Genomic DNA, 285,005 nt, shown 5'->3' on the forward strand with positions numbered 1-285,005 from the left:
GAATTCTCCAGCGGACCGGGCTGAACGTCCTCCGACTCTTCATACAGGAGAGGCAGTTCCGGGCAGATGCCTACGGTGGACACGAGGAAGTCCCGGATGTGGGGGTGTAGCGCGCCGAATAACCAGGGGAGTCCGGACACCATCCTCTGTAGGCGGATGGCTACGGTCTCCCGGTATTCTCCACTTGGCAGCGCTACCCACTCCTGACAGTGGTATTCCACTGTGTAAATCAGGTCCTCACGGAGCTCGGTGGAGGGGTTGTGAGCTGCTGGGTCCATGTCGTTGGTGACGTCGTTCTGTCAAGGCTCGGCTGTGTGGCAGGCAGGAGGAGGACCCAAAATGCAAAACTCACACACACGGGGATGAACTCAAAAAGCAGCTTTATTGCTGACAAAAGATAATAGGAGATACAAAACTAAACTGGGAAAAACTAACATAAAGCTCACCAGGAAACACGGGGGAATCACACACAGCATGAGGGACGACGTCACGCTGAACAGAGGGAGACGCAGACAGAAATACACAGAGGGTTAACGAGGAAAGTGGGAACACACGGGGAACACAGGTGACACTGATAATCATAACGAGACAGGGCGGGGTGAACTGAACATGACATGTACGGGCGTGAGAGTCACAAAGTAAACAGGAAGTGCACAGAGGTTCAGACAGGAGGAGAGAAAGCACGGGGAAAACACAGACATAACGGGCTGGGGAAACATGAAACAACCACAAAGGGAGACGAGGGCTCATAAATACATAGAGGGCACACAGGGGGAAAAGCCATGAAGGGAAAACACTTAGGGAACAACACAACAGGGCAACTCAGAAAACATGGCCTAAGCAAGGAACAAAATACAAACATACAAGAAAACTAAGAACAAATTCAAATTCAAATTCAAATTCAAATTTTTATTTGTCACGTACACTGTGCCAACATGGCCCAGGACCATGACAGAATTAGCGCTTCCAGTCAGAGACTGAGGCTACGTCCACACGTACACGGGTGTTTTTGAAAACGGAGATTTTCCGTTTTCGTTTTAAAAAATAATCCCGTCCACACATAAAGGCAGAAATGAAGGAAAACGCTGCTATGAACATGCCAAAGCAGCAGGTGGTGCTAGATTCCTAACCGTGCAGAAATGTTGGCCAATCAGAAGTCTAGAAGCCTCGGTGGGAAAAAGTAAACAAAGCTGGGGCATAGAAGCAGAACTGAGTCGTATGTGTGGAGGGACAGTAACTGTGTGTATATGTAAGCATTTAAACACTGCAGAGAGAATTAACAGTAACAGTATTGTAGAAATTCATTTCACCGAAACAATAACGTGGCGCACAGTGTGACGCATGCACCAGTTTATTGTATTTCCAGACTTGCTTTCGGCACAATTTACAGTGCACGCTACTCTGTTTTTTGTCAGACTTGAAATAGCCGAAATACCTTCACACTACGGAACTTCTATGGCTCTTCCGTTCGACAATCTCTCCGGCATTGGAACCATCATCTGTTTTCTCTTCGGTCACGCTCGGTTGATTTTTCTAGTCGGCACACTCATTTCCTCCATTACGCGCTGGCTCCATTACCCGCTGGCTGCTTCCCAAACAAACACACGTGCGGCTTGGCACTTGTGCTGTACGTAACAAGCCACGCGACGTGATGCTGCGGCTGTGATTGGTTCGGCTCTGCGCTACTTAATTTGGATTGGCTGACCTTTTTTTTTTTTAAGAGGACAAGAGCGGCGAGGTCTATCGCGATAGCTTAATTTCTCTATCGAGTAAAAGTTATATCGCGATACATATCGTTATCGTTCTATCGCCCAGCTCTACTTATGGGGTGAGAAGTCTACATGTGCAGGTGACATAAGCTGTCAGAAATGATTTCCTTGTGAACAATCTCAATTTTCAGTCTTATATCTCTCGGCTGGCCTGGGAACGCCTTGGTATTCCCCCGGATAAGCTGGAGGAGGTGGCTGCGGAGAGGGAGGTCTGGGCCTCTTTGCTTAGGCTGCTGCCCCCGCGACCCGGTCCCGGATAAAGCGGATGAAGATGGATGGATGGATGGACAATCTCAATTTTCAATGACCTGGCAATGCAGATAACCACACGTGATGCTCCTTTTGATGTGGCTTTTTTGTGTCTTTGTGACTTCCTTGCATCTTTTTGGTGGATATTCTCTTTTGAGGTCATTTTGAGTACACATCATGCCTTCAGAGCAAATTTGTTGTGACGTGGATGCAACAGTTCTTTTAATCCTTGTCGATTTGATAGCATCACGTAGTTGCTGCAGGTCAGATTTATTGGCTCTACGTGAACCCTCTTTTTTCATCACATCCGAAAGGCGCTTGATTGGATCGAGATCTGGTGACTGTGGAGATACATTTGAATACAGGAAACTTAATGTTACGTTTAAAGCACAGGTGTGAGATGGTTTTAGGTTTGTGGCATGTTGTGTTATCCTGCTGGAAGTAGCCATCAGAAGATGGGTACACTGTGATCAAAAAGGGATGGACATGATCAGCAACAATACTCGCCCCACCACAACCAGACGTAAATGTTGACACAAGGCAGGATGGATCCGTGCTTTCATGCTGCTGATGGCAAATTTCTTTCCGTTTGAAGCAATCTGGCTGTTTCACTCAGACAAGTGCAGCTCACTGGATGTTTTCATTCTTTCTTTTAACTCTAGAGATGTGGGAAAATCCCAGCAGATCAGCAGTTTCTGAAATACTCAGACCAACTTCAGCAGGCCATCTTGACCACAACTGCTACATGTCTAAAAGCATTGACTACCATGTGATTGGCCGATTAGATATCTAGTGCATTAGGTATGAGCAGCTTGACAGGTGTACTTTATAAAGCAAGTGTATGTTTGTGATTGTTTGAATTTGGTTGTAGACATTTTGCATTTTTTTGCAGACTTTTTAAATATACTTTGTATGTTTGTGGCCATTTCACGGATATTTACGGATGTTTCCTTTTTGTTTTCTTTGGATAGTTTTGTGCATGTGTGGACATTCTCTGTTCTTATATCTCTGCGGCCATTTGTTCTCTGATGGTGGTTGCTTGTGGTCTTCGAGGGTCGCTTATATCATCTGCTTGTGGTCATTTGTGATGATTTTTTATTTGTATTTATGTCCCTCTCTCTACATGCTTGCCTGCAGTTTTTACTGACTTTCCAACAAAGGCTGTGGACCAGATCCCCAGACCCATGGCGCCTATGACGACCCATTCAGTAATCCTTCAATGCTTCGTACAGCGCTAAGCTTTGGAAACCTTCCTCATCTTGTAACACCTCTCGCTGACTCTGCTCCAAGTGGGTGCTGTGACGTGTCTGTCAGGCCATGGGGTGACCAGGTTCGCAATAGTAGTTGATGGTAGAAAATATTAGGTGAGTCACACACATAACATAGAATTAGAGGAGGTTTAGGCGTGAGCTGTGTGTGCAAGGTGAGCGTTAGGTAAGTGGATGAGGGTCCAGTTAAAGAGGGATTTGATTTAAAACCTCCAATACCTAGAGCCAAACACACACAAGCCACCAAGCTCTGCGCTGAGAGGATTGAGCTTCATCTATTCTGGATGAAAGTCTGCTTTGCATAACAATTCCCTGTATTTATCCCACAGGGAGTGCAGACACTCTGATAAACATCCTGATGACTCAAGAATGACCTCTATAGTTCCTGTAAGTCAGTGCGGCTGATAGGTTCACTGTAATTCTGCTTTACACTGAAAGGAATCAGTGTTTGGCCACAATGGCAGGTTCTGTTGTAAAGCAAACCAGCATGACACTGATGACAGAGCAGCTGAGAGGAGAATTAACAAGAAAGCAGATTAGTGTTGCCAGTAAAACAAAAAAACCCACCATATTTAAGGAAAATAACCACTTTTGAATGGTTTACTTTTGCTATGAAACACATTTTATTTGCAAACTTCTTCTGCTGTCTGACAAAAATAATCAAACTATCAAAGTATTTAAAAAAGCAGCAGTAAAATAGAAAAAATCTCATGAATTGAGATAAGATGAAGATGGAAACAGTAGAAAAGGGGTGAATGGGATCTGAAATTAAATGCTTTAAACTCAGCAGGAGCAACAGCCATGAAACAGAAATCATTCAATGCCTTTATGTAACTTTATGGTTCTTTTGGTGTTTTCTGGGATTGTGGATTGTAGGAAATTCCACTTAACCAAGGAAAAATGGCAGTCAGAGCTTCAAGATGGAAACAACAGGTTTTTTTAAAGACCTTATTTATTTATGAGCTAGGTTCAAGGTTCAAGGTTCTTTATTTGTCACATGCATAGTTATACAAGTATAACACACAGTGAAATGTAGCCTGACACGCTCCTCGACATGTGCAGAAATTGGGGGGGGGGGGTGTAGAGGAACATTATATATATATATTAGGGGTGCAACGATACACAAAATTCACGGTTCGGTTCGATACTTTGGTGTCACGGTTCGATATTTTTTCGATACAAAAAAAATGTTCATGCCTTTTTAATTTGTCATTTATTAAAATTATAAATATATATTTTAACTCAAAAGTACAGTTTTTAAATTTAACCCTAACCCTTGTGCGTGTTTTTTATTTTGACAGCGAATGCGCACCTGCGGACCACTTATGTGCAGCCCTGGTTATTTAGCTCGTCATATTGCAGCCACAGAAATTATTTTGTCCATGAAACCATAAAGCTGCACTTTCTTTTTGCCTTATAGTCTGATTTGTCATAACTTCTCCGTTTTGTGGTAAGCTTTTCTTTGGCTGTCACTTCTTCACCCTGACCTGTCTTATTTGGCTCAGCAGAACTAAAATATATATCTGTCTGTGAAGGTTCTCAGTCATCCAGGTCATCGTAGTCAAATATAAATCCTGCTGCTTTTACACACGGACTCACATAAGCTCAGCGATTCTCTGCGTGATCAACCTCTCACATGTTTAAGCTGCGGGAGATTTCACTTGTCATGTTTGCATAGTAAGCTAACGATTAATAAGACGATGTCAGAGGAATTGGTGCACAAATTATCATCACTCACAGATCAGTGCTGTCGCTCTCTATACACAGTTCGCACGATTGCAAAGTGAAAGCAAAAAAACAAGCGCAAATTCAAACGCGATTTCAATATGTCACATATTGACAGTGGCTCACCGATGCCAATGACATAATTACCCAGCTACATTTCTGAAAGAATGCAAAAGCATTGACATATATTTTTCCTTCTTACAATAGCCCGACGGGCAGGGAAGAGATAGATTTTGGTAGCCCGACTGAAAAAATCGCTAGCCCCAGGACGTCAGGCTAGCGATATTGCAAGCCCTGTATCTGATTGAGGAATCATGCATCTTTGGAAAAGAGAGTTTATTACAGAGAAATGGCTCTTTCCAAAATAAAAGCTATACTATCCGCTTCTTCTGGGCTATATTCTCAGCAGCATAAGGAGAATCATGTGCTAACAGCTGTCTAAATGACTCGGCTAAAGTTAGTAGCATGCTTGTTGTTTTTGTCTTTGCACTAGGATGATGTCGGCGTAAACGTGCAGTCATATTCGTTGTGTTCCCACTAGTGCTTTCAGGTTAATCTCGTTGAAATGACCTTAACACCACAACACGGCAAATCTCCGTTAACGAGCTACCGCCGATCGCCCCGTGCATGGGGCTAGACGGCCAACACGTTAACGAGCTAACTGCGCTAACACACTAGTTCCCACCCATGTAATTGAGCATTGCATGGCACATCCAACATACTGTTTTACTTTAGTCCATGACTCGCTTACCTTCAGGGTCATACGTCACATGAAAACCAAAATAATTCCAAACGCCAGATCTGAATGAGGGTGGGGGAGGTACATGTTGCAAGGAGAGCTTAACTTCTGTCTCGCTAGCTTGCCCTGCGCTCTTCCTTCTGACGATGCTGTCTGTGTTGAGCGCTCAGTGGATCTGCGCTCGACAGTGCAGCCTAGGCGGAGTAGTCGAACACAGATTCACTGAGCGCTCCACACAGACAGCATCGTCAGAAGGAAAGTTGATAAAATAAATTACAAATGTTGTATTGTTCGATACATACGCGTACCGAACCGAAAGCACTGTATCGAACGGTTCAATATCGATACAAATATCGTTGCACCCCTAATATATATATATATATATACATATAGTATATACACTGGGTGAATGTGCAGTAGTAGCAGCAAGCAGGTGAATTCTGTACATTAATATGAATAGACATCTGACTATTTTACAGGATAGACAATATAAACATATTTAAAATTAAAGGAATTGAAATGTACATTGTGCCTTGGTTTAGAGTGTCTGGAAGAGTCCTGACTCAGTCAATTATAGATGATGTGAGAGGGCGGGTGTGTGTGTTTAGGGCACGGATGGCTTGGGGATAGAAGCTCCTCTTGAGTCTCTCTGTCCTTGCCCGGAAGATGTGGAACCTTCTACCAGATTGCAGAAGTTGGAATAGTTTGTTGCCAGGATGGGACGGGTCCTTCAGTATCTGCGCTGCTCTAGTCCGGCATCTCCTGGTGTAGGTGTCCTGAAGCGGGGGGAGAGCAATCCTGCAGCAGCGTTCTGCTGTACGGATCACTCTCTGGAGAGCTTTATGGTCCTTCACACAGCTGTTCCCGAACCACGATGTCATGTTCTGTGTGAGGATGCTCTCCACAGCGCCTGTATAGAAAATCCTGAGGATCTTTGGAGAGACCCTGAACTTCCTCAGTTGTCGTAGGTGATACAGGCGCTGCCTAGCCTTTTTGGTCTGGACCTGAATGTGGGCAGCCCATGTCAGGTCTGAGGAGATGTGGACACCAAGATACTTGAAGGACTGCACCCTCTCCACTGGAGCTCCATTGATGATAATGGGCTTGTAGTCTCTGTGCTGACCCCTTCTAAAGTCCACCACCAGCTCCTTGGTCTTGCTGACGTTCAGCTGGAGGTGGTTGTCCTGGCACCACGATGCCAGATTCTTCACTTCATCCATGTAGGCCGCCTCATCGTTGTTGGAGATGGCACCCAACACCACTGTGTCGTCAGCAAACTTCACAATGGTGTTGGAGCCATGGGTGGCCACACAGTCTGAAGTGTAGAGGGAGTAGAGCAGTGGCGAGAGGACACATCCCTGAGGTGCTCCTGTGTTGATGGTGATGCTGTTGGAGAAGCACCTGCCCACCCTCACCACCTGAGTTCTGCCAGTGAGGAAGTCCAACACCCATGCACACAGACGGCTGTTAAGTCCCAGATCCCTCAGCTTTGTGAACAGTCTGCAGGGCACTATTGTGTTAAACGCTGAACTGTAATCAACAAACAGCATTCGCACATAGTTACCCTGTTTCTTGTCCACGTGGCTGAGAGTGGTGTGTAGGACGTGGGCGATGGCATCCTCTGTGGATCTGTTGGATCTGTAGGCGAACTGCAGCGGATCTGTGGTGTCTGGGATGGAGGAGGAGATGATGTTCTTCAGCAGCCTCTCAAACACCTTCATTACTACCGAGGTCAGTGCAACTGGCCGGTAATCGTTCAGGGATGAGGGTTTGCTGTTCTTGGGCACAGGGATGATGGTGGATCTTTTGAAGCATGTGGGGACCACAGACTTCGCCAGGGACTCGTTGAAGATGTAAGTGAACACACCTGCTAGCTGGTCAGCACAGCAGCGCAGCAGACGGCCGGTGATGCCGTCTGGCCCCGCCGCTTTCCTTGTGTTCACTCTCCTCAGTGCCGCTCGGACGTCATGCTCCGCGATGCTGGTCACCGGTCTCTCGCTGATGACGTCACTGTCCTCGGTAGTCAGGCGGTAGATAGCATTAGCCGCCTGGCTAACCTCGAAACGGGCGTAGAACCGATTCAGCTCGTTGGTGAATGCAGAGTCGGCGTTGATCGGCGCAGTGTCCCTGGCTTTGTAGTCCGTAATGGTGCGTAGTCCGTGCCACATACTCCGTGTGTCGCCCTGGTGGAAGCGGGACTCCACACGTTCCCGGTACCGGCGTTTGGCATCTCTCACCGCGCGCCGCACGCCGTATGAGGCCGCTTTGTAGGCGCTCATATCGCCAGTGGCGAGACCCGCGTTGTAGGAGGCGGTCCTGGCGTTTACTGCAGTGCGGATCGATCTGTCCATCCACGGTTTCTGGTTTGGGAATGTGGTGACTGTCGCAGTGGGGATAATCTCCTCCGTTAGCATATTGACGAAGCATACTGCTACTTCCGTAAACTCGCTGATGTCGACTGCGCATGCTCTGAACATGTCCCAGTCTACGTCGTTGAGTGCGTCCTGTAGCGTAGCTTCTGATTGGGCAGTCCACTGTTTTACTTCCCTCTTGGTCACGTCTTCCCTCCGTATGCTTTGTTTATACTGGGGAATGAGGAAGATGGCGTTGTGGTCAGACTTCCCAAAAGCCGGGTGTGAGACAGCTTTGTAGCCCTGCTTGTATGGCGTGTAGCAGTGATCCAAAATCCGATCCCCTCTCGTTGGACACGAGACATGCTGGTAAAAGTTTGGCATGACTTGTCTGAGGTTCGCTTTGTTAAAGTCTCCTGCTACAATGAGGGCTGTGCCCGGGTCCTTGTTTTGAAGCGAGCTCAGCACATCATGTAATTCGGACAAAGCCATACCTGTGTCCGCTTGGGGTGGGATGTAGACCGCCGTGGCTAGTTTGTATCAGATGATTGAGGAATACAAATTTTTAACAGGGCATCAGAGCCATTGACTGTATATAAAAGATGAAAGTAGCTGTGTGGAGAGGACTTTTAAACCTTGAGTTTAAGATCTTTGCTTCTTTTACGATGGGTATTGTGTTTTTTTTAAGTAGTGTGTGTGTGTGTGTGTGTGTGTGTGTGTTTGGTGTTTGGGTGCTAGCCTATCAGCTAATGCTAGCTAGCTTGGTTAGATTAAAAAGAAAAAAATCTTTGTACAATTAACAACAAAACTACATTATCCCTCTATATGGTTGCTTTAAAAATGTTCTAAAATTCACAAACGTGACAAAATAAATCCATTGTAGTCAAAGTTAAGGTGAAGCCTAGACTGACTGCCACCACTCTCACTGCATTTATATGCTTCTATTCTATGTTATTTATTTTTCTCATGTAGTTTGTGTTTCAATTCAAAATGTATTTGTATAGCACATTTAAAAACAACAGACTTGACCAAAGTGCTTCACAATCGGTTAAACACAAGAGCAAATGACAGAGAAACAAATGTAGATAAATTAGAAACAAATACAGGTAGATAAGAAGGCAGTGAATTAACAATAAAAACATAAAACAGGCCTGATGGTACTCATGCTGAACTCAAATTAAAAGCCAAAGTAAAAAAGTGAATTTTAAGACGTGATTTAAAAGACTGAATAGACTCTCTCCAAAAGTTGATTCTGTTCATCTGGACGTAGCGTTTTGTGGGAGAAACGTTTTGTCACTCATCCAAGTGACTTCTTCAGTCTCAGCTGACTGCAGGTTTCCCCAATCTTATAAACAGTACATTTGCATAATGACTGAAACCAGCCCACTGAAGGAACAATGGGCTGGGAGGTCAGTTCCTTAATCATAATTATGCAAATTCTCATGACCATTGATCAAAGACCACTGATCAAAGACCACTGATCAAAGACCACTGATCAAAGACCACTGATCAATGGCCATGAGTACCATTCACAGAGAGTTGGGGAATGGCTGCAATCACAGCATTGTAAGATGGCGAAAGATGTACCCTTAGGCCCCCTCCTCGATTCAGAGATGGTCTTTCCCTTTTCACGTAAATGGCCTCCTTGACTCCGCGCTCAAACCAGCGTTCCTCCCTGTCCAGGATGTGTACATCCCCATCCTTGAAAGAGTGTCCACTGGCCTGTAGCTGTAAATAGACTGCAGAGTCCTGGCCTGACGAGGTAGCTCTTCTGTGTTGTGCCATCTGCTTCGCCAAAGGTTGTTTGGTTTCCCCGATGTATAAATCCTGGCAATCCTCCTGGCACTTAACAGCGTACACTATGTTACTCTGTTTGTGTCGGGGGACCTAAAAGCCACAGAGACCCGGTGTTTAGAAAAAATGTGTCTCAACTGCTCCGATACTCCTGACACATATGGGATCACTACAGGTTTTTGCTTGGGCAGCGGTTGTCCTTCTCTCATGGATCAGCTGGAGCTTTTTTTAGGCGCCTTTCCAGCTTTGAAAAAGTCCAGCTGGGAAACCAAATTTACTCAGGGCCTTCTTGATGTGCTGTTCTTTTGCCTCTCTGGCCGCTGTGTCAGTGGGGATGGTGTTCGCTCTGTGTTGTAGTGTCCTGATGACACCCAGTTTGTGCTCCAGTGGATGATGAGTCAAACCTTAGATACTGATCCGTATGTGTAGGTTTACGTTACACGTCAGCTTTTAGATGTCCCCCATTACTGATGGAAATCTCACAGTCTAAGAAGGCTAACCTGCCACTTTTCATATCCTCCCTGGTGAATTTGATGTGTCGGTCCACCGAGTTAATGTGATCCGTGAAATGTGGTACGTCCTGAGATTTGATTTTCACCCAGGTGTCATCCACATATCTGAGCCAATAGCTTGGTGGTGTTCCAGGGTAGGATAGAAACGCCCTCTTTTCCACTTCTTCCATGTACAGATTGGCCACGATGGGTGAAACTGGGGAGCCCATGGCACACCCATGTTTCTGCCTGTAGATCTGACCCTTGTATGTGAAGTAGGTGGAATGAAGACAGTTCCAACAGCAAACACACTTGGTTGATGCTGAGAGTGGTCCTGTTGCTGAGGTTGGTGTCATCCTGTAATCTCTTACGGACTACCTCCAACGCTTACGTGACTGGGATGCAAGTGAAGAGAGATGTAACGTCGTACGAGACCATGGTTTCATCTGCCTCCATAATGACATCTCTCACCTTCTCAACAAAATCCAGGATGTTCTGGATGTGGTGTTCAGAGCTGCCCACCAGCGGGTTGAGGATTGAAGCCAAAAACTTGGAGATGTTATAGGTGACAAAGTCGATCATGCAGACAATCGGTCTTAAAGGAGCACCCTGTTTATGTATTTTCGGTAAACCATACAGACTTGTGTAGACTCCCCTGGGTACAGCCTGTGGTATGAGGTCAATAGCCTTGTCTTGTTCTAACTGCTTCAGACAGTCTATCGCCCTCTTCCTGTAGCCACTTCCTGGGTCTCGTTTCAGGAGCTCATTTGTATTTTCATCACTGAGTAGTGACAAAAAATTTTTATAATAGTCTTTCTGGTTTAGCAATACTGTGCACCTACCCTTGTCTGCCGGAAGGATGATAATGTTGTTGTCATCACTAAGTGATGTGAGTGCCTTCCTCTCCTTCATGGTGATGTTGGATATTGGGGGCTTTGCATTGCTGAGACAGGCCGAAACTTTCGTCTGTAGTTGCTCTGCTTCCACTTCTGCAATATTGTTGTTACGAATTGCTTTTTCTGTGGCTGTGATCAGCTCCACTAGCGGGATTTGTCTCGGTGTGACAGCAAAATTCAACCCTTTAACAAGGATGTTGAAGAAGTCACTTGGATGAGTGATGAAAAGTTTCTCCCACTGAAAACACTACGTCCAGATGAACAGAATCCTGGATGATTGAGAATGCATCAAGACTGAATAGACTCTGTTTGAAAGAGACTTCTTCTTCCCCCACATCGCCAAGTACTTGTTTATAGAGGATAACTGCAACACTCTATGGTCAAGATCAATGTTTTGAATTACCGCTGTATGAATAAAATGGAATTCACCTAAAGTGAAGAACAAATATTTCATCAATCATGACAGTAAATCCATAAACTGACTAGAAAATTAATCTCAGTTGTGCAGCTGGAAATTATCAAAGTGACTCATTTGCAAACGCCCTTACTGACCAGCAAGCTTTAGGTTTGCACAATAAGGTAACAGTCAATAGGAGCAGAAGCCTTAGAATTACAGTGTATAACTTGGGAATTTCCAGCTTTGAGCAGAACAGCATGTCTATGTCTACCTGGGGTCAGCAAATGTGGATTTTCACTTGCATTTTTGGTTCACCTCTTCCTGTCAGGCCTGTGAGTACTGCGTATTAAATTGATCCTGTAAAAGTTCAGAGTTTGCCGTTCATTGGGGAGGATTAGTGTAAAAATGTATGATGTCCACTACAGTGGTTTTGCGACACAGAGAAAAAAAATTGAACGTCGTACATTCAATTTGGAAGGTTACATAAAACAATATGACTGACATCCAGTCTCCATGACAATGTTAGGACCCCTTGGGCATCTGTGTCTGTCCAAGTTTTCAAATCCTCTCTGCTGTGGAGTCAGGGTCATCCTGGGACTGTCTGTGGGGGAACAGAGTGTAGAATAAGACTTGGACGAGTGACCGCAAACACAGCGCTCCCGGTGAAATTCCACTGTCAAAAGGGGCTTTTTCCAGGCCTGGTGCACCACAACCCTCCGGAGACCCTCTGTTTACTGTATTTGCAGAGACTGAGAAAGAGGCAGCCCATAGCTGCACTACAAGTTCTCTATTAAAAATGTAAGCCCTTAAAACAAAAGTGCAGTAGAAAAATGATAAATGCCTACGTTTATTATTTACGGCACCAAAAACTGAAGGTTTGTGGGGGGGGGGGGGGGGGGGGGGGTTAACACTGCACTCCCTGCGGTTTCCTACCTCCTAGACAGGAAGTGATGCATTTTACAGTTGTACAGTCTGCTCACCACAGGTCAGCTGCATAAGAGAAGAGCGCCACCTACAGAAACCAGAACTTCAACAGGGGAACCTTCTGGAAAGACTGTCTGATTGTTTTGCCATCCACACTTCTGCAGTGCAGAAATATTAATGTCAAGCATCTAAAAAGTGGGATACAATAGAATCCCAAGTACTTTAACAGGTCTATAACACCCCTGCATTCCCTTATTTTGAAAGGGCTTTAAAGTATGTTTATGAAAGTCAGTACTTTTATCAGCTTATGAACTATAATTCCTACAAAAGCTATGAGGCAAGCATGTGAAAATGCTAAAATGCAACGTTTTTCCACTAAAAAGGAATTTTTGTACTCCACAACTCTTTCCCTGAACCTCTTTATTTCAGCAGTACTGTTTTTGAGAAACACACATCCTGTAAATCACGCAGTGTTTCATCCACCTCTGCTGGGACCAGCTCACTCAAGTGTTTGCTTTGGAGCACAGCGCCATCCTGTGGTAAAGAATTAAAGAAAACCAAACAAATATATATCCTTATTTCTGGAATAAAACACATGCTTCATTTGTATAATAGTTTGATTTTATTCAACCTTTTAAAATCATGTTTTAAAAAGAAGTCAGCACAAAAATGAACCCAACAAAGGTATAATTATTTTGCAGATGTTATTCAAGACATATTCATTAAAAGATGCTTGTTTTTTTCTATGCACTTGGATGGTGTGGACAATTTCAAAAATGTGTATTAGGATCTCTCTATTTTTCTTTTTTTCCATTTCCTTTTTTGAGTGCTTTACATATGGCTGCTCTTGTGCCAGAATAATTAAAGTTTTTTAATAGTAATGTGTGGAGTGTTAATAGCCACAAAAAAAAAAGAATTTTAATAAATATCGCTAGCTTGTTATGGCTTTTATAACCAGCTTTACATGGAATTTAATTCCTGGGTATCATGAACATATGTCCCTGATGTCACATATTTATTTCAGTCAAGTCTTACATGTTTGCAGATACGCAGCACTATTCCAAGGAGTTTGAGACCAGTACTGAGTGTGTGTGATCAGTGTCCATTTGCATTGCTCGATTGAAGTTCGACACATTGAGAGTGCTCAGACGAAAGAGGCTAAACGGCATCTGATGAGAACACAGACTGTATATAAAAGCTGGACGTAGCCGCAGTGACCTCACCCCTAAGTTATGACCATCAAGGATTTTCGTGTTTAAAACGAGAGGTGGTGCGTAATAAACATAAACATGAATTTGACTCTTAATAAACACAACTTACAAAATGAACATCAGACTGTATGAATGTAGACTTGAAACTAGTGACTGAGCCCATAAAGTTCACCAGGAACATGTTTAGTGAGATTGTAGATCATGGGAGAAGTAGGGGGATTTTCATGCAAAGATTCTATGCAACTGGATTTCTGCTACACTGACAGTAGCTGCCCCCTGCTGGATATATAAGAGAATGCAGGTTTAAGGCACGTTCACATTGTCACTGTTAAGACCTGAAAACTATGTCCATGTTTTTTATACAGTCTGCAGTTGAGAATCACCTCAAAGTGTGGTTAAAGGATTTGCTCTCAAGTCCCCGCCCATTTAAAAACATCTCCAGATGCTCAAAAATATCATAAAGTTGATTTAAGCTCTACTTTATCACATTTTTGAGTGCTTGACGTCACGTAAACTGTGATTACATTTCACTGAAAAAGATGAGTCACTGGACTCAACTCAAACTAAGGGAGGTGAAGTGGTTCAGGACAGAAAGGCGGGGGCTAAATAAACACACATGCTGCCTGTGCTGATGCATCTTCACAGATTATCTTAAATCATCTTTATCTTGAATTACCCGCTGTTACTCTAAGAGTGAGCTCCAAAACACAACTCGACTGACAAACATGTATTAGTGCTTAATCTCACGCCTCAGAATTGGAATTTTATCTCATCTTTCCTCTTATTCTAAGGTTGAGAGGATAAGTTATCTCCTTATGGGAACAGATTTCAGTAACTTGTATCTAATGAGACAAAGAAAAGACTATTGCGAGTGGTAACATTTTTCTCTGGGTTAGTTCACAAAGCTGCAGAGCAGTGATTAGAGCAACAACGCAAAACACAAACCTGTCCTAAATTCTGTCTGAACTATATGTGCAACAGCATTTCAGAAAGACTGATAACAAGAGAATTTCCAGAGTAACCCAAGAGGGGTGTGCTACGGCGCAAGATTAATGTGTTAGCGAGGTAAGCCAGTGTTTTTAGGCTCCCCTTTAACCTGGACAAGGAACGGTTTCCCATTGACGACTATAGGATGAGAAATCTTTTTATGCAACCACAGTCGTGGCCCCCTGGTGGCCGTTAAAAACAATCCCAGTTTAAGGCACTTAAGTGTAGGCTTCAGTTGTTAGTCCTACAAGCCATGTCCATATTTTATATGATATGGTGAGTGTGCACAGAGCCTGGTTTAACAAAGACATTTAATAAAAATAACCAAGGTTGTGACTAGGGTTCTAGGTTTAGGGGACTAAATAATGCAATAACTAAATGTCTGGCTGTGCTTTGAAGCACACTCCTATGATGCAACCATACAGATATTTATACTTTGCCTTTAATTGGCATATTGAACCGTTAATGGGAGGGGATGGGCTTTAGTAGTTTGTATACTGTCGATCAGGGGTCCTGTTTGCAGTTCTCTGAGGGCACCTTAAAGCACTTTACAGTGTAATAACATGTGGTCCCTTTAATGTCGGACAATGGTCAGTGCTCAAAGTCTCAAAGACATTAATAAAGAGGACAAATTGAAGACACGGAGCAAGCAAACAAGCTTACTTCAGCAAGAATGGCATAACAGGAGATGCCATAATTAAAACTGTCAGCAGAGCACCCTCAAGTCCGACGACACCAACCTTAACGGCCGAGATGAGCGCCGCAGAATGCTAAATGGACACTAAAATGAAACTGTGTAGGCAAATTTTAATCTTTTGATATTTACTCTAGAAATATTAAGAGCCCGTGGTGACGGGGCGGTCAAGGCGACAGCTAGCAACACATTTTAAAGAGACAACACAAACACAGGTGATTGCAGCACTGCAGATTGTACCTTTTGACAATACTCATGGCTGGTGCTGTTGGATATCAGCAAAAAGCAGAAATCAGACACGAAACTGATGAGGTCTATGTCTATTGTATTGCACATACAGAGACAAACGCTTGTTCAAGTTTGCATACGATAGTTACAAAACATATCCCTTTAGGAACCACAGGTAAAAGGTGAAGGAAGAAAGAAAAACATCCTTAAAACACACACAAGTTAATGAACCACAAGGCTGAAAAGTGGCTAGACAAAGAGAGAAGGAACATCATCTCTCTGCTGTGGCTCAGGTCAGTTTCATTACCTCCACGATGCTGATGATGCAGGATATTTGTGCGACAGGAGCGGAGAATGAAAACAAAGCTCGTCCAGCTGTGGACGTTTGTGACAGTGAACCAGCTGATGCGTTATTCTGCAACGTGACCTGGAACTGATGCACAGAGTGCTCTTGTATCTTTGGCTTTCCTCCTTTGTGTGCAGAAACAGGACAACAGAAAAAAAAAGTAGCTTAAATGCACTTTGAGTTTGAAATGAGTCACTGAAGAAAAGAAAAAAAGAAAATCAGCTGGGGTGTGCTACGCAGTGACATAAATGTCATGATCAGGATTATGGCTTTTATTTTTCCTCCCATACAAACAGACTCTTGTGCAAACACACTGCTCAGGAAAGCAGTCTCATATCTCTGATTGCAAATACAAGAAAGGGTGATTGTGATAATAAAGCACGGTGTTTTTCACACCGAGTGATCCATGGCTATTATTCAGGCAAAATCATCTTCACTGAGCTCCAGTGTGAACACAGCCACAGAGATTTAAAGTGGATTCAGATGGTCCAGCATGAGGGGGATGAATGTGGGGCTGTTTTGTTTGTAGCTCATCAATCTGGGAGTCCAGCCTCTGGGGACAACATCTAATTTTTCAGGGATTCCAGCATCAGCCAAGCTTATTTTGTGCACTGGTCATCACTTATGAATACTGTTAAATTTAAAAAGTTCCCAGATGATAGCTAATGCTCTCCACGGGTACATACAAACAAAGGCTGCTTAAGGTGAGCGAAGTCGAGTGAACTCTGGACTGCTAGCAGCTATAAATAAAAAGTGAAAATGTTCCACTGCCAAAGATCTTGCAGCTCGTCTGCAGATTTACATACAGATATCAGATCTCACTCGTTTGTTTCCTCTGGTGACCGCTGCGGCTGGCGACAAACCTGATGGCTCTCTTCCCTCCAAACAATTATTGTTGCTCTTCAAGAGCCGGTTAGAGTCGGGGCATGAACACTAACAGATGTGCTATGATGTAAAGCAAACAGGCAGTGCGTGCTCACCGCTCAGTGTGAAACTAAGACAGACAAACAAGCTCGAAAAAACCTCTCCTTGTTCTCTGAATCGACACCAGCTTACAGGAAAGCCACCACAGAAAAAAAACATTCTCGCCTTGAAGCACAGATTTTGGTTGGTTTTATTTTTAGCTTTCCAGTCAGATCTGTGAAAATATGATTAAATTAAAATTTGTTAAAACTCCAGCAGTATTAGTACCCCCCTAAAAAAAAAATCCCATAAAGCAGCATGCTGCATTTCCCTTTCCCTGCCTGCTTAAGACCATACCTCGCCTACTGCCATACGCTGAGTTTGCTATATGCAAAATGAATGCTTAATTCCCAAATCCACCTTTTTTTAAATCACTCTGTGGGGCCTTCCTGCCACACAGAAGGCCTTAAACAACTGCTTTTACATGAGACGCAAACTGGACATCGTGTGGAAATCCCTGGGGTGTGCTTGTAAGCAACAGTCATGATATGTAGGGGATCACCAGTATGGCCAGTTTTACTGAAGGGAGAAAAAAAAAAGAAAAGAAGAAATCAGCTTGAGCTTTTTGTTTTCACTCGCCGCTCCGTATCATACCTGCTGGTGAAGAGAAAATGCCCTTTTCCCCTCCTTTCTTTCTTTTATTGTTCAGCATTACCAGACCACATCGAGAGCAAAAAAAGCTGGATTTACATTCATCCGGTGGTGGAAGGGGAAAAACAAAACAAAACAAGTGACCATAAACAACTGATCTGATCAAATTTAATAAGGCCTGTGCTGCTCCCTCCTGCTGGTCAGGGCGTCACTGCGCAGTCAGCAATGCAGCGGTTAAGACGACACTTTTTTCAAGGGAATTCCGCTTTCCCTTAAATCAATGACGTGATTCACTTAAGCTATGACTTTTAGTCCAGTCTCGACTCTCAATGCATCGTATGGGTCAGCTTCGTAATCTTGTCGCACACCCCCTCCACACACACACACCCACACACAACCATTCTCTTCTGTCCGCAAGACTTACGAAATCTTTTAAAAGAAATAAAGGCAACACTTATAGCTTAGGTCCATCTAAAAGTTCCTGAATCTAAAAAAAAAAACAAACAAAAAAAAAGAAGATATATTAGCCCAACAATAAAATTGCAGGTGATTACCCCCCCCCCCCTTTTGTCTTGTAGAAGGCACACAAACTACCACAAAAGTATAGTACTAATCTTTAAATGTGCAAAAAAAAGCCCAGTTGACTTTATTTCCTCAGTAAGGGAAAGGAAAAAGAAGAAGAATATTCAGCACGTTTCTTTTTTCCTGCTTTCCTTTCCTGTTTCTGTGGAGGAGAAAGAGAGCAACAGTGCTGAGTTTATAGGTGTCATAGCAGAAATACGCTCTAGAACCAACGCCTCTGCAGTTCCTCTGTTGGCACTGTGTTAGCAGGCTAAAGGGCAAAGGCAGAGTCTGCATGTGCAGCTCTGATGTGCACGTTCTGTGCACTGAGAAAAGGCTTGCACACCAGCGCGAGGAGCTCTGCTTTAATATGCAACGATGACAGGCATCTCTGGTTAGTGTGATGACTGGAACGACTCAGCAGATCCCCCCCAAAAAACACACACGTGCACACACAGGGACATTTAGAAAAAAGGGGGAAAAAAGCAGCACTTTTCAGTTTCTTCTTTGTCTGTTTTTGTTTGTTTCACCCTCACAGTTTATTTCTCTTTCAGTAACAGTAGCTTTTGTCAAGAAGAATAAGTTATCCAGCATTGGGAGGCACCTCTGGTCCATCACAGACTGCATCGCTCCTCTGATGGTCCTCGGTTACTCGGGCACAGGTGAGGAGCCGGTGGTTGTCGGCGGTGATGGTTTGGGGGCTTGGAGTGCCTGTGGGTTGACGATGACCTGGATCACAAAGTCCTTCTGGATCTTAGTGTCTTGCAGCCGTGTCTTGTCCGTGAGCAGCTTCCCGGAGAAGAACCAGCGCTGGTGAACGGCGTCGATGTCTTCCTGGACTTGCAGTTGCTTCTTCAGCTGGCCTATGGTGTCAACCATGCTGACGCTGAGACGCAAGTCCTTTCCTGTGGACAGCCGCACCTACAGGGGAGCAGAGAGCAGAAGAGTGAGCTAACAATGCTGCATGGAGAGGTTAGCCAAGTTCCAAATGCAAAGAACTCAAAAACTGGTCCGTGGCTTGTTTTGTGTTGGCATTTTACAGTTTTAACCCCGTAAGAAGTCTTAATAAATGTCAAAAGCTGCATGAATGTTAGTACATAAGCTTCTCTAGCATCTGTTTGCACTTATTAGGCACATATGAGGATATGACTCATAACCACAGGAAGTAAATGTTGGATGAAATCTGTTTTTCTGTCCAAAGGTGAAACCAGCTGCTGATAAACCGGCTCAAACAGCTAGCTAACACAAAAACAGAGTAATGTGTAACTACATCAACTTTCCCAGAGCCTGTCAATCTGCAGCAGTTTAACAATTAATCAGGAGAAGCACAGCCACAACATTAATGATGATTTGACCCAGATGTAGTCACACTCTACTAATATTAAGGTTTTCCATATCAGAACATAATAAAAAATTTCCTAGACTTTAGCAGTTCTTGAAACCTAAGACATGCTGCCTTGTTCTTTTTAGAGAGAAGAGACTTTGTTCAGTCTTTGTCTAGTTGTTCTGTCAAGAACTTTAACAGTTCACTTCAGCATGTTAAATGTTAAAGTAGGCCTGTAGAGTCTGAGAAGTGGGGGAATTTTCTGTTACTTCCACTGCTGGGAAGAATGGTGGCTGACATAATTGTTTTCCACATGAGAGTCATCTTTGTCACTGGAAATGGCCTCATAACCCTTCCCACATAGGTGGAAGCAATCGTTGTTTCTCTTAGGGTGTTTTCATATCTGCAGTGCTTGGTCCATTTAAATTGAACTGGTTCGTTTTCCCCCTTGCGGTTCGTTTGTGCAGGTGTGACCACGGTAATCGCACTTGGGTGCGGACAAAAACAACCACACCACTGCGGAGGAGCTGGTCTTGGTGTGGTTCCAAATGAACTCCAGAAAACTTTCTTTACGGTGCAAATGCTGTAGGCTTGAGCTAAAATCTTCCTGGACCCTTGTATGCTTTGTATTCTGGGATGAGGCAAGGTACTATAGATGTACAAAGGTCTGTACAGACAACTAGTTGTGACGTGATTGCAAATTCTTCATGTTCATGTTCAATAGTCGGGAGCACAGCATCTTCTTCTTGTATTTACTTTAGTTGTTCTCACCTCAGACACATCTGGCCAATCAGCAAACTGAACACTCTCACTTGACTTGCAGTGAAACATTTTGGTTCACTTGGAATTAATATAGATTTTTCTGTGTGCAAAAAGAAACCAAAATACAAGCAAAAGCTACAAGTTTACAAAGTCATCAACTGATTTGGAGCAGACTAAGTGAACTGTAGGTACGAATAATGCTGTCATTTCTGTCTGGAACTGTGTCGACACACACCTGAATGCTCCAGAATAGCAAACTACTAAAACTTCTGCTTTTATAGAAGTGCTCACACTTGCTGACCAGCAAACAAATCTATTCAAATTACTAGCACCTGGCTGCTATCTACCCCCTTAATTGTTGTGGAAGCAGTAAGGGTGTACTCAGCATTTCACACACTGTTTCTGCATTTTTTTTTATTGCATGATTAATGGCAGTATAAAAAGTCAATTCTATCAGTTTTTATGACTTGCTCGAGGACTACACCACTTTTTAGCATGTTCTGATATGCAAAACCTTGGAACTGTAGTTTTGGCATGACTGTATGGAGATTTACATATTTAGTTTTTTATGCAAACTTTAAGGAAAACCCCAAAACAAAGACTGAGGCAACCATTGCCTCTTGAGTTACTAATACACCCAACTGAATATTCGTCTAAACTTAATCAGTTACTCTGAATTAATATTAGACCAGTACATCTATTTGATTACATTGAGTACAGTGTTTACAGTGTGGATTAATATGCAGATGACACCATTTAGTCCTAATCAGTTGGTAACGTGACCCGTGTCTTACAGGAGATGTACTAGTCGTGGTACCTTGAGCTGGAATTCCTTCTTGGATGCTGCTGGGGGTTCAGGGCTGTCACTGGGGTCTTCGTCACTACGCTCTGAGATGAGGTTGATGGGTGGTGCCAGGCAGTAGACGGGCAGCTGGTAGCGGTTCCCAAGTTCATCGTAACACTCTGTCAGGGTACCTGAGAAGAGGATGCCACAGAAAAACAGGTCACATTGTAAGTTAAGTCTGGTTTAAGCAGCCTATGTGAGAGTGAGGTGAGAACTGTACTGTATAAGTATACTGTGTGTGTTCTGTCCTCACCGTGTGGCAGTGTGATGCTGGCTCCATCCACTATAGCCTGAGCTAATTCATGGTCGTTACACTCCAAGGCCACAGCGGCTGCTTTCAGAGCATCCCAGATTTCCTTGCGGCCCTCGAAGGCCGGCGCCGTGTCCCAAAACTCATCCCGCTTGCTCCGTAGCTGGCCCTCCGTCATCGGGTAGTCACTCTTCCATTTGGGACGATCTTTTTTCAGAGGCTCGTTACGCCCTGTAAAGGTAGAGGAGTGTATTAATTTAATGCTGAAGTTTCACACTCATAATGCGCAACAAATAAAACAAACACCCCACTAAATTCTAAGGTCAGAGGCAGAATTCTGAAAACATCTAATTTAAGGTAACATTTGAACACAGCATGAGGTCCTCTCATTACAAAACAAGTGTTGATTAATTCACCCACATGTACAATTTATTTCCCTTCTTACTATTGTAAAAATGGAGGAAGAAACAACAGGAATCCAAACACGACAGTCAGTGGAAGTCGTTTTCACAATCCTCATTATCATGTGTGAATGCCGAATGCAGAGAGCAGGCAGCTTGGCTAATGAGGAAAGCCCAGCCTTAACTCTGTTCTTTCATCTCCTCACTGTAATAAACAGAACTGCCAGACAGAAACTCGAGCTGTCATCAGAGAAAGATCGTCCTACCCCACCCTAACATGTCTTCTCAATCTAAAATTAGGAGGTCATTCAGAGTTTGCTGTATCCATGAAGCGTATGCTTACTCTATATCTGTCTATGTAACCTTACCTTCATGTTTCCCACTATTCACTATTAATACAGAGCACACCTAGGCCAGGAGAACACTGACTGATCTGGAGGGAAAGCATAAGGACAACAGGCTAGGATCAGCCACCCATCATTGAAACTTCCAGTGATTTTCCACACCTGTTTGTATCATAGCCGGCATAAAATTCCTCTGACTGAAGCTACGGATGTCCAGAAATAAAATACATGAAGCTATAAATCAACGTAAAAGCTTGACAATAAAACTGAGTACTAAACTTGCCTATAGTTGCTAATGCCTGCGTCACAGCTGCCACACATTGAAGAGTGGACTGATGGAAAATACAGCATACAAAAGGGACACCTCGCATGCAGAGTTGCCTTTCTTCCAGACTAATTATCTATAGTGCAGGAGGCTCAGGACAAGTAATCCTGGTGTAGGATTAGCATTTAAAGGCGAGTGAATCCCAAGTAAAGAAAAGCAGGTTCCTCACTACCACTGAGCAAAAATTAAAAAAAAAAAAAAAAGGCCTGTGGTGTCCATGAGAGCCAAAAACATTTGAATTGATATCCAATGCAGATTAATTGCTGTGTCCCAAATGTTATGCAGCCATCTGCCATCAGATGGAGGATCATTGTTGAGAAACAGCATGAATGCACCAATCTTGGGACTGATCTTATTATTAACACAAATATTGTTAGTCCTTTTAAAAGGTATAAGCACGAAATCGTGGATACAAGCAGCGAAAATGGACTTTCACCCAGGGGTGCATGGTTTTTCCCTGAGAAGTATAGCCATTCAGGATGGGCTCAGAGCCGCTGCTACTCCACATCGAAAGTAAAGGCGGGCAGTTTCTGGGTGAGGTTTCTGGGTGACCGGGCATGTCTTGCTGAGAGGAGGCACCAGATATGCTGGAGAGATTATATCTATCGGATGGCCTAGGAATGGTACAACGTTCCCCAGATTAAGCGGATCAGGTTGCAGGCGAGAGCAAGGTCTGGGCTTCTCTGCATAGGCTGCTGCCCCTGCGCCCCGACTCCAGATAAACAGAAAAAAAAAATTGCTATCGTTCTATCGTTTTGTCATTTTAGATTTAAACTTTTATTGAAGTGGTTGGCATGAATATGGAACAGCGTGCATCATTCATAACACACAGCACAATGTGCCACACTTTTCAGTCACAGTTTATTTGTTTTTCTGATGATAATTTGTCACATTTTCAACAGGTGAAGAAGTGTTTTTCTGGAGAACATGAAATGCTCATAATGCTCATAACCAAGGTGCTGCACAGTTAAGCAACATGATTGATTAAGGAATGTGTTAAATGCTTAAAATGCCTTTGTGTAGAGAGTTTTTGACAAATTTAACTTGTTTCTTCATTTTAGAATAGTTAGTTGACTAAATGAAGGGGAAAAGTACGCTAAGAAATTATTCACTAGGAACATCCCTAGTTTTAGCTTTATTTTCATAACTTTTATAGCATTACTGATGAAAACCTACATGGCAATATATACTACACCAGGTAAATAAGTAATTCATACAGAATGAAATGGCAGAAAAGTCGATTTTTTTCACTACCTACAACACATGTTTTTGTTTTTGCTTTTTTTAAAAATGTATTTATGGGTCCTGGTTAAAAAATGTTATATTATTACAGAGTAACAACCATTTTTTTCTGTAATTTTACACACCTAATATGTACAACCTGGTTCCACAGAGTCATGGTGACAGATTTCTTTAACTTACAATTTCAAAAGTAAGTTTTTCTACATGATGAAGAAAGGTTGTAGTACTTCTTTCCTTAATATGAAGATATCTGAGGAATTCGATGTATGGTTAAACTTCTGTATACTGACAGAAAGGACTATCACTGGTCTGATTAGGCTGTATGTGGCCCATGATGTGAAGATGTGTTTGACATTCGTGAGCTATAGACATATTGCAGTTATGTCAACGTGGACGTACACAGTGTACAGGACACCCAAGTGGGCTCAACCTTGTAGTCAGTTATCTTATCACCACGCTACATCATTCAGCTTTCTGCAGTTAAAGACACGGCCCGCCTCTGTAGTTTAAAAGTGTTTTTAAAGCATCTGTAATGGTACTTAAAAAAAACCCAAAAAAACACCACATGCATTATTACTACAATAGTGCCGCCACTGTCTTTATATGCTCTGTTTACAGATCACTCAGCTCAGAAAAGCTACCGACAGGTCCACCTGCTCCTATTTTGTAGCACATAGCCCTTAACATGGAACATGCTGGCTCTTAGAAGCTTATTGCATCAGTATCATCAGTAATAAACACTGCATACATTAAAGGCACTATGAGATTCCAAACTCTCATGAGCTCATTGAAAACTCCATTGTGCAACATGGCTCTATAAAACTTGGGTACACCATAAAGACCTCCTCATTTCTAAGATGAAACACATGCTGTAAATCCTCAACTATCTGTTTCCATTCTGCCGAGGCAACGTGACGTAACACTTGCAAAACGCGTCATACAAAAGAGGCTTGTGTTACAACAACAACAACAACTACTTAAATGTCTTCTTTTCAAGTTTTGCCTACAGCTATTGCAAACTGTTTTTTTCCTCCCCACAGTCTGTGTCACTTTATTCTGCATTTATATCTATTGGTTAGTACAGGGCTGCTCTAAAGTCTTGAGCCAGCCCTTATTTCTTTATATTTTGCTTCCAAGAAACCAGACTTGTAATTTTTAATGGGATCTTGAGCAATAGTTCTCCCGGCTTTCTGAAGGTCTTGCAAAGGTTTTCTTTGGACCCTACTCCTTTTCTGTTTGCTTGTTAAGCCATTTAACAACGACCTATAAATCATTCAAGCATCAAAAAGGCTTCTAACTCAAGGAATGAACCAGTTTTGTGCCTAACAGGCAACTTAGAAAAGAGCCAATTGTGAATGGCTTCTTTAGGCACTTTGTTACTAGCAGCCTGTCACCAAAGCACGAAATACCCATTTCTTTTGCTGAATCTATGAACAATGCCAAAGATTACACATTTTGACAGGCACAGCATTGTAATGTTGTCCTAAAAGTTAATTCCTAAAGAGGAAAGCCGACAGGTGGAAGACCAAAGATAAATGGAGTGGCCTTGAATATCATCTACAACAAATTAAGTGTCTAAAAGTCATGTTCTTAAGAATAATAGCAGACAATCCAGCAAAGACTTGGTAAAGGTCTTTGCTGGATGAATCCAGATATGAGATTTTTGGTTCAAAGTGTTATCAGTAAGTACAGATGAGGTCAGGAGTGGTGCAAAGGGCAATGTCTACAGCAGGGGTAGGCAACTCCAGGCTTCAAGGGCCGGTGTCCTGCAGGTTTTAGATGTGTCCTTGATCCAACACAGCTGATTTAAATGGCTAAATTACCTCCTCAACATGTCTTGAAGTTTTCCAGAAGCCTTGTAATGAACTAATCATTTGATTCAGGTGTGTTGACCCAGGGTGAGATCTAAAACCTGCAGGACACCGGCCCTCGAGGCCTGGAGATGCCTACCCCTGGTCTAAAGCAGTCTACTGCCCCTTAGTCAGTGATGTTGGAGATCTTCTCAAAACTAACGGAATTATGAACACAGGAAAGTACCATTAGGGTATAATCTGCCAAGCAGTGCCATCTCTTTCCAAATGGTACTGCATGGTATTGATTCACAGTTGGCATTTTTCAGCATGACAATGACCTCAAAAACACTATAAATGCAGTAAAAGCATACCTGGGTAGGAAATATGTACGTGTAACACTATCGGTCACAGACTATCCTTCACAAAGCCCGGACCTCAACGTTATGTGAGCAGTGTAGTGCACATATAATGTCTTAGTCATTAAGCTTTTTTATTTTGGTCAAATAAGGTAACAGAGACTTTGGCCTCATACTGGTTAATCCTCTTCATCTTCCACTGAGATGCTCAGGAGTTTAAAGTTTGAATATTAACAAAATTCATCAGAAGAGGGGATGGGTTGATACACGCAGGCAAACAGCAGTGCTGCAGTACACTCCTATGAATCAGTGTCACTGTGTCTGTACTTATAAGCAGTGAGCTAAACTGTATAGAAAAAGAATAGGGAGTGTGACCGCGTGCAAAAATGTTCACATTATAGGAGAATACTGCTGAAACTGCAGTACAGTGAGAGAGCGCGAGTGACAGAAATAAAATTTATGGGGATAAGTGTGTGTGTCTTAAAAAAAACTCGGTGAAATGCCTCATAAAACAGAAAACAGCAACAAGGCTTCCTTGTGCTGCAAAAACAGCACACCCGACAACTACAGGTGGCTGATGAAGATTACCTAACGCTAGGAACAAATGCTTTACTTTACCAAGATGTTGCTTTGAACCTGCCCTTCATGACACAACTCCAAAGGGATTCAGGTCTCCTCCCAGGATGGATCTGGGGGATCTTTTCCTTGTCAAACCAATGTTTACACTACACTAAAGATACAATGAGTCTCTGTAATCTGAAAATGATCCCTGAAGCAACTATAATATTTTACAGAATATTTTCAGCAAACTCTGAGCAAAAGTAATTAATCTTAATATTAAGACTGGGTAATTATTTTTGTTTTTCCAATTATAATTCGGGCATTCAGCAAACATAAAAACAAGATAATCATAAATGCAATAAAAATCAAGCCCAAGCATGTACTGTAAACTGTAAGGCCAGAAGTACTGGGACACCCACATGTAACACAAACTGCTCAGCTGTGCCATACCTTGTAGTTCCCGGTGTACAGTTTTTGTGCTGATGTTAAAACCAGAGAAGGACCCCACTCATTAACTTTAGCTGGCTGAGCAGCTGTCTTTCCACTTTGCAAAAAGATGTGACTGATTATATACGTTGTGACAAAGCCTGCATTCAAAGATTAAGAGGTGTGGCCCATTACTTTTGTCCATGTGTATGTTTATGTGGTTTATGCTGGATTGATCACTCTAATAGCGGTCACCCTTTAAATGGGAATGTGCTTGAGACAGCTGTGAAACGGGTTTGGTTCAACCAGAGCGATGATGTGTTGATGTAGCAGTAACCCTGCTCGGTACGAGACGAGCCAATAAAGTGAAAATATGACTTGAACGCCTCCAGGTCAGAATCCAGCCTAGACGTGACAATACAACAGCCCAGCTGATTTCTGGTTAGTCTGAGACAGCTGGATACAGACAGTGCTGAGAGCCACTCATGGGAAGGCTGGTTTGAGGTTTGATCTATATTTGCTTTTTACTGAAATTGTAAACCACTGTTACAGAGATGCTTAAAAAAACAAAAACACAACAACACTTGTAAATTATAGACATTGTCAACTAAAACAATGTGTTTCTCCTTAATCAAGCTGTTTTCTAAAGCAATTACATTCAAAATAGATAGACCACCTTGGAACGGGCAGGTTTCACTTTCATTTACAGTTCAGCTTACTTTCCAGTGAATTGTTTTGTTGATTCTTGAGATCCTAATCATTGAGAGCTTTGACATTATCATGGTTAATCAGTCTACCGTTATTATTAGGTGATTTACAAAACTAGCAAGCGAACCTTGTGCATATATATTCAGCAGGTTTTGTATACTCTTATAGCCTGATTGATATTTGACTTTTTAAAAATCAATATTTAAAATAAACTGGAAATTGTGCATTTCTAATCACCTTTCAGTTACATCCATGCTGCTTCTAAATGCATTACTATCTTATAACGGGTTTCTGCAGATGTTTATTTAAAGTCCAAACATGTTCTTCCATTATTTTTCTCAGCATCACAATGCAAACGAGACTCCTTTTTGTTCCTTTAAGCGTGTGGTAGGCAGACCTAACACGAACATAGTAACACAAATTAGTGAGCTCTTATCCAAACAAAATTGGAACAAACGAAAAAATTGAGATCCCATATGAGCTATCCAATTCTTCCTCTTATCAAATGGGGTTTCTTTATGAGCATGTATGTAACAGAGTTACAGTCAGTATCAGTCTCAGTCACTGATACAGCGGGGCATGATGTGACTTGTTCTTGATCAAAGCCTTGTCTAGCAAAGGGAGCGTGTTGAGTCTAATCAAGTTGGGAAATCAACATGAGCCACTGCCAGAAAGCCTGGGTATCTTGGCTCTGACAGCTTTAACTTTAAATAGCTACTCTGGCACACGACAAAGAAACTTACCTTGAAGGTCATATTGGCATCAAAAATCTATGTTAGAGTCTAATTTTAGGATGCAACTCCATAAGCAGGGGTCAGAAAGTCTATTCAAACAACGCCCTTTTTTATATGGCGAAAGTTGGACTCCATCTTCAAAACCTCCCATCTTTCTGATGCAAACTGGAGACAATTCCCACTGGAAAAAGGCGGACTGAAAAACTTTCCAGCAGTAACAAATCAAGGGGACAGAACCTGCATCCAAATGAATAACAGACATTTAGTTTCCTGAGCAGCCACTCTAAGGCAAACACTGAGCTCAAGTGTGCTTGCACTGTAGTCACACAACCGTGCATGCTTTTAAAGCAATATGACAGAAATATGAAAAAGCTGGAAAGTCTTTTCCCATCCCAAAATGTTTACGTGACCCCCATTCATGAACCTGCCAGGCTGTAAAGCCCTAATCTCCCAATAATGACTGTATCATAACAAGGTCACACAAAATATAATCACCATTGTTTTCTGCAAAAGTAGAAGTTCCCAGTGTCTAATAATTCAGCTGCACTGCGCCTGTGTGTTGATGGTTAACTTTAGTTTGATTAACAAAGTAGCAGTTTATTATTATGTTAACTTCCAGGAAAGTCCGTAACCAACAGACATAAACTGATGTGAAAAGAGAGCAACTTCTGGAATTAATGTAACGTAGCTGGCTGTTACAGTAACCACAACACAGAGCTTACGCCCTAGATTTTAATATACGAAAATCACCCAACGAGCTTACTGTCATCAACTTTGGTACAGATGTTATCTGAATATACAGCTTCACCAGTCTGAACTGATAAGATGAAAAACTACCTCGTCAAAGCTAAAGAATCAAGCCCTTTTTTACTGATACAGAAGAGGCACACATCAAAGTCAGACAGCTACAGCAGAATCCAGTTTCCTGATGTGTGTGAGGAATCGTGAATGGAGATTTCGTGCACCTGCCCTCTCGTGGCTGCTGTTAAACAGAGGTATCGACCTCTGTTTAACAGCAGCCACGACACAAAAAAGGGATGCGAATCACAAGTGGTGGCCAGAAATGCACTCTCAGATAAATCTGAACCTGCTATTGTTATAGCAACACAAAACTATCAACGCCGAAATATTTCTCTTTTTTGGCATCACTGATCATCAACGGACAGAGACACTGTTGACTTTAAGTTTCCAGCTCTTATATTTCAAAGAAACCTCTCCGCATATTAATACAACATCCACACAATGTTGCCTTACCTCCTCGTCCACCGTTCCTGGAGGAGCCCCGACTCTGCGAGTCTTCCCAGCCTTCCAAATATCTGCCCATACATCCCCCCATGGCTAACGGGCTCCAGATCGCTTTTACGGGTCTCACTGGCTAAACAGGGGCCCCATTGCGGACGAGGACGATGTACTAGGTCCGATGAGGAGGATGGTTTTCACGCACAGGGACGCAAGCCTGATATGTCATTCGTAACCGCACTGAGGGCGGCAGTTAATATTTAAATCACGTTTTGCAGGTCTATACGTTTGAGATTAGGGCTTAAAGTGCCCTCTTTGTAAATAACTTCTGCCTGCGTGTTGACACGCGCACGCAGAGTTCACGGCTCGTGGCCCGCACCAATGTTTCAAGAGTTTGAGCAATCCCCAGCATCTGCCACCAGCTCGTTGTTAGCTTCAGGATATATACAGTATGTTTCTACTGTTTAACGTAGCTGGGCTGACTTGTAAGTGTTGCTATTAACCCGTCCAGACACAGCGCACCTTTCTCGCTAACAGGCTAACAGGGCCAACACGCTAGCTACCACGGCGTAAGTAAACACAAACTTCCGCGCGCACGATATCATTTCCCCGCATCTTCCGTCTCTGACAAACGCAGCGGGTCATTACAGTCTCCCTCTGTCCGCCGTACGAAGGAGTACTTCAGTTCTTTGACGAGCTCGGTACAGTGTTTTCTTTAAATAGCCCCCCTAAAAAATTCTCCCTACTTCGCTGGTGAAAGGTGACCAGCGGCAGTCTGCTAGCGCCGCCGAACTTTTTTTCTTTACGCTTGCGCAAAAGCATCCAGCCAGGTGTTGGTTTCTATTGCGTCGAGACTTGACGCAATTATGAACGGAGGAGTCCGCAAATTAATTTGTACAGCGGAGTTATCATATAACAGATACACGTTCTTCTAATGTCAATACTCTTACTTGAAATCATACTGGTAGTAATTAATTGGAACCTCTTGAAAAGCAAAACTTTAGTGGAAGGGAGAGGACGTACTAGTTCTAGTATTTGTAATGCATTGTTCGGACAGTACTTGAATGCAGCATTAAAGGAAAAATAATATTGAAGATTTTCTTCCACCATTTCTATAAATATGAAAAACGTGTGGAAATAATATTATACTGGTTTTAACGGTTTTATTTTTATCAGATATAATCTAAAACCCATCGCTTTTCGCGATTCACCTAAAGTTTTCGCGCATGCGTAGTGCCAGTGAAGTAGTTACAGGGACACGATGGCTGCGGACAGTACCATGGCGCTGTCTCTGGTGGAGGAATTTGTGTCTGGACTGCAGGACAGCAAGGCCAAAGATGCAGCAAAAGGTAAAAGGCTTTCGTCGCGGTTTGCCGGTGACATTTTTCATAAGAGTAACACCGGAGAGGCTGTAGAGCTGCTCTCCGAGGATGCGCAGCGAGACGTGATGGTTAACTAGCTAACTTAGCGCCACAACATCCTGTGTAGTGTTATAACCGCAAGATAAAGAGTAAGCATTCGCCGTGAAAATATATTTGCTCATTTTGTCGATGTAAATGCACACTCTGAATGTATACATCGAGTTTGAACACATTGCCACTTCACAAGGACTCTTAATTTGATGCTAGTCCGTAGTGGTTAAAGCACATGCTGGTTGCTAGCTGCTGAGTTTGTGTAAGGTAGCCTGTCAATGAACCCTGTGGCCTTACCTTTGAATTATAACCTGGTACAACTACTAGAGTTAAGAGCATGCGTGTTCTTGCATTGCTGTAGCTCATCACTTCACTTCACTTCACTAAACTTGTTTGTTTGTTTGTTTGTTTGTTTGTTTGTTTTGTTCAGGTGTCAAAGATGGGAAGTTTACAGTTCTGCAGCTGGTGGAAGCACTGGGGTAAGCTGTGTTCATCGTCATGTCAGGGGAAAATATCAGCCCGAACCAGCCAGAGTTTGCAATTATATTCCTATCTAATATCAACTTCCATCTTTATTACCTTTCCTGTTAAAGGTCCAGTCTGACCAGTTCTCAGCCTCACACTCGAGCCCGAGGAGTCCTTCTGCTCTCTGAGGTTTTGCAGGAGTGCTATAGAGAGCTTACAGAGAGAGAAGGTACACCTTTCTCCTTCCATATACTGTGCCAGCATTGCACAGCTTCTTGCAAAGTGACAAATCAAAAATGCACTCAAATAACTACATTTTATATTCATATATGTCTTACGATGACGCTTATTCATGTCAAGGGGCGATCAGCACTCAGCATTTCTTCCTGTTCTTCTCCACAGTGGAAGTGCTTATTGCCTTCTATGAAAACCGTCTGAAGGATCATTATGTCGTCACACCTCCCGTCTTAAAGGGGCTAAAGGAGCTGGTTAGTCGTTCTTTGATAACATTTAGTTTCTGCTCAAATCTGCAAGTTCATTTCAGGCTGAGGGACTTTTTTTGAGAAGTTCCAGATGTGAAGGTTGTGGTTGTGGATTTCCTCTTACTGTTTTGTTAATGTACACCCCCCCCCCCCCCCCCCCCAATTCAGACAAAGTGTACAAACCTGCCTCCTGGCTCAGCTGTGTCCATGTTGAGGTCAGTGTTCCAGGACATCCACGTACAGGTGAGACTGTCATATTGTTGTACATTTAAAGTGTTATTCTGAGGAATAATGACAGTGCTGGGTTGATTTTTACCTACATAATGTCATAGTTTTAATACTTAGTTGTGAGCTTTGTTGTCTTTGTGTTCTTTAAAATGGGAATTGAAGAGAACATGGATTTTACAAAGACCGCATGGTGTATTTTACTTAACCAAAATTATTGCCAAGATCAAGTTGTTGCTTAGAAATAACTCACCTAACATCTATAACTAATCTAGGTCACTGTACTTGGAGGGTTATGCTAATGTTAAAAATTACATTTAAGCAATTTGCAGTGCACGAGTTTGCACCATTAATCAAAGAATTTATTATGATTAACCAAACAATTCACGTTTTATATTCCACATATGATGTCAACAGTTCCACTGTCTGAGTTGTTTTTTCTGACGTTAGTGGACATTTTGTGACTTTTCCTAGTTTTGCGGTGTTTGATTTTTCCGAAAGTAATGCATTTAAAACCTAATGTAGCACACTGTCGGAAACATCGTGCCACACTTGTTAGATGTTCTTGTTTCCTCTCTGTTATTGTTTTCGCTGGTAAAACTGACTCATCTAAAACCGTTCCTACTAATAACAAATGTATTTATTTCCCCTGCAGTCTCTGATGCTGTCAGAGAGAGCATGTGTTTACAGCATGCTTATCAACATCATGGAGACCAGAGAGGCGGGTAAGAGATTATGGTTTGATTCACAAAACCTCAGTTAACAGAGACAGAAAGCTCTGTGGAAGGAAGCAGGTCATGTTGAAATAACCGGTGATTTAAGAATTGAGCATGAGTTTTAAAAGTCGGACAATCTCACAGCAGTAATGGAAGGCGCTGACACGCTGTCCTCTGTTTGGCTAATATTTTAGGATAACAGCCATATGTAAAAAATGAAAATGGAGGGCTGACAGTGGAATAGTTGTGTTTAGCTACCAGCTGTTAAAATGGAAACGCTTCCAGGAGGGATGGTACTGTGACCTGGGCTTTGTTCCAGAAAGCAGATTTAACAAACTTTAAATGTAAGCTCTGATTGTTTGGTTCCAGACCATGTTCACCGTGGCAACGGGCAAGACCCTCCTGTTTAATTCTGTGGATCATGTTTGATTGCGTTGTTTGTATTAACAACAGAAGAGGGGAAAAATATGATTTTTATATATATAAGTAGCAGAGATGTTTACTCATTTACACAGAATCATTTCATTATTATATATAAAAAACAGCTGTGATCTAAATAGATTTTAAATGAGTTGTAAATCTTCGTTATTCAGCTGTGACCTGACAGGTACAGCATGCAGGTTACAGCAACTGTAGATAAAACAGTTTAATTACAAACTGGTGATATTAATCCGATCCAGTAAGGCTGATTGTAGGTGATTTGTGGGGTTTAATGACTCTGTTTTAAACTATATTAAGAACACTGTCAGAGTCTTAAAAATCATTACACTCTTCTTCATCTCCAATATGATGATGATCAACATGACTAATCACAACATTCTAATCACGATTCAGACCGAGTCATCAAAGACTGATTTATCAAAGTAAACATGAATGAATCTTGCTGGGATCTCTGGCTCTGATATGAGCTTTGATATCTGCCCTCTGACTTAGGGAATGAAACGTCATACAGCTGCTTCAGGAGCAGTGTGTGTGTGTGTGTGTGTGTGTAGGTTAAATAAGAGGAAGTGAATGATTGAGAAGAAGATGCAATCATTAGAAAACTGACAAATCCCCTTAGTACCAATGTTTTTTTTTAGCTGCTGTTACTTGTTTCTTCCATTTTAATATTTTAACTTCACATAAGAAAATTAATCTTGTGGGTTTTTTTGCTCTTCATGCCAAAATAATAATCATCCCCACCTGGAGATGGTAGTAAGCTTCACCGATACACCCTCACCAGCTTTCCTAGTTTTGAGGAAGAGACGGTTGGTTGTATAGTTCCTTTATCGTGGCACTCTCACGCAAGCCATTGTTAGTCATTGTGTGAACCAGTGTTTGTCTGTTGTGTTGCAAAACTTTTTTTTCCCCACATGATGTGTCCCTGCTTCGTTTCCCCACAGAACTTAAGGGTTTGGGTGCCGACTTTGTCTTCGGTTTTGTGCAGTCCATGGACGGAGAGCGAGATCCTCGCAACCTCTTGTTGGCCTTTCAGATTGCCAAAAACCTTATTCACAGAGGCTATGAGCTCGGTGAGAACACCATAATTTCTTCTCACCGTCACCTCTTCTGTATTTCTGTGCGTCCCTGACCTGCAGCTCACCTTTTTTCTGCCACAGTGATCAAACTGTAACTCCCATTCCTTTCCTATCTGCTGTCTCAGGTAAATTCACAGAGGAACTGTTTGAAGTGACGTCCTGCTATTTCCCAATCGACTTCTCCCCAGTAAGTCCCTGTTTACTCAGCTGGTTTGGACCGAGAACTGAGTGTAGCAGACATAAATGTCATCACTGACTTCCTGTGACCTCAGACAGACTCTGTAGGAAGTTATAACGCAGCGACTGCTCGCGAAAAGCAGCTCAATGTCACAGAGCATCACAGGTCTCTCTGGAGCAAAGCAGCACATGGGTGCAAAGCTTGTTGTGTATGTGACGTAAAACATCATGTAAAGTATAAGAACGGGCATATTTAACCATGTGTATTATTAAGCATTCAAGGCCAGCATCCCTCATCAGTCTAAACTGAAGAGGAAACAGGAAACAGTGCAGGATCAGCATTAGTTTCTGAACACTTTAGACAATATATCCCAACACATCAGTCGACAGATTGGATCATTTAGAAAATCTATTATTATACATTTGCATTGATCTATATGAGCATGCTATGATAGTCATAGTTTATATTTAATAATGATTATATTTACTGATTCACTAATTAGTGACCATTTTAAACCATAACATGTTACAAAGTTTTCGTTTTCACAGCAAATTTTGATTTAGCTTTAATCTTAATCTTCTGACTAAAACATCATTTAGTTTCATTCATAATTTAGGCGTTTAAGTTTTTATCAGCTAAATGTTGTAATGTTATCATAGACTAAATCTAAAGGTGACAAAAAGTGTAAAAGTTTGCTTCTGCCACTGAGTTATTTACAACTCATTTCATTTTTATTCGTTAATGAACATGTTGATACGTTAAACTGTAGTTTTTGTCCTTGTGCATTTTTTGTGTGTGTGTGTGGGGGGGGTGTTGATGAAAGCGAATGCATCAACAACCTCATTAGAATTATTGGTTGAGGAAATTAACACTGATGTTAGAACTCCTTGTAGGCCAAACTGGGATACATGTGACAACAACGTGTAATAAATATTGTTCATGTGTTGTAAAGCAATATAAGACAGAGATCTAAAGTTTAACCCTGTGAATTTTGGGCAGCATTTTTGCTTCACGATTGGTTGCCAGTTGATAATGACTGATCAGTGGTCTTTGAGATTACATTTTTATTGTATTATTTCAGGTATTAAATGAAATGCAAATGCAAGTCTGCAATAGCACGAGTCTTTCTGCATTTATATATTTGTGTTTGTCAGAAATATCGACACTCACCTTGGTGCTTGTATAACAAAAGAGACATCTTTCATATATGCATTGGAGTCTTTATATTCATTATTTGATAGCGCAGTGAAGAGGGACAGGAAACTGGGAGGGGGTGTGATGTACTTTCCATTATCTGTGAATGTTTGTAGGGTTCTGCATGTTTTAATAGACTTCTTAAATCTCTTCTCACTTCAGCCTCCTAATGACCCACATGGCATCACCAGGGAGGAACTGGTTCAGGCTCTGAGGGCCGTCCTTACTGGGACTCCAAATTTTGCAGAGGTGAGTGAAAGTATTATTTATTTATGTTTTTTTTCAAACGTCGTTTACTTTTTCTGTTTTGGAGCTTTTCCTCCTAAGCAAACTAAACGAAGGACCTCTGCGCTAATATTTGTTGCTATCTTACAGTTTCTGTTACCTCTCCTCATCGAGAAGCTGGACTCAGACGTTCAGAGCGCAAAGCTGGACTCGCTGCAGACTCTGGTGAGAAACTCGTCTCTAAAAATGTTGTGTGCCTCCAGCTAAAACAGGAGCTTACAGTTCAGATATAAACATTTGACTGTCAGCTGCACAGAGTATGCATGAGTAAAGGTGAATGATGCACAGCTCACGATTCCCTTAAGCAGCAGAGTCGTTTGTCACAAGTGGTCCAGCGCAGAGTCATGTAGATAAATTGTGATTATTTTTACATTTTCAGGCTGCTTGTGTGTCACAGTATGAACACAAGCATGTGGCTGAATTCCTGCAGGGACTGTGGACAGCAGTACGCAGAGAGGTCTGTTTGAGATCAGTTTTTAAATGTAAATAGCAGTAGTACTTGTAGTACTTATTTTGTGCCTTGGCTCTGTTAAGACATATTTTAATATCTTGTAGCTGGTCTTTATTCGGTGTGGTGTGATTTTAATTTCTGTTTTTAGCTCGTTTTGACCCACTCCACCCTCATAAAAAACATAGGCACATTTAAGGCCAGTAGTGCTTTCTGAAACACCAAATACTAGGTTTCTTTTGTAGCATTAAGCGAATGAAGACCTCACTGCTGTTTAACTAACAACAGCAGAGTCAAGTTAAGTTGTGCTTGTTGTGTCGTTGCAGGTGTTTCAAACCTCCAGCGAGAGGATCGAGTCTGCAGGCCTCGCTGCTCTTACCGCACTCACTTCCTGTCTGTCTCGCTCAGTCCTCAGCTCTGACTCTGAGGACTCCCTCAGCACATTCCTGGATTTCATTCTCACAGGTAAAATGCAGCTTTGTTATGCATGCATGAAAATGTGAAAAAAGGTACATTTGTTCCAGAAAGAAACATAGAAATGAAATTCTGTATACTGATGAGGAGGAATATGGCACTATGTAGTACAGTACACTGGGGAGGAAGTTGGCAGGAAACTTTTTTTTTAAATATATATACTGTGTATACCACCACAACTTTTTCATAACCTAATATATCATGTTTGCTGTCTAACAGATTGATTGTACAGGTGGGTTGAAAACACAATATTTGAGTCTTAGGGCCGGGTCCAAAAGGCCTAGATCCCAACTCCTATGGCAACAATCACTTGCTATGGAAAAATTGGTACTTCTCAAGGCCCCCTGAGGCTGACTTCAGTGTTAAAATTCCCAACATGACACCATGAAATGCATTTTTACAACCTGTTAGAAAAAGTGTTCTACCCGCTGCTTTTTAAATACAGCAGATATATTTGGATACTGTTGTAAAGTTAGGGTCGTGGCCTCTCTGACTGACAGATGTCTACACAGATAGCTGTAGCCAGGGGTTCTCTGCCAGGCCTTTGTGAGCTTTTTAGACTTAGCATTAGCTAATAACTTAGCAACCCCCTCTTTCCTAAATACTAAACACTTTTAGCTCCAGAAAAAACAACAGTGCAGTGACCAAAATTGCTAATGTTGAGGCTTTATAATGAGGAGCCCAAAAAACTGAGGGTGATGTCACAGTTACTGGGTCCATCTTTTATTTACAGTCTATACAGTCAACGTAAACACACTGTAATTGTCAGCGGTTCTTTGGAAGAAATCAGTATTTATTGTTAAACGTAGTTTTAAACAATGAGTCTCTGAGACATTCAAATGGGTCTTGTGTTGTACTGTGTTGTGCTTTTTTTCAGACTGCAAACATCACCTGTGTGAACCAGACTTAAAGCTTGTATGGCCGAGCGCAAAGCTCCTCCAAGCCGCCTGCAGCGCCTCCACTAGTGCGAGTCACATCATTACAGCTGCTGTCATGCCATCGCTACTTGAGCAATATAACAACAGAGCACAGGTAATAGAGACAGCTGATGTCCACATGTTTAACTGGTTTAATATGAGCTAAGGTTTGGGCTATTTAAGTATGGGTAGAGTAGAGAGAATGTGTTGTATGAGAACTCTAGAGCCTGTTTTCTTTGATTAACATCTGGATTTTTATGTTTTTGTTTTGTTTTTAACACAACTAAGTCCATGATCACATCTGTTTCTCTCTCTGTGCAGTGTTCCCATAGAAGGACATTACTGGAGGTGGTGCAGCGATTTATCCATTCAGTAAAAAACTGCCAGTCTTCAGACAATGGTGAGTGCTGTGTTCACTGCTGTTTTTCCCTCTTCTAGTCACCGCTGCATCTCATTAAACTTCAACATCGGCCATAAAATCTTGAAATTATAGCTCTTCATTTGTTACTCTACATTTCAGATATGCACGTCCTCGATCCTGTAAATATTTGAATCTTCTTGACTGTGACTTTGCTGATATATATCAAACAGTTTTGTTTGTCTTTTGTTTGAACTGAGTCAAGCTAAAACATTCAGTCCAGTGACCAAAGAAAAACTTTACTTGGTTACGGCTGTTGACCTTTAATCATTGTCAGTTTCTGTGTGTTTACACTGTAATTGTCACAAACTTCAAACAGTTATAGTGTGGTTAAAAAAAAAAAGATAACTGTTTACTTGCTGCTTGACTGTGACCAAGGGAACTACAGCTTTGACATCCTCTGTTTCTCGTAACTGCGTTTCGTCTCTTTACTTCAGATGAGAGTGTGTTTTTAGCCTTCCGAGAATCTCTGTGCGGCGTCGTGTTTTCTGCTCTCTCTGAGAACAACTCCAGCCTGCAGATCACTGCCACCTCTGTGCTCACATCACTGGCACAACAAGCAGGTACTTAAATTTAAAAATATATAATTGCTTAAAAGTGTTATAACAGAGTCAGACGTTTTTCACGAATGTTGTAAATATTTTCCCCTTGTTCAGGTCTGCTGTTAGAATCTGATATTGAGCTAGCTCTTGATCATCTGACCAGACTGCTGCTGATTGAAGAGGATGACAGAGTCAGGTGAGCTTTCGTTTCTCTTTGATGCTCCCTGTTATCTATTTGAATCCCGTTCATCCTGACACCTCTCTTGTGTTTGTCTTGTTTCTGCCTCCAGTCTTGCTGTGGCGGAGTGTGCTGGAGCCTTAGCGCAGCTGCACCCGGCACTCGTCATCTCCAAACTGATTCCAAGACTAAAGAACGAGATGTATACTGGTAAGCTGCTGAAAATATCATGTATTTTAGGCACAGGAACACATACAAGTAGTGTTTATGTGACCTGGCCCTCCTGTCTGTTCAGAGCCCATGAATCAAGACCAAGGGGAGGCTTCTGAACTACATTCCCATCATGCAGTGCGTCAGCGGTGTTTGTCAGCTCTGGCTGCAGTGTCCATCCAACCCAGTGTTGTCCAGGAGAGCACACCTGTCCTCCTGGAGGTCCTTCGTTCAGCACACACAGGTAATCTGGCAAAAAAGATGCTTTTTTTTTTTAGCTTCAAGTACTTATATTTATATATAGTATGTTTATAACTGATCAGTGGGTCATGGTGCAAATTTACAATCACACATCACTTCACTGGAGTTAGTCTCCAAATTCAAAAAGCTTTACCAAAGCGTGTTGTTGTCCTATGAAATGCTCTAAGGTTAACACCTCTGTGACATCTTGTTCATTTCAGGTGATGTTAGTTTTTCAGTGGATGAGGTGGTGCTGACGTGCCGCAGCCTTCAGAGAATAGCAGAGCAGGTCCAGGACACCGAGGAAGCGGGACGCTGCTTCCACAACATCATCATCCCACACCTGTTGTCTCTGGCGCTCCAGGCAGCACTGCAGGGTGAGAAAGGATCAGTGAAAGGATTGACCAGCTTCATCTTACGTCATCAAAATAGTTTTAATTTGAATCTTCTCAGTATAACTTATGAATTAACAGACTTCCATCCATTGAGTCCTGAAGCTACAGTTATATTTTTCTAACAACTGAATTGAGCTTTCATTTGTAAAACGTGTTCATGTCAAAAACATTTAGTCCCCCAACTTTAAAAAAACAATTGCTCTTCAGGTGAGGGATCATCTGGAACTCCTAGTCCTCTGGTAGAGGAGGTGGTCTTGTCTGCCATGGTTCCTGTCATCAGCACTTCCTGCTCCAGACTGCAGCCCACGTCAGTAATCTTGTTCACCTCTTGGCCTGATTTTATTTTGTCTTTTGACACATTTACACATAGTAAATGTTGTTATTCTTATCACACCTAGTGTCTCTAAATGCAGAGATAAACAAAACAAAGTTGCACTAAAAGTAGCTTGTACTTGCTGTATTTCCTCCTTTGTGTCACACCTGCTGATCTAAATATACTATTTCCTGTCTGTTTCACAGTCTCTCTTTTTTTCTTCTTTGCGAATGCCTTTGATTTGTTTGCACAATGCAGAGCGTACTTTTTGATGAGGTGTGTGTGGCTTCCTTTCAGCCTGGCGGGGCAGACGGCGTCGAGAGCTGTGTCTCTCTTCCTGGATGGCGATGTCTCTTTTTTGCCTGACAACTCGTTCCCTTCACACATGCAGCTTCTCAAGGTCTGTTTTTGTCTGTGCTCATTTATTTTATGTATTAAATATTAGTGACTGTATAATTAGAGTTTATAAAGAATCAGACGGTATACAAACTGATGCAGTCAACACAAATGTCAAGGCAGTGTTGTGTTCTGGATGGCTTTTTCTGATTTTAAGCTTTCTAAAATAAACAATGCCAGAACTACATATAGGGTCATAAATGTACATAACCATTCATCTATTCTCTTCAGTGGGGGGCGGAGCCTATCTCAGCTGTCTTAAGCTGGGCATACACTGTGCAATTTTTTTTTTCAGTTGCGTTATTCAGCTCCTGCTCAAACTGTACGATTGACTCGCAGAGGTTAGAAGTTCGTAGGTCACGATGCAGGTCTCACACTATACGGCCCGATGCTCTGATGCGACCTGAGTGCTCACACTGTGCGTCCATAACATGAAGGTTATAACATAAAATCTGTCTCTCGCTCTCCCTCTCTGTCTTTCACTCACACAGACACACCACCACCATCAACTTTGCTAAATTGCTCATGAAAAACATTGATCAGGCAGCTGTGATTGAGCAGCAGCGTAGATCCAACTATTTTCATGGTCAGAGCGGTCGTGATAACTTCGTGAGGCCACATCGAAAAGGCTCAGATGAGCTTGCCAAAGTTCTACAAGGTGTGCTTTCATCGCTTGTGTCCAGATCACATGCCGCACTGCCGTGCTGCTCCACCTTTTCACTTTCATTTCTGTGTTTGTGCATGCGCAGTGTGAGAGGCTGCGGTGACACCCTCACGAAGGCCGACAGGATTTCAAACACGTTTGATTTTCTTACGACTAGGGCTGCCACAAACGATTATTTTGATAGTCGACTAGTCACCGATTATTTATGCGATTAGTCGACTAATCAGATCATCATCCACTGGACGTAAAACTACAGCTTATTGCACCAGCAGCATCTGCTCTTATATAACTATCATTAGCTTACAGCTTTAAGTGTTTAAGGTGCTAACTAAAAATAAAGACAAGATGATAGTTTATTCAATTTTAATGAAATTTGCAGATTGTTTCGGTGAAGTTTAATGAACTCCTTGCTATCTAAAATATAACAGGACAACGGAGTATATTCTCCAGCATCTCACACTTTTGATAATCAGCTGTCTGCTTGACGTTTATTCAGCTGTGTAAAAACTATAACTTTAATCTCAGACAAACCGATTTACTCAGGAACAAATAAAATACAAAAAAAAAAAAAGCCAAACAACAACATTTTTAATTTATCTAAGTGACTCATATATATTTAACCTGAGTAGCGAAAGACGGCGGTGGGTTAGAAAACAATTTGCCGGGAGTCCGGTGTTCTCACGCGCTAGTGACCTAGCCCCCGGCTAGCTATCGAGCTAGTGGGTAACAGACGTCTCCGAAAACGTCGGAGCGCTTTTGAAAATATGTGGTGTCCTGATAAACTGAGCCGATATTTGAGGTTTACACAGCTACATTCTCGCCTGAAAATACGTTAAACGTTTATTTTCTGACCCAGAAAGAATAATAAGAGTAATATTAAAACTAACTAGCTGCCGCCATTGTTGGAAACTGAGCTGGGCCGCGCTATGATTTCTGGGACACAGCTGCTTCTTCTTCTTCTTCGGGGTTTAACGGCAGCTGGCATCCTTGTACATGCAGTGCTGCCATCTTCTGTTTCAGTCCGTTATTACACTCTTAAATCCTGCTACTTATTCCTGCGTCTTTTGGGATCTTACAAAGCTTCAAACGACGCGTCGACTATTAAATCAGTCGTCGACGATTTTGATAGTCGACGTAATCGTGACTAGTCGACAAATCGTGGCAGCCCTACTTACGACCAAGCGATTGATGATCGGGAGCTGGTTGTGAGGTGTTAATCGCTTCTCGTTACCCCATGTTTACAACACGATGCACGACACACGATTAAGGCGAAACTCGGCCAACCCCCAAAACGGTCGCACGACTGAAAACTGCTCAAAATGGGCCAAAAACCGCACAGTGTATGCCCAGCATTAGAGGCAGGGACCCTGGACAGGTCGCAGGGTTAACACGTAGAGACAAACAACCATTCACACTCACGTTCACACCTATGGGCAATTAACCTAAACACCCAACTGGGTATATGCATATTTTTACAATGTTTTTATTTCAGAAAAGCTCAAGTGAAAAGTCATTTGTTTAGTTTTTATTTATTTATTTTTATTTGTTTATCTCTTAAATGTGTGTTTTGCCATTATTTGACTTGAGAAAAAGAGCAGTTGACAAAAGTATTGAAAGCACATTAATGCCAACATTCACATTCCATTATGAGTAGAAGCAAGCTTTAAACTGGAACCACTCCATCAGGTCACGTCTCGGGTAACAAGTGTGATTACTTTTCTCAGAAGCAGGAGGGGGATTCCTGGAGCCTGTCTCGGCTGGTTTGTCTGCTTATGGGCAGTGTGTGTTCTCTACCTCGCGGCGTGAGTCTCATGTTAAACAACTAATTCAGATTTCTGTTAAATTTAAAGAAATAAATAAAAACTTTTAGGAAATGTATGTTGAAGTTTGTTTTGACAGTGTTAAGTATCGTCTGCAGGTGGAGGTGCCCCAGATTGACAAACTGCTGTCGGCACTGGAGGAGATGAGCTGCACTTGCAGCCACCCGCTGTCATACACGTCAGCTGCAAAGTGCTTTGCTGGCCTGGTCAACAAGAAACCACAGGGTCAGTTTGTGTCCTGTCACAGCTTGGCTTTTATTAAATCTAAAAGCTTTAGATCATTTATTAAAACATTTTCTGTTTCTTCTTCAGGAGATTCCCTCGACAGCCTAATTCAGAGGACAGTGAAGAGAGTGTGCAGCGAGCTGGACTCACCTTCATCCTCTGTTCACACTCAGGCATTTACACTTATGATCTGGGTAAGAGTGACTGTGTCTGTACTGCTCACTCCTAATCATCAGCGCATTAAGAGCTTTTACTTGTTTCACCACTCACCTTACAAATCTTTTTCAGAATGATAGTAAGGTTGTGCTTGTCCGCAGGTTTCCAAGGCTCTGCTTCTGCGATACCACCCTCTGTTCACAACACTGACCGACAAGGTACAAAACTGAGCAGCACACAGTGGAGCTTTCACTCTTACTGTGTTTTTAGTGGAAAACACATTTGGTGTTACTCTCTTTTCTGTGTACCTCGCAGCTCTTCTCTCTGCTCGACGATGCCGGTTTAGGTCCGATGGCGGCGGCAGACGGCTTCTCTCTACTCATGAGTGACTCCACCGACGTCCTGAACAGAGCTTGCCACGCTGATGTACGCATCATGTACCGCCAGCGCTTCTTCAGCGAGAACAAAGCCAAGCTGGTGCAAGGGTTCAACGCTGCACCCCAAGGTAAAGGCACCAGGACAGTCGAACCTACACAAACAATTTACAATTTACTTTGCCTTGTTTGGTATCATCCTTTTCAGCACAACCTCACGTGTCTGAATTTACAGTTATGTTTTCATTTTGACATACTGTATTAACACAATTGATCTAAAATCAGGCAAAAACATAAAATCAGAGTAGAAAAAGTTCTATTTTTTTACTGTAGCAACCACAAACATGTTTATTTAATCATATTTCATAACTTTAAATGCAAATATAAATTGTCAATTTTAAAATCATATGCACAAGTTTTGTCTTAAGCAGAGAGTGCTTGCTAGCGCTGTCCTTAGAGAGTAAAGGTGACGAAACTACTCAGGAAAAAATGCAGCGTATATATTGTTTATCATGACTCTGGTTTTACGTGGCCTATCAACACAATTTAAAAACTGGTATAGATCACATTGTTGCTTTCTTAAAGTAGTCATGGTAAGCCAATCGCAGTCAAACAGCAGCACTCATACGATTAATTACCCCCCTAGCTACAGGTGTTTTGCCAAAAAGTGATCGTCTGCCAGAAAGTGATTGCCGTCCGCGGGAGCGCGCGCAGCTGCTTAAAGCTGTAGCGCCCAGATTACTTACAGCTACTTCCGTGCAACTGATATAAAGTGCGGTAAGCTGAACACAGCTTCAGCCGTCTGTTTGTTGAAAAATAGTAACGCGACCGCATTTTCTTGTTAGTAACGGTAACGGTGTTGTAACAATAGAAATAGTAATTAGTTAGATTAGTTAGTAACGCCGTTACTTGTAACGCCATTATTCCCATCACTGCCGTTAATGTTTAGAAGCAAAAAAAGAAACAGCTTTTTATTCTTGAGTACTGCAAATATTGCACCAATAGTTTCTTTGGATGGAGGAGAGTTAAAGGGAAAATAGCAAAAGTCTTAGCCAACACATGATGTTCAGGTTTAGAAGTGTTATTCACTAGACCTACTAATTAGAGTGCAGTAGCAGTGCTCAGATGTACAAGATTACTGAAAATAAATGTGTAAAAAATGTTTCACCATTAGCAGAAACATATAAAACTACACGTGTGAGCTGTTTAGTCCAGACATTTATATTACAGTGGTGTAAAAAAAATAAAGTTCCTGATTTTCTAGTGTTTTGCATATTTGTCACGCTTACATTTTTCAGATCATCAGACAAATGTTAATATCAGACAAAGATACCCAGAGTAAATACAAAGTGCAGTTTTTAGATGATGATTTCATTGATTGATAGAGAAACGTCCAAACTCTCCTGGTCCTCTCCGAAAAAGTAATTGCCCCTCCTGCTAAACTATGAATTAACTGCGGTTAACCACATTTTGTGGAAAGATGAGTTCAGTTTTACTAAACACACTGAGGCCTGATTACTGGCAGACCTGTTGAATCAAGAAATCACTTTATTAGAAGCTGTTTGACAAAGTGAAGCAGGCTGAAAGATCTCAAAAAGCAACACATCGTGCCACCATCTGAAGAAACACCTGAGATACAAAATCCCTGACATCTATCAGTCTGGCAGGGGTTCAGGCTTGGGGGACTCGATTGAACCACAGTAAGAGCCATCATACACAAATAAAGAAAACTTGGAACAGTGGTGAACCTTCCCAGGAGTAAGCGGCTGACCAAAATTACCCCAAGAGCGCAGCGACGACACATCCAAGAGGCAAAAACAACACTGAAGAACTGCAGGCCTCACTTGTCTCAGTTAAAGTCAAGAGTTCATGATTCAACATTAAGAAAGAGACTGAGAAAAAATGGCCTCGGGGGGGGGGGGGGGATATCAAGGAGAAACGCACTGCTGACCAAAAGGAGGATAAAGGCCAGTCACACATTCGCCATTAAAAATCTTGATGATTCCCAGGACTTCTGGAAAAAAAAACGTTCTTTGGACTGATGAAACAAAAGTGGAACTTTTTGGGAAGGTGTCTGTCTGTTCTGCAGCAGGTAAATGATCCAAAACACACCAGAAAGTCCACCTCCGAATGCCTCATGAAAAACAAAGGGCAATTCACAGCAATTACAACTATTCTGCAAAGATGAGTGAGTCAAAAATCCTCCACAGTGGCAGTTATCGCAAATGCTTAATTACAGTTGTTGCCACTAAGGTTTGCCCAACCAGTTATTAGGTTAGGGGCTCAATCACTTTTTCTAACAGGGCCAATAAGGTTTTGATATTTTTCTTCACTTCCTTCACTTAAAAACTGCATTTTGTGTTTACTTGTGTTATATTTGATTATCTGAAACATTTAAGTGTCACAAACATCAAGAAAAAAAAAAAAAGGAATTTGTCACCAAAAACTGATGAAGACAAAGATTTCCATGCTTTAAACCCTGTTTGATCAGTGTATATACAAGATTCAGAATGTAATGTTTTTGGTTTATTTGTGTATTGTTTGTTTCCACCAGAGAAGAAGCCCAACTACCTGAAAGCTTTATCTAACATCGTCAATAAGCTGCCCAAGCAGGTTCAAGTCACTGAACTTCCAGCGGTGAGTAACACAGAGCAGCTCTGATGCTCGTAAGAAATGACTCGAGCTGGTAGGTGCCTGTAATCATCAAAGTCCTGTTCCTGTGCAGCTTCTTTCTCTGCTGCTGGAAGCCTTGTCGGGTCCTGATCAGGACATTCATCTGACAACTCTGTCCTGTCTGGAGCCCGTCCTCGTCAACCCACCACAAGTTCTCATACAGCAGCTGGAAGCTTTGGTCAACAGGCTGCTGGCCCTCCTCTGCAGTCCAGCTATGGTTAGTTAGATCACCACAGTCTGTTCACTAACTATTCAGTCTCCTCAAGATTATAAACTGTTGTTTTGTTTTAGTATTTAATGCTGTAAGTGCTCTACAAAAAGCCTACCTTCATTATTGGACTGTATAAGTTCATTAAATGATGACAGTGTTTTTTCCTTTACACTGCAGAGTGTACGGATTGCTTCGCTGTCCTGCATCAGCGCTCTTTCCTACTTCCCTGTACATGAGGTAAAACGTACCATCTTTGAATACTTTGGTTTCAACCTCCATAAGATTTGTGTGTTTTATCTTTAACTGTTTGAAAAACTTTAAATTCAACCAGTTTATTGAAATGTGTTTTTGTTTTACAAAAGCTGAATAAGGACTCACAAACATAAACTACGGTTCCTGAACATGGAAACATTTAGCAATCAGACTGAATTGACCAATCTGACTAAATGCAGTCAGTTATATTGAAGCTAATTACTAAAGGAGTCTTTATGATTGTTGGATTTCACCACAATGTTTGAGTCAGAGAATTACAAGCTACAAATTTGTCATCGTGTGACACTATTGATCCTCATAAGTCAAATTTCTGTATTTTCCCTCCTGGACATAGTGCTGTTTATCAATGGCATTTGTGCTTGGTTGCCAAAAGTACCGTTAAATGTATTTGAGAAGCTCAGCAGTGATGTTTCTCTCTAGAAATCATGAGTTTTTTTGTGAGCAGCTCCATGTGGGACCTGTTTTCTGTCTACTGTGTACTTAAACCAATGAGAAACATTACAGCTCAGCCGAGATGAGCACCATTAATATTTACATCCTGTCACCCACTCATGAGCATAACAGGATTTCGTGGTGAACTGCCCCTTTAAGGCCTTAGAAGAAGAGTCCGTGATTCTAATCGTCACTTTTCCCAACATTTTTTTTCAACAGGAAACTTGTATAAAAAGTGTAATGTTAACATATTAATTGCTTTACCGATTTTTTTTCCTCCGATCTGTGTGTGATTTAAGGTGTTGCCATTTCGGGCCCGAGTACTTCGAGCGCTCGCCAAACCTCTGGATGACAAGAAGAGGCTGGTGAGGAGGGAGGCGGTTCAGGCCAGAGCACAGTGGTAAGAACTACCTTTTCCTATTAAAGATGGACTCCTCTAAAAAATCCAAAAACAAGTGATTTATCTAGAAGACATGTCAGCTTGTGATTATACTGATGTTACTCTAACTCTTTTCCTAGTCCTGTGAATCTTACTAGCATGTAAACAGGTGCCATAGCATTTAGTAAAGCATGTGTTTATGGCTATTTCTCTAACTGTCCCTGTAGGTTCCTCTTAGGAAGTCCTGGTGGAAGATGATTTCCCCCCTAATCGCCACCAAATTACAGATACCAAGTAGCACTCAACGGCTCACGCTCTGCGGGTCAGCTCTCCAGCAGCCTCCACCCTCGAGGATCTCCCAGCTTCCTTCTGCCCCTCCTACTCTTCCCCTTTATACTGAAATGTTTTAACTGTCTGTATTTTCACAAACGCACAAGACTGTATAGACTAACGCACATAAATCTGATGGCAGAGCTTAGTCAAAAGAATGAAATGAGTGTTTTGTTATTACGCCTCATGAATATTGTTGTCCTGTTGGACCAAACAGTCACATGAAATGAGATGACGCCATTTTGATTGGGAAATATTTCACTGCTGAAGGTGCAAAAATTTCAAAATGAGATTTTAGGCGTATTTATATTTTAGGTTTTACAGCTGGTAAAATCATATATGCATTAAGGTCATAATCATAATGAAGGGACACTGGTTTGGTCAGCTAACAAAATAACAAAAAACCACTTACAAAGATCATGTAATCATTTGTTTCTTCAGAATGTCTCAAATCTAGTGTTACTGTCCTGAGATCATGAACATCTGTCAGTAGGCACCATAATGAGGTAGTGCCAGGGAATTGGATTTTTCAGCTCCTGTATAAAAAGAAGCAATTTTTTTTCCCACTGCATATAAAAGCAGAGAGCGTGACGCTAGATCTGCCTCGATGCCTTTTAAGTAGCAGCCATTATTTCAGCAGATTTGAGAACTGTAACGTAGCAGAAACTTGGATACTTAACAGTGGTTAACACACTGTGTCCCAGCAATTTCACACTGCAGACAAAGCAGGCACCTACTCCAGTCTTGGAACCACTTTTCTTCCAACCCCCACAGCAGTGGAAGACACATCAGTGACCTTTTTACACTCTCATGTGAATGTATACCTGAGCAGTGACGTCTCTAACCGATGTTGAGACTTGCTAGAATATGAATGTGCCAACTGTTCATGGATCGAGCGTGAAAGCTTCCGCTGACTGAAATGTTAGGATACTTTTTACAGAATGAAATATCCGTTTAGGTTAATGTACTTTTGTTTGGCTTTTAAGTTATGTGAACGTCATGTTCAATATCTGCCTTGTATTCTGTTAATATTAAATCATAAATGTTGGCTGACTTTGGACCTCACATCAACTTATGCCAAGAAAACAAGACAATATTTAAGATGTCATTAAACCTTTGTTTACACTGAAATTTCACTCGTGTCTGTCTGAATATCGTCACCTCAAAACGGAAACACGTCAACCCAGAAATATCAAAACCTTGTTTTATTTTAAGGCGGCGAGATAAATGAAATCAGAGCACAGCTCCAACACTATCACAGCTGGATGTCTGTTTCTATGGCAACTGCAGAGCCTCCAAAACCATCATGAGGTTGCCGATATGAAAATGTGGCTTTAGGGGAGGAAAAAAAAATTAAATGACAGAATAATATTTCAGTGTCTGAGTCACATATTTCAAGGCTGAATAACCAAACAAGGCACACAACCACATCTGTGTTTAAAGTTCTCTGAAATCAAGAGCTGTGTAGTTGGTTTTTCACTCGTCTTTGGCACCAAGAAATGAGTTCAGGTCAGTGGCTCCCAGTAAAGCCAGGGGATGGTTTTTGAAACACATGTAGAGTAGTTGGTATTAAAAACAACTTACAAATAACAATTATTTACATACTAACACAACACTTCTTAAATAATGTTTTCACGATTTGCCTCCCACAGCTATCTTCTGTTATTTTGAAGACACCGATCCTTAAACAGAGCTGGAGATTGATACAGTCTCAGCTGCTAATGGTGCCGTGTTTTGCACTTTTATCACTAATTTATAAAAAGCACATAAAGGTGGAACGCTCTCTTTTACAAGCTAAAGTCAGATTGAGGGGAAATGTGCAAGTCTGTTTTACAGCATGAACTGAGAAGAAGAGTCTGCTGTAAACGGTCTGCCGACATGACTTTCAGGTCTTCACTTAATAACGATAAAATAGGTTTTTTAACGTGCTGTACTGTATGCAACACATAGCACCATTAACAAGCTTTAACTTCGGCTCCTGTGATGGTGCCAAACCACACCATGTAACAGAATCCCACAACATTTCATCACCTCTTCAATAAAAGTTGTGTGAACGAGGCGTTACTGAGATGCTGACCAGCAGCATCCATGAATCAGATCAGTCGACAGCTCTGCAGTCACAGCTTAGTCTCACTGTACAATGCTGGAAAAGTGACAGTTGGATCTAAGAAGTTGAGACACTCCTGTGTTTCTCCACTTTTATCAGTGCTGATACAGACACAGCAAAAGGCTGCTGATCTGTGTAACCAGTCTTTTCTTCTTTGCTGGTTATAAATGCAGGTTTGAAGGTTGTTTTTTTTTTAAATATGGTACGACATTAAAAAGCTGAAAGTCAGATGGCCATGGGGTCTCTCCTGGCGAAGGTGCAGTCCCACACGATGCCGTCTCCGCAGGGAAGATGGCTGGAGGGTAAGAGGACCCGTGTGAGCCAGTGACTGAGGAACAGAAGAACAGATGGGATGAAATGTGACTGAAAACAATGAAGGATGACAAAGCTGTGATCTTTTAAAGGGGACACAACTGATCATTTCAAAAATCATACATACAACAGTGGTAATTTGTGTCCCTGCTTTTCAGTAAGCACAACACTGAAAGAAACCTGGCAGCTGGCTTTGCATGAAAACCATCAAATGTGTCAATTTAATATAAAAATATTTTCCTATTCTTTTCCTTTATGCAGTTAGAAAAACAGGTGGAATAATAGTTTGTATTGAGCACATGATCCCAGCTATGACTAATAAGAACCTCTCTCTAGATGGAATACTTGCACATATTCATCAAAAGCTGAAGCAGTGACGGAGCTCACCTCCTCTTCTGCACACCAAACAGTAGCTTCAAGTTGTTCATTTTACCGCGATGATATGGATTTCGGAACACCTGATTAGGAAAAGAAGAAAACAGGATTTTCAGAGACCCTCGATGAGTTTGAATTTTGTTCCTATGCAGGATTCATGTCTGGTGAACTTTAACTGGTTTGTCCAATAAAAGACTAAACTTTTGCTCATATATAGCAACTGACTCTGCACAGGAGTGCATGTACCTTTCCTTTCTCCTTTAATCTTCTGGCTTCTTTGCGGTTGATGTGCCGCTCTATGCTGGTTTCTCCTCTGCTGATAAGCATGGCGTGCCACAGGGTGAGTCCACCCAGAGCGACTGCCACAGAGCTGCAGGGAAGAGGGAGAAGGGGCATATTACAATTTGCACTATACAAGTGGCATTATGGACTTTTTGAAAAGGTAAAGTGTCTCACACCTGGTCAGCACCCAGAGGAAGATGATGCTCTTATGAGCAGTGGTTTCTCTAAAACTGTAGTCCGGAGGAGGGGTCTGATAGTAGGTCTGAGGTGGACAGGAAGGACAGTTAGTAGTGTCCAAAGTTTGTATTTTGTGCTGAACTGCTCCTTTAACGTTACTATCCAAGCCTACAGTTTTGTTTACCAGCTGCCACAGTCTTTAATCAGAGTAATTTTGCAAATCATGCTTTACTGACAGATGCAAATTATTTCCTCATAGCTCCTCACCCAAACTGTGCAGAGGGGTAGTGTTAATAATACCTAGAAAAACCTGCTTAAAGGAATATGTCGTGTCAGAATGGATCTCAGTTGAACTGGAACAATGAGATGCAGCTGCTATGACGAAAACGCCACCCAAACATATAGATGGTTGAATCTTTCCTTATCGAGCCTTACCTCTACAGCGTCGTAGGCATCCAGAAACAAGTTCCTGCTGCTGATGCTGCAGTAGATACAGCCCATGGTCATGTAGACGCAGAAGGAGAAGAAGTAGCGATGGTTGAAATGTCCCACGCAGTTATTCAACCAGGCTGGAAAGAGCTCAGTTCAATACGTGTAACAAGCGGGAACACCAGGAGACACCAAAACAAAAAGTGAACAGAATAAAAGTCATTTTCATGAGTTTTTCCTCGCTCAAAGGATACGACAGTGGTGGTCCATCTTCAAAACACACCTGCAATATAGCAAACATTTTAATATGATAAAAGAAAACAAACATATAAAACACGCCAACTCTCCACATTGGAACTACGTGAAGAACTTACACGTTGCAGATGCTGCAGTGGTGTGTCCTCGGTGGTTTGGGAGTGATGCATTTCTTACAGATGGACACAGAAGGGAAGGGACTTTTGTCCTAAAATAGAAAAAAAAATGCAGCTTGACAAAAGCTCTTCTGTCATCTTCAGAAAATACCACAGCCTGTACATAAAAGATGGAATGATGGACCGCTGGGTCTGAGAAGTGACACATAAACCTGCATTCTTTCTAACGACCATCAGGGGCAGTTCCTCTGCTTTTAAAAAGTCCAATTGTATAAGTGTTTATAAAAAAAACACTTTACCTACTTCTCACTTGATTTATGACCTTAGTAAATTATTTCACAGGTTTGATGTCTTTTGTTACAATGTTATGTTTTGTGAAAAGGTTTTTGCCTTTTCTGATTTCTACATTTTTTGACTATTTGAATATTTCAGATGAAACAAATTTTAATATTAGACAAAGGTAACCTGAGTAAATACAAAACGCTGTATTTAAAGTCAAGATTTCATTCATTAAGGAAAAAAAAAAAAGGTCACTCCAAGAGTGCAGCAACGGCTCATCCAGGAGGTCACAAAAGAATCAGAACAACATCTAAAGCAGACTTCAACTTGTCTCGGTTAACCCTTTAAGACCTACCATAGAACCAAGTCCGCCAGAGCTTATATTATATTTTTACATGTTGTGGAGCCATTTTTGGGAGCGTTTCAAGTTGCTATACATCAATACAACCATTATAGCCCAAATTTTAATAATATGTCTGCATTAAGTGCATAGTAATTACATAAATTACAAAAAAGTGCAATAAACTACAAAAAAAATTGAAAATCGTTTTGGTTTTTTTAACATATATTTCTAGTTAGAGAAACTTAAGAGGTTTATCCCTCAAAACTGTAAATACAAAAAAGTTGCACAAAATAGTTTCCCACCACAGGAAATTTATTTTGAGTGTCTTCATAGTTTTATTTTTGAAATACACCAATTTTTATTTACTACAGGAAAAACGAAAATAAATATTATAATGCAAATTTGCAAAAAAACAGCATATGCATCAAAATAAACTATTTCCAGCAGTGCAATATGACTTCTAAGCATCCCAGAAACGACACAGAAAGTCATAAAGTCAAACATAACTTTTAAAACACCAGTATAGGCTGATGGGGCCCTGAAGGTGAAAAACTACATTTCCGAGAAAATGACGTCACTTCCGGTTTCGGGCAGGTAATGGCGGACGTGCGATAGTTTGCGCTGATGATCTATTCTAACATAGGAAGTGTTACGAACAGCTGATCGGATCGGTAAAGCGTGTTTCTGGAATATTGTGTTTTTATTGCTGCAAGTGGTTTTTATGCCATTTTTGCAAAGCTATATGTGGAAGGAAACTGTGACCTAGGACAAGCTGATGGCATAAGATGTAAGTACAACTCCTCTGGTTTCATGTGCAAAAAAAATTATTGCGCGAGCTTACCTGGTTGCAGTTCTACCGGGATTTAAAAATAGCTACGCAAAACAGAGCGTGCCCGCTCTGACCAGCTTTAAAGGGTTAAAGTCAGACTTCATGATACAACAATAAGAAAGAGATTGGGCAAAAATGGCCTCCACGGGAGAGATCCAAGGAGAAAACCACTGCTGATCAAAAAGAACACAAAGGCCAGTCTCATATTTGCCAAAAAACATCTTAATGATCCCCAAGTCTTTTGGGCAAATACTCTGATGAGACAAAAGGTTACATCTGACGTAAAACTAACACAGAATTTCTAACCATCAGTTAATGGCCTGAAGCTCAAGAACACATGGGTATGCAGCAGAACAATGGTAAACACACCAGCAAGTCAACCTTCGAAAGGCTCAAAAAGACAAACTGAAGGTTTTGGAGCGGCCAAGTTAAAGTTTGGACTTCAATCCAATCGAGACGCTTTAGCATGACCTTAGCATGACCTTAAACCGACCGTTCGTGCTCAAAACCTGTCCAGTGTGACTGAATCAAAAGAATTCCTCCACAGCCATTAGAAAGCCACATAGCCAATTATCACAAATGCTTGACTGCAATTCTTGCTACAAAGGGCGGCACAACCAGTTATTAGGTTTACGAGGCAACTACCTTTCCACACAGGGGCAGGTAAGTTTGGATAACTTCTGCCTAATTAAATAAAATCATTAAAAAAAAAATCATTTTCTTGGGTTATGTAACATATAAACATGTAAGTGTGACAAATATGCAAAAAAAAAAAACCTAAGAAATCAGAAATACTTTTGTATGTAGATTTTTACTTTATGATTTTATGATTTGTTAATATTCAAAAAGTAATTCAATTACAGTCTTTGAAATATAATCACCCTATCTCAAAAAATACCTACAAACCAACGCATAAACCAAAAAAGAAAAGTTTTAAATGTTAAAAAGTATTCACATTTGTACTTAAAAAAATGTAAAAATCAATGATGGCAGCAGAATAAGTCACTATGTCAGCCTCTGAGGAGTGTGACTCCTACCTTTGGTGGGTGTCCTGGAGAGGTGGTGGTCGCTTTGTAATAATGGAACACCACCATAATGAGAAGCCAGTGGCCACAACAGAGGTGCCACACAATCCAGTGTGCAGGGTAAGTGCTGACGATCATGGGAAGGACAAACAGGTAGACAATGACCACAACTGAGGATGTCAGCAAGACGACAAGACAGACAAACACCTGGGAGGGTAAGAGAAGGAAAAATGATTAAGGAAAGCAGCAGCAGGCGTGGGAATCAAGAGAGGAGGGAAGTGAGCTTACCACTCCAAACCAGTGGGTCACATTGTCCACAATCCAATAAACGGGTTCAAAAGCACAGTCCAGCAGAGTGTCTGAGTTGGTGAGGCTGTTGAAGTACAGCGACTTGAGCAGGAGCTTGCTGTAACGCCACACCTCTGACAACCTGCCGCCGATCCCCGCTTTGGTACCCCCGCCTTGGCCCCCCCTCTGCGTGCGGCACAGCCAGCACCAGCGCAGCGCCAGTCGCATGGCTCGGGAGAGCTGCCACCTCCAGCTGCTGCTCACACGCATGCCACCACCGCCACTGCCTCCTCTCCTACACACTCTGCCTTCTAAACACACGCAGACACACAGACACACAGACCAGCAGTTAGAAACACAGGCCGCATAAAACAGCAGCTCCTCGTAACGCAGCCTGACAGATGCGGAGCTTTCCATCGTCACCGAGTGCTTGTTGAGAGCTCCCAGTGTATCTGAGAAGGCAGGCAACAGGAAGACTAGTGAGCTTTATAGAGGACAAGGGATCCCTTTCCCAGAAAGTGTTCCCTTTCCCTAGAAAACACTGAAGTTACTCAAGTACAGTAACAGCATCTCCTGTGTGACATATGCCCATCAAAGCACACAAGGACAAGGGCTATCAGGTAAGGAGTTACGCCCATCAGCCCCTACAAATAAACTTCTCCTCTTAATAATTGAAGGCAAATCTTCATCTGCAGGCCAAAAACCTATTAGGGACTCTCAGGGGAGATGCAGATTGGTAACCTTATAAGAGGGAAACGCAAACGGACGTCTTAAGGAAAATAAAGTGGCCACCTGATCCTGGAGCATCGGGTCATGAAAGTGAGTATTGGTTACACAGATAAGACTTGTTCAGGTTCTCCAAAACAGGATGGCATTAATAATGAGAGCGCATCTCTCATTATTTACATTTAAAAGAAGATGAAAATAAGACGGGACATCCAGCAACAGGTGACATGTACAGATCTGTCAAGTTTAACATAATCGCATAAGTCAGGGACTACATGTAACATACAGAAACATTAGACAAATTCTTGTTGAGAGGGCCTTTACTTCCTTTACTTCAGCAATAAAGAGAGCGAACACGATTTCTGGTTGTGTGACAAGTTGAACGAGTCTCACCACTGCACAGGAAGGCTGGTGGGCGTCTGAAGGGTGTTTGAAGGGCATAATATTAACGTGCATGGTTGTATCTGACAGACAGAAGGAGATCGTGCCACACAGATGGGGGATTCATGGGAGAAGAAGCAGTCTCTATGGCAACCTGCTGCCCTAAATCTGGACTTAGATAGAATAAGGTCACTACCTCACAGTCTCACTATAATAAGCTTTACTTTGTCCTCTTCCTCTGCACTGTCTTCTGTGAGTCAGAGAGGAGGAGGGGGGATTGTCTGATATTTTTCACTTGTAGTCAGCAGCTTGCTTTTTCATGTTTTTGGATTCTGGATATTGGAAATGTTCAAAGAATATCATTCACTATTTCTGAAACTGATTAATTAAACACAGACACGGAGATAATCTTAAGTATAGCCCTGTCTTCAGTCCCTTTGATAGCAGCTTTAGTGACTGTGATGTGGTTTGCGCATTATTGATCATGCTGCTGGATGAAAGGTTTTTATTTCACTTCTTCAGCTTCAAGTTATAAAACTAATGGAGACTGTGAATCAGAGTCTGACTCTTTGCCACCTTCAGCTTGACATGAAGTGAGATCACAAGAACACTTTCGTGCTATCATATTATAAAAATCATCAAACCGGCGTCTACACTGCGCTGCTGGATGAATGGAAACTGATGGATGTTTCACAGGAAGGTCCGGCTGAGTCAAATGAACACAAGAGGTCTCCACTTGGTCATCACTTTGACATGTAAGCCATACATTGTGCTCAGACCCCACCACAGTTCAAAGTTTATCAAATCACAGTTCTGCTATTGGTTTTAATGTTATTATATTTTTAAAAAACAACAACAACAACAACAACAAAACATGTTTCTCACAGTGACTGGTTATGACTGATGAAGTCTACATATAAAAGACAAAACAGTATTACTAATGGCCACAGGACTACAACCAGTTTGACTCGTGTCCATTATATCCAAACAGTCAGACATGTCACACTTTAACGCTAGCTGGCTAGCTGCTAGCTAACTGTAGCCGCTTCCAAACGCCAGCCTTTACGTGTTTGTTTTAATAGAAACTATTTGCCGCCCCGAGCCAAACTTAACATCGCTAGACTGTACCTGGTCAGGAGAACTGGGCAGACAGACCTGCAGCACCACGGTCAGGTCATGGTTCGGCTGAACTGGAACCTGCAGCTACTCCCCTAACTGCAGCAATCAGACTGTAAGCGGCGAGACTCACGAAGAAGATCGTGTATTGACGAGATGAGTTGCTTGACAGCAGCAAAGCTGGCAGCTTGTTCTGTTCTGGCTTCTAGACTGGAGTGCTAGCGAAATATCTGGAAAATATTTGTAAGGAAAAGTGTGCCAGGAGTTGACAGCAACAGTCAGGATTATGGTAAAATCAGTAGCGTTAAACATAAAAAGTCGCTACCCGGTATATTGTTCCAAAGTGGCGCCTCCTGTCTATTTGTTCTCTTCTGTGGCGAAAGTGCGTCGAAAGCTCGCAATATATCCTGGGAAATGAAGTTGTATTTTGCGATAGTTCATTAAAATGCCTCTTAAATCACGCTGTCTTCGTAAAAAATTATAAATGAAACTTAAATACATATTCACAGCGGTATCCATTAAGTGTGGCGGCGATAGATATTTAACTAACCCCTCGACTGTGGAAAAAAACACCCAAATTAAATTAACTTCCGAGCTGAGGCCTGAGGTGTCATATGATGCAGAAAAATGGCTGCAGTGCAGTGGTAAGATGTTGTCTTCTTATTTTACAAACGGTTTATTAACAACTTAAATCTTTAGTATTTAAACACTGAGCCACGCCTGAGCACACGCGTGTAGCGTAGATACGATTGTCGTGCGTTTAATGTTCAGTTAGCGTCGTAAACTAAATGTCAACTTTTTTCAGGCTTGCAACATAACATTAAAGACGAAGAAGCTTTTTATGGTATTATTATGACTGTGACTTTGAATCAGACGCCTTCTTCGGTTACGGTGTAGATTTGGTTTATAACGACATTTTTCCCTCCTCGTCTTTTCTGACGATTTTTCACTAGTTCTGCATTTGCCTTGGGTCATTGTCACTGCTGGCCGCAGATACCTGGACCCTACAGAGATTGTACAGGTAGTCAAACTCCTCCAAGATGGCATATTAATACGTGCCACTGCCACAAGTTTTTGTATGTCTTCTAGCACAGTCTCAAGAGCATGGAGGGGATTTCAGGACACAGGATCGGAGAAGGTCCTTAACCAATCAGCAGGATCACTATCTGCTCTTTTGTGAGGAGCAGGATGAGAACTGTCAGAGCTCCAGCAGGACCCTGGTGTCAATGTCTCTGACCAAACAATCAGAAACAAACTGCATGAAGCTGGCTTGATTGTCCAGCATGGTCTAGTGGGCCCTGTACTCACTGCACTGCACAGCACTGTGGCATTTACACTGGCATTTCCCATTGAGTACCAGACCTGGCAGGTCCACTGGCACCCTGTTCTTTTCACAGATGAGAGCAGGTTCACCCTGAGCACATGTGACAGGCATGAAAGAGTCTGTAGAAGTTATCGAGAACATGATGCTGCCTGTAATGTTGTTCACTGTGAGTGGTATGGTGGGTGGTGGCTCAGTAATGCTTTTGGGAGACATATACATGGATGGACGTGCACTCTAACTCTACAGGCAGTGACACCCTGACTGCCATCAGGTATCAAGATGAAACCTTTGAGCCCTACATTGGTGCAGTGGGTCCCAGATTTCTCCTGGTGCACAACAATGCCCAGCCTCATGTGTTGAGAGTATGCAGGCAGTTCCTTGAGGATGATACCGATGTCTGGCTTCCACACTTGCCTGACTTAAATTTAGTAGAACACCTCTTGGACTTTGTTTTGGTCCAACTGCCTCTGTCAGGTTGCACCTCAGACTGTCCAGGAGCTCAGTGATGCCCTGGTCCAGATCTCGGAGGAGATCCCCCTGGACACTATCCATCATCTCATCAGGAGCATTCCCCAACATTGTTCGACATACCTACAAGCATGTGGGGGCTATACAAACTACTGAGTACAGTTTTGAGTTAGTGCAATCAAATTTTGTGTGTTTTGAAGCTTTTAGCCATCTGTAGGTTGATAACGTACCATCCTTTCACTCCTTACCCATTACACAGTCCTTATCAGTGTAGATATCCAACATATTTCTCAGAAATGTAGCAGCCATTCACTTTCCTGTACGTTTATTTCTCCAGATTCTTTTAGACTTTTAATTATGAACCACAGACGATGAAATCAGACATTTCTTTGTAATTTCACACATTCTATGCCTTTCTTTCACAGAGTTGTGCCATAATTAGTTTAGCTTTGTTTGTGTGACTGGGTCATGTTCGTCAGTGCTTTATCAACGATAGCAGGACCAAAAAGCTGTCTTATCTCTTTTGCAACCAGGCGTTCGCATGGCCGCAACTATGACACAGAGCTGCAGAGGTGTCGTCTTGAGGCCGCTCTTGTCGATTTTGGAGACTACCACCCACTCAAACCCATCATGGTATCAGTGTTGAGCTGCATCTCTATTCGCTTTAATTCACTGAAAACATGCAGAAACATTGTTGTGGTTTTTTTAATGGGCCTGTGACAGGTTTGACCCTCTCTCAATCCATCCAGGTGACCGATACAAAGACCCGCCGTGGGACCCGCAAAGGCAGCACCTCTTCCTCTTCATCCTCCTCTTCCTCAGCACCACCAGACCCTCTGAGCTCCATGCTGGACGGGACCGACCCCCTGTCCATGTTTGCCGCGGCCTCGGCCAGCGAGACGCCACCCATGTCCCACAGCAGCTCCACAGGAGTCAGTGACTTGGACAAATGTAAATCCTGAAGCATGTGCTCATTTGAAAGTGACACTAAATAAAGATGTGCTTTCAGGACCTGGGGAGGAGGAAGAGAGAGAAGGAAGAAGAGGCAGTGGGACCAGATTTTGAACCTTGGTCACTGAAGCGAGGGGAAATCCTGGCCAGGTTCACCACCACCGAAAAACTCTCCATAGTGAGTCCTCTATCGTAGCAGCAAGGCTGTTGTTATGCTTACCTCTTACCCAAGGGCCTGCTGTCTCATAATTTAATGCTGCTTGAAAACATAGTGGAAATGAACCTGATGGCTTCACCAATTAACAAAATATTCAAGAGAGTTTAGCACTTTTTTGATGTTCTAAAATTTAATTATAATTTGTTTTTTCTCCATAGAATCTGTTCATAGGCTCTGACAGAGGTAAGAGCAACCTGTTTCTATCACATATAATGATTTCAGAAAATTTCTGAATGCTTTCAATGTCTATAGTTATCTGTCGTATCGATAAATCCTGTGACAGCATCAGAATATATTCATTTTACTACCTAAATCCTTTCAAATTGCTTTTTTCTGTCTATCATAACCATAAATGGCAGCAAAAACAAAATGGGCAAACAAAAAGAATGTCAGCATCACTTATTAAGTTGTTATTTGGTCTTTAACTTCACAACTTATACATCACTTCCTGTTTTCACTAGGAAAAGCCACCAGTCAAGGATCGGCTGTTTCAGAGAAGGTTCGCACTCGTCTGGAGGAGCTGGATGATCTAGAGGAGGTAGGCGTCCCACTGTTGGCTGGCCTTGCATTATTCTTTCAAGAAATACGATGGGGGATGTTATTGGATCTTCTTGCCTGTGTGTGTGTGCAGGGCTCCCAGAGAGAGCTGCTGAACCTCTCGCAACAGGATTACGCCAACCGCATCGAGGAGCTGAACCAGTCCCTAAAGGAGGCCTGGTCCTCTGACCAGAAGGTCAAAGCCCTGAAGATTGTCATCCAGGTAATGTTTATTTAATTGGTGCTCATTTTAACTGGTGTCGCCTTAATAAATATCACCCCTGATCTGTGATCTGTGCTGCAGTGCTCCAAGCTTCTGTCCGACAATTCGGTGATCCAGTTCTACCCCAGCAAATTTGTTCTCATCACTGATATCCTTGACACATTTGGTCAGTAAAGATTTTTTTCCACAGTTGAACCTGAACAATGTGCAAGTTTTGTGACTCGGGTCCTTGTTGTTTGCAGGCCGGCTGGTGTACGACAGGATCTGGACCATGTGTTCAGACCCACGGCCTTTACCAGGTAAAGTGGAAATGCTGACAATCAACTTAAAGCTTTAAATTCTTCAGAGCATTTAGACGATCCTTGCACCTTCTGAAGTCATGTTGGATTGATTTAGTTTTTGTTAATTCACATTTGACTTTTGTTTGCCACCTCAGATAATTTCACAGTTGAAGATGTGAATGACACCGCAAAGGAGACGTGCCTCAACTGGTTCTACAAGATCGCCTCCATCAGAGAGCTCCTTCCCAGACTGTATCCTTCAACACCCTCACTCAGGATTTCTGTTCATAGTCTGCTTTTGGCTGGAGTTTCATTCACTCGCAGACCTGGTTTTAAAATCAAGTTCAATTCAGTTTTATTTACATAGCACCAAATCTCAACAACAGTCACCTCACCTCTCTTTTAGCAGGAAGTAACCTCCAGCAGAACCAGACTCAGGGAGGAGCACCCATCTGCTGTGGGTGCTCCGGTTAGAGGTGTGGGGAGGGAGACAGGCCAAAAACACAAACTTTGAAAGAGAACCAGATATTAATAATAACGATTAAATGCAAAGTGGCTCAGCTATGTATGTTTGTAAGTAATTTGTATGTAAATTTGGTTCTTTAACCTCGTGATACAGCTATGTTGAAGCTGCCATTCTCAAGTGCAACCGGTTCCTCAACAAATCGTGAGTCCTCACAGTTTATCAGCTGGTTTCCACAAGGATTTTTCTTTAGAAAACGTAAAGATTTAGCAATAATATTTGGAAAATGTCATTTTAATAGCTGTGATGCATCAACCATGTTTGTAAACTGGAATAAAATCGTTTGACATAAAGAAAACACCATCTGTCCTGCCACTGTCCGCAGCGGCATTCAGGAGACCCTTCCTCGGTTGAGTGCCATGGTCAGAGGGATTGGAGACCCTCTGGTGGCTGCATATGCCAGAGCTTACCTCTGCAGGGTGAGATGGACTCTGCTCGTCTTTCCTTAATTTCCCTACCTTGCTGATTGTGTTTCTGGGGTGTCCTATTTAGGCTGTTGTTGCTACATCTGCAACCCACTGTGACCCCAGCTTCTCTCCTTCATGTTATGACTTATTTCTGTCTCCTGTCGTTTGTCGTTGATGCCTCTTTTTTCTGAGTGAGCATATTGCAACTCCTCCTGTCCAGATCAGTTGCCATAAAAAAATGCTGCAAATGCATGAACATTGCTATTTTTGACTTGCGCTGTTTACCAGCTTTGTAGGTTTTGTTTGTTTGACACCTATATCCTTCTTTCCAGGTGGGCATGGAGGTGGCCCCCCACCTGAAAGACAGCCTGAACCGCAACTTCTTCGACCTGCTCGGCACTTTTCGACAGATCAGCAGCGAGAACGTCCGGGCCCAGCTGGTGCTGCAGAGGGTGGAGATGCCCGAGTACCTGACACTCTACTCACCTGCCATCAGCTGGATCCTGCAGTGTATCGCGTACAGAGCTCCAGAGGTATTTACTTAGACTTTATTGAAAAAGTGGAGCTCGGTGAGAGCGTCGCAGGGGCACAACCTCAGTGATGTTTCTGCTTTTAATGCTGCTTGTGTTTCTGTTTCAGTCTCTGCTAACAGAGATGATGGAGAGATGCAAAAAACTGGGAAACAAGTGAGTGCTTTAAAATTATTAGTAGCTGTTTCTTGTCATGTGATTTACCTGGAAGTGTCACGATCCTTTTATTTCATAGAAATGACCGTTATTAGCATGGGTTTAGCTAAAGTTGTCACAGAATGTATGGCACAGCACTAATTCATCTTTGCTTTCCCACAGTGCTTTGCTTTTGAATTCAGTAATGAGGGCGTTCAGGCCAGAGTTTGTTGCAGCCAGAGCCACAGACTTCATCGGTATGATCAAAGACTGCGACGAGGCCGGCTTCCCAAAGGTCAGAGAATGTTTCATGTTCACTGCATCTTTTTTCTTACCTTGGTTAAAAACAAAGAAGTCATCTTCTGTTTATTGGATGTGGGGAAATAAGTACAAGATAAAAAATACTTGTGAAAAACAACTTGGCAGTAACACAATTTAAAATATCCCAGAGCAAAACAGCTTGGAAAGGGAAAACAATTACACCACAAAAATCATGTCAGAGCTCAGTGAATTAAAGTCTAAATATGGACACAATAAGGAGCTCAAAGCTAAAATGAATGCAGGTATTGTTGGTATGAGGTCAGTGGAAATGAAACTGATGTGCTCAGCTGTATGTGCAGGAAGTGATGCAGAAGGTCTACAGCCACAGTTACATGGCCTCTGCATCAGCTAATGGAGGAATCCAGACAGTGTGTTGATTCCAGCTGGATTCAAACAGCAACACTGATGACAAATTCTCTCCACTCCTTTCCCATGATGATGGCCAGATCTGAAACCTCTCTGTTTCCTCTACAGCTCCTCCAGGATTATAGTCAACACAATCAACTGGTGAAAATTCCTTACTGCCAATAATTTAATGGGAAGGTTTATAAAAGCTGAAGAAAAAGTAGTCATTACACCTTCACATAATTCACAACGAGTATGAAAAATCAATCTCATTGGGTAATAAAGTCATTAAAATATATAAAGGATAGAGGCAGATGTTCAGGTCATTGTCTAAATCTTTTTGGAATGAATTTTGTCTCCTTTTCAGCATCTGTTGTTTGGCTCTCTGGGTCGCAGCCTGGCGTCTGCCGATCCTCCAGAATCCGAGAGGCTGACGATCCTGAATGAAGCCTGGAAAGTCATCACCAAAGTCCGCAGTCCTCAGGTTCTGAACCGCTGACAGTAGTTTTCAAAAGGTCCCGTTATTCCTGCCAGAATGTTCCAGATTGTTACTGAAAATCTCATTTTGGTTTGCAGGACTACATCAACTGTGCTGAAATCTGGGTGGAGTTTACCTGCAGACACTTTACAGTGAGTAGAAAGCAGTCAAACACAAATTTTATTTATTTATGTTTTGGAAATGCACTACCTTTCTTAATCCTCTCTCTGCGTGACTGTCAGAAACGGGAGGTCAACACGATTTTGGCTGACATCATCAAACACATGACCCCTGACCGAGCATTCGAGGACGCCTACCCTCAGGTTGGTGCACGATGCTTCCCTGAATCTCTGCTACTCTCCATCCTCCTCTTTCCTTCTGCTCTGTACTAACTGTCTCGTGTCTGTTCTGCGTGTAGCTGCAGTCGGTGATCAGGAAGATCCTCACCTACTTCCACGACTTCTCTGTCCTCTTCTCCATGGTGAGCTTCTACAGCTTGAGCTGCAACGATGAAACTGTGATTCCAGTGCCATAAGTCGAGCTACATTTTCAGTTTTTGCTCTTTTCGGTTCTTCAGGAGCGATTCCTGCCGTTCCTGGACATGTTCCAGAAGGACAGCGTGAGGGTGGAGGTCTGCAAATCCATCATGGAGGTCTTCATCAAGTAAGAGTTCGTTAAAGTCATGAGATTATTGAGAGTTGTGGCAGAAACGTTGATGTTTCGTATTGATGTTCTACTCTGTTCTCTGGCCTTTAGACACCAGGTGGAGCTCACCAGAGACCCGGTGATCCTCAACGCCATGCTGCACATCTGCAAGACCATGCACGACTCTGTCAAGTAGGGTATTCGTTTGTGTGTGTTATACAGACGTATGCTACTTTCATATCTGTGACTTAAAGTCGTCGTTTCAGCTGTGTTCGTGCGGTAGCGCATTTATTTTTCTCTTTGTCTTGAAGTGCTCTTACTCTCGAAGACGAGAAAAGATCTTTGGCTCTGCTGATCATCGGCTTCATCCGCATGGTGAGATTATCACATCTATTATATTATGTCAACAACAATCACAACTGCTGTTTCGGCCTCTTGTATTGCATTGTTTTGATCTGCATCTGTTGTTTTTGTTTCAATTTTGGGGTTAAAATTTTTTTCTCTGCACTTCAGGTTTCCTTTGGTCGTGACTTTGAGCAGCAGTTGAGTTTCTGTGTGGAGGCTAGAGCCACCTTCTGTAACCTGGAGCCTGTCCTGGTGCAACTCATTCATGTAAGCCTGTGTTTGGCATTTCAGCATTAAGTGACAGAAGCCACAACGCCATCTCCTTCATGTAACCTTGTCGTTTACAGACGGTGAACCAGCTGGCCATGGAGACCAGGAGGGTGATGAGAGGGAATCACTCCCGCAAGACCGCTGCTTTCGTCAGAGTGAGTCCACACATGCAGTCTCTAATCATTTCACATCACCGTACGTTCCTCTTGGATGACTTTTTAGCAATGCCAAAGGAAAAGTCAAAAAACCACAGACTGTATATAAAAGACAGTCAACATTAGCATTTTGGCTAATGCTAATTTATCACCTAATGCTAGCAAGCTTTTTTTATAGGCCTGTCTTACAGAAATAACATTGCATGAAATTTTCCTCTCCCTCTCTCTTTTAGGCATGTGCCGCCTACAGTTTCATCACCATCCCGTCTCTCAGCAGCATCTTCAGTCGACTCAGCCTCTACCTGTTGTCCGGTCAGGTTGCTTTGGCCAATCAGTGTCTGTCCCAGGGTAAGTAGCTGTCTCATTCGAGATTTAAGTTTAAGATTTAGTTGATCAAAACTTGTGTCCCTAATGTTTTTACTGTATTGCGATCATTTCTGTTTCTCTTGTCCTTCCCACGCCTTTTCTGACTCGTTCTCCACCTTCCTTCTTCCAGCCGATGCTTTCCTAAAGGCAGCCGTAAGCATTCTTCCGGAGGTTCCTCGCTCCATCAGCGTGGAGGGAAAACTTCGCTCTTCTGAAAGCTTCCTCGTGGACTTTATCAACAGCTTCTTGGCAACGCTGCTGGTTATCCCGGTAAGGTTCATTACGGTTCAGAGGTGGGTTTACAGGAGACGGACCACACCTGTAATCGCCCATTTTTGTCTCAGTTCAGCTTGACAAATGTTTTGATTTTTGTTGTTGTTGTCTTTTAACAGGACCATCCAGAGCATGGGGTGCTCTACTTAGTCCGGGGTCTGCTCAACATGGTCCAGGATTATACCTGGGAAGACAACAGCGATGCAAAGGTGCGGGTTTACATCAGTGCTCTGCCCCTGCTGGCAGCCATGAGCCAGGAAACCTATCTGTACTCTATCCCCAAAGGTAACGGCACACACGTAAACACTGAATTTACATCAGAGAGCTCTAACAAAGACAGACTTTTACAGATTTTCTCCAGGCTAATTTCTGTAAGCCCTAAAAGTTAAGAGTTTCACGCGTTGAGCTTTTACTTGTGACGTTTCCTGTTCTTGTCACATGTACAGTTGAGGACAGTGCTGTTTTCAACAAGTCTCTCACACGTCTCCAGAGGGATTCCAGTCCATTCTTTTTTTTTAAGGACTCTCTCAAGCTCTTCTTTATCTCTCTATTGCCAAGAAAGCTATATTTTGAAATTGGAAATCCAAAAGATCACTACTCCCGAACCACTGGATCAGTCTTATTACAGAATACGTGACTTTAGAGAGAATAATGTATTACCACAGAAATAATATATCTTCATTTAATGACATCTGCTACATGCTTCTGACTTATCTCGGTTTGGATCCAAGCACATCTCCACAAACACACAAACTTACAACTTACTGTTGTGTATCGTAACTGATCGTCCTCAATCTTATTAAGATTTTTTATTAACATGGTTATTAGATATTAGATACATGTGTGTGTGTGTGTGTGTGTGTATAGATAGATAGATAGATATATAATTTATTTTATTTATATATAGAGATATATATAATTTATTTTATTTATATATAGAGATATATATAATTTATTTAATATTATGTATTAGCTAATGTATTACTATTACATATTACAATGTTTTAGATAGACATGTAAATACCCCACAAATAAAAAGCAGTAGTATGTAGTAGTAGTATAGTATAAACATACTAGTAGTATGTTTAGAAATGCTAAGGAAATGAAAAAATTAAAGTCCCTTGTTCTGCAAATTCCACAGGGGGGTAATAATTCTGTCTTCATCTGTAGTAAGACAGTGAGGAGTTTTCCCCGTTAATCTAATTATTCTGTTTCCTGGCTCAGTGGATTCTAATGACACGCTCTATGGCGGAGATCCCAAATTCCTATCAGAGATCAACAAGCTGTGTGAGACTCTGATTGGACAGATCCTCGACCACCTGAAGACACTCGGTCGTGATGAGGTGAGGATGCGGTGCTTAGATGTGTCTAAATTCAAAAACAAAAAGCAACTGCTTCCATGGCTGAAGGAATTATTTTAAAGAAAAATAATCTGGTTTTAGTGAAAATCCAGATTTCAAGCTTGCCAAAATCTGGATGCTGTGTAACCAAAGTTATGCTGCCTTCATGTACATGTGGGAATGAAAACCAAAAACTGGAAAACCACGCTGACATGCATTTCCCACTCTCTTGCAGCAGAGCACACGCCGCCAGGGCGCTCTGGCCTTCTCCCTGTTTGGTGTCCTGCTGGCTCACGGTGATCTGAGGAACAACAAGCTGAGCCAGCTGGCAGTCAACCTTTGGAACCTCAGCCACAAACATGGATGCTGCGAGACCCGCACCTCCGTGAGTTCATGTTTCAGAGCTCCGAGGCCCACTCTGTACACTTTAAATCTGCTGTATTTGTGAATGCAGCCTCACTGACTTCTCATCTTTGTCTGCTGCAGGTTCGGACTCTGGAGTTCATCAAACATCAGACTCAGCAGCCGGACATGACTCATCTGTCAGATATGGTCCAGAGGCTCACGCTGCAGTCTCGCACCTGAGCTCCACACTCAATGACGTGTTACACTGCTCAATTTAAATTTGTGTAAATAAAACCTAACAAAGGAATTTTATATGCCTGTTTTCTGTGTCTTGTGTAGACTTTTATATAGTCTGAGTACTTGAATCAGATCACCTTGACACCTTTAGTGTGTTGACTGTCCAAGACTGCAAGACGGTGGCCTCCAGCTGAGTGATTTATTCTGCAAATGACACAAACAGCCTCCCACCAAACTAAAATAGGCCTTGCTAGGGGATAAAGGACCCCACATACTTTTATCAGGAGCTGAACCACCACCTTTAAACCTCTGATAAGCTGCAGCCTCACAGCCCAAGTTAATGACACAAGTTTAAATGGTTTCACAGAGAAACTCCTCTGTCTCGCTGGTGCTAGCTGTTTTACCAGCTTATAATTTTTGTAGTTCCCAGTGCTTGCAAATAAATAACAAGGAAGCCGTTTCACATTCTCACACTCTTCTCAGTTGTAGTTTATTTTCTTATTTAGTGACAGCTGAAAAGTCAAACACTTCGCTTTAGCTCTCAAAGGACAAAATGATCAGAAACAGCAGCAAACAGTCGTGATGACGCTCACCGACACACACTGCAGGCCTTTGGTCACACACTTCTTCCTGGTAACAACAGGACACATCTGACTAAACTGACTTTCAGGTTAAGAAAACAAAATTATTTTTTTCCCTTTGCTTACAAAACTCAAAGGATGCTGTGAAAAATTAACACTGAATAAAAATGTAACTGACAACACGGTAACACGTGCTTGGATGTACTCGCCTGAAAGTCATTTTGGCCTGAATTTCCCTTTTGGAAGGTGGACCCGGATCTGTGGGGTAACAGAAGCCAGCAGGATGAACCTAGTTCTGAATGTTTCATGACTAACAACAGCCGTTTAAATAGGAGGATTTCTGACGACAACTGCAGAAAGAAATGGTCTCTCTCCAACACGAGATAAACACTGACGACACGGAGCGTCTACACTATTCAGTCTGTCCCTCTGCAGCTGCCCGATTCTGTGGGGAATGTCAGTAATGATGTGTTTCAATAAATTATTCTGACTGCTACCTACTGTCTTCATTTTATTTAATATACTTAAATGCAAAAAACACAAAAACTGAAGTTCCCCAGAAATTAATGTATTGAATTATCAGACCATTTAATGTTTGTTTTTTTTAATGTATTTCATTGGTTATTTGCTGTTCTTTTTATTTTATTATTAATATTGGCCTTTTAGGACTTCCACAGCCCAACACGTAACTACATAAAAGTAAACTAGAACAGCCCTCAGAGAGCAGAGACGCTTTATTTTTTTGCAGTTTTAAAAAAAGCGACGGAGATGTGGATTAAAATCTGTTTCTTTGCTGATGGGAAGAAAAATGTTTAACCAAATAAAGATTACTTTACACTGGAAGACCTGTAGACATTCCAATTTTTCTGCCATTTATTGAAGGAAAAGTGTTGCACACCTTTTTCAAATAATCAGGGCTGAAAAAGGTGTTTTCAGATAACATGGAGCACAATTGGGACTTCGAAAAACAGACTGACAAGACCTGAAGTTATCACAAGTCACAATGAGAAGTTCTCAATGTGAGTAAAAGACAAGAACGCTGTGCTCTCCGAGGGCTGATGACTTTAACACTGATAAGCAGCAGCTACTGAATGAATCATGCTTCTTATTTCGCACCGGCTGAACTGATGTTTCACCGCCTCCAAGAAAAACCTGGTTCGGACCTAAAACAGAGGCGCGAGAACGAGAGTGAAGCAGCTGGTTTAAATATTAGCAATTTACAACATGCGATGCAAGTTTAAGTCTAACAAACGTTCGTTTCACAGTGTCCGATTTCGCTCCTTTCATAAAAAAAGGTCACTTTTGCAGCTGTGTAAGTGCTTTAAAATTTGATGTCTTGCAGTTGGAACAAAAAGTCAAATCCGAGGGTTTTTTAATTCTCTTTTTTTTGGGGGGGGGGGGGGGGGGGGCGGCAGAATTCATCTTGGAGATTTAAAGCAACTCAGCAGCAGTTCAGCCAGCATAGGGCAAAAAGTTGAACCACACAACAACGGAGCCGTTTGATACAGACAGCTGTGTGTTTGCAGTAGTGTTACACAACAGAAATGACACTGCAGAATGGTTTGTTTGGTGGATGTTTAAGGTGCAACGTGACCTCTGATAATAACTTCAGAGCTCTGATGGGGTTTGTTTGTTTTTTTAAATGTCCATTAAACCGCAGATGAGATGCTGAAACCTGACCTCAACTAAAAAGCATAATTTAATATCCTACTGAGAGAAGAAGATGAAGAAGAAACCTGTAATGGAATAAGTTGAAAAACGCCAACAGCAGCTATACCGTGGCAAGTTGGAGACTTGCTGTGAGTCAACTAAACCCTCTTATCTGCGACATTATGTCATGGAGACAGACTTGTGATGCTGTCCTCTCCACTGAGACTCCAACTACCTCCTAGGAGCAGGTTTTCACAAGCAGAGAGGACAGTTGTGATGTCTTGTTTAAAAATCTTACACCCTTAAAGAACAAAAATGATGATTAAAATAATTGTATATAACAGTTCAACACAAAAACAGTTTGCAGTTTGGCGTTGTCAGTCCAGGCAGTGCTGACGGGGGTGTTTTTTTTGTATTTGTTTGTTTTGCCGGTCCAATAGTTTTTCTTTCTTGCTTTTTTTTGACTGGATGATTTGAGAGATGATGTTTCTGTTAAACAGCACACCTCTGAAATCACAGACCACCACCGTGCCCTGACCCCGCGGTGGACCTGAAGGAAGGAGGCTGGGTGGTCTTATTCATTATTTTTCGTGTGTTTGTTCTTGATTCCCTCGTCCCAGGCTGCGTGCTCAGTCTAATTCTATGGGGCTGTCCTCTGGAGGTTCTTCAGTTCCATCATCCTCCTCACCCGAACCCATCAGGCTGTTCAGCAGATTGCCTGCAAGGTGCAAAACAGCAATCATCATTCTTTCGAAGGCTGCTGCAAAGCCAACTGAGGTGAAATAGGGCTGTGCGATATATCGGGATATGAGATTTTGGTCATAAGACATCTATCGTCCCGATAACGATATAAATCACAGAAATGTAACATTTTCTGTAAATTCTGTGAATCGCAGGCAGCTCGACTTGTGTAAAGTGTTTCCAGCTGGGTGTCGTGTAGCTGGAGTCGAGTGTTTTAACTGATGCATCAAACTATACATTTTTAGACATAAGTTGTAACAGCCGCCGTTTCTTTGAGAGTATTTATTACACGGCGTGCTGCGGGAAAAAGCCTGTTCTAACGTTTGAGTCTAACATTTATTTTTTAGCACCTGATGGCTTTTTGCTTCTCATCCGTAAGTACTCTGCATACTTTTACGTGACTCAGTTTATTTTGAAAAGTCTCAACAGAATCTTGAGCTTTATTGTGAAAGGTTTATGTGGAAACAAGTAGACACGCAATGGTTTTACTGTCATTGTTGCTAACAACAACGCATAAAAACAGGCGCTTGTCCCTCCGTAGTGTGGTTATATTAAACATAAGAGAAAGAGAGAACTTTAAGAAATTAATATAGCCGCTACAGTGACCATCAAAACGATGAAAAAAATATTGCCGTAAACAGTTTATTTTGCGACACCACGAAACAAACTATAGCGTAAAATGAAACGATAGGTGTTTTTATATCATCATCCGATATATATCGTTATATCGAACAGCCCTAAGGTGAAATATATCTTTATTTTACTGACAAGGAACACAAAAAACAACTGCAGGAAAACATTTAAACTTTAATAATTTAAAAGATTTGGATTAAACATTTCCAGCGGTAAGCTGAGCCATCCATCACGGTCTCCATTTCTGCTCTTTCGTATTTGGCCACAAGCCTCCTTCTGTCAGAGCATCTGCCACCTTATTAGTCTCCTACTTCAAATTCCAACAGAGACGTAAAAAAGAGAAATAGAAATCTCAAATAGAAACGGATAAGGTTAATATCCAGCTTTTTAAACTGTTTTGGTGGTCTGGTGACACAAAGTGTTTATGTCCATGTGGCCACTGAAACTACAGTGATGATATTCCCCTCATTTTTTTTTTTTAAACATACAAGTTCCTGGGGGTTAAAACCAGGTCAGACAGCCTACATTCTACATGGGTAAGAGTCACGACTACAAACAGTTCCTTTAATTAAGCTGCCTGTTATTTTACATCTTGTCTAATAGCTTTTGAAGCACCTTCATAAATGATGCAGACGCTTCAGGTAGTTTCTTGGTAGCATCACATTCAAAAGTAGCTGGTGATGAAAAACATCGCTATCAGTTTTTCTCTTCATCTTGCTGGTAAGTCTATTAACGTGTGTGTGTATATACACATCAGTTGTGTTTGCCAACTCACCTAGTAGTCCGCCATACGATGGGGACTGTTTGGGTGGAACGCCAAAGAAAAGCTGTCCTATTCTGTCGAGATACTGAGGAGTCACAAAAATGTCAAGAGAGAGAGGAAGAGAGGATTACACCTGAGTAGAGTCTGTGTTTACAGGCAGTTTAACCCCATGATGCGACTTCAATGACAGACTTTCTCCAACATCTTTAACCAAATGAATTCAAAGGTTAAGTTAGCCTAGTGCACATGGCGTAGTCATTTGTTACATACATTCTGGGCAAAGACAAACAGTAGAAGCTGCAGCTCAACACTCACCTCATTATACATGGGATCCCTCTTCAGGGAAGGCTGATATTGCTCACATAACACTGTGAAAACTGTTAATTTACCCCTAAAGAAAACAAACAAAAAGCATCTAAATGATGAAAACAATTCACTGATATTTTTAAGCTTACTTCTGTCAGGCATGATAAGCAAACTCAACAATCCCAACATCTGTCCTCACCCGTCCACTGCCAGCAGCAGAAACCAGATAAAGTTTAGTAGAGGCTGCACGAAAGGAGGGCCCCTCTCTATGGACGGGTGTTTCTCTGTGTACGTGCTGAACACCACGGAAGCGCTGTTTTTGTTCTTTAAGCAGAGGAACCTGGAGGGTTTGAGAGTTGAGAGAAGAAAGGGAGAGTTATGGAGATGGCATGATAATAAAGGTAAATGATGCTCAAAGCCTCTTTGAAGAAATGGCTGACAGACTAAAAATAGATGCAGCTGCTGGTCGACATGTTGGAGATGGATGCGTCAGTACCATTTTCTCCATTTCTACCGCTTCTGAACACCGACACTATACTCAATACTCCTGAGGGGTAAACTGCAAACCAAGCTCCACACAGCTAGGCTTTTTTGCATTTAGCTGGTTCAACAAAACCTAAATCCCCCGTTTATAACAGGAATCACTAGCACTGTCATCAAATTTCTCTGTTAAGGTGGAATTTCTGTTTCAGACTCTGCGCTTGGTCACTCACATAAAAATGCATGTCATGTGACTCTTCTGCACAAAAGGATTCCTATGAGTGCCACCTACTCCAATCAGAAACATTAGAAAACCACAGATGAATTGCCCTCTAACCTAATAACTGGTTGTGTTATCTTTGGCTGCAAGACCTGCAATCAAGCATTTGTCATAACTGCCTGTTTAGTGTCATGCCCAACATCTCAATCAGATTTTAGTCTGAACTTTGACTAGGACACTCCAAAACCGTGACTTATTGAGTTATTTATTCATTTATGTTTAATCATTCAGAGATGGGATGCATAAGTGTACTTGAGCTTCAAGTCATGAACTGATGGTCGAACATTCTCCTTCAGGAGAAAGCAGAATTCATGGTGCCATCAGTTACAGCAAGTCATGCAGGCGCCAAAGCAGCTCCAGACCATCACACTACCACCACCATGCGTGACTGTTGGTATGAACTTTTTATGAAATGCTGTCTTAGTTTTACCACAGAATATTTCCCAAAAGTCTTGGAGATCATCAAGATGTTTTTTTTTTTTTTTGAAAATGTGAGACTTTGTGTTGTATTTGGCCTCCTTGGAGCTCTCTCTGATGTCTTGATCAAACAGATCTGGGGTTTAGCTAATGAAATCAAACTCAGCTTTCCAAAAAACAAAACAAAACAAAAAAAAAACCCCACTGTTAAATTTAGCTCGATGACCTGGATGACTGAGAACCTTCACAGACTTAAATTTAGCTCCCTCCCCGTTTCCTAATTTTGCATCTGAGAATGTGACAAGGTGACAGTTCACTTACTGTAGGACGGCCTGCGCCACAAACATGTCAACCTCACTGCGGAAGCCTCGTGATGCTGAATACTCCACCAACATGTGTGCACAGCCCTCCCCGTCAGAGGAATGCAGGAAGTGATAACGAGACTCACTGTAGTTTTGCTCTGACGATTTAAAAGAAAAATACAACAACATCTTAATTTCCAAGATGGCAACATCAGGACAGTAATGATGTAGCAAGCAAAACAAAACAACGTTACCAGGAAAGACACCAAACAGGATGTCATTATACACAGAAGATGTCATGCGAGCATAATTAGTCAAGACGGACTGATACAAGGAGCAAATGCCCCGTGTTTCTAGAATAAGGACACACTCTGACCTTGTGATATGACACTATGTTTTAACACATACAAAGCTATTGAATTTTAAACCCAGTTTCAAAAAAGTTGAAACACTGTGTATAATATAAATAAAAACAAAATGCAGGGATTTCATAAACCCACAAACTCCTTTTATTTAAAATAGAATAGCCATTGTTTGAAATGAAAAAAAAATGCACCATTGTTTTAAAAGATTAGTTCATTTTGAATTTGATGGCAGTTAAAATGTCTCAAAGGTGTTTTAAAGACATTGGATGTTGCACCCTTTTCAACAAAAATGTTGGAAAGGGTGCAACAAAAGGCTGGAAATGCAAGTGGCACAAAAAGAAACAGTGAGAGGAATATTTTCTAAACTAACTGGAAAGCGGTCAGTAACATGATTGGGTTTTAAAAAGGGCATCTTAGAGAAGCAGAGTAAAGTATGTAAAGATTGGCAGAGTTTCACCAATCTGCAAAAAACAGTCTACAACTTGTGTAACAATGTCAAAATAATGTTCTTAAGTGTAAAGCTGTGAACACTTTGAATATCTCATCTATCTGTACAGATTTTAGAGCAACATATGCTCCCATCTGGATGTCTTTTACATCGAAGGCCTTGCATATCTCAGTGAGACAATGCCAAACTGCAGCTACTACTACTACAACAGCATGGCTCCTTACTAGAAGAAGATGTAGGTGGTGAACTGTCCTGCCTGCAGTACATTACACTCTCACCAACTGAAAACATTTAGTGCTTCATGAAGCAAAACTTCAGCAACAGTCAGGACTATAAAGCAGCTGGAATCTCTATAAGACAAGAATGGGACCCTTTTGCTAACATTCTCCCAAGAGTCAAAGAACTGCTCTCCTCAGCTCGAGGAGACTTGTTGGAGATGTGTTGCTGCCGTCAAATTCAAAATGAGCTAATATTTTTCTTAAAATAGTTCTTCTCAGTTTAAACACTTGATATGTTTTCTATGTTCGATTGTAAATAACATATGTACTTGTGTGATTTGTGAATCATTGCATTCTGATTTTATTTACATTTCACACAGAGCCCCAATTTTTTTGGAATAGGGTGTTGTGTGTCTTCTCTGAGTAGTCTAGACATCATACACACCCACAATTAAATCTAGTGTGTATGTGCATCGAAACATTTTGTATGTTTTTTATTGATCAAGCCAATCAGCCATTGACAAAGTGTGCAATCTGGCATTAATTATTACTTTGCAGTCATGGGTTCACTGTTACTAATCAATATATCTCACAGACTATCAGTAAACCGATGGTGCCTACTGATATCTTAATACGTACATTTAAAAACCTTCTACTCTCTGCGCTACATAATCAACATGATCAACTTTTACCTTTCCACAAAGTGACAGCAAGCAGCTGGTGTAGTTTTGGATGACCCAACTTGCCAGACCCTCCTGTGGACCATTTCAAGGCTCTGGAAACAAATGCTACTCTCTCTGGAGAGTTCTGGTCCATCTGGCTGAACAGGTTAGCCAGACATTCTTAAAAAAATAAATAAATAAATCAGAGAAATATAAATGAAATGCCCTGTTGTGCAGACTTCTTTGACTATCATGAGGATTTATTGCTACATCATTTGCGATCAGTTATACACACAGATAGAGAAGTGAGATTTAGCTGATCAATTATTTATTATATGAAGCACAAATCCACAGTTCAGCTATTGCAGCAGTTAATGATCAGGATATGTTTGATAAGCTGCACATATTCTATATGTGATTTTAGTTTGGTAATATTTATTTCAATAGAAAAAATGTATTTACCACTATTTACAAGAAGTCTTGTAGATGAACTTTAAAACACAAAGTCTTGCACCCACCTAATATTTCATCTTCAACTTTTGTCTCAGATTTCTCCAAAACCTCCAGCACCAGCATGGACAGATCTGCTGCGCTGTTTTGCTGCAAACCAAAACACAGCAAGTGTAATTTTTTTTTTTTTTTTAAATCTACACCGTCAGGAACTGTCTGGAACTTGGGTTAATGATCTACTATAAAATATTATAATTACACAAAACAAATCAATTATTACAGCCAAAATTATTTGCTTTCTAACAAACTCAGTGCTGCATGTACCTGGTTGTAGCTGAAGAAGAGCAATGCTCCGTTATACATCAGCTCCCTGGCCTCCGCATGTTTCCCCTGTGACATGTACCTGATGCAAGACAGAGTATCAGTATTACACAAGAGATGACACTATCCGTTTCCAAGGCACACTAGCTCAGTCCTGCTTCCCTTCTTTTTCACAGCAGGTATCAATGAAGGAAAACAATATTTTAGACTCCCTTTATTTCCAGGTGTTAACACTTCAATCATGAAAACCAGTGAATGAGCAGGCCAAAACTCACCCACTGTGAGAGAAAGAACGTTTTCAAATTGGATTCAAATAGGTTTATAGAACCTTTTTTTTTTAATTAAAAGCTGGTGATACGGAGCTAAGCAGTATTGCACCTTGACTAATAATGTTATTGCACTAAATAGAGCTCAGATTTCATAGTGTTGGAGCAGGGAGTTAAGACTGAGCTTTTATGACAAAAACTGGAACACTCAACAAACGCTTAGGCTTATTCAGGTCTCTAAATGGACAGGCTGTGAATGAAGACACGTTTGCTAGCGTTAACACGTCCAGCCATCTCGGTCCAGACCGCGACAGTGCAGAATGTTGCTAACTGGCTAACTCAGCCGGACATCTTCAACTAACAAGTTTTTGCAACCTCAGCAGTTACTAAAATAGTTAGCCGCTAGATTCGGTTATGTACGAATAAAGAGACTTTCAAGTTACACATAAAAGCAGAATATCTGTGGTAGGCATTGTCCGGGTAGCTAACTACACTTCAGCCATCAAAAGCAAACACATAGCTGGCTAACTAGCATTAGTTAGCAGTCCCGTTTTGAGACTAGATGGAAAACGCGACCGTCCAAACAAACACAAGGATCACGAAGAGTGGGTGGGCCCGCTGTGAAAGCAGACCAATCACAGACAGTCAGGTGTAGAAGCAAGGTTGACAGCAGAATGATCTGGAACAGGCAGGCCTCGAAGCCAAACGGCAATTATAACCGAATGAACAAGCGTAAAAACGAAGTCTCACCTAAAAAATAAAGTCCTGTACATCTGATGTGCTTCATAATAATCCCCCTTTTCTACGCTGGCTCGCAGTTTTCCTTCCACCCTCTGTACGCCTCCACGGTTTCTGGCACTGGAGCACCTCAGAGACTCCTGCTCCGACATCGTTGCTCCTCCGTAGCAGCAGCAGCACACCCAGCGACCGTTGACAGGGTGAACCCGGAAAGCTTTAAACTTAATGGACCCTCGTCGCTTGCCGTAGCTGGTGTATCGCAGTAGGTGTAAATATTATGGAAGCATGAAAAGTTTTGAAACCTTTTTGTAACCAGCAGAGGATGCTTGAGGCAACACGGTAACGAGGTTAATTGTAGGGAAAATAAAAACATTATTTTAAAAAAAGAGATTCACCGGTTTTTTTTTTGGCATATATTATTAAATGCCTGGATAGTAAGTAACATATTTGCATCCCGATGCCGGACTTTAATTGATTAATTACTGTTAATTACTATAACAGATTGAGTTATTTAGATTTGGAGAAAAACTTGAAAACGGGATTTATAGTGAAGAATAAATAAATCATAGTTTTGTAGAGTGGCAGAGATGCTCAATATGTGTCCCATCTCTCTGCCAGCTCTCTGATATGTGTTATGCTTACAGACTGTACTGTTACTGTTCTTCTAGTGTCTGTAGAAAGTTATATGAGAAACATTACTAATCAGGAAAGATCAGAGAGAAAGACTTAACAGATAGAACATTTCTATAGATATTTGCTGTAATTACAACAACAGGAGGATCATTTCATATTTCCGAACAGCTTAAGTTACTTGTATCTGTCACTCAACTTTTTTAACAGTCAAAAACGCGTCTTAATACACTTGAATCTGGAATAAATCTGGAACCTGAAAATAGACGAGGTGTAGGGGTCCAGGTGCCTCTCAGACCATGTAAACTACAAAATACTTAAACATTTTATGGGCTTTAATCCTATGTCCTTATATCCTATTACAACTTTTTCTTGTTGTGGTTTTGAGTCTATAGCAATATATTAGTATTAATGGGATTTATTTAGCCAGATGACATTTGGCATACTTGGTGACTCTGACTGTAGTTTTTGGGAGTGAAAGTATAAGAGCACATAGTGTATTGAATATTTGATGTAACTAACTCTGCTTCACTATTCTTATATTCATTATCATCATTTTAGCTACATTATCAAGAGAAGTCTGTGGAAAATTTTACTTATCAAAGCTAGGTAACCACAGTTGACTGACAGCCATACATTTGAAAAATTTAAGTAATTGTTGTTTCATGAGTATATTTAAGAGTACATTTATTTGTTATCATATTATCATGTTATCATATTTAGGCGTACAATTATTTGTTATCTATCTATAAGTGACAGACAAGTTAGTTCTTTAAAATTTTTATATATTTTTGTAGGTTTTGTAGTTTTTTCCCCCACTTAAATTATGGAAGAAGAATGAACAACAGAAGTAAATTTGATAAAATATTCATTTCTAAAATGCTAATTCTCCAAACAGTGACTTTTATGCATCACAGGTAGACAAATTATCATCTACAGCTACAGCTAAATATTTGGGCCACATAATCAGCAATTAGTACTTTGCTGAGAAAAGTAAACAGTAAACATTTAAGCATTTAGTAGCTGTAAACAGCCGTCTGGAGAACACAAAGTGATGAAAAATTGATGGATTAATCTAATTAAGAATATAAAAATTGATATGAAATATATTTTTAAACAATCTAGGGTATGTTGGAAACTATAATACATACCACTGTCCACTACTGAACAGTGGCAAACACCTCCACCTCCACCATCTTTCCAACTTGTTGCACATAATGCCCTTTCTTCTTCTCTTCTCTCTCTACATATATCCCAGTCTTTTAGCCAGTGCAGAGGTCATATCAGCCAGCAGCACCTCCCTCATGTGGTCTTCTCTTCTCTGTAGCTCGTGGACAAAATGCCCCTTCAGCTCCATTACCTCCATCACACGCTCCACCAGCTGCCTGCGTGTAACACTTCTTTCCTCTGCAGGGCGGTCGGGACTGTTATCCACCAGCTCAGGCCTCTGGCCACACAGTGCCACAGCCCTTTTCAGATTTCCAGCATCTGCATCAAGCAGCTGATCTAAAGTGTTCCTTCGACCCAGACGGTCTGCACGAGTGAGCACTGGGATAATGTACTTCTTGACTTCCACACCAAACAGTTCCATTGTGGCTTGGACTGCTTGGGCAGCATCCTGCTCAGCCCCCTTGGTGAAGCCTGGAGCACGCATCACCAGTAGAAAGGCATGTGGTCCGGGACTGGCGAGCTGGACACTCCTCAGAACTTCCAGTGCTCTCTCTTTGTTCCCTAGTGACGTCCCCAAAAGATCTGGGGTCTGAATTACTATAAGTTCTCTACCATCTATAAAGTCCCTTTGCACAGTACTCTCCTTTAGAGGAACCCTTTTGGTGCTTCTCTCACTGTTGTTCATTAAAGTATCTGCTAAGGAAGTCCGTCCTCCACCAGGAAGCCCCAGGAGGACCAGCCTGAGACCTGGTTTCTTGGGAATGCTGCCACCAGAGGGATCAAGCATTTGGTTCAGTAAGCTGCTAATGACTTGATCATTCTGTGAGTTCAAAGACCCGTCTCTGGATGAATCTACAGAGATAATACAATATTATTTTAGAATTAAAAAAAAAAAGCCTTATGGGGTAAAGCTGTGATTCTAAATCAAAAAGAGCTCAATCTGATGATCTAAAATTTCTTTTTTTTTTTCATTTTCTCAGTTGGGAAATTTATAAGAAGAGCCTTAAGAACTTGTGTGGAATAACAATATTTGCTGCCGAAAACAATACAATACATGCCAAAGATGGTGATTCAGGAAAAGAGGGCACATCGCTGCCTCACTTACATACAGTCAGTGACATAAGAATGAATTTTGTGTCACATCAGTGAACGCTTTAGGCCAGTTTGAGAGATAGTGTAAGACCATTTGTCTGAAACCCGAGGCTGAGCTGAAAGTGGATCTTGTGCTCAGGATAATGATCCTGAACAGATTTGCAAGTACAACAAGAAATATATCTCAGAAAAATGAATCACTCCATAATCCTTATAATGCAAAATGGGCATTATAAGGACGCAAGAACCTGAAATATCCTGAAACTGAAGGAGTTTTGAATGAGAGTTCTTAAACATACCAGAAAACCTCTCATAAGGTTGATTCTGTAAAACCACTAGCTTCTGAGACCATTGATCGTTTTGTGAGACAAATCCCATAAAAGCACAAAAACAAACTACAAAAAATGAACAAATACATATTGATATATAGAGTATGTAGCTAAATATAGCTAATAAAAAAGACAACAAACTGACTGTTGATGGCTTTGATGACAGCAGCGATCCACTTGAACCTTGAGGAAAATGCTGAGGAAGCAAGCAGACAGAAATTTACATTAGTGTTGTAATTACTCGCATGTATCACAGAAACAGCTGTGATGCCTTCACATTTTAAACTGCTGTCACATGTCTCCTTGCACTGCTGGGTCACGTCCTCTGATAGCCACTCAGATTCTAAACGTTTTCTTTTACGCTCTCTCCGAAAAAGCCTATTTGCAACACGCAGTGAAGAGAAAACAAAATCCAACAAAGATACGAGAAATACTTACTGGCTAAAAAGCGCCAAATCCGAGACAGCCACTTAAACAAGGTCTGGATTACTGAGACACGAGACATGGAGTGGAAAAAGTCAGCTCCTGTTTAACAGATTTTGTTTTAAATGGTAAAATGGGGGATGTGCTTTATACCTCGGAGGGTTCCCACAAGCCGACTTATCCACCCCCAAAGAGCTGACAGACCTGAAGGGAAAGGAAATAATCAGTGTGCATGAATTAACTCAGTTTCATTTTGCTGGTTTTGTCCTGAAACTTGGAAGTCAAAGTGAAGTATTAGCTTAGATAAACTCACCAGTTAAAGAACAAAAGAGACGAATCGGCCATCGAATCAGAGCTGGGAGAGCTGCAGGGAAGTGTGGCTAGAATGAGTATCGCAGAGTGTGATAATAATAGTGTGATAATAATTTTCTATAATGAACATGGATTTATTCATATGCCATAACTGTAGGATCCATACTGCCCTCTTTTATTTGTCTCTTTTGGATTTACTATGATCAAACTCTACATTCAATCAGCTGATACAGGACAAAAGACACTGTAGACATGAGCAAGAGATGAACAGTGACTAATAATGAAATGCTGAGTGGTGTATGAACACACAGAGAGAAAACAGCTGATTAAAGACGAAACACTCATTGAATCATGGGAAGTCTGCAGCATCCTAAGCATATTGCTGCATAACTAAGAGATGATTCAGTATATCTTTTGTCCTGTCTCCCTCTCTGAGCCTGGTTCTGATGGAGGTTGCTTCCTGTTAAAAGGGAGTTTTTCCTCCCCGATGTTGCCAAATGCTCGCTCATAAGGGGTTGTTCTGATTGTTGAGGTTTTCTCTATTATTGTCAGAAAATGCCTGAGATTACTGTTGTGATTTGGTGATATATAAATAAAACTGAGTTGAGTTGAATTTAACTGAATTGAATTAAATTGAACAGGGCCTGATTATTTATGATCTTCATGCCAAGAGAAGGATTTTAAATTTGATTATGCATTTAACTGGCAGCCAGTAAAGAGAAGCCAGTATAGGAGAAATACGCTCTCTCATTCTAGTCTCTGTCCTATTTTGAATCATTTAAGTGTTCAGATGACAGGTTATTGATTCGGTTTAAAGATTTAGACTAGTGTGTCGTATGTTTGCGGTATGTTACTCGCAATTACCCCCTCCACCCCCCTTATCTCCTGTCTTTCGATAACTTGGCCCTCACACCCTGTCAGGTCTGGCATGACAACCACTCAGATAATAATGTGAGATCTAAAATAAAAGATATAAAAAATAAATAAATAAAAGAAAACAGCTAACAAGAGGAGCCTATAGACTGTCTACAGCAGCAGTCCCCAACCCCCGGGCCTCGGACCGGTACCGGTCCGTGAGTCCTTTGGTACCGAGTTGAGGCAGGAGAAGTTTAAAAGAAAAAGAAATGGAAAAAAAGACTAGTAAGATTTAAAAACATCTGTTTACTACCTGAAAATAGTTCCCTATTACAGATTCATTATTTATTTTCTAGAATCAGTAAAAGTCATTAAAAAGAACACGTGTGGGTGTTGCTGTGTGACTGACTCTGTGAGAACCTGTAGAGAAGATACCCCACCACGGTAAAAAGTCCCATCTGGACACTGTTGGTGTTCATCCACCAGCCTATCAAGGAGAAGGCAGGGAGGCAAACATGACATTAGCGGTGCAGAGCTGTTCACAACTTAGCATCAGTTTAGCCTTTCACCCACATTTAGAAAAAAAAATAGAAATGAAATCCCCTGAAGGATCCCAAGAAAGCTGTGTCTCATGGTTTTTGATTGTTTACACTTATTTTTAAGACTTAACTTGGCTGTAAAGACCGCAAACTACAATGCCTGAACTCAACACTTTACATGTAACATACATTTTGCAGAAATAAAGATGCATCAGAATATGATACTAAAAAAAGACCAATAAATTTAAAAAAAAAGTCAATATCATATTTTTTGTGTGTAAATTTTTATTTTTTTATGTATATTTTGCCTACCTGCATCCTCAGGGGTGTCTTTCTCACACTGACACTCCATGTCTCAGCAGATGGGAACGCTGTAGTTGGTGTGAAGGTAAGAAGAACAGGCAGCACCACTTCTGCTCAGAGCTAACACAGGTTAAACAAACTGCTTGAAAAACGCTGCAATGTTTATGTAATTTTCCTAAGTGTTCAGTTATAACAATAAAAACTCATCTGATATAAAAGGAAAGGGTTCTGATTAATAGGTGTCTAGACTACAAGACAGAGCTGAAAAACCAAACAACATAATGTTGTTACCGGTAAGTCCTTTTTGAGCTTTATCGACAGCAAAATGCTCATGAACAGCTTTTACCTGATGTGTAGCCAGATAATCGCCCTCCAAGTGACATCAGCTTTGAGACTGTCAGTACAACTCACATGGGGTTTAAACTCTAATTTCTTCTTCCTGCTTTTTCGCAAGTATTAGCCTGCGCAGGCCTGCCCTCCTCAGGAACAGTACTTCCTTTTTGTTATGCAGCAAAACAAATCAATGACGAGGCCCAGGAATGCTGATCATGCAGTTTGACCTGGGACACACCTTTTTTTGTGCAACATGAACTAGAAATGCAGCTTACGGTGAACTAACCTGCGTGATTATGTAAATAAAAGGAATCAGGTGAGTAGTATAAAACAGTTTATTAATGCAAATGCAACGCCATCAAGTGTCACCACTAGTTACAGTATTTATAAGATCAGTGTATTCCAATGCTTCTAGACTTCTTTATCATTTCAAACACCACTGGAGTGAGTGCTTGATCACAACAGAATGACAGTTTTTTTAAAACATTCAAACAGTATTTATACATAATGGGGCTGTCACGCTATTCTTATCTAATCAAGCCCAACGGGAAAACACAGCGTCTGGTCCATGTGAGGGCCGTGTAGCGAGTTTAAAACAAGCACAGGAACCATACATGATGACTGCTCAAACAGATTCAAAAATTAACCAGAACTTTGTGCAAAGCTGTTGTGGATTAAGACTGGTGTAGACTCCTCATGAGCCTAAACGGGCAATCAAAGCATCTATCAGCTCCTGCTTCTTGGTCCCAGTGGTTCGAACCCCAAATTGCTTACAGGCGTCCTTTAGAACGGGCACGGTCAGCTTTGCCAGAGTGCCGTTCTGCACGTGGGCCTTCAACTCATCTTCTGTCAGCTCTACTTTGGGCTTCTTCTCAGCTCCACCTCCAGTATCAGCTGCGAGTTCATGGAGTAAAAGAATAATCAGATTTATCAAATCACAGAATTCCCGAACTACTGAATGATGCAAGTTATTAATAAGTCAATCTGACTACCTGGAAACATTTTGCTTGGGATGTAATTCACAACACATACTAGCACATAACTTTACGTAGTTTCACTGATGGTTCATGCTCTGACCTGTTTTGCGTTTGGCAGGTGGCTTGCTCTCTGGATTGTAGTAGGCAGGGTAGACCAGATCTTTGAACTCCTGGACCAGAGGACCCAGACGCTGGTCTATTTGGTCAACCTTTGGCACTGAGGAAGAGAAAGAGCGCGATGAGCAGAATTACTCTAGCAGCCACAAAAGGAAACTGGGATCTGTGTTTAGGTCTGCATCTTACTGATGAGATCCTCAATTTCCTCTGGAGCCATCATATCCAGAGCCAAGGCCTCCAGGTTCCTAAAATGCTGCTGGATGACTGGGTTCTCAAAACCTTCACTCCTGCATGACATTACAGAGTGTGAAAATAATATTAGTGGTTACGCAAAAAACAAAAAAAGGAAATGCATGACTCTGCTATAAACCAGAGTACTTCTTGTTGTTAGTTTTATGAAATTTGATATAACTCCTCAGTTTTCCCTGTTAAAAAAAAAAAAAAGGGCTCTAGAGTTACCTGTATTTGAACCTGAGTTTGGAGACAATCTCTTTCATCTTGTCCACCTGTGTTTGTGAGGCCGAGGGAAACTGCGGAGGGTCCAGAGTCCGCAAATCATCGGCAAACGGCAGGTAGATGACGTTAAAACCTGGTAAAGTCATGAGCAGACAAGACGCGTCACACTGCAGTTAATTACACACAACTAAGTTCAAATGTTTAAGTAATATTTATGTATTTGCGAGTTCTCTGTATTACTGTAAAATTTAGTTATTTTTGCTAAAAGCTGTAAAGACTCTGAAGTTGCACTTAAAGAAGCTAAAATAATTAAATGTAATTAGCCATCTTGACCCCAGCACCACATTACCTGGTGGTGTAATCTGTACTTTCCCCTCGCCGAGCTCCTCATTCTGAGGCAATAGGGCAACAAACCGAGGTGGATAGTTTCTGCGGGAGATGAAACGGCACAGAGCGAACACGTTCCTCTCGCTGCACTTCTTCAGCAAGGCGGAGAACAGACATGAACTGCCTTGAGTAAAAATAAATAAATAAATAAAAATCACAGGATATCTGATTCAGTATCAATGAGATCCACATTTACTATGACTGAACAGACAATTTTTATAGCTGCTTACAATTTAATTAAAGCTTTTACTTTAAACCCATCATCAATTCTATTTTATTTTATCAAATAACTCAGCTTTAACTCAGCGTTCTTGGAACAAAGAGTCTTTGCATGCAGGGTGTAGATGAGTGAAACTTAAGTTAAGTTGACTATGACCTTTATTTGAAAAAATATTTAGAAATATCCAGAGTCAACACTGTGGTGGTTTTATTCTTCCTTCCTAGAATTAAATCAGACTGCACACACAGTTCTACCTTTCACCTCATCCTCCTCAGGATAGAGGAAGACAGCAGGCCGGATATGGTGAAGCAGTTTGAGCTTTTCCATCGGTTTGAATCCAATCAGAAACAATCCAGGGTCATCAAACTTCTTAATGGCATCCACCTCGTCCCTCTCCATCACAATCTCTTTACCACCATAATACTACACAACACACACAGATAAAGTGGAGTTTTCATGTGTAAGTTAAATCTTAAAAAAATAAAAATAAAAAGCACTCAAATAATGGAATAAACATAGCACTGCTTTCGATTGGGATCACGAGATTTTCATTACCTGGGCTTTCTTTATCTCACTGGGCAGCAGCAGACTGCCAGTTTGGGTGTGGAAGGTTCGAGTTTTGCTGCGGACTGGCTCGTTGGTTTCCCTGTAAAGTTTGATGGAACCTGGTTTGCGAGCTGCCACAGCAGTTGCATAAATTCCCACGGCTACATTTATGCCCTCCCCGAGGCACAGGTTTAACCTAAAGACAGCAGAAAGAATAGATAGTGTAAAGAACAGCCAAGAGGAAAAGGTAAATAAATACGCTATGGAGACAAAGAAAGCCATTGCTTGCCTTGCCAAGGTTCTTTTCTTCAGCTCTTTGGCCCGCACCCGTTTCTGGAGGTCCTCCAGCTTGTCAGAAGGCTGCAGCTGCAGCCCCATCTCACTCTCATCCTCTGGTGGACTTACAATGTCACAAAAGAAGAGCGAGATGTTGAAGCCCCCCGGTTTCATCAGGTGCATTAAATCAATAACGACGCCTAAAAGAAGAAGGTCGAGGGAAGACAGCCCACATACACAATTACCAATGATAACAAATCATCACACTTCAGTAAAATAATGTGAACTTGCAGAATTAGCAGAAGATAGAAACCCGAAAGGCTGGTAAAGTTAATCAATTATAAAAGCAGAGCGGCAGTGATAAAATTTACAGTTAAAAGGGCTTGCGTGAATAGCTTCTTTTAGACCCACCAGTCTCCTTGAGATCACTGGCCTTGGTGCGAGCCTGTCGATCTTTCACGCTGTCGCCTCCGTGTGGTTCATCCCTGCACGTGAAAATCATAAGCCGCTTGTGGGAGAGGCGGAGCTTGATGTCACTGTAGAGGTTGGCACAGCACCACAGAGCATCTCCTAATGATGTCTCTCCACTGCCTATGGTCTCTGCCGCCAGCTTGGCACCTTTTTCCCCCCGCAGAGCATCCACCTCCTGGACTCGCTTTGCACCTGTCCAAAGCAAGAGACAGACAAGGGTATAAGAAAGATATGTTCAGCAGTTTACAAACTACTGAGGAAGTATGAGCCAATATTGACTGCAGCTTTGCTCTGCTCTTTTGAAGTTTTGGTCTGAAATAAAGAAAAAAAAAGAGGAAAAAGAACTGCAGATAAGAAGATTGCCTACATTTGTGTTTGAAACAAAACAATAACAAAATAAAGTGTAATTATGTGTTTGTTTCAAAGAGCTGCATCTTACCAGGCTCATTGAGATCATGGTACACATAGACATGCTTAAATGAGTTTCTGGGGTTCTTGCTCTGCTCTGTGCCGTAGAAAACCAGAGCCACCAGGTCCCTGTCGCTACTGATGATCTTACTGGTGTACACAGTGCGCACAACCTACAAGAGCAGCACACAAACCATCATTGTTACAAGGTTGCTATACGAAGCAGAGCGAAATAACTACTATAAAATTAAAACTAGCAAAAGAAAAAGATAACCAGCCATCTCACCTGCATGGTCATATCAAAGTTGGAGGGTTCCCTGTCTTCCCCTTTGATGAACATCTCCTTGGAGGCATCAACCAAGAACACCAAGCTGTCTCTCCCTGTAATTTTGTAGTCTCCTATTGAAGATGGAGACCTGGTTTATTCTGTTGTCACTTCAGTATCACTTTTTGTATCAATGCTACATGCCAACATTTTACTTGTGCTGAAGTAGATTTTAATAACTAAAATGTGATAATAAAATGTGATAACAGCAAAAGTATCATTTAAGAAATCCTGAGCCACCCCTCAATTCTTGACTTTTTGCCAGGTGCAGCATTTATTGAAACATGTGCAAAGATACAAGGAAATACAGTATATAAAGCAAGTATTCTCACAAAGGTCAGTTTATACTATTTTACAAACTTGAAAGTCAATATTTGGTATGCCAACTTTTATTCATCAACACAACCCTAACTCTCTAAGGTAAGTTTCTTGTCATTTCATTAAGTAGTCTTTAGGAGTAGTTCTCCAGGCTTCTTGAAGAACATTCAAACTTCCTGACTGTGACAGGAAGATGGCGCATTTGCTCGGCTTGACTTCTACCTGCCTACGTTGTATTATATTTTATGCTCTTATATCAGCCCTGACGTTTAATATATGGAGCTATGCCGCTGTGATTTACGACCGTTCTTCCATATTGATGATGCCTCACCTAACTCTGCAGCTGAACTTTTATTGTTAGTTGCCTTTCTACACCTGAATGATTTATAAGTCAGTGTTAAGTGAATTAAGAATTAAAAGCATTCCTCTGAAAATTGCCAGGTTCAAGAACTGGAGTTAATAAAGGGGGGAAAGCAGCCAATGTTTAAAGAAAAACTTTGAAAGACCTTCATAAAACCTGGAAAGCTATTACACAAAACACAACAAAGTGGGGCTCTTAGGAAGCTAAATATAAACAAATAAGTGGTGGCTCAAGACTTTTGCACAGCGGTGTAAATAAGCGTTGAGTAGCGGTTTTTCCTTTTACCCCCTGACTGCTCCCCTTCTTCTTGCTCTCCCTCCTCATCCTCGTTTTGGTAGTAGGCGTTCCACTCTGCCATTGGTGCTGCCTTCAGTCCCGTCTCAGGATTTACTGTGAAAACCAGGGATAAAAGACTGCCGCATTTACAACACTAGATTCAAACAAAGTATCAATGGCAGAAGGCTTTTCTGTGGCGTATTTAAAAAGTGCATCCTATGTACTCCTACAAATAAACATATGGTGCAACTTTCACCAGGTAATAATTATTATGCACACGACAAGGCATTTCAAAACAGTCTCGTTAACGCATTACTAATGTTTAATTAACTATGTTTTTAACTTTAGCTAGCAAATGTTAGCTAGCTTAGCTTGTAATTAGCCACTTTTCGTGCCATTTCCATTTAGGAGCCAACTATGTAACAATGTTATGGGTCTAATGAGGCACGAAAATTGATAGCCTAAACTTACAACATAAATGAAATACATACAGTTTTCGTCAGAGAATTCCGTCACTTACCGTGTGCTTCTCCTTTCTGCACACAAGTCCAGGCTAGTTTTAATCACTGGCGCGTTCAGATACGTGAACAAGCACAGTTCAAACGCCTACTGGATGTCTTATCGTCTATTGGCAGTTTATCTGCCAATCTAAGGTATTGGCCAATCCCGTTTAAAAACGCAGGGTTTATTTACCCTAAAGCCGGAAGCCTGCTGTTCACGTGATAGGACAGTAGCGTTATCGTTGATAGACAGTGACACAGCACTGGAATTGACCCGGCAACTTCGAGCTAGGTTTTACATTTACTTTTTTATTTTACAGTTATTACTAGCATTTTAAACAGCCTGTAGCCTGAATTTATTATTTCTCACAGTTCCACCACCAGAAGGTTTATTAAACTTTTCTTTGCCACCGGGAAGCTAGCTAGCTGGGAACTCTGTAGTGACTAAGTAACTTTCTAGAAGGTTAGCTGCATTGTCGTTTCGAATAAATCGTTTTGCGTTATCATGGACCAAACTGATTCTTATCCAGTAAAACTTTACGTTTATGACCTGTCCAGAGGGATGGCCCGTCAGCTGAGTGCTTCCATGCTGGGTGAGTTTCTGACAAACTCTGTCATGACTCAGTGGGATGCTTCGGAAGTGAAAGTTGTTGATTTCTAAGGGCGGAAAAAGTTGATCGTAATTTAAATTATTTTATCTTTACAGGGAGACATATTGATGGGATATGGTGAGTTTACATAAAGAAAGTTCTATAAAAAGTATTCTTACTGAGCACCTGAGCTGCAGTTAAGTACTTTAATACCACTGTTTAAAAAACAAATGCATTGGCGTCTAACAGGCACACGGGTGTTGTGGTCCACGGGAAAGAGCACTACTTTGGTGGATCAACAGGCATCACCAATTGTCCACCTGTAAGAATCAGCACCATCCTCTCATATAAACAGTGCACTTTAAAGCCGTTTGATCTAGACACAAAATCAAGAAACTTGTGTCAGAATCTCAGTGACAAGTCACTGAAGTGTGCATCTGTTTGTCTCCTAGGGAGGCACCTTGTTGGGGCCGCCTGATTCTGTAGTAGATATGGGCTCCACTGAAGTGCCTGAAGACCTTTTTAAGGAGTATTTAACTTCACTGGGAGAGTCCAAGTACAGGTAAAAGAAGATGATGAGATCTTTATTATTATAATTGTTATTATTGTTGTTGTTGTTGTTGTTGTTTTGGAAAAATACAACTGAACCAAACAGTTACAAATGATTTGTTTTTAAGTAGCACCAGTAGAATTAAGTGCATAGCTTGAATGCACAGAACAAGCCTCATGCGTTACTGCCCTGTTTGAGTCTAAATAATAGTTTTTAGGAATGAGCTAAAATGTACATATAGTGTTCTTCCCCCTCATTATTTTGCATTTAAAATGTTTCTGTCTCATCACTTCCTGCTACTCACCTGCTTTTCTCCACCCTGTGGTGCACCTCTCTCTCCCTCTCTCTGCGCTTTGAACTCCTTCTTCTTCCCTCCTCTGACTTCCTCCTTCATTTGTTGCAGAGGTGCCAATTACAACTTGTTTGAGAACAACTGCAACACTTTCAGCAGTGAAGTGGCTCAATTCCTGACAGGCAGAAAGATCCCATCGTACATCACAGACCTTCCATCTGACATCCTCGCCACGTAAGCTTCTTAATTCTGTGCAGTCAAATTGAGTCTCTGCTGATACTGATGGCAAAATACTAAAAATGCATAATAATATCAATTATATTATAGATAATAAATATAAATGGAAAAATGCATTTGAAATTATATGCACCCTGAATGTTGTATTAAATACACCATTACAATATGAATGTACAGTTGTCAAAAATTAGAGACCTGGGTTGAGAAACACTCAAAACACTGAGAATGAGAAAACTATTTTTACACTGCCCAAAATAAACTACTAATTTTGGTCAGCTGTGATCACTTTCAGACATTTATTGGCCTTTTTCACACGTAGAACTTTCAGCTCCATTTATTAAAGATTTAAGTGAGTGATTTAATTTTGACCCGGTGTCGTTTGTAGAAAAATCTGAAATAAATGGAAACTTAAGTGCCCAATTCTTGTTATTTAAAGACATTAAAGATGTATGCTGTACAATCATTTCATCCTGCGTCTCTTTTGAACGATTACTCTTGTGGTATTAAGTGTTTGCTGTTCTTGTATGATATAACTGACTAATACTTTGGTTTGTAATGTAACTGTACTCTCTGCTGTATTTCCTCACAGACCATTTGGCCAGGCTCTCCGTCCCTTCCTGGATTCCATGGTCATAAATCCTGGAGGCAACAACCTGGCTGGGCAATGATAGACCGAGTCGTGGATTTTAGAAGATAACTGATAACATCCCTGCATGTGGCTGGCAAGTCACTTCTATATTTAATCAGCCATCACTTATTGTTATTGACTTTTATGGTGTTGTTCAACATACTCTGAGGTGTATGCGAGGGGTGAAGGTGTGCTAAACTCTGTGGACAGGGGACTAAAAATGGGTCTTATACTTGTTTGTGTACATTAACGTGTTTAAGATTACGTTTTCTTGGGTCAGCAGTAGTGGTGCAACGGATCAAAAATCTCACGGTTCGGATCGGATCACAGTTTTAAGTCACGGATCGGATCAATTTTCGGATCAGCGAAAAAAGACAAAAATTTAACATTTACTTATTGAAGTATTTTTTGCCGGTTAAAAACATTCAACTCAAGACTCATTCCATGCAGTTATTAAGGGCAGTATAGGGCTTTGTATCTACCACTCAATTCAATTCAGTTGTATTTATAAAGCGCCACATCACAACAGCAGTCGCCTCAAGGTGCTTTATATTGTAAGGTAGACCCTACAATAATACATTATATCGCACTCCGCTGTGATATAATGAGCTGTCACGGTCACGTGGCTTTCCGTTGCCCTGGAGCTCCACCCATTTGTAGTAGTTAGGGCAACAGAAGATGCCTGGGACAGTTCAGCCGTAACTTTAAACTTTTCCTGCTCATACATGCTTGGAACGATCTTGCCACTAAAGTTGACGCGAACAGGATATCATAGCGTGGCTCAAGCACGTTGATCATAGTTTAAACCCCTTGTTTTGCACAACGGAATACGCCCTCCCGTCTGCAGCTAAACACCCCAGTAGCTTTTGTAATAGCTTTAGCCCGGTCGGACTGGGCAGCAAATACCGCAAACTCCTCTGCTTCTCCACTTTGACCGCTAGCGCTGGCCATAACTATCGCTTGACAGACCCACCACGCGGACCATACACATACTTTTTTTTTTTTTTCGAATCTTTGGATCACGTCCGTGCTGAACCGTGGAGTGGGATCGGTTCGGATTACGGATCAACCGTGATCCGTTGCACCACTAGTCAGCAGGATCACTATACATGCATATCCTCTGGATTAGTATTCAAAGTTGTCATTTTAGAGGCAGGATTCATCCTCTCATGCACTGCTACTTACGAGAGGCGTTTTCAACAGGTATTGTCATCCTCTCACGAGGTGCTCCAGTATGTCTCTCTGTCATTGTGGCAGTCTGTCACAAAGTTTATTATAGTTAGATGACTGCTCAAAAAAATCGAATGATGAAGAATCCATGAATCGTACTATCATCACATAACCAGCACTGGCCTTGTCTTCCAATCCTTCTGTTTTAATGTGTCTAAAGGATGTCTCTGTTTTAATCATTCACACAGATAATGAGAATTTGTAATAGTTTTCATGGACAGCAGATCTTTTTGTCTTTCTCCAGAGATCTTGTGAGGCAGAGAGATGGCATGTAAGGACTCCCAATTTAAAATCTGACATTTATGGAATTAAAGGAAACCTTTTCTTTGATATTTATCTATATGTGAAGTTTTTATAGTGACTTTTTAAAATAAAATTAGTTTAGGAACTACTCAAATAAGTGCCTAGTGGCATTTAAAGATCACTGGCAAGGCTTATACTTCTTGCTCTAAGACTTTATTACAAAAAATATTCATGTTGAAAATGGTGGTGTAAAGACTCTGATTGTGTTACGCTGGTAACAAATTGCTATCAAAATGCACAAAGTGCCAGGATGTAACAGGATACTTTAAGTTCAGTTGTTTTGGCAGAAATCCAAATCTGAATTTGAGTCCAATGCCAAAAATGAGGTATTTGTTCCTTAGTCTATTGTCACATTTCGGTCAGTTTGTTTATTTAACGTGCCATGCTGTGTTCTGCCTTTTCTTCAGTGTGGGTGTGAAATCGTTTCCACTTTTTCTGTCCGTCATCCCAATAATGTAAAAACTACTAACTTGAATTTCATGGAACTTGGTGGAGAGGGAGAAAAAATGTAATCTGGTGCCATAATTCTTTTTATTTGTTTATTTTTACTGTTTGTATTCCTGTAGTTATTAGAACAGGATGCATTTCAAGGCCAGCTCAGTTAAACCCGTTCTGCCGGCTCGTCAGGCTTTAAAAGTATCGTTTGACCAAAGTTTTATCTTCAGAATGCCACGTCCAGGAACATCTGATGAACACAGGGAATTATATTTTTTTTTTAAATTCAGGACCACTCAGCTTTACAGCTTTCATTTGCTTTGTCGGGTTTAGAGTTTTCTCAGTTTATAAAGACGCACTGTTTCATATACACTATGCATATTTGACTGTTTATTTGCATGATTAAACCAGGCATAGGAAAACTATGCGTATCAACCACTTACCTCCATCACTGTTTTGGCAAACTGTTTAATTGTTGTGTTTGGGACATGTTTACTCTAAATATTGTTTAACCTGTTGCTCCTTCACCATCCTGATCCTGCGTAGATCATTAATGCACAAGTCTCAAAAAGGCCATCGTTTTGCTTATATTCAAATATAAATAGGTCTTTAGTTTATTCAGATTGTGAATCTAAAATCACTGAATTGAACCTGAATTTGTTGAGGGGGGAAAATGTACTTTAAAAAAAAAAAAAAAGATGTTTGCTTACAAGCAGAGGGTCACACGTGGTTTAGACAAATGTTTGTCTTAAAACGATTAATATATATGTTCGTCTGACATCTAAACCATCATAGGTGGTATCCTGGGCTGTTTAAACTGGGGTGATCATTGATGATGATCTAGACCTCACAAGGCAAATGTTTAACTCTGCACTTTATTAAATGTGTGACATTTTCAAATACTATCTTCCATTAAAATTGTTATTCTCTGAAGACTTTTCTGTTGACTTTATTAAAATGTTTTCTCTTCAGTTCTATAGTATTCATCAAGCATCTTAACCCACTTCTAAATTCTTCATGTTTTGCTTCTTTTGTGTTAAAGAATAAAGGTGTTTATACCAAGTACTAACTTTCAAACCTCGGTAAAATTGTACAAACACAGTTTTTCTGCACCTATTTCCATTTTCCTGGCAAAATATAAAGGAAAGAGAGGCAGCGCCAGACTTTTGCACTGTATGTCATTAGTAGCAATCCCTGATTCGCTTCAGAAATCAAGTTTCCAGGACTCAAAACTGCTACTGCTCTCGTTCCATGTAATATAAAGAGCAGCCACAAGGTGGCACTACAGGATCAGTCCTGCAGCATCAGCTGTATTTGTCAGTCAGGCAGGTCGACTATTAAATGTTTTTAAATGACCAAATATTTGTGTGAGTGACGCTGCTTCAAATATTCAGCATGTACTGAACCTGCTACCTCTGAAGTAAACACATTTTACTCCAGCTGCTCCAAGAAAAAGTTTCCAGAAAGTTCACTAAATGACAATATTTGTCTGATGAAATGAGAGCTGCCAATTTATCAGTGGTCTGAAGTGGTATGTCCATGAGGATCAGAAGTCTAATATTAATTTCATATGAAAACCAATCAAACCAAACTCAAAATTTTCTTTAATATCAATATTTAATAGTTCATCATTAAAAGTGTCTTCTAAACAGTCTGTTAGAAACAACATCTCTAGAATATTTTGGGTATAAAGTAGCTGTTCTGTTGTAGTAAGAAGTATGGATACATACAGCATAAACACTACATACTGTATTTCTCTCCAATACACTCTGACTTCATCTGTATCTATTATATTTTATTACTTGCAGTAACTGAGGGAGCCAAAGTGGTGTAAACTCAGCAGTCTTTACCCAGCAAAAAATAATTCTTCCAGTTTTAAACATGCGGACAAATGTTCCAAAGCACATCTAGTTCCTTCTCACCACTTCTGGCCATATAGACCTCACCAGTGGCTTAGACAGAGGTACTGCAGTTTGTTTGTGCCACTGTGTTTTGCCACTTATGTGAAAAGGCCTGTCTATTGCCCAACTCTGCCAACAAAAAGTCAAATATTCTGTTAAAACCTGACAGCAGTAATACTACTACTAATAATAAATACTCTCTGTTCATACAGCCCTTATATAAATAAAATATATAGGAAATCCAATAAATAAAAATATTTACACAATAGTCATAAATCAAATCAAAATGATTCCCAGATGGTGGTTGCACTACATAAAACAAAAATCAACAAAAGGCGGAGTAATAATGTACAAAATGTGTCAAGAATTTATCACAAAGACGTGAAAAAGCGGTTTGTTTCATCAAGACTAGAAGATCAGGTGGAGAAAAATGCAGTTTTCCATACCACGGGGGAAAAGCAAACAAACATTGGAAGCACTTGTTCACTGCAAAGAACTAAACTGCTATTGTTTAAGGGGAAAAAAGCAGCAGCTCTCAACATTTTAAACCCACAACACCGACCGTTTGGAGGGGAAACGGATGCCTGCCCAGGACACTGCGCTGTTGAAGAGGGGAATCGCATAATTACAGACGTGTCCTTCTTGTGTTTACATACAAGGGAATGAAGACAAGAGAGGGTGCGGTGAAAGAGTTGCCTGTTTTTTTTGTTTTCTTGACACAGCAGGAGCCACAGAGCTCTAAATGCCATTCACTTAATGTGACATCATTGTGAATGATGCAGGTGTTTGTCTCGCTGATCTCTGCTGCTCCTATTAGATTTGGGTTTACTTCAGTTTCCTTCTGCAGTCCGAAGACATGCATGTTAACGGGTGATGTCAGTGTGCGGGCAGTAGGTGTGACTATACCCTCCTGCAAACAGAGGAAAAAAGTATCTTCCAGTTTAACGTTTTCACCCAAACACATGAGATATCATCGGAAAGGCCAGGATATCTTCTATTGAGCACATCATGACTTATTAAGTTAGCTCAAATAAGTAAAAAGATATAGACCAAAAACAAATGTCCATTACAGGAGACATAAATGAGCAGGCTGGATCTCAGGAGGATATGACAGGTTAAGCGATTTGAAGTGCTTAGAGTAGGTGAATGTGGCTCGAGCCTTCATAAATACCAGGTTAGACTTGCACTTAGCTTATGTACCAGACTGAGTATTAGAAACAGTGTTAAATGAGACCTGCGGTGTTTTTTTTATTATTTTCTGTCACTCATGTACTGTTACAGTGGTGGCTACTTATGTTAAACATGTCTCTGTTATGGTCATTTCAGGCACATAGCTCCAGCTATGGATAAAGAAGCTCAACCTTCTGTTTGCAAGGGGCAACCAATCAGAACAAAGTTGGGAGGATGGGTTAAAGGGAGAGGCGTTAGAACAGTGGATCAAGGGGCTGCACTAAGGCTCATTATAAAACATGTGAGGATTGCTTCAAGCTATGGGTTGCTGTGGGATTAAGTCCAAAATTAAAATATGATACTAGATCCCCATTAATGACAGATTTTGGCTGACAAAAGACACCAAATATACATTTACTGTACTTTTACCTATTATCAAAACTTCTGACATTTCTCCACATGGTTCAAATGAACAGTTTAAAACCCCTGTTACGAATGCCTCCATGACAGCAGCTGACAACAGTGCTAGTCACAGATTATCAAATCCCTTTAAAATTGAAAATTTTCAAAGTTGCTGCTTTTCATGCTCATTTCTCCAGGGATAAATGATAACTTCTGTAAGCCTGGTGGCAAGATTTTAAACCTCGTGTATTTTGTTTTATTAAGAAGTTCAGGTGGAATATGAATAGGTCCATATGGAGAGATGAACCAAAAATGAATTATGATGCAAATGTCCAGCTTAACAGAACATTTTGGTGTCTTAAAAAAATTCAAGCTTGTTCCATCAGGCAGCTGTTCCAGTGGAAAACAACTCCAAAACTTAGCAGACAGACAAATATAGGTGAGAGGAGAGAAAGTGTTAAACTTTAATTTGGGTAGAGACCAAAATAAAATGTTCCTCTCGATCATTTGGAAGAGTTGTTAAAATTTTGGTCTGCTCAAAAGGGCAGAATAGGTCAGATTGTTTTGTTCACCTGTCTTCTTATGACATATTGTTAAGGACTCATATACGGACCCTTCATTTAGGAAAATATTAACCATATAACATTCTTATTGTTTAGTATCTTGATTTCATGTTTAAAATACCGTACTGCAGAATTGCATTTGACCAACAGTGCATCTATGTGTTGCTGTAGAGCTATATTTGGTCTTTATTTAGCAGCTGTGTTGTTTTGCATGCGTTGCCCAATGTCTTGACTCAATTTAACCTACAGCAACCTTTTTTCCTGCCTCTTAATTCAGCTGCTACATAATCAAAGGAAAGTTCCCCCCTCAGCTCTTTCGGCACAAATTCAATTCACGAACCTCATGGAACCATTTCTGGACACATGTGTCGTACATTGTACATCTCCTGAGGGTGTTCCAGCTGTACATCTTCACCAACAAGTGCAGTGGAAGCAATGCAAAAACTGTTGAATGTTTAAATCAACAGCTGCAACTCTGCACAGTGTCCTTTGCTGTCCGGGGTTCAGAGATGAAATGAGAAATGTCTAACGCTCCAGGGCTGGAAACGCCTCAGAAAACTTTCCCGCAATGGCGCCTGTAGGTTAGAAATTACATACAGGCATCTGCACACTCTGAATTATGCCTCAGACAGTTCAATAGTAGGAGACCAGATCCACACTGACTCCTTCCCCCAAGGAAGGAAAACATGCAGCAGTGTGTGTTTGTTTTTTATTTTCCTGTTCTCTTTCCTCCTTTTCTCTCCTTTCTAAAGAGTTTGAGCCTCTGGCTCTTACGCTCTTCCTCTCTTTCCTTCTCTTCTTTTCTCTAGCTAGGATGGAGGCTGATGGGACCTGACATGATGGTGCCATTGTCCTCACCGTCAGTTAATGTGACCCACGGGGATGCTGTCCCCGTATGCTTGGCCTGATGGCGAAGAATGCAAAGCGCTTCATCTCAGAAAATTGGTGGGAGAAAAAGGGACAAGGAGAAAACAGCTGTGCATGGAGGTAGACTGAGAGCTGCAAAATAGAAGAGGTGTTTTTACAAGATAAACAGGAGGTAACTTGATGCACACAAAAGCCTGTGGGGCCTGAAAATTACCTGAACTTTTACCTCGACGATTGCACTGAATGGTTGATGATATCTATATAGATCACAATGAGAAAACTCTTAAACTAGGCCAGCTCCAATTGGCTCACCATCAAAAGCACTTATTTTTAATTCATTTGTACACCAGCCCAAGTTGGGGTTTTTTTTTTAAACATGAACGCCAATGATTAACTCTCTTTTAAGAGCCAACCTCAAGTGGCCATTTGAGGAACTGCAGTTTCCAAAACTTCCTCATGGGCTTCATTATTAATGCTGCGTTCCATTTGCCTCAGATGTCAGAGTTATTAGAGATCTCCCGAGTAGAGCACGTCCCTGTAGTAAATTAAGAAAAGCTATAAAAGCAAAAGCAAGCAAGAGGCAGAGCTATTCATGTATCATTAGCATTAGCATTAGCATCATAATATAGATTTTATACATTTACATGCTCTGAAACCATCTTGGATTATGAAGTTGAGGTTGGTGATGCTATTCCATCTTTCTAAGGTGGAAATTTAACTTGGGTGGGTGAAAATTCCAATTATGAACTCCTAAATTCCAACTTTTGACTTCAAATGGAACACACCATTAGCCACAGAGATTTTATACATTTGTTTAATCCAGATAAATACTTTAGTGTAGATGAAAAACATCAGTTTGATAATTTCCCAGCAAGAAATTGTTGTTATTGCTAAACTAGGCTAACTGTCTGCGTTAGTGTGCTTCATACCTGTGCTTCTCAGGAGAAGGAGCAAGGTGCAGTAGCTAGCACTGTCACCTCAAAGTAAAACAGCTCTTGGGTTTCTTTTGATAACATTAATTTCAAAAAAGTTTTCAAACTATTATCATTTCAGTTCCTTTAAAGTGGAGGAGGTAGTGAGTAGGAGAACACAGACAGAGTTCCCATTAAATGACATGAACACTTCCAATGTTCCTGAGGTCTAACATTTGCAGGTGAATGACAAAAAAAAGAGTACACAGAAAGCTACATTTGAGTCAAAATAGCTGCATGCTAGCTGTGACTATTTCTTTGGAATGGAATTAGATTTTTTTTTTCTAGCTAAATTGGTAGCCACATGTACTGATCACCTGCTTCACCTGTGCTCAGGTAGAATTATTTTGAATAATACAAACTGACTGTTTCTTTTTGCCTAATTTGACTCGAAGTATCAAGCCCTCCCCTCTAGAGTGGCCGGCAGTAGTATTTTGTTGTTCTTTTGTTCTGCCCATGTTTCTATATTACGGAGCCCCGCAAGGGACATGGGAGAAAAAATTAAGATGAACTTTTGCAAGATCTCGCAAAAGTGTATCTTTTGTGACCCAACCTTCCCCAGAATTCATAGCATGGCCCAGCCAATTCGTTTCCAACAATGGCGACAGCTAGTTAGTTTTAATATTACTCTTTCTGGGTCACAAAATAAACTTTTAAGATATTTTTAGGCGTGAATGTAGCTGTGTAAACTTCAAATATCTGCCCGGTTTATCAAGAGATCACATATTTGCAAAAGTGCTCCGGCGTTTTCGGAGACGTCTGTTACCCACCAGCTTGAAGCTAAAGGGAGGTTGAGGTGCACTACAGCCGGGGGGAACACCGCACTCCCGGCACATCGTGCCTCGACCTCCCGGTCGGCTACGAGCTGGCGGCCTCTGAAGGATGCGACTAAAACATTTGCGAGATCTCGCAAATGTTCATCTTTATTTTTTTTCTAACATGTCCCTTGCGAGGCTCCGTACCATATGGCCTGTACAACCGCAATTGAAGCACAATGTAGTGGAAAATCTTTAGTAGTTGGACATTTTTATAGCTTTGCAGCCTATTGAAGCCTGAGAGTGGATTTGAGATATCCTTGGGTGAAATCTAAACATTTATTATACGAGACATTTGGTCAAGTGCGGTAATAACCTTTACCAGCACAGTCCATTTTCTACAAAGTGGTGGTTCTGCACTGTTTTCCTCCTGAACCTGACTGTTTCCTCTTATGAAAACACCCCTTTTCATTTTTTCGTGTCTTAAAAAAACTCCTTGTTTAATTAACCACATGTTGGACGAGCTGTCCCAAACTCTGGCCCTTTTGTCTTACGCCAAAGCGTTTTCGTTTTTGTGTTAAACATGGTGGAAGGCCGCACTCTGAGTTGCTGCCGCTCAGACAGTCACCTCATTTGCACTGTGGGTGGAGTAGCTCTTCTGTCTGGTGTGGTGGTAATAAGTGGGTTGAGATGGATGTTGCCCCTGGACATGTGGCCCCTGTCCTGCTCCCCCTCCAGTTCCTCCATACATCCCTCCATAGGGTTGAGTATAGAGATCTGGGACATTCTCTGTGCTCTGCTGCCTCCGGGTTGAGTAGTTGTGTCTCCGGGTGGAGCTGTGCAGAGAGGTGGAAGCACGCGCTGGGGCGGAGGTCTGCCTGTGGACATGGCGGGCGTTTGGCTCCCATGCTTTGAAGGCCGAGTTGGAGAGAAACGGGTGTGTGGTTGTCTTAGAGAGGCGTGATTGCTCGAGGTGGCTGGGGGGGATGGAGATTGAAAGAGGGGAGTGGATGTCGTGGTGTGCTGGCAGGGGTTGGTGATGGATGTATGACTTCTCTTTAGGTGGAATGGGCACAGGCTGGAAGGCAGGCGGGGCTACAGGCTGGTAGTGGGAGAAATCCATGAGAGGGAAGCTCTTGTAGTAGCTCCGAGATGCAGTTTCAGCTGCAGAGAGACAGGGTGGAGACAGTCTGTGAGACAAAGACAACCATCGCCGTAAAACCTTTAAATAGCCGAGAAGTCTCCCCACCCTCCAGGCTTTCAGTTTGATGAGCATCGAGAAAGATCGGAGCTTTAGCCCAACATTAATCTTGTCGAATCTGTTTTTTATTTTCAGACAGATGTGACCATGAACAAAGGTCTAGTTCTATTTTTAAACTTACGGTTTTCTGTTGTAGTAATACACTTCTCCACCACCGTGCTTGACAAGGTTTGGCTGATGTTTGGCTGATATGCTGTGCTAGGTTGTCACTAATCATGGCGCTGTGCATTTTGCCCAAGTATTTCCAGTTTAGTCTTGTCTGTCCAAAGGACACTGTTCCAGACGTCTTGTGGTTTGTTTAGACGCAACTTGGCAAACCTAAGTCGTGCTGCTTTGTTCTGTGTAGAGACAAGAGGCTTAGTTTCTGACCAAACAAGCCATGCTTGTTCAGTTTTTTTCTAATTGGATTACTAAATTGATGCAGGGCATGAGGGATACTATATTAACACACACCTGAATGCTCAAGACCAGCACCTGGCTGCTTCTGACCCTCTTAATTTCTATGGAAGCAGTGAGGTTGTATTAATTTTTTTCCTTCCAGTCCTTTTCACATGACTGTTAGTGTTGTTATTTTCTATAAACTGTTCAGCATAAACTGTTCAGACTACTTCCATCAGGCAGGAGGTTCTGCAGTATCCAGTCCCGAACCAGCAGACTGAGAGACAGCGTTTTCCATCAGGCCATCAGACTGCTGAACACTTTGTAGACACCTCACCGTCACTTACCAGAACTTCAACATTATGCACTCCATACTGTACATAAATGCCACTTGTTTTGCGCAATATCCAACTGCTGACCTCTGTATATCCTTTTTGCATCTGCTGCACCAGTGTACCTGCACATGCAATGTGACAATAAAAGTAGTAAATGACCTTTCCTCAAATCTTAGTCTTTATAGAATTTGTCCCAAATTTAAAGTTGCCAAAGAGGAAAAAATAAGCACAAATGGCTATTATTACTCTACTCTTTTTAATTCTATTTTATTCCTTTAACCAATGGCAACGTGTGTGTAGACTGTGGGATTTATGTACCAAATATGGGTACACTCATTCATAGTGTTAATAAATATAGCTTTCTGCTCACTTCTTGCTCTGTCACAGTGCAGTGTTACAGTAGAAGTTAAAAAGTTGGGTCGGTAGCGCAAACATGCTATATTTGGCCTCTTTAAACTTGTTTACACTTTGAAATCATTTTCAATTTATCACAGTCTGATGCAGTTCTGAGTCACATGCAGAAGCAGGCTAAGAAATTAACTGTCAATTCACAAACACATGATCTGTCATCATAGGAGGAGGGCTCAAGTCTGAATCACGGTTAATCCATGATGCATTTCTGGCCTCCTGGCTCCAAACTGTCAGCAATGTCACTATTGTTTGAATATATCAGAAAGCTTTTATGCAACTCCTGTAGGCAGAATTGAAAAAAATGATCTCCTCACAAATGGACCGTGTTAGCATGAAAATGCCCTTTTTTATATGCGTAAAAGTTTTTAAAAAGTACATTTAAAGGAGCGGAAAGGAGGGAGTCAGAGGAAGGTGAAGAGAGGATCTGAAAAAGATCAAAGGGCAGGCTGGTTGTTTATGTATTTCCAACTGGCATGCCCTTGAGGTGAGTGAATATTAGTGGTGTTAATCTTCTCTTGAGATACTGGAGGGCAGGAGGAGCAGGAGAAACTGAAGAGTGCAATGGAGATGTTGGAGGTAAAGGTATGTGTGTCAGGAAGAGGGGACACAGCGATGGAGGTTTATAAATACCCTCGCCCTGAGTCTGACTCTGCTTGTGCATGTGTGTGCGCGTGTCACCAGCACACACTGCATAAACTAAACACTGAGGTTATCGCCGCTAGCTTCCTGGTTACATGAACAGTAACCTTGTCTCTGAGTGTGCTTTCATTGTTTTTGCTGGAAAATCAGAGTACACCGACAAAGGTTGCTTCTGCTCTTTTCAAAAGCAAATGTATTTAATCTCAGCAATGTCATTTTTTTATTTTATTATTTCATCGAAAAGCATAAAAAAACTTTGAGAACAAGTGAACTCCTATCATGATTCAGTCTGATAGTTTGTTGAGCAGATGGTAACAGTTTCCTGCTTCTGTAATGGAAAACAAGCACAAGTAAAAATGTAACTACATTTGCCTTTAATCTTAACTGCGAATGTTAGCATATCCTGGCAACTAGCTTCAGAGCCAGCTGAGGCATAAGGAGACTAAGGTGCCGCTTGGGGGCCTTATACCAGGAGGGGCCTCCAAGAGCACACGAGACAGGTGACAAATACATGTTTTGTGCTTGTGATATATCAGTAGTTATCATAGAAGAGAGAGCAAGTTATTTAGATAAATGCGTTAACAGACTTAGTCAGCCACTATAAAGGTTGTGCTACATGCATAAGTAACAAATGAACAAGCATGTACAACAAGCATATAACGGCCCTAAAATAAATACGGCCCTGTCCCAACTTCTTTGAGAACTGTTGCTGTCATTAAATTCTAAAATGTGCTAATATTTATCTTAAAATGACATCTTTTCTCAGTTTAAAAATTGTAATGTTTGATGTCTTCTACTATGAATAAATGTGGTCTCTGTTTTGCCTTCAGAACAGCCTGAATTCTTTATGTCATAGATTCAACAAGGTGCTGAAAACATTGTTCAGAGGTTTTGGTCTGGTGATAGTACCACCATACAGTTCATGTTCCACTGCATCCCTAATCTGGTGGCTATGGAGGCCATTTGTGAGCTTACTGTCATGTTCAAGAGACCATTTGAAATGACTTGAGCTTTGTGACATCATGTGTTATCCTATTGGAAGCAGCCATGAGAAGATGGACACTCTGCGGTCATTAAGGGATGGAGTAGTCAGCAACAATACTCGGATAGGCTTTCTTGTTTTAATGATGCGAAGATTAAGCACCATGGTATCACCCACACAATTTGCAGCCAGCAGAAGTTTGAACTGCTGAAATAAGGCAGGATGGATCCATCCTTTGATGTTGTTTCTAAAAAATTCTGACAGTACCATTCAAATGTTGCTGCAGAACGCAATTGCTTTGAAGATGAGGAGCAGGTCTGCAACCATTTGCGGTCTTCAAAGTGACTTTGGTGTCAAAATGGTGATAGAAAAGCAATAAGTCAGAGTCAGTCTGCTATGAGTTTCTGATTAAATGGGGTCAAGTGGGCGATTATGTCCAATTTATTTTTCTGAAAATGGTGCGATTAACTGTGATTAACTTAGATCAGAGAAAAATCACATTCAGTTACTTGCATTCAGAGTCCAGCAATAACTTCACAGATCTGAGGTTCCAACACAGCTAGTGTTGTAGTTGCTGCGGCACGGCAATTTAACTGCAGATGATATAGGAACTCAGCAACCTTGCTTTTATGTAGGAATAGAACAATAATATAACCAGATGGCAGCTAGAATTCAGCTGCAGTTTTGTAATCAGAGATTTGCAGATGTGGAAAAAAGTGAGGTAAGGTGGTGCAACTAAAAAAAAGAGTCTATCATTAAAGCACTGTGTTCTTAGTCTGATATGAAGGAATCTATTGGATGAGAATATCTCATTTTTTAACTGAAAACATTTTGTGCAAGTCTTGGTAACCAGGGATCAGTCCGCCAGGACCTCTGCTCCTGGCCGCCGCCCGGCTCACAATGCAGCCGACCCCTACGGTGCCTCCTGCGGGTGGTGGGCCTGCAGGAAGATGGGCCGATGTCCCTTTTTCGGGCTGTGCCCGGCAAGGCCCCATGGACTGAGGCCCAGCCACCAGACGCTCTGCAAACAGTCTTAGTTGATTAATGTGCCCATTTGTGATACTGAAAACTATTTTGACTCACAGGGAGGTAGTACACTTTAGCTTCAGACTACTTTCAACCTATCTTTTACAAATATAGGCTTCAGATTTTACCTGTTTTGATTTTGTATTTGAGGTCAATATAAAATTTAGACATTATACAGTAAGTTAAGAAACTGTATGTGCGCTATATTGCCAAAGTATTCACTTGTCTGCCTTAACACGCATATGAATTTGAGTGACATTCCATTCGTAATCCATAGGGTTTAATATGATGTATGCACACTCTTTGCAGCTACAACAGCTGCAACTCTTCTGGGAATGTTTCCAGCAAGGTTTAGCAGTGTGTTTATGGGAATTTTTGATCATTCATCCAGAAACACATTTGTACGATGAGAAACTGATGTCGGACGAGAAGGTCTGGCTTGCAGTCTCCGCTCTAATTCATCCCAAAGGTGTTCTGTCTTGGTATGCTGACCCGAGCCTAACTCGTCCAAAATGTCTTTCCTCCTGAAAACCCCACACCGTAATCCCTCCTCCACCATGTCTGCACTGCTCCTGAGTCCAGTAATGGCGTGCTTTACACCACTGCATCCAATACTTGGCATTGCACTTGGTGACGTAAGTTGCTCGGCCACAAAAACCTCTTCCATGAAGCTCTCAACAAACTGTTCTTGAGCTTGGCCACATGAAGTTTGGAGGACCTTGGCGACTGACTATGAAGAAAGTTGGTGACTTCTGCCCACTATACTCCTCAGCATTCGCTGACACTGCTCTGTGATTTTACATGGCCTGTCACTTTATGACTGAATTGCTGTCATTCCCATTTGCTTCCACTTTATTATAATACCAATAACGATTTACTGTGGAATATTTAGTAGCAAAGAAATGTCATGACTGAATATTATTAGCTGAAATCCTATCATGGTACCATGCTGGAACTCACTGACCTCCTGGGAGCGATCGATTACTTGTTCGTAGAAGCAGTCAGCATGCCTAGGTGATTGATTTTATACACCTGTGCCCATTCAAGTCATTGGAAGACCTGAATTCAATGATTTGCATGGAAGACTTTATATGATTATAAAGTGAATCATGGAATAAAAAGATGTAAAGTACTGTGCAACTTTTTAGTGTACATGCAAGTAAGCTAGCTACACATTTTATGTTGAAATAAAAATAATCATATCTGTATTACCTGCACGCCATATATCATAGAGCTCTGTCCTTAGCAATGACTAGGTCTGTGGGGTCAGATCTTCCTAAAATATTCCTGTACAGTGAGGTTTCTTTGAATCAAATCACACAAAGGCCTTACTGCAATAGCTCATGCTTGTCTGCATGACGTGGTACCATGGGGAAGTAAATCTCCTGTGAAGTCCAGTTTACGTCAATCACTTAGTAACATTTAGATGATTAATGTTACTTAAATGGGATCATGGTGGGGGGCCTCTCTTTAAGATTAAATCTGCTTTCCACGAAGTAAAGGGACCCTTCATCATCTGACAGCTCCTGTACTCTTAACTTGTACTGTAAAGGTTGCAATGTCAGTTGAAATAAGCATCATTTAGCATGTATTTGTGTCAGACTTACCCACAGCTTTGAGGGAGGTGTATTTGTTCAGTCCCACTGCGCTGTGGTTGCTGTGAGGCTGTGGAAGCCCTTGTCCAAATGGTCCATAAGCAGAGTTATTCAGCTGGTACTGTTCTGGTAAGAGATAGACAAAGAGTCAGTTGTAAGTACATGCATGCTTTACCTTTAAAAACAGTCTCACAACATATTCCTGTCTCGTTCGGACAACTGTAACTTCAGCTTTTTAGTGTTTTAAATTGATTGTAACTGTGGTGCAGTTACCAAATGCAGGCACTAAATACATTTACGAGTTATGGCTTTGGGCCATGTGACTTTTTTTTAACTGTGAAGTACAAATTTGCCGGGAGCAAGAATGGCCAACGCACCCTTACAACTTGAAGCACTGCCAGTGCAAAGTGCCTGTACTGTAGCACAGTACATGCGGCAACTTCTTTATTATTTCCCCACAGATTTGTTTAATAGTAATATAAAGTGAAATAATAAAGGTCTGCGTGTGTTGCCTGAAGGTTTTTACAGTTTCAGTTCAGATTATACTAATATTTCTAAACCAACATAATGAATTGTGGCTATAGGGACGCTCTGTGGTCTGCAGCAGTATATACCTTTGCCTCACCAGAGGCAATATTGCATAAAAGACACTGTACAGACCCACTGCATGTTCATCCAGTAAGCACTTCATTAAAGATGTTACACCATAAATGTACATTCAGAACACAGAAAGCTACATAATTGTGAAAAATGAAATAAAATCCATAAAATTTAATTTGTTGATTTGTGAATTTAAAACCTCATCAGATGCCAAAACAGCATTTTCAAGCTCTGGAAAGTTACTGTATTTTAAAATCTTTGATCATGAGAGTTGCAGGGTAGAAAGGAGAAATAGCTCTTTGTGTACACTGCAAAGGAATCTGTCTTTGGATGAACTCATTTGATTGACCAACGGAGGGCCTCGCTGGATGATACTGCAGCCTAAGGGTTATGACACACCCAGCCAAAGCAACAGGCCACAGCATGCTGCTGGGCTGTCATTAATCGCTGATGAATGTAACTTCATAATGGAGAGATTTCGCTCATTTAGAGGAGTTTATTATTGTTTTAGCCTCCAGCTTTTCTCACTTTTAACACATGCAATAGATTTCCAAGTAATTGCTTTTTTCCTTGTTATAAAAAGCATTTTTCCTTCCATCCATCCACGCATCCATCCATCCATTTTTTTGGTTCTATGTTATGGGGCAACAGTCTAAGCAGCAATGTCCAGACCAGCATCTCCCTACGCCTCTTCCTCCACCATTTCCATGGTGTTCCTAAGCCAGCGGTCCCCAACCTTTTTTGCGCCACGGACCGGTTTATGTCCGACAATATTTTAAAGAACCGGCCTTTAAGGTGTCGCAGATAAATACAACAAAATAAAACCAGTACCAGTACCCTCCCAAAAAAAGATTTATTCATAACGCACAGGAAACCGAGTTAACGATTAAAAAATAACGAGAAAAAGCGATTAAAAACCCTGAAAACCATAAAAGAGTGGTCTAATATTTATGCCACAAGCTTCTTCTTTTTTTTTTTTTTTTTTACCAAAAGCAGCTGGTCAAGGTGTAACTTCTTAAGGGACATTTAATCAAATGTTAGGGTATGTATATATTTGAGTCTGCGTGTATACTTTGGACCCAGAATCCAAAATAAATTTAAAACTTATTGAGCTTTATATTTAAGATGTACCAGCCTGGAAAAAGAACAGTTTAAAAAAATCACCAAAATGATAAGTGATTTATTCTCATGATGAGTGTATGTAAACTTCAGAGGAGAACTGTAAGTGCAGGATTAACATGAGTTTAAAAAACAAACAAAAAAATATGCCCTTTTACTTTGAGACTGGTAACTTTGGGTGAAACAGTTCCATCCCTGACAGGCAGTCGGTCCAAAGCTAAATGAACCGAGGTTAATGAACAATGGAACAAACTAGGAGTAAAAGAGTAAATCCCTGGCTATTAGCAATAATGAAGTCCACTGATGCAGCCAGTGCACTTGATGTGAGCCCCAGGGATGGATGGATACACACGAATGTTCACTCTGACACACACATACCTAAACATCCTTCATGAGGTCATCTGAAAGAGAAAGACAAAATTGGTGGAATATAGTGCTTGTATAGTGTCACAGTGTTGGAAGCAGAAAACATGTGAGAGAGGTACAGATGTGTACACTGTATACCTTTTAAATGTTATTCACTAGTGAGAGAGACAGAGAGTATTACAGAAAATGGTAGGATGTACTAGTCGAATAAATTAGAACATTTTTCAGAAACAGCGGGATGGAGAAATGTCAAGAGTTAGCCATTATGGTAACAACATTAACACAACTCTGAGACTACACACACACACACAAGTAAATAACCTAGTGGTACTGATGTTCCAGCATTTGCCAGATTAGTGGGGGGAAAAGTCCTTTTTATGCCATCATCGTCCTTATCATCATTATCAATACCTCCATCTTCCTGTCATGAAGCTATTGGACCAATAAATAACCAAGCGATCACAACACACTGGCTATTAATTCAACACTTGATTAACATTTGGTTGTAAAATGGTTTTGATCAGACAGCCACCCAACCTCCAACGGTGAGCCTATTTATAGGATCCACTAAATGTGTGCAATGCTAGCTTCCTTATTCCAAGTCACTGTGATGGACCTGTGATGTGTTGTACAGATGTGAGACTAGCCAATGATCATCCAGTGAACATTTATCCCAAAAGCAGAAGTATTTCCAGTAAAAGAATGTATCTGGCACGGATAAAATTGCCTTCTGTTGTGTGCTACATGTGAGAACAGGCAACTTTAGACAATGTCTCGACCTGATTCTCCAAACATTGTGCATAGTTCTTGTGTAGAAATGGCTTCTGTTTGCCATGATTTCCAGATATGCTTCCACAGGTTTGATTCATTTCGATCTAAACCTAATGAATTGGTTTAGAGAAGGGAAGTAACATTATTGTGTTACAAATCGATGGTAAATGTGTAAAGAGTCAGATGTGAGACTGTAGTTCCTGGTGTGGCCATGGCTCTGAAACCAAGTCCATCCCCATGCCCAACTTAACAGTAGAAATGAACATGTGTACAGCCTGGCACAATTTTTTTTGTCTTTAAAGCAGTGGCATAGGGTGAGTTTATAGAAAGGCAAGCAGGAACTCATTTGAAACTTCTCAGCTTGCCTGTTTTATGAAAGTAGAGATGTATACCGCTCCATTATCCAGACTTTCCTCACTAACATGCCTAAGAGGTTATTAAAAAACGTTTTCAGACTACGCTCTAATAGCTCTACATCACACATTGCCAGTGGCGTGTCTAGAAAATTTTTGTTGGGGGGGCCAGGTAGGGGCACAGATTTGGAGAAGGGTGGCAGATTTAATTGGCAGATAATGTTTAAAAAAAAAATTCTACCAACCCTTAACCATAATTCAATAATCCTATAAACCTAATAACCAAATGCACTTTTAACTCTTATTAGAATGAGATTTTAACCACTACGGTGCAAAGTTTTTAGATACTGCGTTGATAAAGTACAAGAGATACAATCAGTGCTTTGTCAGTGTTTACTCAGCATTCAAGGACAGCAATATTTGCATAGTATTTTTACTGACATATAGTGCACATATGTTTTGGGCAAAAACATTTTTGAAAATTAAAATACGAACATTTGTAACAAACACAATTGACAAATTAGCCAATGCCAATGCAAAACTTTATCTGCCTGTTAAAAAAAGAAGATAATCTTCTCACAAACTGGTGTTTGATTTTGAAACAGGAAAAAAGTGGGGAAACAAATGAAAAGACTAACATTTGAATAAAACCTGAAAGCAAGTAAATACTTTCTATGCTGCCTTATCGTAAACTTTGGTAATATTGATAAAGAACAACACTGGCTGATGATGAAATACAGTCAGCTGACATGGTGACACTGCCAGTATTAACCTGCAGGGCTGGACTGGGACAAAAAAATTGGGCATTTTGACTACAGACCGACCCACCAGGTATTAAAGCCATAAAGACTTTGAATGAAAACAAATGCTGTTGTGACAGTGATGTACAGTCTTGTTGGTATATGTATGATTTCTATACATTTTACGTCAGATAAAAACTTTGGTTGTAAGATTTAGATAATTATTTAATAAAAACTAGGTATTTTAAATGAGAATAAGAAAGAAAAGTATTTCTTTGTGCCCACCTTTCCCTGTTAATGCCCTACCTGGCCCCCTGGCAAAACTTTGCTAGACCCGCCCCTGCACAGTTACCAGCTGTCAGCTACATAAAAAAGGATCCTGGTGTTATTTATCTCTCAGAAACAGTTGATAACTTCAACTCATTCATGTCACCTAAAAGGTAAACCTGTTTCTCCATCACCTGTTCAGCTCTGATGGTTCAGTAAGGACATCTCCTGGTTTCATCTTCATGTTTCCCTCTCACCACATATCTAAACAGACATCATGACCAGCAGCTTTACAGCTGTGGCTCCAGCAAACATCAGCTGATACTAGAAATTAATATTAAATACATTCTAACAACAGCTGATCAAGCTTAAACGTGCTGCTGTTGTTTAGCGCAATATCTGCTGGTTTCCTCTTTCTGGCGCAAAGTGGGCGATAAACAAACAAGAGAGAAAAGCCGATCAGCTGATCATTGATCAGTTTCATGATTGAAGTAGCAACAAGAGAGGGAGGGGGAGAGAATGAGAGAAGAGGCAGCTGTGCAGCATAAAGACAGAATAAATCCAGCTTTGTGTCTTTTTCCATTCTAGCTGAAGTTCGGGACAAACCGTGTCTCTTCTCAGCTCAATAGAAACGTGTAATATTTTCTCTGAATGAGGGACCATTCCATTTTTTTAAGGAGCCGTTGGCAACTCTACTAACCTTATGAATAAAATAAAGTTCACTATCAGTAACATCATAGCACCCACCCAGCTGTATAAAAACTCCGTCAAACTGGCTAGAACGCAGTATGAGTTATTGCAACTGACAGTAAAAAGTCAGCACAACGAAAATAAACTCCACCTAAACTTAGTTCATATCTGACCCAGAGAGACTGCAGGTCATAACTTCTTACCTGAAGTTCAGTTCACCTGACACTCGGACTGGTGGCTGCCTCGGGGCTCTCCTCCTGCCTCCCCTTCCCTCATCCACCTGTTGCCTCTGTGGAAGCCCCGTCATAGCCACCACCAAACAACGGAGTTATTTCTACACATCGACCTGCATCTGGCCAATCCACCACCTCTCATTGTTCATGCCATTACAAAAAAAATAAAAAATAAGTCACTGGGGATATGCCCGGTATACCCGATGGCCAGTCCAGCTATGTTAACCTGCAACCAAATTTGCAGCTCCATACAGCAATGTTACGACTTAGATTATATCTTATAACTCATAACTCTTATGTTAGCTCCCCTCAGTAGCATACTGCCTGAAATATTCCACAGCTGCAATAATTCTTTAAGTGTTATTTTTTTCCTTGGTATTCTAATTTCACCGAAGTTTACTAAACTCAACAAACTTAATATTACTTACCGGGACATTTATTCTGTCCTCATTTTCTTTCACCGAAAAATTGTTTCCTGCAGTGCCATCTTTCGCGCTTGGCTCTCCTACCTTTGCTAACGTGATGCGCATAGCGCAGAAGCGATGCTGCATTCACTTACACTCGGATATCTGAGCGTCACCGTGAAAACATAATCGGACATTTGATTGAATTTTATTGTTTTGCCTTTGGGGTGGCACCTGGGGTGGCCAGTCTGGTTTGGGGGGTGGCCTGTGCCCCCCCAGGCCACCCCGCTGGACACGCCATTGCACATTGCCAAGGTGGTTATTAAAAGAAAATGTGTATGTTAGGATGACGGAGGGCTTGTTTACTTGTTAATGAAAGCTTTATTTCCACACAACACAGCTCGTAAATAATCTCAGTGAAAACAGAGCTTGTCTCTGCAGCTTGTCTTGAATGATAAACATTATAAGTTTAGTCAAGCCTGCTTCCAGAGGCAATAGCCAACGATGGCAAGAAGATGGGAAACTTGTCTCGCAGGCAGTGAGAGAAGCTCATGAGACACATGGCTGTTTGAGATGCAAGGAGAGAGATTACTTCATGTTTGTTTTAATTGATGTCTGTATTTAGATTACACTGGGCAAGCAGTGCTGTTTGCCTTGCTTGCCATAACAGAACAACACTGCTCTAAGAACTGATGCTCTCTTTCACAACAACTCGAGTTGGTGGATTTTTTTTAACTTACCCGCTGGGTTTTGTGAAGGTTTAACTTTAGGGCCGGGGTCACTTTGACACACAATAGTGCCAAGACAGGCAACTGTAGCCAGCAGTGTGTCTCTGTACTGGACTTCTCTACAGTCCACATTTGTAGTATTGGTGCCATTTAATGAAATGATCTGTCAAATAATAAGCCTGCTGTGTGGTAGCACATCCAAGATGTCTTAAATAAAGATTATTGTTTTGTTATTTAGCATGAACTACTACCTCTGCTTCTACAGAGCAGCACCTCAGTTCTACTTACCCTGTTAATTCCTATTGGTTTAAGGGGTTTACTTATTTCTACACAGGACTACATAGAACCTTGTGAAAATTGTCTTTTACACATGACTTTAGAGGCATTATGTTAACTGTTGTCTGTATTTTTGCTTACAGAGATTTGCAATTTGGAACATTTTAGAACCCAAAAAACCTAGAGGGCAAAAAACATAGCGTTGGTGGCAAATGTTTGTTAGATTTTTCCCAACCTATTGGAGATTTAGATTTGAGGGGTTTCAGCTAATCTTTTTAAAAAAAAACAACCTTTGGAGCATTTGAGAGTAACTTCAGTAAACTGTGCTGAGGAGAACAGCACATTGATTTAAATGGTAAAATAACTGGTGCTGGTAATTAGCCATCATTTTAGGTTCAGATGACGTCTCGTCTGATTTAAATAACCGAGACATTGATTATTAATAACACAGACTTTTTCTGATTTGCAGCTTTTTATGATGAAAAGGACGATATGTTTTTCTCGCAACATGAAAAATACTAGGTTATCAATAAATTAACAAGCGAGGGCTCATAGTTTGCCAGATATCTTCACTTTCCAGAGTGTCTAGCTATTTAGCAGAGTTTTAGAAGGCTAATGATGCAGCAACAGGAGCTTCAAATTCATTTTCAGGTCACAAACTTAAAAGCAGTTAGAGTTTTCAAGAAGTTTAAGTGCTTTTTAATGCAAAGGGATTCACACTTCTTCAGTTTCTCTCACTCTCCCTCCCTCAATAACTTCCACACACACATTCACACGCACCAATCATCTTCCTGCTGTTTGCACCAGCCTGCAATTGTGAGACCAGCCTGCAATTGTGAGTGCTCGAGACCATGAAACATTGTTTGTGTGCATTGAGCGTGTTTGTGCATCTCTGAGTGTGCGTTGGCATGATACAAATGATACATAAAAGGAGTCTTATGTGCCGTGGGGAAAGAGATAAAGGAGAGAGTGCACTGCATGGCGTCTCTCATCTCCAAGATAACACAGGAGCATCTTTGTGTGTCCGTGAACAACAAAACTGCAGTGGCAAGAATAAGGAGACATAAGTGCTGGGAATAAAGCGAGTAAGGAGGGTGGGTACAATGTCTAATAACGGTACGATCCAACGTGAAAGTCCGTGTGCATCATCACTGAGTGTAGTAGAGGCAGTGTGAACAAACACAACCTTCTCCCACATCCACTTACTTTATAACCCTCGCTCTGTGCGACTGGCTGAGTCAGGCGTACACGTGCCTTTTGTGAGAATAATAAACATGACAAAAACACGGGAGTACAGATTCGTACTAAGATCATTAAGTAGTTTGCCTCTAATTGACCCCAGGGAAGAGTTGAGAGGGCAGGAAAACATTTTGGATGACACAAGCACTCAGAGTCACTCTTCTGACAGCTGGGGTAACAGGGAAAAAAGAGATGTGGGAGGAGAAGAGGTGAAATTTGTGTTTGGAGTGATTTGTTACTGGGTCACCCTACTTCTGCAGTCGACTTTGATAAATAGGTCATCGCTTTTTGCTTCAAGCTTTCTATCTGCAATGACTCATATTTGTTAGAGACCAAATATTTGCCTCCTGTCTCCAGTTAACATCACGGATGGTTCATGTACATCTCAAAGTATGTGACTTTAAAGGCTTGTGACTTCTTGACGTTTCTAACCTATAAAGTCAGAGTGAAGCAGGATTCAGAGCTTCTGTAGTGTGACATATTTCCAGATGAAATGTAACGTGGGCGCATGGATTTAAACACAGGTCTGACGACAAAAGCTAACACATACTGGTTACGCTGCCAGAACCACATTTAAAAATATTTATATATTAAAATATGCTTGCTGAAAGTTATTGGTTTGCTTGCTACCCAAGAGCTTAATGGCCAAGTGCACTTTTACCACAATCAGAATCAGCTTGATTGGCAAAGTATGTGGACACACGTATGGAATTGGGCTCCGGACATCTTTGCAATGGTGCAAAGAAGTTGGAATAAATGATGGAGTCAGTAAACGATGGATAAGATATTTTAGAGACAATGGACAGATGGCAACAGCCAGGATAACAAACTTAAGGCTTTTTATGTGGGAATCCAAAATTCAATGACTGACATCAGGGTGGTAATATGTGACTCTTACATCAGTGGTCCCCAACCCGGCCACAGACCGGTACCGGTCCATGAGTCGTTTGGTAACGGGCCACGAGATTTGAGACTCGGGTGTTAAATTCATGGTTTTTATCGGTTTTTAGCGTTATTTTTTTTAATCGTTTTTATCGTTAAATCGGTTACCCTGGGTCTTTTCCCGTGTGTTATGAATAAATCTTCTTTTTTTTTGGTACTGGTGGTGGTTTTATTTTGTTGTATTTATCCGTAACACCTCAAAGGCCGGTCCATGAAAATATTGTCGGACATAAACCTGTCTATGGGGGAAAAAGGCTGGGGACCGCTGTTTTAGATAGAATCTGTGGCTTGTGTACTACAGCAACAGGCTGTAAAGAAGAAGGAGCACAAAACCACAGATCTGCAGAACATCTCGTTATGGTGCTCAGTGGAACCAAGTGGATACTTCAAACTTTTTTAACAGCGTCCTATAGGCCAGGTCCAACAGCAGCAACAATCCCAAAGGTATTTTCTGCCTGGTATAGGTTACACAGCAAAAGAGTGCTGTGTAACCTATATTTAGATTAGTTTTCATGTTACCTAATAAGCTATAGTTTAGGATCTATCTGCACTCTCGCATAAAAGGATAAAGTCCACAATCTTTTTTAAGTGAATGTCAGCACAAGAGAAAATGGCAGCAGTCCTCTCAACAACCCTGCAATTAGTTCAAATGTGTTCAATTACTCTGTGTGTAATGAGTTTTACTTTTTTCCAAAGCCACCTCTGCTTTCTTGTCTACAGTGGAAAAACCAATAATGTTCATCTGTTTCCTACCCCAGCAATCTATGCAGTGCTCCACTTTGTCCTGTGGCTCAATAACAGAACAGTTTGGATGGTGAATACATGTACATACATTGTCTGTCAGTTTAGATTCAGTACAAATAGCCTGAAAAGTAAAAAAATAAAAAAATAAATCCTTGAAACAGATGCAGATGAAGAGCTCAGAAACGAGCGAAGAGCAAATGAATATCTGGGACAGAGGGAGGTGATTCATGGTGCACTGACCCTTAAATGTCATGCTGTGAGTTGCTTAAAACCATTCCATAACCAAATATATATATACATATATATATATACACACACACACACACACACACACACACATATATATACACACACACACACACATATATATATAGTAGATGGTAGACAAGGCAGTCTTAAGGCAAACACTTATTTTTCCTTCTAAGTTGATAGTTATGTTTGGATGTTTGTTTTCTGGTTATTGATCAGTAACAGCCACTGGACATTTTCTCCCTGTGGGAAAAAATGACTACTATGTACATAAATATGAAACACACTCCTCACTCACACCTTGCCAGAGGTGGAATGGGGCACTGTCTTACAGAAGTTTCACACCTTGGCCCAGGCGATAGTAACCACCTGCACTTTTTGTCACAACTTGGCTAATGTGAAGACTCAAATGATTAATAGTAGGTCAATGACTTTCAGGATCGCCTGCAAGGGGGCAGTTGCCACTTGAGGATAAATGCCTACTTAAGACTCTCCATCAGTTGTTTTACAACTGACAAAGACTCTTGAATGGAGACTAGAAATGTTTTCATGAACGTAAAGAAGTCCAGTTGCCTTCTTTTCAAGCACATGAGACAACAAAGAACCCCACACCTGGACAGTATGGGCCCCTGAAATGCCCTCTGACTGTCTAATTGAAGTAAAATAAAGAGCAACAAAATCTGAACACAAGAGGTCTGAACACCTTGAAGATCCACATTATATTTCTAAAAGTATTCATTCATCTGCCTTCACACTTATATGAACTCGACTGACATCCCATTAATAATCAATAGGATTTAATATTATGTTGGTTCACCCTTTGCAGCTTTAACAGCTTCAACTCTTTCAAGGTGGCTTTCCACAAAGGTTAGTGATGTTTAGGAGTGTGTGTGGGAGTTTGGGGCCATTCTTCCACAAGCACATTTGTAAAGTGAGACACTGATGTTGGATGAGAAGGCCTGGTTTACAGTCTCCACTCTTATTCACCTGCCTTTATAGACCGTGCTTTGTAGACCGGTAGTCATGTTGGAACCGTTCCCCCAGCAACCAGCAAACCCAGACTCATCTATTGGACTTCTAGACAGAGAAGCGTGATTTAGTAGTGATGAAATTTCACCAGTGGACTGGCACAAGTTTCATCCTATCGCTTTACCATGATCCATTCTTTCACAAATATTTTCACATGCAGTCTGCATGGTGCTTGAGTTTATCCACCTTTGACCATGGAAGTGACTGGAGCACCTGAATTCAATGACTGGGATAGTTGAGTGACTACTTTTATCAATACAGATGTTTTTTGTACAAAATCAACGGAATAATGAACAACTTTTTGTCTATCTTCCCCTTTCTTTAAATCTAAATTAATTTGCATTTTCACTTTTACCCTGTTTCTGTCCACACTGTCCAATTCTTATACTTCCATTAACTCACTGAAAATATAAAAACCCAACATCCATTGAGCTGCACTCAGACAAACTTGACTAGCAAACCGGACACAAAGTTGATATATTGATACAGCATTATGTAAAATAATTTTAGGTGGACTATTCTCTTTGTTTTCGGTCCTGCATCATAGAAGTGGGTGTTGGGTTGATGGTCGGGCCATGCTAATGGGCATTTCGAGTTCCTGAGGGGGTAAAGAGTGGGCCTAGAACTTGTTAAAACATAACCATTCTTTTTTGTTCCCTACATGTTAAAACTAAAATGTGAGATGTGGGTGTGCTGGATTTGGAGTTGTTTAAAAAAGCTGTACTGAGTCATACTTTTAGCAATGTAATTTGCAGATGACACAACTCTGCTGGGGCTCATCTCTGGGGGGGGGATGAGTCTTCCTACAGGGATGAAGTAGAGCGACTGACAGCATGGTGCACAGACTACCTGATCAGACCAATGAGCTCACTGTGGATTTCAGGAACATGGCAGAGCAGGCAAAGAAGACCCAGCAGAGACTCTATTTCCTGAGTGTCATCAGGAAAAATAACATCTCTCAAAAACTGTGGGTGTCCTTCTACCAATACTCTATTGAGAGCATCCTTTACTACTGCTTCTGTGTGTGGTTTTCAGCTCCACAGCAGCACAGAGAAAAACACTCCAGTGAATCATTAAGACTGCCCAGGAAACCATCGACTGTCCTCTACCCTCTCTTGAAGAACTGTACAGGTCCCACTGCCGTAGGAAAGCCAAGAACATTAAAAAATGTACTTGGCTGAACAGGAGTCATAACAGGAGCATTAAAGCAAGTAGCCATCAGGGCATTAGACACCACCTTGCACCATGTGTAAAAGACGTGCAATATTGGCACACATGTGATGGTGTTCCCATGCAATTGTGTTACCGCCTCCGTAAGGAAGGCACCTAATCTCCCTATATTTCATGTATTTATAATGACAATAAAGATATAGAATGTAACAGCATTCAATGACAAATATATTTTGTTCTTAAGTATATTCTCAAACAATAGGGGGGTTAACCTGTAAATTCTGTTTATGATGAATGTTCTCTGCTTGACTTTGACTCTTCACATGATTATATTATCATCTGTGCTTTTCTTTAGTAATCTTACTTGCAGTTACTGTTTGTATAAAACTAATAGTTTTCTTACTGCTGTATTCCTTGTTTTCCTGTCAGTTTATCTTCATCGTCTCCTGTGTTTTACTTGGCTGCATCGTTATCCTAACTGGCTTCACCTGTGCTTCATTCCTCAGCTGTGTCTAATGCCCTTGTCCTTTGTCAGAGCATCTATTTCCCTCTTGGTGTTTTCCTATTTTGGATTCTTTTTTTTTCTTTGCTTGTGGACCTTTGGACTCTGTGGATTTTTTTATCAGCTGTAATAAAACGCTTCTAGTTCATCTACCTGTCTCAGAATCCTGCATTTTGCACTTACGCCCTAATCCAACAAAGATGTGGCATCATGTCATTAGCGGGGTGTGAAATTCCACACAGTGAGAAATGCGAGATAGAAGCTGCAGGGTCTCTCATACGAGACGCCCTCTCCCACCCTTCCACACCATCAGATGCAGAGTACACACCATCACATCGCTAATCAATGTACGTGCACCATCAGTTACTGGTATGCACAAACCGAAACAATCCAAGCACACAAGAGGTGGTTTGCTCTGAGTAAAACATGGTTAAAATAGGTGTTTAAATTCCACGTTGCTGTATCTGCTGATGGAAATGTAGGAAAAAGGCACATGCTGCCTTCAGGGTTCAGGCCTGCTTCATGTTATGAATATAACATGAAGTTCAAAGCAACTGGGTTGTTGAGCAAGAGGTTTCCAGGTTCAAACCAATGACTGTAGAAAACTACTACTTTTCTGCAGTCATTGGTTCAAACCAGCTGGCTTGTTGGGGCTTTTCTGTGTAGTCTCCATGTTTTCCTTGAACATGCCTGTGATATCTCCTCACACAGTCCAAACGTGCTTTTTGGGTTAACTGGTGATTCTAAATTATTCATGGGATTTAGTGTGAATTGTTGTCTGTCTCTCTGTGATAGGCCTGCAATAGATTGACAAGCGGTCCAGAGTATACGCTGCCTCTCACCCTATGACACTAGAGACAGACTTCAGAGAGAATGAAACTAGTTATCAATTCAATAAGTTAACGCAGGATATTTCCTGTACGTTCACATGACACGTGAGACTTTGCTATTAGAAAAATCTGAAGTGATTAAACACAAAATAGAGATGAAAAACAACACAGCTGCTGCAAGCAAATCAGTGGCATGAGTGTGTGTGAGAGGAAAAACATTGTACAGGAGTCTAGCATTAAAATACTCACTCATAAGTTACCATGGCAATATGCTCCGTAACAAGTGAACTATCTTCATAGTACAGGAAACTCAGGCTTAACCCTGAAATTACCAGGGTAAGATGAAATCTTGCTTCATAGTACAGGGACAGTACTGTTAGTTGGTGAGCCTATAGTCTTGCAGTCTTTGACAGCAGTAAACTAATCTTTTACTGCATTACCTTTTACATGTGCACGTGTGTTTACATGTGTTTTTGTATGTGCACAATCTTTCTTTGCACTTACCACTCCTGCTGCGCAGCATCCTGGCTGAGACGCCGTTGACTCTCCCTGCACTGGGCGGACTGGCCGTGGCATTTTCCATCGAGCTCACCTCATTCCCCTGCTGTTTCAGCAGGTCTGTCAGCGTCCTGGAGACCCACACACACACACACACACACACACACACACACACACACACACACACACACACACACACACACACACACACACACACACACAGGTTAAAAACGGTGCTTAACTTATTTTATTTGATAAACCAAGTTAGAGTACAATAGATATTAAATGTATGTGACTTCTTTTTGTGATATTTTATTAATGAAATGCTTTTTTTTTTTTTTTTAATTTGACTCCTCATCCAGTCAATTACCCTGATGAAATCATAACAGAATTCTCAATAAAATATATTGACAGGAAACAAAGACAAGCAATACTGTAAGAAAATTTAAGTACTGGGTAAGTAATTTAAAGGAAAGTTTAAGTAATTGTGGGTCATGCATAAATAAATGTGTGTATTGCACAACTTCATGTATTTTACCGAAAAGAATAATGATATTGTAAGTGGTGCCTAAATTATGGAAATTATACAGCAAAGGAGACACAAATTATACTATGAGTAATTGTAAGCATTGTGTAATTTCATGGTAATATTTAATGTGCGAAGTGAGTGGAAAAATATTTTGAAATATAATATAATAATGTTTTTCTGCTAAATGACCATGCAATGGTACACCACCTTAAAATTACATATGCAGTATTTATAGGTAAATATAATTTCATGGTAATTTAATTTAAAATACACTGAAATTCCATTTAATTACAGAGGAATTACACACTTGGTTGTGGGCTGTATTATGACCAACAAACAATTTGAACCAAGCCACAAACATAGTGTTAAGTACATGTGTGCACAAATGACCATGGAAAAAACATTTTTACCACTTTGTGTCAGGTCTCTCTGCATGTACATTATAAAGCAAAAGATTTGTGTCAGATTGGAAGACATTAGATGCCGCTGCCTGTATTCTGACAAAGTTAACTGTTTGCATCTTGTTACATTTACTGTAGGAAATATGCTTATATAATTGAGCCTGAGCAACATATTTTTATTTTCAGGCTAAATCTCAGCCAGCTGTATTGACTGGCGGCCTTTTTGCTGCTTGTCGTGTTTGCAATATGTTCACATTGAGACTTGGCTCTAGAAGAGTTTGAGTGCAAGAAATGCTTCCAAACAAGTGTGAGTGCAAGTGTTCATGTGCACACACACACGCACACACACACGCACACACACACACACACACACACACACACGCACACACACACACATTTTCATATCTTAGTGAGGACATCTAATTGACATAAAGGCCTTCAAACTCGTGGGGACAGGCATTTTGTCCCTATGAGTGACTGTTTGTCTCCAAAAGTAAAGTGTCGTGCCAATTTACTGTCCTCAGAAAGATGTCTAAACATGTACACTTTACACATACACACACACTTTACACACAGATGTATGTTTATGCACAGTTTGGGGGACTTACCCTTCATCCAACACATATCTGCTGCCTGTGTATTTCCCCCAAAAAACACTATTGACTCAAAACACTTGTAGTTAAGCTTTACAAAAGGAAGTCCACAGCACCACTCATACACACACATACACACAAATGCACAGGTATACAAGACACTGTCACGGCGAGTGAGAAGAGCCGTGTGGAAAAGGAAAAGGAGGATCCAAACGCAGGCAGTCGTGAAGGCGTGAAGGTGATTTATTGAACACAAAAAATAGAGAGGCAAACGGCAAAACGGAGAACTAAACTATACTGGGACAACTAAACTACTGAGCACGAACAAGAACGAAGGAAGACGATGGCGGCAGGGAACACACGGATGAAACTGGGTCAAACTGACCCAGAACCGTGACAGACACAGTGCTGCGAGGCTGCCGGACACTGGCGCCACCGGGCCCTCTGACCACCACCAGGCAACGGGTGAAGCGTCTTGCCCAAGGACACAACGACCAAGACTGTCCAAGCTGGGGCTTGAACTGGCAACCTTCTGATTACAAGGCGAACTCCCAACTCTTGAGCCACGATCGCCCAAATAGTGCATGTTTGCTTGTCTTTGTGACCCACATTTGACTCCCAGCACTCGAAATGGTGCTGAATGATAAAGCCACTACAAAATATATATGGATGAAACACGTGGACAATGATTTAACAATAATTTCACTGAATGACTGGAACTACAGTACTGTGCAAAAGTCTTGAGTCACCCCTTATTTCTTTATAATTGGCTTCCAAGAAGCCAGACCTTCCTGTTGTTTTGAAAGAGGTCTTAAGCAATAGTTCTCCAGGCTTCCTGAAATGCTTTTCCAATTTCATTTTCAGTCCAGACCTGTACACGACCATTTTCAGATGGACTTTTTTCTCTTTGTTTGCATTTTTCATCCCTTTTTTAAAAGAATTTTGTATCAGCAAGTGGATTCTCAGAGCTGAAAACTTGGGATGTGCAGTGTGTCTTAAATAGTTTGAGAACATTGGACAATGAGGACAAAACAAATGGCAGGCCTTAAAAAAACTGTCACCTGAGCGCTACAACAATGAGCATCTACAGCCATCTGTAAAACATGGTGGAGGCTGTGTCATGGTTTGGGGCTGAATTTCAGCCAGTGGTGATGAGGATCCTGTCAAAGCTGATGTTGATCCACCTTCCACAACTACCCAAAAGCATATGATTGGTTTCATTTTAGCATGATAATGATTCCAGACAGTATATGGAATATACCAGTGTTGTGTCTACTTAGCAAAGAACCAATTTTAGATTATATTTTGGCTGTGTTGAAGAATAAAGGTGATCATACCACGCTGTAAAACGCTCGACCTATTTCCTTCAGTTCTTCATAGTGAAATATAAAGATATGAGGGGTGATCCATGGCTTTTGCACAGTACTGTAAATGCTTGCACTGGAATCCAGACACGACTCATCTTCAGTTCTTCATGCTGAGTCTAATTCACTTATATAAAAGTAAGCCAATGGTTAAGACTAAACACACTAGTTCCAACATTAATAAGACCCTTTCTCATTAATGAGTCTTCCATTCTTGGTTTCTCACTCTGAACTCATTCAACATTTCTCAACATTTGACACACGAGGAAAAAAACCCAAACGTCTTGAATCATTTTCTCTCATCTTCTTTCATTTCTTTAGTCTGTTTTTCTTTGAGTCTCGTTCTTTCTCTCTCACCCCCTCCTTTCCTAAACTCAGTTCTAAATCTGACTCTTTGTCTTTTCCCTCCACTTCAAACCATACTGTTTGTCTTCCTCCCTCACCCTCTCTCTGCTCCTCATCCCTTCTGTGACTCACCACCACACAGTGCCTCGGGCCTCTGCGCACGCTTCTCTTGGCTCGCTGCTCAAACAACTTGCTGATTTGGACTTTTAATCTGCAACAAAAACTGCACCTGTCTTCAGGCTGTGTGGTGTTTATGGAGCGTTGGCTGAGCTTCATGAGAGTTTCTGTGGGTGCCTTTAAATAATGAAGACGTTGTAAAATTATGATATTATTTTATGCCATGTTATACCCCTAATTAAAGATTGTGAAGTATTATGTAGTTTTAGTTTGCATTATTCTCCTGAATTAGAAGAAGCTGATAACTATTGCATTAGTTAAACTGATTTGCATTACATTAAATTGCTGACTTGTTGTGAATGAATGATATTGTTTTATGATGCATTATATTGCTGAGTTATAAGAAATACTGTTCGCAGAAGGTTATTGTCTAATTTGTCTGAGTAGAAGAGAACAGAGTGTGCTGGAGTTTTCTGCCCCATTTCAGCAGGAGCAGATAAACAGGGAGCCAAGGTCGTAGCTTAGGCGCTGTGTGAGAGAGAGCATGTGAATGTTTAGGCTTTTTATGATAAGGTGGAGGCACCAGAGGTTATAAAAGTTTGAGCAATGCTCCACCATTTTGAGATTTTGAGGCTGTCTGCATCAGTGTCCATCTCCCACGTGTGTGATCATTAAATCATCGTTTGACTCAACCCGGCCGGACCAGTGTTGTTATTGTGGTTTTTGCTCTTGTCTCCATCCCCAATATTTTGAACCTTAACAGCTTGGGGGCTCGTCCTGTGGTATTGGGGTGGAATTTAAAAGTTTGGACGGTCCGAGGTTGTCGAACGGACAGGCACGAGCCAGTGGTCTGATGTGAGTGGACAAAAGCCGGCTTATCTAAAGGTAAGGCACTACCTGTTGAATGATTTCCAAAATGTGCCAAATTGGATATGACTAAATTAAAGTCTACTCACTGAAATTACTGGTAGAGTGTCTGTTTTGATTTTGATGAGAATCACCGTGTGGTATGCAGTTAAAGTTGCTTAAGAATGTTTAATGAAGTTGAAGAAATATGAAAGTAATAATGTTGGGTTTGAGTCCCTGGATATTGAGCTGAAGGCTCAGGTAGTTTGGTAGGGAAATTAGGACAGAAACTGTTCCAGAAGTAACAGATACTGTTTAATAGTTTTACAAATTAGGACAGAAACTGTTCCAGAAGTAACAGAGACTGTTTAATTGGTCGTAAAAAAGTTATCTTTCTTCGGTGGGACCCGTTATGGTAAAATTTTTCAAAATCGGTTAGGTGAAAATTATTATAGGACGGCAGCCCAGAAGTCTGCTAAGAAGCACATAGCCCGGAGGTTACGCTCCCTCCTGGCCGTGGACGCGCGGTCTTGACCTGTCGGCGAACAGGGGTAGTTCAGTTTGGCTTTAACTGTGGGGTACAGGGCATCCCGAAATAAGCTAGGAGTTACCGAGACTCCTCATCGTTTAAAACGGTGTCATGTGCTTGTTTGGACAAAGTTAAATTGAGTTAGGGATTTAGAAGTTAGGTCAGAAACTGTTCCCAGAAGTAACAGATACTGTTTAATTGATTACAAAAAAGCGAAGCTTTCTTCGGTTGGACCCGTTATGATAAATTTGTCGAAATTGTTTAGGTTCTTTAGAAATCAGGCCATAGGCTGTTCTGGAGGAAACAGATACTGGTTAATTGATTACAAAAAAGTTGGACTTTCTTCGGTGAGACCCGTTATTTTAAATTTGTCGAAATTTGTTAGGTGCTGAATCTGTCAGGCCTGTCAGTGATTGTAAATATAAGACGTCTTTGTAATATAAAATAATAGAGTTTTGTCTGAGCTTTGTGTGACCCTGTGTGTGACGTGCAGCTGCAGCGCTGCGAGCTATTTTTAGACGGTGTGTGAACATGCAAATGAGCTGTGACGCGCACAGAGGACTTTTGTTGCTGTTTAGCGTGTTTTTGAGTTTTATAATTTTGATTTGCAAACAATGATACATGCCTGTAAGTAAAACGTTGATTTTGCTGATTATGATACTACAAATAAGGTGTTGAATGACTGGGGTGTGAATGATGTTGGAGTTTAAAGCTGAAACTCAGAGAGGAGTGTGTTGGGAGACTGGCATGTAGTCTGCAGTGCAAAGGTGGGCGTCTTGCCTGCTAGTCTATTTAACAGTAATGAAAATGATATTAAATAAATCTCTCAGTGTGTTGATACAGGTGGCTATGGGGCTGGACCAACTGCCCCCACAAGCACGGCGGCCGAAGCAAAATTATAGTAATGGAAACCAAACTCAGCAAGAATCAGCAGCTGTGGAAAAGACAGCAGCTAGCAGAGAATTAAAGGAGAAATTAAGAGAAGTTTTAACACATAAAATTGCGGCCAACAGACTTGTGGAGGTTGGGAAGGCGCCTGGAGCATCACAACAAGAAGGTGAAACAAAAACACACACAAGCAGAGAAATGTGAGAGAGAGGCACGTGCTAGAGAAATGCCTCGTTTGAGAAAAAACGTTAAATTAGCCCATGTACAAACGCACATACACGCAATGAAGAAACAGCTTACACCCATGAACATGTGAAGATTTTCCAGCAACTTTAAAGCAGTGAAACTTAACATACACCCGCCGTTACACAATAAAGTTTATCCACTACTAACAAATAAACCCTCTGGGTTGCAGGATAACAACTTAACTTTAAAAAAAAAAAAAAAAATCACAACCAGTGATAACACGACAAATTTAGTGGTTAATAAAAGTCAAATTGTGACATGTTTTCTTCTGATTGATTAATACAAGTGATTACTAAATGAAAGAAAATTCCATTTTTGTGCTTTAAACATGATCTTAAGAATTTTAACATGTACCTGTGTTGTCCTGTCAGCTTGGTGGGTTATGAGAGGATTATATGGTGAAAAAAAAAAAAAAAAAAAAGGGGGAGAGAAGGCTGACACAGGGCCTGGTCCCGTTGTTTTTCCCCTCTCTGAGTAACACAGCCAATACAACATGATTTTCCTGTTCGTTTGTTTTTGTTTTGTTTTGTTTTTTTTCTCTTTATGCTTGATTACAGGCTGCTTTGTCGGCCCGGAAAAGCCGAGGCTGACCCTGGACTCCTGCTCTCCCCTCTACCATCTTTGCTCTCTCCTCTACCATCTTTGATGTGACCCTGACTAAATGCTAAAGCAGCTGGACCCACAACAACTTGAAAATGTCAACAGTGCTGCAGGAAAATGATCTCATGCAGCAGAGACGGAGAGCGGTAATCCAAGGCCCGTTTCACTACACGGGGAGATTTCTGTCAGCGTGTTTTCTTTATGAGAAGATTGAGAAAGGCCCGGCTCCCACCACCGATTCTGACCACCTTATATAAAGGAATTATTGAGAGCATCCTGAGCAGCTATATCACTGTCTGGGTCGGGAACAGCACCATGCCGGACAGACAAGCACTACAGAGGGTTGTGCAATCAGCTGAGCGCACCATCCGCTCGGTGCACCCTGACCTGCACTCAATCTACAGCAGGCGGTGCTGGACCAAGACCAGGAAGATGGTGAAGGACCTCAGCCATCCCAACAACAGACTGTTCTCTCTGTTGCTGTGTACGTGACAAATAAACATCTGGATTTGGAAAACGAGGCACTCGCAAAGCCACCAGCATTGTGCCTGATTGGACACACCCCTCTCACACACTCTTTACATTCTTGCCATATGGAAAAAGACAGCTTCAGCTGACAGAGCTGTGACGAGACGCCCATCAAGCCCAGATGAAAAGTGAGGCCGAGCAAAACCATGCTGACCTTAACCACTCTGCATTAAAGCTGTGCAGGACAGTGACGGACCAACAATGACCATCGGGCAGCAAAAAGGGCGTGCCAGGGACAGGAGGAGTAACTGAGGTCACCTCAGAATGGACAAAACACCAGGAGAAAATAAGCTGAAGGCACAGGTGTCGGGGCTCGCCCAGGAGCTGACCTCTGAGAAGAGCCGAACAGCAGAGCCGCAAAAGGCCGTGGAGCAAAGCAAGGAAAACATCAATGGACTTAAATCTGATTTCTACGGAAAAGACTCTGAGGTTTCTGCCCTCAATAAGACCTCGAGGCATCAGAGCAGAAACTGAGCATGGCCCAGGAGGAGCTAGCTGAAAATCGAACCCATCAGGCTTGGAGTCCAAGACACCGGACTTGAAATCAGGCCGGAGCATCCTGGAGCTAGATGAGCAGTGTGATTTGTCCGGTCTGTTATGGAGCGAACGTTAGGGGGATGGCTTCCTGTCGCCTCTGCCGTCCTCCGATCGCTCAGCGTCCTGGGCTGCCCAGCTCTGGACTGAACGCTCGGGCCGAGACACCCAAACAACCATGGACTCCATTCCCGTGGAATGGGACCACGACTACGACCTCAGCCGTGGGCTTGAGAGTGCAAGAAGGGATCCCAGAGAGCCTTGAGGCCTGTGTAAAACTAACAGAACAAAGATTGAGGTCTTCCACTGGGGAGGTGGAAGCTGCAGACTCTCCTATACACCTTCTGGATGTCAGCCGTTCCACCTGCAAACAAACGGACAGCAGTCGTACTTCTGCAAGCAACAAACGGACATCCAGACAATTGAGCTGCGTATCAAAACCCTGAAGGAAGACCGAAGCAAAAGGGTCAAGTTAAGGAGGAGCGAAATAAGGAGAAGATGCTGGACACTGGAGAAAAGGACTGCCTCAATTGGGGCCAGAACCAGTATGGACAGAACTCTGAGCAGCAGCACCAATGGATGCAAACAGACTGAAAAGGGGGGCAGGACCCAGGGCACGCTTCAGGCCGTGGTTTACCCAGAACACTACAACAGGAAAGTGATGAACACAAACACCCACACAAACACACACATCTACATGCACCGCCTCAGAGTGAAAAGAAACATACATATGAACATATGCACTCGTTGATTGAGGGAGAAATGACACACACACACACACAAATTAAAATGTTGATTCAATGAACTGAGAAGTGATCCACACACACACACACACGCTGATGCAATGAAGAATGCTTTACTAACAAATGCTGCACACAAACATCCAAATACGGAGTTGGTTACAACAGCAAGAACTGATTGATCATTTATTGCTTAAATGTATTTCATGCCACGCAGAGGGCATTTGTGTAGATTTAGAGGACATGGTCTGAAGTACTTTGATAATGAAAACAATGTCTGTGCCATGTCTGTGCGTGATGTCTGTTTATGGCTCAAAGCCTCCACTGAATTGTTTACTGTGCTTCACACAGTCTAACAAGGAGCAGTGGTACAGAGCGAAAATGATGAATGAATGGTGTGAGTTTTATTTCGAAGAGATTATGAAAAGGTTCTGTTGATTCAACTTAGTTGTTTACGTTTTTGCCAAGGTAAAGAGTGGTGTGTAACTAATGTCCACGATTGAGTCAAGTAAATCCAACATGTTTTGTTGGTGCAAAAAGGAGTTTTGGTTGATCTTTGGGTTTTGTTTGACACTAGGTTGATTCTATCAGTGAGGTTTGGATTGTTCTCTTTCTCTGAGAGAGAGAAAGATGGTTTGAACTTTGGACATGTTTGCAATGGGCCCCAGTATCTGTTATTATATGAGTGTTTTATTGGTTACGTCTGTGTTTGCTTTTGTTACAGTGCACTGAGATAAGAACATCTGAGAGGTGTGATCCACCGGTGGTGATATTTTGGTATTTTGTGAGTTCCTGATTTAACAAATCAGCTCTTTAATCCAGGCCTGAGAGATTGAACTTTAAAGCGCTATAAAATATTCTTATTGAAAACAGTCGCAAAGTATTTTTTCTCCATGATTATAATGGGCTTGGGAGAAAATTGACTTATATGGGACACTGATCCTGAAGCCTAAAAGGATTGCAGCGAGTCAATCCAGTCCAAAGAAGGAAAAACAAACAAGGAGCTGTTTCCTTTAAAATGATGACGTCATCTTGCTGGTGATGGAGCCTCGAATAGGCTGCGCGTGAGACTCCATTATCAGCAACTTTTGGTATGAATGTGTGTGGATGTATGCATATGACTGACGACTAAAAGTCATGGACTGACGACTAAAAGTTTAACTGACTTGATACTGAGACAAAAACGGTGCTGACTTTAGGATTATTGAATGTCCACAGACAATTCACCCAGCCTGTAAAAGAAGGGTGGATGTTTTGTTTTGCTTTGTTTTGTCTGCAAGGACAGAAGAATGACAGAGACTAAAGAGCTGTAGCTTCACAGCAGTGTGAACTGCAGACTGAACCCTTTGGTTGCTAATGTTGAGCTACTGATGTTTGCATTAAGGAAATTGTGTTTTAGTAGCTGTGTTTTAATTAAGGTATTACATTATATTGTTGGGAATATTAAATGCTAAAGTGAAGAAAAGGTTTGATCCCACTCATGACTGAGCATGTTATTATTAACCATAGTGGGTCACTATAGAGAGTCAATTAATTTTAGAAAAAAAAACAAACAAACAAACAAAAAACCCTCCACCGAGGCCTATGAATAAGAGGGGAATGATAGACAGCCACACTCAAAATGGAGATATGTAATGATAAACACTGGTCCCCGTCTTTTGGGCGCTCTCTTGAAGTAGTCAACAATTTAAAAGTAAGACAAAATAACAGGGGCATGTGCTGAGGGGTGGTGCTGCACAAGAACAAGAGTAAAATAAAGAAAATATTGTTTTTAGAAGTGCAAATTAAAATGTACCATTACACTCAGAGGATCAATATGAAGCTTAATATTTGTTAATTTTGAATGAAGTACATGACTGGTGACTGTTCTGTCCTGAGCTTTTGTTTTTACAGCACCCGCTTGATCACACCAACAGTTTCTCGCCACCGAAGAGGGGTACTTGAAAAAAATAAAGAACGGGGAGGAATATCATCAAAACTGGAAACAGGTAATCCCCAAAGGGGGTGATAATGCCATAACTTTCACTATGGTCAAATTCTCAAAATTTGACCCTCAAAAATTCTTCTAACATTTAGACACAAAGTGGAGATTTAGATAAATATAATGTCGTAAACCACATAAGCATGAAGTAGTTGATTCAATAAGATGGTGAAGTAACAAGCAGCAAAAGGTTGATCATGTTAATGGTGTTTATTCAAGGGTGCAGAGGAGATTATTATTATTAAAGACAACAAATGAAATAACGAAAAGTAGAACTGGAAAGAATTTGCGTTAACGGTAATAAAATCAAAAAAAAGAAATACTAACTAAAACTGTACTGAATGTTCACAAAACTAACTAAAATTAACTAGATTTATAGCAAAATGTGTTTGGTTGCATTGATGTGTGCGTGCCCTGCTATAGTGAAATTAAGGTAGTACGTTAGTCGAGTCGTCTGGGTTGCTGCTCCGTTCACCCGCAGAATCTGGTCAGGAAAAGTCGGGAGACAGCGCCAGAATAGAATTGAGGATGATTTTAATATGATTGTTTTGTAGACATAACAAGAGTCTTGTAGTGGAGAGGGACGTAATGTCCTCCTGAGACCCAGAGAATAAGAAAAAACAGGGAGAAATTATTTTCGTTTTTTCGTTTTTCTTTTTTTCTTTTTTCTTTTAAATGAATCAAGTGTTATTAAAATAACAATCTCATAAGATGAAGATCAGGGGCCAACCCAGAAGTCACTGACACTTCACTAACTGTAAACTATTGGTTTAGGAATAAGTGATGGCACTGACCTTTCTATTTCACAAAAGTTAATTTATTTAGGATATCTGAGTAAGTACTGATTTTATTTGGAGACACAAAGGAACATTTGGCACTTCCCTCATCTCACATCTGTTTCATTGTTGTACCCAATCATTCTACAACTGAAATACCTTGGACTGCTAACCATTTCAGGCAAGTGGAGTGAACCATATTTTGCTAGATTCTCATCAGATTGGGGCTTCCTTTTATTGATCTTTGGAGAGAAGTCTTCATTACTGGTATTATTCAGGTCTTGTTCACATGTTTGTCCCAGGTTTCTCAGCCAAGAGGAGCTTAAACCCCAGATACTGTGAGTTCTTTTCACACGTTGAGATCACTGATAACTCTCAGCAACGACGTGATCTCGTAGGAACAATTAGGTGTTATGGATTCAACTATAATTGCGACTCTTATTTTTTACTTTACTGGAAAACATTTCTGCATTTTACCCATATTTTATTTTTAACTCAAAATCAAAATTCCAGATTCTACTACATGTTGGTTTTGCACCAGATAGGACGACAGATTTCAGGTGGCCCTGTGTCTTTCTCTATTACATCTGCCACTGCATCTCGATAATCTTTGTGTGGCTTTTAGTGGGTCCTGACCCTCTCATATTTTGAAAAATCTATGTTTGAATCTCCCTTAATAATTGTGTTAAGAATTCTCTCCGCCTTTGTCAAAAGTTGGGTATTAGGAAAAAGTGAAATAAATATAAATATAAAGTCCCAATGTGTAGAGCACACATTAATAAATTAGTCATGTTCCCTGTGAAAGTAAATGAGCCTAATTCTTAAAGACCCCTGAAGTTATTTACCAGATGTTTATTTTTTGAATAAAATAAAAATCTGAGTTTAACAAAACATTTTAATTGTAAATATCAAGCTTACCTTTCTTTCTTCCATAAAATGTGCTTGTGGACACGCCAGCCATTTTGAAAAGGTGGGAAAAACAATTGGCAAGGCCACACCCCCACACATGGGATATAATTTTAAAGGTTCTGTTGTCCTCTCTAAGAAACATCAGGACTTAGAGGAGTGGCAAGTAGAGTATGAGAGCTACAAGCAAAAAACTAAATGTGTACTACAGTGCGCAAAAATGAATTACTGGGTCATCAGGGGGTCTTGAGGGACATTTATAAAACAAAAAATCCCACAAACTTTAAAAGTGCACTTGAAAAGCTCACACAAGAAGGTTAATCTAGCTTACCTAGAAGACCTCATCAGGGGGAGCACACTCCCCCTCTTTGAAGAGCTCACCCACTTAACTCGCATCACAAGAAAACAGCTAACCCCAGATAAGGCAGCGTGATGTATCCCGAGATAACAGGACTGGGACATCTAAATAAAGGTGTGAAACAATCGCCTTCAAAAGGTTATCAATTAACTTTAACCAAAATTAGGAACACTCGGTGCGGCAAGAGTTAATAGTTATTAGTCTCAACACCCAAGGATAATTAGAAGAGCATGACTGATATGATGCAACTGAGATTTTGTTACACTTAACTTTTGCAAAACACAAATAAAACTAAATTGAAACTAAGGATTTTCAGAAAATAAAAACTAGACTAAACTAGCAAAGAATTGGTAAAAACTAATTACAACTGGCAAATAATTGAAAATCTGGAGTCGAAACTAAATAAAAGATAAAACCTAATGAAAATGGCGAAACGTTTAAAACTCTGGTGCAGAGATTGGCAAATCTGACCAGGAACGTTATAAAATGGATTGTCAGAACAGTCAGCGTTAAAGCCACTTTTGACAGTCCATACTAGGATGGCATTGGACATCTTGGGGTGGAAAGGGGGTTGGTGTGACCAAGGTGTGGTTTGGCTTGTCGTATGTATATTTGAGATCATATGGCTCTGGATGGACCAGTTACCAGGGCATGGAAGGAGGACAGACTCATTAAAGGAGGAGAAGGCATTTCCTGGGATTGGAGATCCTCTGGGTGAGTGGTTGATTAAAAGCATGCATAAAATAGAAGTTATCTGTTGTTATTGATTGGTAATAGATTGATAATTGGCCTCATTTACAGCTGTATTGACTTGTTGTGGACGTAGTCGACTTCAGGTTTAAACACTTTAATTAACAGGTTGAAAATAGTGACATTAAAGGAAGAGTATGCAGCGCCACCCTGTCAGACGCCAGTGATGGTGGAGCTCACTGATGAATCAGGTGAGCTGGATTCATGGCTGATTCAAAACTAAGATCCCCCTGCTGTGGTCAGTAAGGGGAGAAAAGGGGGAAATAAAATCAAGAATTAGAGAGGCATTTATAAACGTTTAGGTGTCAAGTGAAACGGGACAAAAGGGGGTGTTATACTGTTATTTTCAATGTCAGCATTATTATTGTATGAGAATCATGCAACAAGCATTGCATCGATGATCATTTATTGAAGCTTTTGACCTTATACTAACATCTGTGTTCCTGTGATTGTTATAACCTCTGATGAATCTTCCATTTACAGGTGTTAGGATAATGATATAATTTTTCATTGCAGGTGTAACCATGATCATTTTTATACATATTGCAACTTGTTGCTCATTGTAGAGTTGTGCTCAAGTTAATAAGGGTTAAAAGCTACAGTCAGCGCGAATGTCTGACTGATCTATTGAGGGGAAAGGCTTCGAGCATAGAAGGCCGCACGCGCTTACAAAACACTGATATCATGTTATTTTTTGTGATCTTTTCTTAAATTATGTCTTTAAGCTTAGTTTAAATAGTGGCAGTTAATTAAACGAGATTTATTAAAATATTAAATACCTGAGTCAGAACGTTACACGCGGATCACCTTAAGAGTCTGGGAAACTTTGTAGCTGCCTAATTTTTTTTTTTGAATGTTCTAGCTCCGTTGATTTGACACATTGGAATGTGTCAAAAAAGGGGGGGGGGAGGTTGAGCTTTAACATCAAGCAAGGATTATTTGAACATTTTATAACTTCATTTGTGTCTTTAATAATTTAGGAATGGTAAAGCTTAAGCTAATAGCGGTCCGAGAAGACGGACCTTTTAGAGAATCAGTGAAAAAGCATAAACTATCACTTTCATGTTTAATCATTACTCATTGAAATGAACTGAATAGCGTTTAGAAGATTTGTTAATTTTTTGTCTTTTGTTAAAAAGAGGGGTTTTAATAATTTTCAGACACACCTTGCAAATGTGCTTATAACGAGTTGGCACTCGGCCTTTTGAAGGTCAGAAGCTTCGTTCGGCGTGACTGTCCGGACTGATAAAGTGTAAGAAATGCCTTGAGTGCGGAGGGCTAAATGCAAACACTGCTTACACACACATAAGATATGATTAGAATAAGTCCCTGGGACATTCTGAATGTTTAGACCAATTCTGAATCACTAGAAGGTCAGTAGATAACAACATTAGATTATTAGGGTTAGGACGAGAGGTGTTTTGGTTTTCTGTCTCTTACAGAGAAAGGAACAGACACCAGACGAGGTCACAGAGATGCGAGGATCCTCCGTAGCAGAGTCAGACACAGTGACTGCCGAGACATCAACTGGGTCCAAGGGTCATGGCGTTTGGGCTCCAGCTAGTCACCACAAAAGGATGGATCCCATAAACACAGCAATAACCATGAAGGGGTTGGCGGAAATCCGGAAACACCAGACCAACGAAGTTCGAGAGGCTTTTGGGCAAAAAGGGGACACCTTCCTGTTCCTTTTTCTGGAGAATACACAGATCGTTGTTTGAAATCGGAGCAGAATAATCCCCTGATCTGTGTTACGACTGAAGGGTTGTCTAACCCCTAAGGTTGAGGAATTAAGAGCAGAGGATCACCCAACTGGACGACACTGGTAGCTGCAGCAATAAAATAAAGGTTAAGAGCTCTTCGGACAGAGGTTCTAGTCTACGTCTGAATGGTATCAGGGAACATCAAATAAAGCTGTGGGAGAACAGGGGAGTGTCATCTGGACCTGCTATCCTTGTAGTAATAGTTTGTCTTGCACCTGACTTGCGCAAACACAGAGGTCATCTTACATATGGTTCGCCCCTCAGGGGGACAAAGGACCTCAGGAGTGAGAAGAGATGAACCCGGCCACACTGGGCTACAGGGTGTTTGTGAGGTCATTATTCTAATGACCTCATCAGGGGGAATTGTAAAATTATGATATTATTTTATGCCATGTTATACCCCTAATTAAAGATTGTGAAGTATTATGTAGTTTTAGTTTGCATTATTCTCCTGAATTAGAAGAAGCTGATAACTATTGCATTAGTTAAACTGATTTGCATTACATTAAATTGCTGACTTGTTGTGAATGAATGATATTGTTTTATGATGCATTATATTGCTGAGTTATAAGAAATACTGTTCGCAGAAGGTTATTGTCTAATTTGTCTGAGTAGAAGAGAACAGAGTGTGCTGGAGTTTTCTGCCCCATTTCAGCAGGAGCAGATAAACAGGGAGCCAAGGTCGTAGCTTAGGCGCTGTGTGAGAGAGAGCATGTGAATGTTTAGGCTTTTTATGATAAGGTGGAGGCACCAGAGGTTATAAAAGTTTGAGCAATGCTCCACCATTTTGAGATTTTGAGGCTGTCTGCATCAGTGTCCATCTCCCACGTGTGTGATCATTAAATCATCGTTTGACTCAACCCGGCCGGACCAGTGTTGTTATTGTGGTTTTTGCTCTTGTCTCCATCCCCAATATTTTGAACCTTAACAACGTCTTTGTCGCTGGTTAAGAGGTTAATACTGGAGTGTGGGCTAGATTGACAAGAAAAGTCTGTAGTATCTGCAAAAACAACCCAGATGTGAACATTAAGAGGAACACATTCATTAATGAACCAGAATCAGTTGAAGTCCAGCTAGTGACTACTCTTGGACTTCATGTTTGTTTATTGGTTTACAACGGGAGTGTCAAATTCATTTTACATCCCGGGCCACATACAGCCCACTGAAACCAGGCCAGACCAGTGAAACTCCCCTTTCTACCAGTGTAAAGAAGTTACATATTTAGCTGTTTTTCTACACGATAAAGAAAAAGCTCCTGTGACAAAGACATAAATCTGTCAGCACGACTCTTTCGACTTAAATCTTAAGAAATAAATGTGTAAAATTATAATTACAAAAACAGTTACAGAGGTTCTATTAGGGACGTAGCTAAGCATTTTGGAATTTTGGCATAATTTGTGAAAGTTGAAATTTCTTCGGTATTGAATAGCAGAAACTACGCTTTCTTGTCAGAGGTAATTTTTTTTGGCGGGGAGAACCAGCGGCTGACAACACTGTAAACAACGGTAGATTGTTGCGTCATAAGCAAGCGAATAACCCAAAAATAAAGATTTTTGATGGAAAACTGGTCTCAAAGCTCACTGATGAGAGAACTGTGCAGGAAGTGGGATTTGAATGGAATTCATTACAATGTTATTCAAACATGATGCGTAGTTTTGTCTTCTTTTGCTTTTGGTTCAGTGAATTTTGGTCGGAGAGTGACGAAACCTGCAGTTTCGGAATCCATGAGATGTCTATACTTTCAGCACTTGCATGTCCATGTACGTGCTGTCGGGTGAACAGTGTTTTGAGTTTACATCTTTTCATAGAATCTGGCCCTCTGACCACCACCAGTGGGCAACGGGTGAAGTGTCTTACCCATGGACACAACGACCGAGACTGTCGGAGCCGGGGCTCGAACCGGCAACCTTCCGATTGAGCCACGATCGCCCCACTTTAGCCATTGTTCCAGAGGTTTTGTAGTTTGTATTTTGCAGGATCTGACCTTAGGTTAAACTTTCTGATCTGTTCCCTCCTGGGAAGATTGGCAACCACCTTTGTTACACTACTTTTTGTATTTACCCAACAAACTCACATCTAGAAAGCTAATAAAAAAAACATGCAAAAGTATCCAGACTCCCAATGTAAATGCCTCTATGATATGAAAGGGCAGGCCAAAGCTCAGAAGAGTAGCTTTTACTTTCACTGGATTGCCCTAAAGTTCCCTCAACAGTGTTCCCTGTGAAAATTATTGTTTCTGCTCTGTACTCTTGGAGAAACCTTATGGAACCTATATGTGTATTATACTTATATATTCTGTAAGCTTCTGCCCTCACTGCGCTTATTATCCTTTGACATATTATATAAAAGTATTGTGCCTGAGATCAGAGAGCTCATCAGTTCTTCCATCCTATCTCATCACATTAGAGCCACAGTGAAATGAGACTTCACTAATGTCCTGTAACAATCAATTAGTCCTCTCAGGTCACCCAGATTAGAGCGTGCACAGTGAGTCGTTCCAACAAATATTAACAGTAACTCTCGAAATGTGAAATCCTCTCTGCTGTATGACTGCACTGATTGAATGTAAGATGTTCTCAGTGAGTACATTACACCATTTCTGTACACTGCGCCTACAAGCAGTAAATATCTACTATGTAAACATTTTTATAAGCTCTTGGTGATTTTGGTTTTACGGCTTTCCCTAAAACATCAAACTGTGGAGTCTGAGTGATAAACATAATGACAGATAAAAATTCCTTCCAACCAGGTTAGCCGTTGATGAGTAGTGTTTGTCTCTGACCTTTTCCTGAAAGCGGTTAAGCTTCATGCAAATGGTAACCACATTGTAACAGATGTCATTCCACTCTGAGTCTTTCTTCCTCTCATTTTTCTGCATATGTTCAACACCCGTCTTCTGTTCAAAACCACTTTCTAAAGTCTGGACTTCTGCATGCAGTGCAACAAAATACCTATAACATTGGACCAGAGCTCTTCTCGCAACCTTAGCTGTCACCCCAACATTCCCATTAAAAAGAATGCAAGTTTACAGCACTACCATGCTTTCTGCACTTTTCAAACCTACATCCAAAGCTGAACGCTACATCCATCTTTACGCTGTCTATGATTTTTTTTTTCCTTTCAGGCAAGAGGACCTTCTTTTTTTGGTTGCTTTTTTCCACCTACTACTTTTAAAACAATTAAGCACTGCTCTGTGGAGATGTGTCAGTTTTTCTTTTGTCAGTGTATCTGGTCGCACCCCTGCCACTTGGGCTGGTGCATATGCAAATCAGAGAAGCTGAGGGCACAATAAGCAGGTCAGTATCTGCAGACATCTCTACAATATTTCAATGCAGGAGCACAGATTTTTACAGAAGGCACAGAACCGCTTGAATACTTAAGACTTTCTGCAAAAACTCTTCATTCAGGCTTCCTACAAGTGAATGTTCCCTTCTGTTGCCATTCTGGCAGCATATTTTTCCAACAGCAACATCAGTCATTTAGAAGTGAATATCAGAAAGTCATGAGAGCGCTTTAAGCTTTTGTGTGTAATGACCAATACACTGAGCGATTCAACAGGACTTACCCACCTCCATGCAGGCTTTTACTCTGAGCACTGATAACAAGCTGGAGTGTCATCATCATCGCTTTAGTCTGGAGAATGCAATGTCTGTGTTTTCTGCAAAGAATTTCAAATTCCGATTTGTCTGACCACAGAGCAGTTTTCCACTTTGCCTCAGTCCATTTGGACATTTTGCTTCCTTTCTGCATGATAGAGCTTTAACCTGCATTAGTGGATGGCACTGCAAACTGTGGGAGTGTTTGTAAGTTTTTTCTTTGACACGCTGCCTGTCTAAGATATTCTTTTATACCCAATCATGTTACTGACCTGTTGCAATATTTTTCATGACATTGATACTTTTTCTATGTTCTACTGTGAATAAAATAGGAGATTATGTGATTTGGATATCATTGCTTTCTATTTTTTGTTGCATTTTACACAGCGTAACAAATTTTTATTGAAATTGAACAAGCAAAGGAAAACTTACAAGAAGCTGTGCCAGTGTCTAGACAAGCACACTTCATGCAGTATTGTTTTTGACTGCTTCTCCTTTTTGGCCTGTTACCTGTCAGTCAACTTATGCATAAGGACAAGAACACCTTTCAATTTAGGAAATTCAACATGTTCTTTTATCAACATTAAACCTGCGGAAGTATTACTAATGGACAGACAGCATTTCTGCTTCATAACCCTTTTCAGTTCAAATTTTTCAAAAAATGATCCAAATGTAATAGAATAAAACTTTAACAGACAAACAGACAAAACTCTAATTGTTACGACTCAATTTTTTTTGAAATGCCTTGTTCGAGACATGAGAGATGTAAGGATGGCTATCTTTGATATTTTCAATTCCCAGCACCTTTACTCAAAAAAGGGGGGGCGACCACAAACACAGAAACAACACAGTGCCAAACCCTTAAGTCAGTGTGCGTTGACCCACATTTAAGTGTGTGTGGGCCCAGTGAAGCCCGGGAGTGGTGAGGAGGAGGAGGAGAGAGGAAGGTAAAGTAGCTGCAGGGTGAAAATTGTCACTTCTGATGGAGCCAGGAATCTGTCAGCTTATATGTTCTTTCACTTTGGGAGGAACTGCGACGAGTGATGATGCAGGCACATGCATATGCACACTTTATCACATTTGTTTGCAAGTATGCATGCATGCAGACATGCTCACACAAACAGTGGCGACAGGTGAGAGGTGATAGAGAGTGACAGCTCAACCCTGGAGGTACTGAAAAAGTAGGAGAAATTTTGGAAGGTGGGGTTATGGAAGTGTAGGAGAGAGCGGAGGAAACTCAGTAGTAGTAGATATTTACAGCTTGTAGTGGCTTCACTTGCTTCCTGTCTGCAGTCCGTGTACGGGGCAGGCTGCAGGGATAACTTCACATCTATCTTTTCTAGTATACCTGTTAAGCTGTGAACCATGATGCTGTTCATGCAGGTTTCATGGTGCTTTTCCTTCACAGATTAAGCACCTCCAGTATCAGTTCCAGAGAATCCAATCAAGATCCTTTTATTAAAAGCTAATTAAGAGAGAGATCCCTTATATCGTTGAGCCCCTCAGAGGACAAGCTTGTTTAAATTGTTATTTACATTATAAAACTGCAGATAGCTGTAACGTTATTACTAGTTTCTTGATTTGGAGCCCAAAAATGTGAGCTAAAGTACTGTTGGGTCACTCTCTTGTGTCTTTTGACCATTGAGCGTAGAGCCGTGTTTGTGATGGAGTTATTTATAACACTGGGTTAGCAGGGCTCTGTTAGAGATCGCTTTCAGCCAAACGATGGCCAGGATTCTCCAAAGGCTTTTGGTGTGAAAGGTTGAAAGTTTGTTGAGGTCGCTGTCTGTCACCTCCCATTACTCTGAGCCACAGAGCAAAGAGAACGGCACACAGTGGGGATTTAACTTCATTTGGTGTGGTTGTTGTACTCTGATGACCTTAAGTCTCTGTTCATCCTTGATCTTTTTCTTTGGCCCTTCTCTGTCCAGTTATGTGAAATTATCACTGGTGAGACCTCGCAGTTAATGCTGAGCTGTTAATAATCAAGGGCATCTCCTCAAGTTTGGTCTGGTTTAGGTGTGCACAGCATTGTGGATGCAGACTGTCTGATGCTCCTTGGTTTGGAACTTTCAAATGCCAATATCTATTGATTGGATTCAGTTAAAAAGTATGAGACACATCTCATCCCCCTCTTTTGTACATCCATCATTTTTCTTCTGCTAATCCAAAATATTTCAAATAAAAGATAAGGAGCAACTGGGTCTGAAAAGTGAAATCACGAGGTACCTGCGTTCTTTGTAATGGCCAGCAGAGAGCAATAACTCTGGTTGTAAAAAGAGCAGAGATTGTATAGAAATCTATTAAAAAGTTTTACCATAGTTCTCCCTCATTGTATGATCTCATTAAAAACATTGTGATGTTCTCAGTTGCTAATTTCAAGTCGTCATTAATATGCCTTAATGTTCATTTTGTACACTTTTATCCCATTTAGAGTTGAATCCATGATAAAGCAGGGAATGCTTTAAGGTGTGGGTATTTTGCATGTTCCTGAGGTAGCAACTTGTCAGTCACAGTCTCCTGTTAGCAGTTTATCAGTAACATCTTCACCTCCCTTATGACATCTGGCTTAAAAAACTAAAAACAACAACAAAGAAGTGTCCAAAATGCTTATCTCAAGGCTTTAAAATAGCTTGAGGTACAGCTCTTCTCTCGCTCCTCTGCTTGACCTAAGAGGTCAAACACACTGTAACTTAAAAAAAACACTAGCAAATAGAATGAAAATACTGCAAAACCACACAAATCACAGCAGAAGTAATTTAGTGAGTCAATAACATGATTTAACAGAAGCATTGAATAGTGAACATGTAGCGAGAGCTGGAGCCCCCTGTTGAAGTACTGCAGGTTGGTCACAATTATAACAGAAACTCAGTCTGAAATTAGTAACAAATATGTATACTTACATATTAATAAAAATATATTAATTTATATGAAAAGGGAATTGAAAGAGGAGGCGAGTCATCCCCTAAATCACTTCCGTTGCGTAGTTTTTTTCTTTTGTTGTTTGCTTCTTTTTTAAATTCCGTTTTTCTTCTCTCTGCTTTTTGCATTTCCTATGTTTTCTCAGATCGTGTGTTTGACCTCTCAGGGCCACTGTACATTTCATTTTTAAAAAGTTTACATCAACGTGTCACTAGTGCCCTTGAGCTACAAAATGTGACTCAATATTTTCTATTTGGAAGCGAGAGAAAGGGTTAATAGCAAAGTGATTCTATGTGCTTTGTGTGAGTGGTGATGGACCCATATATATGCCCATGCTATATTGAGTATCACTTATTTGCGGACCTTAATACAGGGCAGAGCAGTCAAACCATTTAAGCAATGGCGTCCTTCGTTATGTAATGCAAGGACTAAAAAAGCAGCTGGCTTAAAAACACACCGGATGAAGATGACATGCCAGAGCAGTCAAAGATGTAGCTTTGATGCTGGATGGAAACCTCAAGAACAGAAAGGATAATATTGTGAAAAAGAATTCCAACAGAAGCGTCCTTTGATGTAGGAAGGGTTTTTGTTTGAGGTTTCTTCACCAGAAAAAGTTTTCAATCTTTTAGGGGCACAATTGTCCCCGCATGGGTTCACTCTGAGTTCACGCACACTTGTTAGCATTAATAAGCGATTATAAACTGGTCACAATTGTGAATGAGAGCATGAATGGCTGTCAGTCACTCTGTATTAGCCCTGCAGCGGCAGTCTGTCCAGGGTGTACACAGCCGCTTGCCTGAAGTCAGATGGGCAAGGTTCCAGTCCCTGTGACCCTGAACTGGACAAGCAGTTCAAAAATACATGAATGAATAAATGGGTCTCTGATGAATGGATCTTTAAATGAACAACTCTGTGTATGCTTGTCTCTTGTGACTGTTCCCCTGATTGTTTCAGTCTTGGCAGTGTGTTGAGGACAAGAGTAGGTGCAGTGCTGTATTTGACACATTATCTCTGATCAGTGACGCCAGAGGGACATCACGAAACTAGCATTTTTGGCCGCTGCTATTATTTAAGACTAAATGAATATTTTATAATCACTTTGGCAACAAAAAGTCACTCATACATTAAATTAAAAATTCCTGTCATTATTGTTGTGCCTTGACACATAGATTAATTAACAGTTGTCACAGCTGTCTTGTCTTCGAAACATGCTAGCTGCTAGAAATTAGTAAAATATAAATAGATTTCGGAAGCGAGGCTTCTTCTATCCACCCAATCTTTTCCTCTCTTTTCTGAGAGCACCTGGAGCGCTGTGTCACACACACTCATTAATGTACTTACTTGCGCAAAAACACAGCCCTCCATCCCAACCATGTGACCTCCACCATGTTGTTTCCAGGTTTCTCCCGCTTTGCTAGCTGGACGCTATGTTGCAACACATCTCGCCTCATGGCTGTTCTGACCTCTCACTGTGGTGATCTGACCCATGCACATGTAACCCAAATGCCACCGCTATTATTCTTGTTGTTAATTGAACTATAAATCAAGATGAGTGTGAGTGTATGTGTGCGTGTACACGTAAAATCATGAAGGTCATTTTTGTTTGTTTACGGTGTACAACCGGCCCCGCTCCAGTTGAAGCCTTTCATTAAACACGACACGCGTGACCTAAGGCGCTCTCCATTGTTGGCTGGGGATTAGTGCGGCTTGCAAATACCCCGAACCTTGTGCGGCTGGAACGAGTCGAGGGCTATTAGAAGGTGTGTGTGTGTATGTCCTTGTTTATATATCTTTGTGGGAACCGAAAATTGGAAGTTTACGATGCTATGGGGACAAAATCCCGGTCCCCACAAGTTTGAAGGCATTTTTCAAACTCAAAATGTGGTTTTAGTGTGTGTGTGCATGGAAGGAGAGGGGAAGGATGTCTGCGAGGAGGATCACTCTGGATTTTAACTTTCAAAGCTGATTTGGGAAAACTGTTAGGATTTTAGCCCGCTAATCACCCTCTGCTTGCAGGATGTTAAGAGAACGAGAAACCTGTGGTGGGAAGCAGGTGCACAGCACGAGTTTGAGAGCTGCAACAGCACACGTGCAGATTGCAAAAGTCTTGCTTTGTGCTTGGCCGCTCTAACATCCGTCTCTAAAGCGCATGCAGAATTTGTGCATCTCACCTCATGAAGTGTGTGTGCTGTATATGAAGTCCTGGATTGCACGTACACTTTTATAGCAGGGATTTATGTCAGCAGGCTAATAACTAAACAAGCAAGCAGGCAGAGCAACCCAAAAATGGTAAAGCTGTAATCTCAGTGAAATTTGTTTAATCTCAAAGGGGAGCAGTAATCTGTCAAGATGGGCTCACGGAGGGAGGATGTTTATGCCGCCACAGTGTTTCTATTTCAGCTTAGGTGCTACCCTGCAGAAAATGTTAATCCTAGTGGTTTGGTATCTGCAGAATGAGTTTTGCAGTTTGAGTTAATGGGAGACACTCAAAGACAACTGATGGTCAATGGAGGTTTTGGTGGCACCAGTGCAGCTGTCCTCATGTTTAGCTTCTCAATTAAAATTCAAGTGAGAAAAATGATGTGGGAGAGATGGGATGTTTGCAAAGTGAAATGGAAAAGGAGGGAGGAATGCATGAAGATCAGAGTGACTGAAAGTAGCTGCTGGTTTCACTTCTTATCCTTGCGAGTGAAAGGGGGGATAAAAAGCAAGAGAGGTTGATAGAAGGACATTTGACCTGGTAAAGAAGGAACAAAGGAGACGTGGAAGAAGGCTGAAGGAGAGGACTCTTACGAACCAAAACAAAGTGATTTGTGGTGAAGAAATTCAGGATGAGAGGGACAAATAGCGCGTGATGAAACAGATTTTCAAGCAAGAAAATGAGATCAAAAACAATAAGCCTGGAGAGATAAGAAGAACAAACTCTATGGAGAAAAGAAAGAAGAGGCAGCTAGAGAGTTGGTTCAGGATGAAAGCAGAGAGATGTGAGCCCATGCTGCGCTGTAATGATTTCCTGAGGCGAATAGACTGAACTTTGAACCATGTATTTAACTCTATACTGCAGCTGGAGTGTATGCACAATTGCATTTGTATCAGGAGAAAGGCTAAAACTCAAACTACAAATCTTTTTTCTTCTCAAGGTTGTGTTTCAGTAACTCAGTTTAAAAGCATCAGATTCACAGTGTAAAATGTGACTTCATGTGCTCTTTCTGAAACCCTGACACATTTGTACACATGAGACATTCTAACACAGACGCACAAGTTAAAAGTGCCTAGCTGCAAAAAACAAACCCTCAAAAACTAGAAAGTTGGTTTTCTCTGTTTCATGCTTACAAGAAAAGCAAACAGTACGCAAAGAGCTGAAATATAAAAGAAAAACTGAAAAAGAAACAAATAAATGAACCCTAAGAATAGACAAGAGAATAAACAAGAATAAATATGTAAAATTTTAGGTGTGTACACCGATGAAGCACTAGCTCAAAGCTTAGTTAACACAGGTGAAGATAAACTAGTTCACATCCATAGCTGACACTTTAGACTTTAAACTGAAAATTAAGCCTCACCCACATATAAAGCAATTTGCTCACAGCACATTACTTTGTAGCTGACAGCTGGTCACTATTTTTGACATTCCACCCTCATGTTTGTTTACCAACCCCCAGTTATGTCAATCAACAATTCGCTTCACTCCCATTGGTGGTTGCCTCAAAGCCGAGATAAGTTTAACACTGTGTGTTCTTGTGATGTTGTTTACGCTATTTCACCTCTCAAATAATACTGACATTGTATTTGTGCAATTGCAAGCGTCTTCCTGTGCTATTCTCTTTCAGCAGAACTGTCATTTTCAGTAGTGCCATCCACGAAGGCCCCATTCAGTGCCAATTCTAATCTAAACACATCCCTGTAAACCTCTGTAGGATCATACATCAGCATCTCCAAAAACCAAGAAATAAAAAGTGCTTTTACTGCACAAAATGTAATCACTTAAATAATGAGATGCGTCATTAAGTAGATTCAGATTCAAAACTGATGAGTTAACGAATGTTAAAATGTTCTTTGGGAACTTTTGTTGATGTTCGCTTATGTCATTGAGCTTTGGTAATATTTGCAAGTGATCTTCATTCATGTGCAGATATTTCCCAGGACATGCCATACTCATTATAACTTTTCAGACATGTCAATAATGTGCCTGATGTTTGGACTGAGAAGATCAAGTTTTTACTGAATTTGTTCAAATTTGCACTCATAAAACTCAACTTCAGGTTAAAGCTTCATTGTCTATTGGATGTTTGAGGAAAAAATATTTGGTGATTTAAAAATACAGTACTTAGTTACTTTTAAAAAAAAAGATAAACACATTTTCTTAAAACTTATCAAGTGCATTTGTTCTATTTCTCGACTCTCTTACCCTCTGCCTGAGTCTGCTCAGATCAGCTGGTTGTGATGCTTGTGGGGAAGTTGTGGGGTGCCCTCTGGTGGACAGATGACCCAAGTTTGTAGTTGGAGGGCATTTCTCCATTTCTTTACTTTTAAATTTTCATTTTTCATCATAACATGATAAATGTTGATACCAGTAAATTGCCAAATAGCTAATATTACTCTCCTAATAAATAAGTCAGACTCAGTTTCAAATGGTCTGATGGACTTTCTTCAGCAGCGCCTAGCCTAGTATAGCGATTTTGCGCATCATGTGATACACACATTGCTTGACTCACGTCCACCATATTGGACATTATGCAACCAATGGTTGGGTTCATAGAAGTTTCTGGCTGTCTGTAGATGAAATCAGTGGCAAAGGGGTATTATACTAATATATATCCCAATGTTTCCTTTAAAGGCAGGTTTTAGTTGCACTTTTCAGTTTTATGCTGCTTGAAGAATACCTGGCTAGTGTTTGCAGACAGACATGTTCCATGCAAAGTACAGGTGACCATAACAATTTGATAGCAACCAAAGCAATTGGGGAGTCCAATATTTTTGCCTGGAGACCAGTAATTACAAGGGGGTCACAGACCAGTCTCAAATTCAAAATGTGCATTTGTTAACCCTTGACTGTAACTGTTTTGTATTTCAGAATGGTTTTTGCACGTGTCTATGTTTTGAGGTGACTTTTAGGTATAAAGTATAAGGGCTGGGAACATTGTCTTCATTTATTAGCAATCTAACAATAACCTCTGTAAGCTGGAAAAATGAATCCTCACGAATAACCTTCCTCCTCCTTTTCCCTCATGACTACTGCTTGGTTATTAACCTGCTGGTGTGCACAGAGTGCCAAAGGAGAGGAGTACCTCTCCTGTGTCTGTGGTTGGGCTTACTCCAATACAACAAACGATCTACATTCATATACAACAAGAAAAAAAGACCCATCGATAAAGAATAAACATGTCTTTTGTCGTATGTTTTAATTAGGGGATAAATGAGCGTTTTCTAGAAATTTGGAAACCCATGCATCTCTCTCACACATGCGCGCGGGCACACACACACACACACACACACACACACACACACACACACACACACACACACACACACACACACACGCTTCTTCACCTGGAGTTGAGGTCGGCCTGTGCTGCCCCTCCTACTCCTCCTCCACTTCCCCCACGGCTCTTCTCCAGGCCCAGTTTAGTAAAGATGCCAACCAGTACCATGATGGCCACCACCCCACAGATGATGTACACGATAAGTTGCGTGCGGTCCCGGTCCAGGTCTCCCTGTCCCTCAGTAATGGTGGCAACTGGTTTGCCAGTGTTTGCCCAGATGGGAGTGTCATAGTTGGAGCAGATGTTCTGGTCCAAGCGCTGCTGACGGAACTGGCAGCAGAAACGGTAGAAGCAGGTACCGCAGCAGTACAGGAAGACACCGGCGTTACAGTTGAAAGGTGGGTCCCACTGACCCATGACATCATAGTAACCCTGGCAACGTGTCCCACCAGCAGGAGGGAGATCCTCATCATCTGTATCTCCACCACTGTTGGGAGTGGAAAGCCCTGTCTCTGGAGGAGTGTTTTGGGTGGTCTCTGTATAGCTGGTAGTTGTCTGGTTAGTCAGTGTGGTAGGTGAATCCTCAGTTACTCCCACAGCTGTAACTGATGGACCCTGGGCGAAGGCTGGCCGGATCACCAAGAATAAAAAGAGGAAGGAGAGAAAAAAGGGGCAGGAGAAAGGGTTGGTGGCTGCCATGTTTCCTGGAGAACCCAATGTTCCACCTACAGGCTTTGAATAGGAGGGAAGCAGGTGGAAGAGTGTTAGCAACAGAGAAACAGCACAGACATCAAACAAGGTAAAAGTAGTTTTACTGAGAAAAGCAAACCAAAAAATCCCCACAGTCTAAAAAAAATTCCCAGAAGTATCTCAAAGCATGTTCCTGTTAAAACACATGACTTATCTATTGATCTGACACATTTATGAAATCAATAATGAAAAGAGGGCAGAGTACATTTTTAAATAGGTCACTATCGGAGACTTTTGTCATAAAAGGCGATGTGATACACACTCGTTGCTCTCTCCTACTCCCTGGGTGTTTGGTATGCAGGGGAAACAACAGGAAGGCTACGCAAAGGCTAATTAACACGACCCCCAAAAAACCATTGGCTGCCCTCTGCTATCCCTTGAGCCCATCACCAGATCCTGTCTCAGTAAAACCAGGGCCATCACAGGTGACCTCTTGCACCCCGCTCACCACCTGTTTGACCCGCTGCCACTCCCGATGTCGCCTCAGGTCAATCAGGTTCCACACCTGCAGACTCACAAACAGCATCTTCCCCTGGGCCATTGCCACCGTTAACATACAATATCCTGTCCTAATCACACACCGACTCCACTCAGACCAAGTGCATTACACTACTTCCAAACACTTTGCAACCTGTTCTTCTTTTGTGTTTCATCCTCCTATGTTCCTCGTGATTATTAATATTTTTCATGTTTGTTATTTACTCATGCTGTCTTACTATTTAATATTTTATTCCAGCACAGTTGGTGTAGAGCACTCACAATTTTGTTGTACATGTACAATGACAATAAAGGGCTATTCTATTCGATTCGATTCGTTTCTATTCGATTCGATAATCAGCTGGGAGAATCAGTCTAAGGAGGCTTCTCAACTTACTTTTCAAAGATATTTAAAAAATGCAGAAAAGCAAGTGACAGTTCAATTTTGTTTAGTTTTGAAAGAGCTAAATAGGCAAGTCATTTCATGCTTGAAAATCATTGACTGGGTTCTCACCTTCTTCGCAGTCCTCTGTCGACCCTGTGCGTTTCTTCCTCAAAGTTCAAGGGCAATAAAATGAAATCCCTCTAGAAATATCCACAAACTTTAGCCAGCAGCATTTTTGCCCCAAGTTTACCCTCGCTCCTCTTTCCCCTCACGTGTTCTCCATTTTCAGCCGTTGATTTAATTGAACGACTTAAACAAACCCAAAGCGATGCACTCCTTTGACCCTCTTTACACTCGTCTTTACAGTCCTCTCTATCACCTCTTGCTCTTCTTCTCTTCTTCAAACGCTGTGCAGACAAAGGCGGCTGATGTGAGTTCGGTCAATGACTTTTAGGCTCCTCTGCTGCCAAGATCCCCTTTGCGCTGTGTGTGTGTGTGTGTGTGTGTATTTGTCCATATGTGTGAGAGAGAAGTCAAAAGAGTGTGTGTGGTGGTTGCACCGAGCCCTGAAACAGTTCAGGAACCAAATGCGATCTCCGCCTCTGTTTACTTCCACTCAGTGCCAGACAGTGAGAGAGGAGAGATAGGAGAGAGCGTGTGTGTGGGGGGTGGGGGGTGGGGGCAGAGGGGCGCTATATCCAGCTGCATTTCCCATCATTCCCAGAGGGGAAAAGGACTGGAAGGAGAGAGATGGGGAAAATATAAAAAAGAAAAAAACTCAAATGTTTGTGTGTGTGTGTGTGTGTGTGTGTTTACTATATGTTGAAATCTTGGCCCCTATCATACCACACACACACACACACACACACACAGAAGCCCCACCTCGTCGTCCACCCACCCTGCCTCCCCATCCTTATCCCTTATCCGTCTTGTCATGTCTCTTCCCCGCCCTCCTCTCCTGCCGCAGGCTTAGGTAACACACTTGTTTGTGGATTTCTGTGTCGAGTGTGTGCATGTAGGTGTGTGCGTGTGTGTCTTGTAAGCATCTGTTTGTGTCAGATTCAGGAGTCAGGAGGGTCCAACTCTAGCTTTGCCTACTCCTGTGTTTCAGTACCAACCTGCGCAGGAAATACCGAAACTGGGAGCCGAGACTGGCACACACCGCTGAAGACTAACACACACACACACACACACACACACACACACACACACACACACACACACACACACACACACACACACACACACATGCACTCACACACATATTCATATGCCTCCACTGAGGCCAATTATAGGAGCTTTTCTCAAAGTAAACTACCACATTTACAAATTTTAATGGAATTATAAGCCAGATTGACAAGGGGCTTTTTGTTTTGCTTCCCGCTAATCGCCTGTCCCAAAAATCCCCTTCTTTATGTCCTGTCATTCCAGACTCACTGCTTCCCTCATTTTCCTCCGATTCTCACTGTATTGTGTGCTGGATATCAGAGGGAGAGTGCGAGAGAGAGAAAGAGAGAGGGGAGAGAAAGTGTAACAGAGGGAATGAAAAGAAGAGAGTCAATGTAGGGCAGTGGAGAGGAGGCTGATTGAAAAGAAAAAAAAGAGAGAGAAAGGAAGGAAAGAAAGAGGGGATGGAGAGGTGGAGTAGCGGAGCGGGGAAACGACCGGCTGAAGATGAGAGGCGAAACACTGAGAAAAGGAAGCGAGAGAAGGTTTTAGAGTAAGGAGTTGGGTGGGGGGTGTAGAGGTGAGAGTTTTGAGAACAGGATGAAGGGAGTAGAGAGGTGACAGGTACAGGATGCAGGACTGAGAGGGGGGAGGATTAGAAAGCAAATGAAATTAAGGACTTTCTTTTCTGGATGAAGTCCATTTCTTCATCATTTTCAGACTCATGATGCTGACAAACTCAGATGCCTGTTATGTGAGAATAGGACTATAGCGCCGATGGGACAGTGATTTGCAGGTCATCGAGCTGGGAACAGCAAACTTTTAAAGCAAGAAGCTTTAAAAGAGAACCAGGATGGAAAAGAAAACCTTTGAATACTGTAAAGTTTAATTTGTGTGCTGGGGATGTAAAAGCCCAACCAGGGACAAGTGTTGGAAACTGGCAGTGGCTATAAACTCTCTGCAACATCATCAGTTTCATGCTCTGCACTGGAACTGTGTTAAACTCTCTCATCCCTTTATTATGTAATAAAAATGCAATAAATTAACCCCATAAAGCCCAAACCATGAAATAATTGTCAGATTTTCATTTTCATTTTTTAAACTGGAGTCTTTATTGAACCATGTGACAATTTTTTTAAAGGAACTAAATAATAATTTGCATATATGAGTTTTAATTTAAATCATTTTTTGCTATATTTACTGTTCAGTTTGTTCATGTTCACACTGATGATAAAGAGATCTTATCAAATGTGTTGTATTTGGCATTATTTCTTTATTTCTCTGTTTGCAAATTTGCATCATCCTCAGAATATCATTTTCATGGTTCTGGGTTACTTTGATCCAGCTTTCTTAGGTCTGTCATGTTTCCACGTCTTTGTGTCTAGTGTGCATCTTTGTTAATTGTCTCTTGCTTCCTGTTTTATTTTGACAGTTCTGCCCTATGTTCAGCCCTTGTTCCCCGTCTCGTTTGTGTCATTAGTACCAGCTGTGTTTCCCTTCTGTCTCCAGTTTCCTGATTACTCCGTCATGTATTTTAGTCCTCTATTGTCCCCTACTTGTTGTCCCTCTTCCATGGCTGTGTTTTTCTTTGTGTGCCTCTCTGTGTGTTTAGTTCATATTTTCCCAGTGTAGTTTGTTGTAGTTTTCTCTGCCAACAATAAACATGTTTTTGAGTTTACATTTCCGACTCCGTGAATTCTGCTTTTGGTTCCTTTTCCTGCATGCACACAGCTGCTTCATGACAGACATTCCCAACACGAGTAATCAAAAAATAACATCAGACTTTGTGGATGACTATCAATCACTATGTGATGTTAAAGCTGGGTGACTCTTAAAATACCAGACTATACACCCAGGTGACGAACTAGCGCCGCCTTAATCTTTCTGCATAATCCTGGCACGCTTTTACACTAAATAGTGAATTTTGACAAGGCAGTAGTGTCGTGATTCTGGGTCTTTGACCCAGTGTTTTGTGTTTTTGGATTGTTATTCTTTATTGTTTTGATCTTAAAGAGTGATCAAAACAATAACCTGGCCTGAAAATGCTCTCTCCAAACTACAGAACTGCTTCACACAGACAGACTGGGACATATTTGAACACCAGGACCAGAAACTTTCACAGGATCAGTACTGGACTATATCAAGTTCTGTATTGGAAATGTGACTGTGGACAAAACCATTCGGGTTTTCCCAAACCAAATGTGCCTGGATAAAGGACTTTCTCACAAACCTGCACCTGACTGTAAGACTCGGTCCTCATCTCTCCTCCACTCGCACACTGAGCACCGGCTCCCCACAGGGCTGTGTGCTGAGCTCCCTCCTGTATTCTCTCTACACCCACGACTGCAGTTCGACCCACAACAACAATATCATCATCAAGTTTGCTGATGACACTGCGGTAGTGGGACTTATCTCAAAGGGAGACGAGGCAGAGAGTCCTCAGGAACTCCAACCTGCTCCTAACCTTCTACCGCTCGTCCATTGAGAGCCTGCTAACTTATTGCGTCACGGTATGGTACGGCAGCTGCACTAAGGCGGATAGAGCGAGGCTTCAGAGTGTAGTCAAGACAGCACAAAAGATCATCGGCTGCCCTCTCCCCTCCCTGATAGACATTTATTCCTCCCGCTGCCTCAGCAGAGCAGCAAACATCATCAAGGACAGTTCCCACCCTGGTTTCAACATGTTCAGCCTGCTTCCCTCAGGGAAGCGCTACAGGTGCATCAGCACAAAACCCACAGACTCAAAAACAGTTTCCCAAAGGCCATAACCACCCTGAACTCACACATGCACCGATAACACAGCTCAGATGTCTCTCTGAGTGATGTATATATAGTTACAGAAAATCACTACTTTGCAGATGTTTATAGCTTATACGTGCCAACTGCATTTTCATCCTGAGTGCAAAAGTGCAAAAGCAGCTCGCATCCCAGTTGGTGTTTCTACTATCGTAAAACCTTTTAGGAAAATTGAGGTCAAAATGAGAACTCTCTTAGCTTTTGTTAAGCAGTGAATGGAAATATAAAAGTGTGTGTGTGTGTGTGTGTGTGTGTGTGTGTGTGTGTGTGTGTGTGTGTGTGTGTGTGTGCTCGTGCGTGTGTGTGTGTGTGTGTGTCATACAGTTAAAACACAGAAGGGCTGTTGTTGAATACTAAATAATCTTGTTTAATTAAAGTTCATTTAGAGATGTGCAGAGTGGCTGCAGGTCTCTCATTTAATGCAGCAACATTGCCCAGATGTATTGAATATTTAATGTGATGACTTCCCAGAATCTATGAATATTTGTATTTTAGCTCTATGTGCCTCTACTGACAAGTGTTACTCTTAATTCACATCCATACTACTATACAATATTCTATACCCCAATGACATACACCTAGAGACCGATTGATAATCACCAGTCACTATAGAAAAATGTGTGGAAAATGCTTGTTTGAGATCTCAGGCAGTCGCTAGGAGAAATCAGTCACACAGACGTATACAGTGCTGCACCAGTACCCTCCTTTCAATAGCTTTGATCACTACTATAGCTGTCTGTAGTTTGTACACTGACTGTAAATCCACCACTTTGAAGGCAAACATTCTCTGGATCACATTTTTTAGTGTTGTCTTTACTGTTTGATGTCAGTTTTTATCACTTGGACAGAAAAAAATGAATGAACTGGCGCTGAAGCTCCATGTAGGGAAGAGATGAGAAGAAGCAACAACACGGCAAGTGTAGAGTCACAAATCACATATTGTTATACTTACACAAAATGTGTTCTAGACCCCAAACTGTTCCTTTCATACCTGACTTTTAGGACTTCCAGGCCTGTAGTTATGTTCATTATCAGTTAGAGCACCTCCTCATTCTTCTTCTTCTTCTTTGGTGCAAGCCTATAAATATTAGGTAACCCTTTGGCCTCTCCCCTTTTCTACATTTCCAACACTGTAAAACACACACATACTGTATATTTAGCCACCCTGATATTTCTGATTGTGTGTTTTTTACTTCAATTATTGTCATCATTGTGCCTGTCTTTGCTAGATGCTGTAAATGTGTAGTATGTGTGTGCCGCATATGTGTTCTAGGCACCGTTACAGTTTTTGCCCGTTGCTTGAACACCATGAACCCATGCCTAGACTAAAGTAACACAACTTGAAGCTTTTGTTACCATACCTCAAACACATGTACCCCTACCTTAAACAAAAGCGCTGCTTTGCACCCCAGTTCCAATTATGCAACACACCTACTCCTTTATGCAACACACATGGTCCTGCATGCTACACTCTATTTCATACATAAGACACTTCGCTCACAAAATGAAATTTCAGGGTGCCATTCGGAAAACACATGTATCCAAAATACAAAACACATCGGGTAATTGCAACCACTCAAATACACACCTGAAGGCACTTACTTGCAAAACCGAACACCAATTAGCCAACTACAAAAAGCCCTCAGCGTAGCCATTTCAAGAACTTTGCAAGCATGGATGGAGGGAGAGCAAGAGGAAGAGGAAGAGGAGGAGGAGGAGGAAGAGGAGGAGGAGGCCGAAGAGGCCATGCACAGACCCATATTTCTGATGAAATAAGAGCAACTTTGGTGGACCATGTCATCAACCATGGCCTGACTATGAGGGAAGCTGGGCAGAGAGTCCACCCACATCTAAGCCGCTTCACAGTGGCATCTGTAATACGAACATTCCGACTAGAAAACAGGTATGTCTGCACCTCCATACCTTCTGCTCTACTCAGATGGTTTCATAGCACTGTTCTACAGTATATCACATTACCATATCAAGTGTACGGGGTGCTAATGCTCCTTTTGCAGCCAACGTGGCTGATTCCTTATATTGAAGTACAGTGTTGTACAGTGGATGACACAGTACATACAGTAAAGTACTGTAAGAAAAATAAGCAAACCGATGACAATATGTGGTTGTATTCCTCCAGAATGACCCGAAGACCTTCTGGGGGAGGACGGCAACGCCTGTTCACACAACAGCAGGAACTTGCCGTTGTGGACCTAGTGAGGGCAGACAATGCCATCCGTCTCCACCAGCTACGACGGAAAATACTTGCAGACAGGCGAGTGTTCAACAACATAAACCATGTGAGCATCACCACCATCAGACGCATCTTGGGTAAACACAGCATCACCATGAAGCAGCTCTACAGAGTCCCATTCGAGAGGAACAGTGACACGGTCAAAGGACTTCGAGCTGAATATGTACGGGTACGTGTAACTGTCCCTTACATTTACAATAGAGTATTGGTGAAGTCCAGTAGCAGCTGAATATGTACCATATCAGTACCACATGGATCTATTCTGAGAGCTACACAGGTACCTGTGTGATGGGGTGAGGGTGCTGTATGTGTAGCACTTTAGTACAGTGATATGTTCCCCTTTTTTTCAGAGAATCTTGGCCATGGATGGAGCTGCACAGCCTCATGAATACATTTTCATTGATGAAGCTGGATTCGACCTGAGCAAAACAAGACGACGGGGTCGTAATGTAATTGGCCAAAGGGCAATTGTGCACGTCCCAGGGCAGCGCGGGGGAAACATCACATTATGTGCCGCCATATGCCTTCGAGGGCTTCTGCACCATCATGCAATACTAGGTCCATACAATAGCCAACACATACTCACATTTCTAGATGCTCTCCATGATATAGTTGTACAGAACAGACCAGATCAGCCCAGGTTTGTGGTGATATGGGATAATGTCAGTTTCCATCGGGCTGCTCTGGTCCAGGCCTGGTTCTCCAACCACAATCAATTTGAAGTGGTATACTTGCCCCCTTACTCACCATTTTTAAACCCTATAGAGGAATTTTTTTTCGGCTTGGAGATGGCGAGTATATGACCGCCAACCACATGCCCGCATGCCTCTTCTGCAGGCAATGGAACAGGCCTGCGGCGACATTCAGGTGACAGCAATCCATGGATGGTTTCGACATGCAAGAGGATATTTTCCCCGGTGCCTAGCGGGAGAGGACATTGCTTGCGATGTTGATGAGGTCCTGTGGCCAGACCCCAACAGACGGCGGGATCCATGAGCCCACTTATGCACAATTGTCATGGTTTTTTGTGTTTACAGTATAGTGTTTTTTCTATTGCAGTATTATTGTGTTGTTGTTTTTTTTTTTTTTGCTTTATCTGAATTCATGGTACTGCAATGTACAATATTGAGTAGGTCTATTTGCGTTTTTGGTTGTTTGGAAATGTGTCTCCTGTAAATGTGCCTTCTGAATAAACAATGGAAATCAAGGACTGCAGTGTTTTATGTAAAGAAGACTAGTGTGTTCCCCCTGATCTGTAAGTGTTTGCATATGATGCAAGTATGTGTCATTTTGTCAACAGAGTTACATTTTGACAAAGAAATGTTAGGTTTTGACAGCAGAGTTTAGGTTTTGGGAGTGGAGTTTCAATTTGGCACAGATGTGAATGGTATATTTCCCAGTGTTGTGTCATGTGTACTTGTGTGTGTACAGTTTTGGCACAGAGAGCGGAGTTTTGCAAAATGTGTTCAAGCAGTGGGCAAAAACTGTAATATGCAGTGAATGCACTTTGAAAAGAGTACTACTGCCAGTACTACTGTGAGTTGCCCGCTACCCCAATGTCGCCACAACCCTGATTGTGTCGATCTCGTCTGTCTGCACATATCAAAGCCTCAGAGTGCTTCTGTTGTCTTCTGTTTCAGGCGATAGGTCAGTCCGTGTGTGTGTGTGTGTGTGTGTCTCTGTGACCAGTACTTGTTTCTAGCTTTCCAGCTTTAATTGCATGAGAAATGATTGTGCATCTTGATGTTTGAGTAAAACAACTGAATCTAAATGTGTGTGCATCAACACAGCCTTAAGAGTAAAGGTTATTCAGAGAGTTAGCCAGAATTGTGCCACAATCATTGATTTTTCAAGCCATCAAATTTTATTTCATGCGCTGTTATACATTAAGATTTTGTAAAGGTCTGTGACAAGTTGGCTTTTTCTACAGTGTGGCTCCATAAACAGCACAGCAGTATTCCATACATGATATCTGAGAGTCCATTTTCAAGATGTTTTTAAAGGTTAGGTAACCTTTACAGGGTTTAGCTGTTGTGGAGCTAAAGCAAACATTAGTTTCGCTAATGTTTTATCATAGAAATGTATATGCATTACATATATATAGTTATATAGAGATATAGCATTCCAGCTGCTCAGATATCCTGGCTTTTTGATGTGCCAAATGTTTTCAACAGTGAAAGGTCTGAACTCCAGGCAGGCCACTTGAGCACCCAAACGCTTCCACTATGAGCCATGCTGTTGTAATAGATCTAGTATGCAATTTAGCAATATGTTGCTGAAATATGCAAGGCCTACCTTGAAGAACAATTTCAAATTTCCTTTGTCTGACAAAAGAACAGTTTCTCACTCTGTCTCAGTCCATCTTTCCAAAAAAAATACAATTGTTTTTGGATCATGGTCACATATCGGTTTTCTTTATTAGCTTTAACCGGCATTGGGTGGCACAGTGAACTGTGTTCAGAGACACGTCCTCTGAAAATGTTCCTGAACCCATGCACAGATTTCCACGGCAGAATCATACCTGTTTATAATGCAGTGCTGCCTAAGGCCTTGAAGATCACAGATATCTAATATTTATTATCAGATATATCCCTTCCACACAGAGATTTCTCACGGTTTTTAAGATTATTTTGATGATATTTATGTACTGTAAATGATGATATATTCAAAGTCTTCTCAACTTCATGTTGAGGGACATTCATTTTGAAATTGTTCCTCAGCTTCGAGAGAGTGGTCAAGCTCTGCTCGTCCTTACTTCTGAGAAACTCTGCCTCTCTAAGTTGCAATTAGTTGCAAAATTTTCCTCAAGTTGTTTCTATTTTGCACCACTTTTGTTATACCGGTCCCAACATTTTTGAGATGTGTATTATTAGCAATTAACAGTTTAACAATTTGCTATGTTTTATGTGTTCTATTATGAATTAAATATAGGTGTGTGCGACTTTCAAATTGCTGGATTTTTAAAACATTTAATTTTACACAAAGTTCAAACTTTTTTGGATTTGGGTTGTAAAAGTCAGATCTAATTCTCAACTTCCAAGGGGTTTGGGTCAGGCAATTATAAGGTCACCTCCTTTAGTGCGAACAGACTGACTAAAAACTTAAAACAGGAAGGTGATTGATCACAAACATAAGCTTATTGATCTTGGCTAATAGAGTGCATGCAACCACACCAGGGCTTGTGTGAAAGTCCTGAATGATACATTGACATATTTTTACAGTACATACACTGAATGATAGTATTGCACATATAAGAATAACATAAACAAAAATGAAATAAATCACAATTAAAATAATATGATTGACCTGAAGCTCTTAAATTATGAAAGTGTAAAAAACTGTTCATTCATGGGATATAAAAAAAATCTGAAAGTATTTATAAAATAATCCAGAACAACTTAGCATCGGAAGGCTCGCATCACTGTTTGGTAAAACAGCACAGCTACAGCTTTACAATTCTAATGAGCTCAGCTAGATAAACTCTCACGCGAGGGCCTTTACATGAATACGAATTACATATGTTAATTCAGGCATTGCTTTATCTACATTCATATGGTCATGAGCACATGCTGGAGCTGAGGATACTGTGTGTGTGTGTATGTCATTTGTTCACGTCTCATTTGTCCACATTATATTAGAAAGATTTTAAACTCCAGGGAGCTGAAAAGGGGAATTAAAAATCAACATCACCTTGTGAGGGCAGTAGGTACTGCACTGAGTGTGTGCGCTCCTAAATGCACACATCCTTAGACAAACATACTGAACATACAGAAAATGAAATAGTATTACTTCCACTCTGTAGAAGATGCTGCTTCATTGTGATGTTTACTTCTCATGTGCAATTTATTCTCATATCGTCTCTCACTTTTGCACAAATACTCAGGCATCAGCTGTCAGTCTTTCCTGTCTTATCTCCTTAGTCAGTCTGCATTTGCATACATATTTGTGTCTGTGTGTGCGTGAACCTGACAGCCTACACTGTGAGTTCATAGCACAAAGCTAATAAGTGAGTATGATGTTTCTGATGCTGCAGGACTGAACCCGTGTTTCGCCGTAGAACTGCACGACCCAGCAGAGACTCTGTCAGACATTTAGCACTCCGCATGTTTTGACTGGAGTAAACACTGCAGACCTCACAGTCCTCCTCAGGGTGCTGGGCTTTGTTTGCATGGGATGTAATGTGAGGAAGTGTTCTGGCTCTATAGTGTTTGCCTGGAGAATAATTTAAATGTGTCAATCTGTTGCAGTTTGTTTTGATGCATCTGATACATTAACGCAGCAGAGACCATATAAGGTCATTCTTTGTCTGGCACTTTAATAGGAGAACTTAAGATGACACATTGCTGCATGTTTCATTCGTTATGCACCAAATAGGCAAGAGGCGGTGACTGAGAAAGTCCTTTATCCAGGCACACGTGAGAGGGGGAGGACAAGAGTGGCCAGTTTGGTGATGAGGATATCCGGGATGATTATATTGAAAGCTGAGCTGTAATCCACAAAAAGTATTCTGATGTAACTTGGCCACTACTCCAGGAGGCGCAGCACAGAGTGGAGAGCTATGGCGATGGTGTCTTCTGTGTATCTGTTCGCACGATATGCAAACTGGTAGGGGTCGAGGTCTGGGGGATATTCATTCATGCTAGTGATGGGAGACTTCTTCAGCACTGGGATGATTGTAGCTGATTGTAGACCGGATGGGATGGCTGCCTGATGTAGTGAGAGGTTGAAGATTCTGGTGAAGTTGAGGGTGAGCTGGTGTGCACTCACTCTTAGCACCTTGCCAGGTACTCTGTCTGACCAGCAGCCTTATGGGGTTCACTGCCAGGAACTCCCACCTGACATCGTTCACCTCATAGAAACAATGGCATTAAGAACGCCGCAACAAATTTTTGAAGTGATCAACAATAACGGTGGAGCTACTCATTACTGAGTTCATGTTTGCAACTCTCATTTCTTCTTGTTGCATGTTGAAGCAATACTTGGAACCTGGATGAATGCTAACTTTTTTTCCACTCAATAAATGTTAATGGGAGGGCCGGTTAGGGACAAATGCAGTCGCATGGCAGGATGCTGTAAACGGACCAAACGTCAGTCAGGAGAACAACTGAGATAATCCATCCACAATACGAGGTTAGTCATTAATATACTGCAACAACATGGGAACAGAGCAGCTGCGAGAGAATTCAACATTAATGGTACGGAAGTGGAGGAAGCAAGAAGAATGAGTTGAGTAAAGTTTGACTTATCATACTGCTCTATAATCCGGTGCACCTTATACGGTAGTAGCCTGAATGGATTCAGATAGGACAAATCGCCTTCTTCTGGTAATGCCGCTGGGGTATTTAAATCTGACTGTGTCAGGTTCATTTTATGAGAGACAAAACAAATATGCTCAAATTGTAAATTTTCAAAATATATCGGAAAATAAATTAGAAATTCAAATTAGTTTTACATGGTGTCATGGACCTGCACCTCTCTGGCTCATAGACAAAGGCTGACAAAGGAGCAGGAAATTCCACAAATGAACCCTGACAAGGCACACCTGTGAAGTGAAAACCATTTCAGGTGACTACATCATGAAGCTCATTAAAAGAAGGCCAAGGGTTTGCAGCGCTGTCAACAAAGCAAAGGGTGGCTTCTTTGATGCTTCTTTTAATACTTTAATGCTCTTTTCATTGTTGTATTTCGCCATCTACCACAGGGGACCTCCACTCAGCCTGGCAGGGCCTCAAAACCATGGCCTCTGTGAATACTGTGGTCACCAAACCCAGAACCATCCAGGTGGAGGGCAGCAACCCCTCCTCCCTCCCCGACGACCTCAACGCTTTCTACACCAGGTTTGAGACGGACAATATCACCCAGCTTGAGGAGTCCAGATCCTCACTCAAACCTGTCAGCTCTGCGCTCACCTTCAGGACTGAGGACGTGGTGAGAGCCCTCAGGAGGGCCAGGGAGAGGATCTCACCCAGCCCTGACAACATCAGCAGTCGAGTTCTGAGGCACTGTGCAGGGCAACTAGGACGTGTGTTCTGGACTCTATTTCAACACTCAATTGACAGTCACACCGTCCCCCCCAGCTGTGGAAACACTCCAGTCATCGCCATCCCCAAAAGAAACAACCCAAAGTCTCTGAATGATCTTCGTCCTGTGGCCCTCACCTCCCTGGTGATGAAGGCCATGGAGAAGATCATAAAACAGCACATCGTAAGAGTAACTGACCCCCTGATGGACCCTCTCCAGTTTGCTTACCGTGCACGCAGAGGTGTTGATGATGCAAAAATCTTAATCTTAGACTCCATCCACAAACATCTGGAGCTCCCTGACTCCTCCACCAGACTTCTGTTTGCTGATTTCTCATCAGCATTCAACACTCTGCAGCCTCATATCCTGGCCACTAAACTTTCCTCCTGATTTCACCTGGATGATCAGCTAATCCTGTGAATATTGGACTTTTTGACCAACAGGACTCAGAAAGTTCGGGTCAACAAGTCTCCGTTCCACCTCCACTGGCTCCTCCCAGGGCTGTGTGCTCTCCCCCCTCCTCTTCATCCTCTACACTGATGACTGCAGATCCACACAGCCCAACTGTCACCTGGTTCAATATGCTGACGACACAGTTCCCCTGTCACTGCTGTCAGACCCCTCACAACACCACGGACCCGCTCTTCAGGAGTTTGTAGAGTGGTGTGACAGCTCCAAACTTGAACTGAACGTGAGCAAAACCAAGGAGATGGTGGTGACCTTCTCCAGTAAGCAGAGAGATCTGGCTGCTTCAGTCACCACCACCATCCACGGGAAGCCAGTGGAGGTAGTTGAGGAGTACAGATACCTGGGAACCATCTTTGACAACCTCCTGAAATTCTCTGTCAACACCGAGGAGATTCTCAGGAGGTGCCACCAACGGCTACACCTCCTTAGGAAACTCTACTCCTTTGGAGTCAGCAAACCCATCATGATGACTTTCTACTATGCCTTCCTGGAAAGCATCATGACCTTCTCCATCACCTGCTGGCTCCACTCCCTCAGCCTTCAGAACAGGAACAGACTGCAGCACACTGCATCAGTGTGCTCTAAAGTCATTGGCCTGCCTGTCAGATCTCTTGCACAGGTTTTCAGCCAACAGGCCCTTAGACAGGCAGCCAAAATCATCAACGACCCCACTCACATTCTTCACTCCGCATTTCAATGGCTCCCCTCTGGGCGACGCCTCCGCTGCATTTCCTGCAGGACTGAGAGGAGGAGAGCCACCTTTGTCCTCAAAGCCACTCTGCTTTTTAACTCCAGCCGATAAGAACATTTCCCACACCCATAAACATAAACTACACTCTTCCTACACCACTGACACTTTATTCACTTTAAGCCACTTGCAGTTATTTATTCACTTTCAGTCACTTTAATTTTAAAACTGTATATACTGTATATTCTGTGTATTTATTATTTCACTCCCATTGCCTGTTCTTATTGTCCTTATCTTCAACGTATGCTGCTTGGTTGTTTGTTAATTGCCTCTTGGGGATAAATAAAGTCTTCTGATTCTGATATTTATCAATTTTTTTCTTTATTACATAATTCCACATATCTTGCTTCATATATTTGATGTCTTCAGTATGTAGACACTACAGTGTAGAAAGTTATGTGTGTACAAACTTTTGACTGGTAGTTTAAATGCAGAGTAAACTCTTTTGAAATTAGACTGAAACACTTCTCAATGGATTTAAAAAGGTCCAAATGTCAAAGTTGTTTTTTTTATGTTCGCTGAGAGTAAAGTTAGAGGTTTGTTAGTCACATGCTAATAAAGTATATTTTTGGCAGGGATTATTCAGAAAACCAAAGTGATCTAAATAAAGACTTGTACTTAATCAGATCTAGCCAGCAGTCCTTAAGGTCATGGACCATTCTCTGATTGTCACAGTATTTCAGAAGGTCTTTTTCAGCCACATCATCTTCAGAAATTTTATGTTCTGATAAGACAGAAGTCTGGTTTTCCAGCATGGAAATAACAGCATCCCAGAAGAGACAGAAAAGGGTGTTTATTGAGGGACAGTGAGTGAGAGAGAGAGCAAGAGAGCCAAGTTATTAGAGTCAACTAGGTGAATGATTAGTGACATTTCTCTGAATGTTCAGCTCCACACAGTCGGCCAATTAGAAAAAGCAAAGACAAAGAGGGCAGCAGAGCCCACAGGGCCTGAATCGGCCCGCATGACCACAACATCCCCAATACGCACACAAATGACTTTAGTTATTGTAAACAGACTTTGCGGCCTCCCCTCACTAAGATATATTAACAAAAATTTTAAAACAACTCTAAATTTTAATTTTTTCTGAATTTTATTGATTATTATTATTATTATTATTATTAGATTTGTCTATTTATTGACTTTAAAATAATAAAAAATGATGGTTATGGAGATTTTTGTGTTTTGGGATGCAGAAAGGATGAGATGTAAAAAGCTGTCTGGAATGAACACAATTTCACAAAAGGTAAAAAGGAAGACTTGAGGCTAAATAAGTACTAAATATGTAAAAGATAAGTGCGTGCAGTTTAAAGAGACTGTATGCTAATTGAAAAGGAAAGGCACAAGGTGTCCAAAAGAAAAATAAAACGATGCAGTGGCTCCTTTTGGATGATTTAGACACAAAGCAGGGGCAGCAAAGAGACTGAGAGTGTTGGGTCCAATCAGGGTACTGTGTACATCTCTCTCCTCAGTACCCCCCTGGACCTCCCTGTCAGCAGTGACCTTTACTAAATCAAAGGAGATGCTAATATCCAGCTTCATTTGGGCCTATTACAACTGCACATACAGAAACGTATAGAAGTGAATGAGCTCTGTGCAGACGCCCTGTGAGAATAGCTGTCAGTCTTCACGGCCTGCTTTGATTAGCAATTTGAAGGGCCTCGGCCCCCAGCCCTCGACTCTCCTCAACAGACACAAATCAGCCCTGACGCTGCCGCGTCCATTACTGGCATCATTTCTGGAGAGAATTGTAATGAATCTCATTTCCCCACAGCATTCACGTCTCTCTCCGCTGCTTCTCTTTCCTCTCATATAGTTTTAACACCAGTGTTGGATTATTTGCTACATTTTTACTTTACACATTCATAAACATCTGTGTTCATTCTGTTTAAGTTTGTATATCCAACAAAGTGCATTTAATTTGTGGGTGGCATGCACCTTTGATGCAGAATATCAGTCATGTCACAGACAAATGGACAAAAGCTGATAAAACTGAATAGATAGGTGGGTGAAAAAATGGATGCAATAGATCAGCAAATGCCCAGGTTCCTGGAAGGAAGGGCATGAAATAAAGTTTAGTAAATTGCTGCCATTCTTCTTAAATAGGGTAAATACTGTAAATGCTCTGCAATGTTACTAACACAATATTTAAGCCATACTTACCAGTCCGTCTACTTCACACAGTACACATAAAGACAGAAATGTTGAGGCATTTTTACAATAAGGGTTCAAATACTGTAGTTACAAAATAAGGTTTGCTTTTCAGATTCTTCTAGTTCTGCAATGCAGAGCTCAAAGACTAATGGGGCTGTCAGAGGCCACCAACAGGCCGCAATAACATGTAAGTGTAGCATAACCTCTAGTCAGGGCAAGCAGGATTCTTGACAATCAAAATAACTACACAAAACACCAAGAACAAGGCTTTCGATATATAGATAGAGAACCTTATAAACTGTATTTTTTCACTGTGAAAAGTGATGCTGGAGTGACATCTTTTATAAGTCATTTTTGGACCCCCAGTTTTGGTTTACTGAAGGGGTTGTTTTGTAACTCAAGTTACCACTGTTGCCTCACAGCAAGAAGATCCCAAGTTCAGTTCCACCACCTGGCCAGGGGCTTTTTATGTGGAATTTGCATGTTCTTGCTGTGTTTGCGTGGGTTCTCTCCGGGTACTCCAGCTTCCTCCCACAGTCCAAAGACATGCCGTTTGTGGGGTTAGGTTAATTGGTCATTCTAAATTGCCTTTAGATGTGAGTTGAGTGCATGTCTGTCTGTCTCTCTGTGTTAGTCCTACTGGCAAGACTGGCAACCTGTCCAGGGTACACCCTGCCTCTCGCTGTATGGTAGCTGGGATAGGCTCCAGTCCCCCTGAGACCCTGACAAGGATAAGAGGAAGATGATGGATGGAAGAAGGTGTTGGTTTGTAATGCCAGGGGATGTCTTTTTTTCAACGTCTGCTAAACGTCTTGGATTGACGTTGGTAGGACCTCCGTGTATGGGCTGTGTATAGTCCAAATAAATAGCTGGCTGTGGCTCAGGAGGGAATGCAGACTACTTGCTATTTGGAAGGTTGGTGGTTTGAGCCCTGGCTATCCCAATCTGCATGCCAAGTATCCTTGGGCAAGATACTAATCCCAAGTATGAATGTGTGTAAATGCTTATGTAGAAAGCACTTAAAGCATAGAAGAAAGTGAGTGTGGCATGTTGTATAGATTGCTCTGGGAGAGTAGAAAAGTGCTAAAGAAGAATCATTCCATTTATCAAATGTGGTTGTTGGGGATGTCTTTCAAAGTCAAAGTTTGACTCATTTTAGATATCGTTTTTATAATGCTTCTACACATGTAGGCTCTGTAATCTCATGTTTTTAGGGAGTGGAGGGTATGTTTCTGCCATCTCCAGGATGGCACGGGCTCTTGATGCTAAAACAAAAGTGAGCAGCTGCACCATGGATTTCAAACAGAAATGCCCCCAGCTTCTCACAGACGGTTTGCAAAATGTGCTAATCGACAAAGACTGTTAAGCAGAGAGTCCAATTCATACATGCTTCTTGTACTAATACAATACAAACACAAACTTCTTGTATTTTCCATCACAACTTCTCTCAGGGTTCTGATCAAAACACCACTCACTTCCTCTTACGAAACTTTTCACAATAAAACAGGATACTTGTAAAAATGAACCATAGATAATGCAAATGCCCTTTCAAACTTATGAAACACATTTTTTCATAACCCTGAGCTTCTGGCACGAACTGAACACCCAAAGAAGACACCACAGTAAGTTGTCTTATACTGTCAGCACTTAGAAATCTTTGTGACTCCTGTTTCTTTAACATATTTGCCACTTTACAGTGTCATAGGGCTGCCAAGAAGCCTGGCATGACTGTCATTCACCCTCAGCTCCATATGCGCCGGTATTGGCAACATGTGCACTAGAACGTGAACATGCAGAGGAAAGTCATGTTCAATGAGGAGTCCGGATTCTGCCTTACAGCAGATGGATTATAGGTGTCACGGCTGCCGAGGCGAGCCGTGTGGAATAAATGAGGATCCAATCGCAGGCAGTCGTAGAGAAGTGAAGGTGATTTATTGAACACAAAAAGAATGTGGACAAACAGCAAACGGGGCTCGAACTAAACTAAACTGGGAAACAACTAAACTACAGAGCACAAACCTGAATGAAAACGAGCAGAGGAGGATGACTATGAACAGCAGGGAGAAGACATGGTGGATACACAGACTGACACTGAGTAATACAGACGAACCGGCAACAGGGCCCTGTTTCAGGAAGCCGGTTTAGTGGAAAAACTGAGTAAGTATACCCTGAGTTAACGAAAACTCTGGGTTTTCGGTTTCAGAAAGCGAGTTCAGATGAAGCCTCAGTGAGTCACTATGACGACACACTCCGTGAAGCTAACCTGCCCCCTAGCAGGTTTACTACAACTAACCCTGACTGTCTCCGCCCCTTTGTCGGAAACCTGACAGTAGGAAGTGTCGGACATGGCGTGCCCCTTCCTTGAAGAGCCAGTAGATCGTGAAGCCCAAATTCTCCGCAGGGCTCTCCGCCGGGAGAGAGTGATTAGAGCACGTTTGGACATTTTATCATTTCCTGATGATTTTCTGTGTGAACGTCACCGTTTCTCAGCACAATCTATAATTTATTTGGATAACATCCTCAGGCCATATATTACGCATGTGACACATCGTGGACATGCTCTCAGTTCTGTACATATTATTTGTATCGCACTTCGGTTTTTTGCAAACGAGAGCTTTCTGTATAATATTGGTGACGCTGAGCACGTTTCCAAGGCTACCGTCTGTCAGGCAGTCAGGAATGTTACAGTTGCACTGAAACGTCTCCTGTACCCGTTTGTGGTGTTCCCCGGTCATAGACCCACAAGATTCATCAAAGAGGGATGCCACAAAATTGCAGGTATCAGGATGACCAAAACTTAATTTATGATGTGGTGATACTTGAACTACTACTTAAATTTTACATTTATTTTCAGGGTTCCCAGGCGTGATTGGCTGTACAGATGGCACTCACATTCCAATCATTGCTCCTTCAGTAAATGAAGGAGACTATGTGAACAGGAAGTCTTTCCACAGCATTAATGTGCAGGTACATAGTTCCCTGTAGCATGTCAAACTAACAAATTATTTCATCATAGTAATGGATGCTAATTTGTGTTCTCTGCACTGTGAAGATCATATGTGATGCTGCCAACATTATCACAAATGTGGAAGCCAAGTGGCCAGGCTCTGTCCATGACTCACAAATATTCCGTGAATGTACACTGAGCACAAAATTTGGACATGGTGAGTTGAGAATACTGTAAAATATATAAAGACCAATTGCTTCAGGGACATTTGAACTGAAGTGTATCCTTCTGTCTTAGGAGAGTTCACTGGCTACTTGCTTGGTGATAGGGGGTATCCATGTTTACCCTATTTGCTTACCCCTTACTCTGACCCTGAACCGGGCCCACAGCAGCGATATAATCTGGCTCATTGCAGGACAAGAGCCAGAATTGAAATGACTATCGGAATGCTTAAGGCCCGGTTCCGGTGCCTGCAAAGACTCAGGGTCACCCCAGAAAGGGCATGTGACATTATTGTGGCATGTGTGATTCTTCACAACATTGCCACAATTAGAGGAGAACACTGTCCTTCTGAACCAAACATCAGCAGTGATCCAAACCATGAACATCCTGACCCTCCCACGGACAAACAAGATGGAAGCGCAGTCAGAGACACCATATGTCACAATCATTTCTTTTGACCCATCACCTCAACATGTTGAAAGAAGAATAAACAGATTTTTTGTTCAACTGGCTTTATTGGTCACCTGTGTTTCCTGTACACAAAGTATTAAAAGATGTAAACCTCATAAAGTGTCTCTGTTGCTTCCTCCTCTGTAACAGCTGTCAATGTTTCTTCATTATTTTCCTGTAGTAAAGAAATAAACAACATTGCTGTTCTACTGTACACTCATAATCTGTGGAGTATTACTCACAACTGCATGTTGGTCTGGCTCAACAGGAGGCTGCACCAGATGCAGTACACCACCACCATCAACTGATAGAATATGAGGTTTATACAGGTCACTTATGACTTACAAGGGACCAAATGGCAATTAACAAACATATACCAATCACCTTACACTTCATTGTCATTATGCTCTCAAAGACAACCAAGACTGAGGGAAGGCAAAATCAGTAGGAAAATAACTTCACTACAAAATAATCCATTATGGTAAAGAGTTTATCAGATGAATGAGTAGCACTGCAAAGGTGACTGTGAAGAAAGGATGTATGCACATCATGTATTATTTTGAATTTACCCCTTATGTAGGCACTTGTGTCTTGCGGGGTTATTGACTCAGAGGATGTCCCCGCAGAGATGCCTTCGGCCACAGGGCGCCCACTGTTTTGGCTGAGGGCCAACTGCTCAGCCTCTGTGAGTGGTGGTGGTGGAGGACCCCCACCTGTTTTTCGGGCCTCCGCTTTTTTTCTGTTGGCTATAACGGGCCACATTTGAGCATACAGAGTAAGCAAATATGTACTTGTAATGTGCTCAGATAATTTCAATAAGTGCTTACAGAAAGAAAATTAATGTAGCCTCTAACTGCAATTGATTTACATGGGACAAACAGACCAAGCACTATGGCTCATAATACAATTACACCTCACCTGTTTGGACTATATTTTTATATTTCATTTTTACTTGCTGCCAGGCACGTTTGGGGCCTGTTGGGTTGCACCTGCGCTCACATCACGTCACAAAATAAAATGTATAAAATAAAAAATAAAATAACATATGATAAAATAACGTGTTAAATGGGTGGAAATCCCTAGATCAATGTTTAAATTAACACTCACGCATTGACTCTGTCGGCTATGTTTTGCCATGCATGCTCCCTTTCTTTTGCAGCTGTGGCTGTGTTACTTTTTTCCGCGGAATTTGCATGTTATCGGCATATGCTGCCATCAGAATTTCGGCCTCAAGCGCTGTGAAATACATTGACCGCGCCTTCTTTCCCTCCGTCTCCATGGTGACTCGCTTAATCTGTGCTCCGCTTATCAGGGCTTTATGTATCCTCGTCCGCGCGCTTCACTTGGGGTTGACGCAACTCCGCGTTGATTGAACTAATTGTTATCAGCCTTTCTGAAACCGAATATTCCGAGTTGGACAGTTCGGGGTTACTCAACCCTGAGTATCGTTTTTCACTCTGAGTTTTCTAAACCGGCTTCCTGAAACAGGGCCCAGGTGGTGGAATTGGAGACTGAGCTTGAGGCCGGGCGGCTACCTGAGCTTGAGGCCGGGCGGCTACCTGAGCTTGAGGCCGGGCGGCTACCTGAGCATCCGGTTGCAGTTCAAAAGAATAAACAGTCCTGGTATTATCAGAGCTGGTGTTAATTGTCTCTGGGATATGTGCACAACACTGGTCACTATATTCTTCATTTCCGGTTAATACTTGTACAGCTGCTGTTATTGTGTATATATTTAGATTTCTTCATACATTCTATATAGTTCTATATTGTGTATTTTGTTGTACAGTTATTTTATTTTCAACTTTAATTTATATATTTATCTTTATCTTATTCTTCCCAGTTAAATTTACCCTTCATTCTAATTTGTGTTGTACAGTTATTTCATTTTTAACCTTAATTTATATTTTATTCCTTCCTAGTTAAATTTACCCTTTTTAATTTTTCATATTTATTTCCTATCTTATTCATAGCCTTTTCCTTTTTTGTTCTCTTTAGGTCACGAGCAGTTGTCCAAGCATTTCACTACATATCGTACTGTGCATGACTGTGTACGTGACAAATAAAATTTGAATTTGATTTGAATTTGATATATGCCACAGTTTTAGCAGACCCTGGGTTAGCTGACATGGGTTTAACAGGTTCAGAAGAACAACAGCCCTTTGCTTTCACTGAAGTCTTAAAAATGCCAACCTGGGAGAGATCGGTTATCACGAAGGTAGGTAAGCTTTGTGAATTAGCTCCCACTGACACACCCCGAACAACCCCAGAAGAAAAAGTCTTAAAGTTCAGATTGGAGCTGTTATCCTTTTTACTCACCACAGTCGGCCGCTCTGATATCCTTGGGTCCGACTGTGGCGAGGGGCGTCGACGGCGTGAGTGCCGTTTCCCATTTGAAGGCTGGACCGACGGGCCGGGCAGGACACTCTCCGTCGGGTCAGGGAGTGAAGCATGAGTTGCAGGGTGGGTGGTAGCAGGGGGGAGAAGATGAAGCTTGTTCAGAACGAAATTCTGTGTGAGCGGGTGAAGTGAGCTGAGCAACCAGGGGAGACCAGAAACTAAGCGCTGTAGCCGAACAGCTATGCCTTGGCGGAATTCTCTCCCCTCATGCTCGAGCCATAAGTTAATTAATTTGTCTACCGAGTAAATAATGTCCTCCCGGAGCTCCTCGGGCGGGTTGACTGCTGCTGGGTCCATAGTGGCCGGTTCGTACTGTCACGGCTGCCGAGGCGAGCCGTGTGGAATAAATGAGGATCCAATCACAGGCAGTCGTAGAGAAGTGAAGGTGATTTATTGAACACAAAAGAATGTGAACAAACAGCAAACGGGACTCGAACTAAACTAAACTGGGAAACAACTAAACTACAGAGCACAAACCTGAATGAAAACGAGCAGAGGAGGATGACGATGAACAGCAGGGAGAAGACATGGTGGACACACAGACTGACACTGAGTAATACAGACGAACCGGCAACAGGCAGGAAAACACACAGGGCTTAAATACACACACCAGTAATCAGGGGATGAGAGACAAGAGGGCAACACAGCTGGGAGGAATCTGGGCTGACGGGACAGGGGAAACGTAAACTGATCACACTCACATACAACACGGACCTTCACAATAAAACAGGAAACTCAGACACATGGAACCAGACAAGACATTGAACTAAACAGACAGATTCACAAACAGATGGGGAGACACCATAGACAGACAGATACAGACGCAGACTCAGAGGCAGACCGAATATAACACAGAACCTAAACAATCATCTAGAAAATGATAACAAACTAAAAGCGCTGGGTCACCGACCCAGGACCATGACAATAGGGTCACGGTGTGGAGAAGATTCAGAGAGGCTGATTGCTGGAATAGCTTTTCGTGGAGGCAATGTGTTGATGTTGCTCACTGGAAAAACAAGGTGACGATGATTCCTTCCAGAGATCACATTTTAAGAAAGTTTGTGTAAATAAAATCACCTTTTTGTTGTTAATTTCTTTGTACTTGTACAATGACAATAAAGGGCTATCCTGTTCTATTCCATCTCAGACTACCTCCAGAATTTGGAAGTGGAGACGATGGACGAGGGATACCATCCCTTAGCAGTGTGTGACGATGCCGGTGAACAGCATGAGGAGGATGTGCCAAGCTATTGTGGCTGTGTATGGCTCTTCTTCCACATGCTACTAAGGACCCTGTTTGGTAAATGAACAAATTGTTAAATATTAGGGGTGCAACGATACACAAAATTCACGGTTCGGTTTGATACTTTGGTGTCACGGTTCGATATTTTTTCGATAAAAAAAAATGTTCATGCCTTTTTAATTTGTCATTTATTAAAATTATAAATATATATTTTAACTCAAAAGTACAGTTTTTAAATTTAACCCTAACCCTTGTGCGTGTTTTTTATTTTGACAGCGAATGCGCACCTGCGGACCACTTATGTGCAGCCCTGGTTATTTAGCTCATCATATCGCAGCCACAGAAATTCTTTTGTCCATGAAACCATAAAGCTGCACTTTCTTTTTGCCTTATAGTCTGATTTGTCATAACTTCTCCGTTTTGTGGTAAGCTTTTCTTTGGCTGTCACTTCTTCACCCTGACCTGTCTTATTTGGCTCAGCAGAACTGAAATGCTTTTACACACTCACTCACATAAGCTCAGCGATTCTCTGCGCGATCAACCTCTCACATGTTTAAGCTGCGGGAGATTTCACTTGTCATGTTTGCATAGTAAGCTAACGATTGATAAGACGATGTCAGAGGAATTGGTGCACAAATTATCATCACTCACAGATCAGTGCTGTCGCTCTCTATACACAGTTCGCACGATTGCAAAGTGAAAGCAAAAAACAAGCGCAAATTCAAACGCGACTTCAATATGTCACATATTGACAGTGGCTCACCGATGCCAATGACATAATTACCCAGCTACATTTCTGAAAGAATGCAAAAGCATTGACATATATTTTTCCTACAATAGCCCGACGGGCAGGGAAGAGATAGATTTTGGTAGCCCGACTGAAAAAATCGCTAGCTCCGGGACGTCGGGCTAGCGATATTGCAAGCCCTGTATCTGATTGAGGAATCACTCATCTTTGGAAAAGAGAGTTTATTACAGAGAAATGTCTCTTTCCAAAATAAAAGCTATACTATCCGCTTCTTCTGGGCTATATTCTCAGCAGCATAAGGAGAATCATGTGCTAACAGCTGTCTAAATGACTCGGCTAAAGTTAGTAGCATGCTTGTTGTTTTTGTCTTTGCACTAGGATGATGTCGGCGTAAATGTGCAGTCATATTCGTTGTGTTCCCACTAGTGCTTTCAGGTTAATCTCGTTGAAATGACCTTAACGCCACAACATGGCAAATCTCCGTTAACGAGCTACCGCCGATCGCTCCGTGCATGGGGCTAGACGGCCAACACGTTAACGAGCTAACTGCGCTAACACACTAGTTCACACCAATGTAATTGAGCATTGCATGGCACATCCAACATACTGTTTTACTTTAGTCCATGACTCGCTTACCTTCAGGGTCATACGTCACATGAAAACCAAAATAATTCCAAACGCCAGATCTGAATGAGGTTCAATTTGCTTGTTGCAAGCAGAGCTTAACTTCTGTCTCGCTAGCTTGCCCTGCGCTCTTCCTTCTGACTATGCTGTCTGTGTTGAGCGCTCAGTGGATCTGCGCTGGACAGTGCAGCCTAGGCGGAGTAGTCGAACGCAGATTCACTGAGCGCTCAACACAGACAGCATCGTCAGAAGGAAAATTGATAAAATAAATGGTAAATGGCCTGTATTTGTATAGCGCTTTTCTAGTCCCTAAGGACCCCAAAGCGCTTTACACAACCTGTCATCCACCCATTCACACACACATTCACACACTGGTGATGGCAAGCTACATTGTAGCCACAGCCACCCTGGGGCGCACTGACAGAGGCGAGGCTGCCGGACACTGGCGCCACCGGGCCCTCTGACCACCACCAGTAGGCAACGGGTGAAGTGTCTTGCCCAAGGACACAACGACCGAGACTGTCCAAGCCGGGGCTCAAACCGGCAACCTTCCAATTACAAGGCAAACTCCCAACTCTTGAGCCAAACAAGGTTTGGAAGGAAGATTTGGAAAGTTTTTCATGGTTGCCACATTCATTTTCCTTACAAATGTAGCACCATTTAAGGGGAAATAAACCAACTTACCAACCGTGTGATATTTATTGCCAAGAAGCATTGTTACAAAGAACAAAGAAATAATCAACCAAATACAAATTTCCTTACTTTTCGTGCAATGTTTATTATCAGGGTCATTTCTATTGTAGGAAACTTTTTTTTAAACTAGCTTGTAGCTGTGTTGTCTTATAAAGATCATAATATAAAAACAGTATAAAATGTAGGACAACACAATCCCTTGCATTTTACTGTAAAACCCCATTATATAACAGAATGCTGTATTTATAGTTCAGTAACTGTTAACAGCTCAGGAGGCAACTCTCAAACCATGGATGAGTATATGTAGCACCTATTAATGTTCCACTGAATTTTTGCAGTAATATTTGTTACAGTGCAACATTTATTAACTACATTTATCATAGACTGTAATAATTTAAAAATGATCTATATGCTGATTTTCTGTTGTTTTCTAAACTAGACACAATATAACAACATGTGAAAAAAGTGCACATCTTTGAAATCTAAGGTTTTATGTGTCAAATGTAATTTTAAAATAAAATCACCTCGTCATTACCAGATTCTAAAATTATTTATTGTGTTATCTTTTTTCCCCAAACTTAATCCGAAATACAGAGGCAGTGTGAAATACTAAGGACTTTGTAAAACCACCTTTATCACAGCAGAGTATAATGAAGACCTAACCCTTCATAGATTGATGGGCCAAATAATTTTCATCATGTCTAAAATCTTAGAAGTAAAAGAGAGCCCACTCTCTTTCAAACATTTTCTGGAGTTTAATTTTACAATTCAATAAACAACTCAACGCATGAGACATAAAGTCCATTAATTGTGTCAAGTCATTGATTTCTACTCAGCTAAGGACTTTTCTGGGCTGTAGCTGGAAAAGGTCAAGGTGTCAGCACTTCCCATTACATCAGCCAAGCTTAGAACTGTTTTTTTGCTTCAGGCATCATGTGTCAGTCTGTCGAAAAGACACAGTTTCTGTCATCTGAACTGATTTGAAGTGGAAGCTAAGTTGCAGTAGAGAGTTTTAATCTCGAGAGTTTAATAAATACATATTTAAAAAATTGACATGAAACTGCTGCCTAGCGTGTACAAATTCTTTAGTGTGGGGAATATCAGGGGTTAATCTCCATCACTCATCTAAATCACTTAACCCAATGACAATCTTAAACTGACTATCTAATCATGTTCTCATGTAAATGGAACAGAAACGCACGACCGACTGAGACTCGGGGCAGGGATGTGAGAAAATCTGTAATCTGTGTATGAGAGAAAATGCAGCAGAAGAATGAGGGATGGCTTAGTGGATGAGTGCAAAGCCTATATATGTGTGACAGAGTACATTGTGATGAAAAAGAGGCAGGAGCCTTAAAAACGCCACACACTTCAGCAGAGATTTGCTGCCTCTGCCTTAAACTGTTTCATGTGACAGTCGTCAAGTTTATTTTGTCTGAATCTGAGAACACTTAATGTGCCACGAGAGTGATCAGTAGTTTTAAATCATTGCAGATAAACTGTTAAAAACTGTCCACGTAACACCACTCAGCAATAGTTGGTAAAAACACATTTTTTTAGTCAAAGACTATACGAGGCCACTTTTTAGCTTAGTGGAAGCATCCAGTCAGATTCATGCATATACACACCACAGTGGTTATTTTGGTGTGCTACCTCCTAAACACAAGAATAACTTAAAAAGCCCTGAAATCCCTTTTTCTTATAGCAAGTATTAATGCATATGTATGCTCCAGGAGAACGTGACATCATTATAACTGAGGTTACTGGCACATTGAAGGCTTTTTGACTTTTAGACTTGGACTTTTAGAGACATACGGTGAAAGAAAATATCAGAATACGTGAAATAACGTGGCTTCCTCTTGCAGAAGGATTACTAATACATTGATAACAACATTATTTTTACACAGTTTTTGAACACAGCAGATCTAAACTAATCCTGCACTCTAATTTGACTTTTCAGAGTAACTGCATCATGAATGAGCATGAAATTAATGCAAGTTAATCAGTTTGCAGCTATGAAGAAATGTAAAGTGGGAAATGGCAGATAAAAAGCTGATCAGAAATAATTATTCAGATGTGTATATTATTAAAATTTGATAAATATGATACACAGACACAGTGATGTCACGCTGTAGTGAGTAAATGCTACTTTATTCCCACTGGCTTGTGATCCTTAAGGTTGAGCTTACCGAAGACGTTTTGTTTGTCAGACAAATGTGATTATCACCAGACTGTGGATGTAATATTGTAGTAAATAAATAATTTACACACTGTGTTTGCAGGATCGATAGAAAAAACCCCCCATAATATCCTTTTTAAACTTCGCAAATGAATTACTGGTCACAAAATAGTTCATGGTTTGGAACTAATACTATGTATTTTCTCTGCCATTAAGGTATAAGCAATCACCTCTATGTTCTCTTTAATGGGTGTGCCAAACTAAAAACTTTGCAAGACCATCATCACACGTATTAACATTTATATATTTCAAAAGAATCATCATCGCCTGTGAATGTTGTGTTATTCTCTCTGTTTGTTTCATCTTACGTTCCACGTGTGTTGCCCAAATTTAACTTATCGGTCACCAAATTTGTAACACTGATGGAACTGTCCACCACTAAATGCGTGGGGAAAAAAATTAAATGTCTTTTTACTGTATTAGATGGTATAATGTCACAGATGGAACCAGGAAACACTAAACACACAGGGCAAAAGAAAACACAACATTGACAGAAGAATTGACAACAACATGAAAAAGAACAGAGGGAAGCTGAGGACTTAAATAGTGGAGACACATCTGAGGAACACAGCTGAACAAAATCCAACAAATGAACCAAGGGAAGCAAAACTGAACACAACACACGCAAGCTGAGGGACCATCAAAGTAAAACAGGGAACACTTTTTGTATTCACACTTCACACACTACCTGCTGCAATTAGGCTACGTTCACACTGCAGGCGAAAGCGCATCAAATCCCATTTTTTTTGACCCTATGCGACCCATATCCGATCATGGTGTGACAGTGTGAACGGCACAAATCCGATATTTTCAAATCCGATCTGGGTCACTTTCGTATGTGGTACTGAATCCGATACATATCCGATGTTTTTGAAAGCGACTGCTGTTTGACCGCTCCTCTCTAAAACAGCAATAAGGATAATTATTAGGTTATCTACATTATTGTGTAAATAACAAAATAAAGCAAAAATTGGGAAACGTAAAGTCCGAAGTCTTTATATTAAGGGCCATCAGTCAAACAATACTGTTTGCTCTGGGTCTAAACAGAGCGCGTTGTGTGTGACGTCTTCTTTTGCTCATGCGGGCCGCTTTGAGCGTTCACACTAGAGCGCGTTTGCTGTCGCATTTTATCTGTAGTGTGAACGAGCAGACAAAAAAATCGGATTTGATCAAAAAATCGGAATTGAGCATTAAGACCTTCAGTGTGAACGTAGCCGTAGACTCTGCTAAAAAAAAAAAAAGGCCATCTTTCTGCATGTTTGGTGGTTCACCATGTGCAGTGCAGCTTAAATGGCAAAACAGGCTTGTCAGAAAAGTGTTGTTGTTTTTTTCTCAGCAATGATGTAAAAGAAGATGAATTTAGACAGATCAATATTCTAAACATAAACATGGTCACCTTTCCATTTACCTGTGTTCAATCAGTGCACCAGGCTTCCCATAGGCGCTGTGAGCTACTGTCATGTCATGTGGATCTGCAATGCTAAACTGCAGCAGGTGAGTGGCAGCTGCCGTAGTTGACTCTAATAAGGACTCGCTATTTCAGTAAGTCCTCCAGCAGGCTGCTTTCTCTGGAGTTAATCACACTGAACAACAGCACTGTAGCTCCTCTCTCCTCTCTGGGGTCACCACTGGCTCTTCCCTTATTATTTTTTCTGGCTCTGCTCTCTTTTTCTCCTCACTGCAGCTCCTTGTTTTTATTTAGATCTATATCTGCACATCCTTCTCATTTACATCTCACACTTCGCTCTGTTTCCCCACACACACACACTTTTCTCAGTTAATCACCCGGAGCCTCTCTGGGATGTTCAGGTTGAATGTCATTGCGCTGCATGTATCACTCCCAGGCCACCAATACACAGAACAGTTTCTTTTGAAAAGCTGGATTTAGAATTAGATTTTACACACATTCGTAGCTGGTAATTAGTTAGTTGGTTTTACAGTATTTGTTTAATCAATCGTCACTACTTTGATCCAAAAAAGAGACTCCATGTGCTCCAGGTCTGTCCAAAGCAACAGATAGTAGGATTCAGATCTTTGTCATTTTAATACATTTTGCAGTTTATTGCACAGAAGTACAAACTCAAAAGTTGAGTTTGTGTGATGATCCAGCTGCTGGTCTTTGTTGATGTGATGGTGAATTAGTGACTGAATGGGAGGGGCATAGGGTTGCGCCCTTTAAGCTCCCACAGTCAGTACATGGTTGCTGTTGTCTGTGCAACAACTTCTCCATTTTGTGCGGTTTTCACATTTTTGACCTATTGCCATTAGCTTGAAGTGATGGTGAACTGCCAGAGGTTAAAAAAAGTTAAGGTTACTCCAAACTGAAAAATAATGTACATTTCAGAATTATAATTTAAAGCTGTTCTGCAGCAATGGAGGTTGATCAAGCCTTGAAACCTGGTGCTACTAATTCCTACAGGTGTTCCAAACTTTTCTTGAACCCCCTCTGTCTGCATAAAAGCAGGGTTGGAACACATTGTGGTACCATATCCTCGTGAGCATCAGCTAAACAGTGCTGTACTGTGTGTTGCTACAAAACTGGTGAGAAAAAGGCAATGGAAGAGAGGCTGTTCACATGACAACAGCTTAATAGTGTTTGTAGTAAACAAGTCCCAGTTTCAACTCTGAAGAGAAGACTTCAAGCTACAGGTTTGACAGGATGAGTTGCAGCAAGAAAGCCATTACTAAGTATTTGTACTATGCTTTCATTTCAGAGTGCAATGAGACATTAAAAGCATAACTTCTGATAAAAAACTGGGTTGTTTTCAAACTTTTGACCAGTGGTGTATGCCTTTGGAAAGCTGAGTAGCTCCCAGAAAAAGCCATATCACCAAGCATAAATTACTGCAGTGGCCACTTTATAACTCTCTGTCAGGACAACAGAGCTCTAAAAACATGTTAACATGGTCATGATAACGTGCTGAAGAAAGTGATTAGCGTGACTTTGAATCAAGCACCTTAAAGTAGATGGGCAACAGCAGCAGAAGAGCACATCAGGAGTCACCGCTGTCAGGAAAGAACAGAAAACTGAGGCTTCAGTTTGCACAACAGAAAACTGAAAACCTGCTGTGGTGAGATTTCTGATGCAAAAACATCACAGAATCCTTGCCTGACGGATCGGTGATCTTGTCTACTTTCTCACACTGTGTTATCTACTGTACCCAACATCCCTCTGACATCACTGTATTAATGAATGCCAGTGACTCCGAGTACAATCTGATTACTTCTCTGCAATCTCGCTCTCACCAAGCATCTGAACGAGCGCTTCCCTCCAATTAAACTGAGAGCTTAGGGCTGTTTGGGCTCAACCAGTCAATTAATTGATGCTTCCATTGTAATAAGCTTGCTTTCATATTGCCCTTTCATCATGTCCATTGAGCATTATTCACTGATCCTGCATCAGATCACTGAAACAAACAGTGATCTGAGGTTTGTGATTAAAAAACAGAAATATAATATTAGATGGATTTGACACCTGTGATATATGCATGTGTTGTTCTGATGTGGAGTGACTGTGCTTCTCGGGACTATAATATCAAGCTTTTCTTTTTTTTAAAAAAAGAAAGAAAAGTCAATTGTGTCAATTGTGGTCCATACTAATGACGGTCCGATGATGGAGAAAGCGGAGGGCCGTGCCTTCATATTCATGCTTTGAGGTAAAAACCAACATCTGTGGAGTTCGACAAAAACATCGAAACCAGGCCATCGTGAGTGCATTACATAACTCTGCCTCACACAGTTTAGCTGTCCCAAGGTTATGTTAAAAGACACCGACCTCGATTATATGATGTCCAGTGGACCGTGAGCCCAGCTGTCCCTCCCAAAGCGCAGTCAGATCCTGCTAAATTCATCATGTCAGATTACATTTTCTCTGAGAATTAGAGAAGTTTTTGCCTCCCTCAACACTGCCAGTTTGTCCTGTAGATGTTATATCTTCCAGCATCTTTTTTTTTTTTTCAGGTAATACACAATAACCTCCTTTTTCTTTCTTATTTTTTTAGGGAGGGGCAGATTTGGACTCAGCACTACATGTATGAAAGACGAAGGATGAGGTTTGGGATTGTCTTGCTGAAATAAGCAAGACCTTCACTGAAAAAGGTTGTCATCCATTCAATTTAATTCAGTTTTATTTATATAGCGCCAAATCACAACAGCAGTCACCTTAAGGCGCTTTAAATTGTAAGGTAGAGACCCTACATAATAAAGAGAAAACCCCAACAATCACACGACCTTTGAGTTAGCACTTGGCAGTGGGGAGGAAGAACTCCCTTTTCACAGGAAGAAACCTCCAGCAGAACCAGGCTCACAGAGGGGCATCCATCAGCTCCGACTGGTTGGGGGGGTGAGGATAGGATACAAGTTGTGGAAGAAAGCCAGAGATCAAATAGATATTTTATTCATTTATTTATATTTTGGCTTTTTTATACTGTGGTGTAGCTAGCAATAATATCAAGCAGCAAAAAGAAGACTTTAGTTTGAAACGTTTGCAAACCATTCTCTGTGACCGCGTCACTCTCTTGTCGTTTGTGCCTCCACGCTCTGTTTTCCTTCAGACGAGCAGGTGTAGAGCAAAACAGTGTGTCTATTCTCTCAGCACCTTTCTGCCTCCCATTTTCCTCACTGATCCCCTCTCCGTCTCCCCCTGCCCACCCAAATGTCAGCCCTCACATCTTCTGCTATCAAAGGCTCTGCAGTCGCAGCAGGATCCACCCAAACCTGACTGCTCCTCTCACATCATCCAGCTTCACACGAAAACAAGTGAAGACAAAGGAACAATGAAAAAATGAAAAAAAAAAAGTGTTTGAAACACACGATCGGTTCAACATTACGTGTGTTGTGATTTGGTTTTCTGTAATTTTGTGGCTCAGCGTGATGTAATAAAGCAGCACTGGGACGCTTCAGAGGCAATCTTCATGTTAAGTCATCATCATCATGAAGCGCCTGGAAAATAAAATCCTTGTTCTGGTGACACCACCACACAGAAACACAGACATCCATTCTGTGATACTGTGATTTTGCAAAGTGCTGTTTTCCCAGTACATAATTTCATCAACTGTATAACGGGGGGTCAGTTATAGACTCCAAATATACTGTCTATGCAAGTATATACCCTATGCAAGCATCAGGTTAGCCCCCCTTTTACCATCAGAACTGCCTTAATTCTTCATGGCACAGATTAAACAAGGTTCTAGAAACATTCCAGAGATTTCTGTCTATATTTGCATGATAGCATCGCACAGTTGCTGCAGATTTGTCAGCTTTCGCGTTCATCGTGTAAAATTTCCTGTTCCAACACATGAAAATGCTGCTCTAATGGACTGACATGTGGTGACTGTAGAGGTTGTTTGAGTGCTGTGAACTCACCGTTATGTTCTTAGTTTTCTTTTTATAGCTGCCACTAGGTGGCACCTAGTGGGGTCATCTGCTGCTCACGTCCTTTGATGGTTGATGTGCTGCGCTTTCAGAGATGCTCTTCTGCATATCTTGGTTGTAACAAGTGTTCTTATCAGCTTGAAGAAGTCTGGCCGTTCTTGTCTGATCTCTGGCATCAACAAGGCGTTTTGTCCCAGAGCACTCACTGGACATTTTCTCTTTTTCAGACAAATGTCTGTAAACCATAGAGATGTTTTTATGTGGGGCAGTATATCAGCACATGTGACACTAGCAACCATGCTACATTTAAGCTCACTTAAACTTCAGCGGGTCATCGTATTCTTGATCATGTCTACATGTATACTGTAGTTTCCGTCACGTGATCGGCTAACTAGATATTTATGCTAAGGAGCAGTTGAACAGGTGTACCTAATAAAGCCTGTGCTGAAACTATTTAAAAAGTGAAAGTTTAGTTTTGGGCATGTCAGAACCAGCTATGATAATTTGGTGGTAAAAGGCTTTCTGAGAATGTGTGACTAAAAATCCTGTGTGACGGCTGGCTGCGGGGTGGCAGGCTCCTGTCAGAGGGATGTGGGATACAGAGGAGATCTTTAGTCCTTGTGGTGCTGTAGCCCTTTAGAGCTCACTGTAGCTAATTAGAGGCATGGCCTCGGGACTTTTATCTGCTCTGTCTGTATATGGGTGAGAGAGAGATGGTACTGATGCTGCTCTGGGGAGCTGCGGCAACCTGTGTATGTGTGAGTGTGAAAGGAATTTGTAAGAGCACACTGAGCTGGCTCATGCTTGGATCTTGTGCATTGTTTATCTGCATGTGTTGCAGTTCCTGTGTGTGTGAGAGAGGACGAGAGCTCCCAAGAGCTCATCAGCGTCATTGACAAGGATCCCCTCATAGTGAGTGAGTCAAACTGGACGTTAGAGGCAGAAGTTAAAGAGAAAAGAAAGAAGAAGTGATGAAGGTTCAACTTATGGATGCTCCAGACTCCCAAATATCCTTGATCAAGATACTAACTCCTAGTTGCTCTCTGATGCATCCATCGGTATATTTTTTGACAGAAAGTGCATACACGTGGAAAAAAGTGCTTGCATGAATGGGTGAATGAGGCACATTATATAGAGCGCCTTAGCAGTATTATATATTTTCTATCATAATACAATATTTTATGTATTTTTTATATATAGTACAGTTTAAAACACCTGTTACAGTCTGACCCAGGGTATTTGTATAAGTGACAAAACGTATTTGTCAAAATTACACTGTAATCTAGTGGCTTTTTATTAATGCCAATAATTTTACACCATTACTTTTTGCAGATCCATACATGCCACAGTTGAAGCCTTTATTAAACAGCTGATGCTGGGCTTTTCTCATGTACTCTGAAACATATTTAAAGATTCAAAAACCTGCCGACTGTCCCACAGAAATGATCTATAGTGTTCCTTCAAAATAAATTGCCCGAGATGATCAAAAGTAAACTTTTCAGGTGGTTGAGAGAAGCCTAGTTGTTGATCCGTTTAGGCAGGGGTGTGTTTTCATTCAGAAGCAGCTGTGGGGGAAATGCAGCTTGAAATTTGTGACAACTAGCACACAAAAAAAATCCAGTTGAACGTGGCTTTCAGCACCAAACAAAGAACTGGTAAATGTGCTCAGGTCTTGTTTAGCACTACGAAAAATAAAAAATACAAGGGTAAGCAAACTTCTGGAAAATACCCTCCTGTTCCAGATGGAAGCTGCTTTCTTTATTCTTTGAGCAACATCGCCCTCTTGTGGCTTTAATTTCATTACCAGGCTTACTTAAATCACAAAGCTGAGATGTATCTGTTAATGTGAAAAATCAAAAGGAAAAAGAAACACATCTTTAGAGTTTTTTTTTAAATGGTATGTTTATTTTTTTAATCTTTTTTTTCTTTAAAAAAATGACAAGGTCCAAGTTCTCTTGGAAGCCCCGCCCTCCCCCTCTGTCCCCCAGCCGGCTAGCTTGACTCTAAAGCAACCAGCAAAGAAAAATAGTCATATGGACAAATTGTAATATACACCCGATATACAGCAATACATAGTGGTCTACCATAATGTTACCAATTATACGCAACCTCCAATGAGGCTTCAATTCAAACTGTTGCCACTGATAAGGTTCATTTCAACAGCAACTCTCAACCAATGAAGGTTGTATCTTTGACTAGTGTGGGTGGGGTTTAGGTTGGCATGGTGAGGCCACAAGCAGCTGCCTTTTTTCTTTTTTTAAAAAAACAAAAACAATCAGTGGCTCAGCTGACCATTGTAACATTAGGTGGCTTTCACTCAGCTGTTGACCTAAACACCCACCCTTTAAACCAATCAGATTCAGCATAAGTGCAAAGTTTAGGAGGCACTGACACACACTGCTATCTCTAGGAGCCCAGGAAAACATCACAGACAGTCCCTTCTCGCCTCTGATCTGTCCAGCTGTTTACTGAGGGTTGAAATGGGTTGAAAGCGACCTGCAACTTTCGGCTGGTTTACTTAAACCTGGCTTTAATGCAGGTCAGGACACGGGAAATGGGATTTTATCCGTTTTGGTTCCCTGTAGAGTTAAAATCTTTACAAGTCCACTTCAGGTCCACCAAGTAATTTCAATGAATTTAACACCACCTCACCTTGCATACAGCAACAGCCAGTGAAAGACAAGACAAACTGAGTAAATGTGTGAGAGTGTGTGTGTGCGCGTGCATGTGCCAGACACCCCCCGCAGTGGTAGAGACAGCATAGAGTATGTGCATGAAATAAAGACGGAGCCTGTACACAGTGTGAGCGACCATGTGTTCATCTGTGTGCGTCTGCGTGAGGTGCTACAGACGTGGCTACCAGTGCAGCTGCAGGTCCGTATTGTCCAGAAAGTCGGCTGAGAACACGCTTTGCGGAGTGTGTGGCGCCAACGGAGCTAAACTCGTCCCTCCGTCTCCACCTCCTCGCTCTCCTCTATTGCCCTCGCTACCTCCACTTGCGCTCCCTACCATGTCCAACCAGTCCATGCTATCCAGGTTGGGGTCGCCAAAGTCCAGCCCCGCAGAATGCGGGGAGAAGCCCAGGTCGGACGTGTCCATGGGGGAGGGGGGGTGGTCCAGGATGCTGGGCGTGCTCAGCATCTGGCTGTGGAGGTCGTCGATCAGCGCCAGGCCGCCGTCGGACTCTATGCCCAGCAGTGGGGTGCCCGTCGTGCTCTCCAAGAAGTCCTCCAGACGCCCGCTGCCTGAGCAGGGCCCTCCCACCGTAGACTCCGGGGAGATGAAGGCCTCTGTGGGGGTGGGAGGAGACAGGTGGAGGGGGGATGGGGCAGTGGATGGAGAAGGTGGGTCAGAGTGGAGAGGGGGGAGGGAAGGGTCCGGGTTGGCCTTGAAGCCGGGGATTTCTGGGGGAGGACAGAGAAATAAAGGTCATCAAGACGTACCGACCTGTGATGTCTCTCTCACATTAAACTGAGATCTCATCATTACCTCCACTTTTGAGCAGGATGTCAAATAGGTCGTCCATCTGCTGGCTGTTCAGGCCATTCTCTGGCTGTCGAACAGAAACACAGTATTCATTAGCCATCATGTAGCCAACAGTGAGGTATCATGTAGTTATTTAACACAAAAAACAGCAGCAGGTGTTCTTCACTGGAATGTTGCAGGGGCGATTTCTTTTAGATAATTGGGTCTGATAGGATGACACTGATCTAGTCTACCACTACGTCCTAACAAACCCAACACCACTGCCACTCCTCTGCAAAAACATTAGAGACCAAAAAAGTGAGAAGATGGAAAAAAGGAGTCGAGACAGGGAGAAAGATCAATACTGCAAGGCAGATGGAAAGACAAGACATGCTGGAGGACATACTCTGAAGCGCTGAGAAGAAAGGGAGGTGTTGGGTTTAGGAGAGGGAGGGGTGAACAGCGTGTGCCGGTCGTAAGGCGGACACGCCTCCTGTCTCTGTCAGCATGGTGCCATGAAGTGATGAAATGAGAAGAGAGAAGAAACAAGAAGACAAATTTAATGAACATGTGGAGAGAGCAGGACCACCATTAGAGATGACATGCTGAAGGTAACTCTGCCTGGAAGCAGAGGAGGGAGAGGAGGAGGAGAAGGAGGAGGTGCTGCTGCTGGCGTTACCTTGAGAGATGACATTAAGTTGTTTTGGCTTTCATTGTCTGAAATGTCGTCAAAGAAAGGCTGCAGGTTGGGTGGAGCGGTGACGGGCTGGCTGGGTTGTGGATCACCTTTGGCGTCTAAGTGCAGCCCCGCTTTTTGTCCCTACGGGCAAAGAGTGGCACGTTTAGAACGGAAGGCACACTTGCATATGTTAATCATGCAAGTCTTATTCTGGGATAAGATGCTGTTTTTTAACCTTTGTTAGTCCACAATCTAACTTGGATGATTTTACAGTGTCTCAGTGGCGACACCTTGTGGTAGGAATCTGTTGCTATTGTTGTCTTCAGGACTAAATTAGTAAACAGAGATCAATTCAACGTGTATTTACATAGCGCCAACCCACAGTAACAGTTGGCTGAGGGCGCTTTATATACTCTAAGGTTAAGACCTTACAACAATACAAATGAAATGAAGAAAAAAGTTAAGTAAAAATGTTGGGAAAGTTACAATCTACACCATGCTTACATGTTTTACTGAGAAAGAGTTTTTGCTGTACCTTTTTGCTTGGTTGGCTCACAGGCTCGGCCTCTGCCTGACATTTTGATTGGCTGTCGGTGCTGGGCAGTTTACTTGGAGTTGAATTCAATCTCTGAAACGTTACAAGTACGCAAATATTCATATTCTGTCAAACCATTTAGTATTACGCGCTTCCCATATATAAACAGTACATGCAAGACTAACCCTATCCTACTGAAGTGTATTTTTTATTTTATAATTTTTTCATCCATGGACAGTAAAGGTTGAAATACTACAGTAAGTCAATGACATTTGGCAACTTCAGGTGACGATGGGTGGGGACAAAAGAAAACAAAACAAGAAAACCCCCACCGGCGACATAAGATAAACTTCCTAAATTAGTAAATATACCCTAGTGACCAGCTGTCAGCTTCAAAGCAATGTGTGATGAGCGACTCACTCAGAGTTTTGACAGAACTGAACTAACATCGTCAAAAAGACACTGCTGTTGTAGGCTACAGCTGGTGACAGTAGCTCTTGTTCTGCTCAGGAAGCTCTACGAGCTAAGACAAGAAATCTTAAGAAAACCCACAGCAGGTGGAGAACGGTTACACATGCCACTACAACAAACGCACAAAGGCTGCAGAGTAATTGTAGGGCTAAGTTTACTTGCTGCTGTTCAAAATACTGACTGAAGGTGCAACGAATTATTTGCTACACAGTATATATTCATTATTTTTGTATAATGTACAAATAGTCTAATTTAGAGGGAAACACTTAGCATTATTACCATTATCATCAGAATACCATGTTCCCTGTACCTGCAGTGTGATGCGTCCGTTGGTTTTGGCCAATGAGGACACTCCATTCTGTCCATCTGTGGTGTGACTGGTGAGAGCGATTAGGTAGTGGTTCCCGTTGGTGTCTGTCACTAGTGTAGGTGTGCCGTTGGCCTTAAGGAGGTCTAATGAGATGGCCTGAGTGTGCACTGGTGTGCCATTCTGTTGCTTGATGATGACTGGAGTCACCTGGAAACAGAAAAGTTGCGTTAGCATTTTATTATATGCTATATACTCATCGTAAAGACTGCAGCGTGTGTGCTTTCAGTCTTTGAAGTTCACAGTATTACCTGTTGTGTTGAGGCTGCTGATGTCTGCTGTTTCTGCTGCTGCCTGTGCTGAGCTTTCAGCTGCTTCCTCTGATGAGTTTGGCTCAGTGCGGGTTTCTGACTTGTCACCGTCTGGTTTTGGATCTGCAGCTGAACCTGCTTTAGCTGAACCTGGTTCTTCTGCTGAGCCTGCTGCTGCCCTTGGGTTTGCTTGAGCTGGTTTTGCTGTACTTGCTTCTGCTGGGCCAGTTTCTGCTGCGTTATCTTCTGCTGAGCCTGGAGCTGTTTCTGTTGGGTCTGCTGGAAGATGAGCTGCTGCAGCTGCTGCTGCTGGTGGATCAGGAGTTGAGCCTCTTTCTTTTGGTGATGCTGTTTTTGAGGATTCGGTTTGGGTTCTGCGGCCTTCGTCGGCTGCGCCTGACTTTGTTGCTGTTTCGGTTGTGGTTGCCGTTTTTGTTGATCAGACTGTTGGAGCTGCAGCTGCTGAATCTGCTGCAGCCTGAGCAGAGTCTCCTGGGAATACTGCATCGTCAGGACCTGCTTCTTTGACAGAGCCTCCTCTGTTACTCCCTCCATTCCTTCCTCTGGCTCTACCTCCTTTTTGACCTTCAACACGATGCCATTAGGGAGCGTAGGGGGCTGAATGGCTGAGGCTTTTATTAGCGTTTGGAGCTTAACCTCTGGGGATGTTTTGCTCTTATCGCTTCCTTCCCTCTTGACCACTATCCCACCTGCCATCTTGCCTTGCTCCAGCTGGGACCTGAGAGTCTCCACCAGCCTCTGCTTTTGCCTCAGCATCCTGGTGAGCTCCTCGATCTGTTTGTCCTTCTCCTGGAGCATCTGGTCTTTATCCATAGATGACGTGTCCATGGCTGCTCCGGGCTCGGGGGTTTGGACAGATGCAGGTGAGGACCTGGACAGACTGCAAGAGCTCTGGATCTCATCTTTGACTGCGAGTGGAGAGACATTTGCTGGGTGCTGAGGAGAGGGGTGCAAGGTGAGCTGGGTCAGCGGAGAGCTCACCTGAAGGACACACACATTAAAAAAAGGAGAGGATGTTAGGAAAATGTCTGGGTAGACACAAAAATGACAAAGTGCTTCTAACAATAACAAATGAAACATAAATTTCACCATTTCTCCAAACATGTCTCCATTGCAGCTGGTCTCATCTGGACTCATTCCAGCTAACGACCTCTCTGACGGAGTCGGCGACACCGGAGGGCTCGAGCTGGTGCTGCCAAACCGCATCACCCGCCCTGGAACCGCCTGAGCCAGTGAGGACAGAGACAACTTAAACCCACCCTCTACTGACTGGTGGTCAGAGGTGGAAGTTGTGGTGGGAGAAGATGTGGTGGTGCTAGCAGCTGAGGTCGTGCCCTGCAAGCCGGACTGCAAAATGCCATTCTTTGAAACAGTTGCGGTTCCCCCATTTTGTTCTTGGTAGTTACGGAGCCTCTCAATTAGATCATTCTTGGTGCCTGAGACGGTCAAACCCCGCAATTTCAGTTCTTGTTTCAGCTCAGCAACCTGGAAGATGGAAACAAAAGTGGTATTCATAAAACAAACACTGACTCAAAGTGAGAATAGACTCAAATTTAAAACGCTCAGCTCAAAGGAACTTTATACAGCTGGACCTTTAAAGGGTGCGTAGGTGGTGATGTACTGATAAAAAAAGCCATGTAAAAGGTCGCCTCGGACAAATTCAGACAAGTGACTCTTTAAAATGACACCCAAATAAGATGACACATTATTTTAAAGCCAAAACACTAATGAGTGTGTGTAAACCATTCACACACACAGAACTGCATGCAAATCAGGAGTAAAAGCAAAGATAAAGAGCTCAACTCTTTCACCCAAAAAGACATCTCCCTTGTACCCTTAATAATGAGTTTTGACACCTCAGTAAATATCAACAAAGACGTGATTTGATTACCATCTGAATAGTTTCCAGCTTTTTCCCGCACAGACAGAGATGACACTCACTAACTTTGAATGCAAACCAGGTGATTTTGTTCTACAAGCAGGCTTGAAATATGATAGAAAGCACTCAGGGAAGAGAAGAGTTTAAAGGGTTACTTACTCCTAGTAAGGTTTCAAGGGGTAAAGAAGGAGCCTTAAAAGATAACTTTGTTGGCTTGTGGCTCAGTGCGCCACAATAACTGTCTAATGATCACGTCTTTTATTCTCTGGCCGAGTGAGTTTAACTATCTTTCTTAATTTGGCTTTGCAGTTATGACAAAGCACAAACAATACATGAAGAAAGTATAAGAACATCTACACGTCTGTAGAGTCCACCACCATATGAGGGGTGTCTGCAAAGATCTAATCCTTACAGCTTAGACTGCTGCAGACTTTCACAGATTTCCCTTTGAGAAAGGACCAAAATCAGAGCTCTATTTTAGAATGGGCAGGATCAATGATGTTTTCGTTTGGGGCCGTTTTGCTGAGCACAAACTTAGATCTTTGATTTGAATTACCCAACAAAATGAGCCACAGCACTGTGTGCAGTAATGATCTCATAAGTTTGTTTTTGGGTCCTGAGTTAATTACTTTGAACTCATCCAGGTTGGCTGGCAGAGTAGTTGGTTTGGCTCCTCCCACTGCGGTTTGGCTGTGACGGGCCGTCCCCGTTTGACTCGAGGAAGCTGTGGTGGTTGTTGTGTGAACGGTACGGGAGGGGGAAGGGCCAGAGTTGGTTGTGGGAGGCTGCTCCGTTTGTGGCCTGAAGGAAGACAAACAACAAAGATGTACGGTAATAAAGATTATCGAGCATGTTTTTTTTCTCTGGCAGACCACGGGGGAAATTATGATGAGAGATCAGCTCTAAAGATGAAACTTGTGAATTTCTAAATAAGTTTTCTAGAATTTTAAAATGAAACATGAAAGTTTTATATTAACTGTAAAGTATACTCAAAGTAAAAAGGAAAAAAATACAAACTGTAAAGCTACACTGCAGCTACTAGCTTAATGCAGGAAAAAAAAATAAGGGTGTTGAACTTGTTGACTCTCGGCAAAAACCCACAGCAATTACTCATCCTCGCTTCCAAACCATACGCACACATACGCAAAAGTGGTTCGACACTCACTTGGGAGGGGCGGGCAGGATGGTGTGGTAGTTGTAGTGCTGCTGCTGCTGACTGAGAATCTGCAGCTGCAGGAAGAGCTGCTGCTGCTGGAGCAGCTTCGCATACGATGAATCCATCTGAGGCGGACGCTCCTTGTCAGCCTTCTGGTCGGGGGGGATGTACTGATGGTACTTCAGCTTCTTCACCTTCACGCGGCAGGAGGGAATGTTTAAGAGACAGACACGTGTGAGATGCATGGGCATTCTGTACATGTAGGTCAAACGATGCATACTAATAAAAACTTAACTGAAGTAAAAGCTAACGCACTTCCAGTTAAGAAAAGCAAGTATATATTTCTGATGTGCTGAGGCCACTGTGGCTTCATAAAATGGTATCTCTTCCTCTTTTACAAGCAATTCTCCTCAGTATGATTGTAAAATGTCAGAAAAAAGCACTGAGGTTAGAGAGAAGCCCCTGCTCTATGATTTAATAGAGACGACGCAAAAACCACAAAGAAGACTTTTATTGGCTCTTTCAAATCTAAGGAGTAACTTTTAATATTTGTCGCTCAGCTGTGGGAGCAGCAAGCCAGACAAACACAATTTGAAGTCTTAAAATCTTTACTGCAGACAAGATGTCATCAAAAAACAGCCTTTACCAGTGACTGGTCGCAGTCACTGGTAAAGTGACTGCGACCAGTCACTTTTTTTGGGTTGTATGGAAGCCCCAAACGCAATTTCATTGTTCTTGACAATGACAATAAATAAATAAATACTAAATACTAAATTTAAAATTGGCCATAAATCATGTGCCGGTGTGTGAGTTAAAATGAAAGCAAAACAAAGACCTCTGACCTTTGGTTTGCTGTCCTTTGCTTTCTTAGGTCTCTGTGGAGGGCGGTCTGAACTCGTCTTGGCCTGAGACTGCAGTCAGAGAACCATGAGAAATAGGGGGGGGAAGGAAATGAAGAGATGAGGAGGGGGTTTTGGTGAGCTACAGCGTTCCCATAAATAGAGATTACGGTCAGAATTATTTTTAAATCACGAAAATCAACAGGAAGTTTGAGCGATCGGCGCACCTTGACCTGTCCAGCAGAATGGCGGGAGGATCCAGAGGTCACCGTTTTAGGTAGAGGGGACGAAGCGGACCCATTCAACAAGGGAGGGGGCGGCGGAGGTGGTGGTGGAGGTGGAGCAGGAGGCTGTGTGAGAAACTGGTGAGATGATATCACTGTGGTTAATTGCATGATCCTGCTGAAAAACACTTGCTTTTGTTTCACTAACTGCTCTGTCCAGTTCTTTCTGTTCCACCTCAGTAATACCTGTGTGGGGGAGAGGTCTCCGTTCTGGGTGAGCACGTCTGAGGGGGAGACCTGAGGGACAGCGCTCAGGGGAGAGTCCTGATTGGTTAGCTGGTCAGGTGACAGAGCATCACTGCTGTCTTCGTCCAAAGATGAGCTCTCTCCTCCGTTTCCCTTTGGAGAATCTGTGACAGTGCACAAACGTTCACACATTTAATGAAACCGCTATTTAATGGTGGCGTCTTCTGGTGTAGCGGTTCAGCGGTGCGAAAGGGGTTGGCGTTGTCTGGAATTTCCAGAGCCGCTGGGAAACACAGGAAAGGACAGCTTAATTCCCAGCTTCCCCTGCAATTTTAACACTCAAATAAAGTTTCTCTAAAGTTAGTCACCGCTCTTTAGCAATCGGCACTAAGCAATTTTAGAGAAGTTACAACACCGCGTGCCGTGTCTCATGTTTCAAAACAGTGCCGTGTCCAAACAAAGCTTCTGAGTCACTTCTGTTTCAGAGCTGCTTGTTTTGTTTACACACTCACCTTACTGTAAATACGTGAATGGTGTAACTGCTCAGGTGTTCAGTCTGAACGGAAATCAAATTGTAGAGGTGGCGCAACTGCACACCAAAACACAGGTACAATAGCACCGCGAACAGTGGAAGGGGACGTGTTTGAACTTGTATTCATCACATGCCTGAGGCTCAGCCTGAATTCACCATAACCTGTCCACTGTCCTGTATTTACAAGTCTTGCTAATTCCTGCAGGTACGCTTGTGAGTGTTGTGCAACGTTGTGCAAAAGTCTGTGTGTGTGTGTGTATGTGTATGTGTGTAAATCTCTGAACCAAGTGTCATAAATATACAAGATTGCCCAATTTTTCTTTTAAACAATAGCCTGCGGCACCTTTTCAAATTCTTCATTTCATTTTTCCAGGCGAGTCCGACAAAGTTTCATCAGAGGTTCAAATTTTTACAGAGATTGTAACATTGTATTACCAGCAAGATGATGAAATAATAAAGACATATAAAGAATGAACAGTTTAAAAAAATAAAATACAGATCTTAATGATCGCTGTACGTGTGACGATGTTGTGTGGGCCTACTCGTTAAGGAGATGCTAGCCTGCATGCAGACATAAATAAATGCATACAGTACGATCGTTATCGTGAGATAAGATTTATTTTTTCAGTCATTTATTTGTAAAACTTGTGTATTTCGGGACTTTAAGCATCTACTGATAACGAGCACCAATCCTGCGCCAGTGATTATTCCTCAGAGAGAGACTTTTATACAATGCTCGTTTATTTTCACTCGTTTTCACACGACTCAGTGTGAGTCGTTACTGTGCTTTACTGTCATTTAAGGTCACCCCAGCTTTTCCTTTTCCTGCTCTCAGTTTAACTGCGGGTGCACGTTCTGACACACGGGAAGTGCAGCAGATGAAACACAGGTGAAACAACGATAACGTTGACGAAGTTGATCGCAGGTGCAATCAAACCTTCCCAACGACTTAAACTTGTGATTACATTTGAAAGAAAGAGCAAGGCCATCAATGAAGACATTTTCTTTTCCCGAGCGGGTCCCTGGAGTGAGACGAGTACAGGTGAACGCTGATGAGGTGTGTGTTATTACCTGGGAGTGAGTGCTGCAGATGGCAGTTAACAGACAGGATGTTCTTGTGGACCAGCTCAATGGGACCCGGTCTGTGAGAGATTTTGTCATTGAGGTCGTCGGCCAGTCGTGCTCTCTTCAGCTGCAGCTGCTTAGCCTGCAGAGACGGCTCTGCCGACGTCTCTGCAGAGGGCACAGCAGGCCGTTATGGATACATGTGCATTTATTTATCAAGTGATTCACACACATATAATCCTCTGTGAATCTGTTCAATACGTTACAGCAGGTTTTAGCCTATTTTAACACTTCCTCGGTTTGACTTCAACCTAATTTAAAAGAAACTAAACCAACAGTCAAACCAGCTGCTTAAAAAAAATCATAACAAACATAACACTTTAAACCGCAAAAACATATATTAAAATGAATGTGAAAATGTGAAGATAAGCACCTTGCCTCATGAAGACAACATGCCGAAACACATTTTATAAAAGAGTTTTCACAGCGCCTGAATCGAGCTACCGAGTTTTAAGATGCAGAAGCAATACCCTCAAAGAACACGGAATTGCTTCAAGCAGAAATATGAAGGAGGAACTATACATTAACCTCTTCATAAAGATTTGGTTCTGTTTTTGTCTAGGTATTTTACAAAGCTTAAAATGTGACTTTTTGACAACACTGGCACTTGCTGATTAAAAAAACAAATTTAAAAAAAACACGCACCCTCCAGAATGTGCATCCTGACCAGCTCGGAGCGCTCAGGACGACTCCGGATCTTCCTCTTTAGGTAGTCCTCAGTCTGGGAAGAAAACAAGATGCCAAAAATCACATGAACTCCAAATTGCTACAACACCATAAAATATTATTCTGTCAGTTTAATATATGCTTTTGTTTCCATGTCACTTGTTTTCATCATTTCCTGGCTCTGCAACTCACAACAATTTTGCACAAACGTCAACTAACCAGAGATTATCTGTACGATAACCCAACTACAACCAATCTGTATCTGTGGCGTCCAAGCTTTCAATTTGTTAGGTTCTTGTGGGTTTTTTTTTTTGTTTGTTTTTTGCCTCTCTGAAGAAAATCCACTGAGACTGCAGGAGACTCATTGTTCTTATGGCTCTCACCCTTGCTCGCTCCAGACTCCTCCGCTGTTCGTGAAAGGCTGCTGGGCTCTTCAGTGCTGCATGGAGAGGGAGGGGGAACAGGAGGAGAAACAAAAAGCCAAGATTAATGCAGTTCAGACCGACTGTGAAGGAAGTCGTGATGCTCCTTTCAGCAAGCAAAAATGTGAGAACCTGTACGGCTACAGTCAAAGACAGACTCAAAGCAGAAGTGGCTTCTGGCAGAGAAGGTCAGGAGTGCTATTCTAAACCACACACTCTGATGACAACTCAGTAGGCAGATCAGCCTCTGCTGCTGAGTGTGGTGCACATCCACCTCGGTTATCACCGAGAAAACCGTTACTGCCAGCGTTTCCTCGGCCTTTTACTACGCTTTTCACATCAGTTGTGTTACGTTTATTCTCATTGCAACTCAAACACCAAGGCAGCTGCAGGAAGTGTCGCGATGTGGTCAGTGGTAGTGAAGTAGTTTAGATGAGCTTGATTTAATGGAACAATATGACTAAAACCATGAGCGCAAACTGTACCAAACATTCACTCAGCAGTTTCATTAACCTAAATGAGAACACACTGTTCATTATTCAGCAAGAGTTTTCCACGTATTCCAAAGTTTCCAAATGTTCTTTCTCATACTTTGAACTGACGTTAGACACTTTTGGACACATTCAGCTTTGTCTTGATCTGTTATTTAGAATTACACAGTGTTAAAAAGGGAATACAAACACTTATAAAGATTACAGGTTACATATAGCCCAGCTTCATTATACTTTTATTGGTATTTTACACAGAAACGTGCTGCAGATTGTGGTGCGTTCTAAGTTTTTCCATGACGAAAGGTAAGTCTAAAGAAACTGCATTTCAGAGGTCAAACTATCTGCAATAAGTCTGGCAGATGGTCTGTAGCTGAGGGACATCAATTCTTGATGAACAGAGTCTGGAATGGCTCTTTAAAAAGGAGCGAGCAGCAGAAGAGAGACTGATGAATAGAGTGCAGCACACCCAGCGAAAGTCTAGATTCATCACTTCATTGCTCAGCCATGACCAGTGTATGGGGTGGGGGAGTGAACGTCTATGCAGTATTTTTGTAAGAGGGAAATGCATAAAAGCAATTTCAGCTGGCTAAAATTGTGTAAAAAGAAAAAAAATCTGTATTACCTTTGAGGTGAAAGAGGTGGTCAACATGAAAAATGAGTCCAGAGCGTCATATATTTTGCATTTTATCTTACACTTTTATAATTATTCAGTTTGCAGAAAGGTCCAGTGCAAGGAAACAAAAAGTTTTACAGTCCATCTCCCATCACAGATTTTTTTGAGCCTAGAAGATCATTTCTATCCAAAAAACAAAGCGCTAGACATCAAACTCTTTTTAACCACAAATATAAAGTCGAGGTTTTAGAAAAGCTAAACGGACAGGGGAGATGCCCGCTTCGTTTTTGGGGAAGGATATTCAGAGGACAGCGGCAGTTATAATGATGTAAGACAGCGATCGTCTGATTGGTCAAGAGTTGGTGAAATCCCTGCCAAGGGTGTTTGAGATTGGACATTCTGGCTACAGCAGGGCGTCAACTGTGTGTGCACCACAGATGATGGGTGGGGGTCAGAAGCATTCCTTGTGTCACAACCCCTGGCGTTCAAAGAATACCAGTTGTAATATGACCAACGAGTGGTCTGGATCACAATAATAACACCACAAGGACAAACCGGGCCCATAAACTACTTAAACACAGATTAATTGCTTCAATATGATGTTCAATGAAAACAATATTTCCTTGCGTATTGGCAAGAGAAGGCTGGGCTGGTTTTATTTTAATCATATCAGACTCTTACTGGCATTCATTGGAAAATAAATGTTCACCAAATGCATAAAAGAATGGACAATGAGTCTGTTGGCCTGTGAGCCCTTCTGTCATTGGTGCTTATTGGTGCGGCCGTCCCCACCAGTCCCAGTTTCTCATGTAACCCCTGCAGTTTAAACCTTCTATTTGCAAGAGGCAGCCAATCAGCAGCTTAAACGGAAAGAGAAAAGACCCAAAGCAGCTACCGGTAGTTTTTTATGATGTGTAAATGATCATTGCATATGTAACCTATAACTGGATATACTCAAACATTAAAAGAATTCGAAACACCAAAACACGCACACACCAATAGAACTAGGTGCAAATTAAACTCCCAAAACGAGCTACTGGATCAACAGTTCTTCTTTCACGATGTTGCTCCTGAAGCACTTTTAAACTGAAACTTCATGGGGAAGAAAACACTAAACAGTTATTTGAACATGCCAGGAGGAAGTGAAAACATTCGGCTCAAAAACAGCATTTTCAAGCCTATTCTTATAGCTGGGCACATAACACTGTTCAGAACTTTCCCCTGTGAAACACCACAACCTCCCTGACCCCATTAGCTACAGTTTCATTATAAAAACATTGGTGGTTTCTTCACACATAGCCCAGTTTTTCATACAGCGGAGCAACAAAATATGTTAATGCTACAAAAGTATATATTTGTTGGCATTCTTAAATGATGATTAACTGACTTTTGCTCACAGCTGGACAGTCAATGTCTGTGTTCAGGAACCTCACGAAAGTGTTTGAAAGTGGAAAGTTATTCATTCACACCACCTTCAGTTGCAAAACCAGTGTGAGGATTTGATACCACAGGAGGAACTGACCCTGCCTCAGCACTCAGACATAAAAGTCTTTTTTTAGTACCAGAAAACACAGCACAAAGGACATTTAAATGTAAGAATTAGAGAAGTGACAGAAAACCCCTGATCATTTATGTCACCTTTGAAGGTTCTATGTTGACTAAAACAAACCATGTGGTGACATTGTAAGTGAAATTTTCAGATTTTGTTTTTTTTATGTTTCAAAAATCCAGCAAATAACAGTAATTACAGAGTCATTAAGAAATATAAAGACTATTTTTTCTTTGCTGGAAAGTGTTCAGGGTGTGGAGCAATGTGGAACTACTTGGCAAAGTTTGTTCCTGTCAACAAGATACAGTTACCGTGAAAATCGATCGAAGATGAAGCGAGAAGTGAAGAGAACGGTTCATATGATCTTTACTGAACTATAACACAACAGCGGACCTGATGCCTGAACAACCTTTGCCCCATCTTTCTGCATCTCGGAGAAACAATTTAAAAGAGGATTTCTGTAGTCAACAAAGTCATCGACTTAGGAGCAATCTAAAATCTCATTTAAACCCACAGCTATACTTTTTTTTCCCCCTAGGAATCTCCACAGAGGAGAAGCTGGAAAGCGAAATAGTCAATCCAAACATGTTGATCCTAAATCTGCAACAATCTGGCACAGGGCCTGTTGCAGAAAAGAGGACACAGAGCGATTTACTAGACTACTTAAATGGTTCACTGGAAGGCTCCATGCTGCCCACCAAAACAAACCCTCAGTCATCACTTTATGGTACTCTTATGTATCTAACCCTTAAACTGTTATGTAAACTGAATGTGCAGCACTGCAGGCTGAAAGCAGCTTGCATGGTGTATCTTTTCAATCTCATCTGCTTTTGTCAAAAACAAAATATGACAACAGGTGTGCCACATGTTACCATCCATTCACAGTTACTTGTTTCCCTGATACTCTTCTTAACACACAGCTAGCATAATCTGTCAAAGTTTGTATGTCTGAACAGGCCTATTGGGCAATCTAACAGGTATTTAGTCTCCATTTGAAAATCTACTCAGTTAGAATGAATGTTGGCTACCACGTCTACAGTATGAGGGCGAACACTCGCTTGCACACTTTTAATTCAAACCAAAAGTCTTCTTGGAAAAACGAAAAAGTGCTTTCGGTTCTACACAGAAACGGAGGGAAACTTTTAAAACTATATTTCTGACTCTTGTGATGTGAGGAACCCTGAAACAGGAAGTGGATAGACATAAAGAGGAAGCTGCCCTATTTGATAATACAAAGTGGTGCAAAGATACAGCTAAATATGACACTTGCAGAACACACATACTCATACTGATAATGCCGATAAGAGACGACATTTTCAGCAAAAAACAAGAAACGACATTCCAGACCTTCACTATACAACCCATCATATGACAGCATATACGGCACAGACTGACAGACGCTATTTACCAACATATCCAGGTTCTGTTGTTGAGAACCAAAATGTGTCAGCGGGATGTGAATTAAACGACATTCCAAAAAATACGTGAGTATCGTTTAGCGTCTAGCATCAGGTAGCGACCTTGTTAGTGTGTGACAGTTTAAGATTTGGTGTGTAATCCTGAAACAGGAAAGGGTTAGCAGTTTGACCTCAGCTCACAGCCAAAGCTCCTGTTTTCTGCTCGAGTTTCTAAAAACGAGATGATACTGTCTGTTCCAGACAATAAAGAAGTGCTGTCTTTGGGTAAAACGTGATCAGTTGAGAGTCTAAAAGCACACTTAAAGTCAGACTACCGTACATTGACGATATATACTTTGGTTCATGAGCTTAAAAAAAAAGCAAAAAAGCAAGTAAAACACACTCAGCAGACTTACGTGGCATGATCCCTTGGCTGACCAGCTCCTCTCGTGTGCGTCTCTGCTGAAGTTTGAGCTGGAGGACTGCATGGAGACACAGGAGGTAAGAGGAGAAAGAAGAGAAGACAGTCAGTGACGGCTGGCGAGATTAAGAAACTGCAGCGGTGAAGCTCTGTGCCCGTAAAGCCTTACAATCAGCAACAGATCCACAATATTTAGATAAATAAGCACATAAAGGAACATATATGACTGACACGACGAGGACCTTTACTCTGTGGCAACCGGTTCATTCTCCAGTCTCCCTGCCTCGCATGCATCTTTTTTTTTTTTTTTTTGAAGTTACAAAGGAGGCGGGTACAAGGTGTGTGTGTATACAGACTTCCTGTTTCTGAGCACAGATGTGTGAAAAAGCAGCAAACATCCATCAAAGAGTGAGAGAGACAGAACACTAAGGCATAATGCTGCTATAAGAAATTAACGAAAAAATTAAAAGAAATGAAAAAATAAAAGCACCGATTTGAATCTAAATTACTTTTTTTTCCTTTTTCCTTTTTAAATGGGCCGATTGCATCGTCATTTCAAAACAGGAAGCTCTTGTTACATAATGGAGAAGCGGGGTGGGGGAGAACTGTAAGGAACACAAAGCTGGACAGAAAGAGTTGGACTATGTCTGACATTTCTAAACAAATAAAATGTCAGTTGTTGAGTGCTGTGTGGCACAGTCCTCATCCTGATACTTTTTTAAAGTTTTAACGAGCCCAGAAAGTCTGGCGTCATCATTGTAACCGGATAATAAATTAGAAATGAGCGGGCTATCGTTTAAACAAAGCAAAGACACAAATATAACAAACTAACAATTACATATAGACACCTGCAAGATCACAAGTACACAGCATTTCATCACTGTCATGTTGGCTTCGTTGCAACACGACAGCAATTTAGGGAAGTGACCTGAACTATTTAGTCAACCATCACATCACACAAACACACCACCCATGAAAAAAGACACCCAGAATGGCTGCAGACACTTGTGTGTAATGATTTTTTTTTAGCTTGTAAGCAAGTAAGTAAGTGACAGTGCATGATGTCTTTCCATTTCATTGTTTATCTTTTATTTCCAAGGAAGCAGTATGTTGTTATACCAAGTAACTTCACTACTGATGTAAACATTCAGCTGACGCTCCTGCTCAAGTTGTCCCAGCGCCCTGTCGCCCTTACTGAAGGGCTACGTATCTATTTGTGTGTGTGTGTGCGTATACAGTGTGGTGCAAACCACTGAAGATTGCCAAGCATTTCTAGCTAGGGTTGTGTTTGCTACTTCAGTCAAGCAGCACCGGTTCTACCTCGCCAACAAAGTGACATCACTGGTACTCAGTCTAGCTCACGATATAGCTGTTGCTGCTGCGGTGCTGCCTCTGTGTTATGACAAGGAATCCTCGCCTAGACGGGAACGCCGCAAGAGCCATGAATTAATGTCAGAGCCTGTGCAACTAAATGTCATTCTTTGGCTCCAAATTCTTGCTGGCGATCCCGGCTCCCCTCTGTTGTTTTTACAAGTGTGTATGCTCCAAGTCTGAAAGTATCAGTCTAACACTACCGACTCCTCTCTAGAAGCAATAACTTGCCATTTGACATTTAGCATTATAAACACGCACGCCTAAACACACTTAGGCGAGTCGATCTATATGGTCTTGCCTGTACAGCAGCTGGCAGCACTCATTTTGTCTCAGTAGCAAACGCACAGGAAAACACTTTCAATAAAGGAACGTGCACACACAGACACACACTGATACAGACTGACCGTGCCATGCGCCATTAGATGCCATGCCACACGGGGCTTCCAGGGAAGGAAGGTTTATTCTTAGAAAGAGACTCTTACACTTTCCCTCTATCCATAACCCCCTCCACATCTTCTATCCCTCCCCCAGGATACTCCAGTTTTCTCCTGCCCTCACTTTCCTGTCCCCCCTAAACACCAAGCTGATGAGCTCAGTACAGTTGCAACACTGGCTCCAATGGTTGGCTATAATAATAAAGCGTCAGCTATCAATAAACCTCCAACCCCAACATTGCAGAAGTCTCTGGCAGACAATCATGGTGCGAAAAATGTAGCAGTGTTGAAATTGAAGATTCACGTGCATAAAATAATCACATTTGCACCACTGCCTGTTATTTTGTCTTCTTTCTTAACTTTTCTTCTCATTTTGTATCTACTTTAATTCCACTTTTCCTTACTTTAACTTTTTCGTGCCCTTTCTTTCAATGCTGCAGTGCTTTTAATCCTAGTTTTTGTCTGCTGAACTAAACTGTCATGTGTTTTGTACAGCACTTTGTGACTCTAGTATTCCTAAAGTCCTACACAAATAAATACTGCTTGCTTGCAGCACAGCAACAAAGACAGGAGTATAACAGACAGACAAAAACCACTTGGAGGCTGTGAACTGTTTGTTCTGGATTAACCACAAAACAAACTTTAAATGGGTGCCAGAAAGACAAATGAAAACTTTTGCACTACGACAGTGGCTATGGTTACATGCACTGCAGCAAGAACTTATAATAAGATAAGATAGTGGACAAAAACATAACCAACAAGGATAGCGATGTTTTGTTAACTGTAAGCAGATTACTGCTTGGGAAAAAAGAGGAGGGATGTGTCTTTGTGTTTTGCGACCAGGACATGCTCTGGGACTTAAATCAGGTTTGAAGGCCATTCTGGTTAATTTAAGAAAATGGATGAAAAGGCAGGACAGTTTTATTGGGATACTAGGCCACAGCCAAAGCTTGCTACTACACTCATAAAAAGTTAAAGCAAAGGCAGACAAGGGAGAAAGAGGAAGACGGCAGAGATGCAAGCGTTTGAAGATTTTAGATTAAGCAGAGGAAATGACAGCAGGTGGCTTATTTGAAGACAATTCGCTTACTCGATCTTTTGATTAAACTCGTCGTTGCAAACGTCAGAGAACTAACACTATGATTTGCACATTGATTTGTTATTTCTAAGATCTCTGTGTGGGTGTACATAAAACCCCCCAAAACAAAACACTTTTTCTCCCCGGCAACTAAAGTCATGGCTTTCTTTAAACCTTTCACAAGCTTAACTTTATAACAAATCACCAATAATGAAATCTTTACCTGAACTTATAGAGCTTTTATTTCCTAAATGTCAAGATCAGATCGGTTTCAAGTCATCATAATTGTCTAAAAGAAGGCTGTACAGGTAAAAAGTCACATTGGAGGGAAGAACGAGGATGAATTGGGATGCTGGTGGCCAACTGGGCTAAGCCTGCTGTGCTCATGTGTCAGTAGATCTGATTAAACATGTCTGAGTTCGTCACTGTCCCCAAAGACCCCTGGCTTGGCACGACTAAGCCTGCGCGCACCAACCCGAGTGACACACATGAAGGCAAAAGGCTTCAGGCCCACAGAGCGTGTGCCACATACCCACCTAAAGACGAGCCCTGCAGACGCTTTGAACAGACGTTACGCTTGGCACTGGCTTTGGAAATGTTTTTTAATCGGGAAAGATGTTCTCATCTTTCGCACGGTAGCACCGTTCAATTGCATGTGTTGAACAGAGAGGCGAACGCAGCGCATGACTGCAGCGAATGTTTCGCACATCAGTGAGAGTGGAAAGAAGCTAGAGAGCTAAAAGGGCAGAAACAATGCAAGGTTAAGGCCATTCACACTTTGGACTCACTCCCGCTGCCTTTCCTCTGCTGCGCTGTGCCGAGAAGCAGGATGACAACACGGAGAGTTGCGGTGAATACTAATCATCCTTAAAGTTCAAGTGAGAACAGACGGATAAAGGCTTTTGCAGCTTTTGCAGTTTGTGTCACTCATACTTCAGAGTAAGCAAAAAGCACACCGGGATTAATAATCTTTAACTGATGGCTTTTTTTTAATCCCTTTGCTTTTCTTTAGACTCCATCCATCTTCAGTCATTCTAACCTCACAGGAATGTTTTGTTTCATCTGCAGCCAGTCATCTGAGACTCTGGTCCATGCTCATAACGCTGGTTATAAACAAAGTGAAGCCTTTTTACTGTTGCACGGACCATACCAAATTAGGCTAATTTTTGATAGTATGTCACTGTTGGATGACTTCATTTTTTTGGAACGCCATGTTTTTTTGAGCCTTTTGCACACCACATCTAAATCCCAAACATGCACAGTGGCAACAAGTGTCACACAGTCATATTTAATACATCCCGAAATACTTTAGAAATAAGACACTACTGTAAAAAGATAAAAGCTGAAACTTGCACTGTAGGTGAAGTAAGGTGCATGCATCTCCATTTCTACGATCCACTTCAAACTTCCAATATTGGGATGTGGAGTTCTCATATTTGGGCTAAAATCTGTTACTGGAGTTTCCCTTCGAGTTACTTGCCCTAATCCGTGTGCAGTACGGAGGGCACACATCCACACAAAGCCATGTTTTTTGGCTCTCACATTCACATTAACACATTCTCAGGTTAATAAATTCCACGTTTTACCATCACAAATAAGTGCTGAACCCTCACTCTACCTCTTATCCTATAAAACTTTTGTTTAATCTATTTTTTTAAACGTAAACCCTAAAACCTAGACTCTAGGACTTATAAAAAAATAACAAAAGCCATTTCATTGCACTGTTGGTCTAAAACCCAAGCTGAAACTCACAAAGGCACCTGGACGTGTTATATTTATTTATTATTTATGTTATTTATTCATGCTTTTGGTTTCCTGTGACAAATGTGTTGCTCGCTCATTGAGTTTGGAGGCGTGGCTCTAGAGAAAACTACAACCCACAATCTGCCTGTTATAGACACACTTTTTGAACAGACATAAGCGTGCGCGCACACTCAGAGTGTCTTTATAGCTGTCTTCCTTTGAAGTCTGTACCTTTATGAATGCCTGGTGTGGAGCATTTATGTGACGTTTGTAAATTTGCACCACAGTTACAATATTCCCAAATTCAAACTACACTAGGGAAAGCTGTTTGTGAATGAACGCACGTCAACACAGTTCTTTCTTTAAACATATGCATGATTTTTTGGGGTGAACACTGACTAATTTTAAACATTAACTTGACCTTTTAAGTTGAAATATTATTTGGAAGCTTTAACCTTGAAGAACTGAGCAAAGCTATCCCGACGTCACAGGCCCGGCTGTCAGCACTTCCTGAATTCACAGTGGTCAAGTCTGCTCTATTGAAAGGGTTTATCAGAAAGAACCTAAAACCACTTCAACTTCCTTCCACCTTACACAAGCCAGTAAACTCTATCACTTATCTTTAGCAACACCCCATTAGCTATTTGTATTAGGCCATAAAGCCCTGTTTTGAAAATGTACAGTGAACTCAGGAACAAAAACACAACACAGATCTCCAGATCCGACTAGATTGCCCACCTTCTTTCAAGCTGTGATACACAAGTCTGTCATGATCCATCTTCAGTCCTTCCTTCTCCATGTCATCTCCCATTGGAGGAGAGTCCAGGGAGGAGGGTTCAAAGGACAGGCAATGGTTGGTGTCCAGCATTATCATTCAGAATAGGGATTGATTATTAGGTAAACATTGAACACCACGGTTTAAAGTAGATTTCCTCCCAAGTCCCAGATTTTGACCGTATTCCTGAAGAAGGGCACCCTTGACGTGTCAAAAGCTGTCCTCTCTTCTCAAGGGAAAGATGTGATTCAAATGCTTCAGAAGACTCCGTTCCAAGTAAACAAATATGTCCTTTTAAACCAAAATGACAAAGAAAAGCACAGCTACCGCCGTTGCCCTTCTATCCCCGGTGCTTCTTCTCTGTATCAAAGAAATCGATTGGGCTGTCTCAGCTTTGCTCTCTCTCTCCTGCCTCCTGTGCTCTACTTTCCTTGCAGTGACAGCCGGCGAGTCACGACAGCGCTGTTCTGCAGTTTCCCAGAGAGCCGGGGTAAAGAAATCCACAGGACAAGTCGTGGATAGAAAGAACAAGAGCTAAAGGGAGGAAACTGAAAAGAGGCCAGCGGCTGAGGAAGGGAGGACAGCAGTGAGCTCAGCAGAGAGATTCCCCAGTGAGACTGCTCTGATTGCAGCTCCTCCTGAATCTCACACACATGCAGGGAGACACACACACACACACACACACACGCGCACACACACACACACACACACACACACACAGTGAGGGCTGCTGATAAAGTTTTCCTGCTCAGCTGTTGCCATTCATTCACAGTTACAAGCTCAGGGGGGCTCCAACATGAAAACCTGCTCCCTGTTCAACCCAAACACAGCAAGCTGATCAAAATCAAAGCAACAACACAGAAGATCGGCTCATAAAAACTTCTTCTGGCTAAACAAAACAATGACTCAGACAAGCTATGGACAGTTTTTATTAGACAGGTAGAAATGATTCCGTGCACCATAAACGACCTTTGCCAAAGATGCTTGAGTAAATCTGATACCAGGATGAGTCACAGGCTGACTTTTGGAGTGGCTGATTTGATACCCAATCACAAACGAAATTCTGAAAGATTTTCCAAACGGTTTGCCCTTCAGGGAAGACAGCGAACACAAATCTGCACTCTTACTGGAAAAAACATTTTAGAAAAGCAACAACAGTCTAATTGGTCTGGTGCAACCAGCGACTTATCCAATGCGTCCTAACCTGGTCTTAAAATGTTCAGATTCTTCTGAAGTTCAGCACTACTGACCAAAACTGTCTGCTGACGGTAAACGCCGCCACGGCCACAGTCTCCCTTCCCCCTCAATCTGTTTTAAATAGCAGGGCCAGCTGGCCATAAGGGGGCTAAATACAGCTTGGTATCACCTGTGCACTCGCAGGGTAAGGTTACTCTGAGACAGGCATGCACATCTCTAGCTCCAAACACATACAAGAAAACTTTAAGCCCCTTTTCCTTGAACTAAATCAGTTTTTTATGATACAAAAGAAGACTTTACCATACATTCAGCACAGAGAGGCTTCAACTGCAGCTGGTTTAAACACCAAATTCGAAATGAACAGCATACTACACTGATATCACACAGGGCAGCAGTGCACCTGAAAACACAGACAACACCTTAAACAAACCCTGTCTGGTGACTACAATTACTGTGTGTTATGAGTGTGAGATTAAAGTCCACCTGCTGTTATGATTCACAGTCTGGGCAGGAAACACAGAAAAGACAGCACACGCTGGGATTAGGACATGGCTGTGTAGGCTGAATCTCAGCACTGCACACATCACAAACCGACACAGCATGCTAAACACATATTGGCTTATTTACACCTCCACAGCTCAAAATCATAAATCCTTCGTTACATTAACATTTCAACTATTTGTAACCAGCTTTCTGCCTCTACAGTACAGCCAGCTGTATATTTCACATAACTAAAAACCTCAGGGGCAGCGATTCCCCTGTAATAACAGTACTGAGCGAGCCAGTAATGCAGGCAAATATTTTATGGTTTTAAATCAGCTTGACCACAGTGTGTGGAAGGCACATTTCACAGTTTCCCAGGATTTACCCCACTAAATAGGATTATGTAGTAACCAGTAACCCACACTAATAGATGAGTTATGATCTTCTTTAGAATTACTTTGAATTAGTTGATACTAGGATCTCTATAACCACACAAAAAAACACCAAAGCACTGCAAACTCCAAAGGGTCTGATTCCAACGAGAGGTGAAAGCTTAAACTGTGTCCAAACTGTACCGCTGCTCGAGTAAAGTATTGGACTCTACAACCTTTGACCTGATGGGTGTTGTTGGGCGTCAGTACTTTCCACTGAAGTTATTTGGCCTTGGGTATTTTCCTTTATCCTTCACTAAAAACATTTCTGTGACTTTATAATAGAAAAAGAGACGCATTTTGTGAAGAAGACAGAATGATTTGAAGGTCTCACAGTTAGTCAGAGACGTCCACAAATTAATGGAGGGGAAACCTGAAAACACATTATCTAGTAGGAGTGGATAATCTGGTCTAAAGGTTAAAAGAAGAATATAATGTTGAACTCTTGAGTGTTTAATGTTGAAGCCTATTACTTCAATTCTGATCTCAAAGCCTGATTTAAGTTTTTATTTGAAAGTTCAAACTATAAGTGGTAATTCATATTTCTGGGACTTCCTTTGTTTAAAGACACGTGTCCGTTTCCGCTATTCTTTGTCCACCATGGTGTTTTTCGTTCGGTACACCGCCTCTCTGTGGTATTTTTAAGTCTTTCTTAATTAAATAGAAATAGCTGATTTCAGTCTGATCACAGCAGCTAGCACTGCAGCAGCCTTTTTATTCCAAATTCCCTTCATGACACAATCCAGAAGGGGTTTGTGTCTCCTTGTTGATTAATCACAAACTGATAGCAGACTGATAGCAGACTGACTCTATTTTATTGCCATCTTATCACTGCCTTGATGCCTCAAACTCACTTTGAAGACAGTAACTGACTGGGCGATTGCAGATCTGGTCCGCATCTTCAAAGCAATCATTTTAGGCAACGAGATTCCAAGTATGTTAATTATCGAATAAGAGTTAATGAATTCTGACTGAATAAATACATCCTTGGGAACTAGCGCCTCTTCCACAAAGTGGCAAAGACCTCACCTTACAAATTTGCCGTCAACTGGATTAACTAGAATGTTTTGGCATGTTTATTCACTACCTGACCACCACTGTTTAAGCTCGCTTTTAACTTCAGAGTGTTTTATTTAGGCAACATTTTACACCAAACACACATCAAATAGCTTGGGATTATTTGTCCAGTGCAAAAGGATTTACAACGTTATATAAAAACTAGACGCACCACAAGTAAATTTAAACTTGCGTAACATTATCAGCACTGAGCCAGACAAAACTCCTCACTTGTATCTTTTCACGATGTCCGAATGTTTGAATTGATGCCTTTCTAGTCAAAGGCGAGTTTACAGATGGACAAAGAATGCACTAAACAGATGAACTCAACAAAACCCGAGCTGCCAAGAAACTAACCAGGCCAAGTGACAGGCCACCGTAGGTCAGACCAGCCATTAACATTCCAGCAAGGAAAACAGGCAATTTTTTTCCCTTTTTACTTCCTGGTCTCCCCCCACCCACTCGCTCTTCTGTGGAATTTACCAGCACTGTTTCCTGGGACACACTGACATCAGGCAGGGGATTACTCAGCGTCATCCTGAACCGAGGAGACTTTTAGCCATTGTAGCCATGTGCGTAATCGTTAAGAAAAGACGTGGAATTTTTAACAAACCCCAAAATGCACCAACAAGGCTGAACTTAATCATTTACTTTACTTTATAGTTGTAATTAAAGTAGCAAACTCACAGGAAAAGGCAGCTCTTTACATGTTTGGGGATGAGGGAACAGTACAAGTCCCGGGTTTATCAGATGCATAATCCCTGACTGACCTACTGCTGAGCTTCAGCTTCACTCCAAAGAGGAATCAAGTTTTGTGCTTTTGTCAGCTGTCAGAGGTAACAAAACTTCAAAGACAGGTTATACTTTGCAACGTACTTATTTGGCTATTTCTACTGCAAAGTGCTACAGTCAGATATCCAAATGCACAGAATACTAATTGGTTCAATTAGCACAAGTTCAAATAGAATAATAAAAAATAAGCACAAACCTTTCCCTGATCCTAATCAGATATAACCCCAATATGATCTACCTGAAATACCACCGATAATCCTTAAATGTCACAGCTGGAGCAAGTCATAACTAGTCTGTACTACTGAGCTGCATCTTTACAGGCTGGTTTGGTTTGTAGCTTTGACTTTTCACATATACTTAAGGAGCTCAGAGGTTTGAAGTCCTGCCTATTTTAAATACTACTACTTTATTTGATTTGATTTCCCCACATGATTATTCATCAGAAGGCTGAAAGAGAAAATAAATTCTGCTTTTAAAAGCAGTGGAACTAATTAAGCCCACTCCTTTTAAACACAGTCAAAGGTTCTTTTGTTGACCAGCTTGCAGCAGCACCCCTCACTCTGTCACATCATGTCAATGAAAAGTAGTCTAAACGAGCTCTAATTGTATACTGTTGAAGGAAACAGAAGCATCTATAAGTGCGCGAGCACCGAAAGACCCACAAGCCAGCTGGCAGCTGTTAGCATCTGGTTCTGTGAACCTTTATTGTAAAACAGAAACGACTGGGAAAGGAGGAGAACGGGGGGTGGGGGTTCAGGTCGCGTTCAGCAAAATGAGACTTTCAGAGAAACAGAGGGAAAAACAGAGAGCAAGAGCAGCAGAAAGGGTGCTCCCAGTGCTGGGATGACAGCTTCGTAACACTGTTACATAACTCCAACATCTGAAAATAATTTTTATTGTAACAAACCCCCTAACCTCCTGCCCTAGTTGCAGAGGAAACAACTTTTTTTCTTCCTTCAGATGTACAACAACAAACTCCTGGGCAGGCTGTCAGCAAACAAAGACAGAGTGGACACAAATTTAAAAAACTGTTGGACTGGGTGCACATTACAGCTCACAAGCATCTGATAGAGAATTTTTTTCTGGCTTGAGAAAGTCTTTTTAATACTTACTGATTGTATTCTTACAAGTCTCTTTCCTTCAGGTGCTCTTTAGAGTTTTATGGGGCTCTTTCTGCTTCATCCTCTCCTCTCCTTTTTCTGTTACTGTATATAACATCTAATAAAAGCCTGGCTCTTAATTTGCTTCAGCAGAGTTTTTATTAGACACAGACCTTTGGGGACACAGGTTTCTAGTTATTACAAGAGTTTAAGTGACATGCAGGTGCAGATCCAAGCGTACGAAACGACAGAGCTTCATAGACAGCTAGCTGCTAGTGCTACACATTCTTCTACCTTTGCTTTCAAGGAAACTTATCATTAGTCACATGACATATTTGCAGATGTGTCGCAATGCTGATTAAAAAGATCTATCATGTTCTATTACAAGGCAGATTTTTTACACAGTGACTAAACAGACACACAAAACTTTAAATGTGGTTTGCGTTCATTGCAAAAGCAAAAGACATAACACAAAACCATATAAACCTGCAAGAGAGAAATGTGTCAAAATGCAGAATCCTCAAATGACTTTGTAAAGTCTAGAACAAACTCAAGAAATTCAATCCAGCCACACACAGCTTTGTTTTTAGTCGAGTGTAGGAATGCTTGAGATGTGACATAACCTCTACGAGAGTTTCCCAATCTCTGCAGATTGGTGAAAGGTTTGATGTTATCGAGCGTTGCCAACAGATATTCTTGTTTGTGCAGAAAGACAACTCTGTTCTCACACTTACTGGAACTTAAAACAATTTTACAGTTTATTTAGCCAAAGAGGTGACATGTCAGGGAGAAAATACTTAAGATTTGTCATTTGTTATGACAAACGTTGGTGGTTCTTCTTTTTGTGTTTCACATATAGCTTTAATAATGTATGCTAGGCACATCCTAGCCTACAGCCCTGATTTTTGATTCTTGTGACTCGTGTCTGAGTCATCCTGATGAAACAGGAGTCCTGCCAGTTCACGGTGACCTCTGTTACATTCATCAGCGAACACTAAGTGCGCCACATTTGGTGTTGGCAGGTGAGTCACAGGCTAATAGGTCTTCTATTATTCAGAAACACCAGAGCACACCGGGTTGGTGATGATCATAGAGCACATGCCTTCTGTTTGTGGGCCTACTTGTTCCCACAGCTTGCACCTGTGACAGCAGGAGCTTAAACCTTCAGTTAGCTGCAGGAGTTTTTGAAACATGACACAGTTTTTGTCTTATACCTCTGTACACCACTACAGTGAATTTTAAATCAAGCAAGGCATGATTGAAGCGCAGACTTTCAGAGGCTCAAAAAGGACAATTGATAAAAGATGTTGAGTGGATTGCTATCATTACAACTCTAGATATAAGGTCTAAGGAGATGTGGATGCAAATGAAGGTGACCATAAAAAGGCTGAAAAACACAATGCAACTGTTCAGATATTTATCTGTACATGTGCAATTCCATCCAAGTGTAGCAAGTAGGACAGAAATTACTGTTTAAAAATCATAATTATTTCTCCTGCTTGCAGCTGGTTAACAGACTGTCTTTGTTCAGGAAGTACTAGATGTAATAGATTAGAGGAAAATGTGACCTAAGCTACGTGCTCGCCTCGTCTTCTTCGTTTGTTTTCACTCTCACAGTTTCTTTTTTTTGTTTTGCACTTGCCTGGAACTCTAAGTGAGGGACTACACAACCTTAGCATAATTTTAGAGATTCCCTGATCAATTGGTTGATGAACAGAATCTGCCAATTTTCAGCTGACTGGCCATGATCGGTGTCGGGCCAGTCAGCCTCAAATCTATGCAATTCTGTGCCAATTCCACTCCAACTTGACTTTTGCCTTCCCAAAAAAAAAAAAAAACCCCCAAAAAACCCAACACATTCTGTTTGGTAATAATACACTTTTTCACATTGGTTTGGCTATAATTCTGCCAGACTGCCTTATAATGCTGATGCTAGCACAACAGGCAATAATTTAACAGTGTAGCATGAGCAGTTTTCTCAGTCTGTCGTGAGTAAACTCAAATTGTTCAAAAATCTTGTCTCTTCTTTGCATTGCAGTCATTTTAGCAAAGATATAATGTATTACTCCTAATTCTGCATGAACTGCTGGGTTCATTCAACTCTGTTTGCATACAAGAAGAACCAAAACACAGCACAGTAACCACATTGCCATCTAGCATATTAGGAGGTGTAATTACAGAGACAAAGACATGTAAAACATGTTAAAGTGTGACGCATGCAATTCTTTTCAGATTTTAAATTAAAATAAATTTGCAGAAAAATAACCTTTTTCTTTTATTAAAACTCCTAGAAAGAAAATTTGAACAGGCCAAGAACTGAACTGTCAGGCCAGATTTTTCTTATAAAAATTGAAATCAGTAGTTTTCCATTGTTATTTTCTAATTAATTCACATCCAGTTTACTGAATGTATTCAATACCTTTTAAAAAAAGAAAAAAAAAAAAAAAAAAGGCCATTTTGTGGTAGTTCGTAAAGAAAAGGAAAGATGTAAAGATAAAATAAATTAGGAATTTGCTGCTGCGTTGAAAAACAGCAAGATTGACTGTCACGGTCCATCCACTCATTCATCGTCTTAAACCGCTTACCCAGTATACGATGACAGGCTGGAGCCTGTTCCACCTGCCACAGGGCAAGAGGCGAGGTACAGCCTGGCCAGGTTGCCAGTCTATGGCAGAGTTATTATTGCATAAATAAGATAGCCAGTCAGTTTATTTCCCATTGCACTGGGATTACCTTGTTTCCATATTTTACACTTCCAGTTTTAAGTGGATAACATTGGGTTTAGTATGTTTGGTACCATGTTAGTAATATAGTATTATTCCAATACTATTATTCCCATACATGATTACAATTACCCCTGCCATACAATGCACAACTACTGCAGTAATGTGAAGGCAGCACACATTCTCATTAATAAAGCACTCTATTGCCTTCATTTTCTGTCTTGCTACTCACAGCACCAATTATAAATGTGCAAATGTGTGCTGTAGCTGTGCTCAAAATACACACCGCAGCATAACCGTGTTTGTGAAGCAGAATATCAAAAGGTTTCATGTTGTACACAGCATGTTGCATTCAAGTGATAAAAAACTGATATTAGCTGGGGTAAATGTGTGTCCATCTGTCAGCTTTGAAACTGAATTGCACGTTGTAAGATGTGTGCTTGTGTGTCTTTAAAGATCACTGAGCTACATGAGTGGGCTTGTACCTGTGGGTGTGCAGGCATTGTGTTCTTGTTGCTACGAGCAGACCTGCGAAGTGCTTTTATTTAGCTTTAGGCAACAGATCTGAGTGAGGTTTTTTTGGATATGCTCTCACACTTCTCATTATCTAACAGGAATTTGCAGGATTGTAAATCAAAGATGTATGTGTGTGTCTGTGCTTGTTCAAATACCATGCTCTCAGGACACACAGTCAAAAAACATTTTTTTAATGAAAAAATGGAAGCCTACCAATTCCCAGAAGAGCATGTCCAGATTCTGACAGTGACACCAGTTGTGAAAAAAGTGTGTGTGTGTGTGTGTGTGTGTGTGTGTGTGTGTGTGTGTGTGTGTGTGTGTGTGTGTGTGTGTGTGTGTGTGTGTGTGTGTGTGTGTGTGGGTGAGTCACAGGTAGCCTGTGGGTGTGTGCGTGGTGTGCTGGACACACTTAAGATCTAAGCTTCTTGCAGGACTTGCCTGTGTTGCATAAATATTCTCCTGCCTGTGTGTTTATTAGACTGGATGCTGTTTACATTCACCAAAAGCTACGACATTTGGTGTCCCGTTGTTTGGACTCAATCTGTTTTGCCGTGTTGCTAGGAAGCACAGATTTGTGCTGCAGTTTCATAAACTCCAATGTGCATAGATCCATCTATCACCACATGCATAAAGATATGAAGCATGTCCAGGGAAAATATGACCAAAAGCGTGTTGTTGCAATTATGTTGTATAATTTCATGTGTGTTAATGATTTTTTGGGAATTACGGAGAATACCTAAAGCCATGAAAGAATTACTGTTATAAAAGAAAGAAGACATGCAGCTGGATTGTGTCGGTTGCAGCTGTTTGCAGGGATAAGAGTAAAACAACTTTTCCTTCCGTCCCTCCTCTCTTTAATTTTTATATTTTTTCTACCTTTTGGAATATTCAGTTCTTTCTGCATTTCTTCTTCTTTCTTTCCACGTTTATTCCTTCGCTTTCTCGCCATCTATCAGTCCCTCCATCCTATTCTTCCCTCTCCTTTTCACTCCTACTCTCAGCTTGACAGAATGATCTGGGGTCTCTGCTGCTGGCAGCATCCCAGTAGGTTACATAACAGTACCAGCAGCCTCCCCTGAATCACTGCTGGGCTACGCTAGCCTCAGCAATGATAAATATCCTAACTACTACCCAAAAGCATGAGTGTCTGGGATCACATTATATTCACATTTTTAATTTTTCACACTGATCATTTCAGCCTCATGCAAATAAGACCCTACATCCCAATGTAATCTATAGCCCGTCATGTGTCGAAGATGAAGAAGCATGTGATATTTATCTGTCTTTGTTTACAAGTCTGAATGACACGGGGATGCAAATCCAAAATCTCACTTCAAGGAATTTCAGCAGGAGGCTATCAGCTCCACTCTTACATTTCACCCTTTTCGTGACCATGTTTTAGCAGACAACCTCTCTTAGTCTGCAACTACCTCTAGTTTGTAAAGGGGTCATTTGCAGTCAAGTCCTGAAGGTCAAAATGGTTTAAGTGACCAGAAAGTACAAGAGGTTATTTAAAAACATGGAGGCTTTTTCTGGATCAGACAGTTTGAACTCGCCTCTGTGCCTGTAACAGAAAATTCTGCAGGTTTTAAATTCATAGCAAACATTGCAGCATCTAGTAGTTGCAGGTATATTGCTTCTTCAATCAGCTGTCAGCTGCAGACAGCGCTGACACTGTCTCATTCCATTTATCATTTAAAAACCTCTTTCTACTCTGAGTGGCAGTAGACGTAGTTTACATTGTGATCTGGAACAATCTGTTCTGACTGAGCAGGTCATTTCTGCTTAAATCCAGAGCAAAATCAGTGACGCCTCTAACCTAATTTCCCCCCAGCCTCAGTCTCCATCAGTGAGCCCGGCATATGCCTCTATCCCTCCTCTCTCAGCTAACCTCTGACTCTCCAAGTTCGCCCGGATCCTGGCCCACTGCCTGCAGTCACTCCTCGGGCAGAACTGCTGCCCTGGCTGGACAGTTCACAGCTGCTGAGCCTTCCTCTTCCCTCTTCCAACCTGCACAGCTCCCTCACCCCCTAACTTCCACTTAGGGCACACTCTACAAACCTGGACTCACAGCCCCGCCTAGCTTCTGTGCCCTGCGGATCTAATTTACACACATGTACTGCATACACATGATTATATATATCCAAAAGGTTGCAGCGTTGCAGCTAAAATCTAAGGTGGCACTTTGCATGATTAAAGATTTCACATGTATTTCACCTTAAGGTCCATCTTAAGGTAGACCAAACTTTCAATTGTTTCCTTAAGTTTAAAACAAAATGCACGAGGACTAGAGACTCAAATGGGCTTTACCTGACTGGATAGTCATATCCCTCTGCACCATGCTGAAGGGAGACTTCACCTTCCTGGCAAGATTATGGATTCATATTCCAAAGACAGCCAGCGTTGTTCATTTGAGAAAACACAGGAGTCTGAGGAGAAGTCCGACAGCAGAAAAGCCACAGTAATGCTGTCACAGGGAGCTGGTACTCCACAGGTACTCCACCTCACAGTCCTTTTCTCTGAACTGTCTTGTCTACAAGTGCATGCACGCCCCAACAGAAAGGGCGTGTGTAGGTCTGTGCGTCTGTGTCTTATTGCTCCCTGGATAAGAACAAGATCCACCCATACACTGTTCCGTGAACGAGTTTTAAGCTCTTCTTAAAAAGAAAAGGGAAACTTTTGGTCACTCCTCTGCACTCTAAAACAAGAATAAAAACAAGCCGATTCCAAACCTCACCTCCTCAAGTCCAAGTGACACACCCCCTCTTCTCTTCCTTTCCACTTTCCTTCACTATCCTTCTGTTCCCTCTCTGGGAAATTATGCAATACAGCCATTTCAGACATGACCTCCCTTCTTCCCCCCGCTCTTTACGACATCCCCATCCTCCTTCTCGTGTTGCTCTCGCAGCCCACACTCAAGCAAGTTTTTCCAGCTCAAAGTTTCAAATGATCTCAATTCCATTATCATAGCATAACCAGGTTTTTTGGCACAGAAAACCTCAGAGACAAGTTTGCAACTGGGAAGGCAGGAAATGTAAAACGCTTTCAAGACTAGTCTTGGTTTATATCAGCCTTCCACCTTAAAAACAGAGCTGGCTCCCTATTCTTCTCTCTTGCATAAGCATTAATGTATACAGACCTGACCATCCTGAAAAACATGCCACCTATCTCTACGCCGTGTTTAACAACAAATGTCCCAGCCTTCATCCAGTACAGTTAGCATACTGTACAACCTGGTATCAGAGATAAAGCTTTGCTAACCTTCCCAATGCAGGTTCTGCGCTTCCACTGCAACACATGTGCGTGTGCAGAAATGTGCATGCAATCACACGCAGTGCTGTAAAGGCATCTAGATAAGCTGCAGGGGTGTCTGCAGCAACATGCTTGCTCCTGGCTACCACACTGAAGTGTAAGGAGAAGGCCAAGAAGAGCAGGGGTTGTTTAAATAAGGGAGTGATGGCCTGAGGCTGTGAGATGGTGAAGTAAACAGGGTGTTGGGACAAGCAGCCACAGAGTCACTCTTAAATACTTCCGTACCGACATAAACATATTTGAAATAATGTTCAAGAAACACGAAGTTTCTTATCTTATTGCTTTCAGTGCACTCTAAAAGTTAGCCGTCTACTGCCTTAACTCTGTTTTCCATTGTACTTTGTAACTCAGATTTTTATTGTATGTGTTATTGTGCATTGTTCTCTCCCACTGTTGATTTATAAATCATTGACTGATCCAACCTTGCCTAACCTTCATCTCCACACAAATCAACACCAAGTCAACTAACTTTCCCTCCAAGTAAATGGGTGACCAACGCCCAGCTGGGAACAATGGCCAATATGGCTGAAAATTCTGATATGGCAAGATGCATGTGTGAGTGTGTTTGACTGACCTTCTAATACATTCTGGAAACAAATGTTGTGGACTGATGAAGCTGAAATAGATTTTTTGTGGGGCTCTATGATCAAAGGTAGGGCTGGGCTATCAGCCGATAGCTTTCGTTTTGTTTTGTATTATAAATTAGATACTTCCTCCTTCCTTTTATAGCCCTGCGCTCACAGCCATCCCTATAAGTTCAACCTTACTCACAGCTTAGTTCAGCTCAAGCCAAGATGACAGAAAATGAGTCTTTGGTCAGCAAAATCTTTCTAAAAGGCATAACAAGGTTTCCATAGATAAACACGCAGAAGGATTATTAGTGTTTGACTACAGCCGCCTTTGCTTCCACAAGATCTCAGATGAGTTGGCTTCAACTCTCCCCATAGCTTCCATTCTGCCCTCCACAAGAGCACAAGCCCACTTTATGGTTAAAAAACACCAGCTAGTCTAGGCATACTCCCTACCAGATGACCAGCTGCATGTCTTCGCTTACAAAGTAAAATCCACAATGGACTATTTCAAGAGGTGCAAGCTAAAGGTTTTGCCATTTCCCTCATAGTCCACTGAGGACTATGGACATAAATAGCACTGCATGCAAGATGGGTCAAGAGAGAGCAGAAGCCCTTTGCAGAAAGAATGGATGAAAACTAGAAGAAGTCGATGACTCTTAGCTACAAAAATGTTTTAACAAACTTTGACTTTTGCTAAGTATTTTCTGGTTACTTTTGAAACTGTAACAAACGGATACGTTTTTAAAGAAATTCACTAGAAAATGTTACTTATACCTTTTTGGAAACAGCTCAAGTTTTGCTCTCTTAGCTACCAAGCATTTTCTTGACACTATGCCACTAAGCGCTGCTTCACTTGTAATTTAGCATTATGACCTTAAACAAATCAAAGACATTAATCCAGCAAACGTAACCTTTCCACTGTGACTAAAGGAAGATGCTCAAGTAACTCAGAAGAACAAAATACTCCAAGCTCTATCCTAATTCCAGACATAAAAAGGGTCTACAGAGTGTTAACTCCACAGAGCAAACATGCAGCACACTCTAATCTACTGTAGCGGGAGGTCAAAGCTGAGGAGCAAGCCAATTAGGCACAGAAGCTTCTTCACTCCCTTCCTTCTGGAGACTTCAGTGCACACAGTCTTTTACATACACGTAGTACCACGTCAGAACTTAAATCTCGGTCTCTCGCTTGTCTTTAGACGCCCTCGATGGTGAGCTAATCTCTCTACTGACTAATGACCAAGAGGTACAGGCGCATCTGACATTTAACTTCTGCCTCCCAGACAAGTGCTTTCCACACCTTCCACGTGTCCTCAACTTACGTAACATATTCCCCAAGCACACCTTTTCTTTGCTTGGAGGATTTTATGTTCACTTCTATCAGGCATGAGAAGTGTTCGACAAAATCTTAACTTGGGGCAGAAGCAAGAGTGCTGCTGTCAAGCGTTTCCTACACATCATCCTAGAAAAAGGACATTTCTGAAAAGCCAACAGGGATAACTGTAAATGCAACACTTATTCATTTTGACATAATAGTAATGTATATAATGGCAAACATCTAATGGCAGAAAAGCCCAAACAAACAGTGTGACGCTACAAGACAACAGAGGGACAAAGTGTTTTTAAAACTGCTTTACAAAAACTCGTGGTGAGAGCCAAGAGTCAGGCAGTAGGGCAGAATACTACTTCATCAAAAATGAGCAGAAAACATACATGTTGAAAAGCAGCCCTGCACATAAGCGTGAATTTTTACAGAAGGACACAATTACTGAAGCAAACCTGGTGTGACATGCTCAAAGGAAGTGTTTATACCACGTTTTTACGCCAGAAAAGTTGTTAGACGCGGTGGCTGCAATATGACTGGGGGGGTCAGGTGGGTCTGTTCACTAAAATTTAATCTTGCACTCTATCAAAGCAACGCTTCCATCGACTATGTCACTAATTGGCGTTTCAGAAACTGCAGGGCTGTAGCACAGAAAGAGCAGGCAGAGGTAAGTTTATGAAGAGAAACTGACGTGTTTAAACCACAATCTTACAGATCTGAATCGCATTTAACTCTGTTTACATGCAGCTGTGATAAAATACTTAGTGTGTGATTTAATCAAACATCCTGGCACAGTGAATGGTAAAATGGTATCAATTCATAAAAGCTGGATTTTAGAACCTTTTTAACTTCTTTATCGTTTTGGAGAGCAAGCTCTTATGTGTAAAAACGTCTAATTAAAATAACAGTCGTAGCTTTGGATGTATTTGTGCCACGTGAAAGATGTCTGCTGTGGTTTCTTTATCCAAAACCTAGCATCAAACTGAAGCGGTGGTGGCTGAAAAACACAAAGGTCATGCGCGTCACTGTCTCACCATTCTTGCGCTCCTGTATAGGCAGCAGATTGGGAGCAGGCTGAAGGGAGAGCTCCTGAAGCTCGCTGGTCACGGCGTCGCTCTGGGGGCTCGAGGCCGAGCCTGGCACACTGGCAACTTCCATACTGCCAGGATTTGGCTCCTCCCCTTTCTGTGAGTCCATCGATGCCAAGGTGACAGAAAGACCTGGAATCGTTTTTTCAAAAGGGAAAGAGAAAGTGTAATGTCTCGTGAAATAATCAGAGGACACAGAGTAGAAAGCTCCATATAAAGGGACAGTGATTACTGCAACTAGTGCATATGTATGCAGTTTTTATTTAGGAATTGACCAAACAGGATTATATATACACACACATCTATTTTTTCCATTTTTTTGTAGCATGTAGCTCTACACAGGAAATGAATAAACAAATTAAAGTGTGGCTCATAACTGAGTCAGTTTGTACTTTTCTGAGCTATACTGACTATGAAGCGCTGTTGCAACATGAATAATATTCCCTTGGTCTAATTGCTGAAGCCGCAGTGACCTCCATTCTTCCAATTGCAATTCATTTCCCCATTAAAAACAAATCTATTAATGAATTACTAAGAATTGGATTTAAGAAATTCCAGTGTTCAGCTTGTCCTTTATGTAGTTAGAGGAACCCTCAACTATGCCACGCTATAAAAACAAAACAATACTCCAGACATGTTCACAGGCTTTGACAAGTCTGGAAAACATAGTTCCAGGAACCTGAGTCCTAGTCCCAGAAACCGTTCAGTCTGACTGCCTGTCTCTTTCATACACAAATAACTTGGGAAAGAGAAAGAATGCTGGACTGTAGACCAGGGATTAAATCAGCCATCACGGAAGAATTTGCATGTTTCAGCTTTTACAACTGTTGCTGTGGCCGCTGTTCTAAAAAGGCAGCTTATGTTTTGTTTTGTTTTTTACTTCTTAACAACCTCAGCACGATTTCCATACATTTAGCCTGGGTAACGAGTCGCCATCAGAGCTCGAGGTATCTCATAAAGGAAGCTATTAAAGAAAAAAAAGTGCCTGTCTAGCTGTGTGTTGCCTTGCACTTGCAGAGAGGCAAAGTCCCTCCTTGGGAAGAGTTAAAGTAACGTTGAACGTTGAGTTGAGGAAGTGTATAAAAAACTTAAATGCTTCCATATAGTCAATTTGGACTAAATGGAGCCTCGAGACAAAGAGTTCAGAAGACACTTCCCTATCTGAGGCTGCCCACTCCTTGTAAACCTGTAATGAGCGATGGGAATAATGCTAATGTAACCTAAACTAATGTGCGGGTTTAAACAAGCTAAACCTGTTTTTAGCAACATAAGCGTTCAGTTTAGCTCAGGCTACTTGGCTTTAGTGGCAAGTGTCACTATATAAATGCAATTCATTATCATATTATTAGCATGGATATCTTCTAATGTTTCCATGGAAATTTTATGCAAAGCACAAACACACAGAGCATTAAACTGCTCGGTAATGAGCCAAAAGTCGTACATCTCACTGACTTTTGAATAACTTTACTCCATTTCTGGTTCTCCATCAAGTTTAGGTGACTATTGCTGTGTTTACAGTGTGAAAGTGATGCAACAGGTGCAATTGTGTAAAATGTGCTCTTGATGCGATTAACACTTCATTGGCGTAATGGTTGGGGGCAAAAAAAATTCTTAAAATCGCTGTTGCTTTCTGACTGGCAGGTACATTTATAACAAACTGGTTAAGCGTGTGAAGAAGCGAAGCCTGAAGGCTAACCTTCCTGTGAATAGTCAAACCATTCAAACCCATGTAATGGAAGAGATTTTCCTGATTTGCTGGCACAAGCCTGGTGTAACTGGTTCCTTTCTCAAGCACTCCTCTGGACTGAGCAGGCCCGGTAACTTTTGACAGCTACTCGCTAATGGTTGTTTACAAAGGCAGGACCTGCTGCTGTGCTGTGTGCTGATTTCCCTCTTGCTCTCTGCAAATATGTGTTTTCTAGCTGTGGGGTTCGGATGGGGATTCTGTCATTACTGCACAGCGGGGCTGCAAACAATGAGGCAGTGTTGTCTGAGATGCTGCTCCTCTCGTTCTCTCACAATCAAACACAAGCTCACACGTCTGAATAGCGACACACTAACCGCACGACACTAAAGTTTCTCTTGATCTCACTGGATCACTGCACGTTTGATCGCGACAGACATAAAACATTTAGATAACATTTGTGTTCTATCAAATGCTATTTTTAAGTCAATTAAAACAGAGAGATAAAAAAAAATGTGAACCTATCAGAATGTATGTGAATAGTTTTACTTTTTATGGAAAATACTAATAATTTTGAGTTGTTAAAACTGGATTGAAAATCTGTCTTCTCTCATCTGTGGGGCTGAGTTTCCTCACAAACTGATTTTAATAAAATTTTTATCCATCTGAGAATACGAGCGGGTTCACATTGGCAGCTACTGTCCAAGATGGTAGAGTTGGGGGTTCAACAAATGGACAAGAGATCCTCTAAAGAAACAACTAAACATATTGTTCAGTCATTTATCTGGCACAAGGCTTTTACTCAGTAAGTATCTGCACCTTATGCAGAGCATCCATCCATCCAATTTTAGGGTCTAACCCAGCTGTGAAAGGGTGAGAAACAGGTCGCCAGTCTATCACGAGGCTAACACAACCCGCTTTTACAAATTATAAACCAGATTCTCTCATTACTAGTCAATGATGGACCTAATAAAATACAGCTAAAAATTAGCAAAATATTATAATTTAATATGATTTAATAAGATGACAATTATTTAAACAAATTATATAGCTGGTCCAAATAACCCTGTATCAGTGCGTATACATGTTACAGACAGAAATCAAACTGCATAAGCATTTTTTCACCATTCTGTCCAGCTGTCAAAATCACCTGATATTTAACAATGATTTTTTGACCTGATCATGCAAGAGATTTGTAATCATTTTACAGATGACAACAGCCAAAACTAGTCTATCTAGACAGCCTGACTGCTCACCCAGAGAAAACAAATCCAAAAACTGGTTTAGAAAGACTCAGAAAACCTTGACAATGTTGCTAAAATAACATTAACTCAATAATTGAGACTAAATCTTGTATTGTAATTGTATAAAGAAATTATTTAGTGCTGTATCTACATGAGCTCAATAACAGCGTAAGCCAACATGATGAGACAAGCAAGATAATGCATGCACTTGCTTCTTCAATCTGATGTGTGATCTTTGTCTCAGTACACCACTCTGAGATGCCTATCTCCTCGACAACAGGTGAGAAAAACTGCGAGGTGTTATGTCTGCAGCTTTTGTCGATGCCTCACACAAAAGCTAGCTTAATACAATAACAGCCAGTGACCTAAATATCAAGTGTCACACATTAAATTAACCTCCAAATCACAAATGAATACGATAGATCTTCACAGTTGCCTCATCCCTACTTTCCCCAACAAACAGCTGCTGTTCAAACATGCATAATGTGCTATTCTGCTGAATAGTACATTCAAATGCTGAAACACACTGGAAGCATTCCTCCCTACACGCCCACACTAGCCTTTCAGATATGCATCATCATTACACTGGTACACACTGCGAGGCACACACGTCCTGACAGCCAAGGCTGTTTCACCATCAGTCACAGGAAACCAGCTACCAAGAATTACAAGAGCTTTTCAGTTCCCCAGCAAACAGGTAAAAGGATGTGGTTGCAACCTGGCTTATCATAAACTAGGCCAGATGTGAACAAGGCTTGTTGCTTACCTGTGTTACAAAATCTGGAAGGGGGGTTTTCCCATTTCAGGAGGACAGAGCTTTGAACGGTCCTGTAAAGTAAAATAAGAACAAAGCTTCAGTACAAATAGTCTGTTATACCCCTTTGCTCTTCTGATCCACTACTTGTACGTACTATGATGCTGAGCAGCTGTATCACAGTAACCAGGGCATGTGCAGGGAAAAAAGAAAAGAAAAAAGATCTACAATAGTACAAGACTCATGACAACTGATAAGATGGGCTAAAGAAATCCACGTTTCAGGAGGCCTTTCCACAGATGTCATGGGGCCGCAGCCTGCAGCTGTCACTGTCCAAAACACACAGGCATGCTAAGCTATTGTTAGCCTGTCTGGGTGGGAGTGAACCTAAACATTCAATACGCGAGCCAAAGTCGGGCTGCTATAGAAAAGCGGACACACGCGACATACTGGACGTGAAACGCTATCAACTACAACAATAAAGTATTTAACGCTGACACCGGCTTTAGCTGAAAACTCTTCGACTCCCCTGCTGACTGCAGACACAGACACCCCAAGTTAGCTAGCAACCGTTAGCATGCCATTACAACATCACCCCTAAGTGCCAACGCCTACGATCAGTTATCTGCCAGGCTGTTACTCTCGCTGAATAGAAATTAAGCTGCTGCTCTAAGTCCAAACCATGAATTCGTATTTTTATGCTTACTCATAATGTTCGCCACTTGTGTGTTGTGTCTGTGAGGATAAACGCCTTTGGCATCACAGCGCCACCCCCGAATCACAAAGGAAACTTTAACCGGAAAACCCTCCTCTGCGTGGGACGCAGAGACCCACTTCCTTCGCTACGCCGTTCCCACGGGCTCAGCCCGCTTCGGTAACAGGAGAAATAAGAGCGGAGCTTTGCCCGCATATCCCTGTAAAACACTGCCTTCGCCACAAAAATAGGTATGCTGTTTAACTTGAAGTGCAGAATGTGTTTGCACTTCTGAGAACTGTTTCTGTCACACATGCGCAGTCTCTGTCTCCCTCTAGTGTTCAACTGCGTGTACTTCAGGACACACGGAGCTACAGGTATTATATAGGTATTATTAGGTATGTCTCCAAAATAAAGAAGCGCGTTTTTCTATGTGATTTTCACTTCGGTCTGATGTTTGCAATACTACAGTCTTTTTTCTTTGTAATATAATTAATCCAATAAAGTATGTTTTATGTGATTTTTAATAAAGAAAGCCAAACTGACATGCTAATTCTTAGTTTGAAAGACAAACAGATGCATTTAGGTAAAAGTAAATAAAAAAAGTATTTATGGATGTGTGTAATGTAGTTATTGATTCAGATTATTTGGATTTTTATTTGTAGAGTATTCAGTGTTTTATTTTATGGTAAAGATTGTTCTGCAAACCAAATAAAAAATAATAGGTCAATTTTTATACATAGCCCCGGATTTTCTGTTTGGTGCACTTAGATTTCTAAGTCTGGATTTCTATCTAGCTTTCCTTTAAACTTTATACTTATTAGCCCTCGGATTGCCATTGTAATTCAAATAATGGCTGAGAAATCAAAGGAACCATAAATGATTTTATGCACCATTCACAGTTTTACTGTAATCACCACATGTACTTAAACAAAGACAAGCACATGCTGCTGGCAGGATCAGTCAGGTTGTTCTTCAGGTACCCACCCGGCCAGGAGACACCCTTCAGTCAGGGGCCCCAGATGGATTTTAAGTTCTTCCACTTTACCTTCAGTGTGTATTGACATTCAGAGGTTCATAGGTAATTGGACGACAATTACTTCAGTTTCATGGAAAGGTGAGGACTGTTCTGTTATTTCATGACAAATGAAGCAGACATAATATATGAAGTTGATTCAGAGTCTTGAGTTTATATTTTATAGGTTTTCACTGTATAAGGCTCCCTTCATTCCTGCAATGTGAGGCTACTAGAACTGGAGCCCCCTACTACAACAAAAACAACGTTACCCAAAATCCTCTGGGCCTCCTTACATAACCAACATCTCACCAGCTCCCTTTTTAAGGAGAACATAAAATATTTGACTTTGGATTTGGTTACTGTTGAACAGATGCTTAACTTGAACGCTGCTTTGTTCTTTTGTTTCTTTTGAAGATAACAAACTTTTTAGCCCAACAGCCCAACAACAGCCCAAGTTTCATCATAATGCAGTAGCTTTCCCACTGAGTTCTATCTTTCAAACTAAGGATAAACTCTTGTTTGCGCAGTTGTCTACAAGTTCAGTCCAGTCCTGTGGTTTCAAAACTGCTCTGCCTGACTTGGTTATGACTGTGGGGCTATTTGGAAAAGTTCCAGGTGTTGGTTTTTGTAGGGAAGGAACTAGAGTGCAGTTCAACCACGCCTGTTCCCACGTGGGGGGATAACTGAACTCCTGTGCACAGTGATGCCTGTTGAAGAATCTCTGATGTGAATTCATTCTCTCTTTGTCCTTTACAGTGACCGCTGCGCTGTCGGGAAGCACTGCTGGGTCAGCACAGTGGAACCAAGCTGGCACCAAATCAAACGTTGAGCTGGGCTAAAACACATTTGTAAGTGGGACGACAAGATATGCAGAAGTACTGATCTGGTCTTTTTGAACAGCCTGTTTAGCCTCCCCGTTGGTTTGTGGGTACTGTGCACTGCTGATCACATGTTTGAAACTGTATGTATCAGCAAAGTTTGGCATATCATCCGCTGAGAACTGTGGGCCATTGCCAGTCCTTAAGATCTCAGGCACCCCGTCACATCCGAACATGGATTTCAGATGGACAGTGATATCAGGAAACTTTATGTGGTGGAGGTTGGCCATTTCAGCATATCATTTCAACAGTCCACTACCTGCAAGTACATTTTCCCTTTGATTGTAAACAGGTCTGCCCTCACCTGGGTCTCTCCAGTAGATTTGTTGGGAGCAATGGCTCATTTTGGCTCACACATGTTCTGCATGCATTTAGCTACCCCTCATGTAGCCTGCTGAGGACACTGTTTCTTAAAGCTGCAGGAATGACCAATTATGCTCTTTTTAACTAGAGGTTATCATGCACAACAAAGGAGGCATCTGCACAGTGCAGCTTTACCAAGCTTTAATGATCTGCTCTCTGGTCATCCATCCTGATACATTTTCATGACTTGGGGCTGTTAGCCACTAGCAACTAGCTGAGCCCGCTAGCCCTGAGCAGGAGAGTGCAGGTTACTGATCACAAATATTGGTTTCTCTCCTTTCTGTAGTGTTAGGTTTGTGAACCCTAGCATGCCCAGTGGTATAAAACCTTGTACAAGTATGGGCATCTTTTCTTTCTAAAGAGCTGGTTTTACATCTGTGAACATCACATTGAATACATGGTCAGGAATGACAGTCATATCAGCACCAGTGTCAATTTTAAATGTGATTGTCCTGTCCTTGGGCTTTAGATTGCAGCATGTTGTTGCTGTCTGTCAATGTGTCGTCCGCTTCATCACCTATGCAGTACATGGAAATATTTACCTGGATGTCTTCCAAAATACTTTCTGCCAAATGCTGCCATTCGGCCAAGCAGATAGTGATCCAAAGTATACATATAAAACACAGAAGGGGATTTGTTACAGCAAAGGATGAAGACCGTGAATGTGTTAGTCCAAAAACATCTGGCAGATAGAAGAACCGCATCTGAATAAAGAAGTGAGAGAAAAGTATAAGGAACTGCAGCAAAAATATGAAGACGGGAACGTACGGTAGAAAGAACGTGAGCATGACAAGAAATAATTGAAAAGGAGAAGGAAAACCTGGAGCAGAAGAATCAAGAGCTGCAGGAATGCTGCTTAAGAAAGAACATCCCAAAAAAAATGCTCCAGGGTTTTCAAAATAATGGCGATAGAACAGATGGAGGTGGAGCACAAGGAGAAAATGCATAGTAATAAAAAGAAAGAATATAAAGAAAAGGAGTTGAAGAAGAAAGAGAAAGATGACAGTTAAGGTTTGTGGAGCTGGATTCACAAGAATAAGAAGTGTTTGGGCAACTGAAGAGCAGAGGAGGCTGTCGCTTACTCTGCCTCCCTCCTTCTCTCGAACATTTCTCAGTCTTTCATTTTTACCTGTGCCTCAGGTTCAAGTTCTTAACCTTTACCTATTGTAAGTCTACATTTATTTGTATGTATTTCTTTTAAAACTGTATAACACGTACACACTTCTTGGAAATTTGTTTGCTCTTTGCTCTTGTAGCATTTCTCATTTTCATATCCTCTCTGAATACAAAATCAGCAAAGCTAAAAAGCAAGAGGAGAAGCACAAATGTTATTCCACAGTACACATGCAAATTCGAAAACAGACATTCGAAACTGACTTTTACAGTAAATGCCAAGTCATTCACCCAGCAGACAATGAGGTCTGTATTTACAGGTGAAGAACTCAGTATATTACCGTTACAAATTCACAACATAGACACCTGATCTGTGTCGCCAGACTTCATTTGTTAAAGTCAATGGTACAGTCATAGAGTTTCCAAATGAAATTGAAAAGGAACAAACCTTCCATTGCCAGTGGATTCATTATGGTGCACAGATATTTAAGACCTCAGCACTAGTTTTACTGGGACGGTGTTTGGGACATCGTTAAACAGTCCTCCAGGAACCCTAATAATCAACAAATACATTTCTTTATTTTGTACATAGGACATATATGACTTCACAAAGATTTTATAGTATGAAACTTAAGGCTGACTTTGCCAACCCACCTTTTATGACATGGCATGGGAAAGTCCTGGAGTGTCCACGTTTTGGAAATGTTTTAAGAAAATCTTTCTACTTTATAACATATTTCAGTTCCATTTCCCCATTTTTTTCAATTTTAAGGGATTTGTGTCAATTAAGAGTGCATGAGGCTCAGAAAAGTGTGTTTTTAGCTGGTTTAATAGCTGCTACAAAGTTGGTTTCCACACGGAGGAAGCTTCAGTTGCTCACTTGGCAGCAGTGGTTGCTCATTTTCATGGATGTTGCTTATCTTGAACTGCAGCCTGAACCCACAAAGCTAAAGAAGATGTTGCGTAAAATTTGAAGTCTTTATTGTACTCAGTGCCTCTCTGTCTGTTCCTCTCCCCCTTCTTTCTTTTTTCCCTTACTCTTTTTTTACATTTCTCTAAACACAATAAACATTTTATCACAAAAAAACTTTGTTTGTTAACTCAGGGTTTCTCCTTCACACATCATTTCACTCTTCCTGCAGCACAAACTTAACGGATTGCCCTCCGCTTTAATCAAACATTATCAGAGGAACAGATGATAAAATTCTGTAAAAATTCTGATAAAATTCTATAAAGAGTAACAAAACAACACGTATAAAGTGAAAACTGTGTTTATTGGCTATTCTCGGTGATAAGCAAATATACAAATGAACTGATCAGCTTTCTAATGGGTGTAGTGTGAGCTGCAATTCCAGCAGTTTATATGCAAATCAGGAGGAAGCATGAAAATATATATATTAAGGTGTCCTCTGCTTCACCAACTGACTATGCAAATTCTTGTGACAATGCAACACACTGTCTGCGCTGCTTTTACTTTAGAGAGGGCGTCCTTTGGTGGGGTTTTTGAGGTACAGTTGAACTGGTATGTGTTTAACATCATAAATGTTGGTTTGACGCCTGGTGCTTGGTGGTGACTGCGAAAGAGTAGCTTCAAATCAAAATGCTAAATTAAGAGAGAAAACTCCTGTGTCCCTCTAAATGTCAGTAAAATAAATAAAGGGGTGAGACAGTTCTCTCACTTTTCTTTAATGAAGGACAACACAAGAAGGCCATCATGTTAAGACTGCTTCAGAGGCAGTGTTGTGTTTCACATCAATTGTTTCCTGTTAATTTGTTGCACATATTGCATATACTTTTTATCACGTTTTTGTAACATCTTGATGCATGCTTGATCATCCCGGTAAGGAATTCCCAAAAAGATGATTCTGTTCATCTGGACAGCGTTTTCAGTGGGAGAAACGTTTCGTCGCTCATTCATTTTACTTCTTCAGTCTCAGCTGACTGCAAGTTTTCCCCAGCCAGTGATCAAGGAACTGACCTCACAGCCCATTGTTCATTCAGTGGTGCTAGTTGCAGTCATTGTGAAAAGGTACTGTTTATAAGGTTGGGGGAAACTGCAGTCAGCTGAGACGTTTCTCCCACTGAAAACGTTACATCCAGATGAACAGAATCAACCTCTTGGGAAGATTTTGTACCAAAAACAAATTTCAAACTTAGCCGTCCTATTAATTTGCTCAACCAGTGAACAATGACATAGGCATATGGCATTAGTTTGTTTAACTGAAATACTTTTTTTTTCTTTTAAGTTCCCACCAAGTGGAAAATATCTAACTTTTAAGCAGCTTAAGTATTTACAGACTGGCAAATTTTATGTTGTGAGACTAAATCAAAAATGACAAAGCTAAACAATAAGCTAAAGGAGGCTAAAGCAGTCCTCATTTGTATGACCCATTCATGAAGTAAAGTTTAAGAGTTGGAACTGCTTTAAGAAGACAGCAGGTGATGTTTCCTATGGTAAAACATATTTTCATACGTATTTAAACCCTTTGTGCAGCAGTATTGTGATGAAAAGCGCACTACAGGTGAGAACAAAGTGGGAAAGGTAGGCTTTGGCAGTCTCGGGGGAGGATCTGCTCCAGTCTACTGACGCAGGCGGTGACAGCAATATGGAGCCAGGGAGGCGCTACTGCGCATGTCCGCGACTGCACGGACGGAGAAAGAGACAGGAGAGAGCCACAACAGGAAAAAAGTGGCAAAGACAAAGGTCTGAGCACCCTTTAGGGGGAAAAGGACAGAGGAGACTCGGGTTTTAGACCGGTTTACGGCAGCCCAGCTGTGACACCAGCGGCAGGTAACGGGCGGGGAAGTGGTCGGCGAGAGAAAATGAAGTTATAAATCATAAAAGGAGGCGTTGTGGTTGTGTTTGCTGGAGACACGGAGTCACGTAGAGCAGCAGTAAGAACAACGCCAGATATCTGCTAACACGGATTAAAACCTTCTTTTCCTGCTATTAGGGGAATATATTTGCTATGTCTCCTTAACGCTGTGTAAGCTTCACATTAACGTGTAGCTCTTGTCAAATGTTGCTAGCTCAGTGAACAGCTTGCTTCCTCTATCCAGTTCAAAGCTGCTCGAAATGTTTACCTTCCCTTCATTTGAGCTCTGCTGACCAACTGAAGCTCTAAATAATGTAACAGCGTATTCAGTGGTGCTTCACCGTGTTGTTTAGGCCGATTTGGCAGCTATTCTTTAACCAACCATATCCGAGGTGTGATTTGGGGACTTGTGTTATTATGTGTAATAGCTAAATTATGAGGAAAAACACGTGACCTTCCTTTCCTTTTTAATACAGTGTGTTTATTTTTTGCATTTCAGTTGCTTATTGACTGTATTTTTCTCCACAGTGTGTGACTCCTCTGTTCCTGTGGAACTGTAGCTTTGCCGTCAGCAAGTCTTGGAGGATGGAAAGACCTGCTAAGCTATAGGCTTTAGATGGAAAGAGCTGTCAGCACATAGAGGATGGAGGAAGTGGAAAACGCAAAGAGTGACGGCACTATGATTGATGACACCGCTGTGCTGTTGGAGGACTAGTCTGTCATTTTGGAGTATCTAGAGTATCTTTGCTGGTTATACTTGGTCACTCATAGCGATCTTTCTGCACATCTGTCCTTTAGTGGGAAAGAGACAGAAAGAAGGTTTTGCGGTGTTTGAGAGCCACAGGTCTCATTTACCCTCCCTCCAGATACAAGCTCCTCTCTTCCAAGTGGCTGAGAGGTTATCACGCAAATGGTTGTCATGATGTTCATGTAGTGTCCTGACATTAGTAGTTGTGGAGCTGAAGGAGGTACCGGTGGAGGTGGGGGCGGCGACAGCGCTGGCGGTGGTGAACATCCAGGGATGGGAAGTGCTCCGTATCCAGCCGGTGAGTGGAAGGGGAAGGGGCGAGGCAGCCTGCAGGAGCTGGGGTGCATGCCCTGGAAGGTCAGCAAACAGAAAGGTGGTGGAGGAAGTGGAGGGGGAGGAGGAGGGGAGGCGGTGGTGGGAGCAGAGGAGAAGAGGTCCAGGGATCCCAGGGAAACTCAGCAGCAAGATCTCTCATCGTCCTCTTCTTCACTCACCTCGCCAGCTCCTCCCCAAGCTTCTTTGGTGCCTCCGGCCATTTATCACGAAAAGCAACGGCGGGAGCTGTGTGCCCTGCACGCACTCAATAACGTCTTCCAGGATGGGACAGCCTTCAGCCGAGACACCCTGCAGGAGATCTACCAGAGGTGAGACAGTATGTGGATTAAAAGTGTTAAGGTGTGCATAAAATGTTTCGTAAATACAATCTGACTAAGTGATCTGTGGACGATCCCTTTTGTCGACTTGTTGCAGGCTCTCTCCCAGCACTATGGTGACGCCTCACAAAAAAAGCATGCTGGGAAACGGGAACTATGACGTCAATGTCATTATGGCAGCCCTGCAGACCCGAGGGTTTGAGGCAGTTTGGTGGGATAAAAGAAGGTATGTAGGAGTAGCAACAAAAGAAGCCTTAGCATGGATAAATCATATTTAATCTAGTAGAAGTATTGATTTAATAGATTTATTTCCATTTGCTTACGTTGTAACTGCAATTTGCCTCATGACTTCTACCCCTGATTGTTTCCCAAAATAGTCAATGTTAGGCTGAGGAAACCCAAACCAAAGAAAAGCAATCAGTCTATTGTTGCTTATCTGTACTTGTTTACACTTGTTCCTCTCTTATCTCGCTAGAGTGCACATATATTGTCAATACTAAAAAGGAGGCACCCCTTGTTTTCATCTGCACCTCAGCCACCTCATCAGCAGGGTCCTGAGTGATCCCTGTGATTAGTCAGTGCTTCCTGTGGTTGATAAAGTTTGAGTCGGTTTTATCAGCATTCCTTCTTCCTTCATTATCAGTCTTACATGACTGTTGACAGCAGCACCAAACACAGACTTGCTATATCGATAAAACCCATTCCTGTTTTTCTCTTTTTGAGCTCTGCAGATGCGCGCTGTTGTTGTTTGGCATAACACAGTGGAGATTCACCTCTTTTTTGCATGTAACTAAGGCTTTACATGCTTACATGTTGTAAACATTCGGTTGCTGGCACGTTAACCGGAGACTGAGGCGAGAAAACAACGCGATGAATGGACTAGCACTTAAGCGCTCTCTCATTTTGGATTTCTCGACAAGAGAAGACATGACTTCTTTTTATTCTTTGGTTATGTTTATGAAGTTCCTGTGACCTGAGGCTGTTTTTATAACTCTACTCACAGGGGATTTTTGATGCGGTAAACACTTGCAGCCAAGATATTTTTAAGTATTTGGACCACAGTGAAAAAAGTGTGCTTAAAAGCTCCAACCCACAACTGGAGTATTTATAAATATCATTTATTTTTGGAAGGGAGCAAAATAATAAGGTCACTTATGAGAGGACAAGTGATTGATAAGACAAGGAAATCTGGTGCCCTGATCCACAGAGCAGGTTAAAAAAAACCTCTTGAGGTTTTTTCTAGCAGTTCAGCATGTGTAATGAAAAAAAAAGGTACCAGCATTGGGTAAAGAAAACGCAGAGCCTTCGTTTTAATCCAGAAATGTGAATGTCCCTCACCAGACAGCCTCAGAGATGACTTATTGTCCACAGAATCACAGATGAAAAGATCAATTCTATAAGCACTCAGGTTAAATAGAACAAATACTAAGCTAACATATCAGTGGGATTATAATATTTGTAAACTTCTTAAATTAATACATTTCAGTATGTGCTCAGAGTTTGTTGAAGAAAACCTGCCAGCGGTCTCAGAGTCTGTTACTCCAATAATAGACCCCGAGTTTAAGTTAGCTCTCTTTCTGGAGCAGAAAACCCACAAACTCTGAGTTTTTATTAAATCTGATTGGTTGATCGTTGTCCTCGTGTAGTATTATCATCAGTGTACAGTCAACTGTGTTTAGAAGTGTGCTCTGATACTGGAGCGTAGGTGTGGCAGGCATTCAAGCACTAAAACTTCACAGTCTCCACTTCAGTCTTCGTTTGCCAGTTAATGACAGTTTTGAATTTTGACAGATGCAAAGTTTGCAACACATGTCGCTACACAAACTGCACAAAGGTCAGCGCAGTTGAGTTACACAGTGTTCGTTACAGTCATCAATGGGAACTGATAAAAAATCAAGAGTGCTTTGAAGTGCCGTAAGCATGTGTGCCATATAACCTGTTTGTTTCATTTGAAAATGGATACGCCTTCCTGGTTTGTTTAAACTTCTGGCTGCAAGAATGCTTCTCTCTGGTATTCTACGCAGTCTCTTGCGATGTCCTGTACATAGCTGAATAGCTTTGCTTGTGATTGTTACTGCGGATGGTTTATCACAGGGTTTTTTTTTCTGGACTTCCTGACTTAGAATGGACCTTTGTGTTGTGACTACACTTGTAAGTGCATTTTATCTGAACATAGCTGAAAGTTTCAATGTAAAAATAAATATATATATATATTGCTCAAGTAAATGCAAGCCCAAATAATGACAGGTAACAAAAATGCTGTATGGCTGGAGAGCAGTAGGCCCGGGTTCGAGTCCGACCCGCAGCCCTTTGTCTTCCCCTCTCTCAATCCCCACTTTCCTTTCAATCTACACTGTCTCCATCCAATAAAGGCCAAAAAAAAAAATCTTTAAAAAAAGTAAATACAAATATTTTCAAATAGTCATGTAATATATATGTATTATTAGTGTTACTAATATTGTTGTTGTTGTTATTGTTATTATTAAAAATATATATATTTTTTTAGGGATGTTGGCAATATTGAACTGTCCAACGTGGAGGGCTTCATCCTGAACGTACCGTCCAATCTGCGCTGGGGGCCCCTCCGGTTGCCGCTTAAGCGCCAGCACTGGATAGGCGTCAGAGAGGTGGGAGGAGTCTACTACAACTTGGACTCCAAGCTACGTAGCCCTCAACCAATTGGCAATCCGGATGAGCTCAGGTGAGAGGGATGGGGAGTGTGTGCATGTGTAGCAGCAGCAGCTGTGTTGTTTTATAATTTTGTTGTCATGAAGTTTTAAAAACTAATAGATGTGCTAGTGGAGAGGATCTAGCTGAGAAATGTACAGTTAGCTCCATGTTAGAAGTAAGTGTGAAGCCTTGATGATGCTCTGCATGTACATGGACAACTAATGCATCACAGCTGAGTAGTTATTCCTGTTGTAGTTCTTTGAAGTCTGCTGCCTGGGGTGCATGCATAGTTATTGCATTGTAATGTAAAATCTGTAGACGATAGAGGCACGCGGACAGCCGCACGGACCATCAAGCTCATCATCTCATGACGAAATGTACCTCATAACGATTCTAGATGACTCGAGGATCTGTAAAGGCCCAAGACAGCCATGTTGATCCACAAAAATGTTCTAGCCATCTATTATAGTGATAAAACCTCATGCTACTTACTTAGAATGACCTAACTTTACCATATAGTCTTAATGTTTTATTACATATGTCCTGAAATGAATGAGTGAGATTATAAACTCATCAGAAAGTGTAGACAGAGGTCAGGGCAGAGGGCTGTGTCTTGTAGACCAGTGTTTCCCAACCACTGTGTGCCGCGAGAAATGATCAGGTGTGCTGTGGAAGATAATCTGGTTCCACCTGATTAGTACTCTAAGCCAGCGGTCCCCAACCTTTTTTGCACCACGGACCAGTTTCTGCCCGACAATATTTTCACGGACCGGCCTTTAGGGTGTCGCGGATAAATACAACAAAATAAAACTAGTACCGGTACCGAAAAAAAGAAGATTTATTCATAACGCACGTGAAAAGACCCAGGAAAATCGAGTTAACGATAAAAACGATAACAAAATAACGCTGAAAACCCTGAAAACCATACATTTCACACCTGAGCCTCAACTCTCGTGGCCCGGTACCAAACGACTCACGGACCGGTACCGGTCCGAGGCCCGGGGGTTGGGGACCGCTGCTCAAAGCGATCGGGCAGAACAGGTACATTCTCTTCCACTAGAGGGCAGTACAACTTCCTGCTCTAATTAAATGGGCTGCCAACTGCCAGTAAAACAGAAGAAAATAAAGAAGAAATGACATAATAGTCATGTGAGATAATGCAGCGTGTAATAGCAATAGATAAATATTTTAAAAGAAAACATAGTCAATATGACCTGCGTCCTGGAGAAAATTCCAGCCCAGATGAAGGCCCTAGCATGAGTAGTGGTCAGAAGAAAGCAAAAAAGGTATACTGGGGACAAACCGAACCATTCCGCTATACCTGGTGCACGCGTTGCAGAATCTTCTCTCCCCTAAGCAATAAAAATAAAGAGCCCTGCTACTAAGAAGAGGTACAAATAACTAACTAATAAACAACTTAAAATGGGTTGTTGTACACCCACTTTTACCTGATATATTTGATATGTTATTGATATGTATATATCAATAACAAATATTTATATATATTATACATTTAACCAAACAAGTTTTCCTTGTTGGCTGCTTTAATGTTTTTTGGGGTTTTTCACTGATCATACCGAGGCTGACTCTAAGCTCTGGATAGCTTTCACTTTAATCACTTTTCCTTTGTTAGCTTCTTTAAAATGTCCATGTTCAGCTGGTCAAGGGTAATTCAAGTGTTTGATTAGGTTTGTTGTTACGAGCAGTCTCGTGGTGGGCACACCGTGGTTTACTCTGACAAACTTGGTGACATTGCCCATTCTATACACATACTAACAAAGTCAAATCAAGGTCAGCTTTATTGTTGAAGACCATATGTAGAGTTATACACAGGAATTTGAAATCGCAATGCTCCCATGGCCCTCAGTGTACACTGAAAATATAAAGTTAAAAAAGAACATGTTAGCATGTGGTTGTAAATGTGCAAAAGACTATTTGCCTGAGCCTCTATGTGCAAGTTGAGCATGCATAGAAAAGACACGGTTTAATCAGACATACACTACCAGTCAAACGTTTTAGAATTGAAAATTATGCAGTTTAATGTCTCATTGCACTCTAAGATGAAAGCATAGTAGAAATAAGCAATTGGAGTAAAAAAAAAAAATCATGGAATCAATTTATAGACCAAAATGTATTCTAAACTTTTGACTCATCAAAGTAGCCACCATTGGCAGATATAACAGCTGAACACACCCGTGGCATTCTTTCTACAATAGAAATTAAATATTCTTCAAAAAGTTCTTACAATATCTGTTGCAGAAGTTCCCATAAATGTGTGGCAGTAGGTTGCTTTGCTTTCACTCTTCTGTCCAGTTCATCCCAAACCAGCTTGATGGGCTTTAAGTCTGGAGACTGTGCTGGCCACTCCATGTTTTCAAGCTTACCGTCTTGCTCTTTTTTCCTGAGGTAGCTCTGGTATAGCTTGGACTTATGTTTTGGGTCATCATCTTGCTGTAGGATGAACCCCTGACCAGAGGGTACTGCATGGCGCTGTGGTAACACCCTTTGTACAAGTCACCGACACTGGGTCCAGCAAAACAGCTCCAGACCATCACACTTCCTCTTCCATGTTTGACAGTTGTCCTTTCGCCTACTTGATGCCGTACAAATATCTTGTGTGATGATTTCAAATTTTGATCCAGTCCATAATACCATCTTCCAGTCTTCAGTGGTCCATTATGGGCAGAAATCTGTGCCATCAGAAACTGAATTTGAATAAGTTAAATTTGAATTTGAATTGCTCAGATTGAATCAGAATTGTAACTTGAATAAATGCTTTTGAAAACCGAATTTGAATTAGTCTAATTTGAAATTGAATTTATGGTTTGAAAATGATCATCACTAAATTGAAATTGAATTTTATATTGATTTGCTTTGAAACTGCATTTTATCTTTTAAAAATTCAGCTCTCGAATAATTTCAGTTTCACTTCTCACCATTCAGTTTCAGTTCTACAATTCAATTTCAGTTCCAAAATTCAGTTTTTTGGAACTTACATCCGGTTCCGGTTCAAGCGCAGATTAATAGAACTACGTTTTACTAGCCGACCTAAAGTGTTACTGACGGGAATCTACAGCGTCTTGAACTGAATTAAGACTTCAGAAGTCATTCGTCATGTCGAGTGACCAGCGGATAAACTCTCAGGTTGGTAATAAATGTACTACATGTATAAGAACAAGCGTCATGTTAACAAATGATAGCCGTACGGTAACTTTTATGCTTATTGCAGCTGCTAGCTAAAAACGCTAATTTAGCGTAGTTTGCCCTGAATTCAGCTTTGACAACAAATATGATCGACTGTTTCTAGTAGAATTCCAAAGTTGTCATCTTGGACCCTCTCAGAGTACCCCCTCTGTATGCTTGCAGAGACCCCTACAGTAGGGAAACATGCAAAACGGTGTCCAAACCTTTGTATTTTAGCTTTATTTATGTCTTACACAGCATCCCAACTCTTTAGCTAACTTAATAACTTTAGCTAAAGTGAATAGGTAGCCTAATTCATTAGTGCAGCATTACTGGATCACCTCTGTTTGAAGTGATATAATATGATATACAACTATCACTGAAATAGCAAACTTTGTAAATAAGCAAACAACACTTCTCATTCTCTAAACGTTTGGCCACAGCTGTAGATTACACTATCAGTGCTTGTTCACTCTTGACAATAATTACATTTCAAAATTTACTTTGTGCATTTACAGGTAAACAATATCTAATATTTTATCTAAATGACTTCTTTGTCTTTGAAAAGGGTGAAGAGCCTGAGGCTGGTGACAGTCCAGTTCTACTCTAAGTACATCCTTACAGTGGCTCACAGGACAAGGCCACATTCCTGTCCTGCCAGAAGAGAAGAGAAACTTCAGAGTCTTCATGCAGTTCAACCACCCCAGGGGTCTCAAACTCCAGTCCTCGAGGGCCGGTGTCATGCAACTTTTCCATGCCCTCGAGGACTGGAGTTTGAGACCCCTGCCGTATGGTGTTTATGCTGTTTTCTACCCCACAGTTACAGCATGTCTGACTGCCTGTTCAGCATATGCAAAAATATGAGTTTAAGCATGTGATGACTAAGGCCTTCCATTATGGTGTTTGTCATCACATGTCACAGACATCTGGATGATCATTTGGAATAAACAAAAAACTAAAAACTTGTTACTTCATCTTATCTTTATTATTGTTCTTATTTTACATTGTTAGGCATTAGGTTTATTTGTAGTAGTCCTTTCCAACTTCTTTCCCTCTTCCATGTTACTGTGGCAGCTTGTCAGCATCTATTTGGGGTTGGGAGTGGAATAGAAAGTAAGGAAATCCAAAGTGCCATTAAAACCAGGAGAGGTTCTTATATTTCAGAAGAAGGGATTAATTCAAAAGACCTCAATGCCATATTTTATTTAGGAACCCTAGAAAGCACTTTGCAAAATAACACATTCTTATAATTTCACCCTCAGATGAGCCAAGCTACGACTGTCAGGGAAGGTGATGTAGGTACAGAGCATATGAGAGTGGTTAAGTTTGTCTCTTGTCTAGATGAAGGCATAAGAGGGATGGATTGCAAGGCGTAGAGATTCAGTATCTTCAGTCTTCAGTGGACACTCCATTTCTGGCACAAAACACCTGTAAAAGATGGTCGATTTAGGAGGTGACCCGACAACTTCAGCCTGTCAAACATATTAATGGAGCAGTATGTTTTAAAAAAAAAATTAATTAAGTAGAATTATTATGGTAGTTAAACACAGTGAAAGTTGTATATCATATTATATCACTTCAAACAGAGGTGATCCAGTAATGCTGCACTAATGAATTAGACTAACTATTCACTTTAGCTAAAGTTATTAAGTTAGCTAAAGAGTTGGGATGCTGTGTAAGACATAAATAAAGCTAAAATACAAAGGTTTGGACACCGTTTTGCATGTTTCCCTACTGTAGGGGTCTCTGCAAGCATACAGAGGGGGTACTCTGAGAGGGTCCAAGATGACAACTTTGGAATTCTACTAGAAACAGTCGATCATATTTGTTGTCAAAGCTGAATTCAGGGCAAACTACGCTAAATTAGCGTTTTTAGCTAGCAGCTACAATAAGCATAAAAGTTACCGTACGGCTATCATTTGTTAACATGACGCTTGTTCTTATACATGTAATACATTTATTACCAACCTGAGAGTTTATCCGCTGGTCACTCGACATGACGAATGACTTCTGAAGTCTTAATTCAGCTCAAGACGCTGTAGATTCCCGTCAGTAACACTTTCGGTCCGCTAGTAAAACGTAGTTCTATTAATCTGCGCTTGAACCGGAACCGGATGTAAGTTCCAAAAAACTGAATTTTGGAACTGAAATTGAATTGTAGAACTGAAACTGAATGGTGAGAAGTGAAACTGAAATTATTCGAGAGCTGAATTTTTAAAGGATAAAATGCAGTTTCAAAGCAAATCAATTCATTTTCAAAATATAAAATTCAATTTCAATTTAGTGATGATCATTTTCAAACCATAAATTCAATTTCAAATTAGACTAATTCAAATTCGGTTTTCAAAAGCATTTATTCAAGTTACAATTCAGATTCAATCTGAGCAATTCAAATTCAAATTTAACTTATTCAAATTCAGTTTCTGATGGCACAGATTTCTGCCCATAGTCCATTGGCAATGTTTCATGGCCAGGCAAACCTCTTTGTCTTATTCTGACGTCTTAACTATATTTTTCTTGCTGCAACTTGTCCGCTCGAAGTCTCCTCATCACAGTTCAGACTGAGACTTGCTTACTACGACCACTATTAAGCTGTGCTTGAAGCTGTTGTCCTCTGAGCCGCCTATCACGCAAGCTGTTAACTCTCAGAAACTTGTCGTCTGATTCAGGTGTGGCTTTGGGTGCGCCAGACATCTTCCATTATTAATTGCCTTTTTCTCACCATTTTTGTAGCAACACACTATTTTATGCAGCGCAATACTGTTCAACCGATGCTCAAGAGGGTATGGATCCAGTGTGTTCCAGTGTTTATGTAGACAGAGGGTTGGAACACCAGGTTTCAAGGCTTGATAAACCTCCGTTGCTGCAGAACAGTTTAAATTGTTAACCCATTTTATGTTCCATGAAAAAGGCCTTTTAGTATAATTCATTTAAGAAAAATTGCATTATTTCTTTAGTTTTGGGTAACCTTTACTTTTTTTTAACCTCTGGCAGTTCATTTCAAGCTATTCACTGAACCTGAACAACTTGAATTACAACTTGTATTGTGGTTTACAACTTGTTCTGCTGGGCTAAAAAATAATTCATTGAAGCTTTACATCAGCGTACACCTTGTTAATTTTGTTGTTGTTGTTTCACTTTAATCACTTTCACTTTAATTTAAAAAAATGTAATTCTTTGTTTGATTTTTATCACATTCTCAGGAAGTTTCTCCACCAGCAGCTACGAGGGAAGAACTGTGAACTCCTGCTAGTCGTCTCAGAGGAAGTGGAGGCGCACCAGACATGGCGATCTGATGGCTAAGGGTTTAACCAGCCTACCACAGCTCTAACTGGGCCAGCAGTCCAATCGCAGAATAAACGGAAGAGGAACTAGCATTGTTGTGCTCAGCCAAACCCCTTTGATGCACACTTGCAGATATATATCTACTACACACACACACACCTTTTTTGGAGGTTTTGTTTACACAGCCATTGCTGGACAATTATCTGGCGAGATACAATGCAATGAAGGAAGCAAACACTTTACATACAGGGAGAATCAAAGAATCACAGCTCTTTCTCACGACACAGCTAAGACTTCTGAAGTGTTATCCTGTTTCTGCTATTCTTGTGGATTTTTTTTATATTGATGCATATTTTCAATGTCAGTTTTGATCTTTTGATTTTGTTTTTTTCCCTTTTTACTTTTCTAGTTTCCAAAGTCATTCGAGTTCAGGCTTTATGAAAACTGCTATGTTCATGTGCCTGTCTCCTTCAGTGATCCTCCCCGCTTCTGTCATGACGTTCACTGATGTGTCTTTGTGTTTGTGTCCTTCCCTTCGTGTTGTAAAGCTCTCTTTCTCTTTGTCCGTATCACTTTCACCAAAGCGTGCCCTTCGTTGCCTCAGCGTGACTCCATCTCTGTCTTTTTCACGTCACTGGTAAGAATCGGTGAGTGATCACGTTGCCAACTTTGTATACTTCAACACCTCCCAAACATTTCTGGCACAGACAGAGCCTTTGCTGTGGAGGCTCTGCCAACACAACACTTTTATATGGCAACAAAGCAATGCAACAGCACCCTGGCCAAGTAGACCCTCTAGTGGATGTTTGCCTAATTTTCAGTCAAGCAAGACATACCATCATCACCTATCCAGTTTTTCTGAAGTCTCAAACTTCTTATAGCATGCCTTGATTAAGAAGCCAATGCCCCATGACTGTTTTTTCCTTTTAAATCAATCATTAATCATAATGGGTCCAGCTTTAATTTAGCTTAAACACTGGTCAGCACAAGAGTCATCAACCTTCAGTTTGTCCATTTTCCCTAAAAAAAAAAAACCAAATCACATTTATATAAGCTCCCAAAGTTAGAGTATCACTGCAACAGAGTTAAGTTTGCATATCCGAAAAGGTGGTGTTTACCTTTAGCAGGATTCTTTTACATATAATAATCAATTTAGTGTGACATTTCAAATGTAAGTCTAAAGGATAGATAAAAGTGTACCAGCAAAGCCTGTTCCATATTACAAAATGAAAAAACTTCACCATATTTTGTAGAGGCCGATTTGTTCCTGATGGGTTGCTTTTTTATGTATATGTATTCTACATATACATATACAGCATATAAATACATGTGTCAAATTAGAGGAGGAATTGCTTTTGTTGTTAATTCAGATCTGCTGAGGTGCAATATGGCATTGTATTAAAGGCAAAAGAATGGGAGTGTGTAAAACTCTGTAATGTCGCCGTAATTGCCCGACACATCCCTTTCTCCATTATTTTCCTTAAAGAAACAGTAATATTTAAAAAAACAAAGGTTACTGCACATATCAGATGGCATTTATATACTGATACTGAGATATCTGTAATAGGTGAGTGTCGTCTAAAAATATCAGTTAAGTCAGATACCAGTTGGGCTCTGTACGCCAGCTAACGAGAGATCATGCATATGAGGAAATAATTTTGTTTCCCTCCATCACCGACTTCTACTCAGAGCCACCAACATTTGTTATACGTCTTCAAAGTGATCTTTCACGCAGATGACACAACCGTTATCAACCCACTGTAGCCCCCACCCTACCTCTTACTTTGGCTTGCGAGTGTCCCCACCACAGCAGTCCTCAGTAGCACTGGAGCTCAGCCTATGCAGAGATTCTCCTTCTCTGTATCCTCTCATAAATATCCTGCCAAAATACAGCTCTGAGAGAATGTCAACGATTGTCCCACCAAGTCTTACGCAGCTGCTTCTGTTGCATGAAGTTTCAATCTGTGGAAGATTTTGTTGGTGGCTTAGGGGAAATGAAACTTAAAAAAAAGCTTGAAGATCTTTAGGAGGTGTCAGGTAAAGAAAGTGTAAGTCGGAAAGTGTCCCAAATTTCCAGCCTTTACGCGTGCTGTGGGAAAGTGTAGTGAAATGAGCCTAATGAGAGATTCTGCTGTTGTAGCTTTTCGTATTTATCAACTGTTAAAACTGTTTGCTACTATAAATGTATTGTCTGTTGACGACAATATTGGCCTTAACTTGTTTACATTGAAAGAAACATATAGATATACGTTGCTCTGAAATATTGACGGGGGGGCTGTGCAGTTTGGCGCCACTTCAGGAGGTTAATTCCAAAGCACCGACGAGAAATCCAGTAAGCAAAGAAACTAATCTGTAATGATATTTTCAGTTTTGCCGCCAAGGACTTTATGTTCTATTCAAACGTTTGAAATGACTTTTATAGGAAAAAAGATTACTTTATTTTAATGGTGCATGTCTTATTTTAGAGTGACTCCAGCGCAGGCTGTTGGCCATCACCACCTCGTTATATCCAAGCCGAGCAATCGTCAGTAATTTGTGGAGAGTTTTCAGCCCAATCACGTCGTGACTAGTGTGGCACATTTGCACTCAGCATTTGCCTTTTTCTTCTTTTTTTTTGCCATGACAATCCATTTAGCCCTTCCTATTAAAGGACCCTGATTGTCACTGTAATTTTCTTTTCAATAGAAATAAAATGCTTATATTGGCACTTTATGTATAAGCTGGTGTGTGGGTGTATTAAATGGGTGTCTATTTGCTTTCAAAGGGTCATTGTTGGGTTACATGTAGATTATAATGTTGCTATTCTGAGCCTCAGTGAGTGTGTGGAAAGTATGTCTCACTTTTACAATGACATGTTGCCCTTTAGAACATTTGTTCATTTCACAGGGAAATTGTGGTGCGTCAGAGAATGTAAGCCTTCATACCTTATATATTCGTCATACTTCAAGTGAAATATTTCAAATCTTTTTTCCCCCCCAACTTGATGATCTTCATGTAAGCTCATGAAAATCAGAAATCCAGTTTTTCCGACTGTTTTTCTCTTGAAAAGTTTGTTCACTTCTACTCAGTTTTTTGTTTGGACTCCTTTACCAAGAACTGCTGCATTAGTGCATCGTGGCTCTGCTGAGGTGTTATTGAAGCCCAGGTGGCTTTGACCCTGTAGATGAATTCTCTACAGGGTTCAGGTCAGGAGCTGGTTGGCCAATGAAACACAATAAGGTGTTCAACATTCGGTAGCAGTTCTGGCACTGGAGGTAGATGCTAAGTCCTACTGGAAAAGGAGATCTGTGTTTCCATAAAGCATGTCAGCAGATGGAACCATGAAGACGATTGTGTTGACTTTGGACTTCATAACACACAGTGGGCCAGCCACCAACAACATCAGCATCATCACAGACCGTGGAAACTTCCCACTGGATTCTGTGCCTCTCCCACTCTTCCTCCAAACAACGATAAGGCCCAGGGAGCAGGATCAGCCCAGCAAAGACTTTGGAAAACATTAAGTGGAGGATAGTTTTTGAACTTTTAGTTTGAAAGCTTTTCCTATTGGTAAAGACCTCACCACCGCCCAAAATAAATACCATTAATACTACACCAAATTATTAAATTAAATCATGTAAGTTTTTTTTAATTTTTCATTTATTTATTTATTTTTCTGTGAGTCCACAGTAAAATAATTCACAGAAGAAACATTTCTGTGAATTAATGATTAAAAAACAAACAAACAGGACAGCCTGGGCAATAAACTACCCAAACTCTTTCTGTAATTTTACACATTTATCCTGTAATGTCACTGCACCATCGCACCTAAGATCAAAGTGAGTTGTATGTGACTCGTGTGCTCTACCGCCTTAATTTCAAAATGAAGTGCAAAAAATTAGTGTGTGACTGTTCCTCGCTATTCCTAAAGATGTCTGCTTGTGGTGCCTCCTAATGCACTAACACCAGCTACAGTCCACTGATTGCAAAGCTCTTCTAACACACAATCATCTGAAGACTGGTCATCCTTTTTGTTTGTCCACTTTTTCCGACAGACAATCTATGCAGCAATGACCTTCTGTGGCTCTGGACAACTGTCAAGTCAGCAGTCTTCCTCATGATTGGGGAAGATCACTGAGCTACTGAACAGTGGTTGCATGTGCTGAACTAGACACAGTATTGATACTGGCGGACTCATCAAACTGAAAAGATTTTTGTAAGTCAAAAAATGCAATAATATAAATTATAACAGAGAAAAGACAATATATTTCACCTTACATGTAATGCATATATAATAAATGAAAGCTTGCCTTTTTGAACTAAATGTGGGGACATAACAAACATTTTTACAATATTCTAATTTTCTGAGATGCACTAATAATGTTGTTTAAAAAAATGATAACTCCATCTGACAGCTGTATCCCTACCTCCTCTCCAACATGAAGGTTTACAGTTAAACATTAAACATTTGCTTTGCAAGCCCAGACCTGCATAAAAGCAAAGTTTGGTTGGGCCCCCTATTTACACGTTAGACACCTGAGTTGTTCCACCAAACACTAAAAGGACCCTCTCACCAAGATCAACGTCATAATTCTGTGATCAGATATGTCACAATAAAAGTACAGACTCAAGAAATCCAAGCTAATGTTCGTTTATTCCTCTACACCTCAGGTACTAACCCTTTGAAAGCTGGCTTACTTTAAGTGCATACTTAAAAATGAGCAGCTTCCATACATGTAATAACGATATTATATCATAAATATTATAATAAAAGAATGACTGTTTATACTACGGTGCTGCTGCTTTAAGTGAAGCAGAGGAGGAAAGTACTATCACCGTCTTTGGTATCCGTATACACGCTGCATAATAAGGATGATGGGGAAGCTGGTGGCGCGCGCCGGAAACGCGCTTTGGGCCAGAGCGGGCGCGCGCGAAGCGGTGTGCAGATGTGTCGCAGATTTTGTAAAGTCACTGGACGCATGGAAAGAGCCAGCAAAAGGAAGTCGCTCTGGATAAATGGGCCTTTAAACTTTCAGGAAAACGAGGCAGCCGAAGGAGACACGCGTGGAAGAAGACGTATCCGAGGGAGGGCTGTCATACGCAGTTAACGTTAGCTTAGTTTGTCGGGGAGAGGGACGTTACTTTGACAGTTAAAAGCCAGCGGACGGCGGCGTGCGAAGAGATGGAGCTGTCAGCGATCGGAGAGCAAGTGTTTGCAGTGGAATCAATCGTCAAGAAAAGAGTTAGAAAGGTAAGCGTGTAAAAAACAAAATGCGGCCAAATTATCAGCTTCTCTAGCTCTCAGCACTTTAAGGAGACACGCTTTTTTTTTCTTTTGGTGAACCAGAATGCTACTTTAAAGATGCTAATGAAAGCTTTGGAGATTAAACGAGGAGAGCAGCGTTTCTAAGCTGGTTATCTAATTGCGGAGTGTATTGAGGGAGCAGGTGAGCGGAGGATGTCCCTTTAATTTGACACGGAGACTGTTGTTCCTGTACTACAGCTTAAAGTGTCAGGTGTTTGGCTTATAAGGCTTGAAGGAGGACGCGCTATCAACCCCAAAATACTCTGCCTTTGGGCCCATTTGCTCGCTAATTGTGTTTGGGTCTAAGTTACCGTGTTGTATTGACATGTGTAGGCGCGACGCATTTGTTTACTCGCAGGGCACAGGAGGGGAGGGGGGGGGGGGTGAAACTAGTGGTTTCCACCAGTGTCAACAACTAATATACAGAATATAAATACAGTGCTAAAGATCCACTTACATACTTGTTTCCCAAGTGAAATTAGCGATTTGCTGATATGTCAGAATCAGCATTTATAGCAGTCAAGGAATGAAAATGTAAAAAGTGAAGAAGAGATGAGAGAACCTTCATCCATGTTATAACTGTTAATGTTGCATAGTTTGTCCAACAGAGTTCTCTGCAACATCATAACAACAACCAGCAACCAGTGGATCTGAGTGCATCAGGCGGGCAGCACATGCATAATCCACAACTTGTTGTGACAATAAAACAAGATTATTTTTAAACTGTATTCATAAATAACGACTAACATTAAAGTCATTTCTTGTGTAGTATATTGTAGTAGTATTAGTATAGTAGTCGTATGTTGATATGTTGGCCAATATATCAGATTTTTAAAACATCAAATATCAGTATCAGTCTTTAAATTCTATATTGGCTCTAATATTTATGTGATCTTATTACAAGGTTTAGAAATGATAGGTAATAAATGTATTTATTACAGTCAAACATATGAGGTGCTTTTAATCATACAGTCTTTTTTTGTGTATGTGTAACTAGTGATTAAAATGAAGTCGGGGAAAAGCGGTGATTTCACCGACTGAGAATACCGTTGAGAGCCTGGAAGTTATTATTGGATGATGTCACAGAGGATGACTAATCTGAGTAGATTCGCTAGTATGTGGAAAACATACAATACATTTTGAATTGTGTTAATTATAGATATCTTCTGATGACATCATGGCAACATCTTCCTGCACATTTAACGAGAATGCGACGAGGCCTGAAATAGATAAGAAATAACAGATAATCATTAAATAAACTAATTTAAAGTTTGATTTGTTCCATTTCAGATTTGTAGTCATGCTACTGTGTTTTCATGTGATATACTTGTATAATATGTTACATTTAGGATTTCTAATGTTGTTTATATAGTTTCACACATAAAAGCTTAAAAGAGACAAACTTACTATGTACCACAAAAAAAGAAACCACCTCTGGTTGTAGCAAACGGCACATTTCAATGAAATCCAAGACACTGATGGAAAAGTTACTGTCACGGTTCTGGGTCAGGTTCGACCCAGCATTTTGAGTTCTTATGTTTTGGTTTATTTTTGAATGATTGTTTTGTTTCTCTGATGCTATGATGATTATTATTATTATTATTAGAGTTCCATGTTTTTTGTTTATCCGTGTTTAAGGATTTGTTGTTTCATGTATTGTTTGAGTTGCATGTGTTATATTCTGTCTGCCTCTCTGTCTCCGTCTTTATTTAGTGGTTTCTTGTTTCCTGTTTTATTGTGAAGGTCTGTGTCTCATGTGAGTGTGTTCAGTTCTACTGCTCCCCTGTCTTGTATAGTCCAATTTCTCCCAGCTGTGTCTCCCTCCTGTTGCCCATTCCCCGATTACCACCCTGTGTATATTAGCCCTGTGTTTTCCTGTGCTCAGTGTCGTGTCGTACCATCAGATTATGCCTGTGTGTTTCTGTTCTCAGTATTCAGTGGTCACTTCATGTTTTGTCTTCATGCCAGCAATAAAGCTGAGGTTTTGAGTTGTATTCAGTGTCCGAGTCTCGCATTTGGATCCTCCTCTCCATCCGCCTGCACACAGAGCTCTGGCAGAACGACGCGACCAGTAATGGATCCAGTGGACTCCGTGCGGTATCGGCGACCCGCAGTTTCTACCTTCCTCAAGGAGAGGGAGAGGCAGGAGGCTAGGTTTACCTGGGAGCACGAGTCACCCTTCGATGGGTCTCGTTTGGCTCTGGGTGGGCCCCGCAGCTTCCAAACCGCGATGGCTACCGCCGTTCCATCAGTTGTTCTGTCAGGGATGCGAGGGGGCAAGTGCTCTCTCTCAAAGGCAGCAGCTCCTCAGTTTTCTGGTGTCACTCCGCCGCTGCTCTTAGAATTCAGGCCCTGCAGGAGGGGCAAGCAGTGGCGAAAGAAGGATTATGTGGTGGAAGACACTGGGCTTACTCCACTGCAGTCCTTTGCTTTGTTTTTTGGGACTTCCACGTTCGGAGCTACACAAACTTCCCGCTTCTTCGTCCCAGCCCGGCCCACCGAAAGACTTTCGGTCCGGTCTGCAGGAGGATTCGCAGTCTGGCTTACCTCCCTCCTCCCAGAGTGAGCGACGCTCACGCAGCCGTCGCTCCGCTGCCTCTGGACAATCAGCAGTGGTGAGCAACAGACTGTTTTTCTCATGCTCCTCCTGAACTCATGAATGTAACGAACAATAAATCCACCCCTAAGACCCTGAAGGCTACCTGCCATGCAAGTGAATCTAAATCTGCTAACTTAGAGGTAGTTGAGTCTGTGTTTGTTAACTCTGTGAACTCCTGCTCTGAGGATTTAAGAACCGGTTTTCATTCGGCACAATCTGAACCCAGTGTTAAAATGACTAAGACTACTTTACTTGAATCTGGGGGGAGAAATTTTCGGACTGCTGTGAAATTTCTGGAGGCTGCAAGTTCTGTTTTCAAGTCAGCGGAAAGGGAGGTGGTTAATGTTTCTAAGTCAGCTTTTCAGCCATGTACTTTTCATCAAGGGCACAGGCAGTTGGTAGGGACGGAGATTGCAGGCTGTAACTTGGGCTCTCTGAAGGAAGAGGCTGTCTGCTCCCCAAGGACATTTAAGGACTCTAGTTGCCCCTTTCTACAATCTATTAAGACTGTGGCTCCTCCTAGGGACTGTTCTGTATCCCTGCTGGATGTGTCTGAGGTTGCCCACTCTGCAAAGACTATATGCCCAGACCCAGTTGGCAATATTGTGCATTTTGAGGTCGTTCCTGAGCTTCTCTCTCCTCCTGTTCCTGCTCCCAGGGTAGCTCGGGCCCAGCGTTCCCCTCCACCCATTTCAGTACCTCGGGTGGGAGGGGCCGGTGTTCAGCTGTTGCCAGCACCTGTTCCTGTGTCGGCTGGAGGCTCAGGTGAGCCCGTCCAGCAGTTGTTCTCATGTTCAGAAGGCTCAGGAGGATTAGCTCAGTCACCTTCACAACCACCGTCACTACAACCTCTATTGCAGTCCCTAGCTCAGTCTCCACCTCCACCACATTCAGCCCTGCTACCCATAGCTCAGTCATTACCAAAACCAGACTTACTACAAACTTTGTTACAGCCCAGTCAGTAGCTCAGCTGGTAGAGGAATCATTAACTTTGTCATCAGTTCAGGCCCCAGTGCTTTCACCCATTCAGTCAGCCACTCATCTTCACCCTCAGCCAGGGGTCCCAAATGGCTCTGGCCCTGCATCTGCTCCAGCTGGAGAGCCCAAGGCGCCCGTCCAGCCTCGTGCCTCGTCAGCTGGAGGGTCGGTCGGGCACGGTCGGTCCCCTGAACTGTTTTGGCCCTTGTGCTGTCGACCTCCGGGTTGACCCCCTGAACTTTTCATGGACTCCGGTTATTGGACTCTTGTGCTCATTATTTTTTTTGGGGGGGTTTTTTTGGGCTGTCGGGAGACAGCCCTTGGAGGGGGGTTACTGTCACGGTTCTGGGTCAGGTTCGACCCAGCATTTTGAGTTCTTTTGGTTTATTTTTGAATGATTGTTTTGTTTCGATGATTATTATTATTATTATTATTAGAGTTACATGTTTCTGTTTATCGGTGTTTAAGGATTTGTTGTTGCATGTGTTATATTCTGTCTGCGTCCTTCTTTAGTGGTTTCCTGTTTTATTGTGAAGGTCTGTGTCTCATGTGAGTGTGTTCAGTTCTACTGCTCCCCTGCCTCGTATAGTCCAATTTCTCCCAGCTGTGTCTCCCTCTTGTTGCCCATTCCCTGATTACCACCCTGTGTATATTAGCCCTGTGTTTTCCTGTGCTCAGTGTCGCGTCGTACCATCAGATTATGCCTGTGGGTTTCTGTTCTCAGTATTCAGCAGTCACTTCATGTTTTGTCTTCATGCCAGCAATAAAGCTGAGGTTTTGAGTTGTATTCAGTGTCCGAGTCTCGCATTTGGATCCTCCTCTCCATCCGCCTGCACACAGAGCCCTGACAGTTACAACCTTTATGTGTTTGACATTTTGACCTGAACAACCTTTTTTTTTTTTTTTTTTTGGCCTGTCCCGTTTGGCTCTTTTGCCATCAGAATTGTTGTCTAAAGACAAAGAAAGATGCCCAACGGATTTACTTTACCAAACTGACCATCCCAGCCTTGCCGTAATGGTCCATTTGATTCACCTTTTATTGTTTATTTTATTTTCACTTACTGAATACGGGACAGACTTGACTGGGGGAAAGAAGGGGAGAAAGAAAGAGGGAAAGAGAAAAAGCTGAGAAGAGGGACGGGGGAGAGGGGCAAAAAACAAAAACCAACAGAACGGGCAGAGAAAAAAAAATGCATATATCAATCACCTGGATCACCTGCTGAGAAAGAAAAAAGAAAGCAAGCAGAAGAGAACAAGAGTAATAGAATAAACAACATCACAATGATATATGGGAATATGACAGTAAATACTAAATGTTAAACATTATTGTGCAGCACATAAGATCAACAGAACACAGTGTGCTTTGAGGTAGGAGCCAAAAAGGGTGTAGTTTGTGGGTGTGATCACCCGTGTGTACACCTGTGAGCATGGACGCGCTTGTTTTTTGTTTTTTAAAAGGTTCCTTCATGTAATAATCTGCTAGAGGGTGTGGGGGGGCCACAGCCCCGTCCTCCAGGGCATGAAGCAGGTGTGGAGGAGATCAAAACTCCAGACATCCAGAGGCCCCCAGAACACAAGAGACCAAGGAAGACCAACAGAGGGGCAGCCGCGCCACTGTCCCAGAAAGAGCTGAGGAGAGTCCCAGATGAGGGCTCACTCAGCAGCCGCGGAGCAGAAGCCAGGGGGAGTTGCAGTGACGCGCCCGTGAGCTCCGCCGGCAGCCAGCTGCGCCTGAGTGACCGAGCCCCAGGCCGAGAGGCCGGGGGCACCCCACCTCCGAAGTGGCCCGAGCGAGCCCCAGGCTCCAGGCCCCGATAAGCGGCCGCCAAGGAGTGAGCCGGTGTGTACCTGGACGCCCATCCCCGGACACAAAGAACCACCAACGCACCGATGTCTGAGGGGGTCCGCCACTGGCAGGGGAAGTGGTGGTAGGGGGAGATAGGCCTCCAAACCTTGGAGGGCCTGAGATGTCCCCAGAGAGGTGGCGCCTGACACCCAACCTGACATATAGACACAGACATACAGGCATACACAGATACAAACATCCATTCCCACCCTCATGCTCTCATATGCACTCACTCCACACTCAACCAACGTGGAGACAGACATAAAGAGACGTTGTACACACGATCACACTCCCCAAGCGTACTCTACAAACCGGGTCTAGGTGCCCCCGCCCCTGGAGGGGGGAACTGCACCCAGACCCAGGTGGTGTTTCCCTTTTCCCTGCGGTGGGGGGAGGCAGACCGCCCCGACTCCGTAGCAGCAGGAAGGCTCCACACTCCAGACCGCAGTCAGACGGCCAACTCCTCCTCCTAGTCCTAGCCCCCCTGCTCCAGCAGGTCGCAGAGAATGGGGGTGAGAGAAGACTCCAAACCTCCCTCCACCCGCTCATTGTAGTGTTGATGCATGTGTGTTCTAAGGTGCATTTAAAACCCAGGAGGGCATGGAGCTACCTGCCAGAGAGCAGCAGGTAAGCGCATGGTCCCTCCTGCTAGCCCTCAATGTCTACGTGTATTTAAAATTGAGAGGTGGGCAACGATGCCAGGGGTGGGGTGTACACCCTGATGGTACTTTGGACTCCGTGCATCGTGCCCACCCCCAAGATCCTATATGTATGTGTAATGAGAGTGTGAGTAATGTGAATGTCTAAGTTGTGGGATAAAATTGAGGCAGAGGCAGCCAGAAGGGGACAGAGAGGGGGGGGGGGTAGCCTCCTCTGCACCCTGGTGACATACCCCTACTCCAAGGCCCTGCATGTGTGGGTGGTTGTGGTGGAGCGGGAAGAGGGAGGCAGCTGGAGATGGGGAGGGAAGGAAGGGAGGGGCAAGTGACCCCTCCCTGGGGCCAGCTCCCCCGCTGACCCCAGTAGGCACCCCCATACTCCGCGACCCGCCAGGGAAAGGGGGCCCAGGCCCATCCAGACCGGGGCCCAGTGCAGCAGCGCCGCCCGGCCCCACAGAGCCCGGGACAGTCCACCCAATCCCACCACAGAGAAAACTGCACCCACCCCACCATCCACTCATCTTCCAGACTACATAAGACAATAAACACCCAGGCTGAGATCTTCCTCCACCTCTCCTGTATCTCCCCCTCCTGCAGAGGGAGCTCCTGAGGAGAGGAAAGCTCCTGCGAAATGTGACAATCTCCCCCACCAGTTGAAGAGCCCCTCAGGTGGCTCGACGCACCGGCGGCACCCTGCTCCAGGGCTGGGCCCCCATGCACCCACCCGCCCACAACCCCGGCAACACACCAACCAGGACCCAAGCCCCCGAGGCCCGGTCCGGGTCCCAGCCCAGAGACGGAGCGCCCCCAGAACCTCACGCCCATCCCGGACCCACCCAGGGGCAGCCAGGCTACCAGGTCAGTAACCCACGTCCGTCAGCACAGACCCTCCCCTAGCCCCGCTGCACGCAGCCGCGAGGAAACAGTCACCTGAGAGCCAACAGAGCCCCTAACCGGACATGACCGCTACCCCGGGTTGAGCCCCCCAAGGAAGATGCCTCCGGGGAACCCCCCGACGCCCTAAGCCTGTCCCTACCCCCACACCAATCACAACAGTGAAAGCGGGACCAAACTATGACCCCCCCACCCCCACTAGGTGATGGAGCTGATCAAAGGAGCCCAGAGCAATTGATCTGATGTGGTGGCAGAGGCTGTATCAAGACTAATGTAATCTAATAGATAATTTCTATATTGGTTAGAGTTAAGATTATTTTTATTTTTCCAGTTCATGAGGACTGTTTTCTTGGCTATGCATAGGGCAGTGAAAACCATATGGGCGATATTCTTTTCTGAAGTGACATTATCTAAGCTGCCCAACAAACACACTAAGGGGGAAGTTGGAATGTTACATTTCAGACACTTCGATAAGTCTTCACATATCTCGCGCCAAAACTTCTGAACTGGTGGACAGAACCAAAGAGCGTGGATATAATTGTCCGGTGAATTGGTTTGGCAGTGTGAGCAGTTGTTGGTAGACGTAAAGCCCATCTTGAACATCCGATGACCTGTATAGTGCACTCTATGTAATATTTTGTATTGAATTAATTGAAGACTGGGATTTCTAATTAGATGAAAGGTTTTTAAGCAAATCTGAGACCAGAAGTTTAGGTCTAAATTAACTGATAAATCCGCTTCCCATTTTGCAATAGGAAGTGATATTGATTCATCTGTTTTAGAAAGCATTCTGTATATTTTGGATAGTAATTTGGGGGGTTTAAGAGTAAGAAATTGAACCACACTTGGTGGTGTTTGTAGTTCAACTTGACCCGGTTTAAATTTCTTTTTTACTATGGATTTAATTTGTTGATATTCTAAAAATCTTTTCTTGTTGATCCCATATTGTGTAACTAGTCTGTCAAATGAAATAAATTCTGTTCCTTCTAGTATATGTTCTAAATATTTGATTCCTTTATCACTCCAATCTGAAAAGTTTATCATATTATTGTTTTGTAATATGTCAGGGTTGTTCCAGATAGGTGTACGTTTGCATGGGATTAATGAAGACGCCGTCAATTTTAGAAACTCCCACCATGCTGTCAGAGAAGAGCTGATGTTGATGCTTTTAAAGCATTCATGTCGTTGGATGTTTGAGCTGATAAATGGTAGGTCTGAGATCTCTAGATTATTGCAGAGTGCTTGTTCTACATCTAGCCAAGGTTCATCTAAGAGGGTATGTTTTAGCCATCCTGAGATAAACTGAAGCCTGTTGGCTAAGAAGTAGTGCTGAAAGTTAGGCAGTTCTAGTCCTCCTTTATCCTTGGTCTTTTGTAGTGTTTTTAAGCTTATACGTGGGGGTTTATTTTTCCAAAGGAATTTGGACATACATGAATCTAGAGATCTGAACCAATCTTGTGGCGGTTTAGTTGGGATCATTGAGAATAAATAATTTATTTTTGGTAAGACCATCATTTTTATAGCGGCAACCCTTCCCATGAGTGATATGGGTAGACATTTCCATCTAGCCAGATCATCTTCTACCTTCTTTAAAAGTGGGATATGGTTTAATTTAGTTAGATCTGCAAGCTTGGGAGAAACATTAATACCTAAATATTTTATATTTCCCGCTTGCAGTGGTGTAGAAGAGGAATTATGGAAGGAGCAATTAATCGGTAGGACTGTAGATTTTGACCAGTTAATTGAGTAATCTGATATTCTTGCAAAAGAGTTTATCAATTCAATCACCCCAGAGATATTGGTTTGTGAATTTTGGAGAAAGAGTAACACATCATCCACATAAAGGCTGATTTTATGTTCCATGTTCTTGCATTTTATGCCCTTAATTACTGAATTCTGTCTAATTGCTGCTGCTAGTGGTTCAATAAAAATTGCAAATAGTGAAGGGGAGAGTGGGCATCCCTGCCTGGTGCCCCTCAAGAGACAGAAGCTGGAGGATGTCTGGTCATTTGTTCTAACACAAGCTGTTGGGGAATTATATAATATTTTTAACCAGTTTATGAAAGAGGATCCAAAACCAAATTTGTGTAAAGTTGCAAATAGAAATTTCCAGTTAACTCTGTCAAATGCTTTTTCTGCGTCTAAAGAGAATATTGTAGTTTCTAGGTTTTTACTGTATGAGTAGTCTATCAAATTAAGTAATCTACGTGTATTTGTTGATGAGTGCCTACCTTTTATGAAACCAGTTTGGTCAGGATGAATTAAGAGGGGGGTTATTTTCTCCAGTCTCTTTGAGAGAGCTTTGCAGATTATTTTAAGGTCTACATTTATAAGGGATATTGGACGATAGCTTGAGGGATATACAGGGTCTTTGCCTGGTTTTAGCAGGAGATTAATGTTTGCAGAATTCATATTTGATGGAAGTGACCTGAACAACCTGATACCATCAAATCTAACTGCCTGGCCCTGCGATATCACATCCAGGCAGTTAAATCAGTTTAAATGTGAAAATGCTGCACAGAATAGCGATGCACTCCCTTAAGTTGCATCAAAATGAGACATTGTGCGTCTGAGAGATGAGGTAATTGTTGATGGGCTGATTTCATTGTGCTTGGCAGTGGTTCCCAACCTGGAGGTGAAAGCACTCACAGTAGGTCACAAGATCCACTGAGTGGAGGAAAAAAGAGAAGAGAGGAGCAGAAAGTTTTGTTTTCGTTTGTTTTTTGTTTTGTTTTGTTTTTGTCTGGTTTTTTTGCGGGGGGTTTTTTTTTGGCTTGTAATTTGTTTCTTCAATTACTTAAACAGTTCAAAACGGGGGGGACAAACACTACTCTCTATTTGAAGCTGCTCTGAAACTTTGTCTCCACAGGGGAATGTGGAGTATCTGCTGAAGTGGAAAGGATGGCCTCCAAAGTGAGTATGTAGATTAGAAGAATAGGATGGATAACATGAAATGGAACTGAATGTGACTCACAGAGTGGTCTGCAAAAGTCTTGAGCCACCCCTCATTTTTTAAAAAATATTGTACTTAACAGGACCCAGTTTTGCCTGTAACTTTTTGAAAGTGGTTTTGAACAGTAGTCCTTTGGCTTTCTGAAGGTAAAACACAACTAGCATCCAAAAAAGAGCTTTGGAGTATCCTTCAAGAACCCCGGAGAGCTATTCCTAAAGTTTAAAACATTACAAGAAAGCTTGCCCAAAACACTTCAAACTATATGAAGAATAAAGTTGGTCATATTATATATGGACCTTATGGCTTGTTAAAAGTGTGCAAACTTAGATTTTGACTACAGACTGAATTTCTGTGCATTGTTGCACATGTTACAATAATTTCCATCACCTGTTTCTCATATTCCTAGCAAAATATGAAGAAATGCCAGTTGGGCCAAGATTTACTCTCCACATAAACACACTGTTCAACATTGCAATCAATCATATTTATCTTTTTAAAAGTATATAAACAATGCATCAGATGTTGTGAAATTAGAAATGTAGTAATTTGTTGAAAAACACGCCCATTTTCAATTGGATGCAAGCTGCATCTTTCAGAAAAGTTGAAACAGGGACAAAAAAAACAGGATGATCTCATGACAAATCAGTTAATGTACAGTAGCAGTATGATTGGATAATAGGACATCCTATAGGCGAGGTCTGTGCTTTGGCAGTTTGACACTGTAAGAATGTTTGTCAGAGCAAAATTTCAGAGAATTAGAGGATTTCATCACATATGGTGTGGCGTGGTGATTAGCACTGTAGCCTCACAGCAAGAAGGTCCTGAGTTCCATTCCACCAGGCTACCATCTGGCTCGGGCCTTCCTGTGTGGAGTTTGCATGTTCTCCCTGGGTACTCTGCCTTCCTAAGAACGCAGTTAGTGGGGTTAGGTTAATTAATGATTCTAAAGTGCCCATAGGTGGGAATGATTGTCTCTCTCTCTCTATGTGTTAACCCTGTGACGGACTGGCGACCTGTCCAGGGTGTACCCTCCCTCTTGCTCTATGGTACCTGGGATAGGCTCCACCCACTACGACCCTGACAAGGATAAGCAGAAAAGAATGGATGGATGGTATTCAGAGAGAAGCTATGCAGGGGAGAACCTGTATTGAATGACCATAGTTATCAGGCTCTTAGATAGCTCTGGATTAAAGATTGACACAGTTTTATTGTGAAAATCTTTACACTGTCACTTTCTCTGACGTAAACTCACTTTGGATGGACTGAGGCAAAGGGAAAATTTGTTTTACGGTCTGATAAGGCAGAATTTAAAATTCTTTCTTGAAATTATGGATGCTGTGTCCTCCAGGCTAAGGGGTAGAGGCACTGTTCGGTTTGTTATGAGCACAACAAGATGTACAGTGGCACATTTAATCTGCACTTCTGCTAAGGCACCATTAATGCTGAACCATACTATAGATTTTGGAGCAATCTATGTATACTACCATCCAGACCACTACTTCTTCAGGTACGGGCTGTTTTATTGTAGAAGAGAGTAACAAACTGTTTTGACATGTATTACAGCAGAATCAGTTTCTAATAAAGAGCCATCATTATTAAAGAGCCATAGAGACATTAAAAAGCAAGAGGAAGGAGTTATATATCAAGCAACAGTGGGTAAATACTTTCCTTTCTTGACTACAGCAGCTGCTTTTCTCAGTCCCTAAACAGTTAGTGTTGTTAAAAGAACACAGTGGTGCTCATCCTTATGATCCAGCTTTTATTGAAATATGTTACTGACACCATGCATGAATTTAAAATGAGAATTCGTTTTTATAATAATAAATCTCAATCAATTAAACATTCAATATGTCGTCCTTGTTTTATTTCAACTTAAATACAGGTTTTAAATGGGATTTTTTTTGTGTATTGACTTTGTGGGAATGGGGTTGTGTATACTCTGACCCACGACAGCATTAAAACCACCTGCCTGATACTCTGTAGGTCCCCTTGGTGCTGCCACCCATTGGGGCATGGACACAGGATCTCTGGGAGTGTCCTTCTTTGGGCCCTGTTTGGGTTGTAGGGTAGGTCCTCTTGTTCGATTGTATTGAGATCTCGGGAGCATGGAGGTCGGGTCAACGCTTTGGGATCTTTGTCGTGTTCCTCGAGTCATTCCTGAGCAATTTTTGCAGTGTGCACGGGCACATTATTCTCCCGGGGTAAGCCGCTATCATCAGGGAGTGTAGTTACCATGGAGCAATATTTACGTGGGTGGTGTGTGTCAGGTGACATCCACATGAATGTTAAAATCTAAGGGTTCCCAGAAGAACTTTTTATTGTATGCAGACGATCAGTGTTTTTCACTTAAGCTGTCAGTGGTTTTAATGTTGTAAATATCAACATACTAAAAAATATAGAAATGCAGTTTTGAAAAGTTACACCAGGGCAAGAATTTATTTTAACTGGAGTTCTAAAGTTTGCTTTTCTGATTTAGAAATACAATAAATACACTGTGTCAGCACTTTGGCCTTGTTTTTAAATGAATCGACAGACTGATTTTAATTACCTAAATGATTATAATAATAAATTATTTATGGAGGTCATTGAAAAACGAAGAAAGCTTTTATATATGTTTTGCATCCTCCTACAGGTACAGCACTTGGGAACCTGAGGAACACATTCTGGACCGGCGCTTGGTTCAGGCCTACGAAGAGAAGTAAGGCTGCCTTCAGCCACCATTTGTCATTTATTTTTTCAACTTTGTACTTTGCTCCTTTATTTAACACAAACTGACATGCAGAGTCTAATTTTTGTTTATAAATGTGTGCATATATATACGTATATAGACACAAATTATATTATATTTTTAGGGTTTCCCCTTGGAGGCAGTGTGTTATCAGTCTGATATCTGTCTGCACTTGAATGGGGTCAAGTTGGCAGTTGCATACACTCTGAATCTGATAATCCAGCAGTTTTCCTATATTGCCAAAAGTATTTGTTCATCTGCCTTCACGCACATATAAACTTGACTCACATCCCATTCTTAATCTATAGGGTTTAATATGATGTTTGCCCACCCTCTGTAGCTTCAACAGCTTCAGATCTTCTGGGATGGCTTTCCACAAGTTTTATGAGCGTGTTTATAGGAATGTTTGATAATTCTTCCAGAAGGGCATTTGTGAGATCAGACAATGATGCTGGAAGAGAAGGCCTGGACGTTGTCACTTGGCGCAATGCACAAAGTACTGATCTCCAGGCAGTCACCAAACCCAGACTTGTCCATTGGTTTACTAGACAGAGAAGAGGGATTTAGAGATGCAAAGGGTCTGGGCTGCTCTAGAGTCCAGTGGCAGCGTGCTTTACACATCCTTATTCAACGCTTTGCATTGGGCTTGGTGATGTAAGGCTTGGATGTATCTGCTTGACCCTGGAAAACCATTCCATGAAGCTCTCTACACACTGTTCTTGAGCTAATCTAAAGGCCACATGAAGTTTAGAGGTCTGTAGCGACTGACTCTGCAGAAAGTAGGTGATCTCTGCGCAGTATGTGCCTCAGCATCTGCTGACCGCACTGCTACCGCACTGCTGATTTTTCTTGGCTGAGTTGTCATCGTTCCCTCCAGTCGCTTCCACTTTGTTATAATAACACTAACAGTTGACTGTGGAACATTTAATAGCAAGAAAATTCCACGACTGGACTCGTTGCACAGGTTTCATCCTATCACAGTACGATCCTGGAATTCACTGAGAGCGACCCATTCTTTCAATGTTTGTAAAAGCAGTCTGCATGCCGAGGAGCTTGATTTTATACACATGTAGAATTCAGTTATTTGGATTTACAAATCATTATAAATCATCAAAAAGCACATATAAAAACATAGACAGAAATTTGCATTTAACTATGACATTTGAAATAAGACATAAGATTTCTTCTTATTTGTTTGTATAACCTCTAAATTGGTACTTGGTTCTTTAATCATATATATGTTGGTGATTTCTGAAAGGAGAATTGCTAAACAACACACACACACTCAGACACACATATATAATTTTTTATATAATTTTTGGACGAATATTGAAGTAAAGCATGTAGGTAGTCTCCTTGGGCAACACTGGAAGACTATTTTTAGAAGCCTCCTTGAAAGCCCCTCTCTGACCATTTACATTTGTACGTCTGCAGTGATTCCAAAATGTCACAATCGCAACCTTTCAGCTTGAATTAATTAGGGAGGGGCCAAAGTTGTTCGGTGGTGAGCAACAGTTGTGTTGTTGTTAATGCACAGTGTCCCTATGTATGATGGCACACATGGCGTAGTTTGAGTGGTTGTTGTCTAATGTAGTACCTCAAAGCTTCCCAACATTACAGTACAGCTCTTTTCAGACTTTCTGACCCCGAGTCAGAACGCACAATTTGGCTTGGATGCTTTTCCTGCCTGACAAAGGTCTGCTTGGTTTTTCCAGAGAACAGAGAGAACGAGCTCTGGGTCCTAGAAGGAAAGGAGCCAAATCCAAAAGAATCCTTCTGCAGGTAAAGTTTGGAATTTGATTAAAAATTATATATATATAAAATTCAAACTGTGTTTCTCTCATTGGGGCCTGACAATGACGTTACTCTTTTTTTCTTTTTCTGTTTGATCTTGATTCAGAATACTGTCTACACCATGGATCTCCGCAGCGCTCACAAGATTCCCGAAAAGCCTGCACCGCGCCTGCGTCTGTCTCTGACACGCTCTCTGCTCCCCGAGGATGACCATCAGCCATACAGACAGGAATCACAACACAGACTGAGGACGAAGGAGTTCAGATGCTTTAACTCAAACCCTCCAAGTCCAAGACAAGAGAACTGGGAAGAGCATGGAGAGGAAGACGAGGAGGAGGAGGACGAGGAAGAGGGAGAGAACAGCATGGAAGATGATGAGGACAGGGAGGAGGAGCAAGAGGAGACTCAGAAGAACACAGCAAAGGAGAGCGATGGCATTTTAAATGGTATGTGTGTCACTTGGTCAGCCAGTGGACTCTAATCAGCTGCGTTTGCCTCTGGGATGCTCTCATGAGGTCAGGGGCCAGTTAATAAACAAGCAACTGTATTTAATAGATAAAAAGAATGACTTGTCTATCTTTGTTATTGCTTTTTTTAATTAACTGACTACATTAACTTGATACAAGCATTGACACCGGGTTGTTTTTGTCCCAGTCAACCCTCACTGACTAGTCCTTTTCTAAGGTTTTAAGTAGCTTGTTCTGCTGTTTGGAGTGCAAAGACCCGAGTCAGGGGGAGAGGGGCTTAAGCCCATCAATCAAGTGACTAACACAGAGAGAAGAGCAACCACACACTCACGTTTACACCTCTGGGTGGCTGAGAATCACCTACTATACATGTCTGTTGTAGCAGTTCCTGTTGTTTCTACCTTGCTGTCCTTCTGATCAACGATAAGTCCCATCCATGTGCAGTTGTTTTTCAATATGAGATACCATCCGTCCATTTTCTTCTGCTGATCCATATCAAGGTCACCTCTCCCACCCATCATAGGCTGGAAGATGGGCTACACCACCTTTCAGCACTTCTAGTGTAACTCTAGTCTTTGTTCTTCATCCTCCATCTCTCTGTTCTGTAAATGTATTGTAGTGACAGAGCATCTCCCAGCTGTCAGCAGACTATCATGCTGTTCTCTTAATGCTAGTGTTATCCAGAAGGGTGTCCAGGCCACAGTGTAAGTCTGTGAATGCACAATTGTTTGTGTTACAAATTTTCACACATCTACTCAGGCTATCTCCTGGGCTCCTCCCCACCCAGCTGCAATAACACATACACAGGGTAGACCCAGCACTCGCTGGAGAGAGTATGTATCTTTAAACCCCCACAGAGAAGTGGAAAACAATAGGGGAAAAGACATCTGGAATACCCTGTTTATCCTGCTGCAACCCTGATCCAAGCTTGAATAAGTGGAAGAAACTGGATGGATAAATTGTTTATATTTGATAAATATTGTTTTGAGATGAGATGATTTGTCATTTACTCACTATGAGTCATTAGTTATTATAGTAATTAGTGATCATTAGTTAATATTAATCTCTCTTGTGTCTTTTGTTGTCTCTCCAAAAACTGTCTTCTTTCTACCCTCACCTTTTCCCCTTTCTGTGAAAAGGGAGTTTTTCTTTCCCACTTTCGCCAAGTGCTTGGTCAAAGGAGATTGTGTGATTGATGGGGTGTTCTGTATTATTGTAAGGTCTGTACCTGACAATATAAAGCACCTTGAGGTGACTCTTGTTGTGATTTGGTGCTATTTGAATTGAATTTAACGGGGATTGCCTCCTCTCCTAGTTCAGTAACAGGGAGCGGTCTTGTTGATATTCACTGTTCTGCATGATCGTGCAGTAATCCCAACCGTAGTGTGCTCTTCTGTTTTCTGGGAAACATAAGCAGCCACGTGCACTCTGTTTTGATGCATGTTATAACATGCATCAAAACAGATCAGTCAAGGCAAGCTAACTCAGAACTCGAGTGGCAGCCTTGATGCAGTAGTTGTCTTAGTGTAAATGTACACTTTTCACCTTCTGCCTTTCTCCCTCTGTGTCCCTGCCTCAACCAGGACATGAGAGGACAGACGGCTGGAGCTCCACGGGACCAGACGAGGGCACTACATCAGAAAATATCTGGAGACCCGTCATATGTCCGGGAGAAATAACTGTCACAGACATCACCCTGAAATCCCACACAGTGACTTTCCGAGAGTCAAGAGTGGCCAAAGGCTTCTTCAGAGACTGGGGCCTGAAAGTCTGAATTCTGGAAATGGGGTTGGCCGGTTAGCAGTGGAGGCATGGTGAGAGGGAGCTGAAGGCACCGACACAGTAGGTAAAAGGTGCCACAGTAGGTGTTTTCACTCTCTCTCTGCTTGTCTCATTGCCAGCCTCTCCCAACTTTCTGAGTGGTACATTTACATGCACAGAGTCACCTGAATATAAGCTGATCTCCAGGTAAAGTGTTATTTTCATTGTTCTTGACACTTTTCCTACAATCAGACTGAGTTGCCTTGAATAAGAAGAGCATTACATCAATGTTTATATTAAGAACAGGATTTAAAACTTGAGTAAATCCTGAAAGGAAGTTATTTTGTGGTTCCAGTAGAATGAGAGGCTTATAAAGTGATGGCCACAGTAAGGACCTTCTGACCAAAACTTAAAAAATGGCCACCATACAACTTGCGTAGCATTCTCATGCATTAAATAAGTGGATCAGCCACAGAAGAAGTCCACGTGGTACGTCATGTGGACAACTGCAAAAATCTTGCTCTGCTCCATTTTTCTAAGTGAATTTTCATTTTTTATGACAACCAAGACAACAGAAAAACATGGAAAGCTACATCTCCAGAGAGAGAGATCAGGTTATCCAAACACAGGTCCAACACAAACGTGATGAAAAGACAGTACTGAATATCTGTGAAGGCATTGAATACTGGCAAAATCATTTTGGTATCTGTTCTTTCCTTTGCCACTGGAGCAAAGACTGGGCCACATTAAGTATTTCAGCTAATCATGACCAAGGTACAGTCAGAAACACTGACAGATCAAATGTGAAGAATGTCCAGACATCTGGAATCAAACAGCTGGAAATGTGTGGAGGTAAAATGGCTCAGAGTTTACTTGTATTGTTGGCATTGCTTAATGCATAGATGTCCAAAGTAAAGTTCTCCTCTAGAGATGTCTTTCAAAGAAACACAACTACAGTCGCACAGTAGTGGATAGGGGTTTTCTTTGTTACCCTAAGGTATAGTAAAGATGCAAAACACATTTCTGCCACGACAAACCATTTGAAAAGTGACCTGCTTCATAGTTAGTTTACCAGGTTTGGCAGAGCGGCCAGATCGCACCAATCCATCCAAGCTGTCAGTGGTGGGTCATTGGTTATGGCTACCTGACAGTACTGACAGGCACCGTGAAACCAAAAACTTAGTTGCTTTGAGAATGAAGTATTTCTTCTCCTTGATGTCCCAAATGTCCAAATTATTGACCCATGTGGATTTAAAATCCCTGTAACTGTTTGAAATTGCATAAATGTTGATCCCGGAGGCATTCAGACAATGATGGAAAACAAGTAAAGTAGCGCTCCCGCAGGCAATTCCATGGTTTTAGTGATGGAAACACAGAGCTCCGTACTTTACGTGGATCCCAAGTTATGACTGAACACTGTGAATCGAGAGGATCTTACCTTTCATGCAGAGTCTTTATTTTTGAACTCCAGCGATGAAGTATATGTAGTAGTTTCACAGTTTAAAGTAGCACAAAACTGGAAAGTCAAACAGCCAATTCCTTTGATATTGCACTTTTCATTAGCGCCTGAGCAAATTTCTTGGCTAAATGTTTGACCTTACATTAGATCGTCTTTTTCCTCTAAGCCCATTTGCCCCATGACGAGCAAAATCCACTGACAACTCCCCACCAGCGTGATCTGAGTTTGCCATTTATGTTTGTGTAATAGTTATGGGCTTTTGTTTTTGTTTTTTGCTTTAGACATGTTAGCTTTAGAGGTGGTTCAAATTTGTCTGGCCTCTACCCTTTGACCTGTTCAACCTGGGTATCCCTACCAGGAGCCTCTGCTCCCACTGGCACAGCTCTCCTGGTCATTGAAGCACACAGGCTACATTAGTAAACATGTGAGGAAGAGAAGGGAGGAGTTCTCTGTGCATGTAAACGGAGCCACACTAAGCCAGCCTGACTGGACTCAAACATTTTGTACATACTCAGTGAGGTGGGCTTAGGTATCAGACCCATACTAACACACAGTGCTGTACCTGTAACCTGTAAACTCATAGACTGTTACTGCTGTACAACACGTGGCTTTAGTCTTGTATGCGTTTCAAAATCCTCCGAGAGAAGATTTGATCCGCCTGCATGCCTTTCTCCTCCAGTACAGTTACTATAGCGATATAAAGACGGTGTAGTCTTCTCTGTTCAACTAGCTCTTCATCTCCGCACATATAGCCCACCATACAAGTGACAAATTTGTACCACAAGTAGAAACTAAATGAGAGAATGTATTAAGGAATTGCACTGTATTAGCATCATAGAGGTTTGTGTGTCCACCGGGAGGCTCTCTTTGCAAAGACTGATGGGTAGAATTTCAAAGGCAAAGTTTTAAAGCTGCTACCAGCTGATGTTTCGCACCAATATTCAGTCCCTTTTAATCATATCATTTGCACTGTCCTTATCCATTAATGTGATTCTTTTAAAACTGGAAATGCCTCATTAAGTCAATTACCAAAAGGCTAAAAAGCCGAGCTAATGCATTTAGTTTTGTCAACCGTGTAGCGTTCCAGCACAACTTTCAGAAAATGTGCTTTTCGGCTAATAAAACAGATAATATTAGTAACCCATCATCTAACAGCCGGCTAAGGCTCTTAGCCAGTGATAATGTCATTTAATAATGCAGGAAAACCTTTCAGTTTTAAACAAATGGTCTCTGAAAACAAAGAGGGACTAACGTGGACATTAACATGTAAAACTGGACGAGAGTCTATACTTTAAAATTTGAAACTGTGTAACTACATGTAGAGTCTCTTATGTTTGAAGCTGTAGCAGGCTTTATAAAACACTTTTCCAAACTGTATAAATCCCCAGTCACACCAGCCTAAAGACCAATAGGAACCCAAAGTAATGTGCGTAGAAGAATGCACATTTTTCCAGAGGGACCGGTGGTGTCTGAGGGGCCGCCAACTGATCTCTAGCAACCTATAATTGGTTATCTCATAACATAAGTATCTGTAACATGATATATTCACAGTAATTATGAGTAAAAGGTCATTTTGGACCAGGCTAACCTATAGCTAGGGTGACCAGATCCCAAGAAACTGAATGTGAGGGACACGTCAGCGATGCTGAGAGGTAGTCTGAAACGTTCATATCCAACCACAAAATAAAAATACAATAAATTGTTCATGTTCCAACTCTCCCAGTAAGTAGATACACTACTGAAAAAGAAAGCTCTAGTTTGTTCTTATGCTATGATGTGATGGGCTTTATATACTCCTGTATTTTTCTTTTTTATGTCTCTGTTATTCCAGTAGTTCTGTTTGCATCATTGCATAGATTGGACAAGGAATCAAAGTGCTTATTATTTTACATTAGTTTCATCACCGGGTTTTGCTTAGAGATTCCTTCTTTCGTCTGCATTTCCATGAACATTTCTTCTAACGTTGACTGAAAAAGTTGAGTTTTTGCAGTTCATACATGACTTTAAACTAAACTTTAAAACACCACCTCGCTTCAGTTCTGCTAAAAAGGTTTCAGAACACCGAGAGATGAAAATCACAGAAATCCAAATCATTTAGATGATATTAAAAACGATTAAAGATATCAAAGTTCAAAATGATCAATTCCATGACAGCTGAGCAGCCAGCGGCTCAAATAAATGGAAACCTTGACAAATGATTGCGATGTGTTAATCAAAAGTGGAAGGTTTGAGTTATCAGGGAGCGACACTGAATGATCAGTATTACAAATTCAAAACAAACTAAGAAGTAAAGCCTAACTCTGGACCCAGCAGGTCAGTCTGACTCCACAGGCTTCCACTGGGGACGCAGGAGCCGATGTGATGTGTCACATCTATGGAATCTCCCACAGAGGCATCGCATTGGTCCACATGTTGTTTATATCACACTGAGGATTGATGGGTCAGCCTCTCATGATCTTCAAACTGTCTCTGTGTGACAACGAGCTGCAGGGAATGGAAGTGCCTGATGTTGCCTTTTTTTTCTTTTGTCTGTGGAGCTTTTAGGGCTAATACTTCCCTTTTACACACACACATTAACACACCTTTCCCGTCCCAGTTTTTTGTTTGGCTGTTTTTGTTTTGTTTTGTTTCTGTATGTCTGGATTTCACCATCCTTCAATGATGTTACTAAGACTTGAAAAACAAGGCGACGCGAGGAGGAAGCCGGAGAGGAAACGTGTATTTTTTGGTGGTTATTTTTCTACATTGACCTGAATGTATATTTATTCTTTGAGGGTGTATTTGTCACTTCGATGACCAACAAGGATAGTTTTTTATACAGTTTGTGATAACCACTGAGCTCATGCCATACTTCAGTGTTGCTGACATGACGTAAAAAGCACCTTGGATTTGACGTTGCCTGACGTGGTTGCTCGCGCTGCTTTCGTCCACCACTGAGCGAAGAACCTTGCACTTTATTGTGATGTAACCCTACAGATTACATGCTCCGGTTTATGAAGTGTCATCGTGTATAAACTATTTCTATGGTACTACTAAAATAAATGTTGCTCATGTTTAATATCATTTGAAGTCAGCCTCTTGATTATTTACAGTGACACGAGTGACTTTTTCCAGGTGCAGTTTTGTGTCTAAAGGTTATAACAGATCTACAGTGGGTCGACATGTGGTGTCACTTTAAGTGAACTGAAGAACTGAATGTGAGGTAAAGCTGTCAGAGAGCCTCCATGGCTTGCATGTAAAAGGCAAAAAAGAGGCAAATTTTAATGTGTCTGCAACTTCAGACTCAAGATATGAAGTTTTATATTTTATCATCTGAGAATGGCTCCCCTTCAGCTAACAAGTGAAAAGACTAAAGAAAGACATATATTGTATTGGACTCATTTCACAAAGTTTTACAGCCTGTTCCAGAGTAAATATACACAGCAGACTGACAGCGTAGACTCACTGCAGGTGCAGCTGGGATTACCTACTTGAATTGGCAGAACAGAATTCACATGACTGCAATCTACTGCTATCTAGTGGTGAAATTTTACTCAGTGTACCATTAAATATATATTTATGTCCTATTCTTTTCTTAGAAAAACCTAAATCGTTGTACTTAATTTACAGTCATATTAAATTGACTTAAATGGTCATACTTTTCTACTGCAGACATGGTCTGTAATATCTCTAATGCCATGTTTAGGAATAACGTGGGGGGACGTTCGAAAAAATATTAACGCAGAGGTTTTTTAAAAGCAAATTTCAAGTTTAAACTTTGTTTCTTTGACTTGATAGTTTTCACATATTTAGACCATTGACTGTATATAAATGATGGATGCAGCCATCAGTCCATTGTTGGTTTGTGGAGAATGATGAAAGCGCAGGTTTAGCATTTTTTCCCCCCCCATCTCCATATTTGTTTTTGGGTTGTTGTTTTTTTTTTTTTTAGGTATGCATGTCCATATTTGACTGAGAGGGTAGAGCTGGAGATTTATCAGCTAATCTTAGCACAGTTTAGACAGCTTAATCAGCAAATTGCATCTTTAATTTACTGCATTTTATTTGAACTTACTGTGATGCTAATTTAGGCTAGTAAAAACAAAACTCCTTACTGGAGAACTTGGAACAGCTGATGCATTTGCATCACTTTGCACAACACTGTGATAAAAAAGCCATTAAAAACAGTCATTCCCCTAAGATGCTTAACTTTAAACCATAAGTAAATACATTATTCTTACCTACACAGTTGTGGTCTGTAAGGAAGGAACTTGGAAAAAACAAATCTCAGGCTTAAAACTCGGACAGAATCGTTTTTCTGAAGGCAGCTTCAAATGACAATTCAAGAACTCCAGTTTGGCACTTCGTACAAGATATAGTAAATTTTAAGGACTATATACACGTGTTTGAGAGTTTGAAAAATATCTCATAATATCTGATCTTTTAACAGAAAACATGCTGACACAACTTCTTTCTAAAATGCTAGAGCTGAACAAACTCGTCCCCACAGGATGACAAAACAATTTTCAGTGTCCTCTGGCAAAAACCCTTTAAACCTCTTCATCGCTTAAATGTGGAATTTTTTTAGACTTATTTACTGTCCATCTTCAAATGGCACAGGCTTCTGACTGATGCGCAGATGCATCATATTGTCATTAATAACTGACAGAGAAAAAAAAAAAAAAGTTTTTTTTCCCCAATGGTACAAACATACTTTATTGTACAATTAATTTATTGGCAAAAACAAAAACAATCAGACCACCGAAATAACTTAAAAGAAACTAATGAAAATGGAGCAACAGTTATTTTTGCTTTCTCTCAGCAAGCACCAAAACTGTTAACAAGAACAAAAAAAGAAAAGGAGAGAGTGGTCAAAGATTCCATTTGAATACTAAACAAATATTTAAATAGTCTTACTTCCAGTCTCTTTAGGAAAAAGAAATGATAAAAACAAAACTATTTGTTCAGTTGCCATCAGTTTGTACAGTGATTCAGTATGTTTACAACTATATTCATGTACATGAAACATTTCTTCAAAACAACCAAAAAGAAAAGAAAAAAAAAAAGAAAAGGATGGTATAATATACTCCAAGGCCTCCCCAGGCGAACTGAAAGACTGTCTGCAGGTTCTTTTTGCATCACCATAACATCTTTAATACAAAAACAAAGCATGTTTTATCTATTAATTCCTGTAGCTTCAAGTTTTATTTCCAAAAAATAAAATTAAATAATATATCTATTTATAAAAGACAGTTTTTCCTTGTTTTTTTTTTTCTTATAAAATAAGTCTCAAGATATATTGCCACCTGGTTTCTGATGCGTTCCCTTCCCCATACCCAGCAAGCCCGACCTTTAAGAAAAATAGTGAGCATGTGAATATTGTGTCTTCAGTCCTCTCCATAAAAAGCTAAATGACCAAATTTGAACTCTTAAGTCACACCTCTAACCGACCCCAGCTTCGGCTCATCGTCGTACAGGTTTCCTGTCTTAACTGCTGAGATTGTTTAGGTGTGTGACTCGGTTGCTATAGCCTCCCTAAAACCTTACACAGAAAAAGGCGCATTGGTGCTTGTGACCGACTACACCCCATACTGTACATTATAGAAAACAAAACAAAACAATACTGTACAGTAGCTCAGGAGCACTTTTTTTTCCAAACACATACAAGCAAATATTCAATCAAACAAGAGGAAACAGCAGAAAATGTCTCTGCTCATAAGATTTTAAAGTATGTACACTTATTTTACATCTTTCACTTTCATTACAAAAGAAAAAACAAACAAACAAAAAGTATCCAAGTCCACCATTTCTTAATTTGTACAGTACTAACAGTGAATTAAACCTTGTGGCTGAGAGGCAGTCGTGAGGGTGTGGGACGGGGGGAGGATAAGGATGTAAGGAAAACCGTTGGGGTTCGGGATAAAGGCGGGATTTTAGCGACCTCTTCTCCAGGTTACTGTTCATAAATGCAGCTGTAATATATGTACACACAACCTTTTTTTTTTCTTTTTCTTTTTTTAAATCATCAGCGAGCTTCAACAGCTATAATACAGGTATATAGTACGCAGGTTGTGGAGCAGGAGAAGTTAGGATGAAGAAAGTGTGCACATTCACAGGAGAAGTGCGAAGAGGCGGCCCCATAAGGGAAAAAAAACAAAAACAAAAGATCTTACGGTTTAATTCAAATTATAGAAACCCTGACGAAGACAAACCTGGGATAGCTGTCAAAAAAATGTAAAAAATAAATCAAACTGCATTGAACACACCTTCCTAACCACCCACAAACCCAATAAATATACTTCTGAATCGCTGCAGTCACTGGAAAAAAAATCTACGTTTGTGTGTCCAGAAGAAGGGCGGGTAACGGAAGATATGTTGATGCCTGATTAACGAATCGCCGAGGGCACGAAATAATAATAATTATAATAATATAGAAATAAAATAAACGTACTCTGCAAAATAGATACAATCATGATGGGTATTTGAGGAGAAAAAATAAAAGAATAAGAAAAAAAAAGTACATCATGTCAACTCTCATTTTTAGCAACATTTGAAATCTTAAAAATATTCATAAAAAGGCAAAAATTCTCAGTCCCCAAAAATATTGTCATATACTTAAAGAAGTAATATCTTCAACCTGAAACACTGACCTTCCACCTTTTTTGTACACAATTGGCAAAAATATATAGATATTTATTAACAGCAATAACTTACCATTGTTTTAATTTATTCAATTATTGACTTCTAAGATTGATGTTGCATCTCCCATAGGAAGGAAGCTTTCAGTTCATATTTATACATCAGAAAAATATTTAAATAAAAAATAAAAACTTCTAAAACCCCAAAGCTGCCCCGCTCTCCTTTCATGGCAGTTTGTCATTTGGGGCAACAGATCAGAGCATCACGACGGAGAGAGACAGTACAGAGTCAAGGCTACATCAGGTTGTGGTTAATGTTCGTTCCCAGCTCCTGGTTGTTGTTGTTGCTGCCGCCGCCGCTGTTGTTGTTCCCACCCAACATGTCTGATTGCCCCCCTTGTCCACCGTGCATCCCCGTCATCCCACTCAGCTGAGACATAATAGAGTTCTGGTCCGAATTGTACTGACTAGGATCTACAGAACTACCTGGCTGCGGTTGTGGAGGTTGGGGTGGTGCCATGTTGGAGTAATGTTGACTGAGATGCCCTGGGTGGGGCGACCCACTCTGGGTCTGAGGGGAGATGCGGTGAGGTGAGGGCTGAGGCTGGGAGGAAGGCTGCATGCGTGGGGACGGGCTGGAGCGTGGAGGCTGCGACTGTGGCCTTGGTGAGGGCTGAGGGGACCGGACCTGACTGCTGAGCGATCCAGCTGGACCGAGTCCTCCTTGTCCCTGTAGGTGGTGATGGGGGGACTGGGCCATCTGCTGCTGGGGACTCATAGGACTGCTATGGTGGGCTGGAGAACCCCCTCCAAGGTGCTGCTGTTGCTGCTGCTGCAGGAGCCTCTGCTGGATATTTTGGGCAAGCATGGCTTGGGACGTCTGTGGCATTTGGGGGCCACCACCTGTACCACTCTGCGGTTGTTGCCCTGGCCCTGATCCACCTTGTCCAGGCTGGAGTGGAGGTCCTCCAGGGCCTCCACTGGGGCCTACATCTTGTCCTTGAAGACCACCCATTTGATTTTGCTGCTGCTGCTGCTGCTGCTGCTGCTGCATCAGCCTGTGCTGGAGCACTGCAGCTACTTGTGACATCTGGTAGCCTTGCTGGCCTAACTGTCCTGGCCCACCTGGTGGTGGTCCTTGCTGCTGGGGAACCCCTACACCACCCCCAGGTTGGGGTTGAGAAGATGGGGGTATCCCTGGCTGTCCCTGGCCAGGCTGCATGAAGCTTTGCTGGCCTTGTTGCTGCTGGAGTCCTTGAGGCTGCTGGAACTGGCCGTGGTTCCCCATTTGTTGCTGTTGCTGTTGCTGCAGTCTTCTCAAAAACATCTCTCTGAACTGTGGTGTCATATTGGCGATGTTCCCTTGCTGACCTGGTTGCATTGCTCCCTGTGGCTGCTGCTGTTGTTGCTGCTGCTGCTGCTGCAAAGTGGCCATTTGCTGTTGTTGCTGTAAGTTTCCTGGCAACATCGGGCGCTGCTGTAACTGCTGAAGCTGAGCCATGGTGGGCATATTTCCTCCCCCTGCTCCACCCTGAGGGATGTTCATCCCTGGCTGGCCTGCCTGGTTCACATTAACCTGCTGTTGTCCATCCATATTGGCAAGCTGGTTGGCTCCAGGCGCTCCTACACCAGGCAGACCTCCAGCAGCTCCTTGGAAACGCACACCTCCAGGACCTCCTTGCGGAGGCCCGCCTGCTCCTCCAGGGCCACCCTGAGCACCTTGATACCTGGCTGCTCTCTGCCGAATAAAAGCAGCCATGAGCGTTGGGTTGGAACGAAGGATGTTGAGGACTTGCTGCTGTTGCAAGACTGAGCTTGGGGAGCGTAGCGCTCGCAGGAGATCTTGTAGTGCTGCCTGTGGCAAGTTCCCCGATCCAGCTACTAATGAAGCAGGTACACCCCCTGCTCCTCCAATTGCCTGCATCAGCCCTCGGTTTCCTGGTTGAGGCTGCTGCTGATTCAGCATTTGTTGCTGTGGTTGGGGAACTGCTGGCTGCTGCTGTGGTGTCATATGACCCATCATGTTTGGCCGTTGTTGTTGGTTCATGGTTGGTCCCCCAGCACCCCACTGCTGGTTTGTTGGCTGAAGCTGTCCACCTGGCTGGACCTGCTGCTGAACTTGAGGCGGCAATTGTGACGGAGGACCACCCTGTTGCATCCCTGCTAGCGTTCCTGGTTGCTGTGGATCTAACATAGTCCTTCCATCAACTCCCTGAGCCTGGAGCGGCATGCCCTGGGCCCCAATGTGGGGCATTCTCATCTGGGCCTGGTTGTTCTGATGGTGAGGATGTGGAGGTATCATGCCCCCCTGTCCCAAGCCACGCATGTGTGCTTGGGCGTGAGCCATCTGTCTCTGGGTCTCTGCCAGGCGCTGGATTTTTAGTGCCGTCTCTACAGCAGCCAGGGGTGGCCCTTGTTGCTGGCCTTGGACACCCATGGACCCCTGGCCTTGATTGGGTGGTGGTTGTTGCTGAGGAGGGGTTGCTGGACCCATTCCAGGTTTCCCAAGGGGCTGATGAAGAGCAGGGACTCCAGCTGGTCTGGGGTTGTATGGAGGCAAACTACCAGGATGCTGCTGCTGCTGGAGCTGCTGGAGATTTGGTGGCTGCTGCTGAAGCTGAGGTACCATCTGCTGCTGAGGAGAATTCATCATCCCCCCTCCACCTGCTGACGGAAACTGGTGGAGATGGTGTTGAGGGGGGATGCCACCACCTTGCTGTTGCTCACCTGGAGTTCCCATACCACCCATCCCAACCCCCTGCTGCTGAGAAGGTGCAGACATGTTACCCTGGGTAGGTGTCTGTGGGGTAGGGGGCTGCGTTCCCGATGTAGGGGTACCAGGACCAGTAGCTCCATTGTTGGCTCCAGGAGAGGGTTGTCCATTTCCCCCAGGTGCTCCTCCTGCAGCGGGCTGGCCCACTCTCTGCATGCTGGCCATTCTCCTTCTCAGCATCTGAGCTTGCTGAAGCCTGTGCTGCAGCTGCTGCTGGCGAAGCTTGTGCTTGATATTTAGACAGAAGGGGACTGGGCACTTGTTTTCCTGACAGTGCTTAGCATGATAACAACACAATGCGATAAGCTGCTTGCAGATGGGGCAGCCACCGTTGGTTTTTCTCTTGCATCCTTTTGTGTGCTGAACGACACGTTTCATCTTCTGGCAGGACGGCAGAGAGCAATTGGCATTTCGGCACTGGCATGCGTGGACGAGCGACTGGATACAGCGCTGGATGCTGAGGCGACGGGAATCTCCGGGACTCTGAGTGGCAGCGGCAGACTGATTGCTGCTCTCATCATCCAAGCCGAGGCCTAACTTCTCCATCTTGTGCTCATGTCCCTTAGTGTTGTAGCATGTGATGCAGAGGTCGTAATCCTAAAACAGATGACAATAGAGACAGTTAGAAGTGTAACTTGGAGGTTTTTGAACAATTACAATAATAAAAATAATAATAATAGTAATAATAATAAACCCAAACGCCACCTATTTTGCCCTGGGACAAATCAGACAAACCAAACACACCTCACTTCTCTTTCCAACTCACCTCACAAACAGTACAGTGGAAGCGAGTCTCCACGTGGTGTTTGCACTCATTGCACGTGTAAACGAAGCGGTCCTGGCTTTGGTTGTGCAACTCCACCAACATGCACGTTGAGCTCCACATGGACCTCCTCAGCGAACTGAATTCAAGGTGCTTGTCTCGGGCCAGTGTCAGGAAAGCATCACGACCATCCATGAGGTCACATGCCATCAGGGGATCTGGGTCAGCAATAGGGGGCAAGGCATTTGCCATTGGGCCTGCAATCAGCCGAATCACAAAGAACACCTAGGAGAGGAAAAGAGAGGAGATCAGATGAAACGTAGTCTTTAAAACAGTTTCACGTTTTTGCCAGCAGCTCATCCCCCAAAAATGGCAAAACCTCAAAATCCCCCACCCCACATACCTCTTTGTGTTTTTCCATAGTGGCATAGAGTTTCTGTGATAGGTCATTGGACACATTAGGCATCCCAGGCTTCTTCTTATTGGCTCGGCTCAGGCTGCTCTTGTTCTTACTAGTCTTTTTGTTGTTCTTCTTCTTTGCATTTTTGCTGTCTCCTTTTGTGTCCTGCACCAAAAAAAAAAAAGTGGTTTAAAACAAAACAATCACACTGATGAGAAACTGACGTTTGCAATGCTAACCCTTATTCACCCCTCTTTCAATCAGTGCATTTAGATTCAAGAACTACATTGAGTCGTTAATTCTTACATCAACACTCTCATTGGAAGTGCTGTTCTCCTCCCTTTTCCTCTCCTCCTCCTCCTGCTCCAGCTCCTTGATGCTCTCCTCCAGCACATTAGGCCAAAAGTCCCCCTCAAAGTAAGGCAATTCCTTGGCACTGGTCAAACGATCCTCTGTCGCCTGCTTGAATATATCCTTTTGGGGTAAACAGACAGTATTGTTATTACGCATGTATTATACAATAAAGTTTATCTTTACTCCTGTTCTAAACCCTCCAGAGGTCAAAGAATGCCTCTTTACCTTGTAGTCATGCACTATCCGTTCTGCCACAGCTTTATCCAGCATTTTCTTGTACCACTCCTGAAGGCGTTTGGGCTTCGGGATCTTCTGATCTGCAGGGTGACAGTGGAAGATGTAGTCGTCGCCTTCGCTAGGTGGGCAGGCCCAGATGTGGCCGGTGGTGTAGCTACGAGTTCAAACAAGAGAACACAAATCAAACACCTACTGGACAAATTAAACTATATCAAAATAACAACTTTTTATAAGAATTTGTGTAGCCCGGAACAAAAAATGTTTTTTTTCTTGTAGCAGCACTCACCCCAATTTCTTCACATACTCCAAGTAGCCAATGAGTATTTCATGGTAAACTGCTGTTCTTAGACAGCGCGGCCGAAAGAAGTGTACGCTATCCAGGTAGGAGATGTACACTCGCCTGAGTGGATGAAAGAAGAAAAAATGTAACTTTAAAAAAAACATTGTGTCAAAACTGCATTTTAAATGATTCCAACATAGAAAAACACAAAGTACTTGGTAAAAGTTTAACAATATGGTGATATCTTTACCTCTGGTTGGGCTGAGGGCAGTCAGATCCATACTCCTGAACATGCATACCAAAGAAACAGACGTCTGCTCCATCAATGTCCTCGAATGCAAAAAGGGCTTTAGTCCTGTATGGGAATGACTCTGACATCTCGCCACTGTCCACAAATCTGGAGACAAAAACACGAGTTAATACAGGAGCTGTGAATAATGTGAATCTGTACAAATCAAATGAAAGCCTATACTCACAGACGTCTGCAACAAGCTGATAGCTAGATTGCATTTATTTCATCATAATTATTAGCTTAATCACTGTTAGCTTCCATTTCAACACTATTTTAATCAGGAAATTTTAAATTAAAGGCAAAATCTTTTGTTTTAAAAGCATTTATAGCTTTAACTATCCATTACTCCGTTCTTTACAATTCAGTAAATCGAAAAATTAATTCACAAATAAACACTGACACCTTTCCTTATCTCAATTAATGAAATGTTGCAGGTTTTACCAGACGCAAGATTTCAACTTGAATTCCCAAAACGCCTTGATCTAGTTGACACACAAGAGCGGATGTAGGTAAAACCTAGCTCCAGCTCTGGATGAAGAGTGTTGTACCTGGACTTCATGCCTGGTTTGACCTCCACGACTTTATCAGATACATGAACAACACGAATGAAGACCTCTCCAGACTCTGGGTGGGCCTGTCGCTTTAAGAAGTCGTTCACCCTTTGCTCCAGAAAAACCCCCAACTTCGTTTGGGGCAACCCTGTGGGACAGTTAAGTTAGTCAACAACTGTATAAAACAGCCAGCACAAAATGACAAATATAAAAACTTCTGTTGGTAAGTGTACGTCTAACACACTCTGAACAACTGCAGGGAAAGACATCAAGCTGGAGGAAAGCCAACACAAACTTTAGCTGTAATTATTATTTTATGTCAGAGTTTGGTCAAATGGTTATATGAGCAACATATAGCCAAAGTTAATTCAGGTATAATTTTATGCATATACACCCACATTGCACCAACGACAAACTGATCTGTGTGAAACACTAAAAGCTGCACAATTACAAAAGTGAGCTCACAAATGTCCACTTACTTTTGGCAGAATACTTGTTTTCCTTCCTCGCCTTATTCGACTTCTTTAAGCAGCCATCACATACAAAACTATGAAACAGAAACAAGATGGATAAAAACCAAAATCAGTTTTTACCAAACACCAGCTGGACTTTCACAGAAATCAAACAAATGGAAACAAAAAGGCTATTTACCCTTCTGGCCAGATTGTGTCATTGTGCAAGACGCATATCTGATGCATCTTCCGACCACAATCCATACATTCAACAAACCTGACGAAAGGGACAGAGGGGAGGACACAGCTTAGACCAAATCTCTTCACCCCACCACAAAAATTAAATTTGCCCACGACAAAAGGCAGACTTACAGCTCAGGGTCCAGTGTGTCGTTCTTCTTCTTCTCAAACTGATCCTTGCTTATTGATCTAAAACCAACAAAGAGGGATACTGTAAAACTGCAGCAGGTGGAAATTGAAAATAAATTATTGCAAAACACTTAATAAAATCTCTTTCAGGGGCATGCTGAGGAAATTAATTTTGATTAGAAATTGAGTGGAATGCAGAAATGTTCATTTTCTTTTCTCGTTGACGTATTAAAATCTGCTAAATCAAATATTAGGTGTGGAGTCTACATCCCATGGCTTTGCTGGTAAAGTTTACACCATGAAATATGATTTAAGCACACCTATTGCAGTTTCTTTTTTTCCTATAATAGAAATGAACAGTGTAGACTCACACAAGAGATTAACTGGAAAGCATTAAAAAGCATCTAGCATGCTGAAAGGTGACATTTAAGTTCAAAAATCACATTTTATTAACTAATACTCACGTCTGTGGCTGGGTGGGGTCGTCACCCAGGGAAACGGTCTCTCCCTGGATCTCGTTGAAACACTTTTCGCAGTAGTGGTACCTGTTAGCAAGAAGCCCAAATTTTGGTGAACTACACCATTCCCCACAGCACAGTCAACCACAGACAGCGCATGGGAGGGCAGTCACCAAATGGTATAGGACATGGGCAAGGCAGGGTGCCACAAGCCAAGCAAGCAGGAAGTGCAGGAAGGAGGAACGCAGGACAGCAGGGAAGTCGTCACCGCAACAGCCAGTCATGATTGTAAGGGGTGAGGGAATGAGGTGGAGGGGGGGTTGGTGGTACATGGTGGGGCAAGGCAAATGCAAGCCAATGTTGATATCACAATCATTTGAGGAGGGGAGACAGACACGTCGTATGGGAACAAGACGAGACAAACATCCAGGACAACACACAGCAGAGAGCCGAGGCAAAGCACAGATTAGCAATTTGGACATGAGAGGATGAGCAACAACAGCAACAACAACAACCACCACAGCTAACAGAGCAGGAGCAGAATCAACAGGAGCTAAATGGGAGCAGGAAGCTGTGGCACAGGACGTAATACAAACACTCAACAGATAATGAACAAGCACAGACAACTGCTCAGCTGTTCATTCAGGAAGTTCATTTTAAAGTCGGTCCTTTCACATTCCGCTAAAGTTTGCATGACTGGACTTAATAATGATGATGATGATGATAGAAATAATTTTTAAAAATGATCAAGGGAAGATTTTGAAAGTGTGGCCTTTATTGTCCAGTTTCTTCCTACTTCAATTTGCGTTAGCATAGTTTCCCCACAGTTCCATTTTGCTTTGGCGAGTCACCCATTACTTTTAATTACATTTAACATTATTGATTTACTAGTAACCAATCCACCACAGTTATTTTGAAAAGTCTGTCACTGCCAACTAGTTTCATTCCTCACCATCTCATTTCCCTACAAGTAGGCTAGTCCTCAATATCCTTCACCTGTCTCAAGTCCCTTGTCCTTTGGTGGAACAGACTTTACTTGACAGTCTCTGACTACAGCCTGTGATGCCAGTTTTGATTGGTTGTGGAGAGCCACCCTAACCAGAACCTGCAGCAGGGTGGAGAGTTATGTCTCGCTATGCTGTAGAAAAAAATAAAAAATAAAATTCGGCACCTGGAGTCAAAGGTGACAAATCAGGAGTCCGTCCACTGGGTAGAGAACTTACTAAGGAAGGCAGATGATTGAGCCTCTTTGATCATTGTCACAAAATATAAATGCTATTTATTTATTAACCATTTTAGGAAGCGAGGGAGTGTTCGTTTGCAGTTGTTCATGGGTTTCCTGCCTCGCTACCACACAGATAAAATCTAGTACTGGTGTTTAAATCTCCAAAAGCCGATTCTGTTCATCTGGACGTAGCGTTTTGTGGGAGAAACGTTTCGTCACTCATCCAAGTGACTTCTTCAGTCTCAGCTGACTGCAGGTTTCCCCAATCTTATAAACAGTACATTTGCATAATGACTGAAACCAGCCCACTGAAGGAACAATGGGCTGGGAGGTCAGTTCCTTAATCTTAATTATGCAAATTCTCATGACCATTGATCAACAACCACTGACCAAAACCCACTGATCAAAGACCACTGATCAAAGACCACTGATCAATGGCCATGAGTACCATTCACAGAGAGTTGGGGAATGGCTGCAATCACAGCATTGTAAGATGGTGAAAGATGTACCCTTAGGCCCCCTCCTCGATTCAGAGATGGTCTTTCCCTTTTCACGTAAATGGCCTCCTTGACTCCGCGCTCAAACCAGCATTCCTCCCTGTCCAGGATGTGTACATCCCCATCCTTGAAAGAGTGTCCACTGGCCTGTAGCTGTAAATAGACTGCAGAGTCCTGGCCTGACGAGGTAGCTCTTCTGTGTTGTGCCATCTGCTTCGCCAAAGGTTGTTTGGTTTCCCCGATGTATAAATCCTGGCAATCCTCCTGGCACTTAACAGCGTACACTATGTTACTCTGTTTGTGTCGGGGGACCTAAAAGCCACAGAGACCCGGTGTTTAGAAAAAATGTGTCTCAACTGCTCCGATACTCCTGACACATATGGGATCACTACAGGTTTTTGCTTGGGCAGCGGTTGTCCTTCTCTCATGGATCAGCTGGAGCTTTTTTTAGGCGCCTTTCCAGCTTTGAAAAAGTCCAGCTGGGAAACCACATTTACTCAGGGCCTTCTTGATGTGCTGTTCTTTTGCCTCTCTGGCCGCTGTGTCAGTGGGGATGGTGTTCGCTCTGTGTTGTAGTGTCCTGATGACACCCAGTTTGTGCTCCAGTGGATGATGAGAGTCAAACCTTAGATACTGATCCGTATGTGTAGGTTTACGGTACACGTCAGCTTTTAGATGTCCCCCATTACTGATGGAAATCTCACAGCCTAAGAAGGCTAACCTGCCACTTTTCATATCCTCCCTGGTGAATGTGAGGTGTCCGTCCACCGAGTTAATGTGATCCGTGAAATGTGGTACGTCCTGAGATTTGATTTTCACCCAGGTGTCATAAACAAATCTGAACCAATGGCTTGGTGGTGTTCCAGGGTAGGATAGCAAAGCCCTCTTTTCCACTTCTTCCATGTACAAATTGGCCACGATGGGTGAAACTGGGGAGCCCATGGCACACCCATGTTTCTGCCTGTAGATCTGACCCTTGTATGTGAAGTAGGTGGAATGAAGACACAGTTCCAACAGCAAACACACTTGGTCGATGCTGAGAGTGGTCCTGTTGCTGAGGTTGGTGTCATCCTGTAATCTCTTACGAACTACCTCCAACGCTTCCGTGACTGGGATGCAAGTGAAGAGAGCTGTAACGTCGTACGAGACCATGGTTTCATCTGCCTCCATAATGACATCTCTCACCTTCTCAACAAAATCCAGGGTGTTCTGGATGTGGTGTTCAGAGCTGCCCACCAGCTTGAGGATCGAAGCCAGAAACTTGGAGATGTTATAGTAGGTGACAGAGTCGATCATGCAGACAATCGGTCTTAAAGGAGCACCCTGTTTATGTATTTTCGGTAAACCATACAGACTTGGTGTAGACTCCCCTGGGTACAGCCTGTGGTATGAGGTCCGGTCAATAGCCTTGTCTGCTTTGCACTGGTGTTTAAATATTCTAAGCTTTCTTTAAAAAAATCTCTCTCTCACACACACACACACACACACACACACACTTCTAAAAGAATGTGATCAGAGGACTGACTGTTAAAATGCCAGTGCATTAGGCACCACATGGAAATATTTAATACCAAAAAAAAAAAAAAAAAAAAAAAGGAGAACATGAAGTGAAGGGAAGTGTTTAGGGAAACAAAATTAATCAGATAATTATTTGGCATTTACCTCATATTCTCTGAATACTGGCCCACTGCTAAAACTCTTCTTAATGGCTCTCTTCTATAATCTCTTCCTTTTTTACTATCCATTCTTCCTATTACCCTTCATTTCTTTATTGCTCTTCCCTTCTCCCCCCATACCTGTTCTGGTAGCTGAAGTATGCAGCGTCTCGGGGGATAGTGCACAGCTGCTTTCCATAGCAGCACAACGTCTGAGGAGAGAACTCCAGCTGATGGAGAGAAGCAAAGAAAAATGATAAACAACTCGTTAACCTCTTGACCATCAACAACTGAATCTTTAGCCACTCAGCATCATGTGAATGAGGCAAACTCATCAGTGCCCTCTCACTGGTATAGCCTACGATACTTATAAAAGTAATGAAATAAACTCCCCGAGTCTTACTTTTATGTCCCTGGACCTGTATGTGGGGAGTTCGACCTAGGCAGCTATTCCATCTATGTCATACGATTAGCATTGAAGCTGCTGGATAGTGCTACTTCAGTCAAGTGCAACGTTAAATTGCACCGCACCCCCGCACTCTTGCTGGGACAGCTGCCCGAGTTAACAACCCCACACCACACAACAGTACTATTATCAAGTCTAAGCACTTCTTAAAACTGACCTTCAGTTTAATCACACTGTGACAGTGGCAAAGATATATACACAATTTCAAGAAAAATGTTTGTACTTGACTTGAGGAACCAGAAACAAAACCTGAACCTGAAAAAAAACTCACAGGAGACAACATTTCCCAAGTTCTGTTTAGGTTTTTATTTTATCTGAGAAAAAAAACTTTACTGATTAAGTCAAGTTCTACTTCGATTTGTCACACTGTACTATACCTTCAGCCAGCTTTTAATAATAGAGGGGCAATCAGTTTTGTTATTTGTCTGCAAAACCAAAAATAGCAGAGTCTAATGAGAGCTGAAATGTGATATCGCAGTGGCATGCTCAAGGCCAATTTTAGCTATGAACCCACTTCACTTGCTTCTGTTTTCAGGTCTGAAACATGGTCAAGGAATTCAAACACACATCTTCAACCTGCGTTTTATAAAACCGTAATAGTTTTAGGCTCCATGGATTGGTTCACGTGTTGAAACAAAACCTCTATAAAGTATAAAAGTGTAAGACTTTATCGGCATCACTCCTTAATATTTAGCCAGATACACTAAGCCCTGGTTTACTTAGACTCTGGTTCAAGTTCATTTGTAAATACTTTGATGAGTTAATTGGCCGGGATAATTTGAACCAATGCAAACGTGCACTCAGGTCTTCACACCGTGTCAGGATTGGGCTTCTTCACCTTTGGTGTTGTTACCAACTTAGCACCTTAACTTGAGCAGTGTAAGTGACGTCCTACAACTTGGGAACGCGATACCAATCCAGTGCATTAATAATGCTTTGCTTCTTTCTTTCTTTTTTTTTTTTTTTTTAAATCCGCATACATACTGCAAATTTCTGCACAGCAGCTCAGATGAGAAAGAGCCATTTAGGAGCACACACTTAGCTAAACTAAATTAGCTTATTAAGATAAGGGTTAGTTTAATAACCAATAGTTGTTTTATTTATTTTTTTAATAATCGTGTGAGCTCTGGGCTGCTATACAAAACATTTGGGACATTTGTCTGTCTATGTAATGCACTTTCACTAGATTTTCTGGCAGATTGCTTGTGTTTCCACTTACATGCACAATACTTGCCGAACATACAAATGACTCTCAAACCATTACCGAACTCTGTTGAACAGCTCTAACCTATGCAGTGCTGTTGCCAATTTAAGAGTGACCTGTACCCACTCCTATTCCACCTCGTCCATTCAGCCAGTTATTCCACACTTTGTCTCACCTTCCTCCCACAACAGTAGCCAAGACTCTGCATCACAGGGTCGATCTCCTGTTCGAAAACCTCAGCCAGCTTGGAGCAGTACTTGTAGACTCGTGAGGTTTTGCGATTGTACAGCCAGGCATTGTTGAACATCAGCCAGATGTCTTCCACGTACTGCCAGGGCTCCTGGTACTGACCTAAAACCAACACACGCAAACCATGATGACTTTCCAATCTAGAAATCAAAAAACTTTTACACTTTTAGTCCTCCCTTCTTAACACATCAACTTCTAACACCCCCAAATCTATGCTTTTTCGTTGTGGTCTACTAAGTTTCCATAAATACAGCAGCACATACTAACCTGTGTCTAGCTTTCGCTTGATGGTTGATAAGTCCATTGGGTTCTTCACAATGTCAAAGTAATCCTGGAACATCACAACGTCAAAACAGAGCAGTTAAGCCCTCTACTAAAATTTGTACGAGTTAAAATGCAGATAAAAAGTTAGACTTTTTTGCAAATGTGAAACTGAGCAAGTATAAATAATCTAAACCTCAGCAGGGGTACATACAGGTATGCAGAGCAGTTGAGGATCAACAGGCATTCTGAATGGCAGAGACTCTGGATCTTGTCTGTAGAGCGATTCAAGCGTGGGCATCAGGGCCTGACGAAGCTCCTCCGGTTTGAAGACTGTAAGAATGATGGAGATTAGAGGGCAGAGTGAGATGAAAGGATTAATAAAACATGATTCATTTTCAGCAGGTGTAAAACAGCTGGTAAAAATGTATTTTTGACTTACTCTTCTTTTTCACTGGGGCCTGCGACACGACTGCTTCCGAGCTCTCCTCTTCATCTTTCACCTCTTTCTTCACCTCTTTCTTCACCTCCGGTTTTCTGTCTTCCATCTTTACTCCTGACCCCTGTGTTGTAGTCGACGTTTCCATAGGAACTCCTTTACCGCCTTCTCCAGAACACTCTTCTTTTTTAAATTCGGATTTCACAGGCTTTTCCTCCATTTTGAGGTTGCCGAGTTTCCCTCCTTTGGAGCAGCTCCCAGCATCGCTCTCGTCCTCCTCATCCTGATGTTTGACCTCCATCTTTATGTCCACATTGGTGGCTGAAGTGTTTGACGCCGGTTGCTGGGACGAGGTGTCTAGACTGCTGACAGAAGCTGGGGTCGGGGCCTGACTGTCGGCTGGGAACGAACCCTTCTGGGATAACTGAAGAGAGATGCACAAATTAGATGCATACAAGTAGTAAATATGCAAGTGGTGCACGACAGGGGAACATGCAAGTAAAACTGAACAAACTGCTCATAGTTTGGTGTTACATTAACAGAAAGGGCAATGCGACATAGCTTAATCCTTCTGGCAGTTGCTTGGAGCATCAAATCTGTAAAGAACTTTGATGAACTGTGTAAATTTACCTTTGAGGCAAAGCATGCCCACAGCAAATCACTGATATCATGATGATGATCTGATTCAGATATTTGTGCTATTATTTATAAAGTATTTTCTCTTTAAAGTATTTTATTGTTGTCTAAAACTTTTCAAACTTAAAAGACCTGATTTAAAAAAATATTTTTTAAAGTTTCTAACTCATGAATTAAAAATAAATGCCAGTTTTTAATAATAAGGGACACTGACCGGAGTACGTGGCAGCTGACTGCCATGCGGTGTTGAACTTGAGGCCATTCCAGGATGAGATGGAGTGGTTGAACCAGCAGGCCCCATGTGTTGCTGCTGGAGGGGCTTGTTGGAGCCAGGACCCTGACCAAGCTGGTTCTGCTGAGGAGCTGGGGGTGGCACCAAATGTGATGCATTAGGGGTGTGTGGTTGTGGCGTCTGCGACCCAGCAAGCCTGGGGGGCGTCTGGTGGGGAGTAGGTGATCGGCTGTGAGCAGGAGAGGGTGAGCTGCCACGCATGGGCCCCAAATGAGGGTTGGAGTTGGGTTGTTGGTTTGTGTTAGATGGAGTCATTGATGAGGCAGGGGCTCCAACAGCTGAGTTGGGACCTCCACCACCCACGCTTTGAGGCCCCATTGGCCCTACTGGAGGGACACCACTGGGAGTGCCAGCTGAACCCGGCTGTGCTAGAGGACTCGCAACTGAGAGGGGGGGAGGAGTGCCCATCTGCGTCTGAAGACAGAGGTAGAGTTGGTTAAGAGACAGAAAATGTTGTTCTTTGGGTAACCTAAGAATGTATGTGATCAGATCACATCAGGATGCTTTATATTCTATCCATGTTTCTTAACATCACGCTATAAGGAAATTGTAACAATACTGCCCGAGGATGGCAAGAATGAAGAGGTTACTCATCTCCTACGTTTACATTTTACCGCATAAAGTTTTATATTAACCCAGAATATTGCAGTTCTATCTGATGATCCAGGAATTATTGGAGTGTGTTTTCTCTTCTTCAGGTTTAAATTTTAGTTTGCTACATTTTAAATGGGGATGCACCAATCCGGTTTAGATATCTGCCAGTACAGAGTATCAGTGCTTATGTTAGTTTAAAGTTACAGTGTGCATAAATTTCACTGTTAGATGTCAGTAGACTGGATTGCAGATTAGAGTTAACACCCCCCCCCCCGAATTCAAGTGCACTAGCTACAGTGGCTCCTTCAGGTAAAACATGTTTAAATTAGCCAAGAGATCAAAAACAATAAAAACGCCCGCTCACCATGACTTTACACTCCATGTCTCATTGATGCGGAGATGAATTATTGAGGGTAAGTTGAACTGCTGATAAGCGCTGCTGTTTTAGCATCTGTTAGCTGGCTTTAGATCCACTCAAAAGACAGTTTCACTAACATTCTTGGACTCAGTTACTTGACAGTCCACATTAGCTGTCACAATGTTAGCGTATAACCAGCTGTCGACTTGTTTAGCTGGCTCCTTGTCAGCTGTTCTGAGATGGGAGGGTCATGTGTCTAATCTGCTGACATTAATTACTGTGACGATATCTGGAATAAATAAGCATGTTTATGCATGTTTTCCTGTGTCAGAGACCTGACTTCAGTTCAGGAGATGAAGCTTAAGATGTTAAGAAAGAAGATAACATTTTGTGAAGATGTCAGTGGCATTTTCTTTCCTTTGTTGGTGAAGGTTATGTCTTACAACTGGAGAAAGCCT

General features: G+C 41.7%; 13 protein-coding genes and 2 long non-coding RNA genes across 35 annotated transcripts in view; 7 read left to right on the forward strand and 8 right to left on the reverse strand.

The window, feature by feature from the left end:
- Positions 1-18,683: 18,683 nt before the first annotated feature.
- On the reverse strand, positions 18,684-30,287 carry ubtd1b (ubiquitin domain containing 1b). The gene is made up of 4 exons (XM_026177169.2): positions 29,509-30,287; positions 21,368-21,595; positions 21,088-21,245; positions 18,684-19,105 (listed from the first exon to the last, which is right to left on the reverse strand). Exons 1-4 carry the CDS (start codon positions 29,588-29,590, stop codon positions 18,833-18,835), a joined length of 741 nt encoding a protein of 246 aa, XP_026032954.1. The 5' UTR covers positions 29,591-30,287; the 3' UTR covers positions 18,684-18,832.
- A 405-nt stretch (positions 30,288-30,692) lies between these two features.
- Positions 30,693-49,166, forward strand: mms19 (MMS19 homolog, cytosolic iron-sulfur assembly component). 2 transcript variants are annotated; one of them, XM_026177157.2, is made up of 31 exons: positions 30,693-30,842; positions 31,336-31,384; positions 31,499-31,599; positions 31,773-31,858; positions 32,021-32,095; positions 32,733-32,802; positions 34,176-34,304; positions 34,436-34,497; positions 35,845-35,931; positions 36,058-36,132; positions 36,347-36,424; positions 36,742-36,880; positions 37,767-37,921; positions 38,128-38,206; positions 38,662-38,787; positions 38,881-38,962; positions 39,057-39,154; positions 39,240-39,398; positions 39,616-39,771; positions 39,997-40,096; positions 40,400-40,502; positions 42,887-42,964; positions 43,081-43,207; positions 43,295-43,401; positions 43,525-43,581; positions 43,679-43,868; positions 46,292-46,374; positions 46,463-46,627; positions 46,799-46,858; positions 47,626-47,726; positions 47,933-49,166. In XM_026177157.2, the coding sequence occupies exons 1-31, from the start codon at positions 30,755-30,757 to the stop codon at positions 47,961-47,963; spliced, it is 3,096 nt and encodes a 1,031-aa protein (XP_026032942.2). In that variant the 5' UTR covers positions 30,693-30,754; the 3' UTR covers positions 47,964-49,166. The 2 variants fall into 2 exon arrangements, with proteins under 2 accessions (XP_026032942.2, XP_080161716.1); XM_080305590.1 differs by lacking the exon at positions 36,347-36,424.
- Positions 49,167-49,225: 59 nt separating this feature from the next.
- Positions 49,226-57,227, reverse strand: zdhhc16b (zDHHC palmitoyltransferase 16b). Its single transcript, XM_026177163.2, has 10 exons — positions 57,088-57,227; positions 54,853-55,163; positions 54,577-54,771; positions 52,092-52,180; positions 51,972-52,000; positions 51,724-51,857; positions 51,288-51,373; positions 51,076-51,199; positions 50,842-50,912; positions 49,226-50,470 (listed from the first exon to the last, which is right to left on the reverse strand). Exons 2-10 carry the CDS (start codon positions 55,120-55,122, stop codon positions 50,368-50,370), a joined length of 1,101 nt encoding a protein of 366 aa, XP_026032948.2. The 5' UTR covers positions 55,123-55,163; positions 57,088-57,227; the 3' UTR covers positions 49,226-50,367.
- On the forward strand, positions 56,972-67,861 carry vps35l (VPS35 endosomal protein sorting factor like). Of its 2 annotated transcripts, none has more exons than XM_026177159.2 (30): positions 56,972-57,719; positions 59,401-59,500; positions 59,617-59,799; positions 59,877-59,996; positions 60,194-60,218; positions 60,497-60,573; positions 60,667-60,795; positions 60,877-60,961; positions 61,038-61,094; positions 61,232-61,328; positions 61,696-61,743; positions 61,925-62,018; positions 62,339-62,539; positions 62,646-62,692; positions 62,855-62,966; positions 63,705-63,821; positions 63,914-63,967; positions 64,058-64,138; positions 64,234-64,296; positions 64,393-64,478; positions 64,572-64,652; positions 64,772-64,835; positions 64,974-65,072; positions 65,153-65,230; positions 65,464-65,578; positions 65,727-65,866; positions 65,989-66,154; positions 67,094-67,212; positions 67,445-67,594; positions 67,696-67,861. In XM_026177159.2, the coding sequence occupies exons 1-30, from the start codon at positions 57,703-57,705 to the stop codon at positions 67,792-67,794; spliced, it is 2,904 nt and encodes a 967-aa protein (XP_026032944.1). In that variant the 5' UTR covers positions 56,972-57,702; the 3' UTR covers positions 67,795-67,861. The 2 variants fall into 2 exon arrangements, with proteins under 2 accessions (XP_026032944.1, XP_026032945.1); XM_026177160.2 differs by having other exon boundaries at positions 67,448-67,594.
- Positions 67,862-69,769: 1,908 nt separating this feature from the next.
- get4 (guided entry of tail-anchored proteins factor 4) lies at positions 69,770-77,648 on the reverse strand. The gene is made up of 9 exons (XM_026177164.2): positions 77,425-77,648; positions 76,412-76,490; positions 76,156-76,237; positions 75,668-75,817; positions 73,964-74,102; positions 72,665-72,805; positions 72,475-72,550; positions 72,172-72,244; positions 69,770-70,740 (listed from the first exon to the last, which is right to left on the reverse strand). The coding sequence occupies exons 1-9, from the start codon at positions 77,562-77,564 to the stop codon at positions 70,652-70,654; spliced, it is 969 nt and encodes a 322-aa protein (XP_026032949.2). The 5' UTR covers positions 77,565-77,648; the 3' UTR covers positions 69,770-70,651.
- A 1,055-nt stretch (positions 77,649-78,703) lies between these two features.
- Positions 78,704-83,556, reverse strand: LOC113027590 (uncharacterized). 2 transcript variants are annotated; one of them, XM_080305592.1, is made up of 8 exons: positions 83,412-83,556; positions 83,075-83,175; positions 82,633-82,710; positions 81,370-81,420; positions 81,210-81,260; positions 81,072-81,122; positions 80,779-80,829; positions 78,704-80,064 (listed from the first exon to the last, which is right to left on the reverse strand). In XM_080305592.1, the coding sequence occupies exons 2-8, from the start codon at positions 83,112-83,114 to the stop codon at positions 79,286-79,288; spliced, it is 1,101 nt and encodes a 366-aa protein (XP_080161718.1). In that variant the 5' UTR covers positions 83,115-83,175; positions 83,412-83,556; the 3' UTR covers positions 78,704-79,285. The 2 variants fall into 2 exon arrangements, with proteins under 2 accessions (XP_080161718.1, XP_026032959.2); XM_026177174.2 differs by having other exon boundaries at positions 83,075-83,185; positions 83,412-83,545.
- A 163-nt stretch (positions 83,557-83,719) lies between these two features.
- Positions 83,720-89,194, reverse strand: xrcc6 (X-ray repair cross complementing 6). Its single transcript, XM_026177171.2, has 13 exons — positions 89,057-89,194; positions 88,546-88,650; positions 87,543-87,655; positions 87,288-87,429; positions 86,789-87,040; positions 86,391-86,577; positions 86,111-86,297; positions 85,810-85,978; positions 85,298-85,459; positions 84,952-85,081; positions 84,679-84,779; positions 84,476-84,592; positions 83,720-84,292 (listed from the first exon to the last, which is right to left on the reverse strand). Exons 2-13 carry the CDS (start codon positions 88,616-88,618, stop codon positions 84,093-84,095), a joined length of 1,833 nt encoding a protein of 610 aa, XP_026032956.2. The 5' UTR covers positions 88,619-88,650; positions 89,057-89,194; the 3' UTR covers positions 83,720-84,092.
- A 55-nt stretch (positions 89,195-89,249) lies between these two features.
- On the forward strand, positions 89,250-92,893 carry desi1b (desumoylating isopeptidase 1b). Of its 2 annotated transcripts, XR_013911023.1 has the most exons (7): positions 89,250-89,629; positions 89,743-89,764; positions 89,876-89,948; positions 90,079-90,188; positions 90,580-90,702; positions 91,295-91,427; positions 92,808-92,893. XR_013911023.1 is itself a non-coding variant. In XM_026177177.2 (6 exons), the coding sequence occupies exons 1-6, from the start codon at positions 89,542-89,544 to the stop codon at positions 91,371-91,373; spliced, it is 495 nt and encodes a 164-aa protein (XP_026032962.1). In that variant the 5' UTR covers positions 89,250-89,541; the 3' UTR covers positions 91,374-91,788. The 2 variants fall into 2 exon arrangements, 1 of the variants encoding a protein (XP_026032962.1); XM_026177177.2 differs by lacking the exon at positions 92,808-92,893 and having other exon boundaries at positions 91,295-91,788.
- Positions 92,894-100,401: 7,508 nt separating this feature from the next.
- On the reverse strand, positions 100,402-149,305 carry shisa8b (shisa family member 8b). The gene is made up of 5 exons (XM_026177173.2): positions 148,844-149,305; positions 147,170-147,834; positions 120,314-120,438; positions 106,570-106,683; positions 100,402-101,094 (listed from the first exon to the last, which is right to left on the reverse strand). The coding sequence occupies exons 2-5, from the start codon at positions 147,799-147,801 to the stop codon at positions 100,547-100,549; spliced, it is 1,419 nt and encodes a 472-aa protein (XP_026032958.2). The 5' UTR covers positions 147,802-147,834; positions 148,844-149,305; the 3' UTR covers positions 100,402-100,546.
- Positions 149,306-154,969: 5,664 nt separating this feature from the next.
- On the forward strand, positions 154,970-156,135 carry LOC145430447 (uncharacterized). The gene is made up of 2 exons (XR_013911021.1): positions 154,970-155,097; positions 155,279-156,135. It is a non-coding gene; the product is annotated as an uncharacterized LOC145430447 (long non-coding RNA).
- A 10,800-nt stretch (positions 156,136-166,935) lies between these two features.
- On the forward strand, positions 166,936-167,997 carry LOC145430448 (uncharacterized). The gene is made up of 3 exons (XR_013911022.1): positions 166,936-167,284; positions 167,370-167,481; positions 167,562-167,997. It is a non-coding gene; the product is annotated as an uncharacterized LOC145430448 (long non-coding RNA).
- Positions 167,998-183,136: 15,139 nt separating this feature from the next.
- Positions 183,137-223,128, reverse strand: mrtfab (myocardin related transcription factor Ab). Of its 7 annotated transcripts, none has more exons than XM_026177180.2 (20): positions 222,989-223,128; positions 222,295-222,356; positions 218,547-218,732; positions 198,598-198,663; positions 194,093-194,148; positions 193,689-193,764; positions 192,990-193,151; positions 191,387-191,550; positions 191,144-191,278; positions 190,920-190,988; positions 190,087-190,271; positions 189,551-189,722; positions 188,132-188,527; positions 187,022-188,023; positions 186,714-186,920; positions 185,933-186,025; positions 185,398-185,538; positions 185,125-185,217; positions 184,743-184,806; positions 183,137-184,657 (listed from the first exon to the last, which is right to left on the reverse strand). In XM_026177180.2, exons 3-20 carry the CDS (start codon positions 218,707-218,709, stop codon positions 184,110-184,112), a joined length of 3,792 nt encoding a protein of 1,263 aa, XP_026032965.2. In that variant the 5' UTR covers positions 218,710-218,732; positions 222,295-222,356; positions 222,989-223,128; the 3' UTR covers positions 183,137-184,109. The 7 variants fall into 7 exon arrangements, with proteins under 7 accessions (XP_026032965.2, XP_080161720.1, XP_026032968.2 ...); XM_080305594.1 differs by lacking the exon at positions 222,989-223,128 and adding an exon at positions 222,440-222,529; XM_026177183.2 differs by lacking the exon at positions 185,125-185,217.
- Positions 223,129-228,980: 5,852 nt separating this feature from the next.
- Positions 228,981-241,131, forward strand: josd1 (Josephin domain containing 1). 3 transcript variants are annotated; one of them, XM_026177186.2, is made up of 5 exons: positions 228,981-229,139; positions 229,693-230,556; positions 230,663-230,791; positions 233,072-233,266; positions 239,622-241,131. In XM_026177186.2, exons 2-5 carry the CDS (start codon positions 230,186-230,188, stop codon positions 239,719-239,721), a joined length of 795 nt encoding a protein of 264 aa, XP_026032971.1. In that variant the 5' UTR covers positions 228,981-229,139; positions 229,693-230,185; the 3' UTR covers positions 239,722-241,131. The 3 variants fall into 3 exon arrangements, with proteins under 3 accessions (XP_026032971.1, XP_080161354.1, XP_080161355.1); XM_080305228.1 differs by lacking the exon at positions 239,622-241,131 and adding an exon at positions 236,987-237,387; XM_080305229.1 differs by lacking the exon at positions 239,622-241,131 and adding an exon at positions 235,693-236,025.
- Positions 241,132-244,653: 3,522 nt separating this feature from the next.
- On the forward strand, positions 244,654-261,944 carry cbx7b (chromobox homolog 7b). Of its 2 annotated transcripts, XM_026177188.2 has the most exons (7): positions 244,654-244,933; positions 254,833-254,876; positions 257,549-257,614; positions 259,360-259,426; positions 259,545-259,884; positions 261,489-261,719; positions 261,807-261,944. In XM_026177188.2, the coding sequence occupies exons 1-6, from the start codon at positions 244,865-244,867 to the stop codon at positions 261,677-261,679; spliced, it is 777 nt and encodes a 258-aa protein (XP_026032973.1). In that variant the 5' UTR covers positions 244,654-244,864; the 3' UTR covers positions 261,680-261,719; positions 261,807-261,944. The 2 variants fall into 2 exon arrangements, with proteins under 2 accessions (XP_026032973.1, XP_026032972.1); XM_026177187.2 differs by having other exon boundaries at positions 261,489-261,872.
- Positions 261,945-269,266: 7,322 nt separating this feature from the next.
- Positions 269,267-285,005, reverse strand: part of ep300a (EP300 lysine acetyltransferase a) — a 30,070-nt gene continuing 14,331 nt past the window's right edge. For 5 of the 8 annotated variants that reach the window (XM_080305225.1, XM_026177190.2, XM_026177192.2 and 2 more), the window contains 18 exons: positions 283,518-284,009; positions 282,671-283,091; positions 282,443-282,561; positions 282,235-282,298; positions 281,894-282,069; positions 280,190-280,278; positions 276,678-276,788; positions 276,217-276,273; positions 276,044-276,121; positions 275,872-275,939; positions 275,390-275,540; positions 274,800-274,946; positions 274,556-274,669; positions 274,258-274,423; positions 273,985-274,152; positions 273,682-273,843; positions 273,282-273,563; positions 269,267-273,112 (listed from right to left, as the gene is read on the reverse strand). In XM_080305225.1, the coding sequence (XP_080161351.1) occupies positions 270,038-273,112; positions 273,282-273,563; positions 273,682-273,843; positions 273,985-274,152; positions 274,258-274,423; positions 274,556-274,669; positions 274,800-274,946; positions 275,390-275,540; positions 275,872-275,939; positions 276,044-276,121; positions 276,217-276,273; positions 276,678-276,788; positions 280,190-280,278; positions 281,894-282,069; positions 282,235-282,298; positions 282,443-282,561; positions 282,671-283,091; positions 283,518-284,009 (5,940 nt within the window). In that variant the 3' untranslated portion in view covers positions 269,267-270,037. The remainder of the gene's footprint in view (positions 273,113-273,281; positions 273,564-273,681; positions 273,844-273,984; positions 274,153-274,257; positions 274,424-274,555; positions 274,670-274,799; positions 274,947-275,389; positions 275,541-275,871; positions 275,940-276,043; positions 276,122-276,216; positions 276,274-276,677; positions 276,789-280,189; positions 280,279-281,893; positions 282,070-282,234; positions 282,299-282,442; positions 282,562-282,670; positions 283,092-283,517; positions 284,010-285,005) is intronic. The other 3 variants (XM_080305226.1, XM_026177193.2, XM_026177191.2) reach the window with 1 other exon arrangement.

Source organism: Astatotilapia calliptera, chromosome 8, assembly GCF_964374335.1.
Source record: "Astatotilapia calliptera chromosome 8, fAstCal68.1, whole genome shotgun sequence".
Taxonomy (NCBI): Eukaryota; Metazoa; Chordata; class Actinopteri; order Cichliformes; family Cichlidae; genus Astatotilapia; species Astatotilapia calliptera.

Excerpts from the sequence above, each read along its gene's own strand:
- cbx7b (XM_026177188.2), top strand. The coding sequence starts at position 244,865 with ATGGAGCTGTCAGCGATCGGAGAGCAAGTGTTTGCAGTGGAATCAATC. Across the intron at positions 244,934-254,832 it reads TCAAGAAAAGAGTTAGAAAG|GGGAATGTGGAGTATCTGCT; the intron begins GTAAGCGTGTAA and ends TTGTCTCCACAG. Across the intron at positions 259,885-261,488 it reads GAGCGATGGCATTTTAAATG|GACATGAGAGGACAGACGGC; the intron begins GTATGTGTGTCA and ends TGCCTCAACCAG.
- vps35l (XM_026177159.2), top strand. Across the intron at positions 60,219-60,496 it reads GTTCATAGGCTCTGACAGAG|GAAAAGCCACCAGTCAAGGA; the intron begins GTAAGAGCAACC and ends TGTTTTCACTAG. Across the intron at positions 62,540-62,645 it reads TCGCGTACAGAGCTCCAGAG|TCTCTGCTAACAGAGATGAT; the intron begins GTATTTACTTAG and ends TTTCTGTTTCAG.
- LOC113027590 (XM_080305592.1), bottom strand. The coding sequence starts at position 83,114 with ATGGAGTGTCAGTGTGAGAAAGACACCCCTGAGGATGCAG. Across the intron at positions 82,711-83,074 it reads AGACACCCCTGAGGATGCAG|GCTGGTGGATGAACACCAAC; the intron begins GTAGGCAAAATA and ends TCTCCTTGATAG. Across the intron at positions 81,421-82,632 it reads TCTCTACAGGTTCTCACAGA|CTCTCCCAGCTCTGATTCGA; the intron begins GTCAGTCACACA and ends ACTTCCCTGCAG.
- ubtd1b (XM_026177169.2), bottom strand. The coding sequence starts at position 29,590 with ATGGGGGGATGTATGGGCAGATATTTGGAAGGCTGGGAAGACTCGCAG. Across the intron at positions 21,596-29,508 it reads CAGGAACGGTGGACGAGGAG|GGCGTAACGAGCCTCTGAAA; the intron begins GTAAGGCAACAT and ends CTACCTTTACAG. Across the intron at positions 21,246-21,367 it reads CAGCATCACACTGCCACACG|GTACCCTGACAGAGTGTTAC; the intron begins GTGAGGACAGAA and ends TCCTCTTCTCAG.
- mms19 (XM_026177157.2), top strand. The coding sequence starts at position 30,755 with ATGGCTGCGGACAGTACCATGGCGCTGTCTCTGGTGGAGGAATTTGTG. Across the intron at positions 36,425-36,741 it reads GGACAGCAGTACGCAGAGAG|GTGTTTCAAACCTCCAGCGA; the intron begins GTCTGTTTGAGA and ends GTGTCGTTGCAG. Across the intron at positions 42,965-43,080 it reads TGTGTTCTCTACCTCGCGGC|GTGGAGGTGCCCCAGATTGA; the intron begins GTGAGTCTCATG and ends TATCGTCTGCAG.
- shisa8b (XM_026177173.2), bottom strand. The coding sequence starts at position 147,801 with ATGGCAGCCACCAACCCTTTCTCCTGCCCCTTTTTTCTCTCCTTCCTC. Across the intron at positions 106,684-120,313 it reads GATGCTGCGCAGCAGGAGTG|AACAGTACCAGCTGAATAAC; the intron begins GTAAGTGCAAAG and ends ATCTCTTACCAG. Across the intron at positions 101,095-106,569 it reads CACCTCCCTCAAAGCTGTGG|CTGAAACTGCATCTCGGAGC; the intron begins GTAAGTCTGACA and ends GTCTCTCTGCAG.
- zdhhc16b (XM_026177163.2), bottom strand. The coding sequence starts at position 55,122 with ATGCGTGTGAGCAGCAGCTGGAGGTGGCAGCTCTCCCGAGCCATGCGA. Across the intron at positions 54,772-54,852 it reads TGACCCACTGGTTTGGAGTG|GTGTTTGTCTGTCTTGTCGT; the intron begins GTAAGCTCACTT and ends TTACCCTCCCAG. Across the intron at positions 52,001-52,091 it reads CACTGCAGCATCTGCAACGT|GTGTGTTTTGAAGATGGACC; the intron begins GTAAGTTCTTCA and ends GCTATATTGCAG.
- josd1 (XM_080305228.1), top strand. The coding sequence starts at position 230,186 with ATGGGAAGTGCTCCGTATCCAGCCGGTGAGTGGAAGGGGAAGGGGCGA. Across the intron at positions 230,557-230,662 it reads CTGCAGGAGATCTACCAGAG|GCTCTCTCCCAGCACTATGG; the intron begins GTGAGACAGTAT and ends GACTTGTTGCAG. Across the intron at positions 230,792-233,071 it reads GTTTGGTGGGATAAAAGAAG|GGATGTTGGCAATATTGAAC; the intron begins GTATGTAGGAGT and ends ATATTTTTTTAG.
- get4 (XM_026177164.2), bottom strand. The coding sequence starts at position 77,564 with ATGTCGGAGCAGGAGTCTCTGAGGTGCTCCAGTGCCAGAAACCGTGGA. Across the intron at positions 72,245-72,474 it reads GGGATCCCATGTATAATGAG|TATCTCGACAGAATAGGACA; the intron begins GTGAGTGTTGAG and ends GTGACTCCTCAG. Across the intron at positions 70,741-72,171 it reads ATCGTATGGCGGACTACTAG|GCAATCTGCTGAACAGCCTG; the intron begins GTGAGTTGGCAA and ends TGCACCTTGCAG.
- desi1b (XM_026177177.2), top strand. The coding sequence starts at position 89,542 with ATGGACCAAACTGATTCTTATCCAGTAAAACTTTACGTTTATGACCTG. Across the intron at positions 89,765-89,875 it reads AGACATATTGATGGGATATG|GCACACGGGTGTTGTGGTCC; the intron begins GTGAGTTTACAT and ends GGCGTCTAACAG. Across the intron at positions 90,189-90,579 it reads CTGGGAGAGTCCAAGTACAG|AGGTGCCAATTACAACTTGT; the intron begins GTAAAAGAAGAT and ends CATTTGTTGCAG.
- xrcc6 (XM_026177171.2), bottom strand. The coding sequence starts at position 88,618 with ATGGCAGAGTGGAACGCCTACTACCAAAACGAGGATGAGGAGGGAGAG. Across the intron at positions 86,578-86,788 it reads CAGTGATCTCAAGGAGACTG|GCGTCGTTATTGATTTAATG; the intron begins GTGGGTCTAAAA and ends TTCTTCTTTTAG. Across the intron at positions 85,460-85,809 it reads TGAGGAGGATGAGGTGAAAG|GCAGTTCATGTCTGTTCTCC; the intron begins GTAGAACTGTGT and ends TTTTTACTCAAG.
- mrtfab (XM_026177180.2), bottom strand. The coding sequence starts at position 218,709 with ATGGACTCACAGAAAGGGGAGGAGCCAAATCCTGGCAGTATGGAAGTT. Across the intron at positions 194,149-198,597 it reads CAGCCAAGGGATCATGCCAC|CACTGAAGAGCCCAGCAGCC; the intron begins GTAAGTCTGCTG and ends CTCTCCATGCAG. Across the intron at positions 185,218-185,397 it reads ACTTAATGTCATCTCTCAAG|AGACAGGAGGCGTGTCCGCC; the intron begins GTAACGCCAGCA and ends CCATGCTGACAG.